Source organism: Lonchura striata, chromosome 16 (assembly GCF_046129695.1).
Source record: "Lonchura striata isolate bLonStr1 chromosome 16, bLonStr1.mat, whole genome shotgun sequence".
Taxonomy (NCBI): domain Eukaryota; kingdom Metazoa; phylum Chordata; class Aves; order Passeriformes; family Estrildidae; genus Lonchura; species Lonchura striata.
In genome coordinates, this window is record NC_134618.1 from 12,151,747 (window position 1) to 12,439,405 (window position 287,659).

Genomic DNA, 287,659 nt, shown 5'->3' on the forward strand with positions numbered 1-287,659 from the left:
CAGCAGGTAGCACATGTCAAAGTAAGTTCCTTTGATTGACAGTTATTTATTATTTTTAAATAAAATGAGAATAGATTGAATGGGTTGCTCAGCAGCAGCTCAGCTCTTTGTTCGGCAACGTCTTGGACAACACAAAATAAATTTGTATGACAACACAAAATAAATTTCACTTGCTTGCAGTAGCAGTTGGCTATAAATTCAGTCCATCGATGATTTATAGCTCTAGCAGCAGTGGGATATATGAAATGAGAAGCCCTTTCATCCTTAAACTGCTCTGCAGTCTGGTAGGGATGATGAAAGCCATTGTTCCTAAGGCCAGAGGAGAGCAAGAGTTCACTCAGCTGTGGTAGGAGGAGGTGTGCAAATTGGGTCCAAAGGTGAGAGGAGGCCCAGAGACAGAGCAGCCCTTGGTTTCGAAGAGCAGCCAGAAAGAAATCCTTAATGATGCTCAGCTGTGCTTTGCAGGCTGGAGGGGAGCAGTGTTTCCATCAACTAAATGATCTCAACTCTTTGGCTTCCCTGAGGGCACTGCACCAGGACAGACTGGGATCACTCACCAGAGTCACTCTCAGATGTTTGTGTTCTTCCCACCCACCAGCAGCCCCGAACCTGAGCATGTCTTTGGCACAGCAGGTGGGATTCTTAATCCTGAAGAGGGCCAGCCCCAAGCAAAGATTAGCAGAAGATTCTGTTTTCATTAAAATCCAACCTACCATCACCATCCTGGTGGTTCTGTTTAAAATGCACATGTCCAGCTCTTGTAGCAGCTCCTCTGCAGGGAAAGGGCAGTTCAGCAACCTGCCTCTTCACTTTCTAATGTCTCTTTCTTTTCATCAACAAGTAACTAAGACAGGCACACTGAGGAATGTTAAATGCACCTCCTCCTGGAGAATTTTGCCAGCAAGATCAATGGAATTGGGATTTTGCCTTTATTATGTTTCTTTTGACTGTGGAACTGGTCTGATTTTCCTCCCAGAGAATTTTTTTTTTTAAAGAAACCCCACAAAACAACAAAACAGGAGAAGACATACAAATAAACATTAATACGTACAGGAAAAATACAAAACTTAGCACCATGCACTCCCCTCATTATTAGACAAAGGTTGGGAAGGGTTCACAAGTGTAAAACGCTCATGTGAATTATGAGATTACTGCTCAGTTTTCTTTCAAGTTGTGGGCTGGAAACAGATGGTGGCTGTAGCATTTATGACGGCACAACATGTTACTGCAAGCCTAGCCATCTCTCTCTCCTCTCAAAAATGCAGCTGCAAGGAAAGTTGTGGAAAATCACATTAATAGTCTCTTCCACCACACAGTTTTCCAGCCCTTCATCCCTGGCCAGCACATGGACAGAGCCATCTTGTATGCCAGCAAGAATACTCTCCTAATCCCTGTCCTGAATAGTTACCACTGACTGGCTTATTTAATAGCTAGTTAAAATGTGAGGTTTGTTAGCATTGTAAAAAAGCCTTCAGAAAGCAGGTCCTTAAGGTCAGGGCAGATGCCATGTGATCCCAAGGGCTCCCTAAGGGAAACACTCAGAAAGAAGCCATCAGAGAGTCTTTTAGCTGTTTATTATTTAAACATTCAGTTCAGACCAAGGAGGTTGATTTATAAAGAAGCAGAAAGACAGATATAACAATTTCAAAAGCATCTTTGTAACTCAGGAGTCCAAATTTCACTTCCAAGCAAGAGTAGAAGCTTTCACAAGGGCAAAGGCCTCTGGATTTTCAGTCAGTCTTCAGTGACCACAGGCTTAGAAGCATCTGGGGCCCTGAAGATACAAAGAGCAACTAACCTCATATTTAAATATCTTGCCTGTACACAAGAAAAAAATGTCCATGTGCTTCAGTCCTGATGGAAATGCCTTGCTGCCTAAAATATGTTCATACCTGGACATGAACACTTGAGCTGAGCCTGGGGCACAAACCCTCCACTCTCAAGGCACCGCAGAGGACTCTGCTGACACCAGAGAACTCTTAAAAACTGTTACCTGATACCTAGGATTTCTGTGTGCTTTACAAATGTGAAGCAATCCTGTATCACATTGTTTCTAAGATCATTAAGTCTCTGGGATTCCAAAATCAGGATTTTAGAATTACTTATTCACTTGAGTTAATTAAGACTCTGTTAAATAATAATTTTTCCAGACAAGTGTCACTGGTGTATTGGAGTATCCATGTTGCTATTTTCACTTTCTGGCCTCACTACCTGGTTGGGAACATCAGCACCAACATCATGTGCTCATCCTTAGCCACTCCAGTGTGTTCCTGCCATGCTTCCTGCACGCAGCTACACACAGGGCAGCACTTCTGCCCTCTGGGGTGTAGAACAGGGCAACTGAAAGCAAGATAGACTTTTACCATTCCCTTTATCACTTTTCACAGCTAGACCAGGAAGTTGCTACAGAAATTTAATTGTGTACACACTAGAAACTCCAAACAGCCTTTTGCCAGAGCTAGACTCTCTCCAGGTGATATGGCCATACACATCCACTGCTTATCTGTCATAACTGAAAAAGCCCTCAGACCTTTTCTCTAAGATAGGGAAGGTGCCATTTCATTTTTCTTTTGGAAACCTCCTCCTGCAAAATTCATTAGTATCCTATGCAACAATGTACTTCCTGTAAGTACTGAAATATAAAGTGTATTAGAAGTTTCCACTTCTGTTTTTATCTTTTCCTGATCTAGCCTGAAAATTCTTTTGAAGTTTCTCAAAGTGTTCTTCATATATGCTTGTTTTAGGAAATACCAGCTCACTAATGGCAAACTTCTCCTTAATTAAGTGAGATAAAGGAATCAAGATGATATGATCTGCTTAATTCCCCACCTTTTTAAAGTCCCGTTTTAAGGTTTTTTTTCCCTACTTGCCTTTGAAAAGAAACATGCTGAAGAAACTAAGGAAGGGGAAGGCCCAGAGAGGGCAAGCTTAGCTCTGGGCTCTCCAGTGTAACTGAGTTTACTGGTAGAAAACCACTGAATATTAAGCTCTCCCTCATTCCTATGGCATGGTTTATTGAAAGGTTTCAGACCCTTCTGAAAGTCACATCCCACTGGACAATGCTTAAGAGGAAAAGACTAAACTGCACTGGGTAAGCACAGGGGCTCCCCAGGGCCTCAGCTCAGCAAGTCAACTCAGATCATGCCTACCCTTAAGCACCAGTAACTTCAAAGAAACATCTCCCACACCTCCAGTTCAGCTTTGCACTGTCTCCCTTGATGAATCACAACTTAGGGTATGCAGGGAGCTAATGGGAAACATTTGCACTCACTAAGACCAGCTGCAAGGTCCCAAAACACGTTATCCATGTTACCTATGCAGGCATAGCCCAAACACTCTGGATGGGCCAGAGGCTCTTCACAACAAATGGGTACAAGCTGTTAGGCAAGCTTTTCTGAAGCACCCCTACAAGAAACGTATCCCAGAATAGTTAAATTTTGATTTAAAAGCAGTATTTGGGGCAATCAGTGAAGTACACAAGCTGAGCATTAACCTGCCTGACTCCTACTCGGCCTGTTGAGGAAACCACTCTATCTGGGATAAATTGCTGCTGTCACTTTTGCTGTGGAAATCCCTTGCAGAAAAGGGGAATTTAAATCTTGGACAGGTTTCTTGAGTAGCTTCCTGGCTCCAAGGAGACCTCTGAGCAGAATGCTTTACAGTGGGTGAGTCTGGGCCAAGAAATGTCCTCATTTCCAAGTGTGTGAGCACTGGAATGCTGGAGCATCTCTCCTCCCTCTCTGTCTCCTCCTCTGGCCCCACGCAGACACCAACAGCAGCTGAGCAGGGCCCAGAGGTGAAATCTGGCTTTTTGAAACTTCCCTGGTCTTCAGGCTAAACCAGCACCACCTTTATACAGAAAATGCACATAAAGCCAAAGTGCTAAGGAAAGGTGAAGCATGGCTGGAGTGAAGGGGCCTCCCCATCTGAAATGTCAGAAATCTAAGGTTTGAGAGCTGCTGCCTAGAGATGGAAGGCAGAAGTCACAGTGACATCGTTGGGTCAAAATTAATCTCTCTTCAGAACAAAGATAGAGATGTTCTGAAGCCAACAAAGGTTTCTTGAAAGTTATGTAAAAATGAATTAAAAGTGCATGCCCAAATCCCTTAGACTGCTGAAAAAGATCCAGCTAGGGATGTCCAGCAAGTCTGGAGCGGTCCTTCATACTCCACTGAGGTCTAAAATTTTGAGTTCCTCCCCAAAGGGAGCTGAGGCCACACAGCACTTCACCCACAGGCCCTCTGTGAACAGAGTCTTTCTTGTGGTCAAAGGGGGACTGTCTTGAATTTATGTCTTACTTCTCCCCTTGTGAGCAAACAAAACAATTTCTATGAGTAATTCTACCCACTAATTGCCAAGGAAAAGTCTGGTAAGAAATGCTCTGCATTTTTGACAGGTCAGAGGCTTCCCTAAACAAAGTTGCTGGTTTATGTTTTCTATCAGCACATGTTCACATCCGGGGTCCTCGGTGAATTCCAGCGTGGATGAGTCTCTGTGGGAAATTGCTTTTCCCTATTTTCTTGTTCTAAGTGCTCCAGGAAATTAGTCTATTTTTACAACAATACTAAACAGCAAAATATGAAACCATTATCTGCTGTGTGGCAAGGGTTTCGGGTCAGTTCTCAGGTAACTGTCACCTCCAGAGAAGTCAATGGAGTTGCATCTGCCCATGCAAGGCAGGGACCTGACCAATTATGTAATGGGTTGATCAGTTACCAGAACACAGAGCTCCCACAGGCCTAAGGAGTGTCTTGTTTTCATGCGTCTCAAAGTTCATCCAAGCCCTGATGCATTGATAAGTGAAGTATTCCAGTATTATGGTCTGTAAAGATGATAATTAACTGCTGAAAGATTTAAGCATGTGCCTTCTCTACGAACATATACTTTGTCATTGAATGATCCTTATAAGTAATATCTCTTCTGGATAGTTTTTTCACCTGCCAAATTAACCAGGGTGGGATTTTCAGAAGTGCTTAAAATGCTTTTGTCCTACTTATTTGTGATTGCTTTCAAGAATAAAGATGTTTTCAAATCCCTGGGGATTTCAAGCACTGTGGGCTCAACTACATCTCTGTGTGCTTCTGCTTTTTGCATGCCTGATTTAACAGCTACTCTGAATTAAAAGCTGGACAGTAAACCCAGTTGCCTTCATTATGCAAGATCAAAGATAGTACGTAAAGGTCAAAACACCAGATCTGATCTGAAGATGAGTGTTTAACACTTTTTACAAACTTGGCTCCTTATTTACTGATTTCAGGGATTACTCCAGCCTTCACATGTGAACTTATTTTCTCTTAAAGCAATCAAGTGTGCCTTTCTTTGTGTACCTTATCTAAGAATTTGGGAGACATCTGGCATGCACAAGTATCAGTCCAAACAAATGCTTGAGTTGCTCAAAACTCAAACCAAGTCAGATTTGGTGGCCTGCTAGTAAGTCAAACATATAAATTATTTGATTCCTCTCTACAGGAAGAAGTAACCCTGGAAAAATGTGACAAAAAACCTTCAAGTGACAGAAATTCTGTCACCAGGATGCTCCCAGAATTTCATCCAATGATTATGAACTAGACAATGAGCTACCAGCACTTTCTTACCTTTGGGCTGGGAAAGAGGTACTCATGACTTTCCACCTAATTGGAAAGCTCACCAAACGTTACTCGAGACCAGCATACAGAAAACAAACTTAGAGACAATATCTAAGGAAAACAGAACATAACCTATGACTTGTTCTTTGATTTACAACTGTGATTGTGGGCCCCACCTCACAGTCATACACCATGGTAATAGGCAGCAGTTCAACAAGAACCAGTCCTAACTTTTCACATGTAGTGATTCTGAGCTACTTCAGCACATAATTTAGCCTGATGCAGCAAGTAATTAGAATGACTAAAGGGACAGGTGGCATGTCATAACTGAAAAAAGAGCGATCAAGCCTTTGGTCTTGTTTATCCTACCTTTTTTTTTTTTTTTTTTAAATCAAAAGTTACTAAATTTCTCATTAAATTTTCTCTCAATAATTACTCCCATCTCAAATTTGTCTGTTATCAGCACATCTATGAGTTTTCAAACTATATCCTGAGGTACCCAAACAGATCTGAAATGGGCTCACTGGCATTAGTGACTGCAGTCCTGAATCCACACATGCCAAGAAAGTATTTTCCCCAAAAAGAACAAATATGTAATTCAAAATGGCAACCTCCACGGGAGCAGGAGTGGTACACTCCCAGCTGTCTTCCTAGTTGTATATAGAACTTTTCTTACTTCATCTTTGGGGTTGTTTACGAAATACTTCAACGCTCTGAGAGCACAAAGACCCCCAACCCACAACTGGGATCCTGTGTCAGGAAGGCACACATTAATTAAAAAATAAAGCATCAGCTCTGCTCCATTTGCCTGAGGTCAATGGGATGTTTGTCCAAACCTAGGAGCTTGCTCAGGCACCAGTTTGAAGATGAGTGTTTTTCCATGTTAGGGCCTGGGAAAAAAAATTCAGATTGAGCCCATGATAAAAACAGTTCCCCATGGAAATGTTACCCACACCATAAAAGGAAGGAATGACACTGAACTGAAGGAGAATGGAAATTGTCTACTGAATTTTTTTAAATTCCCATAAAATCTGAGTCTTGTTCTATGTACATAATTTTGACTGTAAGTCATGAAAGGCTGACTCCTAAGAGAAGCAGGAAATGACTGGCTCACCATAGGATAAAAGGCTGCATAATTGCATGGGCAGAAAGATGGATTTTCGTCAATCACTACATTCTCTGACAATATGGCAGTGGCTTCTGATCATGTATCCAATGCACAGTAATTAGGCAAAATGACTTACCCTCAATCTTTTCAGTATTTAGCTCTAAGGGTGCAAGGATTCATTCTTGGAAAGGGAAGATGGTCGTGTGATTTAGGGCACTGGATGAGCACTCAGATCTGAGTCCTCTCCCTGGTTCTGGCACAGCCTTGCTGTATGACCTTGCACAGGCTTTTCTCCATGCCTCGGTCTCGCCTAAAATGGGATAACAATATTTCTTTATTTCAGAGGACACAGGAATACAAACCAGCTCAAGGCTGTGCCACAGAGATGCTACAGCAAAGAGCAGCACAGAAAAGCTCACACATGGAATAATGCCTTGCTAATAAAATGTGGGAACACAGACAGTAATTACACTGAGTAATAAACACAAAACATAGGCTGATTTTTGAGGAATGCAACATTGATAGGCTTTGTACCTGGAATTAAAGGAAATTTAAGTGGGATTCATACGAGTTGACCTGACTCTGAGATCTGCTAGCAGTACAAACTGTGTATTAGAAACACCAAGGAAATTACTTCATTCAAAACCTCTACGTGGTGTCTGTTTTAGAGTAACCATGATTTCCAGCCCAAGTGAGGGTCAGATAAATATCCAGAACATTTTCAAAGCCGTAGGAGGGGCCTACAAACATGATTTCCTTCAATTTACAATAAAATATGAGCATGCAAATCTGAGGTAGTTTTGAAACTTAAAAAAAAAATCTGACACATTCAAATTAAAACATAAACGGGGCTACTGATCCTACTTAAACTGTCAGATGTCTAGAACAGCTTCAATGCCACTATTCCAGCATCACACTGCTGCTGGAACTGGACAGCACTTTAGCAAAGAGTCTTCAGCAATATTTTTCCAAATGCAAAGATGAATCTTTTTCTCAAAAGCATTTATTTGCCTTTCATGTTGGGGGTCAGTTATGGGCCTGTGGGTCTGGGAGAGAGGATCTCAGGGTACATGTCAAGATAAACCAACTGACTGGGAGACCAACAGATCAAAGGCTGTTCTGGCAGGCAGGAGGAGAGAAAACAGATACAAGACAATCTTAGGAAGGGAAAATCATTTCTGAGAGACAGAAACAAGAGGGATGGGAAAGTCAGGCAGAGAACAGCTGGAAAATAGCCCACAGAAAGGCAACATGGACCTAAGGAGAACAAGTGGAATATTTAAGCCCATTGGAAGGAGGATGCTGTTTCAAGTAAGAGTAAAAAACCTAAACCCAAAGTGCTGGAGCTACCTGGGAACCTGGGAGAGGAGCAACTGCCTGCAGTCACCGTGCACTGCTTAACAAAGCAGATGCCAGGCAGGACAGAGGACAGGAGAAAAGGAAAGCAAACTGGCAACTGGCAACTGGCACACAATCCTTGGTTTCACTCAACAAAAGCAACTCAAGGACAGATTTGGAAATGCTAAGCACTGAATTAAATGTAATGACTTGACCAAAGAATCAGTGACCATGCACCATGATCTAATGCTGAGATTAGGTTTGGGTTTGACATCTCTGTATGTCCTTTCTGATCAGACAAGACCTCAGAAACAGGCATAATCAGACCAAGAAGTTCTGGATCCCTGGACAGAGGAAATGAGTGCAGAATGTAAAACAGAAAAACATTTCATCCCCAAACTGCTGCCTACAATGTGGAAGGACAAAACCAACAAGGTGTTAAAGCACTGCACGGAAGTGCAACTTTTGACAACCACCACCCTCAGCTCCATTAAACCCCCTACTCAACCCCCACCCCACAAATAACAGAGCTGTCCATCAGGTATCTTGTGGCTCCAATTGCTCACACCCTTCCCTGTAACACTCCAAATGCAGCACATTAGAAGTCCAGAGGAAGTCCACCTCCAGCAGACAGCAGAAGAAGATATGACACGGCATTCACGAATGCACAGAGAACTGTTTAATTTACAGCCACAATGGTGAAACAAACCATTTCAGAGCTTGGACATTCAAAGTTAAGTCTGACACTCATTCTTATATTCACTTATTGTGCTTAAGTATTAGAGAACACAGGATTACATTAACCATACACAACAATCTGGGATCCCTGTGGGACCGAGGAGTGGAAGGGATGAGCAAGAATGAGGGACCAGCCCCTCAAGTGGTGTAAGCTGGTACAGCTCCATTGCAGACAACGGAGCGATGGTGATTTACACCAGCTGAGGATATGGCCCTGGAAATGTCCAACTTAACTTTGAATTAACGACTCCCGTGTCACAACCTTTAGTGTCACTGTTCCTTCTGGTTGTATCTGCCACTTTGAAGGAGGACTAATCCCACAACCCGCCACGGTCCCAAGGCTGGCGGGTGAGAGCTCAGCTGGACTACAGGAAGTGATGCTCACATTGTGACACTACTCCTCACAATTTAACAGCCATGGACTGCATCCTCATCTGATGTAAATTAGCTTGGGGCCATCTGAAGTCAGAAACATTTGCCAATTTATAGTAGCTGAGAACATAGCCCTGAGATTTTTGTGTTTTCTGACGCATGCTGTATGAACACCGTGCTTGACAGCAAAGACTCACGTGCGTTTCATTCCTCGTAACAAAATTAACTCAAGACTACAAGTCTCATACAAACGGCTATTGGAAAAGTCCCCATTAAGCCTTCACTCTCTCCTGGTGTGCTGAATTTAGCATAACACGTTTATTTGCTGGCACCAACAGAACCTCTCGGTTTGCTTTGTTTTCAAGACTTTGCTACAAGGCCAGACTCCCTCGTGATGTAAATCAGAGCTCCGGGATACCCAGGGGAGTGACTCCCAAAGAGCTGGCCCACAAACCCAAACACAACCTTCTCATGCAAGTCCAACCACAGGACTCTTTCCAAGAGTTGTTTTGCAAACTATTCCACTTAAGTGACTTTGACATCCTTTCATACCTGCACAGTGTCTGAGTGGGTCACATAATGCTTTTCATCTACATGATTTTAATGGATATATGTTTGGGTTTTTTTTTCTTTCATTAGATATCTTTTAGACAAAAAAAAAAAAAAAAAAAAAAAAAAGAAAAAGCAACGGAGCAACATTATTGGCATCCCACCGAAACATAAATATATAAATTACATTTTATACACTTTTTTAAACGCAGACACATACATTCATGTGCATAACATTGTGAACAGTACACTTAGTGGAAAACAAGCACAGACAATCTTAGTTAAATGTATTTCCAGTTTTGGTGCTCAACAAATACACTGGGAAAATGATCACAAAATAGAACGGTGACTAACACTATCTCTGCATTAGCATCTGAAGCCAATAATGCCTGTTAGCTAACATTGCTTTGTTTGGTTGAATTTGGACATAGCTACAGGAACAGGAGGGGAATGTTTGAATTATATTTAGAGAAATTGAAAGGTTAAAACTCTTGCTCTCTTTTGTTGTTTGAAGGTTCTGCAGTTCATTCACATTTGAAGATATTTTTATTTGAGTGGAAACACCATCTTCAAGACAAACCTTTTTGTTGTTCCAAACTACGAAAACTCTCTCATCTCTTTGTAGATGTTTTGCAAATAAAAGAATCCAGTAGTTCATTTTACATATCCTATGTAATAATCCAAATAAAACAAAGGGTACATAATCCAAACTACTCTCGGGTGGGGCAGTGATTTTGGCCAAGTGAGTAGCCATGTCATATCTGGCACAGCCCTAAATTTCCAAAGCAGTACAGAAGGATTTATCCATGTGGCTCCCACTGCAATCTGTGGGGAACTGAACATTTAATCCTTTGGCACTTTGGAAATATAGGAGCTGGTGCCAGAGTATTTTATCTGTCCTGCTATAGTTAAAATAGATTTTGATGTTATTTGGGCTATTCTACTACAAAAATATGACCACAAAATGCTTTTTTTTTCTTTTTTTCTTTTTTTTTTTTTTTTTTTTGGTTCAAGAAAACATAGCAGGCTTTCTCAGGTATATAAAACTGTTAATTTTTAGATAAAAATACAAACTTCACCTTTACAAAAACACATATTTCTGTTGAATACACATAAAGCATAACATTTTACCAAAAATAAAGAATTTTAGGTTTTGTTCAAATATTTGCAGCAAGGTAGTTCCCATGCCACCATGACATTATACAATGCAGATACAAGAATTTGTACATTTCACACAGCTCCAACATGTGAAATAAAAGTATCTGTATACTGATAAGAATGACAATTGCTAACACAATATCACTAGTAGGCAACTGGCATAAGTCTTAAAGAAAAAAAATAAGGATTTTTGCATGGATATCCTATGATTTGTTTACGCACATCTGTCCTTTTTTTTCACTTTTTATTTTTTTTTCTTTTATGTAATGCTTTAAATTACGGGGGAGGTTGGGGAACATAAACCAAGAAACATCTAGAAAATTATGCATAGGTATACCATTTTTATTTTAATACATCTCATTAGTTTGCATCCCACTAGGAGAAATACCATAATGTTTCGTGTTCTGCTTATTGTTATACCAGTCTTTTATATGTGTTATTGGCAAATGTAGTCCGAGAGATAATAAAAAGCTAGGCAAAGAGTAAAAAGAAAACTTAATAATCACTTTATGGTGTAAAAAAAAAAAAATCCACTTAAGGCTCCCCAGAAGGTTTTTTTGTATAGACTTTTAAAACACCACCAAGCAAGGATGTATTGTTCTATAGTGTTTGCGTGGCATTTGATCATTTCATACATTCCTGCTTTTTTTGTGCCTGAAGTCCACCAGTGTCCATCCATCTTCATCAAGAACGCAGGCACATTTCTTGACGTAAAGCACCGTTGACTGCTCTGACAGAAATCCACTATTCACTTAGATTTTTGTCATGTTTTTGAGTACTTTTGGTATCTTCCATTCATTCAACTGTCTTTTTTTCTTTTCTGTTTTTCTTTCTTTCGTTTTTTTTTCTTTTTTGGACAGGGAAGCTTCCTATTGTTTCACAGAGTGCTACAATACTTGCTTTGATGTCACATTAAACAAATGTACATTGTCTCTTTGTTCTCATTAAGTGTTCTTTTGAGCCAGTTTTTTCACACAGGAGAACAAATAAAGTATACAGTCAATAAGCACCATACATAGTAGGTTCAGGAATGTAACAAACCATGTACATCCATGTCCCAGAGAGAAGTTTTTTTTCTAGCTTATTTTCACCTTACATCTGCAGGAGAGAAAAAAGATACAATAACTCTATGATTAGAATCAAAGGTCCTGTCCTTGAAGTAGATGACTTAAAAAAAGAAACTGTTCTGCATGAAGAGTCACTAACCTGGGACAAGAAGTTCTAAATGCTGTTTTGATTGAGTTTACATGCTCACTTTTAAAGTTGAATTTTAGAAAATCTTTGCTTCTATCATACTACTCCCAATAAATACCTGTTAATCTGAAACAGGATATCAAGTTTAGCATTCTTTAGAAATGATACATTGGTATAAATGAAAACCGCCACTGGGAGTTCATGTGCAAAAACAGGGGCTTGAAATTAAATTCACCATCCTCTAGGCACAGACACTGCAAAATCCAAATCATTCCCACTCCAAATACCAGAATCAATTGCAAGTGCTGCAGTTTACATACTTTCAAGTCATTAAGAAATGGAAATTCCATATTTAATTTGGAATGTGTGTCGCCATCATCATACATTGCTAATATGTTGGCCAAAGGATTTCAGTCATTTTTGCACTGCGAGGGTGTTAGTTTTTCACTACACTGAAAACCTCATGAATTTTGATGACTGACTATCATCATCCTACTGAGACTGAACAGACCAAAAATAAAGATCTTAATTTTCTGGTGTAAGTAACACAGGACTCTGCAACACACAGAAAAAAAAAAAAAAAAAAAAAAAAAAAAAAAAAAAAAAAAGGCATTTCTTAGCATCTTTCTGGTCAAGTAAGCAGATCATCAGACTGTGTCAGGTGCATGTACAATCAACCCCAGTTCATGCCAGAGCATGGGTTTGATGGTCACACAAATAATTATATTTTCTGTATGTGCACTCAATGTTTCACAGCCAAGGACTGGGAACACAATGATTTGTAACCTGGTAATTCATTCATGCATTATCACGTGATGCTTTGACCTCAGAAATCAATAATAATGAAACAAAAGCAGAGGCAATGGAACTTGAGATTTCAGAAGCTGAAGTATTAGCACCCTCCAATAAAAAAGAAATAAAAAAGGCAAGAAAAGGAAGTAGCTCAAGAATGTAAGATGCTGATGGTGATGTGGAGCTTAAAGGGAAAATACCAGCAGGTAGAATTATCAAAGCCAATCAAATCTAATCTCTTTGCAGCCTTGAGGTAGCAAGTGTCAAGATTTTGAACAGTGATTAAGTTGAAGTGATGATATTTGATTAAGTTTTCCAGTACTTGTGCTATTAGGGTGTTCAGCATATAGGTCCTACCTGAATATCAAATAGTTCCAGTAGGTTTTATGTTGGTTTTAACTTTTTTCGTTTCCGTTTTTTACCTGATTCCCTAGGCCTTCCTGTTAACATAAGGGCAGGGCTGGTGAAAAGCCCTAAGGTAATGCATTTTGTGTAACACTGAAGTCATAAATACTCAAACCATTTACATTTCAAAGAAATCTCATTATCCTTTGCATTAAAGTAATAACTTTATAACATCTGATTTGACATTGAGTTTACAAAGTAATTACACAAAAGTAAAGAAATAATAAACGAAGTTGGCATTGCACACGTCATTCCCAGGATCCATCTATAATTACTGTTACCATGCAGTACTCAACATTTGCCTTCAGCTCTGGAGTTGAGCTATTTTCAGCTCACCATCCACTTGCTGGGTGCAAGTTTTGTTCCTATCAGTAATTAAATCCTAGAAATACGTATTTTCCCATTATAATTCTGTCCCAGTTTTTACACACATCAAAACCAAAAATTTTGATCTTGAAATCATAGCTGCTTCATCTATGACAATTAAAGACAATTTGGAAAACTGAAATCGATCTAATGAAGCTTTTTTTTCCTAACGGGAGACATAGAAAACATATCAAAACCATTCCCACATTAAAAATAGCCACTTTATACGTGGTTTTGTCTAATAACTTCACCTAGTTTCAGCTAAACATTCAGTCCAGATTATAAATTGATGTATAGTAAAATTGCAGCAGACGTCTAACTTTGCTTTTATAGAAATTCTAACTCCTCTGTTTGCATTTGCTTGGACCAGGTTTATGTCTCCCTGTTGGATGGAGCCAGTACAAAAAACCCTTCCTCACCCAGACACCACAAAATCTATCACCTTTGGGCAGCTTTTCTCCTATGTTTACCTGCCCTTCACTGACTCTAATTTTGGGCTGATTCTACTGCACCCTTCAATTCCCTGCAGAGGTGAAAAACAAACTTTTGAGGCTTCCTTCAACCAGTATCAAGAGAAAGGAAAACATCCTTTTTACCATAGTGGGTTTCCAGAATAAGTGTGATGAGCTCTGCATTGATTGCACTGTAGTAAGTAGATCAGAGCCAATGATTTTAGATTAATTCAGAATGATTTTATGAAAGCCAGATTGAAAGTAATATTTTCCCCACAAATCTTTCCCCACTGCAACTCAAAGGTTGTCTTGATAAAGCAAATTTAGATTTAATGCGACAACTGACAAATTCTTGAGTATGCATACATAAGGAAACAACAGGAATAAGCAATGTTGTTTCCAAACTAATTCCTTAGCTTTGAATCCTGAATTTATCCCCAAGTGATATACATTAATCTCATTCATATTTTCCCCAAGATCAAGAAAATCTCAGTGTTATCCACAAGGTCTAAAGAAATTAGGCAACAGAGTTCATCCACAAGCTGCAACATGCCAACCTTTAACTTAGTGAAGCAAGACCTGAACACTACTGGGCATTTACACTTATTTAAAGGCCAACCTAATGAGAAGTGATACACATTAAATTTGAAATCCAAACTCCTTATACAGCACAAACTGGCCCTCATTTGGCATCTTCAACACAGAGAAGTTGCTGGGAGCTTCTCTACTGAGTTCACGGTAAGTAATGTTTGCTTTACGTTCTTTACTAATATAAAAAATAAGGTCCATATGAAATCAGCATTAATGCAAAAATAAAAGGAAAACATACCAGTTTCTTCTTCTCTATAATCTGAATTAGTATTTGATGATGTACAGGTGCATTCCATATGCTCTTCTAATCTCACCAGAACTTCTTTTAATTTTGGCTTTTTTCTAACATACTCCACTTTTGCCACCTATAAAATACGATGAGGTATGTACTGAGACACATCAACATGATTACAGTTCAGAACTGAAGACAGATAACTATATACCTCTATTTTTAATGTAGCCAAACCCATATAAAATGTTAGCATACTAATCATCTTTTATCTTAATTGTGCATCATGTAACTATTTATTGCACAGACTATTTGTTTATTCAAGTTCAGTAGTTCGAAACAATTTTCCCCCAAGAGGTAAAACAATTTCCCATTAATTTTGGTTTGATGTTTTAAGCAACTCAGTTTCCACATGTATCACAATAAACTTCTACACAGATTCAAATCAGTGGTTGTTCTTGTAAAGTGCCGTTTTTAACACAATCTTCTGTAAGTGTTGTTAAAGGCTGACAGTGAAGGCATTAGATTGGTTTGTAATACATTTTATTATTTACAAACTGATGTCTCCAGTGCCCTCTGAATATAAAGTGCTCAACCCTACATGACCAGGATCTGAATATCACCTTAGAAGCAGTTTAATTCCTACTCACTCCCTGCAATAACCTGGGGCTTGTTCACAAGAGCTCTCAAACACAGTTTTTACGTCCAAGAGAACTACCACTCCTGAACTGGGTTCAGCCTTTGGCTTTATTGGGCAAAGCTGGCTGACAGAAAATTCCTCCCCAGTCCTTCCAACTGTTCACAACTGCACTGCTCCACTTTTGGCATCCTTAAAATAAAAAAGTCTGGAGGGCAAGTTGAGGTTGGAGGAAGGATCATGTGGAGCAGCTCTGGCTACATACAGATCTCTCATCTGAAGGAAACCAAGGCAGAACAGAAGGATGTTGGGGTGAGGGGATACTGAAGATGAGGACATCCTGACCCACAGGTTGGCAGCCAGGAGAGGAGGAATGGCAGAGAGGGCACAGCACTGATGTTCTGGGGTGCTGAAATGGCTCGTGAGATGCTGGGCAATGACTTGTCCTAAGTGTAGTGGGCATGATGGTCAGGGCCATGCAAAGGAATATGGCCTAATGTGGGGAAGGAGAGTGCTGGGGAGCATGTAAGGGGTCCAGTGTTTAGCTCTCAACTGTGTTGAACGCTGCAGAAGAGGTGGTGAGCATTTGCTTGCACTGTCCCAGCAAACAAGACTACAAATCACAGGGATGCTGAATAAATGAAGTGAGGGAGCAGAAGGACAGGGGAGGCTGCTTGTCTCTACAGAAGTTACATGACAAAGCCACAAAGGCTGGTCCATCCAAAAACTCCAGTCATTACCAAATAAAGCATCCCCAATGACACTCCCAGCCATGATTTCCTTGCGTGTTTGGTGGGGATTCAGTGCTCCAAATCAATCTTCACACTGTGAAAATCATTCCCTTGCCCTTTCAAAACCAGAACATTGTCACAAAATGAAATTGCTGGCTAGATAAACCCATTCTACTCCCAGTCCCCAGAAAAACTCTTATAGATCTGGGATCAAAACTATGAAGGGCCTCTGAATGCCAGTGAGAGAAGCTAGAGCAAAATCCTGGCCTTTCTAAAGCCAATGGGAGATTTGGCTGAGCTTTCACAGAGCAAGGAGTTCAGATCCACATTTTAGTCACCACCCCTTGTGTCAACAGGATCTGGAGATGATTTTCATTTCATCCAGCAAACAAGTTACAGAGACAGATGCAATAACTAAAGTATCTACATTAAAAGGTATCTTCTGAAACTGTCAGATCTCCATGTAAACAGATTAAGAGCTGGCCATGACATACCAGAACACTTTATCTGAAAGAATAACTATGGGTCGAAGCAGTATGTTTCAAAATTTCCTATCAGAACCCAACTCCACCAAGCCTTTGAACACAATGATTTGAAAATGTATGGTACAACTGAGTCATCTGGCATCAAAGGATGACTAATCCTTAAAATTTATGAAAACAAACAGTAATTAAGACACCTCCATCATCAGAGACAAAGGGACCCAGCAATCACAAAACAGCTCTCAGATCTGCCATGCTTATTACAGCTGTTAGAATAAACCAGTCTCATTGAAAATTACACGCAACAAAAATAAACTGTAATCAAGCTTTTAAAAGCCTGTCCTTGTTTCGCTTGGTTTTACAAACTGAAAGATATATGTAGTTCCTGCGGCTATTTGGTATTAAACAACAGTTTAAAACCATAATACTTTGTAGAGGATCATAATGAATTTATGCTGCAATTTAAAGCTGGCTTTTCGTATTGTAGTTAAAATACAATCCAGCACATGTTCCACTGCCCTACTTCACGCTACACAAGTTAAAGGAATGTCATTTTGTAGATGTTGCAAATACTGGAAGTGAAGCAGCACAAACCAGATAAGCTGCTGTGTCTGTGTCACCTGTTAACACCTGCTGCCACACACAATGCTGATCACAATGCTGATGAAGGCTGCAGGTCACATTTTCAGTGGGAATAAATAGGGGCAGCTGTGCCAACAGCATGGGATTTGGCCTTGTGTACAAATGGTTTTTTCTTCTTTGTATTTTTCTCCCTGGTGTTCATACTGTATAGTTTCTCAAGTGTATTACACAAACTTTGAGGTGGCCAGTCTTCTAATGTAACAAAAATTTAAATCTTCAAACCCTCCAGATCCAGAAAATGCCACTATATAAAAACAGTGAAATAAGTGATTAGCTTCTCAAATGAAGTTAATAATCAGTGACAACACACTTGCATTAGTGTGGATTATAGGTCTACATCCTGCAAAATACAGTGCATTACAGCTAAATAAAAATGAAAATAAAATCTGATAAAAATATCATGGGAACACTTTTTTCTAGATTCTCCAGGAGAGATGAAATCAGGGATTAACAGCAGGGGGAAAAAAAAGACAAGACTGTAAACAGAAATGTCCAGAACACTTCCAGTATGAAGCTAAAATTTATCACGGGCAGGAGCTCACAAGAGAAGTGTCAGTACAAGAAGTTCCTCATAACAGCAGAACTCATGTGGCTGATACCTAAATACTGGATGGAAACAAGCCCAAAAAACAACTGAATGAGGACACTTCTTGGAATAATCTATTGCTTCCATACTAAACTACATGCTGATACAATGGAGGGAACACCTGTCTGTGAGGAAGACGTGAATCAAGAGGGACTGAAGGACTGGGGAGGCATCAGGAGCCTTCAGGGCCTGGCAAGTCACTGCTGCAGGGACAGGAGGGCAGGAATGGCTGTGTGGGGTCTCTGTGTCCCTGAGCAGAGCAGATCCTGCCAGGTGACAGGGTGTCCCATGCTCCAAGGACACCTCACTGCTTTTCTGCCTTCACCTCTGTCAGGGTTTCCTTTGTGTCTCCCATTCCTAAACTGACCTTTGATACCTGGTCCTGCCTGCAATTGCAGTTAAGCCACAGCTCAATCCAAGTGCTGCTTATCTTATTCTTCCTGCCCCAATGGCAGAAGGAAAAGGTTATTAAACCTGCAAATGTCACATACATTCATTTCACCTATACATCCCATGTGTTCTGCAAGGCCTTTCCAACCCGCTCTGAGGCTGGGTAGCTCTGCTGAACAGCTCATCCTGAGCTCCAGCATTTTTTCCAACCTCTGAACAACCCTCCAGTGACAGACAGCTGAGGAGCTGCTCCTGCATCTCCTCTTGTCCAGCTCCTTTTCTCTGCACCTCACCCTCACATTAATGTACTCTAAGAATACACCAGGTTAAGATTCCTCAGATCAGATCAACCCTGAATATGCAGAAATGGCTGAAGCTGGCAGGGCTTCTGCTCAAGGCCAACCTGAGGCAAAGCTGAGGGAGATGGAGTAATTCAGCTCTTGTTTCTTAATTTGCATATGAGCATTGCTGAGAACAATCATGTTGCTCAGCTTGGCTATTCAAAATTAGTAGCATAGGCAAGATTTCCTCCATAATATTAATGATTTTCTGCTTCTGTGATCAAACCCACCAAGAACAACACCATGCTCAAAATCCTCTTGGGAAGACTCTTGTGCAGAACCCCCCAGATAAATTACGATCTGGTACTTGTTAAGTACTTGAACTCACTGGACAGAAGCAACAGGATCTGCAGATGTTACTGAAATGCTTTTGCACACAGAGGAGAAAATCTCTCTGTAACAGACACCAACACCCCTAACTCCTCCATCCTTATCACCATTGCTCTATAAGGAGAGAAATAGAATCCCTTCCTTCCCACCGAAGAGCAGCTGCCAAGCAGCCTCTCCATCTCTGAGAGCTCTGCAGGGCTGTGCAGGTGCACTTTGCTGAACAGAGATGTCTGCAGGGCCAGAGGCTGTGCTCTCATGGGCTCACTGTCACCATGCAGGGCAAACCCACCTGTCACTAATGAAACCCACCCTGGGAAAGGGAAACCTTACAAGACCCATTCCAGGGAAGCTGTTCCACCACCCACCCTGGCTCAGAGTGTCCCTACAGCCTCAGTTCCACATTAATGGTATTTCACTGATGACAGCTCAGTGAAGACAAAGAAAGGACATCCCTGAATCCTCTAGCCTTTGAATAATGTCCCAGGAATGAAATGTCCCAACACAAGCACCTCCACTGCTCCTCCCACACTGCCCCAGCCGTCTCTTAACCTTGACTACAGTGGCCCTCAGTGAGACAAAGAAAACACCCTTTGCTTTCGCCTGTTGGATGATGCAAACCCACTTGCTGACCTTTCTGGATGAACATTTTTCTAGTGTGAATGGGCCAGCTATGATCTCACTACCTTGTCAATGAGGAGGAAGCGGGGAAAGCCTTTTCAATGTTCCATCAAAAGAGAGCTTTTATGCAGTCTGACATCAGGGGAAAACACAAGCCGGCTTTCCAACTGCGCTGCAGAGCAGCTGAGAAGGCTCTCCAAAACCGCTCCCACCTTTCCAGGGACCCTCGCTCTCAGCCAGCTACTTAATGGCATGAGCAGACATTCAGCTCTAAACTTAGGATTGGCAAAAGGCTCAGAAAACCATCAATTACATCAAAGCTACAAGGGGATCTGACTCTGGAGGGCATAAATATGGATTCTGTTCTAAGAGTTCTGGTGTTACACTGGGGTCAGCCTACAACCTTTACAATGAACATCCTGTTCCTGCTTGACCTCTTGTCCTTTTTTTCCCCTGCTACTTAATGACTGTTTGGAGCAGTCTTGGAGCTAGGAAAAAAAATGTCCTCCAAAGCTGTCTGACGTATATTGATATTGCTAGTGGCAATATATTTACACAGCCACAAAAAGCAGCTGCTCAGCTGAGCCTACTTTTAGCTTGTGCCCTACTAGAATGAATGCAAATATAAAAGCACTACAACAGGCTGAGAGACTAAAATTCCTTCAACGTGGTGGTGTGCTGGGGAAGCAGCCCCAGCAGTGACACCCTGCAAAGCTGCTGCCAGGAGTTTGTAGCTGTTAAGGAACACTGGCTGTCCCAGCAGCAGGGGGATAGCCAAGACCCTCTGTCTCATCTGTCATCTCCCCCATCCCTCAGGGCTAGGACAGAAGCACAGTACCACAATATTGTTCAATATCACACACAGGTACCAACTGCAAGCTCATCACACCCATCTCAGCTCTCTGCCGAGCACATCCAGCTGCTCTGTGCATGTTTGCTGCTACACAAAATCAAGTGGAAGCTGCATCAAACCCAAAGGCAGCAGCACTAAATACCACAACCCTGAGGCACTTTGCTGTTTAGCTCCTGTTTAGAAAGGTTTACAATTGTAGTCCTGCAATCTCCCCAGTTTGTTCTCAGCCCTCAAGTAATTATTGACCCAAATTTTTACTTCATTTTTAATTGTTTCTGCAAAGCATATCCCACGAAGGCAAGGGAGCAAGCAAGTGTAAAGTATGATTATTTTTGGGAACACTGAGGGAATCTCAGATGTTTCTCCAGCTTATTTGGATGCAAAAACATTGTTCTCAGATGTTCAAAAACAGAAAAGAAAAATAAATTCTGCCCAGACATGTCAGCATGTATGAAAAACAGTGTATGAAATACAATGGAATGGCTTAAGTGCCTTATTTTTTTCTAGGATGTACAGCACTAAGTGAGCAGCACTTTTCTCAAGAAATCCATTGCAAGTTCAGCAATCAGTTGTTGTGCTGAGCAATTTTACATTCAAGAATGTGGTGGGGTTTATTTTAATTCTGCTCTTAAGAAATTCAGGGCAACAAGAACTCAGAGTCTTCACAATATGAATGCAAAGTGTAAGTTTAATCTCCTACACACAGATGTAGTTCAACGGTGCTTGTTTAAATACTGATAAAAATTAGAACACAGTGAAGCCAAATGAACATAAATATTTCACGTAATATTTACTGGAAAGTTGCAATAGGGATTTTGTCTAATGAGTAAATACAGCATGAAGCTGTTGAGTCTTCTATCCCTGGGGTAAGATAATTTGAAACACATTTTTTCAGATCAAAAGTGTTATGTTGTCAAATATAAAAGCCCAATTTAGGCTGCATAATATTTAATTAAGGAAACAGCATTCCATACTGTGATTTATTTATTTTTTTAAGTCCAGTGCCCCTTGAGTCATTTTATCTTCTTAACTTTAAGATCTGTACTGTGCGAGATCATGGGAAAGGCACAATCAACTTTATTTTCATTCCAAAAAAAAAAAAAAAAAAAAATTAAAAAAAAAGAGAAAACCTAAAGGGAATCCTGTGAAAACCAAATCCAAACCCAAGATTTTCCAATGACCACATAACTTGAAAAGGCCATAAATGGAGAGGGGGGTTCTATGTGAGGATGGATGGATTTGGGTCACACAGGCACGGGGGTAAGTGGAGTTTCCAAGTTTCCGGGCTGAGGAGAACCCGGCCAGGGCCCCTGCTCACCTTGACGCTCCTGTGGTGTATCCGGGAGGGCTGGCACTTGACGCTGCTGGTGTTGCAGCAGCCGGTGCAGCGCTTCACCTCCACACAGGGTGGCCATATCAGGAAGTTGGCCGAGGTGGGGTCGATCTGGCTCCGAGGTATCTCGTAGATCACCGTCCGCGTCTTGCACACCGCCGGGATGGCCTCCTCTGCGGGCACAGGAGAGGCACGGCCCGCGTGAGCACCCGCGGGCACGAGGCACGCGGGGCCAGCGCTCCCAGTCCCACCGGTCACCGGCACGCCAGTGCTGAGCTGTGTGCCCACAGCTGAGCTCTTGATGTTTCTCCCTCTCTCAGCCCCTAAAGCATCAGGCTAGCTCAGAGATACGAGGCCTTGAGGGGAGGAGCATCAGGAGATGGGCAAAGATTTCCAAAAGAGGCTCTCACCCCAATGTGGTTGTCCAGATCTTTATCGTATGGTGCAAGGGGAAGAGCGGAGAGAAGAGAGCGAACAAGAAGGGACATGGCCTTATCCAGGCTCTGGACAGGGAGGGCTTCTCTGCCTCTCCACCAACCCCGTTGGGGCTGGAAGGAGGGGTCCAGGCTTATCTGATCAGAGTCACAGGGGTCCCGGGGAATGGGGGAAAGCATGGCCTGAGTGCACTGTAACAAGCTCTGGTGTTACCCTGGGGACACGCTTGACTCGCTCCCAAAGCCCAGCCCGAAAATGAGGGTTTCCAGTGGCCTGGCTCCCAACACAGCTTGGAGCACATAACATGAGATAAAGCAATCCTGGCTCTGGAAGTGACAACAAGCCAGGAGCTCCTCCACATTCGATGACCCCCTAGTACAGCCTCAGAGTGACTGTGCAACAGCAGTTGCTGCTTTCCAGCACTGGGGTCATCTCTGCACACAAATACCATCACACAAGCATGCAACACCTGGCAAACACTGCCTCAGAAGTTAAATGGAGGATTATCTGTATCATACCCCATTTGCACAACTGGGAAACAACCTGCACCAGACTTTCACGACTTGGATTTCCACTTCCAGAACTTTAACATCCCCACATCAGGGAGTCTGGTTCATCCACCATTCCAAAGGGCAACTGCCATTTTTTCTGCACTCATCAAAGCTTTGTAGATGGTGGGTTTTATTTAATTTGTTATTTCTTGAATGATGCAAAACCACCAGAGCAGCATGACTGAAAAACCTGCAGTTAAACCAATATCCTGGTGGGCTCAGGTAAGGTGAATTTGTTTAAGATCATAAAGATTAGCTCTGTACTACTGTGTGATGCTGCCATGATCCAAATCATGTACCATCATCAACCTCGGGACTGTTTAAAAGTCAAGCTGATATTTCAAAACAGTCCAGAAAAAAATAGTAATTTCAGGGACAAGTTGTTTTGCTGATAAGTTCTCCAAAGACAGCTGGGATTTTTTTTTTTTTTTTTTTTTTTTTGCCTTACAGTGGAAGCTTGCAATAGCTTTGGGTTAGATGTGTCAGGGAACTGGAACACTGCCTGCACTACTTCACTTAATTCAAGTACAAGAAGCTCAGGCCTAGCCTGTGCCTGCAACATGGAAATCTAGGCTTAGTTTTGAAAGAGATGCATTTCAATAGACAAAATAGAGTGAAAATCCTTACTCTCAGCCCCCAGTGCCATGAACTCCAGAAAATTACCAGATGCAATACTGCAAGATAGCTGGCAACTCCTACAAGTTATTGAGCACAGGCAGTTCCCAGTGCCTCTGGTGGGGAGGCATTCAGCACCTTGCAGGGTGAGGTGCCAACGTCGCAGGCTGCTCCAGAACCGCTGCTCTCCTCTCCCAGGCAGCCAACGTGCCGGGCGCCTGCCAACTCACACTGCAAATCCCTGCTGACAGCAAGCTGGGCTCTCTCTGCCTGCCACCACAGCTCCAAGCACAAACACACCGAATTACCCACCAGGGATAGCACCACGGATGTTTTCCACAGTCCAGAGGAATGGTGGAACACTCACACCTAATCAGATGAACAAGCACCGCGTATAAATCCTATTCACACATCCCTTTTTTAATTTGTGTTTGGGCTTGTTGGATCATCATCGTCATTAATAAGGATAAAATCCCCTGTAAACATGCCTGGTGCCCTACACAGTGAGGGAAATCAATGCCCCAGCATTTCCATCAATGGCTTTTAATTTTTGGGATGAACTGTATTTTTCTTGTGAATAAAGAGTCAAGCTGTTTCCTTTTGTGGAGCTTCTGTACTGAAAACTCTACCAACTGTTGATGTTTTTTAAAGCACACTGCTGTAGTTGTTCCCCACACTATGAATTATACATTGAATATCACAGCATTTTCTAACCGAGGTCTAGCTTTCCAACATGCTGCAACAAGAAAGTGAATGTAAAGAATTTGTGTATGTCTGTCTCCTATGGACATCCTCCAGAAGACAGCTTCTCAGGCAATGGTTCATTTTGTGCAGAAAGAAAGGCAGAAGCTAGAAATGGCCCTTTTTTTCCTTTGTGCATGTCACATTTTTCCAGTGAAACGTCCTGCTTGGCTGACCAAAAGCACCCCCTCTGCTTTCACTCCCAAAGTACAAATAGCTTGTTGCTTACCAATGCTTCTTTTTCTGCGAATGGGCACAGGACGGTTCTCTTGCACATGTTTAGCAGAATGAACACTGTAAGATCTCAAGTTTGTTTCTGAAACATCATCATATCCTAGAACAGGAAACAAAACGTTAAACCTCAGGTACGTTATGTGCACCAGTGTCAGTACAGTGCTGTTCCACAGGTACAAATCTGTGCTGTTCATAAACACAAGACCCAATCCTGCTACACTCAGTCTAATGTAACCCCTGTTAATGCAATTGCAAGGGCATAAGGCAAGGAATAAAGACACAGACATTGAATATCTTGTATAAGCATGCACAATTTAAATCCAATATCCATTTTGCTGGAAGCCTCCACTGCACACACTGTGGCACAGAACCACATCTAAAGTAAAACAGTTGCATTTTTCTGAAAGGCATAATACGGCTTTTCTTACTAGAAAGGTGTAGAAATATGAACAATAATCCTGCATGTGAAATGTTTCTTACAAACATTTTGAAGTTCTGGTATGAGGCAACAGTAGAAAATATGGTATTAGACCCAACAGCAACAATGCTGCCTCTGTAAATTTTCTGTTGCTTGGCTTTCAGGGCAGTACTAGGGCGGAATCAAAAGCAAAAAGTAACTAGCATGGGTTTCCTTTTAGCCTCTCTGTTGCAGAACAAATCCCCTGTGAAGTATCCTAACCTTTGGAGGGGCATCTGAAGCTACTGCAAACTCTGGGACTGCATCCAGGCTTGTCTTGTTCCCTAAATAAGCCTACCACATGGGTTAAAGGGCCATGAGAAAAAGCAAAGATGGAAAGCTTGGCATTTCATTTATCATAAAAAACAACAAAATAACTGCTCCAACTATTTGAGTTTGTTAAGTGAAGCAGTTCAGGTCGTGTCCCATGCCGTGGGGTCTGAAAACCACAAGCACAGTCTGCAAACGGGGGATGAGGAAGAAGGAACCAGAGAACTGCACACAGACCCCAGGACACCCAAACTAAGGGGTTTAGCACTCTGCTGCTTGGAGTGTCCTCTGGAACATCACTGCAGAGTTTCAAGGTTTCACTGCTGGCTCCTAAGAAAACTGTGACATGCTCAAAAAAAATGCAAAAGGGTATCACACAGTACTCAATTACCCTCTCTGCAAGCTACCAACACCCTACACTCCCATCTTCTGCACTGCCACACTCCCTGCTTCCAGTTTGTTCTGTACACACAGCTGTCTGTCTCTGGAACTTGTTTTAATCTCAGCTTTATGAGCAACACACATCATAAGGCTCTGCTCCACAAAACAACCAACTCCTTTTCTCCTTCCTCCAAGAAATTGTGCCCTAAGGAACATGCAGCTTGTGAAATCACCTGTACAGCCAGGTGAGACATGAAGACAGCAGGATGTTCAACACCTTAGAAAGAGTTCTGAATCCCAGGGTTTATCATTACTTCTTGGAAAATGCTACTGTAAGTAGCTAAGAAAAAATGAAATCAGAAGTCCAAGAGGCAGTGCCAGGATCAGCCACTGGTCCTGCCTATTCTCCTTATCAGCTGAACAGATCCTTGTATGAAATTAATCAATAGTCTCAATCCAAATAAATGGGCTCTTAGTTCCTATCTATGGTACTGGTTTCCCCTAGATTTTGATGGGAAATTTTGGAACCTGACTAATTAGCTGGTATTGGGCCTTATTTGCAGTCCCAGTCAGGTAATTTAACACAGCAATGACTAAAGGGTATTATTTCTGCTTTTATTGCACCCCATACTCCAGAAAACTCATCAGTGGTATAAATAAAATGGCTTGCCAGAGATCCCACAGGAAGTTTGCAACTGAGCTGGGGAGTGGAGCCAGGTCTCCCACATCCCATTCCAATGGCACCAGGCCATCCACCTGATCCCAAATGGTGTTATGCAAAATGAGGATCCGTTCTGATGTGCCTCCAGCCCTCTTCTGTTTCCTAGCACTCAGCCACCCAACACCTTAACACTGACCTCCTTTTTGGCAGCTTCAAGTTATCACAACCTCTCCCTCAATTTGAGGCAATGAAGTGATACTTGAAAGCAGCATGAATTCTGCTCAGCCTGAGACCCAAGCTAGACTCAGAGCAAGAAGCATGTCCATGCACAAGCAAACAGTGTTTAAAAGGAGATTAAACACAAAAGTAATGCCTCTAATCCCAACTGCTTGGTGGGCACAGGCATCAGGCTGGAAAGGGAAGCTGGCAGGGCTGCCAGCACCACAGCAGGGCTGGGTCATGGCTCCTAATCCCACACTCAGCAATGCTGGCACAGCTCCCTCCTAGCATGGAGGATCCCTTGCTGCCTCCTTCAAAGAAGCTGGTAAGAACCAAAGGACTAGTATGCCCAGCTAACCAGTGTGTTAAATCATGTGCTTACACATAACTCGACTCAGCCACAATCAGCCTTTTTCCATCACCATGTTTATAAAGAAAAATGACACCTCGAGGAGAAGTGTTGCTTATAAGATGATTTCTAAGGTGAAGAAGGCCTCTGGCTTATCCTGTACCCCACTGTCTCACTGTCTCAAGCAGTATAGCAGTTCCTAAGTTCATGTCTCTCTGTGAGGGTTACAAAAAGAGATCTACACAGCTAGCTCAGCAGAACACGTTCCAGTAAAACCTTAATGTGTTATCTAACATAAATTATATTATTTTTACCAACACATCATCCAAGTTTGGCTTAATAAACAGAATCATGTGGTATGGCTGGAGCCAGAAGACACTACAATGCTAAAGGCACTGAAGTGTCCCTCCTGATTCCCACAGGCATTTGGAAGGAATTCCATTTCCCAGTGAAGCCAACAAGAAAATCAATGCACTTCAAGCAATGTTTAAGTCAACAGGAGTCTTGCCCAGCAGGAATGAAAAATCACCAAGTCAGCTTTGAAACTCACACTCGGCTCTGAATGTGTGGCCAGAAGACTTCCTTTTGTTTCATTAAAACCACGATGCTACAAAGAGTACTCTCTAGTTTGACTTTAAGGAAGGGTGAGACTTAATTTGTATCAGTTTTTCCCCCAATGTACTGAATTAGTTGCAGGGTGAGGATAAACTCTTTGCAAAGGAAATGTGAGTTTATGGGTGCTTAGCACCTCACAAAATGAGGCTTAGAGCAGAAAGCTGGAAATGGGTGGTTCTTAGTTTAGAACTGGAACACTGCTCATCACCAAGTGAAGATGGAGGATGCTGCACAGAGCCAAATTAGTGCAGCTTTCTTTTTACATTTTAATAATAAAAAAATGTTTTCATGGCAGCCGATCAAGAAATTTCTCTGTAATCTTTTATGTACTGACAACATATCAATGATGGGCATAAAAACTCTTGCAATTAGCCTTGGTCAATCCATTAGTGTAGCTGAAATTGTTCTTTTTTGTCAGATTGGCAATTTTCCACTGGGTCACGGAATATAAATCACAGAGTTCCTGTGACATTCTGCCAATACATGATTACTCTTCTCACTCAAGAAGCATGTGGAAAACATCCTAAGTTTACTCCTATTTTCTAGTTATCAATTTATACTTTTGAATTTCCATCTTCCTCCCAAACTATTTTATGTGAGATACAACCCCCAACACATCCAGTCTTAATGCAAACTCTTCTAGTTTTCACTTTGATGCACATCCAGAAAGTACAGATCCAAGACTTCTAGTACCAACAGCAGCAGTTTAGGAAATTCTTATAATCTCTTTTTTTTTAAGGAATTCAATGTAAGGTACAATAAACTGAAATGGTCTGTCTTACAATCAGTCCTAGAGCCAGAAAGCCCACAGCAAAATCAGTTTGTTTTTTTGATCTTCTTTTTGGCTGTTGCAAAATTTGCCCTTCTGACATCCAACTGCAGAGACAGATGTCATTAAGTTTTCAACTTTGATCTGGTAAAGGAAATATAAGTAACAGCTCGTAAGATCCTGTTTTATTTAGGGTTTTGGGTTTTTCTCCCCTTTACCTAGGTGTGATCAACCAGCTGTAAAGAAGGAGGAATATTCCCTCATCTGTCTCAGGAAAAACAAAGGTCACACATGGAAGGTGCTTCTCATGATGTGCAAGAGGTGCAAGAGAAGCCAAAACACTGCACTGTAACATCCTTCATTGAGCACCACACCAAAACCCGCAAAGACAACAGCTCATTTTCCAAAAGATTGAGCTCTGCAGCAGCCTAACACTTTTTCCATGGAAGTATACAGTTAATTTAGATCGTTTCTCCACTTAACAAAAAGCTGCTCTGCTAGTTCTTAATCACAGGCCGTTAAATTCGCATGGCCTAAGGTGACCCTGGTGGATGCCCTTAACCCGTGCAAAGAGGCACACTCAGCCCTGCCTCTCCCCATGCAGGCAGATGACTTGGGGAAAAAATCTGTTCCCAGCGGGAGGCAAACATAATAGGTGATGACATGAACTCTACCTCCCACAGGACAGATGGGAGAGGTGAAGCACGAGGAGAACAACCACGCTGCTGAGCCAGAGAGAGCTCCACAAGCAGAGCAGAGGAAATGCCCTCGTTTTGGGCATTTAGTCTGCTTGTAGTAAAACTGCACTCTGCACACTAGAGCTGCCTACTTCCTGGGACTGTGCATGCTTTATCCTTTCAACAGGGTCAGACTCTGCTCTCCTTCATGCCAAAGCAATTCTGTCACTGCCTCTGGATCCCAATTGCAGCAAATTAATATAAGACCCCGTTTCCTGATAGGAACAGAGAATTTTCATGCTGCCTTTACCCTCTGAGTCGGACATGAAGCACTGGGCTCTGACAAACTGGCCTGGATTTTCTTTTTTGAATACAATGATAAGCTCCATGTTGGGTAGTGTTTTTCTTTAAGTAATATGCCAGATGGTCTGGGGGTGTGGTTTCTAATTTTATGAAGGGGGTTATCAGTCATCTCTGCGCTACAATATAGAGACCAAATCTGTCAGAATAGAAGAAAAACCTGCCCACTCTGACTTACAAAACTTATTTTTCCAATTAAAAATATATGTTTTGCATTGCAGGAGAGAAAATCACTGTTCTTCCTTCATTTTCCACAGATTCCGCCTTGTTACTCAGGAATATCAGACATTTTCTTCATGCATGCCTGATCCTGCAAACTCTTAGCCTACAAGATCATTCTTAATTCTCAAGTCCACCCACTGAGTTTAAACAGGGCTACTCACATGCAGAAGGACTGGCAATACCATGCACTAAAACAAGGGAGAAAATAGTCACTGGAGTGATTTTGTTCTGAGCCTCAGCTGAAAATGAGTACATGCTATAAAAGAGAAATATACCTACTGTACAAGCCCTCACTGAACTGGCTGTTCCTTAAAGGCAATTGCAGCCCTAAGGAAACACAGTTCAGAAATATCATCTTACCAGGGACAACGAGAAAACATTTGATTTGCTAATTCAAGCTAATACTAAATATAGTAAACAGGCCTGATCCTGTTTACTGAGGAAAGCACAGTAATTTCAATACTCGATTAGTCATTCTGATAAGCCTTTAGTAAGAATTACTCATGACAGTAAAGTCTGCAGGACTGTGCCCAGGAAAGCAAATGTGGGTAGTAAAGACGGGTTACTCCATGAGAACCCAACCATGAGTAGCTCAGAGCACAGCTTAGCACACAGGCAAAAGCAGAACACACATAAGCAGGAACAGGGTGAAAGGCTGAATATTTTGGTTTTATTTTTTAATATTGTTTGAGTTCATGTCTTAAGGAATTACTGTTTCACAGTGAGATAGTAAAATATTTATGTCTCTTGTTTCTCTAATGGTTTCTAAACTGACAAATTGCAAGAAAACAGCAAAATGAAATGGGTAAACTTGTGGCTGACCTTCTCCATTTTTGGTCTTGCATCCTCCAGTTAATATTTGCCATGAGGTAAATAATTATTTTCTGAAATAAATTTCTCTGCTACATCTACCCATTTATTCAGCTCCTGCCATTGCCCCACTTGTCTGCCTGATTCACTTGCAACGGGGCCACGTGAACTTTTGCTCTCCTTCTAAGTGGTATTTAAAAATGAAGCATGTGCTTGTTACGCTGAGGTATTTGAAAAAATAATGTATTCTGGTAGCTACAGAACCCTGACTCAAAGGCAGGAGCAGCATGCACTATTTTAAAATGCTAGCACTCAGATCCAGCCCTTCTGCAACAGCAGCCAACTCCACCAAGTTCACTGGGAAAAATATTTCAGCAGTAGTGCACTTGTCTGGTCCAAAACAGCCTTCAGTGAGGAAATATGAACTGCATACCCCTTCCCAGTTGTGAAAGTTTCTTTAATTGTCGTGATAAACAACAGTGATGAAGCACTGCTCTCCAAAAATACTAAACCAACGCCAATCTGGTAATTACTAATTAGTCTCTATGGTAAAGTGTTGTGCAAGACAGAAATACTCCCATTTTCAGTGTAATGGGAAAATGTTTGCTCTCTAATCACAGAAAATTGAAAGCTGTGACTGTAAAATACGTTCCTAATGCATTTCTGGTCATTAATAGAGCACTGTTCAAAAAGCAGGGAGTTAAACTCTAGAAGGATCCTGCAACTCTGAATGAAGGTGATTGAACCTGGCACAGACTTTACAAAAATACACAGCATATGGTTTAAAAGGAGATGGCCCAGTACCAATGCAAGCAAGAACCCATTCATTTTTCTCCATGTTTGTGCTTCAGCAAGATGCAGGCTTCCCCTGGGCACATCAAAGGTGCCGGATTTATTCTCTCTCTACTGAGAGAAGAAATCACCAGGAACAAAGTGCATCAAGTGAAACCAAATGATAAGGAACCCAGCAATACCATGCTTCTAGATCTGATTTACTGCTGCAACGATCTGTTAAACTGCACGTTCTCACTACACCCATTTGCATGCCTAATGATGCAGAAAATAACCCTGCACTATTTTCTTAAAATAAAAAAAAAAAAAGTATTTTTGAGGGTAAGCTTCATATGCAGGTTTCTGTTTAAAATCAGTGTGGACGGTTTATTTTCCTTTTAATAAAGCCCAGCACTTGAAGAGACATTACTTCATTCATAAATATTGTTTCAAATATTTTAAATACCTCTAGGACAGTAGTTTAAAGATAACAGAGCAATGCAAGACCAACAACAAACCTTATGGCAATTCTTCTCCGCTGCGAGACGGAGAGAGCTCTGAAAACACTTGGGGGTCACAAGGTCCCCCTCCACCCTGAACCCCACGAAGTTTCAATCCCCGATCGGCCCTTGGCCGCCGCCTCCCTGCGACACGCATCCCGGCCCGCCCGGCTCTCGGGGCCGGTCCCCGGCGGGTGTCGCGGAGCGGAGCGCGGGGCGTGCGCGGCCTCCCCCCGGGGCGGCGGGGCCGACGGCGCGGAAGGAAGGAGGACGGGACTAATTTACCTACGGAGTCAATCTCCAGGAGGCGCTGCAAGTCGCGGATGCTGTGGATCTCGCTGTGCGCCAGCCGCTCGATGAGCTCCTGCGGGATCTCGGCCTCCTTCAAAGACACACACACCGCGGGTCACCGCGCAGTCCCGCCCGCAGCGCCGGGCATGCGGCGCGCCGCGCCTCTGGGCTTGCCGGGGAGGGTGCGGGGTGTTTGCGAGACATGCGGGGATGAAGCAAGGGGTAAATCCACGCGAACATCCCCCCACAGCGCTCCGCGGGGACCCGGAGCGCTCCCGCCGCCCCCGCCTGCGCGCCCGCGGGGGCTGCGCGCCGCCCGCTCGACTGCGCCACGGCTGAGCGGGGCGGCAGCTCCGCACGGCCCCGCCTGGCAGCGTGAGCCCCGCAGCGCCGAGCCCCGAGCCCCGCTCGGCGCCTGGAGCCCACCCCGGGCAGCGGCTGCCGAAGTTCGCCCGGGCGAGCGCCGAGTCCCCCGCGGGCGCGGGCTCCCCCGACCCGGGCAGGAGGAGGAGGAGGAGGAGAACCGCGTCCCACGGGGCGCCGCCATCCTACCAGCGCCCGCGTCGCGGCTGCCAGTGCCAAGCAGAGCGGGTCCCGGGAAAAGTTACAGCCGCTATGCAGCGCCGAGCACCGCGCTCGCCCCGACCGGGACCACCTGTAGCAACCCCGGGACGCGGCTCCGCGCCCCCTCCGTCCCCTGCGGGCAACGGGCGGGAGAGCTCCCGACTGCTCCGGGGGAGATTCACAAACCGGGGAGCGGCGTTTTGGGGCGCGGGGGATTCACCCAAGTTCTGCCCGCGGCACTAGCGGTGCCCGCGGCCGCCGTGCGCAGCGCCGGGCGCCGCGGGGGCGGCCCGGCTCCGCGCACCCTCGGTTTCCGCACAGCCGCAGCCCGCTGGCACCCGCGGGGCGTGGATTTTTTAACCATATATTTATTAAATATAGAATATATATTATACAGATATTAGTTTTTAAGGGCGGCCAGCAGCCCGGGCGCGGAATGCACGGTCATTCCCCTTCGCTTCTGCCATGCATGAAATGGCAACTCGCTCCCAGGCTCGGCCGCGCAGGGCCCGGGGCAGGGCAGCGCTCCCGGCGGGGCCGGGGCTCGGGGATGCCCGCGGAGCCCAAGTGGGCAGCCCGCTCCCTCCCCGGTGCCCTCCGCCGCGGCTCGCCCCGACCCCCGGCTGCGGCGTGCTCCGGGGACCGGCAGCGCAGGAAGCCGCTCTCACCTACCTCGGAGAAGGTAAAGGACAGGTACCCAAAACCTATCAGCAAAACGCAAGCCCAGGTCCTCATCGCGGTCTCGTGCACTTTAGACACGGAGGGAAGGCAACGCTGATGGAGAGGGGCTGCAGGCCGGCTCCTGCCGCGCAGGAATTCAGTACCATCCCTCAGGGGAAAGGCAGCGGGGTGGCTCGGGGGTCCTCCGCATCCAGGGTGGGTCGGGGCTGCCCGGGGCGGCGGTGGTTTAATGACGGCGCGGACGCTGTTTGTACGTTCCCCTCGCTACGGGAGCGTGGCTGCTCTCCCTTCTGCCGCTCTCGCTCGCTCCTCTTGGCTCTTAGGACTAGACCAGCCGGTACTTCTGCATATTTGCTTAGATCAGACCAAAGTGAAACCCAAGGAGTCGATCCGGAGCGCAGCCGAAACGCCCATCACCTGTCTGGGGCGGCTGCCCCCCTCGCGCGGGCGGCGCTGGGGCCGCCTCCCCCCGCCGCGGCCGCCGCTCCGCGCCGCGCCGGGACCGCGGGGCTGCGCTCTCCGCCGAGGGCCGGCCCCCCCCGCCGTGCCTGCCCTGCACCCGGCCCCTCCGCGGAGAGGGGAAAAATCAAAAATCTTTATTGATAAGGAGCGAAATGTTTCTCTCGCCGAGAATGGTCCCGCTTCCCTCCCCGGTTGGGGCGAGGTCAAAAATAATAATTAATTAGGAATAATAGCAGGGACAAATCGGAGCAGTATTGCAGGATCTCGCGGGCTGCCTTGGTGCAGTTCCTGCTCCACTTTGCACGGGAGAAAAAGACAGGAGAAGGAGGAGGAAGGAGGGGAAAAATATATATATATATATATATATATATGCAAGAAGGTTTAAATCCCAAGGGGATCGCAGACGAACTGCAACTCCAGGCAGAGGGAGGCTCGGGGCTCGCTCCGGAGCGGTGGCCGGTCTGGAGCGTGGCCCCGGCGAGGAGCAGCATATACCGCTCCCGCCCCGCCGTGCGCCGCCCCCGCCCCTCCTCCCGGGTACTCCCGGCACCAGACCCACCAACAACAAGTCGTGGGGGTGCCGGCAGCTGCGGCGCCTGCTCCAGGGCCAGGGCTCTGCCCACTGAGAGGGGAAAACGAGGAGCCGGCGGCGGGCAGGGGTCGGGGGGAGCGGGGCAGCCCCCGCCGCCGGCCCTCTGCGGCACCGGGCGGAGGGGCGGGCGCTGCTGCGCAGCAGCCGCCGTGTAACCTGGCGGGCTCGGCCGTGTGCTCTGCCTTTACATAAGGCACAGCGGATCGCCATGGCCACGGCGCGATCGTGTGTGCGTGTGTGCGCGCTTTCTTATCGTTGTTATTCTGTTTTAGCGGGGGGGGCCTTGGCTTTTGCAGAAGGGGAGGGGCAGAGCGGCGGAGGGTTGTGGTGTGCGGGTTTTGCTGTTGCAGCGCAGCCTTCATTGCGAAGGACAACGCACACGGCAGCCTTAAGGAATACAGAAGCACCCCCAAAGTGCACCAGAGGCAGCGAGGGGCGGTGCGGGCGGGGGGCAGCGGAGCCCTGCGGCACCCGGCTGCGGCATGCGCGGGCGCGGGGCTCCCCGCCGCGGCCGCGGAGACGCCGCGCCCGGGGCTCCGCCGCAGCCGGACCCGGCCTTCGCAGCTGCCCCGGCCCCCCGCAACAGCTCCGGCACCCTGCAATTGCCCTGGACCCCCGCAGCTGCCCCGGCCCCCCGCAACAGCTCCGGCACCCTGCAATTGCCCTGGACCCCCGCAGCAGCCCTGGCCCCCCGCAACAGCTCCGGCACCCTGCAATTGCCCTGGACCCCCGCAGCAGCCCTGGCCCGCGCCCCGCACGGATCCTCCGCAACCGCAGCCGGACTCCGCAGCCGGCCCGGGGCCCTCCGCAGCCCGTCCCGAGCCCCGCAGCCGGCCCCGGTCCGGCCCCGCCGCTCCGCGGGGCCAGCTCGCGGTCCCTCCGCATCCTCCCTCCTCGCCGCCCCGGCGAGAAATTGCCCCCGTTCCCCCGGCGCGGATTGGCACAAGGTGCCTGCTGCACCCTGACATCTCCCTGAACTCATTGTGATTTAAATAACAGCCCTTTCTCATCTAAACAAAGGTTCTTAATAGCAGATGCAAAGAATTCAGCTCATCTGAAAATCCAATAGCATTTAAGTGGATTAACTGCAATAACACAACTGAGGAGTGATACTATCCTTCATGGAAGACAATAGACTGTAAATGCACAGCCAGGGAGACTTATCCTTTCATCTCTGAATTTCCTTCAGCATTTCAAAAGCGAATGCTTTCTAGAAGCCCTGAAGGGCTTTGCACGCTACTGGCTTGGACATGCTTCTAGGAAACAACCTGTGCTTTAATGGGCACTTTGCAATTGCATAGAAGTTCCCACCAAAACAGAAGTGGCCTTTCAAGTACGTTTAATTCTCTCTCATGATGTCATGTAGGCTTACAGGGTGGTCTCCAGGACCACAACGGGGGGGAAAAAAAAGGTGGGGGTTGAAAAGAGAGAGAAAAGGAAAAGAGATGTAAAAGATTTGGAAGCACTTTAAAAAGGAGAATGCTGGCGCTTTTTTTTTTTTTTTTTTTTTTTTTTTAAGACAGAAAATGCTGAGCCAGTGTGGAGCCATTCTCAAATGCCTCCTGATATAAAAATAATGACCCGAGTGCCACACTGCAGCAGAGCTATCCATGCAGGGCAGGAGGAGGCAGAGCGGGGCAGGACGCTCTGGTAGTGCCATCACTTTCTTACACGGCAGAAGTAAAAAGCAATTACTTCAGTTAAAAAAAAGTCTCATCTGCACAGTCTCATTTGCTGGGGTTAAAGAAGCAATTCTTATGGTCCGTGTTGTCATAGTAATAAAAAAAATAATTACTAAACAGTGAAATAGATTCTGACAGTACCGGCTGGCTGAGCATTTACTCCTCTCCTTCCTTCCTTGGTTGGCTAGTGCGTTTGGGATCAGAAGTGCTGCATATTTGTAGCTCTTGCTCTTGTATTTCACTGCAAAAGCCAACAGAGATAACTCCTGCTTTATCTTATGGTAAAAAAAAAAAAAAAAAAAAAGCTGTGCAGTTTTGATTTTTCTTATATTTCCCTCGTTTCACAAGAGACATACTGCATCAGCATCTTTTTTTAATCTGTCATTGTGGAGCTCAGATAAGCATCTTTCCTCTGGGTCAAATTACACTTGGAGTAGCTTTTAACATTAGACTGTTTATAGGGATCATTACAAATATTTGATAATAATGTAAAATATGTAAGGTCCCAGAGGAGAGCAAAGTCCAAGAAACATAAATAAAATTCACACAGATTCTGCAAACAACTTTATATTTAGGTTGTTTGTCTGCTTACAAAACACATTTTGTCCTTGTCTATTGTTTGATCTAAAATTGTATTTGTTGCCTCTAAGTCCCTACATACAGCTGTGTGAAAAACAAAACAGCAGAACATGTTTGCTTCAGCATGGCACCTTCCTGCGGTCTGCACATCTATTGCACATGTGTGCCCCAGACATGGAATATCACCTTTCATGTAATACCCACAAGCCACACATGAGGAAGGAGTGACAGCAGGTAGTTAGAGGTTTAAAAGGAAATCAGTACCAAGAACAGAGTGTCAGAAAATTGAGTTTTACACTTTTTTATTTATCTGCGAGCAGCGAGCAAGATATTGCTTGTCTAATTTAAAGCACACACTGTTAGAAGTCTCTCAAATGTCAGGAATTATAATGGAATTACACCATGACAGAGTGTTGAGAGGGAGGATTCCCAGGCTTTGCACAGCACTTGGCATGGGGGAAGGGATGCAGAAGCTCTTTGACACAAAATGAGACCACTAGAGTGTCACCAGTGCTGTTTTGTGTGGGTGGAGTCACCTGAAGCCCCAAATTTAGGGTGCCCCAAATCAAGCTTCCAGCACTCACTACAGAGCTCATTTAAATCTCTGCTGGCTCAGCTCTTAGAAACAGAGGCAATGTAAGAGGACCAGCTGATGCTTCACAGATGGGTGCTGGGGGAAGGTCACTGGGAGAGTGACAGGGATGGGCAGCAAGGTGGGCACTGCGGTGCTGGGAGCCACGGGGGGCACTGGGCTGGCTCCAAAAATGGTACCTGAAGCCCAGGGCATCTATTTCAGAGCTCAGGCTGCAACAACACTTGTTTGACCCTCCTGACTAATATTGAGGTTGCAAGAGGAATAATTTCATTGCAATGACATTCCTGCTGAGGGAGTCTTGGGAAACCTGAGTTTTTTCAGGTTTTATTTTAGTGGGGTTTTTTTGCCTCATAGATAATCCAGTTAAAATTAACAAAACAATGGGTTTGGGTAAGGATTTTTTTTGGAAGAGTAGCCTGCTGTTATTGTAGTGTGTGTTTGGGGCTGGCCAAAGCTGCCCAGTGTGTTCTGCAGGATACATCCTGCCACCACATCTGTCCTGGCTCTGGAAAGGAACCATAGGAAATACTCTCAGTTATTTGGCCCTGCACCATTCTGCCAGTGCCCCACAGTGTATAACAAAGGATAAAAGTGCAGAACATAAAATCCAGAAAGCTGGACAGGAAGATCACCAACTTTGGGTGGTTCCTCTCTGGTTTTGAACATGTTTTTGGCCTGTAGCTTCAGAGGGGCATGTGGCCATGGTGGGGGGAGGTCATTTTCCTGCTCTGCAGCTCGGTTGCTGCCTGCCTGTGGAAAGGCATGAGGCTGGCACAGGTGCAGGTGCAGTGCAGGCAAGGATTCCAAATGCAGAAGGACTGATGGCAGACACACTGTTCCCTTCCCTGAATCAGCCCATAAAGAGCAGCAAGGAAATCTGCAAGCAGAACAAGCAAGGCTGTTATTATTCCAGCTAGTGCACCTACAAACATGATTTCTTTCTTTTCCAGTTCTTTTCGGATCCTTGCACTGGCTCCGATCTTCTGGCTGAGCTTTGTTGTCTTTGTAACTTTTGTCGGTGCAGCTTTCCAGATGCTTTCACAGTTGATAATTTTCTTAAATTGTTATGAGAATGCAAATCTGCTACAAGGTTTTAGCTAAGAGGAGAGATCAGAAGTGGCATGGAAAGGTTTCATGACATTTCTACCCCAAACACAGAGGGTGGCCATGGCTAGCATCCACTTATATGGGTTGACACTTAAAACTACAATATTTCTGAAGATGATTTTTTCTCCAATGAATGGAGCAGGGTCCCTGTAGAGCTGGTCCTCCACCCAAAATTGCCCTTTTGACTTCAGTGGGGGTTAGACCCAAACATCTCTGGGGATATTACTTCACTTAATAGCCAAGAGATGCAGGTAGTAAAGCTCTTGTTAATGTGCTCCTCTCTCCCCTGTGCCCAGCTGTTCCTGCCCAGGAGCTTCAGCAGCACGGCTGAAAAGTGAGGGACTCTTTGACCTTCCCTGCTGTGCAGCCACTGCTGAGTGACACACAGTTCACCTTCAGGGCTGGAGCACGAACTGGCAGCCCTGCCAGCCTGGGTAGCAAGATACCATGTTTAGGCATTGAACTAGGGCACTTGCATACCAGCACTGGCCGCTATTTTAGTGGGTATATGAAGCTGATCCCTGCTCCCCACCCCTGTGGGACAAGGGAGCTGCTGTGAGTGTGGGATATCCTCTGCCTGGTGGATAAAGCTAATAAAAACGGGCTGTGTTTTGTCAGGAATATGTAGTTCATCCAGCTGAATGACTGTAAAAGTACCAGCCCAGCTGAAGGTATGCTGATACATGCTGTAAATGAGAGCAGTGCACACAGGGCTCAGCCCCTGGGGTCCTGTGCGTGCTGTGCTCATGTCTCCTCAGCAATGGGGGTGTAAAGCTCTTCTCCTCTGACTCAAATCAACACCAGTTGCAGTGATTCTGTGGAGACCATCCAGGATGTAGCTCAGCCATGCTAAGTACCATAAAATTGTGATATTATTCTCCATTGTTTGTAGCTTGGAGGCCTGTAGAGGCCTAGCTTGGAGCAGTCAGTTTTATTAAGCTCCATCCAAACACAGTGAGATAGTTGTTCTTCCTGAAGAATTTGTATTCTCAAAGTGTGAGCCACCCCGTTTGTGTTCTTGTATCCATGCAACCTTGTTGCTCTTACATTACACATTTGTCCTGTGAGATTCCCTCCCTTACAATAAAAACTCATGAGAATGATACACACATTTTCAGCTCCGAGCACACCAGAGGCTGCAGGGTCCAGCAGTACCTAAAGGACACAGGAGATATGGAGGCTCCTGTACTGCAATTGCTGACTGTGAACTGGAAATGTTTGTAATGCCTGTGAAGCTTCCTAATTGAATTTCTGACCCTTTTTGTCACAGAAACCTAGTTAATATAAGGGAAGGAGAAGAGCAAGTAAAGGATTGGTGATTGGTTTGCTTTTTATTTTTTTTTTACCAGAAACTCCAGTGTAGAGTTTTTGCATTTTTCTTTTAATTTTCTTACACCACCAGCAGCCTAGTCCTCACATGGTCTCAGTGGCTGCACATCATTCAAGGATCATGCCTGAAGTCCCCAGCCCAGAGCAGGATTGCTGCAGAAAACTCCATGGAGCCCACACTGAGTCTCCAAACTCACCCTCCCTGAGCACTTCCATCCTTTCGAGACACACTGGTATCCACAGACCCACTGATGGTGATGTGATGGTCAGACCAGAGCAGGCAACCCATGTGGTGGCATCTGCTCCTCAGCAGAAATTCCCAGGGAATTCAGTGCTTTCCAGATGTTTATTCTCAACACATAGGTGATTTCTTCCAGAGAGATGATCAAGATCTTCCATAGCTACAAGTACTCAGTAATGCAGGGAGGATGTAGAGAACCTACCATGGAGCCATGGCCAAACTCCAGGTGAGAAGCTGGTAGCAACCATTTTCAAAGCCATTTCTCACCATCTTGGGACAAGTTTCATCATTGGCCTGCTAAACTCCAGGTCCAGCAGAATTCTGAGAAGCACCTTTGGTCGCATCATTTGGCTGTGTCACATGGAGGTGTCTTAATGTGGTCAGTCACCTGCTAGCCACCATCATATGGTCCCTGGGAGCATGTTCCTGATACACTGCTGGGCTAGAAAGGGACCACACACACACATTTACACCATAAATTAATTTCCTGGCTCTTGCAAGAAGTGAAGGGCAGAACCATAGATTTGTAGAATCATTTAGCTTGGAAAAAGCCTCTCAGATCACCAAGTCCAACCATCTTCTCCATCCTATTGAACATAACATTTTTTTTACCTTTCAGCAGTGGTTTGTGATGTCATTCCCATCAACTGGGATACAGAACTCACTCTTTCTTGGAAGTCAGTGAGGAGTAAAGCAGAGAGCAGGCAATGGCCCTTTAAGTATTGTCTGTTTAACTGTAGCACGATCTCTCCTGCACTCCAGTGCTTTCCATAAACAGCAAGCCATCCTGGAAGGGGAGGGAGAGGATGATAAATAATCCTGTTATTCATGCGACTGCGTTCTTTCATGAAACTGGGAAAAGGCAAAATAAAGTGGTGACTGCAAGACTGAGAATGAAACACAAAGCAGTGGGTTGTGTTGCTGCAGTTATTTGGGGCTGGAAGAAAATCTGGAAAGAGAAAGGTGAGCAGAAAAGGTTTAAAATGCCAAGAAGAAAGGCAAGAGACAGGACATAAAAGAGCAGGTTTCCCTGCATCCTTGCTTTGTGTCTGGGCTCACTGCTGGGGCTGGCTGTGGTTCTGGCTGTCCAGCACCAGCTCCCACAGTGTGGCTGCCTGTGCCAGAGGCTTCCCTGTGTGTGCACCTTGTGGAGAAATGGGAAGTGGGAGATGATAGAGCTCCAGTAAGGACAGCTGGGCAGGGAGACAGGCAAAAGTAAGCAAACCCTGGGAAAGAAATCTCCTGGAACAATGAGGAAGCAGAGAATAAATTTGTTTGCTGAGGGTCCTAGCAAATGAGCTATAATTAGTTTTCATGGGACAATTATGGTATTGCCTTCATCACTCTTTGCATGTGTGCCAGAGGTGCCTCCCCAGTTTGTGTTGGAGGTGCCCACGCAGCAGCCTCTCCATCTGTGTTCTGCATGCATCCCCTGGGCCCTGAGCTGGGACAGCTGAGGCACAGGCATCCCTCCCATTCCCTCAGCCCTGCTCACAGGCAGCCTCCCACCGAGAGCTGGGACAGACAGCTGTGGGGGAACATCTTAAACCACTGCAGCTGTCTGCTCTCTGCATGTGAGCCAGAGCCCTCCATCCCTGGGATGCTCCTGGAAGCAGCCAGGCCCTGTACTGCTGCCTGATTGCCTGGTACCAGCCCCATCTTTGGTTTGTAAGAGAATCTCATCCTGGGACAGTGTGCCAGCCCTTCTAACACTTCAGTAATGGCACACATCCACTTCAGCAGCATCAGGGCTTGGGATAACACAGCCACATTGTTATAATCTTCCAAAAGTGCCTCTTCCCTTTGCATGGCATCAGTGCAATTCCTTCAGGGTTATAAAAGCTTAAGCCTTTGTAAACAAGGCAGCCCTAGAGCCTAGGTATTGTAGAGAGAGAATTCCTCTCCATGTTCTAAATATTTTGGATGGAAAAAAAAAAAAGAATATTTAAGACATCAGCTTCCCTTCTAGTGTAAATGGGACCAGCTCCATCCAGGCTCAGCCTGGAGTCTCTTACACTGCCACTATACAAAGCTCCCAGTAAGGCAAATGGGAATTGCACATGATGTGAGGGGAAAGCAGCAGATACTTTAGTAAATACTGCACCCTCACACGAGCCACAAGTATCTTTCCTGAGACACCCTGCCAAACTAGCAGGTGTTTTTTACATCAGGCCTTATATTAACACACTCCTACGTATGTCTGGCTGCATCTGCTGCATTAACGATCCCTCGGTGCATAATGGCTGGGTTAGTTTGTGAAGTTAAATACCACGGGCAAGAGCCCAGCCACAATGCATACAAACCTCAAACTGCTTCTGTTTCCATCACAGGGGTTACTGCTGTGCTTCTTTCACTGTGACTTTTTCTTTCTTTCTTCCTATCACTGCATTTTTCCCTTCTTCTTGCCCATCCTTTCCCCAGTTTGTGGTTTCCAGATTCCCTCCATGTCTTTATTTTCTCCCTCTTTTGCTGTGTCTTTCCTGCCTCATTTCAGTTTCTGCAGATGCCAGAGAGAATGAAAGCTGGAGCCAGCCATCCCCAACTACTCCAACACAGTCCAACAGCCCCAGTGGTCGGATACTCCTCCAGCCAGTGCATGTCTGCAGTCTGGGGGCAGTGCCACGGTGGCTGCTGGGTGGGAATGCCACCATTTCAACTCTGGGTGTTTGTAGTGGTTGCTGTGGAAGTGAAAATGTCCAGCTCAGGCCTGCTCAACTTCTACTCTCAGAGCAGACAGCAAGTCCAAGTCCAAAGTCACTGGGGAAGATACGTGCCCGTAGTGTAAAAGGCTGTTTTTACAGAAGCCAGTTGTAGGAGTCTTGGGGATTAGTCTTCTGTTGTAATTACCAATTATTTTAAAATGCATTGTGGCCAGGCATAAAAGCTGCTCAGAAACATGGCAGGGCTGAATCTGAAGCCAGCTATCATAGACTTCTACAAAAACCCCCACTTGTCTTTGTAGAGCTGACACTAAAGCTAGGTTGAAATTTTCAAGGGCACCAAAGATGTGTGTATGTTTAACTTCCACTGAAATGGGAGTTTGGGGCATTACTTAATGAGAAGGATTTGAAAAATACTCTTCTATCCTCCTTTGTTTAAAATTAAGATGCCAAATTCAAACATCCATGCCAGCATGGTGTCTGTTTCCATTGCACATGCTTTTAGTCGTGCAGTTGTTGTCATGGTCCTTCATGGAGGTCTCACCTTTGGTCCCAGGCTCTCTTGGCCCTAAGTTTAGCTTTTTGCAGTAGTTCCATGGTGTGTGCACACACACAAAGCACAACAGCTGGTGGATCTCTTATTCATGGCTTAATCACTTCCCTCCGGAGGTGTGTGGTGTGATGTGTGGTCTTGCTCAATCCTGGCTTCCTGAGGGATGGAGCAGGAGGGTCAAACACAGCCCAGATTCAGCCCAGCACTCAGGAGCATGACTAACCCAGGGCATGGAGTGTTCTCTCGACATCATTAGGCTGGACCTGCTTCTTGTCCTGGCCTTAAGCAAGCATTTAGTCCTTTGGAGTTGTCTTACCACACCCTTCCCATCTCATGCTTATCTCTGTATCACACTTTGAGCTGCCCACTGGTTTTCCACACATCTCTGACTTTCCCCAGGCCACCCATCTGATCTCATAACCACAGCTCCTCTGGTGCTTCACCACATGCCCCCATCCCACCCTTTGTAAAGGTTGGTTATATCACTGCTACTTTCCTATCCATATGGAATTTCCCCTGAAGACTCTGAGCCACCTACTCCGTAAGTGTCATCAGACACCTTTTGCTGGGAGGGACTTTTGTTTCTTTGTTTCATGGTTTCGTAATCCAAATTGGCTGTGGATTTAGTTCAAAATGCCATCACACCAGAGCAGGGCCTCTGCATTTGAATCAGTTGAGAAAAATAAAATACTGATAAGGAGCCAGATGGCTCAAGAGATTGGGAACCAGCAATGGAGTCAGTAACCTCGACATCACTGCTCCAAAATGCAGCTCTGATCCACTGTGAACTTCATGGGTTCAGTCCAATTTCTAGTGTATGTGTGGTCATGCCAGAAAAACTTCCCTTATAAACACCCCCTGCTTTAGCTAGGAGGCCTGAAGAGGTGTGTGAGGTTCCCTCAAAACAGGAAATGTCACCTGCTGCACATGGATGATGCAGTCCCTAGCAGTGCTTGTGCATCTTCTGCAGCAGCAGAAATTCATATTGCAGCATTGTCCACCTGGCCAGCTTCCACAGGGAAGACATTTCCTTCTCTTCCAAATTACCTTTCAAGACAGTTTTAAAATTGCCTTGTGCCTAAATCTCATGAAAGCTGTAACTCTGCAGTCCCAGTGGTCTGACTGATCCCATGTGTACCTGGTGAGAAGCTCCTCAGAGGTGAAAGAACATTGCCAAAGTGTCAATAAAAGAATGAGAAGCAAGTAAGAATTTGTGTCTGGAGCATCCCTAAGATTAAAACAGTGTGAGAACAAAATCTGGACACGCACACAGGAGCTAAAAGCCTTACTAAACTCCAGTCTCTTGCAGCACAGCCTTCCTTCCTGCTGATGGTTATTTTCTAACCTCGCTGTGCAGGAATTGGAAAGAAGCAGGTGCCAGAGAAGAGGTGACTCTGAAGTGGCACAGAGGTCATTACACACAGAGCAGAAGAGCAATCCAGCCACCCAGGTTTCCTTTACTAAAGACATAATAGTCTGATGGGCCATCAGACCCCTCAGTGGTATCTTCAACTGTATGTGATGGCAACAGAGCAAACAACTGCTTTTCCTTGCAAGGCTTCTTGGTGTGGATGCTGTCCGTCCTCAGCCCATGCTCACTCAGCTGCTCTCTCCCAGATTCCCCTTGCCCCCGCTGGAAAGCTGCCCAGGAACTCCCTCCACAGCTTAAAGGCCAGGACCAAATCAGCTCAGTCCGGTTTGTTGGAATCACAGAGTCATTTAGATTGGAAAATACCTCTAAGATCATCAAGTCTAACTACTAACTGCAGAGGTCCCAGCTAAATGGTATCCCCAGGGGCCACACCTACATGTCTTTTAAATTCCCCCAGGATCAGTGACTCCACTGCTGCCCTGGATAGCCTGTTCTAATGCTTAACAACCCTTTTGGCGAAGAAATGTATCATAATATCCAATCTAAACCTCCTCTAGCAGAGCTTGAGGCCATTTCCTTTTGTCCTATTGCTTGCTGGAGAAAAGACTGACCCTCCTGGCTACAACCTCTTTTCAAGAAGCTGTATAGAGTGAGAAGGTCTCCACTGAGCCTTCTTTTCTCCAGCTCTCAGATGCTTCTCCTCAGACCTGTGCTCCAAAGGGACTCCTTGTTATGTGGGTCTTAACACCCTGTGCAGGTCATTCTCATTTTGTGGTCCTTGTTTTGCCTACCCAGGCATCCCCCAGTGCTCCTGGCTGTGGGATGCTCATGGCCTGCCAGTGCTGCTCTCTGCACCCCTGAGAGCTGGTCCCATCCCACACGTCCACAGCCCTGTGTCAGCCCGGGGAGCTGCTTCGTACCATCCACAACTGTTTGGTTTATATTCACGTATCAGGCCATGACCCTGAACTGGCTTCTCCCCTTAAATTCCTTCCACATGGCTCTGCCCACACTATCCACAAAGCCTCTCAAAGAAATGCAGCTTGGAAAAAAAAAAAAAATCTCAGAAAAAGAAAATCCCCTTCACAACAAAATGTCCTTCTCTCTCCAGCAGCTCCGCTTGGGTGCGGTTTTCCCAACACTCCCCCGCAACTGAGGCGCGGAGTCTGCTCAGCTCTGCTCCTTCCAGCACTGCAGGGACAGGGACAACCCAAAAACATCACGCTGCAGGGACGGGGACAACCCAAAAACACCACGCTGCAGGGACAGGGACACCCCAGGATGGGCACAAAGTACCCACGCACAGTTCCCATCCACAGAGGCTGGGCACCTTCCTGGGGTCACTGTGCTGCTGTAGAACAGTGATTTTACCCAGCTTTCATCCCAAGACCCTTGATGCCCTTTAGCCTCTGCCACTGCCCAGCCCTGGGAGTGTGCAGCAGGTCCAGGAGCCTTCTCCCCTGGGTGTGCAGCCCATGACAGCCCCTCTCCATTCTCTCCCTTCCATATAAACGTATACAGGATCGTCCCCATACAGTGGCAGCTCCACACGTGCTGGTGGGCGGGTAGCTCTGCATTTGCCCTCATGATTTCATGCCAGAAACATTTGCAAGTTCAGCTCGCTGCTCGGTTTCCCCTCTCTCCCCTTCTCCTTTTCAGTGTTACTCCCCGAGTCTGCAAAGGCATCCCACATTCCCCCCACCAGGCCCTGGGCTCCTGCCTGCCAGCATCCCTCCAGCTCCATCATTGCCTCATCCTGCCCCAACCTCCTAAAGATTTCCTTAAAGACTTTCAGTAAGATCAAAATCAATTTTGCCACACACAGTGCTGTTATCAAGCCTTCCCTTTCTGCCTCTTTTCTCAGCAGCTCTTTTTATTTATAATTCACAGTGAGGCTTGGCACAGCAATGGTTAAAGGGACAAAGCTGAGCTGACGCAGGAACCTTCTGGACAGAAGCAGTTTTATAAAGTCTTATAAGTGCTATTTTTTTCTTTAGCAAAGGAGTGGATTTTTTTTTTTAAGTTTTGTGAGAACAGGAATGTTTCTCTTTTAGCCAATTCCACATACTTTTTGTTATAGGAGAAGATGTGGTCTGAGGGTTTTAGCAGAGGCTAAAACAGGGGAGAACTGGATCTATTTTGGTGGTGTATCAAGTGGATAGGAAATAATCAAAAATGCTGTGTTAAAAAATGAGTTTAGCAGCAGCTCCAGGAAAACCCTGTTCTGCAGAGAACCCTCCCTCCCCTCACCTGCCCAGCACCCAGCAGACCTGGCAAATGTGCAGATTTGATCCATTTCCACCCTTTGGCCAAAAGACATTTCTTTAATCATGCCCTCCTGGGAATTGAGGTTGTGAATGTTTTTTCTGTTGGCAAAACGAAGCCCACTGGGTGCCAGAGCCTGTTTCAAGGCTGTGTTCAGGGGGTGTGGTGCACCATGGACAGACAGATCTCTCCTGGGGCTCACTGGGATGCTCCCACACATCCTGGCTGATGGGCAGCCTGTGGTTTTGCTCAGGCTGAAGCACATCATTCCTTTCTGGGCACGGTGGTGCAGCAGCCTCCTGACTTGTACCAACTATTTTTCCTTCCCCACCTGCTGCCTAGGCTGAAACCAGAGCTCAGATCCATCCGCTCTCATCCCAGCACCCTGTCTCCATCACACCCTGCTCAGTGGAAAGGTGATGGAGTTTTTCCAGGACCTCACATGACACACATCCCCTTCTCAGGACATTCATGGTCCCATCACTTCAGACACACCTCCAGGTCTGCCAACAGCCTCGCCTGTAATGATGGGTGGGATGTAAAACGGATTAAAAAGCAGAGGCCAGAACTTTTTAAAGTTAATCTCCTAATGCAAAAGGATCATCTTTGGCAGCAACATAAGGCAAGCTCTCATCAGTTTATATTTCTGTTTTTCTTCCCTTTAACAATCTAATTTTGTACATCACTGTGTGGAATCCAGATACAGATAATCCTCCCCCAGTTAACACCACTCTGGCTGTGCCCTATGGAAATCTGTGTGCTGTCTGTGGGAGCTGGAGACATGGGGGTGCTGTGCTGGTCTAGAGATTGTCTGGAGGGGTTTCAACAGGTAATAGGTAGCTCAGAGTACAAAAAGAGCTGCTGGAAACACTTTTCATGAGCACTTTTGGAGAAAGTGATCTTTTGTGTTTGCATCTCACCTTACACTTTGGTGCAGAGGACAGTTGGTAGCTATTGAAAACTGAAATATTCTGATTGTCACAAAGGAGAAACTCACAATTTTCCCTGAAAAACTTTCACACCAAATGTAAATTTTCTGACAAACTATTCAGCCAGAACGACCTTTTGTGCTGCAGAACAAACTGTGATGAACATTTTTTCGACCGGGTTTTTCTCCTGACATTATGAATCCTGATGGGGGATTAGCTAACACAGCTTGTTATCAGCACATGCAGCATCAGAGAGGAGGACTTGGAGCTATGTGAGGTCTCAAAAACAACCATCTGATGCCAGTATGCAATTTGAGATGCTGCCTCAACCAAGAAGGAGGATCCACGGGCTAAAGTTGGTGCTGATGTTAATCCCAGCTATGGGGGAAGCTGCCCCAAGGCTGAATTTGCCTCAAGAGAGTCAAACTGGGGAGTGGATTAACTTCTAAGAAACTCTGAGTGAATGAATTAGCAGAATTACTGGGTAGGGTCAGCAATGAAATTACGAGTCTACAGCAGAGGAAACAGGATGCATTTCTAAAGGGCTAAGAATGGCCCCTTTGCTAGATTTATGGGGCTGAGGTGATGAGCGCGGGGTCACATAATAACCTTTCAAACCACCAAGGCAGACCAAATATGCTTTGCCACGGCCCGCTCGCTTTTCAATGCGTGTGTGTCATGTTTGGAAAACAAGGCCCCATCTGTCCCGGCCGAAACAGCAGCTACAAAATAACGCTGCTTGTTAGGGAAATGCCACCGCAGGAGAAGATAATTGGAACATTCAGGCTGGCAGTACATGGGGATAAAGGCAATAAATCCTGCAAGCACACGGCCTTATCTCGGGCAGGAGCTGCCGGCTCCTTGGCCGGCGCTCGCCTCGGCCGGGCCTTTATCCTGCAGGACCGGCCTTCAGCCAAGGTCCCTGCCATAAAACAGGGATGCTGAATGGGACAGATCCCTGTCCCTCCTCCTGCTGCAGCTCTTCTCCCTCCCAGGCACAGGGGCGAGCATCTGCAGCGGGATGGGGTGTGTCAACTAACCCGCAAAGCCGCACAAAACCATGTCAGGGAGGTTCAGGGGGGATATGAGGAAAAGGTTCTTCACCCACAGGGTGGCTGAACACCGGGACAGACCCCCACACCCAGGGAGAAGTGGTCACAGCACCAAGCCTGACACAGTTCAAGTGTTTGGAGAACGCTCCTGGGCACAGGGTGGAATTTTTGGGTTCTTTTGTGTGGGGTCAGGAGCTGGGCTCGGTGATCCTTGTGCACCCACAAGGATGAAAACAGAGGTGGGGCTGGGAGGGACACACAGCCCCTTATGGAGCCACTCCAAGCTGTCCTGCACAGCCCTGGTGGGTGTCCAGCATCCCCAAAGGGCTCAGTGGGCTGGAGCTGCTGCTCCAGTGCTCACAGCCTTTCCTGATGCCTCCAAAAATCACTGCTCCAGGGACTCTGAATTTATCTTAACATTACAGAGAGTAAGTGGGCAAGGAACCCCCATAATTCACCTACAAATCTGATATAACAGTGATGCAAACTTTTCTTCTGGATTTATGTACAGCTGAGACATGAGCAATAGAAAGGGAAAGCCTGCAAACAAAACTAGTATCCTCGAGTCTTCTGCTTATTACGTGGCAACAAAGGTATGTGATGCTGCAAATCTCTTGGCTTGTGGCCTCGCCCTGCTCTCACACAAGTCCTGGAGAAGTTACGCAAGTGCAATGGGAATCCATGAATTTTGATGAGGAGTAGCTCTGCTTCTCACCGTTCCTGCCTTTGTGCCAGGAGGCAGCACAGAGATGTGCTGCAAGGCAGCAGTGACCACTTCATTACTGCCCAACAGGGCACCCCCTGACTTTGTCCATCCAAATTTCCACACTCAGTGCCTGGTCTCCTGTTGTAGCACTGAGATATTTCTGGGAGTGGTTTTTCAGCTGGCAGCCAGGGCAGCAGCAAGGCCCAGCCCCAGCCAGGCAAAGAGGGTCCATGATGGGACATAGGCTCCAGGGAGCGCATTTGGGCTGCAGGGCAACTCCCCTTGGAGGTTTATGAGAGCCCACCCTCTGCCCCTTTACTTGCTTTGATGTTCTTCAGATGGAGACAGGATTTACAAATGCTTGACTGGAGAATGCTATTTCTCTCCTTGCTTCTTTCCCCCATCTGCTCAAGGGTTTGATCCTGCAAGTACTGCTGAGATAAATGCACAGACGGGGGAAATGATGTTTTCCAAGAACACTCCAAGGTGGGCAGTAGCACAGAGCAATCAGCTTTGGTCTGTGTTGCTTTGTGCTTGACAAGCAGCAGCCAGAGGGTCTCCAGGGAGACCTGCTTTTCCTAAGGTGCCAGTACCACTCCTTACACGGAGCACAGCAGTTTGAGGTCCTGAGGCATCACTGTCAGACCCCAGCTCACTATGGAAATGTTGCTCTGGGAAGGATTACCTCTCTCTGCAAAACACAAACCTTTCTTCTTCCTCTTGCTGCAGTAATTTTTCTGCAATTATAACTTACACTGAACAGCTCAAACTGCAGGCATTAACACAGCACAGGCTGCAGCCTCCCTTACCTTCGGGTGGACAGCATGGATCAGACGGCATACGGATGGTTTCAGCATGAATCACTCACTGCCTCTGTAACCAACATTCCCATAACCTAAATCTATCAAAAAGAACATAAACCACATCAGAAGCCAGTTCTCAGATACTCATTTGCTAAGACTTTGGAAACCTCTTATATTAAACAGATCATCTCTTTACAGGAGCATGAAGCTGCCCTAATTATACAAAGGGTGGAAAGGGACAATCTTCCTTCTGGGAAGGCTGTTTAACTTCTTCTGGCTTCCTAAAAAGCTATTGTCTTGTAAACTTAGCATTCCTTCACTGGCCTGGTAGACACAACATTCTCCATGTCCCAACCAAGTGCTGTGCAAGGAGGAGCAGGACCTGAGCCAGTCAGCCTGAGCAGCCCCGGGCACAGCCCCACAGGGGCTGTTGCTGGCTGCCCTTGGAACACCCCATTCAGAGCATGATGTGCTGCCAAGCACAGTCCTGCCTTGGCTTTTGCCTGTGGCTCTTCAGCAGTGGCCTCTGGCCTGGATTTTTTTGGAAGGAAGAGGTGCTCTGGGCAGCCCCCTCCTTCACACCAGGAATCACTGTGATTGTAGGAACCTCACTGGGTGAGCAGCAGCTCTGCAGCGTTGGTCTGATGGCTCTCAGGTTCCTCCACATGGCTGGAGGAACAACGAGAACCCCAGATCTTTAGGAAGAAGAATAGCTTCATCAGAAAGACTGCCTCATTTCTCACCAGCCACCAGGGCCAGGTCCACCCACACCAACCACCCAAGGAGGGTGATGACTCAGGATGCCAAAGAACACCCCTCAAACCCCCTTTGCTTGTAAACTTTGCTCACCTCTTTTCTGTAGCTGAAAAACCAACTGTGAGTAGCAGTGAGGTGTCAGCTACTAACACCAAGTCACATCTTCTAGGGTGGCCATTACTTCCATGTTATGATGAACCCAGGTGTTTTTATTTGGCACCAGTAACTTTTATTATTGTCTTCCCTCATCTGCCATCAATACTGTGTTCTGTTTCTGCTTGTGTACATGCTCTAGTAGATGCCATTTTACAGCTGACAGGCCTTAAATTCACACTTTGTAGGAGGCATATTACTTTCTGAAGGTTTTACATCACTAAAGGTAGCAAGTCACAAAATAAAACCATTGTTGCAAATATCATTTGAAGTTAATCTCCATATAATCCACAGTAAATATTTATGTGCAACGTAATAGTGTCTGGATTTGTTTACAGTTTGAAATTGTTAGAGAGGATTCCATATAGATTAGTCAGCTAATCTGCTGTAATCTGCTTAAAAAGCAACTGAAATGGGTTTTCTTTCACTGAATCATGTTAGCCCTGTCTATGCAGTGACTGCAGATAGGGAAGGGATTCAGGCACAAAAGGGCATTTACCTTGTGGGTGCTCACAGCATTGCTCACATTGCAGGAGAGCCATAAATTTCCCCTTCTGCCTTAGAGAACAGGACAGCTGCCATGACTGAATTTAAACTGAGATGAGTGTCAGGCTCTTCTATCCCATTTCCTTGCTGCAGCTTTTGAACTGTATTGCCTGGGGATAAACTGATCTTTGATGAGGCACCTGCACGGTGTCTGCACAGAAGTCAACCTTTCTGAATTTATTCTGTTTTATTTCACTCTCTCCTAAGGAGATCTACAAGAGGTGCCTTTATCTGGCATGGTCCTAGGTTAATAAGGAAAACATCCCATATCCTTTACTCTCAACTCACCTTTGTTCACAGGGGAGTTGCAGGTCAGGGTGGAAAAAGATTTTAGAAACTCACTGTACTTCACAGAAGGTCTCTGGTTGATGTGGGCACCTGTGGGACAGATGTGTCAACCAACTGAGCATAGCCTTGTCTGGGACTCTCAGCTAACACATGGCAGAGATGATGTGAGTAGTGATGGAATCCCATTCTGTGGCTTTCACCAGTATTCAGAGGTTGGAGGATCTCTCCAAGCCCTTGTTCCTGGTGTGGGGATGCTCACACAGAGGTGGCCTCATGAAAACCAGGTGCAGCATGGGTGAGTCCTGAGCTCTCTGTCTCTCCAGGACATAGGCAGGAGCCAGGCAGGGAACAGCCCTGCTGGGAGAAAATGGGGCTGAAACAAGCCACCCTGTGGGTATGAGGCCAATTTATTTCCCATTTACCCACCACACCTGGAACCAGCCAGGTGGAGGATGGAGTTGCCTGTAGCTCCCTGCCCACCACTGGTTTTAAATCCCAACTCCTGCCCCCTTGCACTGGGAAGGTTGGGCACCTCCTGCCTTCAACCTACTCCTCCATCCAGGTTTGAGCAGTGGCTGCAGCCCAGCTCTGCTTCTGGAAGCTGAGATTTGGAACCTCTCCAGGGAAACCTGGGGAAGGCATAACACACCTTGTGTCCCCCCATAAACAGCAACACCGGCTGTGGCTCCCAGTCTGGGAGGGGACCTGGCCCATCACCTGAGTGACCCTCTGGTAAATACATCAGCCTTTGGTATCGGGGCAGTCACTTTTCTCCCATTTCACACATCCCCAGCGCCGGTAGATCATTTCAGTGTGGGTCCCTCTGAATAATACATTCATCCACAGTCCTTCCCCCACCCCGTCCTCAGCAAGGCCTTCACGAGTTGAATACGGTGGCTCGGCTCCAGCACACACAGCTGCCATCACTGCTGCAATTCTTTTGCCTTGAGAAAAAGCATATACAATTTAATATGCTCCTGGCACAACAGCTTTTCTGTAGCAGAGGAGGCGGGTTTGTTTATGGCAATTTTGATAGGCCAGCTTTCATCCGGACACAGGTTCTGCTGCATCTCCCCGCCTGCACAAGGGTGCCTTTGTTGGGCTGGTTCTCATGTTCTTCTGCCCATTTTGGTACCTTCTCCTGCTCCCTGCAAATCCAAGGTTTAAAAAACCCTCCTTGCTGGTCATGTTATTCTTTAAAAGCAAGATCCTGGGCTAAGAGCCAGACATGCAAGGCAATGGGAGAGGGTGTGATGCTTTATTGGATATGTGTCAAGGATATGAACCATCCTGCCATCTCATGGGAATTTGGCCCATGGAGCAGAGCTCATGGTGCTTGTGGTGGCTGTTAGCAGTGACTTACAGGCTTTCCAGGCTGGGGAGCAGCTCTGTTGCTTTCTCAGACATCATCTGTCTCACCAAGAGCCATATGAACCATGCAGAGGGGCACAACTCCTTCCTCCAGGCAGGGCCAAGGGCTTTTCCATCTCTGCAGGAGCTGGCGCCAAGAGATGCAGATTCCCTTCCGGCAGCAATTTCCAGAGTCACCCTTATGCAAGTTAAACTGTGAACAGTGACACATCTCCCTGCTTCACTTTCCCACGGCACCTCAGCTCCCCAGGCAGGGTGGGGTGTGCAGGAGATTCACCTGGGGCTGGGAAGTCTCAATCAAACAACCCCGAGTCTGCAAGCCCAGCCAACTCCTTCTATTTGGCAAGCGACTTGAGCTGCCCCTGGTTGATGAGGAGAAACAATCTCTTGTGTTTTTCAGCTGCTGAGTCTGTTCCCTCTCACTACCACGGTGGAAATAAATGGTGGGAGGGTTTAGCCAGCACTAATTCATTGCCACGTTCAATCTGAAGCCGCTGTGACTCTGTGCTTGGCCCACAAACACAACGGAGAAAATGAAACCGGATAGAAAACACAACGGATCATCCAATCATCGTAAGCACACGGGAACGAAACAGAGTCACTCTGTAGTGCACATGAATTCCACACATGTGGAGGAATGCAAAGCAGCTATTGTACCCCCACTTTGCAGATCCATTTCACTGTTTTCCCAGTTTATCTGGAAAATACATACTGCATGGTACTGTACGTCGTATTTCACTGCTATGCACCATGATGTCTTCTAATGGAACAATCGCCATGCTTGTAGTCTAAGGGCAATACAAAAGTGCTTTCAAATAATAACAATACATTTTCTGTATAAAGAGGATAGGGAGTAGCCATTTCCCAGAAAGGCTTGATTTCCCTGGAGCCAGCAGTATGAACATCCAGAGCGCCAGTAACAGCAGGCAGTGGTGAGAAATTCCCTACCTCATCATCAGTCTATACATCCTGTTTCCAACTGCCTGCCCTGGGAAGAGTGGAGGCTGTCAGCACCCACAGAGGGTAAGGTGAATGCACCCAGTGAGTCTTGGCAGCACGAGGCTCCATTTATCCCACTGGGGCTTGGGTAGTGGGCACTTTGTTGGCAAAACAACCCTCTCAGCTTTGAACCGAAGCTGTGAGCAGCATTCTCACAGCCCAGCTCCCAGAGATCACACAGCAGCACAGCATCTGCCAATTCATTCAGCACTGCTGGCCCATGCAGCAACATGGCACGCCACTGTTCCACGTTTGGAGGCAGTTTATACTGGAATAGGAGCAGTCTTCTTGGGTAAAATGATTATTTTTTTCCTCCATAGGATCTCACGACTTTTTAAAGGGAACACTGCACACTTCAAATTGCTGAAGCACAGGAACATGGGAAGTATGCTGCAACTGGTCTGGGCTGTGGAGGCTGTCTGTGATACTTGTGCAGAGAATGACTTGAAAACAAAAATTAAAGCACAGCTGGGGAGGAGCTGACACACTCAGAAAGGAAAAGTTTCCTTGTACATCTGAGATAGGAGTCAAAGCAGCCCAAGGAGACGCTCATGCTTTGCTTTCCTTGCCCAGGCAAAGTGCAGCCTCTATTCTACAAACTCAATCCAGATTTTTAGACATCAGAAGAATCACTCTGGTATTGGAGCCCGATCAAGCACAAAAAACATCCTTAGCCTTCAGAAAAATACCAGATGGCTGCAGATGCCAGCTCCTTCGGCCAGGCAGTGTTTTGAGAGAAAAGGCCAGCTTGTTGTGGAGTGCTGCATCCCAGATACAACTCTGTGGAGCAGCAAAGAGCCACAGAGAAATCCCTGGAGGAGGAGGAGCATCCAAGCCAACGTATTCCCGTAACATCAGATTTTCAAGGCTACACATACGCTCGTATCCAAATATGCTCTCTTTCTCCAGAGGGAAGAGGGACCTACAGAAGTGACTCTGGCTGGAAATGCTCTTATGAGTTTCTGAGCAGTCGTATGCACTTGAAGCTCCAGTCAGAGTTGCCAAATAATTGGAAACAAGTTACAAAAACATGCCTGGCAATGTAAGAGGGGATAATTTAGTCTCTACATAGTGAACTGGTCTTTGGAATATCAGCTGTGAGACTTCAGGCTGGTTGGTTCTCAGTCACTCTTTGAGGATGTCATCATGGTGTTGCTGCTGCACAGGATAATCATCTTCTTTGCCCTACAGAAATGGGTGTAAAGAACAAACACTTCTCCCATAAATAGGGCAGTGAAAGGATTTATGCACCATTTAAGACTTAAAACTGAATGGGATGCACACAACTTTTGCAACTTTCAGAATAGGAGAAATGTGTGGTGACCCTTTGTGTGGTGACTCCACTTCCAAAGATCACTGGCTGCAAGAAAAGCAGCCCAGCAGCCAATAACCAGCTGGGGTTGCTTGGTTCTCCAACAGCTCTTGTTTCCCACCAACACCTGAACAGGTAACATGGTGTCAGGCCATATTTGCTTGATGACCAAGGACGGATTCACAGGGTTCATGTAACTCAATGACTCGAGCACCACTTTAGCACCGCTTTAGTGCTGCAAAGCAGTGGGAGTGCCTGAGCCAGCCAGAGTAATGTGATACACACACCAAAGCCTGGTCAGCCACATGGCCTTGTAAAAACCTGAGGTGCAATTAGTCTCTATTGGAAAAAAAAAAAAAAAAAAAGTATTTTCTTTCCTCTCAGAAGTCCTGAAATGTCTGTGATTAACCGAAAAAGGAATTACAATGAAGAGTGGTGAGATGCTCATTTCTGGGGAGCGTGGGCTGGTAATGTCCATCTGGAAGGACCTCAGAGAGAGTGGTCACTTTTGATTACTGCATAATGTGAGTAATTCTCTGGAAAGACCAGTCCTTCCCTCCTGAATCCTAGCAAAGGGGGGAAAAATAACACATTCCAAAAACAGAAACTGCACAGCCCTTGGATGTCGAAGCCGCCCAAGATTTCTGTGCAGGGGCCACTACACAGAAGCTGCAAGGAGTGAGCCACTGGCCCTGCCCTCTGCTCTGGGGTGACAGCTCCACTTCTGGAGCCATACTTGGACCGTAACACACCTACTGAAGTGGCCATCCAGAGCTCTGGTAGGTGGGGTGGCACTAACAGCACATGGAACACCTCATCACCCAAAAGCCACGCTCTCCAGGTCTTCAACCCACATCTGCACCTTGATGCACGAGGTACAGGTGGTTCCTTTGAAGGCTCTGCCTACTCTGAGGAGTTTGTCTTCAGTGTAGCTCCTGGCCAGCCTGTGGCAAGAACACAAGCTGTGGAAGCAGAACAGTACATCCCTGGTGCCAAAAATGGGGTTGTGCTTCAGTCCCAGGGCAGCGGCGGCTCTAAAAATCCATGTGTGTCCCAAAGTTGAGAGGAACGACTGGGACCGATTCCTGGTGTGGCTGGGACCATGGGTTTTGCCTGTGATACTGGGGGAAAAGGAGCAGCAGTGGTATTTGAGAAGGAAAGAGCCTGTTTTTACCCAGGTGTACCCCCTGGCTGTACAACAGGCTCAGCATCAGTCCTGAGGGTTTCACAGCTGGCACCTGGACAACAACAGGAAGGTCCAAGAGACACATCAGACCCCTATTTCTTTATATAGACATATATGGTTACATTTAAACAGATGATTTTTTTTCCTTCATGCTAATCCTCCACAAAACCAGTTTGGTTTCCATTACTATATATAGCACTGGGAATCTTGATCTATTTTTTGTCCCTTTGCATCTGATTATTTTCAGTAGAGCTCAGAGTTTTGATGATATACAGATTTTAACTGGAACATGACATCTACTCACACAAACTTCCATTAGCAATAAACCCACAATGGCCACTTATAACGTAGAAGAATTTTATTCATACCATAATCCTGTCCCATCATCCACTGCAAATATTACAATTATCTTCAAAATGTCACTGAATATCATTTTGTTCCACTTAAAGCACAGGAATCCTGGTGTTAGACAGTTACATTTCTCTTGAGATTGCTTATAACAGAACCATAATTCAAATGTATTTTCCATGAGCTGTAAAGGTTTAAAGCAAAGAATCTGCAGTGTGTCTGTGTGCTTGAGTAACTTCTAAACAATGAGGCTAATACTTGGTATTTGACAAGAGATGTGTCCTGCGTATTATGCGAAATGTTCACAATTTTTTACCAACACAACAGAAATGCAACAGGTAAAAGAACATACTTGAGTGACTGGTAACATTTAAAAAATATTTCTTTTAAAAATTGCACAAGAGAATACAAAAACAGTGCAGCAGATAACCAAATGCGTATACACCGACATATCTATATAGAATGGGGCTCTGCCTATATAAATGTATGTGATAAAAATTGCAAGGCTGGAAACTGTGAATGGTCATATTTAATAACACGTGCAAGAAGCATAACATAATCATAATAAATAGCAGCAACGAATATACACTAACAGGACCACCGAAATTATGCTAAAATAAATTAAGCACCTTTAAGTGATGAGAAGAGCGTGAAGCTGAGAAGCTTTTTAGCTCTGCAAGAACCACTGTGGGCAGCTACTGGAATATTGGCCCTTGGTGGGAGTCAACAGGAAAGTGTCCAATTAGCATTTGTTAATTCCAAAGAAGAAAGCAATTGTGTGTCAGTAGGACTCATTTTAGTCATATAGCCAAGTTCAGCTACACCTCTAGTTTCAAAAGGGAGATTGATGCCCTATTTCACTGCTTAACTTTTGGCATGTCAAAGGTACAGAAAGCTTGTATTTATTCAGAAGAATGTTACTGTAAAGAAGAAATGGAGCTTTGGCCCAACTGAAAAGCAGGCAGTGCTTTTAGAGTGGCTGAGATGCAGAGCTTTGCTGCTGTTGTCAATGTTGAGTTTGCCTGCAAAGGTAAAGCTTTGCAAATCATAGTCCCAATGATCCCATCCTTGAGGGCAGCAATGATCCCCAGCCTTGAGAGATCTGCAAAAAGCTCCATTCAGGAGGAGCCCATGTGTAGGCAGGGCAGCAATGTCTGCCAGCAAGGCCGTGAAACCCCTGGAGGGACCTGGGCTGCAGGATCCTGGTGCTCTTTGTTACACAATACCTGTCTTTTGGAGGAGAAGCAGCATTTTGAAGCACTTATTTGGCTTTCAGAAAATTTTTAAAAATTCTAAAATGTAGTCATATACTAGAAGAAAGGCATTTGAATTTAATTAAGTGGACCTTATTAAAAACAAGCTGCTGTATTTGTCCCTGAAGTGCACCTGGCACCATCTCTTCAGCATTTCATGTAATGTTCAGAGAAGTGGCTGAGGATATTCTGCTGAGTTTTGAAGCCAACTTAATTCAGCAGAGAAGCCTGCACTGGATTTCTAAGGACTGTAATGTAAATCCTCATTTAAAAAAAGTTGAGGACAAATAACTTAGCTCCTAAAGGCTCCATTTGAATTCTTACAAAACACTGTCCCTTGACCTCTTCCCTCAGAAGTCTGAAGCAGGCTGTTTGCCTGAGCATATCCTACAAAGCAGGCCCAAAAGGGTTTGTGACATGGAGGAATATGGCCCCTATATTTAAGCCACAAACAAAATCACTCAAAAGCTTTATTTTTCCCTGGCTTGCTGGAATGATCAAAAGCTTCCTCCAACCTTCTCCTTTAAATTGCATCTCATCAACGAGACTGCCACTCATTCCGTGAGATTTTGGAACCCCCCAGTCTGTAACCAGTGAAAAGTCTTTTAGAGGTGACAGGCAGAGAGATATCACGGAATCACAGACTGGTTTGGGTTGGAAGGGACATGAAAGGCCATCAACGTCCAACCCCCTGCCATGGGCAGGGACATCTTTCACATCACATGGTTAAAGAACCTTGACAAAAGGTGAGTAAGACCAGCTCTGAAGATAATAAAGAAAACAGAAATTCTTATGTATTTTAAATAGTTGAACCCACAGTTTTAACTAATATGAGCCAACAATACGTCAAAATCTTGTCTGCAAGCCAAGAGCCCAAAAGAGCCCCCAATCTTCCTCAAAGCTAGTCTTACCCAAACAATTATCCTTCCATTTCCATGATACATGAGATTTGAGCTGACATCCACTAGGTGACATAAACAGAAAAAAATACACATAAAATGCACACTTTTTTTTTTCTTCATAAAGCTGTGGAGCTGCACAGAACAAATTTTAAGTGCACAAGGTCACATGAAGGCAGCTTTCCAGAGGAATCATTTAGACGGTGAGCGAAATGAAGCTGTTGTATCTCTGAATGTTTCTCTTGAGGATCTCGGAGCAGGGGCCGAGCACTCGTTCGAAGCGGGGCCGGTCCAGCTTCACACACTTGAGGGGTCCCCGTGCCACCACCGTGGCTGCCCGGGGCCGGTTGAGCAGCAAGGCTATCTCACCTGGAAACAGAGACAGCACACTGTCACACGCCCTCCTCTCTTCCAGAAGGTGCATATTCCACTATCCTGTTTCTCTGCTAGTAGAACATCTCCCTTTATATATCTCTTGATAGACACTTTACATAATTCTGCTGACAGTACAAATGCATTACACATGCATAATGCATGTGTTTAAAATGCCTTTGAAAACAAATGCTTTCAGACTGTTTTGCTGATTCTGGATCTGTCTCCTGTCAGCTACACTGGTGTAAACCATGGAATGGATTCAGCTTCCCTGAAATCTCAGAGCATCGCTGAGAGCAGCGGCTGACCTGTGCATAACCCCTGGCATGTAAGAGTGGAACACTAATTAAGACAATAAGTGCTTGACCCAGACATGCCTGTCTTTCTGAACCACACTTAGCTAAATTTTCTTACCAAAATAATCTGAGGGACCAAGTCTTCCAACTTCGACGTACTCCTCATTGTCGGACCTGCGCTGCAGGACGGAGGCTGTGCCCTGGGAAGAGAAGGGCAGGGAGTCAGCTGGCTTTGCTCAAACCTGATCTGTTTAAAAAAGTACCCAGGCCTGAGTATTTCCTTTTGCACATCACACTCCTTCCTGATATATGAATGAAAGGAATGAAAGGATTAAAAAAAAAAAAAATCCATCAAACGATTTGTCTATTATGAATTGTTTGGATGCAGACATATTCAGCTCATAAAGAGGAGAGGAACACGACAGAACCCAGGAACAAAGTACATCATGCTTTAACATAAATGTATACTTTAATATAATTTTAAAATATGTTCTGTGTGGATGCAGAACCTTAGAGAAAAGATTTACATTAAAAGTAATAAAAAGGAAATTTTCCCTGTAATAATCCTGGGACACGATTTTGTAAGAGCAAGTAGAGCATATTCCTTATCTGACCTATTGCTGAAATGGGTGGCAAACAATGTTTTTAATGCTTGTTGTAACAAAGGATGATTTTTTTTTAGGGGCTTTGCCTGCTTGTGGCCTGTAGTGATCTGGACACCTGCAAGTCAGTCTCTGTAGAGATGGAATGTGCCTTGTCTCCACTACCCTTAATAACTGCTGTACCTGACACGTGCTAATACATGTCAAAACTCAGTTACAATCTATTTAAACCTTCAAAGAGTTTTACATGCAGAAATATTCTGACCTGGAGGAAATCTTAAATTATTGTGGCATAAAGCTTTTGTAGAGGAACAGAGAAGGTATCTGCATTTCTGGAAAAAAATTACAGCAACATATGAGAATATCTTCTGAGTCCAAACCAAAGCATAGAGAAAGGCCAAATGTTAATATATTTTGATTTTAACTGAAAAAAATAAATCTCCCTCCAGTGCAGAGTGTTCAGTGAACATTTATTGGCTGCAAATATCCTGCAGTGTCCTTCCACCAAAAGAAACTTTTGGTGGAAACTACTCTGCACCTCCAGTAGGTAAATTTTATTTCTTCTGTCAAATTTCAAAAAAAAAAAAAAAAAAAAAAACCCTTTTCCTTGATATAACTAAATTGTTCCACCAGCACTGCAGTTTCCCAAGATCTTCCAGTAAATCTGCAAGGACATGAAAATGTAGAGATAATGTGATGAGCGTTGTTATTCACACTTGCTGCAGCTTTCAGAGCAGACCCACATTCACAAGCAGCATTCTCAGAAATACCCCACACAGGGAATAATGCCTGCATCCATCTCTTTCTTGCCAAACTTTGGATCAGGTGCAGCTCAGTAAATTGATGCTGTTCTCATTGCTTGTACAGTGTGGATGGATTCAGCTTCAGAGTCACTTCCAGCCCCTGTCCTCCTTTCATCTCCATCTGGAGCCTGGCAAAAACTGAACCCCTTGACCCAAATAGCTGCCTGCAATCCATGTCTCCAGTTCCTTTCCCAAAACTAATTTTTTAAAAAAAGTCTTTTATTACAGATGTTTTATTACATAAAACAAAAAAACATCCCTGAAGTAATCATAGTGACCACCCAGGTCAAATGAAGAAAGGACTCAATTCCCCACTGCTCACCTTCAGCACATTGCTATAAAGGTAATCACAATATCAAGCAATATTGCTTTCATCTCCCTGAGTGTCAGCCTTTGTTGTGGCTAATATTTTTCTGACAGGGTCCATGTGATATAGGACTCCAATAAGTCAGCCTTCTGAAGCAATTTCTTCCACTGTTCCACTACAGTCAGCCTTTTTAATCCAAGAAACACCATATCTGCTGGAGAAGGACAGATGTGTCTGGCCTCCACAATAAACACTTGGCTTGGCAGGATAAAGCAATGCATATTCCAGATCCATATTTTTTCCACTCTTGTTTTAACAGTCACATTGGCTTTTCCCGTGGCCCAGTGAGAGCAGGTCTATCTCAGAGCAAAACAAGCTTCCTGAAGCCCTGACAGAGAGCACCCAGATGTCAGCTCTGATTACACTGCCTGGCCCCTCGCTGCAGCAGCCACCAGCTCCACAAGTACATCCTGGAACATTGTCAGAGTGACCTTCAGGGGAAGGCTGTCCACCCTGGGAAACAAAGATGTTTTTATAATTGCCTGTCTTTATCACCTTCACTTTGTGTGTCTTATCTTTGGAATCAGCACTATTCTGACTGTAGTAGAGGAGGAGTCCAGTTGTAGCCAAACATTGTAAATGGGGCAAAAATATTCCAGAAATAAAATAATAAAGAACAAAATAAAATATTATAGAATAAAATAATGCAGAATAAAATATTACAGAAGCAATCCTTCATTACCCATATATCTGATAAAGTTGTCATGAATTCAGTTTTGACCCTTAACCTTGCCCTCACCCCATGTTTTCTGGCTGTTTTTAACTTCATTTTACTTGTCATATACTTGTGGTAGAGTTCTTGATTTTTCTGTCTTTTTTGTGCTTTAGGATCCCCCACCTCCCACAAATGATAGGACTGAATAAATCCTCTGGGCCCTGTCCCAGGAGGTAAGGGCATTATCTAACAAGGGTTCGGGAGCTCACCACTCTCAGTCCCAAAAGCATTTTGTCTCTATGGGAAAGACTTCTCCTTAAATGACACACAAAACTTGGCAAGATAAATCTCTGAAACAAGCTGCATGATCCTAGATCTGCAGGATCAGGCTGCTTAGTGCTGCTCAACTTAAAAATGCTGCCTTGTATACTGATACCCATTTCAGCCTCCTACACCACCAAGCAAACCCTACAGAGCACGAGCTGTTGGGAAGCTTGACACCATTAAATAAATCAGCCCTTTGTGATGATATTAAACTGAAGGCAGACAGGCATGTCTTTCTGCTAGCAGACACTTGGGAGTGAAATTATGGTCTTTGGGGGATCCAGGAATATTCTCTTACAGTCACTGGGGAGTGCCTGTATTCCCAGAAACTGATAGCATTAACCTTCTCTCCTCTCCTCTGAGTAAATACAAGCCTCCTATTGCAAAAACAACAAGAGTAGGAGTTCCCAAAGCACTGTGCCATCAGCACCTCTCTGCCATCCCCACCCCACGCACCTGCCTGCTCCCTCTGGCACTGCTCCAGAGCAGTGCTGGGAGTGTTTATTCAACTCCTTCAAAATGCTTCAGCAGCTTCTTTTGCAAAAATTTACGCCTTAGATATGGCACCATGATTTAAGATATAAAAAATAAATTAAGGTTTATAATCCATGAGCTCCCATCCTCTCCAAAGTAATGAGAATTTGATAGATGTTTCACTTTTAAACCCTCACACCCTACAGATAGAAGAGGGAGACGTTCTAGAGCGTGGCCCATCTGGATCAACACTGGGATTCCCAGGCCTCATCCTGAAGGTACTTACAAACACTAATTGCTTCAGGAGCCCTGGCTTTATATTTAAGTAGGAATCCTATAGCCAGCAGTTGGCCTAAAGAGCCTGGTTACAAAAGGCAAGTATTATTCATGGTGCTAAAAACTGAAATCCTGTATTTTTTTCCTCTATTCCAGCTTAGTGGATCAGATGGGATCACTCCCAGGCAGCACAAGGCAAAATGTGGCAGCTCATGTTACCCCTGGGTGGGACAGGCACTGCAGGATGGGCTTCACCAGGGGCAGAGGGTGGGATGAGAAATTGCACTGTTGTAGAAACTTTTTGGTCAGTCATACTGATTGTTTGGTTTTGTTGGTCTAACCACCCATTTTAAAGATATAGCCATCTATAAAAAATAGATTGAGGCTTCATCTGGGGCAAAGGATAATTATTAAAAAGAAGACATTATTAAAATTATAAGAAAATAACTTCAATTTTCATAATCAGGGGCTTACTACTGTGTATTTCCAGTTTTATTTTGTACTTCTTTTACTTTCTGCTTTTTCTAAAAAAGCACAGGTGACATTTTTTTCCCCATGGCCTCAAAATGTGACATTTTTATCGTAGTTTTGAGCTTAGAAAGTTTTTCTAGCCTATTTTATTTTCCTCTTCACCACCCAGCACAAAGGGCAGTGCAGTGTATGGAATTAGAGATGGAAAGGTCAGACTGATCATCTATGGTTGCTATTAACTCCATCAGTGGCAGCTCTGAACATACCTTTGCTCTTTCTCACTTTGTTAACCCGCACACTCCATAATTCACACGTTCAAAAGATAAGTTTCCCCTCTCTCCACAGCCACACAAATCCTCATTAATGTGTTGCTATTAAATCTTTGCACAATTTCTACAAAAGGAGTAGCAAGGGGCTGTGCAGTGGCACAAAATGCTGCTGCTCCCATGGTGAAGCAGAGGGAGTGGATGGAGCTGCAGCAGGTCTGAAATGAATTAAAAGATCTGTCACACAGTATGATTCTGGGAGGATTTCATTTAATTGCAGGCAAGATGAGGTTTGTGGAAGTAATATATTTTATTAGATCAACAAGCAGAGCTAGAAAAAGGAACAAGAGCTCTTGGGCATATGTCTGTCTTCAGGTTGCCTATTTCCCCTGGTAAATCTAATAAAATCCACCATTCACCTGTCTAAAAACACTGTCTGGGCCATGTTCTTACACTATAACAGCTACAACCATATTAAGTTGCATCTTATTTAATCATATCTGCTTCCATCTCCAAATCATTAACTTAATTTAAGGAGAGCTAAAAGCTCAAAATTTTCTGGAAATTCCTGGGAGCTGGAATTAGTTGGTATTTAAGGCCCCTTCTAAACCAAACCATTCTGTGATTCTATGAAACAGTCATTGCCTGGTGAATCTGGGAGACCTGTCAGCCAAATGCTTTACCCTCCACTTCAAAAAAGGGTCATACAAATCAGTTCAGTTGTCTGACGTGAAACCTGAAGCAAATTTGGTCCAGTTTGGAAAACTCCTCCTTCTTGGCTGTCCCTCCTGATGAGCCAGTTTTGATGGTGGGAACAGGCTGCCAGAGGAGCCCCAGGTTTTCACTGACTGGAAAAGTGGTGGCTGTTTGCTTTGCTTATCTTGAGTAAGTCAGTTCTTTTCTGCTTCCACTAGAATTCACTATAAATGCAGCACAAGGCAATGCCCAAGGTAATGAGCTGCTGAGAGCTTTCGAGAACCAATATGCAACATTTTACACATCCAGCTGTTTTAATTTTGGTTGTGACTCAGTACATTTGGAGTTGCACTGATTTAATGGGATTTTTAGGAAGCAAACACATTGGGAATTGGGTTAGGATTAATAATGCAAGGTCAAAGGAATTCTAAAGGCAATGTTAGATTAACAAGCCCTGCACCCTGATACTCACCCAGTCTCCTTAAGAGAGCAGTGCTGCCAAAAGCACCTTTACACTGCCAGTGATCATCACTACATTGTCAATATATCATTCATCTTATTGGCCATCATTCCCAACAGCACATCAAATTTTAGCAGAGATGGAAAGCACCTGCCATTGCCCATCTGGCAGAGGTCCTGGACATCATCTCTACAGCCACCACTGATATCCAATAACCTGCAGGCTGCTGTGTGTTTTATATCACACCTGCATCAAACTGCCCTACATATGCCTAAACTCCCAGTTCTCTGCTATTCAGACATGTTTATATTAGTTTAGGACTATGGGTTTAGGAATAACACCCAGACCCGGGAGAGAGGAACAAAGCTGTCTAGAGCAGTCACCAAAATAGCCACAAACATTAAGGTACTTTTAAAGACGACAATCAATCATAAGCCAAGTGTAGCTTAAAACAGCAGAAAGAACTAAGCCACAGGGCATTTCCTAGGGATATACAGGAGGCCAGGGTTAAGGCCCAGACATGACTACACCCAGCCCATCATTAATCACCAGGAAATGCCTTTGTCTTGATCGTTCAGTATTTAAAATCATAGATGTCTGACACGGGAAGACCTTTTCAGTCATTTTGTTCATCCTCCTACTGCAGTACCTCAGACAATCTTTCCCTTCAGTGTTTCTTTGATATAGCCTGCATTAAACCTGTGCTGTACCTATGTATTCCTCTTGAGGTAAAAGAAATGCTGTTATTAAATGGAAGTAGTCAAGATTCAGGCAGCGAGAGACCAGTAAACACAGTGAAAAGCTAAAAGAAATTATACCAGCTGCAATTTGTTTTGTTCATGGACACCCCTGCAATACTCAGGTGAAATAAAATGGGTTTTGCACAAAGAAGTAAAAAATGAGATTTCTTGTTTTGTTAAGCCTTTCTTGTTGGAAGACTTTACTAGGAGCAAAACTTTTAAGTTTCATAGTATATATTGACTTCAAATTCTTGCCCTTGAGCCACAGCAGCTGAGCTACCATCAGCCTAGACCACACAGGTGTCCAGTAGAGGCAAATCCACATGTTGGGGGACTCATGACTTCATCATCATCACCATCACATCCTCATCCCCCATCATCAGACATAGGGACACCACAGCACCACTGCCACAGTAGTGCCACACTTCAAACCACCAGCTGCCAGCTGGGACTGGGATGCCTGGGAGCAAGGGGATGGAGACAGAGGAATAAGGATTGCAGCTCTGAGCCATGGGAGGAATCCCTTGCCTGGGGTGTGATCCCCCTTGGCTAGTTGTCCTGGCTCCATGCCCAGAAAACTGGGAAGTGATTGCACCACAGCCTTTGGGGTTTCTCTGCATTTTCATCTTTTCTCTCTTCTGGGATTTTGGTCGCCCCTTCCATTACACATTCTGTCACCTGTTGCAGGGGTGACAAGAAGCAGAGCTACTCAGTAAAGGTGGGCTCAGATGTTGGTTTTAATGAATCATCTCAGGGATACTTGGCCTTGACTAATCAGTAGCTTCTGTGGGAAAACAACTGAATTAATATTCACCCCGGTGCCAGATTTTAAAGACTGTCTGTGCCAAGTGCTGTGGATTATTGGCAACAAGGCCCTGTTTTCCTCCCTCAGACATGTCAGTGTACAAAGCAATAAAAGTCACAAAGGGAAAAAAATGTTGCATTTTAGAGATTCTTTCTTTCTACAAAGCTAGCCATTATCTTGCCTCTCTCTGAAGCCAGGAAACATCCACTGAGTCAACATAAAAGTGACTTTATAATGGGTTATTCATCAACTGTTCATATTTGTGACTGACCTGACAGGGCTCATCTCCTGGAAGCAGAGAGCTACCACCTACAGCCAGGGCAGGGGTGAATGTATGGGAGAGAAAACACGAAAACAGTGCTGAACCTCCCTCACCCTGCCTGCAGAATCCTTTCTGGTGAAAATCGTTTTAGCTGTTAATGCTGTTTTACAGCCCAATTACTCCTACCACCATCTGCTTCTTTGTGAAAACATTCTGTAGATGCTGAAGTAACCAGACCAAGCAAAAGGCTGAGGCAGACATTGTCATTAAAGTCTCATAACTAATGCTGTGACCAGAGCTGGGAGAGCAGCTGTAGCCAGCGAGGGCAGCAGCTTCTGAGCAAGAAATAAAACTTGGAGTAAACTGGAGGGAGGAGAGAAGAGAGTTTATTAAAGAGATCAGGAAAATACCCCATGGAAAGCTCTTTTTGTGTCCTTTCAGTTGGTGAATCTTGTGTATCCAAAGGACCAAATCCTGAAATTCAGAAGAAAAAACCTCACAAACTCAAAACTGCCTCATCCTGGAGCACACTGAGAAGGGTCTTGCATGCTCCAGAAAATCCACACTGCACAGCTAAGAAAGGATCCCTAAGGGCTATATTCTTGCAGCAAATCTGCAGTCAAATCTGTGATATCTTTGCAGAGGAGGGACGAAAGCTATTCCACTAAGGAACAGCTTTAACATGATCCAGAGAAAGGGATGAACTCCAGCAGGGATTGGGAAGTTCTCCATTTCTCTTCCTCTAGGTTGAGCACCACCATATTTCAGGTCTTGTTTACACTGCAGTGTTTTTGGTTGAAGACAGAGAAGCTCCCAGCTCCTGACACAGCAGATGCCTTTAATGTCAGTTCAGATTTAACATGCCTGAGGCCATAAAGTTTTTGTTCACCTTGACTAAGTGCTTTGAATCGGGGCTTGTGAGCTCAGGCTCCAGTGCCAAAGGAGCTTATGGGGATCCTGAAAACCTTAAGGGGTAAACAGCCTGTGCTGCTCTCCTTACTCCCATGGAGAGGCTTTTCATTCCCTGTGAACCTCCAATGCTTTTGCAGACTGCCCTGCTAGGAAGACACTACTGGACAGGACTAAAGAGCACCAACCATACCCTCAACTGATATTAGCTCAGGAAGAAGTCACAGGCTGCTTTGAGTACAGAGAAAATCCTGCACTCTGATTTTTATGCAAATGCAAATGGGGCATGCTTATATTAAGAATGAAACTGCCAATTTCTAGCTTTGGGGTTTACTTCTCTGCACACCAAATGATCTCCCTGATTTCCACATATCCCATAGTGGTACAAGGCCAGGGTGTGTCTGTCATTCCAGCATAAACTTCAATTTTATGGGTTTACAAATCAGATGTTTTAAATTACAGCTGAATGAGACTGGAGACTCCTACACAAGTTGTCATGTCAAAAGTGAACCGGGGAAACATTCATACCTCTTTTTTTTTTTTATGCTGGGTATAGGATGTGCAAAAAGAGGCTGGGAAAACTACTTTTAAGCCTTTGGGAACAGTATGGCTGCACTGCATCCTCCTGGGAATTGTGTTTCTAGAGGTAGGTTTATCAATATCCCAAAGACAGGGTAACACAGCAGGTCCTGTGTGTACCTCGTGGTGCTGACACAAGCAATGTCCTCACTCGCAGTGTCCTGGAAGACCACCAGCACATCACTCCTCAGCTGCCATTTCAGCCCTCAGGGACTGCTGATAGCATCATTCCTGGGACAGCTTTTATGTTAGAGCTAAGGATCAGCAGTTCTAGGGCTACTTTCCAAAAGAAGACAAATCCTTTGAACTATGTAGCCAAAGACACTGCAAATATTCCTTTAGCCAGTAAATAATCTTGGGGTTTTATTATTTGCCAACCTTTGATTTATGAAAGAGACCTTTCTACAAAAACAAGGGAAGAAATCAACGGATTTCTGCCAATATAAAGTGCAAGTGACTTCCACAGAACCTGCAGTATAAAATAACACCCATCATTTTTTGAGTGGTAACATTTAACCTAAAGGAATAAGGATGTTCCAGGATGGGGTGCTGTCCACAGGCTCTGATTATTTCTCTGCCTTAGACCTTCCATAAACAAAATCATGAAGGTCCTTCAAGGTGTCCAATTCCCATCAATTGTTTTTTCAGGAATGAAGAACTATCCCAATTCTTGTGCTCTCTGCTTCAGATCACACCATGCAACACAGAGGTTGCTTCACACACCTGATGAGAAGGTGTGGTGAGGATGTGACCTTCATGAGATGTTCATGCAGGAAAAAAGGAATGAGCTGGTTAAAAGGTTGCATGTAATATAGACCACAATTATTAACACTCTTACAATTATTTAATTATAAAATTATTTATCTCATACTATATGGAGGGGCCAAATCCAGGTGAAAACTCTTTTCCGTCACAAACTATTGGCTGTGCACGTTGCTTTTACACTATTTTCCTTTCCAAAAAAATACTCATTTTTCAAAAATACTCATTTTCCTAATATAAAAGCTATCTGGCATTAATGGTCTTGCAGAAGGATGAAGCAAGAGGACTTAACTTTGGTTGTGGACTCAAGATTGAGTCATGACTGGGTTTGACAGTATTTTTTAACTGTACATTTTTAAACTATTATATATTATTCTCCACTCTCTGGGTTCATAGCAACTCACGGCATTTACATACAGTTGTCCTGGTTTCTGCCACAAACGAGGAACGAAATCTGCAAAGCTTTAAAATAGACTAGAAATAGTGGCTAATCTGAAATTTCACAAAATTGTTAGGAAAATGCTCCCTCGTACATCACTTCTGAGGTTTCAGGTTTTGCAGAATTCACCCAAGGTGCCTGCACTGCAGTGGTTATTGGTGGGGCTGGAGAGAGAGTTGGAAGGAAAGGCCAAAAGCTGCAGTCACTGACAGGACATCCATGGCTGGTGGGAAGAAGAAAGGGAGCAGCCATTTGCTTCCTATGAAACATTATCCCATGGATATGCAGCCTGACCCACTGCCCATGGAAGTCAGGTTGAGTTTAACAAGAGCTGGACTTACTGACATTTGAGTCTCTTTGACTCAGCAAAACACTTCACCTCCATCCCTGTCAGGATGGGACCCAGTCACACAACCAACTTTCCATCTTTGACGTCAGCTGGCCATGAAAAATGGATCCTGAGCACAGAGGAACTCTGCAGCAGGGCCAATGGAAATGCTGCTGTCCCAGCACAACTGGGTGATATCAAGAAAATCGAACGTCCCCTTCCTGTAAGAGCTCTGTGGGAAACAATATCTGTGCAGTTAAAAATAAGTAGAGCCCTGGTGCCTGCTGGCTCTGTTTATTCAGGATATTTTGTTTATTGGGTACATTAGGAGTCGCTGCAGACTGCCTTTGACAAACATTTTCGGTATCAACAAAATCCTGGTAACACTAAGCAGTTCAGATTTGTACCCTTTGAAACTCCTTTTCTAGACAACATTCATCTTCCTAATTAATAATTAATCGCACTGTGTTTTAAAGAGATTATCAGGTGTGATAGCAGAGTGTGCCTAAGGCAGTGACTTCATTATCCCTAGGAAGGAGTTTACTTTGTAGTTCCCCTGCCTGTCGCAGGGGTAGGTGCCAAAGGGGTCTCTCTTAGGTTAGAATGTCAAGGAGCAACGATTTAGGGCAGGAAACAATTGGGCTATTATTTTTCTTTTTTTCTTTTTTTCTTCTCCTTCTTAAGGAGCTTTTAAATCATAAATCTTCAGATGCTCGTTGTGTAATTTAAGACTCAAGCCGAGTTTTCCTACAGAAAGGCCCAATTCTGTGTAGGACCAGGTGCCCTCCCGAGGTTACCATGGCAGGAAGAGTTTACAAACACTGTTCCACCTACAGGCTTTGAACTGCATCTGTGCAGAGACGCTCCAGAGCGTGCCAGGAGTGTCAGCAGGGCTGGAAACACTGATTTCACCTACAGGACACTATCTCAAGTACACTCTCATCAAGAACTCACAGCAGATCCTGCCCAGACCGGAGCCGGTTTGTGGCCCTGACTTGAAATGTCAACAGCAAGCACGGAAGGAACAGCCCCCACCGAGGACTACTGGGCTGTTTCCAATGTGATCAGCCAAGGATAGTGCCAGAAAAATAATCATTACCAATTAATTTCATTCATTTATTTCAATTAAGAGCTCTACACATTAATTCTGAAAGGCCTTCTGCATTATCAGTGGGGTTTTTTTCTCTTATTTGCTGATTTTGCTATTCCCATTGCCTGGTTTCAGTAGTGACAGATATTTATGCCTTTTTCCATTAAGGTTTTCCTCACCTTTAAGAAGTGTCATTAGGGCTGTTCCCACTGTTGGGGAAACAGGGAGGGCAATGTTCTGCCCACAGACAGAACAGGTGAAACTGAAAATCAGATGCCCTGATCACACCTCCTCTCTAACCAGCAGGGTAATAAGGAAGAATACAAATCCCCAAATTTTTTAAGTGCTTTTCACAAAGGAGTTGCAGAGGAGTACCCTCTGTAACTCACCATAAATCTGCAATTAACTATACTGAGTTTTAAAGTTAAAACAAAAATTCAATGCCAAACTCCTTGATACCATGGGTCCATTTCTCCTTGAATTGTCTCCTGTGAATTATCTTCTATTTTTAGATCTTTTATTTTTAGGCTGCTGCATGCGATTGCTGGGCAGCACAACCAGCTATTAATTGGAAACGTTTTACTTCTCATGCAGATTTATTTCCATGAATTCTGCACCACTTAAACCAACCTGTCCTGGGAGCAGACGACAGGCTGCACGTTTAAAGGGCAGCCACAAGCTGTGCTCTTCAGGTTCACCGTGGCCCTGTCAGAAACCTTTCGCTGCTCTCTCCTCCTCCACCTGCGCACGTTCGTGTCTGCGCACACATTTTTCTTAAATTGTGTCAAACTTCATGAGTATTTGGGCCACCTGGCAGCAGCTCAGCAAGCTCTGAGTGCGGGTGAGCCCCGTGCCAGGCTGGGCGCGCCGGGCACGGCGATGCCAGCGCTCCGAGAGGGGAGGGCTGGCAGCTGGAAAGCCCAGCAGGCTGCAGGTCCCTGCACTTTTGGCAGCTGCCTCGCAGACTTCGAGGTCCTGTGCCACCCAGCCAAGCTGGAAGCTGAGCTTAAGAGAGTGGTACATGAGCATAACCGCTATTTTTAATACTATTGTCACTACCTTTCTCAGTAACCTAGACAACAGCAAAAACCTCTTTTCTTTCCAGTTTCAGAGCAGTACTACACTGGTTTGAGCTACTGTTTGAGCTGGAGTCAGTGGCAAGGCGCAAGTTGGGAATAAAACCAGCCCCTGTTCAACTGGCATTTCATTTAAAGGGACTTTCAACTCCACAAAGCTCACATGCCTTTGCATCCACCACTTTAAAATGCTGGCTAAAAATATTTGCGTTATCTGAAGTCAGATGAATAAATCCTCCCCGCTGCTGGGTACACAGTGTGGCAGTGCACGACACAACTGCAAATTTATTTGTTAGAAACCGAACATCTGTTATGATTTACTCTTGCCAAAATATAATTCTTTATGGCAACAATTGTTTCATGGTGCTTAAAGTTTTTCACCTCTGTGCCAGGAATCTCATATGGGATAATTCCATGACCTTGGAATCCAGCAGATACATTCCACATCTGTCTGGTCTGGGAAAGCCTGAGTTTGTTGTGTGAAAACCATAGTGGGAAAGTAAGACCTGGAAATATCTGAAAATACAGAAACTGCAGGGCTGCTTCTTTTTATTTATTTATTTTTTTCAATTACTCATTTCAAGTGCAGTAAATCAATCTCACAGAAGTCATTACTTTGCTTTTATAAGCAGACATTCACATCTGATCCTATTTTCACATTAAGGAATATGGTATAAACATTACAATAATTCTATCTCTGGGAAAAAAAACCCACAACCTTTAAATATTGGAACTAAATCTTGTTGAAGGCTGCTTGATACTTAAACAGACAAGAACCCAAACTACTGCAAGTAAACATCTTACTGGTGACTGTGAAGATTTAGGATGGCAGAAAAACTGTAGGTGTCCTGGAATCTCAGGGTATACACTTTTCTCATTAGACTTTTTAGCAAAAAATTAACCATAAACAGCTTGGAGAGCAGTGAACTTTAAAAGCTCTGGTTTCCTGTGATTCTTCCCTGTGTGCATTTTCTGTTATTCTAATAATTTGGCTGAGCTCCTGCTGCAGCCTCACTTTCCAAGAGGAGCTGCAGCATTTCCATGCACACAGGCTGCACCTCAAATAACCTGCACCCCAAATAAACTGTGCAACACTGCAGCAGGAAGGTGGACAGAAAGCCATGACAAAAAGGTTATAGTAAGAAATACAGGGAAAAGGTGAATATGTTTGATAAAATGAGGAAACTAATTGGACTTACCCATACTAACTAGGATGGTATTCCTGGTTTAAAGAAGGAATTGGTGTTTGGATCATCACTGGGAATATGAGTCTCCCTTTCAAAAGGTTTCAATGATTTCTCTTCAGTCTGCAAATCTTGAAGGTGCCATTCCACTCACAGGCTGTGTCCTTGGGCAGGACCAATGTCCTTACAATGTCCCAAAGGGATGGCACAGAGCAAGGCAGCAGGGCAGACTAACCAGAAATGAATGACTAATGTATGAATTTCAACAAATTTAAATCCATATGTGACTCCTGGGTGCCTCAGAGAAGTTTTTATGCCAGGAGTCACTGTCATAAAGTTCCAAGATTCCACTTGGAACCAAGTATTTGGGATGCACCAAAGCTTTAAAAGTGATATAAGCTTTACAAAGTGATAACTGATTTGTCTAAGGCATGGTGTGAATGATCATGGTTTATGATAAATTGTAGAATGGTTTGAGTTGGATGTGACCTTAAAGATCAGCTCGTTCCACCTTCTGCCATGGGCAGGGACACCTTCCAGTAGTTCAGGTTGCTCCAAGCCCCATCCAACCTGGCCTTGAACATCTCCAAGGATGGGGCAGCCTTCTCTGGGCACCCAGTGCCAGGGCCTCCCCACCCTCACAGGGGAGAATTTCTTCCTGATATCTAATCTAAAGCTACTCTCTTTCTTTTGAAGCCATTTCCCTGTCCTGTCACTCCAGGCTCTTGCAAATAGTCTCTCCATCTTCCCTGCAGGCTCCCTTCAGGTGTTGGAAGGCCACAGCTCGGTTACCCTGGAGCCTCCTCCAGGCTGAGCAATCCCAATTCTCTCTGCCTTTCCTCCCAGGAGAGGGGCTCCATGCCTCTGATCATCTCAGTGGCCTCCCCTGGGGAGGGGACCCCAGAGCTGGACACAGAGAGCAGAGCAGCAGCATCACCTCCCCTGACTTGCTGCCACGCTGCTTCTGAAGCAGCCCAGGACACAACTGGCTTTCTGGGCTGCATGGAATGTAAAATGAGTAAATAAAAAGGTAAATGAGTACCTTGTCCAAAAATCATGTGGCCAAGTTAACTTTGTAGTACTGGACACGCTGTGCTCCAAAGGAGGCTGCATTTTAGTGATATATGAAATGGTTTTCTGCATATACAGCAGCCAAACAACTTGGCTGCATTTTAGTGGCTTGGATTAGAAGACCACAAACATCAAAAAGCATATGAAAGAAGCTAATGGCTTTTCAACATATTGTGACAACAAACCAGCCAAAACTACTTTCAAGCAGGTTGTAGAATAATGTGTTCCTGGTGACTTGCAGCAATTTTTCCTACAGACAAGCTTAAAATTAAAGATGTGAACTCCTGTAAAAATCACATTTAAAAAACAAAGCTTAAACTCTGTGTGAGCAGAGAAATACTGCTGCAGCTCAAGAAATAGTTGAAACTAGATGTTCATTCTTTAAAGTAAAAAAATACAGGCAATTTCCAAAATAAGAAATGAAGTCAGATTTGCAGTGGAAGAGTGAGGTGAGCAGAGACTTTCTACAGAATGCAGTGTTAATGCTTTTCTACCCATTCAAGTCTTAACAGCTGTTTCAGCAAGAGGGGGAAAATAAAGGCCCTTGGTAACTCTTAAGCAAGTTGCCAATTTTCCACATGGGATTCAATGTCTAAGAAAATTAGATTTTCCTAGTCTCCTTCTGCTGTAAGGAATAAAGGCACATTCAGAAATACTAGGAGCAATAAAAATTCCATATTTCTGAAAAAACTTCTGTTTCCTAAATTTTTCTCATATACTAAACATCTTCTTAATAAAAAAGATTCCCTATCTAATATCTAGTCTCATTTATTCTAACACTGTTGTTTTGATGGGACACTGCTTGTCACATATTTAAAGCTCCTGAATTGCTTCCCTGTATGACAGACAGGTGCAGTTACTTGCACTGACAATTTTGTGAGCATAGAAGAAAAACTATGTTCATAAATAAAATACGTATTTCCAACACTCAAGAGGAAGGAAGGATGGAACTTTAAATGTCAGATATTGATTATGAACCAAATTCTGGCTGCTTTGCATAGAGGCACCTGTCCAAAATTCCACAGATATAGAGCAAGCAAAGCAAAGCCTGGGATGCATTCTGTGTGCATACAACTGGATCCCAAAGCCACACCATGACCACCCTCTGACCCACCTTCTCCCACACTGAGAGGCTCCAGTTCCCACCCAGTTGCTGTGCCACCACTGGAACTCCTTTTTGGTCATGTAACACCAGGCCTGGTGTGTGCCCTGGAGCTGTCACCACAGCCATATGTTGGCTATGTCTGGGCTGTATATTTGCATAGGAACACTCACAATGCACAGACAATCATATCCCTGTGCTCTCCTGCTATTCATTCTGAGTCTCTCTAATACCTCCTTGTAGCTTGTTATATCACAGTGCCTTGGTACTTGTGTGAGATACCAGGGATCCAAATATTTATGTCAGAGAAGGGGGGGAACCCCGCCAGCATCTGTTTGCAGAAGTGAGATGGTGGAACTGAAGTGTCAGATAATCTCCCAAAAAGATGTCAGCATTTTCAGCTGCCTGACAGATCTGTCTGCCTGTGTCAGAGTAAACAAAAAGTTGGCTCAGCCATTAGGACTGAGTTTAAAGCAAAACAAAGAACAAATTATCCATCTTCTGATCAGGTCTCCTGCTCCAGTTTTCAGATGTCCATTTGTGATATCCCCTGTAAGTCCCTTTGGGAACAACAATCAATGCACTCTGTGGCTGACCAGCCCTGCTGAAGTATCAGAAATTTGGAACTAGAAAAATCTTCCATAGTAAACAAACCTTCAAACAGTAAAGACACTAGACACACCTCAAAATTAATCTGCATTTTCAGTTCACTGGAAAGGAGATTGTTCCACTTAAGACAATTCCATGGAACTGGTCTCTGAATTCATTTGAATTTTGAGGAGGTCTCCTGGTTTAAGTGGAATTAGATTTATGCTGAGGTAAGAGATTGAACTGAATCCAAACATCTTTAATACAAAGCCTTGATCTTTACCAGGAAATGACAGAGCTTATCAGGTTGCCAATCTTACCTCTGTAATAATGAAGAAGTCATCACCAGGCTCTCCCTGCACAACAATTTTTTCTCCATCTTCAAACTGGACAGGTTCCAGTGCATCAGCCACTGTCAGCCGCTCCCATTTGTCCAGGGACTCTAAAATATTGAAGACCATAAAGCTATATTATAAAAACACTCCAACTTTGGCTGAAGATTCATATCTAAACTGACAGCTCTGCCGTGCCTGGTTCTGTTATAAAAGAAACATTTCTTTCATCCAGGCACTTTGCACGAACCTCCAGTTGGGAAACATGAATGTATTTATTCATTGTGTCCTAGCCATCAGTAATCACCCAGATAGCAATCTCAAAAGTTGGACAGGAGAAGTTGGCTCTGATTCCTCACTCCTGCCATCTGATCCGTGCTGCCCTGGCACTGCCACGGCCTGGAGCAGCTGAGGAGCTGCCTGGAGCTATGGGAGCACCCAAAATTCCCTCAGCACATCCCACACCAGGTGTCAGGACAAGTCCTACAGTGTTTTCCTCAGAGCTGCCCTCCTGGTGTGCTGCAGGTGGGTGATGCAGCATCTCAAGGATGGGTGAGACCACCAGGGCCAATGGCCAGACCTTGGTGGCACGAGCAGCAGGAGGACAGAGGCATCCACGTTTATGGATGTTTGAAATGGCACCCCTTCTTCATCTGCCAGCAGGATGGCCTGCAAAGTGTTTTCCTTTTCATTCCCTCATTTAAGGGATAAAAAGTTATCAAAATTAAAAAAAAAATCCATCATTCAAAATGACAGGTCTGTTTTAGGATTAACAGAGCAAATGCAGCCTGTGATGAGGGTCCTCATCACCCACCTGCACTGCCCCAAATCCCTGCCCTCAGAGAGGAGGTACCACCTGTGTCTCTCTCCAACACACATTTGCATGAGAATTCAAGAGAGTGAATTGTACTTGAACTTTTGTACTTTGATCAGATTTGACTGAAAAATTACAGGTTTAAAAGTTATTAAAAGCAACAGATAATACGATGATTTAGCCTTCACTGCCTCAAAAAGCTGGGCTGAAATTCATGTCCCAGAGCTCTGCTGATTCCTACTTACTATGAATTATTGAACTAATGTAAGTCAAGATACACTTTCTGACACCAGGATTAGATGTGTGCCATTCCATCAGACTCTGGTTTCCCAATTTTTTTTTCAAAATATTGCTTAGAAGGATTGTGTGAGGGTGAAAGGAAGTTCCTTATAAGTTAAAATGTCTTTAGGCTGAGCTCAAAATCTGTTACCCTGAGCCTGGTAACAAAACCAGACCAAAGTGCTCAAAGCACCAAAGGTAAGTTTTGAGTTGACTGACACAGCTTCATGTTTTTATGCCACTTTCTTGTTGCTGCTTGGGAAATTCATTGTTTCTAACATTTTCCCCACCTAAAGCATTTTCCTAGTGTGTTTGTGACCTTTGCTGCAGAAGAACTAATGTCAAAGACCAAGCCCATTTTGTCAATGCAACATTCAAAAACTTCTCTGTTTGATTAAAAATAAGCATAGAACTCTTTCATACAGACTAGAGAAGACATTCTCTCTTTTTTTTTAAAGAACCTCAGTAATTAACAATGAAAAGAAAGAGCCTCTTGAAACTTCTTCTTCAGTTGGCTTTATGAAAAATTCAAAGCTAATTCGAGCTCTAGTCACGAAGTGTCTCTCTTTTGTCTAAGGGAACTGTACCACTACAAATACATTGGTTAATAATTCTTGCAAAGAGAACATTATATAGAATATTCTACAAGTTTTAGTTGCAGAGTTGAAGTATCAGATAAATTAGACCAATGCCTAAATTGTACATATCTATTCACTACTTTATATTTAATTAAACTCCAGAAGAAAAATTTAAAACAATCACTTCTTTCATAAGCAACTACTAATAATCTAAAAAAATCCTTAGATTTAAAAAAAATGTGACTCTTGCAATTATACAACTAATTACAGACACTGGACAGACCTTGGAAAAAAGAAACATAAGAAGCAGGTAGAGGTTTTTCCACCAGGAAATCGCTGAGTTCTGACCACAGTAAGGGATTAAGTGAAGTTGAATTTTCACTGCTGTTTTGAGATTTCTAAAATATCTTTCTGCTTTGCAGGTGTCATCTACTTTTTAGACATGTCAAAGAGATCCTTACACATTTCACCTAAATTTCCATGTTCCTGCAATGATGTGTTATTTTGTTCACTGCTTTTCTGTACTTAAAAAAAGGTTCAAATCTTAAAGTCCTTCCTCTTTTTTTGAACCAAGATTCAAAAGCCACACTACAAATTAGGCTCTAATTACAATGCAAACCACAATGAAGGAATGTGTTTAAGGAAGCACATCTCTGAATAACTTTTCTACTCTGAAATTGTTTTGAGATGTCTCATTGTTGTAATTGCTCCTCATTAGTGCAGGTGCACAGATTCTTTTTTTCTTTAAATACTCATTGTAATTTGGTATAATTTGTGCTCTTAATTTAGGAAGATTTAAATTAAGCATAAAAGAAGGATTTTAAATTATGGAAACTTCATTAATAAGTGAGCAACATACTTGGCCTCACTTTAAGCATACAAATATCATTGAAAATCTCATGGATAGCACCTCCCAGAAGTTCAAGTATACTTTCACTGAGACACTCTCATATTTCAGGTATCTCAGCTTGAATGGTAGGTGAATATCATAAACAAAACAAAACAAAACAAACAAAAAACAAACAGAAAAATTTTAAGTAGAAATACAAATACTTTAATTATATAGCAAATAAATCCTGGACTGTTTTTTTCCAAACAGCCCCAGCAAAAACATGATGTTTCTCCTACAGAATCAACAACTCATTGTACTGTCTAACACTGTCCTCCTTATTAGAGGCTTTTGTTCTCCTAATGGTGATTGATTGGTCAGGCATTATGGGTTTGTTGTTTTTCCTACTGAAGGCCATCAAGAACATGTCCAAATTTCGTGGCTATCACATTAATCAAAGGGAAACAAAATCCAAGGACAAGAAGCTAAACAGATGTTTTAAGAATGTGAGACAGGGGCTGTAAATGCACAGAAGAAAAAAGATCAGTCCAGTTTGATTTGTAAGGTTGGTTAGTTTAGTGCACACAAACACTGTATTCTTGCAGGAAAAAGCTTCTCACCTGTTCCCTGGGAGGATGTAACTGGATTTTATGAGAAATTCATATCTCTGCACTGCTTTCTGCTCTAGCCACATGATCTTTACTCAGCAGCAGCTACTGAAAGTACCAGTGTGTGCCTGCTCCACCTCTAGTGCGTGCTCCAAGCCCATGGGCAGTGCACAGGAAAGAACGAGAAGAACAAAAAGGGCCCTTTACACTTTCATTCCTTCAGAGACAACACAATGCGAGACCTTCTGTCTGAGCACTGCTCCTTTCATCGTGCCATCACAGATCAAAATTCATTCTGCCAATGTGAATAACAGAGAAAGCAACAGCCAAGTTCCAAAGGGCAACTGACCCAAAATGGAGACCTTGCTCAGGAATTCTTCGTACATCTTCCGCTTCCTCAGAGTGCTGCCCTGTTATTACAGGAGAGAGAAAAAGGAGGCAGAGCATTACACAAAGTATTTTTGTGATTTCTTCCTACAGCTGCTCTTTTTTTTTTTTTCCCTTCCTTTCCAAATCTTAAGCATAGCCAGTGTAAACAGCCTCAGGCAAACGTTTCCCCATAAAATGTCTGGGCAAGTTGAATTGCTGATAAGCAAAGGCAGAAGGACTCAAATTCAATCCTGCTGTAATTTCACTGACTTCACTGGTGTTACTGGACACTGCAGATGAATTGCCTCCATTTACAGGCATTCATTTTAAAGCCTGAACTTCATCAATTAACTGTTTAGCTAATTCAATATATATCTTGGTGCCAATGAGGCTCTTTGCTATCACAAAGTAGGATAAAACTTAAAATGTCACCCTGGTAGATTCCATCCTTTTAGGTTAAAAACTCTTTAATGCCAAATGTTTGGAAACCTGCTTAGTATTCTGTACAATGTTGTATCATTGTTATGCTGAGCAATCCATTCATATTCATATTTTAACAAGACGAACCATATTCATATTTTAACAAGACTTAAGCATTTGGGGGCAGACAATCCATCAATGGATATACAGCCACCAGTACAGTCATTCCCACTCTACTCAGATTTTGTTGTGTGATAACTTTCTAAGACACCCTCTTCTTACACGGTGTTTGATCAGCAAGACAGAAACCTCAAGCTGCTGTTCCAGCATGCACTCTTGAAGGTGATTCATGTAGGAATAATTATGATGAAATTTTACCAATACAAAAATAATGAATGCATCCTTAATTCCTTCTGCAGTGACATGAAAGTCTCATAAAGAAATTCTTCACAGGTACCAAAGAGGAGCTCCAGGGCCTGCCTTGGGCCTGTGCAGTTTGTTCCACACTCGTGACACCCCAAATCGCTCCTGCCTGTGGGCAGATTTCCTGGGAATGTCACCAGGAACCTGCCTAGTGCCTCCTACTTAAATCTATAAGGTACAACACAAGGATGATACGTTGACCCTCTCAAGAAAAGGAAAACAAAGATGCCATTTATTCATAGACTGGGCAGAGAGGATGGAAGCAAATGTCAGTGTCTGCCGTAGAAAAAGCCATTTCTCTATTCCTCCTTCTCCAAGTGACCACAGGTGGATGCTGAGAAAGTGGGGATAGAGAAGGGAAATGGAGAGGAAACACTTTGTCTTCTGGTGTGAAAACATTCAGAAGTGTTTTGGGTATGAAAATGGGAATAGCTGATTTATTCAAGAATTAAGTATCATCCCTCTTCCTACATGTGCTGTGCAGGTGGGGCTTCAACAACCCCCAAAGCACCACGAATCCTTCCAGCAGCATCAACAGGCTTGGGCTCCAACTTGGGACCACAGCACCAGTGCTCTCCTCTGGGGACATCTCCCATTTGTGCCCCTGTCCTGGGGTCACCCCTGCTCCCAAAGAGCCACAGCAGCAGCAGGAGCTGCCACTCTTCCCAGGTAGCTGTGGATCAGCAGCAGCAGCAGCTCCCGAGGCCGTAACTCCGGGCTGGTGATGACAGTTGTGCTCAGCGATAGCATCGCTAACCCTCCTCTGACCCCTCTGTCTGACAAACTTGGTTCTCAACCTCGGGGGGCCCCGGCAGCATTTGAAGTGCCAGAAAGAAAAAAAATAGAGAACTTCAAACACAGGAGGCTCTGCAATCCACGCCAGCTTCTGACAGCTCGCTGGGAGACAAAGAATGGAAAACTGGACACTGCACAGTTGTTGCTTTCCTCCCTGCAATCGAGTGGAAACGAGAGCAGCAAAATTGACAGCTGTGGAAAACCAGATTGGTAGTTTAGTTTGATGGGCTGGGACACCCAGAGACAGATGTGGAAAATGCTTTTTAAATGACTTGTGGACACAGATGAATTTTAAGAAGCAGTAATCAGTAGCCATAAGTGATGCCTGACCAAGGCTTTGAGTATTTAGAGATGCAGGCAAGACCCAGGAAGGTGGGAATTGCAGCCATCCCACCTGGCTTGGAGAGAAAGAGCCCACCACTTCCTACAGGAACACAGGTGTGCTGTGCCTTGGCTAAACTAAGCCAGGCAGCAGTACTGAACTCACAGTGAAGACAAGTGCAAGGGCAAAACTGAAGTGGAAATAGTTAATTAAATGTGCTGTCACCGTTTTTTGTATTGTTATATTATCTAGAGCCCTTCTTAATGCATAGCTACACTGACTTAAATATCCCCTGTCAGAATGATCCCACAGAGGTAAGGGAGGGCCCAGGGAAGAACAAGCAACTGGGGCTTAGGGCTGCTGTTTGCCAGCACTGAAACCCAAGGTGACCCAGCTGATGGCTCCTGACTCATCCTGCAGGATGGCTCCATCCATCCCTCCCTCCCTCTCTCCTTGAGGAGACAAACAGCAGCCTCTGGGGCAGCAGAGCTTCACCTCAGTGTGCCCAGGCAGGTACAGGAGCCTTCCCTGCTTTTTCAGAGCATCTGAGGCTGGATCCAGGTTGGCACAACCAAACCCCAAATTCATTTCCAGGTAGGAGAAGCCTGGCTCACTCTCATGCACATTGTTTTCACCTGAGTGTGTTTTCCTGCTCCAGCTCTCACGAGCAGAGTAGGGAGAAGGATTTTGAGAGATCAGTACTGTGGTGCAAGCTAAAAACAACCCAGCAGTGGAATTACAGCCAACCAACCATGTGTTTATTTCCATTGGTATTAGCCATCTTTTCTCCCATGAAACACAGACAGAACATAGAATCACAGACTCATAGGATGCCTTAGGTTAGAAAGGACCTTAAAGATCATCTTTAGCTCCTTCCAACCTACTTTGGCCAGCCTGATATTCCTCTCTCATCCCCTCCCAGGCATAATGCCACCTCTGGCTTCTGATGTCCTTTTTGCACTTGTTTTCTTTAGTTGCTTTACCCACATTGCTGAGGCCAGGGGTATGGACAGCATCACAATCTCCTCTCCTACCCTTCAGGTACCCTCTGCAGAAGTGCCAACCTGTGCCGTCCCTGGGTGCTGCGTCTGTCCTCATGCAATATTTTCATGGATCTTCTAGAAGCAGCAGCAATCAAGACAGTACCAACACTTACAGACTATGAGATGCTAAAAGTTCACCAGAGCAGGAAAATAACCAAAAGCGATCTGGAGATGTTAGAAATGGGGCTAGAAAATAATAGAATGAGCATTCATTTTGAAAATATAGCTAATAAATCCAAAACAGAGATATTTGACATACAGAAGACCTGCAAGTAGTAAAGCTGAAAGAGATTCACAGACAGGAGGTGAGACCTGCATCAGACTGCAACAAGAACACAGCCAAGGCTATTTTGGTCTGCACAGGCAAAGATATCATCCAGGAATGAAGTTTAGAGGCTCCATCTCCGTGGCTCAGATGTGACGGCGCCTGGTGTGCTACATTCTGTCTCAGTACCTCTTCTCCAGAAATGTGCTCCCAAATCCAACAGAGCTTGAAGAAATGCTAAAACACTCGGGGAGAGCTGATAAGGAAGGAGCAAAACAAATCCAGCCTGTACTTGTTGGCACAGCACTGGGACCATAGGTATGTCATCCTCATAGCTAGCATGCACTGTGGCAGGGGTTTTAAGTAGACAGTGATAATTATCTACAGATATATGACAGAAAGAGAGGGCAATTCAGTACAGCATAACTTGACATAACTCAAAGTAATGGGAGAAAATCAAGAAAATCTAATTTAAGATCAATATCAAAAAAGTTTTCCAATGAAGGAATTATTCTCTCACAGAAAAGTTTCCCAAGGGAAATGGTAGAAATCTTACAGCTTAAGCCAGATAAAAACAATAGTAAATGTACATGAATAATTCTGCACTGGCAAGGTTCTTGATGGCATGTTTTAAGAAGTCTTTATTAATTCTGCTTTTTTCTATCCTATTAATATCTTATTTCAATAGTCACTGCTTCTCCCTCTCCCCCTTCTCCTTTGTTCACTTTCTCCCTGGTTCTGAGCTGTCAGGAACAAACTCATCTCCTTAAAGGCAGTGGCTCCCATTAACTACAAAGCCTTGTTAATATTCTAAGCTGCAGTGCTCCTCCCTGAGACAGTCCCAAGGAGAAACAAGATCACTCTTATTCGTCAAATCCACACAGAAAAGGCCTCAAAGACTTTTTTAGGACCATTTAATGTTGCAAACCCTAGGCTTAGCTTAAGCAATACACAGTCTGGGGAACATGAATGCCCCAGAGATTGCAGCAGGTCCTGTTGAGTTCCTATTCAGCATCTGTTTCATCTCATTTCCAACTGCCCTTTCTCTGTTTTTTCCACTTTTTCTTCTCATTCATCCAGTCCAATATTTCTTTGTCCCTCCAGCACTCTGTGTCTTATTTCCAATTCATTTTTCAGGTGGAGCTGATTGAGTCCTTCCTGGAAATCCCCACCTTCAGTAAGCCAAACAAATGTCTACTTGAGAGGCAAAGCATGACTCAAGTTTCAAAGAAAGAGTTATCCTGGCAGGAGGTGCCAGAATGGACTTCAGGACTGCACAGCCCCATTTAATCCCTGATTAAGCTGTTCCTGAATGATCTTTGGGGGTACATTCCTGCTGGAGCATGAAAGAAAGCTCCTGTGCATTCTGGCCATGGACACCAAGCTGCCCACACAGTCCTGCTGCTCTATGCCACAGATGTCAAGTGGATTGCAGCTCTTGGAGTTGCTTTATGCTTTGGCCACCACACAACTTACATTTTATGGCAACCCAAAATCCTCCTGACTTTATTTTATCTCAGCTGAAAAAAAACCCTGCTTATTAAAGAATTTGTTCTCGGATTCAAAGTTGTAAAAAGACAGTAGAAGAAACCCAAATAGCACAAATAAAACGAAGTATAACATTAGGAACTGACTATCCTTGATTTGTCACAACTTACAAACCAATGTTAGAACTCACTTTCTGTGAGCAGTTTGCCAAACAGGCCAAATGTATTGAATCCCACAAAGCTCCACTCTCAGAGCCAGGTATCTTGGACCATGGAAACTAGAGGGTAGTTAAATTATCCTGGATCAAGTCCTCCTAAAGAAGAAATTGTAAGAAATTAATACTTCAGATTTTCTCAGTCTGGGAACTGAATTGTCTAGGGGACCAATCTGATGTTGGGATACAGACATTTGCTTCTCTGGTATTTGTGGTATTTGCTATATTTAGAATACAAATATTGTACTACCCTGGGATGTTCCCCATTCCGTGATGCTCTCAAATCCAAACTGCAAAGAAGAGGGCAGAAACTGAATTCCATGAGAAGCCTATGGCAGAAAAAAAATTCCTTTGCTCTGTCCCAGAAGAATGCAAGTAAATAAATGTTGAATATATACACAAGTGTGTGTGTCTGTGCCCGTGTGCACACACACAGAGAACATATACATAAAAGAATTTGCAACAGAGTGAAAAGTATGTAACCCAGAAGAGATGAGTCTATGAAATAAATGGAACACACAGATGGACAGATAATTTGTGAGTGTATCACAGAGGGATTGTGTTGAAGTGGTTGTTTGTACCCCACCCAATACAATGAATTTCATGGTGTTATACTTTGTCAAGGACTGCAGTTTCACTGCACATTCTGACAAAAAGACCCATCCCAACATTTACAATCATCACAGCTGCTAAAACAAACTTGAATGTGACCTTCAAGCCATCAGAGTACCTAAGCTGAGACAATGAAATATAAAAAAATATATAGCTTCAACTAACTTCCTCTGGGGCAGGCTAAGTAATAAATGGATGACAACTGTAACAAAAAGCCAGCAGGAACTTTCTGCATCAGGCTTTGTCCATCCATAAAAAGGAAACCTCAAACTCCAAACCCCCTGAGATACATTTTATTCATATCATAAACCAGTCACGATCAATGAGACACCTAAGTGGGGAAAATGGCACTAAGCAGAAATAAAAACAAGAAATTATTAAATGCAAAGTGAAGGACCAAAATAGTGCCTGCAAGGAGAAATGAGGTGGAGAGTCAAGTGTCTCATGACAGGATAAAATCTTTTTGGCAAGTGTGGCTCTGAAGGCATGATTTGCAAATAAATATTTACAACTAGAATAAAATTTCAACACTTGACTGAGAAAACACGGGGCTGGTCATGGTAGGGAAGGAATGCAGACAAGAGAAATAACTATCCGGGGTTATGGAGGGGCTTTATCTGACTACAGCAACAATCTTTGGCAGAAAAAGGTCATTTATTCCTTGGACAAAAGGGTTTGCAACCAGAAAACAGAAACCTGCTTGCTCCCAAGTTTTGAAACCATCTTAAATGATACACTTCAAAAAGTACCCTGAACATTACTACTCCTTATTTAAAACCAGAAGAATTTCTGCATCCAAAATACCCAGTTAAAGGCTAAATGGCAGGAAACCACACTGAACTGAGCACAGCAAATCAGACCCATAATGGTGGAGTCAGCTTCAAGTATGAAATGCAGCCACTGAAACATGATGTAATTAATTCTTAGGCTTGAGGAAATGTGCAGAGAGCCACTGTAACCTGTCCCCACACGACTGCACAAAGACAGGTGTCTAATTCCACCTACAGCAACAAAGTTATCCACCCTGCACCTACAAATAAATGGGAAGGTGACAGGATTCATTCAGTGTGGACAGGTAAATTGCATTCACCATGGACTGCATTTAAAATGGGACATTTTCTACACCTGCAGCAAATAATTTACTATGAAATATTTCCTATCTCAGTACCAATAATGCTGTCTGTGTATCTAACACAGTGCAACAGACCACCAATTTTTAGTGGCCTCAACTGTGAAAAAAAAACTACAAGAAGCAAGAGAGGGAGAGAAATATATCCATGTTAATCAAAAGGTCTCATCAAGTGCAAAAACTGAGCTTGCTGGGCAGGGTACAGCAGGCACTGGTCCAGAGAACATAAATTAATTTGAAAAGCACTTAGCACTACACTAGAATCAAACAGAAATACAATCATAATATTCAGCTTGTATGTACAACCCAAACTAGCATTAAAAACACAGTCTTTCCCACTTGGGACTTTCAGTCCTTTTAGCAAAGTCCTGCCTCTGCATCAAATATTCATCTTCTGAAGTGTGCTATCAGGTGATAATGGACACATGACCAAACCTGACAGCTCACAGGGCTGGCTGATTTTAGGTACTTCTAGTTCCATCAACACCAACACTGAAATCACCTCCAGGCTGCAAAGCCTGTGAACCTGTCCCTTCAATTCCTTACCACAAGCAGCTGCAGAAAGCTCTGCTTAAAAAGCCAAGGAACGTGTGCCTTGTCCTGACATTTATTTCCCTCCTACATTCCTTTACTTTTGAATTTTGGATCCTTCCTTGTGGCTTGCAGGTTTGTCACACCAGTTATCCCAGACACTCCTCCACTGCACCCTTGTAGGGCATGGGACAAATAAGCTGGGTGTGCCTCTTACATCTCCTTAGAAATTCTTTTGCTCTGAGTTTTAGAAATACCTCTGCCTGCTTGCCTACACTGGGAACCTTTCAAAATTATTCATCCTGCTGACCCACAAGAGAGAAGACAAAACACTTTTCATAATTATTCCCCTATTTTGTCTTGGAACATCAGGCTGAATATTTTGGGATGGAATAAATTTCCATCAGCTGTACCCTCCTAAACACCAGTGTGATGTTTGTTTATGTGATACTGAACTCAGCCCATAAAATAGGGAGTGAACACCAGCAGTGCTCATATAGACACCCAAGAGCCATCACACAGGGTAAACAAAGATCACTTTTACCCTGCTGCTTAAGAATTAATCATTTAAGGGTAAAATCTACTCAGTTCCTTTGCTGTTTTTTCTGTTTTCTGTAACACCCACTGGAAATACAGATGATCTCAAAAGTGTTAATCTGAGAGCACAATGTCATTTCCTTCAGATCAGAATGGAACAATGCAGCTTTTAGAGACAAGTCCTATTGAGAAATAAGCTTTACACAGAGTAATGTCTGTTAATTATCAAAAAGAAAGGAATATTTTATGGAGAAGGAAGATATGCACATGGACATTGGAAACAAACTCATAAAAAAGTTATGACTTTGCTGAAGTTAATTATCTGTCAAAGTTTCCATTATAAACTCACCACTGAAGAACCAACAGCAAATCCATAAGCTAGCACACGCCCCAGGTGCCACAAAGGTCTGTGGAGCTCTGCTGCAGGGATGAGGGAGTTTGAAAGGAGCAGAGCAATGAATCATTAGCAGCTACAACCCCATGGTATGTGTGGCTGGGTGCTGGCTAACAAAGATGGAGGGCACAGTCCAAGCAGGACTTTTTATTATTTTAGTGGAGCTGGATTTACTTTCTATCACCTGCCTTGAGGAATGCAATACAAGATCAGACAAAGACTTCACAGGCAAGGGGTGCTGCTGAGAGATATTTCCAGGCTCACGATAAGGAGAGGATTTGCATAGCTTTGGTGGGTAACAGAGGCCTCCTGAGGTTTTCATTCACAGAACAGTTATGCATAATGTTTCTCAATTGCATTTCTGACTCAGCGCCTTTCTGCTGAATCCTGTCCCCTTTTCTTCCAGCTCGCTTCATTCAGTCACTCAGTGATTTTGCCATGTCCGCTCTCTTTCACGTGGAAGCACTCTGAGCACAGAACTGCAACAGAAAGTGAAAAATACCAGCGGCACAAGGAAGCCCTTCCCCATGAGCTCACCATCAAGATGCGTCTGTAGCTGTCTCTGTCGATGCCCCAGAGCTTCAGGTCTGTCTTGGCCTTGACGGTGGCAGCCCGGGGGGTTCCGTAGATCAGCGCCAGCTCCCCGAAGCTGCCGCCTTCCCCGATGCTGGTCACCCACTCCCCGTTGACATAAACCTACCACAGCACAAGACAAAACAAGCAAAAGCAGTTTGGGCACTCAGTCGGAGTTCTCCTCCCAGCTGCCAGTTATCCAAAAGGCTGTTAGCAATTTCTTTTCTAATTGTCAGTGTTGGGGGCACAGAAGGGAAACAAGAGCGCGACACTTCCGACAGTTGGTCCCCAAAGAGGGGAGCAACCTGCTCTGTGGACAGAATTTCAAGTTGTCTTGCTTCAGGACAAGGACTTTATTTGCTCTCTGGGTTTTCAGCTCCCATGGTTAGCTGGCATCATGTTTTCCCCCTTGTGTTCAATGCTCAGGCAGTCAACAAGGACAACTGTCACAACTTTGGCTTTTTATTAACACTGTCAGACTTGAAAGGAAGGTTTGTTGATATGTGTAATGAGGATTACTGAAATGTGCCATGGCCATGAAATGAAAAACAGTCAAAACAAGGAAATATCTTGTGAAAAAGAACTTTTTTTTTTCTTTTCTTCCCTAAGCCTCCAAAACACATTTAAATGCAACTATATAGATGTCCCTTAGTGAAGAGGACTAGGGGCTTTGGACCTGAGAAGCTCTAAGCAGAATGACCCTTTAACATCAGCTCTAGAGAGTTCAAGAAGCAGAGTTTGACCTACATCCTACTTAGGTACTATATCCTCTTGGAACATGGTAGGGATTGATGTCACTATTGCCATATTTTTCCTGGATGATGTTCAATTTGAGAAGAATTCCTGCACTTGAGTGCTATGTGACATCTTCCCTGGAGGAAGGGACTCATGCAGGAGTTTTCTGCTGGGCAGCTTCTTCCTCACTATTTATTCATGAACAATGCTGCTCATGAGCCATAAGAGTGCATGCAAAGGCTGCTGTGGGCTGTGCATCCTGCAGCTTGCTCTAAACTGCACAATAAACCCTTTCAATTCTGTCACTGTGCCTGTGAGTTTGGAGGGCAGGAAATACTGTGTGCATTTACTCAGGGCAGAATATGCCCCGACCTGTTCCAGACCAGTAACAGCAGAAATCAACCAGTATTCATTTCATTTGCTTGGGAGTTCTGTGAAGAAAAATAATATGAAAAAAGAGCAGGTATTCTCATCTTAAGCAGAAAAGTATTGCAGAGTCAAAGACCATAACCTGACACCAATTAGTGAGTAATAAACCAGCAGTTTTTAAAAAATGCATGAATTAGAGCTGTGCTCAAGCCAGGCATGAGAAAAGATGGTGACTAAAATAAATGAACTAGGGTCAAAACTCAACAATCTGTCAGTATTAATTTTAACTCCATCTTCGTTTTATGATGAAAAGACATAATACAAAATACAGCTGGAATCAATCCAAATTTATCTTCACAATATTCAATTAAGATTTGCACCAGCTCCTACTGAGGCCAGTGAAATGCTGGTTCAGTAGGAGATGGATGAGGCCACAAAGCAGTTCAGCTGATCAAGAGTCCTCTTGGGTCTCAGCTGAAAAGGAGCAGCTGAACTCAGGCAATGTGGTGGCTCCTGGTGCTCCTGGAACATCTCAGGATCAAGGGGCTTAAAAATAAAGGGTAAAAATAATCCCAAACAGGCAGGTGGTTGCAGACTGCCAAGAAAAAGCTGAAGCCACAAAAGCTAATGCTTCATTTCATCACCATGACAGGATGAATGTCACCCAGGAGAATATCACACAAGAGAACAGCAACAGCCTTCCTTTTCAAATTTTCACACTCACCACAGAAAGAAAATCTCACAGAACATTGAATCTACTTTTGATTCTCTTCATGGTGAAAAAAATGAAAGCAAAAAAAAAAAAAAAAGAAGTTTTAAAAAAGCCAGGCAAACCCAAGCAGTTTTCTGGTGAAACAAGCGGGTAATTCTGTGGTTTCTTTTTTCTTTTTTTCTTTTTTTTTTTTTTTTTGTGAGACAAGCAGGAGAAATGGATGAATAAAATGAGGATTCTGAAAGGCTTGTGACATAGTAAGAATGCATGAACATCTCTAAACTCTACTGGTTCATTGCAAAATTGCCCAGATGTATATTTAACTGTGGAGACACCCTCCTTCTGCGGGAATTTCACTGGATGGGGTCACGGGGTTTGCTACACTACAGTAATCCATGTGTTCTCAGTAAAAAGTCTCAGAGATGGTGGGGAAAAATCTAAATTCCAATGGGTTTTGGATCACATCCTGAATGTCAAGTGACATGGTACCCTTGACTCTTTTTCAGCACACCAAAAATACATGTGTATGTGAAGAGTACGTGCTCTTCTGCTGAACACAGATTTTGTTACTGTAGAAGGGTCTGAATTATAAGCAGGAAAAGAAACTTATTCCAACACATATTTTTTAAGCAACATGGTGATACTTCTTGTTAAAGCAGTGTGCAGAATGTGACTGCAGCCCAGAGAGGGGAATTATGCTGGTAAAACTCAAGCCTGAGCAAGTGAAGGATGGACATTTAATGTTGCACAGTTGTTATTTAGAGAGGCTGCTACTGAACTGCTCTAAAACCCCTTTAATTCTGCTGTCCTACTTGACAAGACTGTACAGAACATGTTTGACATCTCGCCTTAAACAGTTTATGCAAATGGTCATTCCTCCACCCTAAGGGTGTCAGGTTCAAAGTGCTCTGAGGTGAAACCAAATCACTGATCTGACAGTCACTGGGCCCAGCACTCACTCCCCCAATAAAATGTCATTTCGAATATCACTCTCTGAAAAAGAAAACAGTTTGAGAATAAGTTGTTTTCTAGAAGCAAAACCATTGGACTTCATTCTCTGCAAAGGCCTAAGCCAACACTCAACTGTGTTTGTGATGAAGTTAAAGTGCATTGATGGCACACTGCAAAGCCATCCTGCCCTTTAACAGAGTTCAGCTCCACTATAAAGCCCTTTAAAATAGATTTTTTTAAAAGAAGTGGAAAGGAAAGAAGTTCTGTTTGTAAGGTGTGGGAAGCAGAGCTATTTTAGGCTCAGAACAGCTTATGAAAGTCGATTTTATATGGCAGCAGCTCAGATGATCTCCCTATTTATCCTAAAAAATGCTGGGCTGAGGTTTTGGCTGAGCCAGTTTTAGGCATTTGTGAACTCTCATCAAAGTGGTGAGTACATAAAAGAATTATTCCTAATTGTCACTTGACCTGCCAGTCACAGATCCATAATAGCTGGAACCTTCTTTGCAGCAGCTGAAGAGGAAAAGCAGAAGTGCAGATGCCCAAATATGCCCAGGCCATCAGGACCATCTACTTTTCACAGAGCAAAAGTACTTTAGGTTTCTATTGGTTTCCATCATCTAATATGAACACTGCAATTTCTGGGGCCTTGAGAATCACACAATCTGGTTCATTTTATTATCTTTTTAGGAGGCAAATGGGCTGTGATATCCATGGGCACAAACTGTGGGAGAAGTTGCAGAGTCATACAACATTCAGTGCCACAGGAATGAATCTGAACCTCTCTAACCTTTATTTTCTTTCTCTGGAGATGCAGAAAGGAACCTTGCCATGAGCATTCTACCTTGAAGGCAGGATAGAAACATCTATTTCTGAGCTTCACTGGAGTGAATTTATCTTTCCTTTAATTCTGTATTGCTGATTTAAAGTTAACTTCTAGCATTTTTAAATTTTTTTTTTTTTTTGTGCTGCCACTTTGTGATCTGTGTAGACAATCTAATTTATTCCAGGCATGGCAATTCTTGTCTTAAATCCTCTCCCTTGTATCTGTTTGCAATAATTTGTGCTTCATGTCTTGTCAAGCCTTAATATTTGTTCTCCAAAAATGAAGATGAGTTTTATTTATTCTTGGAAAAATGAACAAGCCTTAGACATGAAGGGTATTTTTATGTGGGTAGATTTCTCAAAGACAGTGTTTTATTTGTATGTTTGAATTTGAACATATGATCTTGGAGACTGCCTTAAGAATCCTTACAAGTTCAAGTTGAAAAACTCCAAACTTTAAAAGGCATCCTTCCAATAATAGAAAAATCATTGATGATGGAAGAATTTAAATTAGAAGCAATCGATGGAATCTAACCATTAAATATAACTGGTTTTAAAATCCAACAGTATTCTCACATAAAACACTGTGTAATTTTCATCTTTGTATACACAAATTAGACAGTTTGTATATACAAATAAGGGCTCCAGGAAGATCTGACCTAAAATCAAGAAATAATTTAATCTATTGTCCACAATATTCATGGATAGCTTCACATACAGATTTATATAGTAAACACAGAAATTAAAGAAAAAAACACTGAAAAGTTTTCATTTTGATTTTCACCATACTACAGCTTGGCTGCTCTTGTCTTACAAGAAGAAAACCTGAGAATGCCTGTAGAGAAAATTGCTGTGACATTAAATAGAATGGGAAGTTGCTGGGTCTAAAAAAAAAATACATCTGTTTGAAAAGGGCAGACTATGGTGCTTTTTAAAGTAAAAAAATGTGAGGTTATGAGATTAAAATAAACAGGAAGTCACTTTATACTTAGAAATATGGATTAGAGATTTTTGCAAGTCATATTTTAGCAGGTACTTTCAACATCTTTACTGGAAACTATAATTTAAGTTCTGCCAGCTTCTTTTTGGCACATGCTCCCACTTGTCTGAGCAGGAAACTTCCAGTAGACAAGTGACCTCTCAGACTTCAAAGTTTGTGCCATCATCTACCTCGTGTGCCCTGTACCCATCAGCAGGGACAGCCATGAGATAAAATTCTGCTCAGCCCTGATGTGCTAAGGAGGAAAACTGTGATAATACAATAAAGCCAGCTTTGGTGAAAGTGTACCTGGTTTGTAGGACACAGTAAAAGAGGGGAAAACCCATGTTTTCCATTGCCTACCTCTTCCTCATTCTAAAATCCTTCTTCACCTATGAAAATTTGTGCCCTTCCTTTGGCTCACAGAAGAAAATGTACAGGTATTTTATTCTGTGCCAACAGGGTTGTTTATACTCTGAGAAAATGTAAGAGTTGAGACTGAAGTGCTATTTTATTAAAAAATATTTTATAGTGCTTCTAATTTGACTCAGATTATTTTGTAAGGGAAAATTTTAGAAAGTTCTTACTTAGTCTGTGGGGTGCCTGTGCCAAAACTTGAACAAAAATTACTTTTACATGCTGCAGCTTTTTAAACTCAAAACACCACACATTGATTTTGTTATTTTCACTTTGTTGGTTGTTTCTGTTTGGTTTTGGTTGCTTGGTTGATAGACTTTATTGGTTTTTTTTTTCCATTTTGTCATGACTTTCATCCATGGGTAGGGATTTTATGATGACACTTGCAACCTCCTTTATATCTGTGTATGGAAAACCTGGGAGCTTATCAGTCACGATGATTCCAGAGCAAGCTGCTCCTTGAATGCAGCACTGCTGATATTCCTGCCACTCCCAAGCAGATCAGGGAATGGCAGCAGAGACCCTGGCCAGGGGTTAAAGCCTCTGTGCACGTGCCAACACCAGCTGAACCAGGCAGAAAATGGCTCGAGGCTCTGAGTCTCAGGGTCAATTGTCTCCACTCCAAGTCACTTTTCTTTCTTGGAGAAGCATGGAAGCACGCCAAAAAAGTATCTGGCAAGGCTTAAATGAACAGCAGCTCACTTACTAGTGCCCTGGGGTTTCCTCAGACAGCAAGGATTTCAGCAGTTCTGCCCAGAAAGCGGCAGAACTCTTCTGGGGAGCACCATGGATGGGGTGATGGTGCCTGCCCAGGGACTCTGGGGGCTGCTGCCCTACACAGCAGCAGCTCTCCTGTCAGAATCTGTGCTATTGATTATTCTGAGATTGTAGAAAGTCTCTGTCTTTCAGCCCTGCTGCCAAAGTCAAAGTTGGTCTGTGCTGGTTCCAAGGCTGTTTATTCTGTTTATCTCTAACATGTTCTGCTGTTCTGCCCCAGCTCTGTCCTGCAGGGCAGCGTGTGGGGCTCTGCCCTCAGTGGGATGTTACAAACATTAAATACCAGAAACTCCCTGGGCTGGATTTACAATAACGTGCCAATATCTGTCACCTACATTGGACAGTGTGTCCCCAGCCTGAACCAACAGAAAAATGCCAACACCACAGTGAAGCATGGAGGGCATGAAGAAGGAGGAAAAGGACAAGACACACCAAATTTCCTCCATCTTGTCCCCTTTGAACCCCTAATCTAGAATCTTAAATTGTTACTTTTGCACCCATGCCACACTTAATTATTACTTATATCAAACACTCAGAGCTGGTAATTCATCCTGTAAGGTTGAAAACTCTTTTCCATGGACAGAGATCACAGACAGTGTCTCTGGGGGCTCTGTCCAGGGGGGTTCCTGACCCCTGCCAGGGTCCCAGACCTGCCAGGGCAGCCAGAGGGATGCTGGATTCCCACACTCACCCTGCCCTGGTGCCCTGGAACAGACTTTGCTCTGAGGGGGAAGCTGGCATCATCTCCCTGCAGCTTCCCAGTTAATGCAGGCAACTTCCAGCGTGTGGCTCCTGCGTGAGCAAACACCTCCTGCCTTGCACAGCACCTTGCACTGGAATTGGGGGGTGTTCTGGCTGAAGTTTTAGGAAAAGCTTAGGAAGGAGAAAGAACCAAGCTGAGCAGATGGGAAGAGCAGTGGAAAGGTGCATCAGGAAGCACCTTAGGGGGTGCTGAGGTGGGGCAGTCTGAGAGCTGGTCACAGAAGGGTTTGGTCAGAAGTTGCACTGGTCTCTAGACAAGCACAGTCCAAATTGCATTTTTAAGTCTTGTTAGGAAGTATTTGTCCCACAGGTGATGTATGTACATGTCTCTGGTAAGTGGCAGGGTGACATTGTGGTGGATATGTCCATTTTAATTTGTCCTAGCAGCTATAGGCTGATTTTAGGGGAGTAGGAAATGATAATGCTCATGAAATCAAAGTTACAATCTACCCAGTGAAACCCTACCTTGTCACTGTTCTTTAAGAGCAGTATGTGCATATAGAATATTAACTTTTTTGCAAGTAACTGCAAGGGGTTTGCAAACTGTTTTCTGATGCCATTCAGTCCCTCACTATCCCTGAGCTGAACACTGAAGAAAGCTTTCCTAAAGGTGTTGAGAGAGGACAAATTATTTTTAAAGAGGATTAATCTATAACTTCAACATGTGCATTTGCGTGTTTGCGGGTCTGATTCAAAGCCAGTGAACTCATTTAGCTCCCTATCGTTCCCAAGCCAATTATTTTAAAACTAAATTTTAACACTGTTCTATAAATATTGCCCTTTTATTTTCTGGCCCTGTGGATGTGGCAGTGTTTGCTGTTGAGAGGGCTGTCTGATAGGAACAGTGAGTCAGACGGATTTCCTGAGGAGCAACTTCCAGAGGCAGAGGCAGCATGTGAGGTTTCTCAATTCCCAACAATACCAATTAGATGGTCTCCTGACACAAACAGAGCGCTAAAAGAAAATAACTTTCACTAAAATAACTCTGTGCCTCCTGCCTGGATTTAAAATAAATCACCTTCTTCTTTAAATATGCCAAAACCAAACTCACGTGGGCATCTGAAGAGTAAAGATGCTAATGAGAAAGTCTGTCCTAGCCAGCTACTGTGGATACATGCTTGCAGCAAAACTGCAAAAGGGTGAGTTCCATACAGGGAAGAAATGATAGGAGGGGAATAGTTTATGATTTGGAAGGCAGGTTCAGAAAATAGCTTATTTTCAAAGACTTGCTGATTAAACCACTGCATACTCCTGTAAACATTTTGTGGTCTAACAGATCACTTTACACTTATAATAATCCTTGCTTTATTAATATGCTGCATTGTTCTTATATTTGGACCTAATTTTAAAAGCAAATTAAGGTTTCTAAGATGAAACTCACTGCCTGAGGCTGTATCTCAATTTCTGGGACAAAAAAAAAAAAAGCAAAACAAAAACAAACAACACATGAGCTAAGCTAACTGATTAAAGAAAATATTTTCGTTATGGTTGATCTGAACCCTCAGGTGCATTCCAGCCTGGTGGCCTGCTCTGCCAAGCACTGCACACCTCCAGGTGTGGTTAGGGCTCTGAAGATAATGTCATTTGCTTGGTTTTGATTTCCTGCTTGGAATGGACAAATAAGCTAGGATGCAACACATGCCAAATTTAAAACTATGAACAAATAACTTAACACAACAAAAGCAAAGTAATGAAACCAATCCTGTGAAATCTAGTTCAAGAAGAAAGGAGACAGACCCGCAGCACGTGGCTGGCTCAAGCTCTCTGACAAAGCACAGTTTTATTCTGTAGCTTCAAAATAAATATTATACTGCAAGAGCATACTTACATCCACCTCGCCTTGGTCAATCACATAGAAGTTGTCTCCCTCATCACCTGGAAGCAAAATACAAAAGGTGATTGTTTCCTGAAGGTCTGCCAAGCTATTCAATAACTTCCTGTCCCTGTATTTAATCCTGTACATATTTGCACTGGTTTGTACACCAGATTACTTACAGAGAGATTAATTTTCTGAAACATCCTTGCTTATTTGCCTTCAAATAAATTTGCCTTTAAATATGCCTTAATTTGCCTTAAAATAAATCAAAGTATTCCTATGATTTCTTGCTATTAATACCTTTCAATTGCATTAATTTAGCTCTTTTGATTCAATACTTCATTCAGGGTAAACACTCAAGAGATTTTAATATAGCCTGAGGGTAATGAAGCCTTCCACAACGTGCTGCAGGCATGCAGGTAAGTTGCCAAGTGTGATAACTGTGATACAGCACAATGAGGTGCTGAATATTCCCAACAACCATAAAAATATTTTCCATCTCTAATTACTCTCAGCTTGCCTGTGCCACCCCTATGCATCCTGAGCTGGGGTTTACTTCCTGACTATCTTCAGCTAAGGAATGAACATTTTAATTTGAAGTTCTGTTTATCTATATTTAACTGTAGCACTTTGAAAGCCTGGAGATCCACCAGAGTGAGGTTCTCTGCATGTGTAGCAGAGACTTACATCCATGAACTTATCACACAGCTGCACGCTTGGAGGCCTTTGGAATATGGTTATTCTTCCCATGAAGCAAAGAGGGTGAAATCTCAAATGGAGAGATGTGAATTACAGGACCCTAGGAAACACACAGGAGGAAAAATGACAGGAGGAATTACCCTGTTGTATGACTGTTTCTCCTGCGATGTGTGTGACAGGGAACATGGCATCAAATATGTCACTGGAAAAAAAAAGAAACATTTCTTAATAAATCAGACCTATTTCTTATATAGCCAGTAGACCTACCTTCATTGTTTCTTTAGCCTTTGTTAACAGATTTTGCAGAAAAAGGAAAGGAAAACATTAGCTCTAACTGGAAAGTGAACCCCTGCTCGACAAGAAATCAAAATAACTTGTTAGGCACAAGCTCTGGTTTAAAACTGAGACCGTGACTTGGTGTGTGTTGTTTTGAAAGAGCTCTTGAATTACATGGAGGAAGGCACCTCTTACAGCAGTGCACAAACTGGCCAGCCTGAGCATTGTGTTGTCAAAGCAGAGATTTCAGATTTTCAGCTGTGATGGGTTTGTGGCCCAGCAGTGACTGCCAGATGCCCAAACGGGAGCTCTCCTCTCCTCAACATCTGGCCTTGCATTTACAAGCAAAACCTGTTCCACAGCACAGAGCACATTTGGAAAGGTAGTTGGCTGTAAATTAATGCAGCATAAGAGCTGGCAGGAGATTGCACTGACGGTGCAGAAGAGGCCAAACTCTGAAAATCTCGGCGAGTTACTTGTGAGAAGGAATCCAAGCGATGCTCCAGCAGGAGGGAAGCTGCAGAAGAGGCTCATGCTCATTAATCACGGCTGAATTACACACCTTTCCTTGGCTCCAGCTCACTGTCACATCGCCTTAAAAGGCCAGGCAGAGCAGTGGGGATGGGAACACACCCTGCACCAACACTTCGGGCAACGTGCCCAAACCCAGTCCTTTGTTTATTGAGGGAGACAGCAGGCTCTGTGGAGCCAGGGCTTCCTTTCCCCACATCAGATTTTGGGGAACTTATTTTCAGAAGCATGAACCACATCGAGACGGGCGCTCCCCACCTCTCTTCCCCTTCCTATGCATCAGCCTCAAGGGCTAAAGGAAATAGCTCCCCAACAAAAACAAAAGGCAGCAAGAGGGGATTGTTAACTGCTCTCCTCCCTGGTCTGGCCTAGAATGGCCCATCCAGAGACCAGTGGTGAGATGAAACACTTCAACCTAGAGTGGGGAAAGGAACTCACACACACAACTACACAAACAGGGAATGAACCTGAGATCTTCATCAAAAAAGACAGAAGATCAGCCACCAAATCTGTGAAACCTATGCTACATTTCAATGCCTTATATGGGAAATGCATATTGTAAAATCCCATTATTAGCTTATTTCCTGTTCAACTGTTCCAGACTTAATTCAGGCTCAGTTCTAGGAAATGTTTCACTCCTAAGTTCAAATTGCTCATGTCTTTCCTCTTCATCAGTCTGAATGTTTTTGTTCAGTATCACAGCTCTGCGTCAGCACCACTCCCAGTAGCAGAACTGGGAGATTTCAAACCAGGCACCTCCTGCAGCACCTGCAAGGGATGCTCAGCCCATGGCCTATATATAACAAAATGATATATTTTACTCCTGTTGTTTTCATCAGGCCCACTCCATGCTATTCCTACTCACACTCAGGAAACACCTCCACCATGGATACAAAGCCTGCTCTGAGGCATCCAGGAGAAACTTCTTCCTCACCTCATTCTGAGCACCAACGCAAAGACCTACAACAAATTATTTTGGAAAGCCTATGGATCTTATTCTTAAATCCACTAAGCTCATTTTTGTGATCTTGCTTAGGTTCAGCATTTCTCCACTTGAAGGGATTTTTCTGCTGGCAGAAGCCATCTGCCTGGTACAGGCAGATCTCTGGAGCTGGTCCCTGTGCCCATGCTCCAGCTGGAGCTGGGGGCTGAGGTTCCAGCGGGATGGGGAAACAGCCACACAGGCAGGTGCCAAGCTGGAACAGCCCCCAGGGACTTTGTGCCCACGAGGGAAGTCCAGTTGTTCTCCAGCAGCTCTGGAACTGGGAATTCAGAGTGGCAGAGGCTCGTTTGCCTCCCTCTGGTTTCACCTTGGCTGTGCTGGGGCTCCTCGCTGAGCTCTGGGAACGGTTCTGCAGCCTGCAGAACATTTACTGAGGAAAAGGCACTCCGTGAGACAGAAAGTCTCCAATGTGATACATCCAAAAATAGGTACAACACAGTGAATATCAATAACCAACCAAAATGTGCTGTTTGAGCAAACTTGGAAACTTTTCCTTTTTTTTAATAGAAATACAAAGGAAATAACTACCCGCAGTTTCACCCTTTCATCCTTGTGTTAATCCTCTATTTTATTTATAACTTAACAATTGACTGTACAAAGAGTGCCCAATAAATTATGTATAGCACTGCACCCTTCTCCAAAATGTTCCACATTTTATTTCTACATCACCTTTTAATTTTATCAGCAAAAAAACTTATTTGAAACTCAAAGACTAAAAGTTTAATCTGACAGTGTAGTGAAGCCAAAGTCTATTAGCAGCAACAGCAAATTTACCCCAACATTCTGCTGTGCAGCAGAATATTAGTGTAAATATTCTAATACCCCATATATGATGGGGTGAAATCTTAATTTTATTTCAGTGAAGTCTTAATTTTATTAGGCCAAGACTTGGATTTTTAAAGAGACCTTTGAAGGACATGACATCAAAAATTATTCTGAAGTACATCTGAACACAAAGACATGCAAGGCACCCAAAGTTATGGTGATGTTGATTTACAACTCCAAAGTGAAACCAGGGCATGTCTTTGATAGAAATGTAAGCAATCAGTAATATCACAACTGTCACTGAAAACACACCACCATGTTCCTTTTCTGTTGGAGAATTACTGCTTTTAATTGATATTGTCAGGCCAAGATCTCTCACAGCAATTAATGAGTTGAAGAATTTCTGCTTTTGGTTGCTCAATTTGAGATTCATTAAACACCCTCAGATCTCCAATGATATGGATCAGCAGGCAGCCCCAGAGTTTCTCAGCCATGAACTGGGCCTTTCAGAATGGCACCAAAGAAAATCACCCTTCTGGAAATTATCACCTCTTAAAGTACCAAGGGCTGAAGATCCCTGTAGGAAATCTGGCTTTGAATCAGTTCAGGCTAAGTGTAGAATGAGTTTGGAAATTTTTATTCCTTATATTCTTCAGTGTCTGAAATAAACAGAAATATGTCACGAGGATCAATATACCAAAACACTTCAAAAATTTGAAGTATTTGTTCCTGAACCAAGCCAAAATCTGAAACTGCAAAAAACCAGACCTATTTTCCATCCCCAGTAAAGGTCTGATGCTGGCAAATTTAGTTCAAGCCATGTGTTCCTGGGCCTGTACTTTGTAGAGAAAACAAGCTTTAAATACTGAATAAGTTGAGTAAGTGGTGCTTGCTAAAGGCATAAACAATACAGCCAAGGCCAAAAATATGGTCTGTTGTTTTTCCCTGTACCACACACTTGTTTATAAGACACCCAAAATCATTCTCTGGTCATTACAGCAAAAAACAGCCCTTACAAACACAGAGCTGCAACCATCCCACCACCAAGCAGAGACTGTAAATACATCTCTACAAAAGTAGGTGTATTTCTAGTGTTTGGAGGTTTTTTTAAGTCATTATGGCCAAACACATGCAGACACATTCCTAACAACCAATTTTTTTTTTTTTTTTTCCAAGCACAAGCAGGTTTTATTCTAGCAGAAACAGAAAGCCAGAAAATCAGTAGTTAAAGTCTCCAAAGGCTGAACTACCATGATTTCATCTTCTGTCTGAGCTGCAGCACCAAGAACACAGCAGCCTCTGTCTCCTGCCCCTGCACTGTTGACACTGACCGTGCTCGCAATGCTGTGTGCTCAACTGATATGGAAATGGTTTGATTTTCTGCCAGGAATTTTATGATTGTGCTGTAAATGAGAACTGCTCAGAGGGATTTTGTTGACCACGTATCACTTGCCCTCTTTCCAGATGACTTACTCAGGTGGCAGATGAAGAAAATAGGGCACCAGTTCTGGTGTTTAAGATGTTGTTTCGTGAGGCTGCGACCAAGAGAGCTGTGCTGCATCCAGCATGTCCTGGGCTCAGCATCAGCACTTGGAGGGCCCTTTGCCACCCTCTCCACAGCCAAAGATTTTGAAAGGGTTGCAATTTTTTTAAGTTTTTCCCACCTCCTCCCAGAGGATCTATATCTGGTTGCTCGTGGCTCTTGGGAGCCAAGCATTTGTTCCAATCAGAAGGTATCAGGGGCAATTTTTTGTGTAGCTGCAGGTGGGATTGTATGTACCCAAATATCTGTGTTTAGATCAAAGGGAGACACTAGCAGGACACCACTAAGGTTTTCCAGGGACATTTCTGCCCCTTTAATTCTTTGCAAACCTTTTGATAGTATCACTCAAAAACAAATCACAAGAAAAGGTTGTGAGCAGCAGAGAACATACAAGGAGCAGTGAACTAATCCAGCAAAGTGAAACCAAGAAATGCGTTTAGACATGAAATCTCTATCTATTCAATCAAAAAATACCAGCTGTCTGCTTAGGGAATATCAAAATTTAGAAGACTTTTTTAAAAGGTCAAAGATATCAAAGGCTTGCAGCAAGTTTTAACACATAAAGTGTCTTCCATGAGTATACATGGAATTGCAAACAACTGCAATCAGATCTGGAATCACAGGGGTTGATCCTCTGCTCTCTGGCATCTCTGATGACTCCTGGCCACCTGGCCAGGTTGAGCCAATTCCTTTCTGATGCCAAGAAGGCAAACTTCCCACAAACCAGTGGGACTGCACCTATTTAGACCAGAAAAGGATCTATCACGGTGATTGCAGAATAAATATAATGAAACACTTCGCTGGTTGCATTCAGTAGCATTTTATGGACCCCATTTGCCAAGAAGCAAATGCCTGTGCTAAGAGGAAGCCAGTGGAGAAGGCAGGGCCAAGGGGTTCTCTTTCTCACGAGAAAAAGTGAGTGATAAAAATAAATCATCTCATCTGCTTTTACACCGAGGCCTCTTGGAGTCGACGTAGAATAGGAGATAGAAAAAAAAAATGATGCGCACTGTGGGTAATATAGCACTGGCAATAGGCAACTGAGAAGAGGCTTGTTAAAACAAAACGAGAGAAAGAGAATTCCAAGCACTTTCAGAACCAGACCATGGCAATGGCCAAAATAGGGAAACTATGTAAGACAATTTATCAGTTTCACAATCAGATTTCTTTCCAGCCCTTGCTGTGCTGAATGCATTGCAGGGAAGGAAAAATGGAAGAGACAAAATGTATACGTGTTAGGCAAAAATGGAAAATCCTCACTGTACCTGCAGGTTATAATTTGTCAAGAGTTCAATCAGAACAATTTCATTGTGCAGGCAGCCTCAGAAAGCTTTCAATGTTTGTGCTATGCAGTTTTTCCTTCTTTTGCTATGTCTCTAGCAAAACAAAGCCAGCCCTGTGTTGTTGAGGACAGCTTCAAAAGATATGGAGCTGTTTTGGCATAATTCAACAAAAGACATGCAACATTTTCTCAGAATGAGGCTGCCCTAGCAGCAAGATTCAAGTATTTTAAACCTTTCCTACTTACATACCTTTAAAGTTTAGTAAACAGAGTTGATAGTAACTCCACCTCTCTTTAGCTGTAGCTTTGGGTACTATCAGGATGCTATTTTAAGATTGGAAAATCGGGGGTGGGGGGGTAGGAAGTGGGGCTGTATGGGGTCTTCTTATGTACTTCTGAGATTTTCCTGTCATTCATTTCCTGAAAAAGACAACATCTTTCTAGCAATTGTTCTAACAACAGCTCCTCCTACTCTGTAAGGATGAAGAGCACAAAATTTAAACCAGACTGGCTTCAATAAACATCTGTACAGTGAGGGAATAAACACAGTACTTTACCACTGAATAAATTGCAAGGGTCTGTGCTCTGTGTAAGTACAAGGCTCCAATCCATACTCCTTGTTCCTAGGAATGCTGCAAGTCCTTGCTAAAGTACAATACTGGAACCACCAGGAGTCATTACCATGATTTATTGACTACTGAGAATAAAAGCATTGCAACCAGGTAAAAGAAAATAATTCCTTTTTGGAGGTTTTTAAAATTAACAGTCCCGAGGTTACAATTGCTATAATCAAATATGTGGTGTGGCAGGCATGTACCTAAGAAAGAGACAGTACTGAAGCCTTAACAAAAACATTACCCATCTGCTTCTGTTAATTTATTTTCCTGTTAGGGCAGTGACAAATTAATTATAGCAGCATCCAAAGTTATTAACAATTTAGACTATTTAATTACTTCATTATGATAGCTGATGATTAGTTATCATTACAATTAAGACATGCGTTGATTTTACCATAATGATCATAAAAATTGGACATGAGAGGACATTGTGAATGGCAGGTTAACTCTAAAGTCCATGTCTAATTCCATAACATGTATTAAGTCACAGATCCACATAACTAACAGACACATGAAACAGAAAGAAATAAAAATTTATCATCTTCTATTTCTCTGAAGTATTTCCATTTTTACTGTTTTATGAAGTCCCTTTATAGGTCCATTAATTATTACACCCAATGAACAGAGTACAGCTTTATGGGCAGAGCATCAATTCATTTTACAGGCCCTGTACATCTACATGCCAATGGGTCACATCATCTTCCACATGTTAACAGCAGCTTCCAGAGAGAGCTTCTGCAGCGATCTTCATCTGGAAAGCTGTCTGCCATGGACCCAATCCCACACCCTGCCTTGGCTTCTTTTCCTGTCACCCACCCCTCAGAAGCATCACTTCATTGAAGTCTCACTGCCAAGCCTTGCTTGTACCACACTCATCCAAGAGGCAGGGCTTGGTGGAAATATAACTCAGGTCCCCTTCTTGCTATCAGCTCCCCCTGACTTCTTCCACAGCTGAGGGAAGACCCATGGCTCCTTCAGCAGCCAGTTCCAGGCCCATCCCCACTTGCCCAAGAAACTCTGTGGCAGAGGAGGCCATGGGTGCTGGAGGAACCTTGCACAGAGTGGATGCTCAGCCCCAACCCACCCAGGACACCCCTTTGGGCAGCCCCAGCTCCCCAGAGGCTTTCACAGTAGAGCAGAGCCATAGGTTTCAATAATCTGCACTTCAAGAACAACTGCAGGACTGTAGCCAGCAGCTTGAAGGAATTGATTTTTCTCCCTCTTGGACAGCCTGGAGTACCATGGCCAGTTTTGGGTTCCCCCATACCAGAAAGACACTGACAAACTGGAGCAAGTCCACAGTGGCCATCACAATGGCCCAGGGCATGGAGCAGATGGAGAGAAGGGGGAGAACTGTGTTTGGTCTCTTCTGAAAACAGGATCAGGGAGATCTCATTGCTGCTAAGACAACAGGCACAAATGGGAACAGAGGAAATCACCACCTGATGAAGAGGGGGGAAGAAAATCCCGATGAGGGTGGTCAGACCCTGAAGAGAGGCCCAGGGAAGGGGATTGTTTCCAAGCTGGGCACGGCTCTGGCTGAGAGCAGCCAGCTCTGCGCAGCCTGGCTGGGAGCTGGGAGCAGGGATGTCTGTCTGTCCACCTGCCCGGGGCTTGGCACGGACCGCTCCCAGTGGGAGGGATGAGGTGGTCCCAGCGCCGGCCGCAGACACGGGGGAGGCAGGGGAGTGTGAGTCAGAGGCCAGCTGGAGCAAATCCCATGCATAATGCACGGAAAATGTGCTCTCTGTGCACTGCTGGAGGAATATCTGCCCTTCTGCGTGAATAATTGCAGAGGCTGGGTCCCAACTTCCCATCACTAATACCACTGCTCACCAACAAAGTCCGTGCATACCAGGAGGCCTTGAGGAGGAATTGGGCAACACGATTTTTCTCGGGGGGGAAAAAACAGTTTGCTGAAACTGAATATTCCTGTCAAAAATGGCTGATGTCATTTCCCCATTTAAAATGCTTCAAAAGTTTTGAAACTGTCTAACTGTCCTACTGTGATAACTCCAGAGGTTCTACTTTTTACAATGAAATTACCTCAGAAGAACATTTCTTCTTAGTGAAAAGCTAAAATCAAAAGAAGGCATTGTTGATTTCAGTTGAATATAATCACATTTGGTCTCTTGTTTTCTGTGTGTGAGCATTCTCAAGATTTTCACGTTGGAACTAGGATTCAAGATAAGGCATGGATTTAAGTGCCAAAAAGAAAACAAGGAAAAACAAAAGTCCAGAGGAACTTGGGTCAATAAAATACACTTTCTAGTTGATAAAATATACAGGTGTATATATATACAGGTATAGAGAAACACAAATACTAAATTGCACAGGCTTCTTTCTGCTTCAGTAGGTACAGTACAGTGCTCAGGAACTCTTTCCTTAGCCTGCAGGTACTGCATCTAATGCGAAGACAAAGACATTTATGGAGATTATACACTGTAAAAACCCAGCACTGCTGCAAACACATTCTGCTGAAAATTTTATCTTTTGAAGTCCCCAAATGCATCATTATTTGAAGCAGAAAAGGGCACTGTAACAAATTCAAAGGTGTTATTTTTATGCATGGGCATCGTAGAAGTGACCCAGGGAAAGGCTCAGCACAACAACAAACCATGAACTTCAGACCATTTGGGTCAAATTCATGCCTGGTGTCACTGAAATGAGATTGGAGTATTTTAGCTGACTAAATACAAGTCACAAACAAGTTTATGATTTTTCATTTTCCCCACAATTATTTTCTTTCTCAAAATTCTGGAAAAGCAATGGATGATACCATGCTGAAAAAATAAGTATTTTAACTTAATATTTGAATGAATAAGTGTTTTAACTTAGTTACTGAAAGCAAATTGCTGCTGGTTGGACTGAAACACACCTCCAAAAGAATAACCATCACCCCCAAAACAAAGCTCTTATCAAGGTTTTTGTTAATATGAAACAAATTCCACCAGTGATAAAGGGCAACCACAACAAAGTCCCCATATTTGAACAATTTATTTCCTTCTGGTACTTTTAAATCCCTTCACTCTTTAATTTCAAGCTCCCTCTTCTGGACTATCCCAATGAAGCTGGAGAGCCACTGTGCACTCCTCATCCTGATTCAGGAACCAGGTAATGCAGCTGAGGAAGCCCTTGGCAAGTGGCACTGATGGAGCTGGTCACTGTGGCCCAAGCTCATGGGCACTAAGGCTGAAGGGATCTGAAAATATAACAGAGCATGCTGAGATTTCCAGGGCTGCCAGAGGGCTGCAACTGGAAATGCACAATTACGTGACCTCTCGGAGGAGATGATGGTGGATATGTCCTCAACACAGGTACATGGAACATATATCCCTGAGCATATCCCTGTACAGGGATATAGGACTTTATTTTCAAAAAGAAACTATAATAAATCATATTTCATACATACATAAGTAAATATGAACAAAACCATGCTATTCACATTACCTTACAGGTCACATTTTGCAGTGAAGAGGAACAACTTTCCCCCTGCCCAACAGTAATAGCTTTTTTTTTGTTTTGTCTTTAACACTGAGGACATTCTTTCATGAAAATGTAGTTATATATGTGTGTGTGTATGTATATATATACACATTTACATTTTCTTGCATCTATGTGATTAGAAAATTGTTGCCAGAGAAAGTTTTATTCTAATAATCCACCCAGTTTTCTCTTCAGAACATGGTTACACAGAAACTATTGTGGTTGTGGAACTTGGGCATGAACATGATATTTATCTACTTACTTTTTACTCCCATTTTCTGAAGGAATCATTTTTAACAGTTTTTTATAAAAATAGGAAAATTAAATTGTATTTGATAATTACAATTGTTTCTTCAAATTACTGCTCCTACACTATTTTTATGTCTGTAGCTTGTGAGCCTTGAGCGCCACAAGACAACACCTCTGCCTGGCAACTGTATCAGCACAAAAATAGATAAGAGCTACTAGATCTTAGGCTAAAATCTTTACACTTCCACACCTGGTGGTCCTTGTCATTAACACAAAAATCAGAATACTGCAGGGACGCTAAAGATGTGAAAGAATAACACAACACTAAAGAAGGAGAAGATGCTCAATACAAGTGCAGTGAGAGGGGGTTTGTTCATGCACAATAATTCCTTGGGTAATTCTGATAAAATCAATATATGGGGCCAGTGGAATAGCTCGGGAGCAGTGAGAGAGCAAAGCCAAGCTCTGCAGAGCTCTGAGTCCCCGAGCAGGAACGTGTCCTGCAACTAATCACAGAGTGTTTGACACGTGTCTCCCCTGGCTGACAAGCTCAGAGCACTCGCTGCAGCCATCTCCCACATCTTGCTTAATTAATTTCCATCTCTGTTGTGTGCTCCCACACCTGCAGATATCAAACAGCTGCCTATAATAAAAACATTTTAACCTGTGTTAGCAGATAGGGCTCAATTTCGTTTATAATTGGATTGGTAAACGAAATCATTATAAAATAGCTGATAAAGGTTCTCTGGAATGAGTCAGAATGGTTTTTTAAAAGTGTGTAAATCTAGTGTTAAAGAGCTGATGAATAAAATTCACATCTAACGCAAAACCACATGTCCACAAGCACTTGCTTTTCTATTTGCATATCTATTATAGCTTACAGACATGTGCAAACTCATACACCCACACATTTTCCTTATGTTTTCCTGAAGTTCATCATTACTCCCCTTCATCTCTGATTCACAGCATTTCTGAGATAGAATCTTCTACAATGAAACGAACTGGAGATAAAATTTCCCCAGACAACAAATACTTCTTTTGTAGGAGTTCTTAGTGAACTATCGCAATTAAGCAGTTCCATTTTTTACAGCTCCACTATAATTCAAAGAAGGAGAAAATAGAGATTGATTAGATCAGAAGAAACATGCATGTTTTCTTAAGTGGTAGGGCTCTGAAGGGAAGGGAGTTTTTTAAGTATGAAAAGCTTAAATCTATAGATGCACAAGCACAGACCTAAGGGCATGCTTTCCTCATACCTATGGAAATAAATTCAGATGTTGTTACATTGCTTCATTCCATCTTTCTTAACAATTTTCTTCCCAAGTCTTCACCAACCACTGCAATGTACATCAAAGACGTGTTGAAGAGTCCCAGCAATATCCCTGGCAGCAGCACCTGCTCCTTCCAGCCCCCCAGCACTGCTCCCCAGCAGCTCAGTGTGCTTTCCAACCCTGCCCAGCACACTCTGCACTCGCCTCTTTATTCTCCACTCTGCAGCAAACATTGCAAACATCACGAGTGCCCAGTGCTCAATTCTGCCATGTAACACACAGGGGCCTCATTTCACCTCTCCACAGTGATAGCAGATCTGGAAATCTCAGCTATGCTGGGCTTTCATTAGCATAGCTGGGATGGGAGAGGGGAAAAAGCAATATATGCCTTCCTGCATATCTGCAGTACATTTTTTAAATGCCTGGTTGAAAGGGGACATGAAGAATTCCTTGGGCAGGCTGGTGGGTCAGTAATAACCCAGACATTTGTGGTCACTCTTAGTCCAAACCTTCAAGCACCTTTGCTTGGCTCTGCTAATTCTGTGTTTGCTCTCATGCTGCTACAGTTTTGAAACAATTTCTCAGCAGAAAGAATGATATTTTATGGAATTAAATAAACCAAGACAAATCCAGCCCCAAAACAAATTGCAAAAAAAACCCCAACAAACCTACAGGAGTATATTATCACACGACTCATGTTGCTTCCTCCCAAATAAATAACCTTCCCAGTTTACAGATTTCTGTTTAATTTGGCCTCTGGCATGACAGGAAGGAATTTTTTGCCCATTTACACAACTCTATGAATCAAAGGTTGACAACAGTGAGCAGCTCCTCAGTCTGACTTGGAGGCATGCACCCAAAACCAGCCAAGTGCTGTGCTTGCTCTGTCAGGTCTCCTGCACAGCCCAGCTACACACACATCCCCCTGGAAGACCTCAGGTATCAGCACCTTTATTGCTCTGAATCTTGAATCCTGGCTCTGTTTGCTGCTGTGAACTGCTCCAACACCAGCACCTTAAAATACTCTGTCTGAGAACTGATTTAGGTTAGGTTTAAAAAATAGTTTAAAAAAAAAATAGATTTTGCTGTTGAAGGAATATACCTCCACTGGTTTAAATAGATTTTTTAAATGTAGGGCATGCAGGCTTTATCTCTGTTGATATGAAATTCCAACATACAATAAAGAAATGAAGCAGAAATTTCTATACTAAAGCCCTCTTAAAAATAAATCCAATTAAAGGGAATAAATAGGACAAGAGAACAACTAATTCCTTGTCTTTGCTTCTCTTCAAGGAATATTCATATAAATCCCTGGTCTGACATTTATGCTGTTTCATGTGACAGGGATCAGAATTCTCCATAGCACAATGTTTTTAAACCATTAACTGCAGCAGCACCTTTATAACAAATAATAAAAACTTCTCCACAGGCACAGAACATTTTCTATAGGCTCATACAGGGTTTAACCCTGCAAGCTTTTATCTCTGTGAGCAGCCAGCACTCTAAGTTGGAATAAAAGGAGTAATTTAATGAAAAGGGGGTGGTAGAATTAGGAATTGGGTGTGAGAATGCTCTGGGATGAGCATCTCTCTTATCTGTGCTGGTGAAGTGGTTTGTAATCACGAGTATTCTATGTGTGCTTTGTGGTGCAGTAGCAATAATAACAAGCAAAATCTTGAGCTAGGTGCCTGAATTAAGTAACTGCCCTGGAGCCTTCACACAGCTTTATTTTAAAGAGAGGATTTCACAACTCATGGGCCAGATCATAGCCTTCTTTACCTGGGAAGAGGTCACTTTGAATCTCCCTTTTATGGGGAGGACATCAGGAGGGACCCAGCCACGCCTGAATGGCTCCAGGCAACATTTATATGCAATGCTCCTGCCTAAATTTTTATATGCACTGTTCCTGCCTAAATATCCAGGCATGAAAGGGCAATGCCTGCATGTGCTGAGGGAGGGCAGCCCAGAGAGCAACACTCCTTTGGGACACTTCAGTGTGAATCTAGACTGAGCTGTTATCACACCAATCAAATGCAATTAAAAAGGAAAACTTTAATAAGGGCACTGCAGGGAAATTTCACTCGGTGAGGGTCAAAAGAAAGGGGAGGTGGAAGGCAGCAAAAAGTGCTTCTTAAATGGAGGAGATAAAGATGGCAGGAGATAAAAAGGTCAGACTAGGTGGTCTAAAGGTCCCTGTTAGCCCTAAACTCAGTGACAGATACAGAAAAGCAAACACTTGATCTCAGAAAGATTTGCTCATACAAAGAATGTCTTGAAAAACTCCCAGAAAAGAAGCAGCAATCAAAGCAATGCTTGGACCCTGGTAGTAGGTAAATACGTGATGAACCACACAGATATACAGGGCTGCTGTGGGCTCATCCCTCCCCACTGGAAACAGCAACTTGCATTCACATTCCTGAGATTCTCCTCAAAAAATACTGTCTGCAACACCTCAACAGGAATATCAGAGGTTATTATAAAAATCTTACAGGAATAAGCAACTGAAAAATAAACTACTGATGTGCTATGGGATTGGTAATACTAGGCTGACTTTAAAAAATAGACTAATACATGCAAAGGTCACTAAAATATTTATATTAATGATGGAGCTGAACACTAAGCAGATATTGACTTCTGTTAAGGTGAACCTCAAGATTTATTGGCTTAAGAGGTAAACATTGACTGAGATAAATCCAAGGTCAATATTTACTACAAAGGACAATAAATCTTGGTGGCCCATGAAACATGAAGTAAATAAATATATACGTATATACACATTCATAGACACAAGCATTCCTACTTATATTTACACAAATGATCATCAACTTCATCTTTTACAGCTTGTTCTCCTAATTATTCCAGAGAGAACCAATGAACTACTATGAAACAGTGCTAAGAGGCTTCTATTTGTGTATGTTTGCACTGGTGATATCTTAGGGTGACATTTCTGCTTCTCCAAGTGACTCCTTTGCCCACTGAGCCAGGTGAAAGAAAAGCCACAAAGAGAAGTCATACTAACTACCCTATTTCCATCTTAGCTGGAGAACTCTTGCTTGTAGCTCAAGAAGCAGAGTTACATGCAGCAAAGCAGTCTGAATAATTATCAAGCTCTGGACTTATCAGCCAGAAAGATTTCTGATGGAGCTCTCCTGAATTCAATGTACTTCCACCGAAGGTCAAGTTTCTTCTCACACAGGACAAGCACAGGAGGGGAACACGTGGATATTCTGCAAGTGTTTTAACAAGAGGCACTTTTACTGGAGTTGTGGTCAATTTTGTATAAGCTCAGAACAAAGATGTATCAATCAAACTGAGCAAAATAAATAAATAAGAGCATTGGATGACTTTTAGAGTTATAGGCTTTTTCCTTGAACTAGAAAAGCAAATAAATTTAACAGGGGTGATGACAAAAGTAGACCTTCTTCCTCCAAACATTATACAAGATCTAAGCCAAAAGGAAACAGATGACTTTGTGTGTTTGTAGGAAGTGATTAGAGAAGATAGAATTTAATTTATTAAGATGGGAGATGGTGATTCTTTTGTTGACTTTTCAGGTCAAGTGTTAAAACCTCCTGCAAATAAGGCAGTAGACACACTACAACTGAGCCTTAGCGGGTCAGGGGATTGGGCTCTTTGATACTCAGGGTTTTTCTTGTTCTTTGAACAATTGTTTTGGAAAGCCAAGTGAGAGAAATCTGCAGTCCTTGCCTTGGCTTCCTGGTGGCCCCTGCACTGCCACTGCAGCAGTTTGGGCAGCTGGAGGCTGGTCTGGACCAACCCTACACCTGAAGTCCCAGTGCTGGACACTGCCCAAAGGCAACAGCAACAGCTTCCACGTAGCTAAAAAGAATATAGAAAAAAGGAAAAATAGGAAAAAGAGCAATTATTTTTTTTTTTTTTAAGGAAGAAAAGACAGAAGAAAGTGCTTGAAAAGAAGTATTTCATTTATCTACGTGCCTGACAAGTCCCAGGGAGGAATGTGGTGCTGCACAGACAGTGCTGGCCACTGGCTTTGCAGGAAGGAAGAGCAATTAGAAGCGCTGGGCAGGAAAAGGCCTGTTAGCACTCTTACCTTTACTTAATCTTTAATCTCCTCCTATGCCTCCAACTTGTCACCACAGGCATTAATCACCTTGAAGGTCTTATAGCCAGCTCAGGCTCATTTATATTATTTGTTTTAATGGCCTCTCTCATGCCATGGGTGTTCAGCAGTGAGTGGATGGCTCTGCCCTTATTTCCTGCTGGCTGCTTTGGTCCATCAAAGCCATGTGGTTTATTTTCACACAGGTTTCCTAAGGCTACAGCACAGCCACAGGTTTCAGTGATCATATCTCAGTTGACCTCTAAAGACAGTCCTCCAGCTTAATCCATGAAATATTATTGCTCTGAATATTTTAGAAGCCTCTGAACTCTCATTAATATGAACACTTTGTATTTCACTGAATTTTATTAATGTTCTTAGTAATTCAACGAATGGCAGAACGGCTGCATTCTTAAGAAGGATTTATTTGTTAGCTTGCAAAGAAAGGAAAAGCCATTTTCAGCTAAAGCAAAATTGAAACATGAAAAATAATAAACCGACCAGCAAAAGACAAAATGTCTTTGTACTCTGTCTTCCAAATCTAGATGAGATCTCAGGCTAAGTGTTCTCTCGACAGACAGAATCGCTATATAAAACTTATAGCCAAGATTTTTAAAATTAGAAGCCAAAAATCCACATTTATGGGTTTTTAGAAGAACTGATAATTTCAGAATAGCACTGTTGAGGAAAAATACGATGCCAAAATAGGCTCAATTAGTTAAGCACAACCTTGAAATGTTCAGTAAAAGGACTGCTGTCTCCTTTGAGCAGAATCTGTGTCCAGAACAGGGAGATTTTGTTTCTTGCAAGCTATTTACTCCTCTGAGGATGCTCTAAAAGGGACTTTCAGTGAATGGTGATAACAATTACAATAGTCAGAATATTTACATTTAATGTCACTTTCTCTTTGAAGTGGTGCCAAAAAATTCCCTTAAAATTGAGTTCTAAAAGCTACTGTGAAGATCCAACTATGAATTCTTAATGCAATACCATATATATTTTATATGGTGAACTCATTTATATGCCAAAACATTTTATATAGTAATTATTTCACAGCATGCAAAATTATGAGGAAATAATGAGGAAAGTTTTGGAAGAGATTTTAAGAGAAGTAGCGACTCGGTGACCTGCTGGGGGAAAAAATAGAAAAGCATAAACCACTTTCAGTTTCATTTGTTTTAATTAGAAGTAGAGATTTCTAAAAAATACTCTGTATTCCAAGGGGGACAACAGCCTAGCTGTTAATTTTCATGCGGTTGAAAACTAAATTTGCCAGACATCCCTCAATCTGAAATTCTCATTGTGAAAGGCTCGGGAAGGTATATTTTTCCTGATGTGAAATCAGGAGTGCAGCACAAATGTATGACCTTTTTTTAATCAACTCAGAAAAGCCTGCATTAAAAGGCACTTTGTTCATCATCTTTGATGTCTGTACATTGATGTCATCTCAAGGTAACCTGGGCAGCTGTAGATTCACCATTAGTCCAGCCTCGACCGTGCAAGGTTTGAAAACAAATTTTTAAGTCAGAAATAATGAAAGTCAGAGAGGTAATTGGAAAATGAGGCACCCTGGAATATCTGCTCTCTCCCTTTATTTGATAACTGATATTCTACAGAAAATAAATCAATTCTTTAAGCAAGCTGGTTCAGGGCTAAGAGGCAAGCTTCTGGTTAAAAAGGGAAAGTTGATTAGGAAGAAGAACCATAATGTGTTTAAGGCAATAATTTAAGGTAGATTAACAGTAGTTGATATTGGAAGTGGAAGAACAAACCCAGAGGTCATTTTATCAAGGATATTTCAACGCCCAGTCCTGACAGGTGGAGATGATGTGTTTGGATGGATTGCATAGAGGATGCTTTTGATGACTGAAGTAATAAAGTTGGAATGAAATTCAGTAATCTAACATGAAAGGCCATGCATGCTGGAGTTACAGCAATAATTTTTACTTTAATCTGAATTCATTAAGCCATTGGGTAACTGCAAGCCACCCTTTTCACCCGTGGCTGGGAAGAAGGCAAACCCCCCCTGCATCAGTACAAACTGGGCAATCAGTACAATCAGTACAAACCCCACCAAAGGGTTAATGCAATGGTAAAAAGCACTTCTGTAAATGATCTCACTTCAATACTGGGCACAATTCTCATCAAACACATGCAAAAGAAACAGAGAAACAAGATGTATTTGATTCAAAAAAGATGCATAAAAAGGTATTCTGGGGTGATAAGAGTAATGAAGAGTCTATCTTTTATAAAAGAAGAAAGAGAATCAATCATTTACTGCAGTTAAATAAGTAAAGAACAGATATAATTTTAATTTATAAGTATGTAGGGATGAAAGGCAAGGGTTAGGCTGAACAACAGAGTTGAAAAGGAGTTACTTTAACTGATGGACAATGAGGCCATGAAAAATCAACACATATAAACATTTAGGCTGGAAGTGAGATGCTGTCTTGCCATGGGAGAAGTAATGTGCAGCAGTTTCCAACAACTGTAGCCCAATAAACAGGAGAAAACAGAAACATCTTCATTTAGATTATATGAGGGATCATATGACTGGGTTTTTATACAGTTATCAGATGGCTGAACTCAGTGACTCAAGAGAATCCTTTCAGATTGTATTTCCAAGGACAAGAAAAAAGATGTTTCCTAGCAGGACAGCGAAGAGTAAAACAAGTGCAGGATCACTGTCAGAGAAAACACACCGATTCCTGACAGCCTATTCTTGTAACCGAGACAAAATAGCTGGGAACCTCATCAGACTTGTTCCTCTCGACTTTTTAAAAGATGGGAGGCAGTGCCAAACACTCAAAACAATAACGTCTTGCCTTTATAAACAACCTTTAGTATCACTGGATATAAAGCAGAGCCTTGGCCATCTGCTGAGCATGCCTATTGGATTGGCACCAGCGCTCTCCCCCTGGCTCGCACGGAAGGTGACGGGGTCAGGAATGAGACATCTCGTTCTCCAAAAACAATCTCCAGTTCTGCCACTGGTGGCTTTCAGAAACCACCTCCTGTACAGCCTAAATCTGCCTTCTTTTGGAGTTTTTCAGGCATCCTCCAGTTCCAGGCAGAGCAGAGGATCAGTCTCAGTGCACGTGCTGAGCAGAATTAGGGACTCAGGAGCTGTGTGGAGTTCAGACTCTTGGTGCAGCCATGGGTGATGCTCTGTGTCCTGGTACATACTGGGAACAGATTGTCTAAGTCTGCTGCAAGAATTTCATTGTTAAAGATGTAGTTTGGGACTGCATTTCTTGCTGTTCCCCCAAACATCCTTCTTCTGCCTTTAATCTCTCCGCTAATAAATGTTATTTTTACACTGCTCTAGTCCTCTCCACATTGTGCACGTTCCCACCAGAGATACAGACAGCCTTTATCCAGACAAACATGCTGGATAGACAGGGGATGATGGAAAAAGATCACTACCAGTGGGACGGCAAGAAAAAACCATGTCATCCCCAAATAATGCTATCATCCCCATAACTTCTGAATTTTCCCCCTAGTCTGCCACCCTTGCCAGGTGGCACACCCAACATGGCACAGCCCAGCACCGCACCGAATGAAATGCAGAACAAACCAGTGCCACTTGCCACAAAGTGTTTCTTCAGCTTCAACTAATGGGATGATTAAACCAAAACAAAGCTGCAGATGAACACAGCAACTGGTAAAGGCACGGGGTGATTCAAGCAGGCCCGGAGGGAAGGCAGATGTTTGGGTACTGGAATAAGCAGTGTGAGATCATTAACACCCAGCTGATGGATCACAAGGAAGGCAAAGGAAATCTCTGAGGTCTCCTGTTTCTTCCTTTCACCGGCCTGAAGGCCGGACAGAAATACGGGCATGTGTGAGGGAGTGTGAGCTATTTTAACAAAAACATTTCATCCATCCCTAAATATGGTCACAAGATTTTAGATACTTGGCTTACTCTTAAACAGTAAGATTCTGAATTATCTCCAACTGTGTAGGCTGTAAAAGAAAATGCATAAACCAGCAATCCTGCAAACTCCCTAGAAACGTATTCCCTGCCAGTTTTTTCTCTGTAGCTGTTATATTAATCAGTGTCTTAAGGAATTACAATGCCCTGTGATTATATCTCTTTCAAACCTAATAAGCAATGCTTTGCAATTAACTTCAACTCACTCTCCTTAATGTCATTATCTATCATCTAGAGCTTTGAAACACACCAGAGAAAAATGCCAGAATTATGGCTCCATGTATATGGGCTGCACTTTCCTTCCAGTGAGCAAACATCAGTATTTCAGTGGCATCTTGGTTACTCTCTTAAGATTTCTAACCCAAACGGAAAAAATGTGAAAAGATCAGCTGTTCTCAAAAATATTGCCAGAAAAACATATTCAGGGGATTTTGCCTGAATCAGAACTCAAATCATTTTCCAGAATTTGGCCCTTAACCAAAACTCAGGAGATCAGCTTTCAGTTTTTTATCTTACCAGATAATCTCATACAACTTCATCTTTCAAAGCAACTTAGATGCACAAGTGTGTGAGTGTGAACGTACACACAGCAAGTGTGACACTGAGGTGTAGTCAATGGATTTTATTTCTGTACTTGTAAATTTATATAGTCTCACAGAAACACCTCTCCTCATCTGCCTTATGAAAGTGTTATATATATGGCATGAATGGTGTGAGATATTATCAACATAAATTTGGAATAGTCAAGTTATTTATAAACAGGCTTTGCAGTATTGGATTTTAATTGACGAATGTTGATAAAAATGGAATTTATATTTCCTTTCAAGACTCAGGGACTAGAATTTTTTTTTTTCTGAAATTGAACAGATGCCAGAAATAAATCAAAAATTGCGAAGTGGAAGAGAGCTGTGAGGCAATGCGCAGAGGGCCGGGAGGAGAAGAAAAGTGGAAAATTACCAGAATGTAAACCCAACGGATTTAAGAGAAAAAAGCAGAGTGGCATCACTGTGAATTCCATGGGAATAGAGATAGGAAGAGAATAAAAGTTAACCAGAAATTATAACCGGCATGGTGAGTCAGGAACTGAGAGCATTGTCTGAGTTAAACTCTGAGTTTTCAATAAAAATAACTCTAATATACCACCAGCACCACGTCTCCAAGTGCAGTGGATGGACTTTTTTCAACCAACACACAGAGGAAGCGCGGGTGAGTCTTCACTTATCTCCCATTTGCATTTCAGAAAAGGAAACTGTTATAAAATTTGCTTTAATATATGATTTTTAATTATGCTGATTTTTCATGCCTCTGTAACTGGAAAGCTGGGTCACTACCAAGAGGCTGGATCTGAGAGCAATGAACTAAAAAACATCAAGAAAACTAAAAGGAAAGATGGAAATTTTCAAAAATATCCATTAGGAAAATTTCTGGGTTTAAAGTTATACTCTTGCAATCTATTCAAGGTTGCATTGATGCAGTATTATACTCCTGCATTTTAAATCAATAAAAATAAGGGAAGGAAAAAGAAGACTCCAGTAATGGGAAAACATTAATTCAATCACATTAGAAATCTACTTGACTTTATGTGAAACTTCTAGTAACAATGAAAGGCAGCCAAGCTTAAACAACTCCAAGAATTTGTAAAAACTAATCAGCAATTTTCTGATTTAGTTCCACAAAAGAGCCATCTAATAGCACAATTTAGTTCTTTCCTACCAATATTTTCTGTTGTTTTGCTCCCTGTCAACAGCTGCTTTACTTTGGCCACTTATTTAATATTGATTAATCCTCCTTCCTGTAGCAGCTCCCACTGACATCCACCGAGCTCCTCCAGTTTATAAAAGTTTTTTGCAGAGATAACTTTTGGGATCAGATACTCACTTTGTAATTTTATTCATCAGCCACAATAGCAAAGGATATCCAAAATGTGTTCAACACAGATAATAGTTGCTTATCCTTCTTAATAAAAAGCACAGAGCAAAACAGTCAAAGAGCACCTTTTAAGAGCCAACTAATATTAAAATAAATATACTTCACAAAGCTTTCCATGGTTTGCTTTTCACTGCCATTCATCCTTTCTACTTCTCTGGTGCATAGAGTTGCTATAAAGCTGCAGATCAGATCCTACAGCTGGATTCTCCTTTGCCCTGAGAGCTGACACAGTTAGATGTCATTGTATTGATAAGATATCATAAGGATTGATTTGCATCCATAAGGATCTTCTGCCTCTGCCTGAATCTGCTGCCTGACCCATGAACTATGGACTGGCCACGTGCATCGGAGGAACTGCTCCAGTTCTGCAGTGCCTAGAGCCACTCAGGCCTTAGACAAGGAGGTGCAGTGGCATCTTCACAAGGAGTCAGAATTTATCTGGACCCCAACCAGCCAGGACAGAGCCCACCCTGCTCTGTGTTCAGTCCAGAGTGCTGCAGGCCAGGGGGAGCAGCCCATCCATCCCTGCAGCCACAGCGGTGCCCCGAGCCCTCCTTTGCTCCCTGTCGAGGCACAGCCCGGTGCCTCAGCACTGAACCTCATGTTTTCTCACCCAAAGCCTTGCAGTTCTCCTCCTTACTTCACATTCCACACATTGCCACATGTGTAAAGGGAAAGCAGCTGTGCAGTATTTTTAGCTTAACTCGTTGAAAGGAAAAGCAAAGGAAGCTAAAATCAGAAGTATTATTTTGCACTATGGAGCGTATTAATGACGCCTTTCCAACCTCATCAACATTCCCATCGAAACTAACATGTTAATTTATATTCTTCATATAGCACTAATTATGTGTACAGCAGCATGGTAGCCTGTATGAGGAGCTATCTCACTATAAGAGATGAAAACATAATGTTCTGATTCTGACCTCGTGATGGGATACATAATTAATTACTCCAAAGAACGCTGATTATAATAGCACTAAAATGTGGTTCTGAGAGATGCTTTGAATATCATGCAACTACAAAAGATGCTAAGTAGTTTTATTTAGAGGTAGTGCCAGTGATGCAAAGTTCTTTTGAAAAGGCACAGGAGTAAAGCAGTTTGGCTATACAATCCTCCAGTGTTGCATGGCATGGATGTTTTCCACCTGCAAAGAGCTGTGGAGGAGCACTACTATGAACACTACTACTGTTTTTCCACCCTATTCTCCTTCAACTATACCTGTAACTGAAGTACTTCTTATCTAATCAAATGCACAGATATGTCAACAAAAGCATTAAGAAAATTACACACATTATAAGGAAATTATACAGGAATTCTTTTCTATGAGGGTTTTGAAGTACTGGCACAGAGTGCCCAGAGAAGCTGAGGCTGCCCCATCCCTGGAAGTGTCCAAGGCCAGGTTGGATGGAGCTTGGAGCAAACTGGGTGTCCCTGCCTGTGGCAAGGGGTTGGAACAAAATTATATTTAAGGCCCATTCCAACCTAAACCATTCTTTGATTCTATGATATACTTTTCATTTAGTAAGGACAAAAAAAGGCTAAAAAAACCGATTTACCGATTTTTCCTGCTACAGAACAGACTGAATTCCATGCAATGTCCTGCACAGCCCCATTGTCTGGAAGTTCCAGCAATATTTAGCTAAAAGGTGCACTCCACAGATGGGCATTAACTCTTTCAGCTCCAGTGGTGGCCACCCACTGCAGGTGCAGCAGTTGAATTCTGTTCTCTGGGCACTTACAGGCATTTATAAAAGGATTTGTGAATAGAAGAGAGTGTAAAAAGGGTTTCTATGTCTTACTGCTTTAGTTTAGGCTTTCAGAGCACTAGGCAGCAATTCTGCAGCTGTGTTAGAAACAGCTCAGAGAGCTGCAGGGATGCTCTGGCAAGAGATGGCCTTGGGAGTTGAATTTGCATCATCTGGGTTTTCCTCTTTTGCCAGTGCACAAACAGCCCTTCCTCTCTCACAAGGCAGCACTTCCACAGGAAGATTTATGTCCCTACAGCATTTGGGGGAGTCTTTACATAAATGCCTACTTTGACAACTTTAAGCCTAGCCAGCTTGAAAATTTAGCCAAAGTGCTTTTAAGAAGGACTGCTGGGACATAATATATCATGAGGGGTTAGCTGAGACAAAGGTTTCACTAATAGCACACTTGAGAAATTCTGTAAGATAGGTACAGATTTAAAATATCTATTAGGCTCCCCTATAATCTCACATGTGTAAATAACAGGAACAGCCACCAAGATTTTGAAGCAGTTCCAGGATTAAACCTGAACAACATCAGGACCACAGAATGTTTCTCAGCCATAAAACTACACAGCTCCAAGGACCTCCAAAGTCAGTTGTAACACACTGTAGGAGCCAACAGGTACAAGAGATAAAACGCAATAAGAAAAGTGTACAAGAGGCAGCACTTTTCTTGTGATAGTCCATGTCTTGCTTTATACAATTCCCTGACCTGCTAGAGTTGTTTACACACTGAAGTATAGAGCTTCGTTTTTTCACACACAATAAAAATTTCAACTAATTTGTATACTTGTGGTAATCTCAATTTTAGCCTCCAGGGGTTAGGGTTGGGAAGCATGTTTTTTACTGCTTCTATTTCCTTTGTTACTTCATACCTCTCGTTTTTAATAACCTTGATCACAGTGACCCCAGGTGGCAGAGACAACCACGGCTGCTCTCAGAAGCTGAGCCAGACCTTCACGTTTCATCCGATGCTGAGAAGTGCCTGTGTGCCAACCCAGAGTGCCCAGAATCCATCCAGGACAGCTCAGATGCTGCCATGGCACTGGAGAGGGCTCATCCCAAGCAGGTCAGGACAAGTCCCTGTGGCACAGAGCAACCAAAAGTTTTCATCTCAGAACCTCCACTCCTCGTTTAGCCGTGGAGGTCTCCCTAAAATCTTTAAATTTGCTGGAGCCCAGCAGCACAAACTTCTGTATCTGGGCTAGTTCAGGCTGCTGAGAAGCACAGCCAGGCAGCTGCTTTGCCCCAACTCATAATTCTGTATTCCAAGCTTGCTCCACATGCATGCACAAGGTTGCTTATCAAAACGAGACACAGACCTAGATATGACAAAAAACATTAAGTATTTTCCAATCTACCTTGATTTTAATAGAACCTAGGTACCTTAATGACTTTCTCCAAGCCTCTTCTGCCCCACTTTGCTGCTCCAACTGCCTCAAAAGCTCACTGGTTTTTCTTTTTACTGCCTGGAAAAATGTCAACTGCAGGAAGTTTGCATTTTGTGACCCATCATTTAAGACGGCACAAATAAAAGCATTGCCAATGCAATATAAAAAATTAACAGTGGGTAGACAACTCCCAGTAGCCTTTCCATCTTTAAAGATGTGTGTTATTTCCCAGTAGAAGGGATCAGTGGGTGTTCTCAGCTCTTGTGAGAGCCACACCACAGCCAGAGCATTGGGAAGGCTTTGCTCAGAGCCTGTGCTCCTGAAGAGAAGAGTGCTTTAGGATTGATGTAAACAAATTAATTTAAGTACAAAGGGAAACTTTTCAAGCTGCTCACCAGAAGAAAAGTCCAACTCACCAGAACAAAATGTCCAACGCTATTTATTAAGTGGTACTTGAATTTTGTATCAATCAGCCATCATGTACAACGCTAACTTTAATTTTACTTCGTGTGAATTTTAATCTTGAGCCAAACCAGCTCTGAGGGAAGGAAGGCCAGGGCACAGCAATGCCTGTCCCATGAGGCTGCTCCCTGATTGCTGCTGAAGAGCTCCCCAAGGGCAATGAAACTATCCTGCCATTGCCAGAGGGTGTCACTACGGCACCAGGACAAAGCAACCAAACCAATAAAATTGATAAACAAGAAATGTGGAGAAACCTATCAGAAAAAAGCTCTATGTAACCTTTACGTGAATTGTTCATCAGCTCACCTGTGGGCTTTCAGAACACGCTTCTGGAGTCTGGATACAACATCACTCTGTATTTTCTCTTTTTTCCTGTATCTCTGGTGCTCTAATCTGATTTCTAACACTAAGTCGTGGAAGGAAGAAAGGAATTACCTATTAGAATTGTTTGCAGAATCTCCATTGTTCCCACTTCATTTCACCTTGTTTTCCCTAAAAGCAACCTTTGGAAATGAAACTATTCTAAAAGCACATAGTTCACAGACAAAATAACTGTATTTGTAAGGTAACTGTTTTCACAGCAAACTGCAGCAAAAGAAATCTAAATCTTCTGACATAATGACACATAGCTCAGGTAATTAAAAACAGCCAAACTGAGCATGTAAAGTGATCTTGAGTGCTTGGTTAAAATCCTAAACCAGAAGAGGAAGGATGCCAAGGATCCAAAGAGCACAGTAAATGCAAGCACTCAGAAGGCTGAGAAAAATAACCCTGCAGTACAAGGAAGATTCCAAGGTGCACCAAATTAGTAGGTTTATTGTCTTTGTAGTCTAAATGCAATCTAGCTAATTACTAGCAAATGGCAGGAGACACATGCCCAGGAGCCTATAACAGTGTGGTACACGATGGCCAAGAAGCCTGAGAGATGTTGGAATGTCTGAGCAGCTCAATCAGGACGTGTGAGCAAGGGATCAGGCACTGCAGAGTGCTGGAAGCTGCTGCTCTGGGTGTGACTGTCATTGTAGAGGGAGGGGTGACTGTGAAAAAAGAGAGCACCAAGTCCCAGATTCCACAACACGCTGCTGGAGCAACTGAGCAGCTTCATTTCAAATGTATTTTGGTACCAGGGTAAACTGACTGATGCTGCTGAGGACAGTTTTGATTAGGAAGGGTTGCTCCTGCAAAGTGTTCCAGAGCTCTTGTCAACCTGTCAAGGAATCAAACCCTGTGCTCTAATAATAGAACAATAATTTAATATTCTTGGAAATAAGTTCCAGTCAAAGCACAGGATTTAATAAATAAGAGAAGAAATATGACACATTTCATAGCATTAAAGAACAGTAGGTAAACTTGGACGAAACAAGTTCACTATTTTAAACCAGGTTTCTAAAAGCAAAGGAAAATCTGCATGGATGTTGTAACCACATTGCAGAAAGCAGCTGTATGAGAAACATGGGTCAACTGCAGTGATTAAACTGTCAGGACTTGAAATCAGGGCACTGCTACAATATTTTAATATAGCAAATGCAGTCTATCATGGTGAAGGTTCAGTTGGCTGTTCTGGGAATTATTAGGATGTCAAAAGGCCAAAGTCTATTTCTGGATACTGAGAAGTAATTCCCATTCACCTCATACAATAATGATGTGCCTCTGTTAGGGAAAAGAAGAGCAAGCAATCCAAAGGTAGCAGCAAAGTCTCATTAAAAATCTTTTCAACAATGAATTATATAAGAAGAAATTAAATTCAGAATATACATAAATCTGTTGTTTTGTTTCTCTTGTTTCTCCCTGACTTTCATGACAAATAGGTCTCAGATTATCAGACAGGAAAAATACAGATGTGGAAAACAGAGCTGGAATTTGGCTTAATGACAGCAGACTTGGTCTTTCATTGCAAATTCAGAGAGGGATGTCAGCAGGTCTAGCCTTTATGTGGATCTTGTAGTAACTGTAAATATGTAACAGACTATCAAGTGTTTTCCTACTGATTAGAATTAAAGCTCTAGACTGAGAAGTTTATTCTACTTACCTCAATTATCATATCTAGAAAATTATTCAGTTCATGTCTCAGCCTTTATTCTAGGACATTCACTCACAGGAGCAAAGTTTCTAAATTTCAGATCCTCTGGGGTCATGGTGCACATCTACTTTTTTCACATGGTTGTATCCACAAACAGAATAAACTAAGCTTGATCCTGCAAGCAGTGATGATAATTGCCAATCTTTTAGTCACTCAGATGGTGCAGAACCAGGACTTGGGAGTGCAGGACACACACGGTAATAGGTGAGATGTGATCAGGAAGAGTTTTTGGAAGAAGCCAAGCTGGGAAATACTGAAGAAAATGGCTTAGGAAGAAGCTTCTTGCCAGTTTGGGCAAGAAAAAAGTGTTCAGTGCTGAGCACTGGACCCCTGGTCTGGGCAGCAGAGCTCCTCACCAGTGGAGCCCTGGGCACCTCTGCTGGATGCTCCATCCTCTCCATCAGCAACAAGAGGAGCCATGCTGTGCTCAGCTTCCCTGACACCATCTAACAGCAGCTACAGAGCCTCAGAGGCTCCTAAATAAAACCCCATCCTTTGTAACTGGGCTGAAACAATAGCCCAGCCAGAGTCCCAGTGTGTGCCTGTTTCAGACATCCAAAAATCACCGGGCTCCAAGCTGTAAGAGCTTGGCTTTCAGGAGGACCAATGTCATACAAGGGTTTTGTTAGTAAGAGATGGCTGCTGACTCTTCTTTAAGTGAAATAAATTTTCGTATAATCACATTTTGCCATCTTTGAAAAAAAAAAAAAAAAAAAATCCTCACGATATTCTGGAGCACTTGAGAATGTACTGCAAGGACCAGCAAGAGCAGAGAGCCAAGTTTGATCTGAAGGTTTCAAGCAATGGAAAAATCTGCCACATCCCAAGCTAATTTAAATTATGGATCAGTTCCCTGATTGCTCTAAAAAGGAGACTAAACTTTTCCAGTCTGTATGTGCCCAACTTCAGCCACCAGCTTTTGGATCTCACATGGATCTAACATGTGTCTTTTAAAGAGGTGGTTGCTATCATTTACCTTTCCCTCACAGACATGATAAATTCACCTTCATTCTGCTTCAATTAACTAAATATAGTCTCCACATATAAAACTTGGAAGATGCTAAGTAGCTTAAAATAGCATCTGATGCTGTTTTTTGGATATGCACTTTTATATATTCATTTTAATGCACCACACAGAGAAGCACATTATACTTTTCTAATGCAAATTTCAGCTGTCAACAAGCATGTCTTTGGATGATTTATAAATCAGAACTTGAATAAATACAAAAAAGACAACCTCCCTACAAAGAAAGTGATAGTTTGGTGGACTTCGCTTTGTTTTTAATTTCTGAAAGCAAAAGGCAGAATGAAAACACAATTTCTTTTTCTGCTTTTTTTATAAAAATAAAAAAAGAGAGAAAAGGAATCTGGTGGTGCCTAAGGGTTAAAGTATCCTGTTTCAGGCAGTCTGAATATCTGAATTTAGCAGCTGACAGTGCATGGTGTGTCAGTCTCTTACAGCTGTTCCAGTTGATTCAAAGACCATCTTTGTTTCTGGAAATCTTAGCAACTGTTACTTCTTTCCGAAGACAATGATGGACCAGCTGTTACCTCACAAGACGCGATGTACTTCAGGTCAAAGTCTTTAGTAAGGAACTTGTAAAACAAGAACTAAATCATTGTTTGGGTTTGTCAGGGCTTTTTTTTCATTAAAAGAGAGTTAGCAGCCTAACAGTCAAATAACTTACACTTGGTATTCCCATTAAGTGCACCGGAATGACAGAGAAATTTCATCTGGTTGTTGAGTTGAATTCTCTCCTTCTATACAGAAGAAAAATCCCACTACTAAATCTTGTAGTATTATAGGATATTTTGTCATTTGAAGGGCAGTTCCTGCCTTTCCAAACACGGTGTTGCTAAGCAGATGTCACCTCATCATGGAAGTGCACAGGTCTAACCATTCAGAATGTAAGGTGGGGATTTTCAAGAGAACCTTAGAGGAGTTAAACATTCACTTCTCACTACATATCAATCAGTGGGAATATCCAGTTCCTTTAAGCTCTTTGAACATCCTCCTCTAAATGCATAACAAAGCAACTGAATGGCAGAGTTGATCCTCCAGTACCAGTCACATCCCAGGTGAAGGCACCAGGCTTTCACAGGTTGCAGAATCATCACCTCGTGAAGACTCATGAGAGCAGGAGTAACTGGTGACAGGTTACCTGCAACCCTCCTGGGGGTGAAAGGAAGGAAGCAGCATTTTAAAGTTGAAATAAACCCTTGTTCGTACCTGCACAAAGACAAATCTCTGCTTCCAGCTGCTCTGATGCAGAAGACAAAGATTTGCTGAGAAGAGTGGATGCTCTTTTATTTAACCTTTGTGTTTAATTCTGGAAAGCCTTAGCATTGAGTAATGTATTTGCAGAGCCACTGCCAGCTAATTGTTGTGTAAAGAAGCACACAAAGGCACAGTCGTGTATACTGCAGTGGTAGAAAAATTTTACAAGGCCCGTTAAATTCAGCAGCAGGCATAATTTTTCTGTTTTATATATAGAAAGATAAGTTTAGACTCAAGATTGTTTCACGATCATGCATGAATACTATTTGCCTCAGGCTATTTTTTCTAGATCTAAAAAGGATTTATGTAAATAACTTCTCTTCTTTAGCTCTGTTTTTCAGAATGAGTGACATACTGCCCATATGTAAACCAGTGCTTTATGCAGAATTAAAAATAACCCCCATTAGGCATGGCGCCACCAGTATTTGTGATGAAGAATATAAACTGTCTAACAAAACACTGAGGGTGAATCACAACCCCTAAAAAGCCACAAACTGACAGTATTTGTTTCTTGAGATAAAAATATCCATAAATACCAAATGTGTGTGCTTTTAGTTTTGTTTAAGAGAGTAGCTTACCTACCAGGCCAAATCCTGACATCACAAAAAGTACAGTCTGCTGATGCTGTCAGGCTGTTGTAAGGGGATTGATACCAAAGCAGATACAATCTCTGGGTGACTGCTGAGAGCACAACTTTGCATAACTAATTTAAAGACTGCTGCCTGCAGGCACCACAATGGTAATTAAAGACAATAATTCTTGGACAAATGAGATGGATGTACTGGAAAATAAAGTCAGTGCTAAATTCACAGCTAATCCTTCAATGGAGAATTGGATCATTTATTTTCCAAATGGCTGGGCAGCTCTACCTGGTTTCATTTCCATCTCTGCTGCCAGATGATTCTTGTCTCCAAAATCTGTAATTTTTTCTAGTTTAAGTAGTATTCCTCATTGGCAAGCTCCAATTCAGCAAGACTGAGTGTGCTTCCATTTAACTACATGAAGAGTTCCTTTGACATCTACAGCCAGCCAATGGAACAACTCACAGTTAAAGAGCACACTTTTAAACACCATGAGGAATCAAGGCCATAAACAAGGCACAAAAGGCACCAAGAAAAGCTGGATTGCAAGGAGTTTACCTGGAAAATAGCTTGGTGTTACCCAAAGAAGAAAAGATTGGTTTAACGTGCCGTGGTAAATCTGAGTTTCCTCCTTTGGGTTGTTTACAACTAGAATTCACAGGACAGGTTAATCATCCAGTACCACTGATGACCAGGAAAAAATCTCCCACACATTGAGGAGATTTGCACCAGTTTCTTCAGTACCAGACCTGTTACACATGCATAATATTTCTTGCATAGTCACACCTCCTCTGTCCTCAGGCCACCACTGGCCTGAATTTCCAGCACAGGTGGGGCATTCACACCTTTACAAACCCTCATGGGATGCATCTGCACCACACTGGGGTCATGCTGCATCTCCTCTCTCTTCTGCTACCCCCAAAACGGAGGGTGAAGGATCCCATCCAACTCTGGTCACCAAAAACTCCTAATGTAACTCAAGGAAGCCACGTTATGGATCAACAAAGCCCTTCAGCCCCCAGTGCCATGCCTTGTTGTGCAATTTCTCTCTCTCTGATTCTTTCTTTTCATCTCTCATCTTCCCAGTGGTTTAGCTCAAGATCTTGGACATTCTTGGCAAGGTTTATTTAAGAGGTAACCACACATCTATTTCCTTCCTTAGCCTTGTCCAGTGACTAGTATGGAAATTAAGGTGCAGTTTTGCCAGCTCTTACTTTGATTTGGGCCCCTGCTGTGGCCATAAGGGGAGATCCTGCCCTGCCCACTCCATCCTTCCCCTTGCCAAAGCATTCTGGCAGCCAGGCACAGGGTGAAAGGAAGGACCTTCTCTGACTGAAAGTAACCCTGCAGGGGAGGATTTTCAGAGAGCTGCTCTGGCTCACCTGGCCATGAGAGCAAGAGAAACATGCAACCAAAGGTCTGGCACTCACTCTTACTTCATCCTTTGGTACCAGCTCACAATTCAGCTTAAATCAATGGTGGAACCATACCCTGAGTTTTTTACCTAAGGTGGAATTTCTCTTGCACTGTTCTGCATACTATAGGCATATATGAAGCACAGGAAGAAGCTAAGTCTGTGTTTGTTTTTTTGACAAAAGACTTAAGTTACAAGCAAGGCACACACAGGATGTGTTATGAATATGTCATAGCTGTGGCATTCTGTTTCTAAAATACCTTGCTCCTGAATGGTGCCATCTTAGGTTTCTTCCACATGCATGAGGCTTTCCAGCTGGCCTGCAGCCAGTGCTTTAATAAACATGGTATTATGCAGAAGTGAATAAAGCTGATGGCAATAATAATGTCCTTGAAATTCACTAATCACCAGAAGTTTCAAGAAGATTTCAATATGAGAACAAGAGGAGAACCACAAAAATTCACTTGTTAGCTATGGAAGGCCACTTTTCTCATGATAAATTATGCCTGTATTGAAAGAACCCCCAAGTCATTAGTGACCCAGATGAAAAGTGTGTTTTCTGAATTTGTAGACAATATCTTGCTGCAAGCACTTCAAAAAAACTTTAGGATGTAAAATGATTAGAAATTGAAGAAATGGTCTGAGAAAATAGATATACTGAAAGTAAAGACACAAAACCTAAAAATATTAGGGGAGAGGTGACCAGCAGCATAAATACATGGTGAAGATTCATGGCCAAAGTAGCACTTTTGCAGGAAAGGAAACACTGATTACAGTGGTGCTAAATAGAATTAAAAAATATCCCATTGCTGTGAAAAAATTAAAGAAACTAGCAAGACATGGAGCAACTGGGGAGAGATGAAAATAATCCAAAATGGTAAGTAGGGGAAGGAACCTGGTCTGCAAAGTGCCAGTGTTCATCTGTAGATCTTTGTCCCAACAATCACAGGTATTAAAAAATGATCTTTATCCTCCCACCTTTGCCATGCAGGGAACACACAAGAGTAAATACAACACTGTATACTGCTGAAATAAATACAGAGTCTTCAAGCTCATTTCTTGGTACTTTTTTGTTGTCTTCAAAAGATCTCAATGTTTTAGTAAAATCATTAAATACCATTTTGTGCCTCTTGCTTTCAGAGCTGTTTCACACCACTATACCGTTCAAAGGAACCAATTTATTAATATTGTGAGTAATAAAATACACAAAAATATTCTGAAAGCTGTTTCAAGCCTTACAGCTGCCTGTACATTAGTAACAAATGCTTCCAAAAATTACATTAGCTAAATATTAATCTACTCTCTTTACTCCTTGATGAATGAGTTTGACATAGCATTTGCACACAGATATGGTGAACATTTAACCTTTACACTTCTTTATGTGGTCAGGAAGCCACAGAGCTTCTGCACAGGGACTGGCAGATGTGGCTCAGCAGAGCAGACTGGCACTGGTGACACCCTGGAAGCAGCAGTGACACTCCTGCTGCTCTCAGCCCTGCTCTCTCCCCTTCTGGTTATTTCAGTTCTATTTCCTCCTCCTCCTTGGCAATTATCAACTTTGGGTCCAACCTCCATTCCCACAGCAGCTCACCTCCGACCTTCTCCACTATCCCCCTCTCAGTGGCTGCCCCTGTGCAGTAGAGACACAACACCCTGCCAATGACATGATGAAAAGTTACTTTTTATTTTTATCCACAGTAGAAAATGGAAGAATTTCTTCCTCTTGCTTCCCCTTTGCTATTCAGCATCACAGCAAAGCCAAGTGGGTGTGCTTGTATTCCAGCATTACGTGATGAACAATGAAAAATCTTCATAGCTACACTGCTGGGTTAGAAGAGATTAATCAGAAGAGGTCAGAAAGAGGTCACTCGGACTGGCCCCTTGTCACCAATTTTGACTTTATACACCATTTCACAACTAGGAGGCCTTAGAGGATGTTAATCTGCTGGATACCCAGGAGTGGGAGAGGAAACAGAGCGCTGCCAAGTTATGGGTGTAATTCTATCTGTGCATGGACAGAAATCCTTCCGTGGCTGCAGAGGCAGAGCAGCAGGACAGAGGCACAGCACTGGCCTCACCAGCCTCACCCACATGCAAAATTCCCAAGCAGCACTGGCCAAAACAAGGGGGGAAGTTGATGCAAACCCTAAATCATCTTCAGTGCGGGTCTGAAGCGTGAGGTTGCCTTAGAACCAGAAGGGATAAGATCAGCAAGGAAATTCCCCTCCAAACAAACCATGCATTCCCAGTTATTCAAATAAGAACAGCAGCTCCTCACAGCTAAAACCACATTCCCTCTTTCGAGCAGGCACTTTGCCACTGGCTTTGAGAGATCCAGGACCTCACTCCAGAGTTTAACCAAGTCCCAAGAGAAAAGAGTGGGCTGCCACGTCACCTTGCAGAGCTGCACTGCTCTCTGCAATGTTAGCAGCTCTTGAACATCTTGGCAAAAGTTGCTGATAACTAGCTCTGCTGCTTTTGGTCCTGTTGCAGTTACATTTCCCTTTCACTGCACATTTCAGAATAATTTTACACCAGAGACTCTGTGTGTGTAGGACATAGATGGCAACCCCATTTGAAGCATGGCACAAGGAAAGATGTGATCTAAAATAAGACTTGAAGAAAAGTATTTCCAACACCAGTGCAAAAAGATACTTGTTTACCTTAACTTCAGCATGATTTCTCATGCAACCAACCCTTCATATGGAATATCTGACACAGAGATAATATGCTACACTCCGCCTTTATAAATAAGGGTTTAAGTTTCACAGATGCCAAGCAGCAAGTGCAACACAAGTCAGAGCAGGCTAACACAAATATCTTTTTGAAGAAAGAAAAAAATGTAAGAGTCATCCATTGTAAATGAGAAATTGCTAGTCCATCCTTCCCCCACCTGAACACCTCCTACATTTTTGTCAAACATTAATTTAGATAAAACAATGATAATATATTCAGTGTAGAAAGCACTGAGGAAATAAACACAAGTGAATAAACACCACCACTGCAGCACAGAAAACAAAATAACCTTACCCAGCTTTCCACCATTCCAAGAGCCCAAATGAAGTAATTTACCACTTACTTCACTGAACTACATATTTACATTAACAAGATGCAGACTGGAAGTGATGGCAATGGTATGCTCTGACTTGCTGACTTCTCCACACTTGACAAATGCAACCAGACAAGGGTAAGAGCATGATGTCAATTTATTCCTTCATTTCAAACTTGTCTGCAGAGCAGAATATGCATCCTCTGTGAGCTCCGTTTCTTTTTCCTGATGTCAGCTATAGCCTGCTGTGCTCATCATGAGGCTCAAACCAGGCCTCTGGACACATCCCTGAGCAGGGAAATGTTCTGTACCTGACCATGCTCCAGTGCACAACCCAGCAGCTTCTGAATCTTATTCAGCAGAGGCAGAATACACCTGGCCAAGCCATAGTTTGCAAAAGCAGAGTCCACAATGCACCTGCAGCACACACATGGGAGCCTGTGCAGGTCTCTTCACTCCTACCACATATCCATGACAGGACAGAGGAAAATGGGACACAGGGAACAGATAGGAGAGACCTGGATCATGATGTGCAATCAGCACAGTGTAAGAAAAAGCTTACACTGTCCTTCAGATTTTGTCTCTCACCCTCTTTTGATAACAAATTACTGAAATGTCCTTTTTTCCAGCCCTAAAACCTATCCTTTCAGTGCCTGTCACATCAGCATGCTGACAGCATAATCAGGATTCACAGCAGTTCTGTACAAGAATTATCCTCTGTGGGTGAAAAAGAAGAAATGTGCAAACTTCATCGTCTTCTAATTACTCCAGAAATCTGCATGTTACTATGATATCATTAAGACTGCAGAGTAATTAAACTGTGTAAACATCTGCAAGAGGGAGCAAAATCTGCACTCTTGGAATGTGCTTTGACTGCAAGAATTTGAGCAGCCCCACTGAGGGACTGTGCTGCTGATGTTCTGCCAGAACTAAAGCCACCAGTGTAGAGAAAGTTTTTGTCTTTTCTAACCATGGAAGCACGGAAAAGTGGGGTTGGTGAGGATTTCCTGAGCTCACTGAGCTTTATCTGCTGCAAGGCAGGGCTGATCTTGTCCCTCCTGGCAGACACAGTCTAACCTGTCCTCATGGCCTCAAGTGGAGGAGACTCCACAACCTACCCAAGCAACCAGAGACTTCCTCTTGGATCTGACTTGACTCTCTCCCACTGCACTTTAAAATTGTTTTTCTTTACCCTCTGGTCCACAGAGCCATTTATCACTCACATAGCAATATTCGCATGCAATTATAAGCTATTATTGCATCCCTCTGCCCCAACTCTTATTCTGCAGGCCAAGCAATCCCATTCTTCCCTCAGAAGTGATGTTATCTAGGTCTGTGATCATTCCCAGCACTTCTCCAGGAACTTCCTCCTCTTTTCCTTGAAGTGCAGTGCCCAAACTGGACACTGTGGTCCAGCTGAAATCTCTCCAACACTGGACTATCTTGCATGTTCTGTTCAGTTACCCCAGAAAAACATTAGTATTTTCAAAAAATAGCTTGACATTAGTGATTGTTATTCAGACCATGAGTCACAATAAGTCCCACATAGTTTTTCAAGGAACTACCAAAACTGCAAAACTGTCTTATAGTCATAAAGGTGTTTTTTCTGCCTAAGGCTCTGCACTTGGCTCAGTGTAAATCCATACTGCTTTCACTAGAACATTCCTTCAACCTGTCAGCATAATTCTGAATGCTGAATTGTCTCCCAGTGTTTTAGCAGCCCTTCCCATCTTCATGTCAGCTAAAAATTCAACACTCATAGCCTGTCCCACTGAGGCTACTAATGACAATATTGGTGAAAAGCAGAATAACCCCTTCAATATACCTTTCCACTGTAACGATGGACCAGTGATACCTCTATTTGGTATAATTCCATCAGTGTTGCACTGACTCCATACTGGTTTCACTAAAGACACATTTCCCTGTTTTGTTTTTTTTATTAAACCATCATAAACATTAATGTCAAAAACATTACTGGAACTTGAGCTGTTTGGCCTCCTTTGTGCCTCCCCCAACTGTACAGCTTGCTAGCAGTTCTGGAAAGGCATTTTCAAGTCTTTAAAAGTCACATTGGCTGTTACTGAACTCCTTGGTCTCCTTCAGGTGCTTATACATGATTTTTTTGCTCCAGTTTTTCCAAGAACAAAATAATTTACCTGTCATTCCCTTTTATCTCTTTACAGACATTAAGCTTTTTCTTTCCCACTTATTCAGCACTTGACCTGTCTTGCCTGAGTTTCAGAAGTAATGACAAATGCTTCTGAGATTGCTTTAACTAATCAAGTAATCTAGAATAAAGTTTATCAGGCCCATCTCTTCTGAAAATATTAAATATACCTGAATACACTCTAACCTGTTCTTGTCCTTTTTTACCTTGTGATTTTACCCTCTGTCATAATACCATGAGCATGGTTGAGGGTGCATCTAGTGTGACTCAAATGCATCAGTGAGAGCAGTTCTGGACCCTGAGATGAAATTTAATTTAATTTCTTGTCCTCACACCAAGCTGTGAATTCCCTTGAATCATAAAGCCCCTCATACCTCCGTTCATTGTCATCAAGATGAGCAAAGAGCACGTTCTTGGAGATGGCCTTGGCCAGAGCAGTCATAGTTTTATAGTCCTTTGGAATAACCTGTAGAGAAAAGAGTGAAAGTTAATTACAAGCCTGATTGTATTTCCTCACAAATCATGAAATCTACAGAAAATTCCACTATTCAAGAAAATGGATGAGATTTGATTTCAGGCACTGAGACAGGATTAGGCTATAATATAAAGCCACTAAGAAAGTAATAAATTACGGTTTTGATAATGTGAGGATAAGAAGTTTTGTTTTCAAAATGACACTCAGAAAATAAATGTAAGATATGGGATGACTGAGGAGAAGGATATCCATGAAATACTGTAATTAGGGGGTACTGGCAGCTGTGTAGTCTCCTTTCAAATATCTTGGACTGAGGAAAATTTATTTTATGTTCCTCTTCCCTCCAACCCATATCAGAAGCAACCGACTTTTAAAATTGTGAAAATAGAAACATTTCATTAGGTAAAATGTAAAAATTTATTGATTACTTCATATTTTTCAGTATTGCCTGTGGTACAATGAACCAAGCTCCTGATAGACCCACTTGAGTCAAAATCCTGTGCCTTGGCTTCATGGTAAACGAGCAGAATTTCCATTTGAGAATGAAGAGGTCTTTATTTGTTTACTGGAGAGATGTCAAAAGTCCTGTTGTGCATGAATTTGCTTAAAATAAAAGTTGAAATTCATGTGTATTTCCACTTCAGAAAGCTAAGCTTTCCATTTTGGTAACCACTTAGGTAAGATATCAGTAGATAATGTATCTCTCTATTTGTCAAGTATCTTCTTCTACCAGACTCCAAGATTAGGAGAGACACAAGAAATTTGTAACAAAATTATGACCTGTCAAAGATATCCATTGTGTTTGATATTGTGATTTTCCTTAATAGTTTAATTATAACAGGACAGAATCAAGCACAGCAGAAGTTTCAAGTGTTAAATAAACCTTACTCCATTCTGAAAATCAAAATATGTTTGTCAGTCTCTATTACTGCACAGTAAAGGTCTGACAAGGGGCATTTAGCACTCACATTTTCTTATGCTAGAAGTAGTGCATCTGTCTGCTGCAAGTTACTACCTGTGTTGATGTGCAGGTACTTCCCTCATCCTGGAAAGGTAGGAACTACCCAACCAAAAGAAGGATGTCTCAAAGAGTAAAACTGATGTAGAACCAGTTCCCACAAAGAATTATCAAGATTTATTTCACAGGGAAATGCTGCACTGTGAAGATTGAAAGTTAAACTGGCTTCAGACCTCTCTTGTAGTGACTGCTGCAGTCATCAGATTACTCCAATTAAGTCTGGAGAAGTATACATGTACAAACTGCATGTTTGTATCAGAGTGAAACCTGATCTAATTGATCTAAAAGCTTAAATTTCTCAGTGTTAAATTCAGTCAGCATCTTATTCTTGGTTTTTACCCTATCAGAGGAACACTGGATTGAATTGCAGGCCTGAACCCTTGCTCTATTAAGAATACACCAGCTCAGCTTACTGCTGATGAGCCAAAGGGTAAATAATCAGATCACTAAGACACTCAACTCCAGCCTTCCTGTCTGATTATGAAATAGCACTGAGTAGCCTGTCTCAGTGTAAATTTGCAGCAGTGAAAGCCACAAGGCTTTGTGGGTTTGTTGGGGCAGGGACACAGGAAACACAGGAGAGATCCTCGAGGTGTGACCAGGCACCTGACCAAAGTCAACTGCTGGTAAGAATCACTTGGACATGCCTCACATCACTCTTCCAAATAATCACTGAATGTTCTCTGCAAGCTGATAACCCTCTTCAGAGCAAGATTCCTGTTCTGTTAGTTGTTACTGTGTTGTCAGATGTGTTGACAAATATTGCTCTCACTAGTTCAAGGATGAACTAACTCTCCACAGAGATCTTCCCCAGAATGAAGGCATGCCATGTGCTTGCTCAAAGCACAGAGCTAAATCTCTTTTGATTTTCTCTCCTGGGACATAACTCGTTTCACTGCCTCTAGCACTACTCATGCTATAGCTCACCCCTTCAAGGGATCCTTCAAACTGGCTTATAACCCAGATGTGTTTCTATCCAACACCTGAATTCAAGCCAGCAGTTCTTCCTGACTACTATCTAAATTTCCATCTGTTTGCAATAGTCTATCACAACCTTTGCCTTGCTTTTTACTCCTTTAAATTTGTTCCACAATTTGTCCTTTCAGTGTCTCCTTTTATTTCTGTGTTCTAGAAATCTGTCACAAACACACATCCATGGGTTTCACCATGGGATTCGTTTGCTTATGGCAGAAGACAAACACTGACACAAATCCTCCCAGTGCTATCTCTGTATTCTTTCCAACATCTCTAGCTGTACAAGAAATTATCCCCTAAATTATTATTATTTAAGATCAGTCAGTTCCTAGGAAATTAGAATCACAACAGGGCTAGTCACAGAACACACAGAATATTATCTGTATTGCTGCTTCTGGTTCTTGCCTACTCATGCTACTGTCAGGGCTCACTGACATCACTGTTGAGAAATGAAGAAAATAAAGTTTACTTCAGGTTCCACTATAAACATAAAAGAATTACTCAGGGGGGTGGGAAGGGATGTTTCCTTTGATTTTCAGAAGAGTCAGATGTAACCCATAACAAGCAGAAACAAATGGAATCTCCTCATGGAAGTTTTTTTTGGGGGGGATATTGCAAAATGCACAGAAAGAAAAGTGTTTTAAAGTGGCTTCTGAAGTATCACACAGTTTTTTAAAAGTGCAGGGCATTCATTAATGGCTTGACTACAGTGCTGTTAAAATATACCACACACTTGCAAACATTATTTAACTGCCACAAGAATACTCTTACACACTTGTTTTTAGGATGAATGGCTCTCCTAATTCTTTTTTTCTTGGGACAGAAATCCCCAGAGCAGCCAGTGAACTTGTATCATAAGCAGATGACAAAAGCACATCTGACTGCAAAGGCAAAAAGCATTCTGCCAAAAAACAGTGACTGACAAAATGCATTTCCATAAAGAAAAAGTTCTTTGAGTTAAAGCTACTCCAGGCATGCACAAAAGCACATTAGTAGCATCTGTCAACTTTATGAAATACATTTTCAGCCTGGCTCCCTAAACAAACATGACATATGCTATTGTAATGTCTCTCTTTCAACAATCTTAGAAAGATTTAGCCAGTGTCAAAAAAAAAAAAATGCAGAGTTATTAAGAGATATCAAAAATATAACATAGCTAGATATTTTTGTGAAAAAAGGCAGTTAGAAAGAGAGAAGCCTCAAATAGAGCTCCTAGTGAAGAAATTATCTAATTTAGGATTGGCATTTCTTCAAAGACAATGGTCACACAAAATCACCCAAGTATGGTCAAGAGACTTCCAAAATTCAATGGGTAAAGTTGTAGCTAATCAACATAGGAAATATGTGCCTGAGCGGTCTAGGAAACCTAGATTAAAGAAAACTTGAGGCAGATCTGAGTTATGGAAAACAAACAGGAAATGTAGCAATAGAAAAGCTGTCTTCTGATAATGAGAGGTTCTGATCAAAGTCAGAAGATGCTGAAGCCAGTGATTATGAAGAAAATGGCTGAGAACTACTGACCCTGTTAGATGAGCAGCACATCTCAAAAACGAAGGAACAGTGAATGCTGAAATCTATTGATGGGGAAAGACCTTGAGTGTGAGGACGGTCAGGCTGCGCTGATGCCAGCAGGAGGACTGGCCCAGGAGCCCAAATCAGGGACAAAGCATGGGTCACTCGATTGTCCTGTAGCTCCCAGAGGCAGGGAGGTGTGCCAGGTTACCTTTCTGACGTAGGAAACAGCATCTTCCTCCGTGTACACCTCTGCACTGACGCCGCCCCTCCTGCGCCGCGCCTTCACCACCGGGTTGGGCGGCGGAGGGGAGATCTCGTCGTCGTGAGAATCCGACTGGGAGCTGGATTTCTGCCGGGCCAGGATCTGCTTGCATTCTTCCTGCAAGGCAAAAAGAGACACTGAAACATCTCTTACTCATGGATTTAGTCAATTCGCCCTTCTTTTATGGCTATCAGCAACCCTTTCACGTCTATGTTTGGGTGACTGTCAGTTCGCACTGCTGAAAGAAAATGACAGATTTAATGAGAATAGCATTAACTACAACATGTGTACAGGCATCTGACCTGTTCAGCTCTTTCTTACACATCATGGCAACCAATGTATATAAAGTGCAGGCACATCTTTGCACTACTCCTTGTTGAGAAAGCAAAACTTCTTTGACTTACTCTCCATCATCACAGCTGTTATTTTCTCAGCTGGCTTGTATATGTTGTTGTCTCTTCTGACAACGTCAGAAGTCACACATTGATATATTAGATAGGTTTCTTCATCTTGCTCTGCTTTACAAGGTTACTATCACCACAAACAACAAAGATGCTCCCTACTCCAGAATTTCTGCCATACAACTGATTTATAATCAGTGGGACTCCTTCCAAGCAAATAAGATCCAAGGTAGGCTCCAGAGGACTATGAAAGATGGTGGCTGGCCTAGCACCAGCTGGCCAATAGGGAGGTTATTCTCCAGATTTCTGCTTGTGGAACAGAGAATAAAATAGGAAAGGGAATCCCTGAAGAGAGAGCAACAAGAGCAGAAAACAGTACAGAAAACCTTCAAGAAAGGAGGTCAGAGTTGCAAGATAGTCAATTCATACACTGAATTTTACTTCGAAAGGATAGACACAAACCAGATTATCCATAATTATAGTATTTTCCCAGAGCCCCATGTTCTATCCCTCAGCTTCCTGGGATTCAAGGGAAAGCATAAAGGAGTAAAATTCCCTTTGCACCATCCAGGTCTGTCAGTCAAAGGAGCAGGAGCTGTCTGCTCAGACCCTGCCCTCCTCCTCACCCCCTGGCACAGCCACAGCACACTCACTGCCCTGCTGCTTCCCCAGAGCCTTTGGGGCTGGCTGATCCCAGTCTCCACTGATCCTGCCTAAAGGCAGGGGAGAACTGGGGATGGGTGAGCCGTATGTTCTGTTCCCTGGTACAGGAAACCAGAGGGCATGAGCAGAGGGAGCACAGGCTCTGTAAGGAGGCAAGCTGGCTGCGGCAATATTTCATCTGCTGTCACCTCCTCTGGGTAGGCAAACCCCACAGCCTGGTGGCCCCAGGGCCATGCTGGGGGATGCACACGTAGCCATCACCCCACGACTCCCTCAACAACCCCAGGATTTTTCAGAGAACTCAGCTCAGCAGCATTGCAGGCTACCCAAAAGGAAACACAGCGATGCTGAGCTCCCTGCACACCCCATAAACCAACATTCCTCCAACAGGGATGCCAGGACCTGGCTCTGTCCTACAGGAAATTTCCAGTGAGGCTTTCCATTCAGAGCTAGGACGGGAGTGAGTGGAGGAGGGAGCATCTGGGAGCACCAGCACGAGTGGCAGAGCACCAGCATCACCAGCTGGTCCCACTGACAGAGGAAGTGACTTATCCACAGCTCATCAGGTATGGCACCAGAAAAGGGCACTACAGAAAACTGGCACAAGCTCACAACTTTCAAGCTTGCAAGAAAAATGGATGATTAATATATGTTTTGCCATTGGTGTTTACATCAAATCCATCATGCCACCTGTCTTTTCTGGTCTTATTCCAGTCGGTTCCTGCACCATCACTGACACTGCCCTTCTCTGACACCAGTCCTTGATGCACTATTGCTACTTGAAATAAATAACTGAACAGCATTTCTGATGCTGCAGGACTCAAAGTAACAAGTCACACATTCTTGTTTTGAAGAAGGCTACTGAAATATTTAGGAGACAAGATCAGAGATAAAATGTAGAGGGCTGGTTAAAGATCTGACCTGCCTCAAAAAGTGCCAAGTTCTTTCTGAGACCATTTGGGATTTAAATTTGGCTTAAAACCCCAAAATTCCCAGGCCACAATGCAGTTGACCTCGGTGCTGTAACCAAAAAAACAGAATTTCAGATGTATTAAATCCTTACTGAAACTTTTTAATTTCACATTCAAATAGAAGCACTAGCTATGTAAAAAATTACTCAATTAGATTTTCCTATAGTGTAAGAACTGCAAATTCTATTTCGGCATTCTTATCAACTTCTTCCTTATTCCTCTCTGTCTCTAGATTCCTAAACTGCAATCAAGCAAAATATTTCAAGTAGAAATGTGTGCTACATATTACAATTATATTTAATATTTAGTGTTTAAAAACAAAAGCTATGACTGAAGAATTTCAAATAACATTACTGACTGACTATATTAAATGAACACAGCCAAATGCACCTTCTGCATGGGCTTAACTGAAAGGTAGCAGAGACCCTTCTGAAGAATAGCAGCTAAAATTTAACTAAAAGGCAGGTACAACAAGAGGGTAGTCGGGTAACTAAGGGTGTGCAGCACTTACACAGTTCTTTTTATACAGAGCATATTTACTCAGACAGAAGAGTAGTAGTTTGCCACATTTAAATATAAAATATACTCTTCTCTCTTCAGTACACATTGCATAAAAGCCACTTCCAAGGAATTAATAAATAATATCTCCCCCGCCCCAGCAAAGATTTATATACAAAAGGAAGCTCAGTGAGATAATATTAATACTACAAAGCATGCTCTTAAACTCAAATACTTTTAGAAGCCAACAAGATTTTAAAGGATTATAAAAGTGAGTTACAGTGTGCTTCATTTTAAAAGGAAGTCTCTTCACTACAAACTCCTTTTACATAAACAGCAGGCAGGTGCTGGCTGGCTTTTCCACACGCCGCTATCTGCAGTCTGGGAAGGATCCCCATTCCTGAGCTACAGAGTGCCTTTTGCAAATAAAAGAGTTTGCTCTGTCCTGGGCTGAGCTTTCAGAGAGACGTCTTCCACATATCCTGGGGTAAAACTGCACAAAAGCAGCAAATGTTTGAGAGGAGGAGTGAGCTGTCTCAAGAAGAGTTCTTCAAACAGAGATCTTCAGATGCGGCTTGATGCGAATCCTTGTGCAGAACTCAGCGTCAAGTAAACACCACATCATCTTTTGTTGTCATGACAACAAGTGATTTTCTCTCTCTCTCTCTCTCTCTCTCTCTCTCTCTTTGGATGGCACTGATAATTCATAATCATATTGCTCAATTATGTCCACCTTCAAATGAGAAAACACATGGAAGGCACAACAGCAAGACAGTGCATCTGCCTCTGATCATTGCCTCAAACTGAAAGAAGAACCAATAAATACAGCCAAAGTAACCAATTTATCTTTTGAGTGTCCACTTTCAGCTACAAGAGGCTGAGGTATAAACCACAGGAATTTAGCATATTCAGCATCTCCCCCAGATAATGCTTCCATGAATTTTTAATGATTTTAAGCATTGCAAGTGAAGCAGCCACAATGCTGAGACAGTTCTTAGGTTTACCCTTCCTTTCAGACCACTGCTCAAGAGCACACACACCTCCTGACCCAGGAGCTTTCTTCCCTGTCAGCTGGAGCATTTCTAAACAGAAATTCATTTCCTCTTCCAGTCTCTCCTTTCAGGCTTTGTCACTACCTGAAAACTCAGATGAGCTGAAGGAAGGAAAGCACCTAAGGGAACTCCAAATCACTGTGCAGCCTTACAACAACATCCCAAGAAGACTTTTAAAAGCAAGTCAGACATTTGATATGAAAGCTCAGTACCTCTGCTCTGCTTCCTACAGTGTATACATTGCATTCAAAAACAACACCACCAAGTACACTTTAAATGCTTTTCTTTTTCTCCTCAAGCACATTCATAAACTTTTCTGCTTGACAGACCTGGATTATTTACAGAAAATGTGCAGGAAGGTTCATGAACAGGCAACTAATCTCTCTTTGCACTGGAATTGACCCAGAGGAGATGCTCTCAATCCAGGAGGGTTTCTAACACCCCTCACCACTCCTTGGGGCTGATGATTTACAGCAACCAATAAAGGCCAAAGGCAAAGCACTTCATTTTGCTGGAAACACAGGACTGACTGATGCCATCACTAAAAGCAGAAAAAATCTGGGAGATCTTAATGTTCTTTCCAGTCTTATCTTTGCCAGGACAGACAATCTTCATGATCAATTCAGCCTTGTTATTCACACAATCCCAATTATTGCTCTGCTGCCTTCCTCCTGCTCCATGCTACCTTTTCTTCTACAGCAATTCTAAGAAATATCTTTAAATGCACTCCCTACTATCCTACCAAGGCATTTACTCTCTCCATAGTTATCCCCCTCTTTGATTACTATTTCTACATCTTCTGTGGCCTCTCTGCATTTCTGCTCTTTCCCGATTTCCAATCCAGGCAAAATTTTTCTGCCAAAAATCCACCTACTCTGATGACACTCCAGCTGCATGGCTGACATTCCTAAAACCCTGCACTGCCATTGTTTTACCTCCTGCAACTTGTTCACACTTCTTGTCTTCCCCCACCAGTGTCTTCAGCATCTCAACCCATCACCACCACCTCTTCCCTACTTTCTTGCATACGCCTCACAGCAAAGTGAGAGGTTATGTTACAAAACACAGACCCTATTTTTGATACTTAAAAGCTTATATAATCAAAGAGAATCGTAGCCAACACTTCTGATTCTTAAAATCCAGCCAAATAACAATGTATGCACGCATAGCTTGTGTAAGAAAAGACAAGCCCACATAAAAGTGGATTAAGTAACCTGATGAATGTAAAACAGGGGAGCATGAGATGTGAAACAAAGACGTCTTCCAGGCAGAATTCCCTCCCTATTCCATCACTGCACCCTGGTTTTGTTAAGTTTTGGCTTTGAGACTGGGAAAGCCACTCACACTTGTGGACACACAAAGTAAACAGGGAGCTCAGCTCTAATATGTTCCATACAAGCTCATAAGAGCATGGGTTTGCTTATAACTAATTTTATTTCTTGTGGAAAAAGCTTTTTTTCTCTTTCTGCTCTTATTTCCTTTATCCTCCATCTTTCCCTGCATGCAGGAAAGTTTGCCTGGGGGGACTTTAAAAATTCACCTTGTTTTCCTTTACCTCTTCCAAGAAAACTGTCACCTCTCACAACACTGCCTGGGGCTGACTGGCAATCACAGGGGTCCCACCTGAGCTGCTTTTCATCCAGCTCTTCCCAGAACTGACCTCAGGGGAGAGGCAGGACAGAGGCTGCCCAAGCCTGCTCAGAAGTGCACTCACACAGCCAGGGCACACGGTGCTCCCACTGTTGTGCTCCTATCAGCACCTCAGGTATGTTCCTGCATGCTTTACCAACATTTCTGACCACCACGGAGATACCACCCAACTGCTTGGCAAGCTTTGAACAATATTATTATTAGGCTTTATAAAACTGCTTGAGTAATGCATTTTTTCTATAGTTTTTTTTGTGTGATTTTGCTTCAAATCCATAGCCTCTCTCCATCTTATCAGAAAGCAGTGAGTTATACTTCGCATAATAACAAATTGTACTTTCAAGAATTCATTTCATCAGTTTAGACAGGTTCTGGTGGAAATTATTGATTGAAGGATTCCTTTCTGTGATAAAACACAAATACTGGGAGAGAGAATACTGCCGCAGAAGAAGAGTCTGGTGCCCAAAATTTGATGCTCGGGTATGTTTGGTTCTGAAACTCTCTGCGGTAAGTGAACAAAATGTGTTTTGCTAACAGAGGTGAATTTGTGATTTGTTGCACGCTTTTCTCTCCCAGGCCAGGTCCCGGCACGCCCGGGTGCAGTTCCGCCCAGTGCCGCCAGGGGGCGGCGCGCCCGAACCCGGGGTTCGAGCCCCAAAACCGCGGGGTTTGAGCCCCAAAACCGCGGGGTTTGAGCCCAAAACAGCGGGGTTCGAGCCCAAAACCGCGGGGTTTGAGCCCAAAACAGCGGGGTTCGAGCCCAAAACCGCGGGGTTCGAGCCCAAAACAGCGGGGTTCGAGCCCCAAAACCGCGGGGTTCGAGCCCCAAACCGCGGGGTTTGAGCCCAAAATCGCGGGGATCGAGCCCAAAACCGCGGGGTCTGAGCCCCAAAACAGCGGGGTTTGAGCCCCAAGACCGTGGGGTTCGAGCTCCGAAATCCGCGGGATTCGGGCTCCCAAAACCGCAGGGTCTGAGGCCCAAAACCACGAGGTTCAAGCTCCAAAACCACGGTTCAGGCTCCAAACCGTGGGGTTCGGGCTCCAAAACCGCTGGGTTTGAGCTCCAAAACCGCAGGGATCGAGCTCCAAAACCGTGCGGATCATGCTGCAGAATGCCAGGGTTTGAGCTCCAAACCATGGGGTTTGAGCTCCAAAATCGCGGGGTTCGAGCTCCCAAAACCATGGGGTTCGAGCTCAAAACCGCAGGGCTCAAGTTCTGAAACCGCCGGTTTCAAGCTCCCAAAACCGCAGGGTTCAAGCCCCAAAACTGCGGGGCTCAGGTTTCAAAACCATGGGGTTCAAGCTCTAAAACTGCAGGGTTCAGGCTCAAAACCGTGGGGTTCAGGTTCCAAATCCATGGGGTTGGAGCTCCCAAAACCGCAGGGTTTGAGCCCCAAAACCGCAGGGTTTGAGCCCCAAAACTGCCGGGCTCGAGCTCCAAACCCGCGGGGTTCAAGCTCCAAAACTGCAGAGCTCGAGCTCCCAAATCTGCAGGGTTCGGGCTCCAAAATTGCAGTTCAGGCTCCAAAAACTCCAGGGTTCAAGCTCCCAAACCATGTGGTTCAAGTGCCCAAATCCGCGGGGTTCAAGCCCCCAGAACTGTGGGGTTTGGGCTCCCAAATCCGCAGAGTTCAAGCTCCAAAACCACAGGGTTCGAGCTCTCAAACCATGGGGATTGAGCTCCAAAACCACTGGGTTCGAGCTCCAAAATCATGGGGTTCGAGCTCCAAAACAATGGGGTTCGTGCTCCCAGAACTGTGGAGTTCGAGCTCCAAATCCACAGGGTTCAGGCTCCAAAACCGCAGGGTTTGAGCCCAAAATTCTTCTTGCAACAGAGCCACAAGGCATGCGGCATCAGCCGGGACCCCAGAGAACGCTGCCGATCTGCTGCAGTAATTTATTAGAGAAAAGCAGAGTTTTCTGCCTGTGCTGAGGGCAGCAAAAGGGGCCTGGAGAGAGCCCAGGTGCAGAAAGTGCCAGCAAAGCCCAGCTCAGCCAGCACAGCCCTGCTCTAAAACCCCCAACATTAAAATGGCTTCAGCAAAGCCTTGTTAAACACATCCTGCGGTTCGCTGCTGCTTCCTCTTCTTTTGTGCCCTTTTCTTCATTAGTTCTATTCTTTATTCTAATTCTTTGCTGTGGAACAGCTAAGCTTAGCCTGGCAAGACAACTCCACCTTTGATCATATAATCGTGGCACTAAACAGCCTGACACTATGAAATTTTTGCAGTCTCAGTATGGCTAAAAATACAAAGCATTGCCTGTAATTTCTCAGTAATTGACTTTTTCACATAATGTAAGAACCAGAGATAAAATATGGGTTGCCTGGTTTTTTGGTTTTTTTTTTTTTTTTTTGCTATATCCTCAAGTAAACAGAACTTAATTACAGCTGTTAAAATAATGGCACAGTTTCTTAGCTAACATCTATTCCCCCACTCCAAAAAAAAACCAATTACAATCCCTAAGGGAAAGACTTTCCTCACTCCATCCACCAAGATCTATGCAGTCAGAGGAAAACCTAAAAGAAATTGTTCAAAGGAAATATCACAGGTTTTAAAATCTAAAGTATCTAAACTGTTTTCAACTATTTTCTGTGCTCAAGGGCATGTTACAGATTTTTACAAAGTAACTGTTAATGAGATCAGAGTAGATGTCATCTTGAAGTCCGTAAGTCACAGCATGTAAAAGTGACTTGCAAACTTTAGGATATAGAAACATAAGATGATTCCCAGCAATTACTGGCAACTTAAGCAGGTCCTCCCAGTATTAAGTGAACAGAAAAATGTGTATTAAAGTTTTCCCACAGTTATTTTCAGAGCAATGGTTTTTGATATTGTACTTGATACAAATAGGCTGCATTTAGAAAGTCTTTGGGAGGAGTGTTCTTTCTAACATTGGCACTCCTTCAGAATTAAACATCAAACATCAAACCTCAGTCTCCAGTACTTTATTCAGAATTATTTATTCATGTTCTCCTTTTACAGCCCTCTCAGGCCATGTCCATGCTGTGAATAAAGAGTGGCCCAGCCACAGAGCTGAACACTAGCCCAGGACAGCCCACATCCCTCGAGCATTACCTCACTGCTGGCTCTGCTCTCAGCTGCTGGGACCAATTGCTGCCAAAACAAACCTGCTCCTGACGTGTCAGACCTAGGAATGACACTGGGGCCAGGGAGAGTGCTGGGTCAGGGTCAGCTCCTGACCCCTTCTCATTTAGCAGCAGGCTGAAGGCAATGGACCCAACTCTGATGCCGTCAGAAGGTGAGAAGCATTTATGATCTGCTCTGATCTTGAATATCATAATAAATCTTGCTTTTATGAGTTGATTTTATGAGATGGAGTTAAGAATTAGCAAAATTAAACACACTCTTCTTTTTTTTTTCTATTCACTTCTAAGGTAGCTCCAGTACAATGATATGGATCAAGCTCTACTTGTTTTCCACAAGCTCATTTTTTAACCACTTGAAAAATATCCTACACTTCATCTTTAAACTTCCCACATGTGTTTTTGACAGATAAACTGTTCTTCTACTGCTTTCTTCAGTGAAATGTGTTGTTTATCTTAATGAGTTTGGAAAATAACCCCACAATACCACACTTAGGTGGAAAAATGCATGACTTTGTTTAGAAAGTCATTAAACCCAAAGATTTTTACTCCTCTCCCTACACACGACCAAATTTAAGGAGATAATAGTGAATGTGCCACGTCAGTATTGCACATTTACAAAAATCTAATTAACAATTGCTAAATTCACAATTCCATTAGGATTCTTCAAACTATCTGTATATGACAAGTGTATAAAAACAGGATAAAACTTATTGAAAGATTTTTCTATCTTTAGAAGTCTTCCTTTCAACTGTTCTCATGCAACCAACGAAGTGAAAATATTATTCTACAGAAGAAAATCCTTCACATGCAATTTATCCCAAGGAAGTCCTCGGAGATGTTTGGGCAACAAGGGAGTCAAACTGCTGTAGGAACAGGAATTATAGTGCTGGAAACCTCCAGAAGGAGCCTAAAGCCTCCAGGCTCAGCAGGCTGGGCCCCCAGGCTGCTCTAGAGAGGCAGTGCCAAGATTGTGTCCTCCCACAGCAAGCACAATATTCCCTGCAGTTGATGCCTTGATGTTTTCTAAATCATCTTCCATTTTGAGACAAGTGATATCCATCAGCTCCTGTGCTGGCATCCTGATTGATGTCCTACAGAATTCTGGGATCTGCTGTTCTTTGGGAAATAATGGGAGATCACATGAAAGAAGATGTCATTTCTCAAGGGTAGGAGCTGCCCTCCTGTCTCAGGTGTGTGTGCTGTGTTAACATCAACAAAGCCAAACTCCCCCAGTACAACTCCTCAAGAAATCCCTCCAGCAATGGAGCATATTCCATGATACCACAGCATGTTTTAATGGGATTTTTTCAAGAATGGTGTTCATCCTTCTTTTCAAAAAGTCCAAAATTCCACACGTTATGATGGATGATAATTGACAACACAGTGAAGGAAATTCAACAGTTTTGAGTCTCTAAAAATGAGTCTTGGCTGTCAGAAGTTTAGAATATACAGAATCAAGAGACTTTCTTTTTCACAATAATCAAATGCAATTACAAACCACCTTGTACTTTCTACCCCTCTCTGATGTCCCAGGCTGCCACCAACATGCATGTTAGCATTTATTAAAACTACACGAATTTGCCATATACTCACCTACAGAAAAATGAATCTGAAAAGCAGAGAGTGAGATATATTAAATGTTTTACATCACTGGTGATATATCAGCCTTATATATGATTCACTCCTGCAGGAAGAAACTATTAAACCTTTTCTCTCAAGCCTACAACAACACCTGCTCACACAACGTGCTCTTCCTGCAAAGACACCCCTAGGCTTTAGAGAGAATTTGTCGGGGAATGCTCTAAAATGTTTCCCCCTCTCTACACTGCTCTTGAAGGCAGGCACAGCAAGTGAGGTGTCTCTTAATGCATCCCCTGTCAGAGGATCCTGGGACAGGCACTGCAGACAGGAGAGAGCAGTGAAATTCAACAGCAAACTGCTCAAAGATTTAAAGAACTTGCTGGTTCCCTGATTTTGGTCAGTTTTAGGGGAAGGGAAAACCCCACCACGTGACACTGGAATAAACAACATCTTTTGCACCCACAGGCAGGTTCTTCCAAGAGATGAAAGTTCAGGGTACAATGCCTCACAAACAATTTGGGTCATTTTTAACAAATGCAGTTTCCGGAGATATGATAATCTTGGTGTTATGCACAAAATATTCTAAACTATAGCCAATGTTATAGTAGCCATCCACAAATGAAGGGCTGGGGCTTTTTTTCTCTTAACAGTTTACATTTTCATAGTTGTGTGGTCATTTTAAAAAGAAAAAAAAAAGTACCAAAACATTTGAAATCTTTAAACAATTTTTCTCATTTTATAAATGGAAAATGTAAAGTCACCTGAAAATCACTGACCTTTTCTAATTTTTCAAAGTGTTCTCTGAGGAACTTCATGGGTCGGTCTGGCTTTGCTATACAGAGGTTTACAATGCATTCTTTTAGAATCTGTTGGATGTTGTGTTTCTGAACATAGAGTTCACATCCCTTCAGGCTCTCATCTTCTTCCACATTGCAGGAAGCAGCAGCAGCCATCTTCAGGCTTGTAAACAGAAAACACGACCTAGGTAAGAAAATGGTGCAAGAAAGAGATGAGAGACAATTCCCAAATCCTTTGTCAGAGAGATCAGAAGAGCAGAGACATTTTAATATTGCCTGTTGCCTATTGAGGACGTATTCAATTTGAATGTTTTAATGTTCTGGGGTTGTATGGGGAAATGCTGAACTGTATCATCTTTGTATCAACATCCCACCAAGTACACAAAGAGGATTTTAACTCCTAGATAGTGATCGATCTTTGGGGAAAAACAGCAACCGGTGAAATTAACCTACAAAGGCAAGGAGTTTCAAAAACACTATTACATGACAACACAAAGCCTTGCTTTGCATTCCCTGTGGCGACTCGCTCCTGTCACTAGAAACCCATTTTTTTGCTACAGAGATTTTTGGACAATTTTAGCATCTCTCCCTTTCCCAGCCAGCGACCCTTGGCAGCCAGGCTGGGGAGGAGCGGGCAGAGCCCCCCGAAGGGAAACGAGTTCCGCGAAGGGAAGTTTGATGAGCTGAGGGGAGAACAGCCCCAAACCCTCTTTATTTCCCCCCGCGGGGTTATGAGCGCTCCGCTGCGAGCCCGGAACGCCGGGGCAGCTTTACCCCGGTCCCGGCCTCTCTGCCCGGGTCTGTGGATGCGGGGGCTGAGCGGGGCTGTGCGGGGCTGTGCGGGGCTGTGCGGGGCTGAGCGGGGCTGAGCGGGGCTGAGCGGGGCAGGCTCCGGGAGGCTCCGAGCACCGGGGAAGTGCCCCGGGCCCGGCCGGGAGGCAGCGCATCCCCCGGGCCCGGCCGGGCGGACCTGCGCCGCTGTCCCTGCCCCTGCCCCTGCCCCTGCCCCTGCCCCTGCCCCGCACTCTCCGCGCCCGGCCGGGCCCGGGGAACGGAGGGGCCGGTAAATACCTGGTGGCCGGAGCCGGCTGAGCGGCGGCGCCTCCGCTGTCCTGGCCGGCGGTGGAGGCGGGGGAAGCGGCTCCCCTGCCGGTATCCGCACTGCAGCCGCCGCCGCCTCCGCTCCTGCCGCCCGCCGGGGCCGCGGGGCGCCGCGGGGACCCGGCTCCGCTCCCGCACAAAGGCTCCGGCCCCGCCGCCGCTCGCCCGCAGGAAGTGCCGCCGCCGTCACTCCCCGGCGGGCGCGGCCTCCGCCGCCGCCTCCGCCGAGAGGCGGCACGGGGCGAGCCCAGCGCTGTGAACCGAGCGGCACCGGGCCCTCGGCTGCGAACCGAGCGGCACCGACCCTCCGCTCCGAACCGAGGGGCACCGGGCCCTCGGCTGCGAACCGAGCGGCACCGGGCCCTCGGCTGCGAACCGAGCGGCACCGACCCTCCGCTCGGGAGGCACCGACCTGCACCGACTCCTCCGCTCCGGGAGGCACTGACCCTTCCGCTCCGAACCCAGTGGCACCGGCCCTTCAGCTCCGGGAAGCACTGACCCTTCCTCTCTGAACCGAGCGCCTCCGGCCCCTCTGCTCCGGGTGGTACCGGCCCCTCCGCTCCGAGCCGAGCGGCACCGACCCTTCCTCTCCGAACCCAGCGGCACCGACCCTTCCTCTCTGAACCGAGCTGCACCGGCCCCTCCGCTCGGGAGGCACCGACCTGCACCACTCCTCCGCTCCGGGAGGCACCGGCCCCTCCGCTCCCACCCGCACCGCCCGGAGCCGCCCTGCCGCTCTCTGCACCGCACGGACCCGCAGGGCTGGCAGCCCCTGGCCTGGCCGCTCCGCACCGCCAGCCGGACAGGCTCGCCAGGAAGACGAGCCTGGCCACAGCGGACGGTGGTTTGGCCATTAGGAACACGCCTGGCCACGAAGGACAGTCTGGGTGGGTGAAGTGGCCACACCATGAAGGTGGGCATGGCCATGGAGGGCAGCAGCCTGGCTGTGACACATGGCCCGGCTTGGGCACAGGGGACAGGCTGGCCGTGAAAGATGTCCTGCCCATCACGGATGGTGAGCTGGCCATACTGAGCCAAGGCACGGCGGCCACAGCGCTGCCTGCGGCACTGCCAGCCCTGCTGGGCACCCACAGCTCGGGAAGGGCTGGGCAGGGCTGGGCAGGACAGCTCAGCAGCTCTGCCATGGGGTATTTAGAGCAAAGCCATCACAGCCAGCAGCACCTCTGTGCAAGGCCATGAGGAGTGTGGGCACAGCTGGCATTCAGCCATGGGCCAGCACGTGCTGTCAGAAATACACCAATGCACGCTGCACTTGTCAGGAAATTCACATTCGTGGTTCCCATAGAATAAAGGGTGAAACAGGACTCCAAAAGATCACAGTCAAGCTAGGAGAAGGGCAACAAGCAAATAAACTCTGCTGGTAAACACAGGCCTATTTGAAAATAATTTGAATTAGTTCTGTAGTTTATTGCACTTTAGATTTGTTGTGATCACTCAAGAAAAGGACCATGAGAATCTTTTTGGTTTGATGTCTGTTCCTTGCAGTCACCAGAGTAGAACGCAAAACATGAGGTTGTGTAAAGTACCCAGAAATACAACATAAACACAATGTATACACACGTTAGCTAATACAAATAAAATACTAAGATACAATAGAAGTACAAATATTTATTAGCTAACACAAATAAAATACAAATACTAAAAAGTATACAATGCTGTTACAGAAACTGACATCTTCCTGCCCGTGCTTTGATCCCTCCAAAGAAACAGTGGGGAAGTGGCACATGTGAAAGTGCCACCCTGCCCTGCCCCTGTCCCCTGCTCCGTCCCTGTCCCCCACTCTGTCCCTGTCCCTGTCCCCAGCTCTGGCCCTGTCCCCTCGCTCTGTTTGGTTTCCCCTGGCTCTATCCCTGTCACTGTCTCTGTCCTTCCCGTCCCGCTCTGTTCCTGTCCCCCTCTCTGTCCTCATCCTTTTCCTTATCCCTATCCCTATCCCTATCCCTATCCCTATCCCTATCCCTGTCCCTGTCCCTATCCCTATCTCTGTCCCTCTCCTTGTCCCTATACCTGTCCCTTTCCCCGTGTCTCTGTCTCTATCGCTGTCCCTGTCCCTATCCCTATAGCTAACCCTGTCTCTGTCCCTGCCCCTATCCTTGTTCCTTTCTCCGTGTTTCTTTCCCTGTCCTTTTCCCCGTGTCCCTATCCCTATCCCTGTCCCTGTCCCTATCCCTATCCCTGTCCCTAACTCTGTCCCTGTCCCTTTCCCCCTGTCCCTTTCCCCCTGTCCCTGTCCCTTTCCCTTTCCCCCTGTCCCTTTCCCCCTGTCCCTTTCCCCATGCCCCTTTCCCCCGTCTTTGTCCCTGTCCCTTTCCCCTTGCCCCTTTCCCCCTGTCCCTATCCCTTTCCCCCGTCCCTTTCCCCATGTCCATGTCCCTATCCCTTTCCCCCTGTCCCTTTCCCCCTCTCCATGTCCCTGTCCCTTTCCCCCCTGTTCCTTTCCCCATGTCCATGTCCCTGTCCCTTTCCCCCTGTCCCTTTCCCCATGTCCATGTCCCTGTCCCTTTCCCCCTGTCCCTTTCCCCATGTCCATATCCCTGTCCCTTTCCCCGTCCCTGTCCCTTTCCCCCTGTCCCTGTCCCTGTCCCTTTCCCCCTGTCTCTGTCCCCCTGTCCCTTTCCCTGTCCCTTTCCCCCTGTCGCTGTCCCCCTGTCCCTTTCCCCATGTCCATTTCCCTGTCCCTTTCCCCCTGTCCCTGTCCCTATCCCTGTCTTGGCGCCGTCCCCCGCGCACTGCCGGGCACGGCCGTAAAGCGCGCTCCGCCGTCGCAAACGCCCGGCGCGTCCCTGGCGACGCGGCCGCCGCGGTGCCGGAACATGGCGGCGGCCGGGGCGGCGAACGGGGCGGCAAACGGGGCGGCGAACGGGGCGGCGAACGGGGCGGCGAACGAGGCGGCAAACGAGGCGGCAAACGAGGCGGCAGCCGAGCTGTCGCAGGCGCTGGCCCGGCCCCTGAGCGTGCTCCAGCAGCCCGACTGCGGCCGGGCGGCGCGGCTGCGGGCGCTGCAGGACATCGGCGCCCAGCTGAGGGCCCGGGCGCCGCCGGGCGCGGTGCTGCAGGAGGTGTTCGCGGCGCGGCTGCTGCGGCCGCTGTCGCGCTGCCTGGCGGGGGACGCGGCGGAGCGGTGCCGGGAGCTCGCCCTGCAGCTGCTGCGCCACGGGCTCGGCCAGGGCGAGCGGCCCTGCGAGGCGCTGCCCGTGCTGCTGCCGGCGCTGGCCCAGCGGCTGTGCCCGCCGCAGGGCGCGGAGCCCAGCGAGGAGCTGCGGCTCGGCCTGGTGCAGCTGCTGCGCCTCCTGCTGCAGCGCTGCGGCGCCGCCGCCGGGCCCTACCTCGGCGACATCGCCCGCGTCCTCCAGGCCACCCTGCTGGACCACTACGCCGAGGTCAGGCGGGAGAGCTGCGGCTGTGCCGTGGCCTGCGCCAGGGCCGTGCCAGGTGGGGCCGAGCACGGGCAGCGCTGGGAGGATGGGCTGGGGCCGAGGGAGGGATGCTAGGAGCGAGCAGGGATGCTCCTCCTCACGCCCTCACTGGTGTGTTCTGCTGGTGTTAGAGGGTCTGTTGGACAAGAGCCATGCCCTGAGTGAAGCTGAGCTGTTACGTGTGGGTAACACACGAGGAGGGGCTGGGGGAGGGTTTGTGGGCGGCGTTCAGCTCTGATACTGTATAAAGTTGAAGCTGCCTGCTCCATGAACAGAATTCATGGAGCAGGCAACATTCACAGCAACATTAGTCAGGTTGCTGTTCACAGTAGTAGAGAAATCATGTTGCTCCAGATCCATCACCCACACAGGGAAAGACATAGAATTACAGAACAGCATTAACCCCCCACCCCCCCCACCCCCCACAAATGCATTAGTCCATCCAAAATCATCTTGTACTGCTGGCCCAAACAACAGTTGGGTGCCTTGGATATATCCATGCTACCTAGAATCAGAGAGTACTTTGGGTTTGAAGGGACCTTAAAGATGATGTAGTTCCAGCCCTCTACCATGGACAGGGATCATGCCCATGATGGGAACTCACATGGCTGATGTTTCTGTCTTTCTGCCCTAACAGAGCACTTCCATATGCAATCAGAGTCTCTGATAAAACCCCTAATGCAGTCAATTTCCCACCAACACTACAGAGTTCGTGTTGATGTGATTCAGGCTACTGGAGTTGTGATACAATTTGGGAATGGAAAGTCTGTGGATGATGTCCTGTCTCATCTGGCCCAGAGGTTATTTGATGAGATTCCCAAGGTGTGCTTTTCTTATTTTCTCAGTATGTGTTTTAAATATGTTTAAAACCCATCCCCATGGCGTGGGTTTCTTGGTGTTTCCCTGCTTTTCCCCATGTTCAGCTATCTTGCATTCAGCTGTGATCTGTAAATATGTTTGTCATATTTAATCTGTCATGGCTTAATCCCAGGTGGGAATTAAGGACCACACAGCCCCTTGCTCACTCCCAGCTCTTATCACCTGTCCTGGCATTGCTGTTTGTGCAGCTCCTCACTAGCAGAGCTTGAGACACCCAAAAGTCCTTGACTTAGGGTAAACTCTGCTTAGCAACAAGTAAACATCAGTCTGTTATCAGCATTGTTCTCACACTAAATCCAAAAAATAGCACCATACCAGCTGCTAAGATGAGCTCTGTCCCAGCTGAAACCAGGACAATGTCCCACCCAGCTTGTATCAATTGTAATCTATCCCAAATCAATGCTGGTGATTATTGTCTAGTTCAGCAGGGTGTTGAGGATTTTGTTCTAATGGGTGTCTTCAATTCTGTCTTAAATTCTCTGTCACATCTCTCTGGACCTTTCTTCTCTAGCCTTTTCAGATGCTTAACAAACATGGTATGGAACCCTTTATAAGATGCAACTGAAGCAGTAATTTTAAAATTAATCTTTCCTTTCTAGTGAACAGAGAATATTGTCTTCTGGAGGTGTGCTTGGAAAGCTACAAATTCCCAAGAAATGTACATTTCTTAAATTCTCAGGAAGGAATTAACCATGAGAATTTAGTTTCTGTGTTAGATCTGTGTCTTGTCTTCCTCTCAGAGCTGTGCTTTTGTGCAGCAAACAGTCTAAGACTGACTAAGCCAGAGTAAAAAATGAGAATGTGATTCCTTGTGTGTTCCTTAAGATGCTTCCTGCAAGTGAGGAAATGCTGTAATTTCCTGTAATTTCTTCTGAGTGTATTGATGTGCTTTACCATGTCCTATATACAGAAAACAAATATTGTCTTTATTATTTTTCTGTTATGTTCATTACACCTTTAAAATAGTTTTTTTGTCTTCCTGTAGGTGCGGCATGCTGTAACAACTGTCATTGGAGAATGGTTGTTGCACCTACGAGACAGATACTCATATTTTCACAAATTGATCCCTCTGTTGCTTGGCAGCTTTACTGATGAAATTCCTGAAAATGCGTAAGAGGAACATTTAGTCTTTCCCCCCCCCGCTTAAATAGATGTCAAAGAAGTGTTCCTAAGTTCACAGATGTCTTGCTTGGTGGACAAAACCTCAATTTCTGCTTGTTAGTTTGTTTTTTCTTAGACTGAAAATGTTAGCATTGTCTTCAGTAACTTTTGTTATATTCTCCTTTCATGCTACATTCAATTAAATGTGAGAGAGACAAAGACAGGGCTGGACAGAGACAGAATTATCCCTTGGGAGAAGAGATCTCTGTCACTGAGTACGAAAGAAATATAAGCTCTCAATGTAATGTGCCTAGGTTAAGTGGCAGGAATTCTTCCAATCCTTCCAGCTGAACTCAAGCAGTCAGCTTTTCCAAAAGTCTCATTTTAAAGTGTTTTTATTTGGGGGAATGGTGGTATAAAACTCTTATTTTATATCTAGGAAACTGGCTTGGACTTACTGGGAAAAGATAGGCTTGCAATGGGAGAAAGAGAATGAAGAAGATTTGAAGGATAAGATGGATTTTAGTGTTTCACCATCTCATTATCCCAAAGGAGGTAAATGTTGCACTGAAAGTGGTTTTTTGCTTTGTGAATAATCTCCAACAGCTGCAGTGCAATACTGATAGCAGAGCAGGATGTGTAATATTCATTACAATATGTAATATTAATGTAGAGAGGTAGCACATATAAAATATATATGAAATTATTTAAATTATTAAATTTAAATTTTTAAAAGTGATTGTTCAGTAACCTTATTAATTTTTTTTTTTTGTTAATCTAAAAATTCATTTTGGAGAAAGTAAATGAGGCTGCCTATGCTGAAAAAAACATGAAGAAACGGGAGTAAGTTCTACATCAACCAGCAGCCAGGTGCACAATGGGCACAGAAATGACTGGAAAGAAATGGAGGAGAAAAGAACCCATGATCTAAGTCCTTGAATAATGAGTGCAGGTCACAGCATTAATGATCCAGATAACTGGTGCTGAAGAAAAAATTGCAATGAAATTATTTGAGACTTTTCTGTGAGACACTGGGATGCTCCCTAAAATCTGCCAGTATACATGAAAAATGTGGGAACATAGTAATTTCCTTTATTATACACAAAAACCCCAAAATATGCAGAATGGGTAGTTTACTTTTTAATACCCTATGATTTATAGGTGGTTTTCAAACATTGTGTTTGCAGTAGCTTGAAGCTTGTTTACTCCCTTGGGTTCACAAAGTTAATGTTTAAAAATATGCATATGGGAGTTGGGGAAGAGAGAGTTTAACTGGCCCATTTATTGATCTCAATACTCATATTTAACTGAACAAAAATTCTTTTGGTGTGAAGGAACAGGTTCATGCTTGACTTGTGCCTACATGACAATCACATCACAGAATACCCAGCAGCAAAATCCTTTCCATGACAGTGGGTTCCGGAGTTCTTTCTTCTTTGAAATTGCACTTCTTTTTTTTTGCTTTAAAGTTGTTTTACTCAGTAATGCTTGAATGAAAGGGGAAATGCTTCATAATGGTGATTGGTTTGACAGAACTGTTTAGCTTTGAAGGCAGGCAAGTTGATCTGTCATCCTTCCCAAGCTTTTTTCTTTCCTCCTTATTTTAGATATGATTTTACCTTAGGGGTTTGGAAATGCTGAAGAACGCTTTTACTTCCACTAGTCATGGCAGAAACATATTTCTTCTCCTGGCAGTCAGAGAATCTTTTAACAGACACAAACTAATGAACTTGAGTGTTTAAGCTCCAGTCACTTATTTTGCAATGACCATGATATAGTGAAGGTCATAAAAGGTATAATTTCATTGTCTTGGAACAGTGATTACCATTTGTACAGATGATGGGGTTACCTTGCTTAGTTTTGTCTAGGTGTGTGTTGTGGTTTGTGTGTGTAAGCTGTTTTGGGGCTTTTTAGAAAGTGACATGTACCAATTACTTCATAATTAAATGATATGTGATCTCCTAAATAATCTCCTTAGCACAATAAATATGCCTCACAAATTTGGGCAATATTCCAGCCCCACATTAAATTGAATTTTCATGCATTTTTCTTGGTAGAATGATGAAGTTAAGGCTTGAATGTGACATATATGTGTGTATTTATATATATGTGCACATACTTAAGAGTATTTTAAAGAAATGGCCTGATAATTTTGGATTTGAGTCACAAGTTAATGGTGACTTTTAGGTATCGTTTCTTGCTGTTTATCTGTACTTCCAAGTTGTATGTCTTATTAATAGTCAGTCTTGATGTGACAAGTAGAAGAAAAATCAGAGGAAAGGATGATTGGCTGCTTAATCCTACAGATACAAAACTTTATCAGAGACACTAATATACCTTATGTGTGTCCTACCACAGCCTGTGTATAGATGATTGTTCTTATCTGTGTCCTTTCTGTTTGCTCTCCACAAACATTTTGCTGGTTTGTTTTTTTGGGAGGAGGGTTTCTGTTGGGGTATTTTATTACTTTGCTGCCATTTCTTGTGACTTTAGTGTAGTGAAATATTTTTTTTCCAACTGCGAGTCTGTAGTACATTTTACTTAAGTAGCTTTGTCCAGCTGTCAGACTAATGGACCTGCCACAGGAGCCCTGCTTTGATCTCCCAGTGACAGATCCTGCAGGTCAGAGGGGACCAGAGGGGGACCTGGTGTCATCCAGGCACTGCTCAGCTTGCCCTGAGCCCCACACTCATTGCCTCAGGATACAGGTGCAGACAGTTTATAGCAGGGAAGTCTTTGACAGGAGTAGCTACAGGGATAAATGCCTGCATTTGAACATCTGAAATGAAGGAATTGCTGATAAAGAATGGTCCAAATTCTTCAAACAAAATTCTGCCTCAGGTCCAATAGGATGCCAGTCTGTATTTGCTGTCTCAAGTTGATTTCTTTATTTGACCTTTTGCTACTCATTGTCAGCTTTCATAATCCAGAATGTTTCCCCCATTGACAAAAGCAGCAATTCATGTCCTGATACTTGAATTTTATTTTTTTCCCTAGGTGGGTATTTCAGAGGTATTTTTAAGCCTTTTGTATCCTCAGATCATTTACTTTAGTCAGTTTTCCTTTTAGCATTTGTAGTTACACAGGCCAGTGCAGGATAATATCCTGAGACAGCTCAGTCATTTTCTTCTTGAGCATTTACAGAACTCTGTATCAGATATAAAAAATGCACTCACACATTCAGTGTCTTTTGACACCTTATAATGAATGATGTCTCTTTCTTAAAACACCGTGTGAACATTGTGAGTGGCAATTATGAAATTGTGCTTCTCAAAGAACAACTTTTCAGATTTTATTTGTATAAACACATACAGTGTTAAGAAAAGAAAGTAGACCACAGGAAAGAAATCTCTAAAAAAGTTTGTTGCTGTTTTTTGGAAAGGGCTGTCACAGCTTTATCTGTAAAGTACAGAACAAAATGTTTGTTAGATGTTTTTGTTGTTGGTCAAGTTGCTCTTCAGATCTCAGTGATTTATAAATTAATTAACAAGTAAATTTAATGATTACTGAGACAGTACAGTGGGTATTTGTTGGGAAATGTGAGTTGGTTAGTTATCCAAAAATCTGCATCCTTTGCTGAGGCAGGGAATATGTATTTGTAACACTTTTGGGTTCTGTTAGAAATCAAAAGATAACTGCAAAAACTCACTTTCCACAAAGTCATTACAAATTAAATTCAGTCTTAAGAAAAAAAATATATCCCCTCCAACTCCCGTATCATAATTTTAAATTTATTATTCCATTTTTGAAACATTGAAGAGGCACTTCAGTGAGCTGCTTCTCCTAGGAAAGCCTTAGAAAGGAGATTATATAATAGCTGTGATTTTCAAAACACTGTCAATTCATTGGCCTGATCTGTTACATGGCATCTGTACAAGCCATAATTCTGTGCCCTTTCTGCCTTCAATTTGCCAGATCCACTTTGAACCTTTTCCTTTAGAGGGCACAATTGACACTGTCTGTTTTACTGCAGCCCATGTCTTCTGTACTGTTTGTGCCTTCTACCTTCTTTCCTCCTCCAAATTATATTCAGCTCAGCATTTGCGTGCAGAAGTCTATCTTCTCTTTATCTTTGTGTGTTTCAGTTTATTTTTCATGGGATTTGTGTTGCTATCAAAATTAAAAGTGAATTATGTAGCTGTGTTTTCCAAAGTGGGTAAAGACACACATTCGTTTCAATTCTCTTTCTCTTCTTCTTCTGTAAGCATTTTAAAACATGAAATCTAAATCACCATCCAATAATAAATACATAAATGTTCCAAGAGCTGTGTGGAGTTTTAATTCTCCAATATTTAATTCTGCAATTTTATTTCTGCAATATATATTGCAAGGAAATGCAACTTGCACAGATAAATTCCTCAGCAGCATTTGGAGTATTTTGTTCTGTGCTGAAGCAGACACCCAGAGCTCTTACCGTGCAGCTTTTAAACTTTTCTGAGATTTTTATACATGGACTTTTCCTTTGATATTTCTTTTTGGGTTATTTTTTTTTTTTTTCTAGAGACTCGACCAGGACTGGGTTGTCGGGAACTTGTGTCGAGAAACCTTTCCAAAATTCTCCCAGGCCTCTGTCATGATATCACAGACTGGCTTGGAAGCACAAGAATCAAAGCATCCCAGCTCCTGTACACGTTATTGCTGCATGCAGAGGATCACATCACCCAACACATGGAGCTGCTGCTGAGAACTTTGTACCAAGCATGCTCAGATGAAGAAAGTGAAGTGGTCAAAAATGTAAGTTTGATCTGTTAAAGTAGCTGTTGTACACTGAATAAAAATTTTATAGTCTTCAGTCTGTCTTCTGAAAGTTGACTTTACCTTAGGTCACTGGAAATTGCCCACGAGTGAAGGATCAGGCTCAGGTTTATATGATGTTAAAACATGTGCACATTATACTTCACTTATCTATTAAAATAAATGTATTCCTCTATTACTGGTATGAAAACCAATAGTAAAGTTATTTAAATACTGTTTAGTTTGTATGCCAACTCCATGAAGCATTGATAATAATCTCTCTGAAAACTATAAGCAGTGGATTAAAGTGTAAAAGCCTTGGGGCAACAAATTCAATGTAAAAAAATGTGCAGGTCATGCCCTTTCAAGTTAATTTCACTTACCTCCCCCTTCTCCATAATCCAACCATATATTGAGGTATGTTTATTCCATGTGATACCCATATTCAGTGTTTGAATCCTTGACTTAATGCTTGAAAAATGCAGGGCGGGGGGGTTGTGAGAAAGAATTAGTTTGATTTTTACTAACACTTGATTCTTTCAACACTTTGATCAACAAACCAGTAAAGCAGATGCATTTGAAGACATGAGATAAATTTAGCAAAAGAAAGACAGGTGGTATAAATGCTTTTACAATTTTAAGATAAAATCTTATGTTCCTGTTTCTACACAAGGAAGAGAACATATGTATAACAAAACTATATCTATATAACTTACTTTAAAGTTACAAATTTTATTGCTTTGGGAAATTGGAAGAATGTGTTCTGCTTACTGGATGCAGATAGTCCAACCCTAAATCAGGCTCTTCTTTAGGTTCCTGCTCTCAGCTGGGCTATAAGAAAACAAGTAATTAAGACAGTAAGGCTATGTAACTCTGCTGTCCTGTCAAATTTCCTATCAATTGCTTATTGCTATAAATCTAAATTCCAAAGTATGTGTTCAAGCAGCACATTAGCTGTCCCTTGCCTTTTATTGACTGTACTTGTCTCTTTCTTGGAATTCCACCACTAATCTTCTCACAGGTGCTTCCAAGAGATTTATTCCCAGTTAGGAGATGATATCAGTATTTAATTGTGCTTTTCTTTGTGCCAAACATAAGAATTCAGCAACTTTTGGTTTGGGATGCCTTTTGTCTCTTAGTGATGCAGTTTCCCAGGGTACTGTGATAACCTCCTCTAGTTGGTCACCGTAGGAACCTATTTCAGAGCAGCCACCAACTTGGAAAATGTCCATGTCTTTCTCCAGTCTAGCAATACCAAATGAGACCCTTGCAATTTTTTTTTCACTATTAAAGTGAGTAAATTGATCCATACAAATGTATGAAATCATATTTTTGAACTCTTTAGCTGTATTGTCCAGTTTTCAGACCATTGAGTCTTTTTCTTTCTCTATGGCAAATATGGAGGAGAATGGAGTTTACATCTACACAGAGGCTGTTATAAGTCCTTTGAGTCCTATCTTTGTGAACAGAAACAGCTCTATACAGTGCAGACTTAAACTGTGCTCGTTACTATGTGCTTCTATTGAGACAAAAAACACTAGCATGATTCAAGTATTAATTAGGTGCAAAAAAAGAAAAAAAGTCATAGCTAAATCACTAGACTATAAATGATAGAGAAAGGGAGACAAGCTTTCATCTTTGGAGAAACGAGCCAACCATTACATCCGTGGGACTGGAAGAAGTGTTCCTGTTGCACAGGTAGTGCTGCAGAAATTGATTGTTTCTGTATTCATGCACATGATTGTAAACATTGGGCATCAGTCAGGCAGTAAGCCCTGGTGTGGTGGTATTTCATGTGGAATTCAACATCCTAATACAACTGCAAGGCAGGAATGGGATCAGAGGGTGTCACTGTCATGGGGGAACACACAGTAATTTAAGCCTTTCAGTTAAAGAAATAAGATGGAAAGTAGTGGGCAGTTCCCCCATGGCATTTCTTCCACACTTAACCAGAGCTGTAATGTCAGCTTCAAGGTATAGTACAGTAACAAAAAATTCCTCCTTCCATTTTTTATAGTTGCAGCTTTTAATAAACAGGGTGATGCATTAAGGGCAAGCCTCAGAACTGTATTTGAGGGACAAAGTGCTAAACCACTAAATGTGCAACATCTGGTTACTCCAAATTGGAAACTTTATTACAGTGAAGTTGTACACTTTGTTTCTGTGTGCTGCTTTCTCATGGAAGTCTGGTGTGGAGAAGAGTGCTTGTAATGCCTTATGTGTTTGCTGAACATGTCAAGAAAATTTCTTCATGCATATAATCATTACTGAGCAAGTGGAAAAGGCCTACAAGGCAACTGCTGAAGCATTTAAAATAACAGCTGGAATCATAAAAAGAAAAAGGCCATGATATGTTGAATGGTCTTTGTGTTTTCAGGAAAATCCTCAAGTTATTCCTGTTCTTTTTTCAGAGTGTGAAAGCAGCAGAATTGATTGGAACGTTTGTCAGCCCTAAGGTGTCTTTGAAGTTAATCACCCCAGCCTTTGAGCAGACACCCAAAGCCTCCTGTGTGATGGTTCTGGCTGCAGTGATTCGAGGTAGCCCAAAAGAAGTCTTACAGCCTCATGTGGCCCAGCTTGGCAACACACTGGCACAGGCTGGAGTCTGTCAGCGCTCCGAAGAGGTAAGGAAAGCTGCAAAACTCACAGCAGGATACAGGCTTTGACCAAACTACTTTTTCATTTATTCTCCCTAAATGTTCCCATTCCTATCCCTCCCTTGCACACTTGCCTCAGGATATAGTTGTGGACATGTGTCTGAGATAAAACAGGAGCTTCCCCATTCTTCCTGGGCTATGTTGTGGTCTCCTCGGCAATCTGCTGCTTTCAAAAGCTTACCAACAGTACATTCTCTCAGCAGATGTAGGTTCAGGTTTGAGGACTGCTGTGAAATACTTCATCTAGTGGTAAGAAAATGAAGAGGCAAGGCAGGCAGAGAAGCAGCTGTTTAGTAAGTACTGGACTAACAAAGGACTACCCTGGCTGGTCCTGAGGTAGAGTTTAACCCATGGTTTGAAATTCTTTGTGTTCACATCCAAACAAGATGATGCACATCAATCCTCATCAGTCAAAATGACTGAAAATTTATTATAGTCTATTGTAATTAGTATGTCAGGTTTCCCAAGATTTCCTCTTAATGTTATCTGATTTTTGTTTTCTGTTCTTAGTTTTCATTTTAAAAGGCAGGTGCCAGCACTTTATGTGTATATTTAGGAGCATGTTTTACAAACTTTTGGGCTTGGTTACTTCTCTTTAAGTGAAAGTCTAAAGGAAGACCTTTATCAACTAGAAGTTTACTTTCAAGTGCATTGTTAGGTAAATTATTATTACTCATTGTTAGCTGAGCCCAAAGACCATTTTTATTTTAGCATTTGAAGAATATTCATTGACTGCTATGTAAGGAGATGAGAGATTCTCTTAAATACACAATGGATATTTTTTAACCTGCAGGATTTTTTTTTCCTTCCCATGTTCAAATATAGAAATAGATCTGTTAGAGATGCACAAGAGGAATCCCTGTAGTTTTCCCCACAAATGAAATCCTGGCTTTCATTCCACCAGAAGTTTGTTGGACCTCTGCTGTTAAGATGACCAAAAAAGGGCCAGTGCTGTGCCTTGAGGAACCCTGACTTCATGTCAGATGTAGGCTTCCCTTAAAGCAGTTACTCATGTGTGCAGACTGAATCAGGCCTAATTGTCTTTTTGAGCCAATGTAAGAAATACATTTCAAGTTCTTCCCTCATTAGGTTTCTTCCCTAATGGAATATGTACCAGTGATGCAGGAATTAACCTTAATCTTCATGAAGCCTGTGATGATTAGGAGCTCATCTAAGTGGAAGCACTATAACCTGATTGTTCAAATAACAATTCCCTGAGGTATAGCTGCAAAGTTGCTATGAGGTTTAGGCTTACCACTTCCATTTGGCATTGGCTCCAGGAGTCAGATCCATCTGCAGCTGAAAGTGTGGCAGAATTGTTCCAGCCTTTAGTCTTGGAAAACAATCTCTATTTTAGCCAGCAAATGCTGCACAGACACTGTTTAGCTAAGGATTGACCATGTCCATGAGATTAATAACACTTATGGCTAACTTATTCCTAGACTCAATTTATTTTTTAGGAGTAAATTTGTAACAATGGCCCCTTCTGTTCCCTGACAGCTTCATGGATATCTGATGCACTTTATCACAGAAGTCATGGCAAACTAACTGACAACAGTATTGACTTGAACTGGTATCAGTTCGATCAAGATAACATGAGCTATATGGCATCAAATGAGATAAATTGGCTGAGATAAAAGCAAAGGCTCAGGGTTTTTTTTTTAGGTTATGTATTTAACTGTCATTGTTCATCCAAGGCAGTCAAACATGGAATAATATTTCAAAGAGTTGTAACAAATACGTTATTAATTAACAAATTGCACTTGAGAAAGAGAAAGTACTATCAGCAAGCACTCCAAAATGCTTTTATGCTTTTATTCACCAGTGGAACCATAGTATGATTAAGAGCAGGATCATTTATTTTGTTAACAGGACAAGGTAAACACAAACAAACAGAGTGGGAGGAAGATTATATTGTATTCTGTAAAAAGTAGAATATAGGTAATTAGAAGAACTAACATGAAATTATCAATATATTACCAATGTAAGGGATTATACAGTGCTCAGATTTAATTACTGTCATTTCCCATATTTCTCCTTTAAAGAAAAACATCTATTTGCTAAGAAAACATAATAAATATGTGCTTTTATTAATAAATAGGTCTTTTATATGGAGCAGCTGCTTTATTGTGTACAAGCATTGATTGAAGTGTGCCAGGACGACTGCAAAGAAATTAGCTTACAATTAATGAAAGTTTTGGTAACCATAATGGCAATACCATCTTCTCAGGACCTTAAAGAAAAGGTAAACTATGAGCTGGTTTAATATTTTGTTGTGTTTTTGTGTTTTCATATTGATAAGACACTTTGTGGAAACACAGCCATAATTATTTGTCGGGAGTATTGGTGGCTAGTCTGAGATTGTGCACCTCTGACAGTACAGACTGTACATGGTTAGTACCAGAATTAAGTCTAGAGTTGGATTTATAATTTGGGACAGCAGAGCCTGGAGAATTATGTTTTTTCATCACTTTGATTAAAAGCTCATAGAGTTAAAATACATTCTGTTTCCAGAAAAGGCTCTGGAATTCAGTTTTATTTTGTGGTCAAAAGCATTAAGTATAGGTCTGTAGCTGCAGTTAAAACTATAATTTTCTTTTTCTGTGAGTGTGTTTAGGTTAAGTTTCAGAATAGATTGCTTGAGGTGCATTACTGGAGTATGGGAATCTTGGAGCTGGATGGGAGCAGCCAGTAGAGCACTTTTTTTGGGTGGGTGTTAACCACCTGTCCACAGTTAGGTAAAGTTCCAGAACAAGAAATGTCCAAGATTTTATGTTTGTACTGGATTCTGCAAAGCCTTGGGCATGCTGGTGGCGCTGGTTGAACTGTTGATGTTTACCTTTTAGTGGATATAAGTCACTGTGAATGTTTGGTTATATGCAGGAAAAAACTGACATTTATTTTCTGACTCTTAAAGAACAATTCACTTAGAGGTCAAGAGTACTACTGGCCTTAAAATGTGATGGTTTCATAGTGTTTTTTTCATCTTTAGCCAAATATCAGCTTGATTTTACAGTAGTTGACCTTTTTACCTCCCCACAAAAAACAAAAGTTGAAATGTCACAGGAATGCTTTAAAATCAAGGACAGCTGTACATGCCCAGATAATAGATGAGCTTTTTTGGCTCAGCATTATCTCACCCCCTTATTTTACTCTTCCTCTCTCTTCCCTGAGCTAAATATCATATAAATCAGCGAGCCATCCTCATGCAGTACAATTATGACCTATCCCAGTTGTCTTTTTTCCAACACACACCTTAAGTGCAGTGGCTATTCCACTTCCTTTCCTCTTGCTCCCAGGCATGGTATTCCAAAGGCCTGTGTAGGATCAGTATTTATGGCCCCAGAGCTGACAGGCTGCCTCCGAGGAGGCGTTCACTCAGAAAGCTCTTTGGAAAGAAATAAAGTGGAACAAAGCTTGAAACAAGTATTGAAAAGACTTTGCAGGTCAAAGAGGGGTGGGATGATGATCTGTCTTATGGGAGTGGGATTTGGGGGGGTTTGGAGGTTTTGTTTGTTTGCTTGGGGGGGTTTTTTTAGGCAAAAAAAAAAAAAATCAGTCTGGGTAAGGCTTAGATGGATCTGGAATGTTTTGTGGTATCTTGCCTGTTTATTCCTGCAGTGGTCTATAAAGTCAGCAGTGTCCATTTAAAACCTTACAACTTCATACTCCTATGAAGAAAGCAGTTTCATGGAGATAAATCCTGATTTTCATAAATGGAAAACTTAATTTCCTGAGATTATTGAAGGTTTAAGATGTTCCTGCAGTTCCAGATGATTTTTTAAGTTGACAGTACTTTGGATGAGAATCCTTTTTCTCATTAGCCTTTCTTTCAGCTAGACACATACAAAATCTGGCAGTGAGATTACATAATTGCAATATTTCAAAATTGTCAAAAAGACAAATATGGCTTGAATTTTATTTTTTTTCTCTGGTTACTGATTATTCCAAAACTTCAAAGTGAGCTGTACAGCTTGGAGAAGGCAAGAAGACCCTGTTAGAATTGCTTAGGAACATGCAGAACAAAAGTATCACAGCTGCTGTATGACTATGAATTTTTTCTTCGGAAAAGAAATATGTATTGAGGCTCAAAAATTTTTGAGTATAAACATAAATTATTCAAAAAATTATATTATAAAACTTTAATTCAAGCTTTATTGTAAGGGGACAGAAGACCAGTGAGATAGTGGAGACCACAGCTGCTGTAACCTGGTGGTGAGCACTCAGGTCTGGCCTGATTTTTGTGTCCATTGTGTTTGTGGTTGCTGGGGGCTGAGGAAATGGACCAAGACCACCAGCTGAGCACAGCAGAGCCACAGGAGCAGGGTGGTCACAGCCCCAAGAGACTGAAGCTGTATCAGCTGGAGTCTGTCAGGCTTGATTTGAGCTTGTCAGGGATTTAACTGGTGACCTAAACATAAGGTTTTGTTTCATTACCAGTGTCCTGTGCCATCCTGGCTCTTCTTTCAGCACACTGATTATTAGCAGGAAAATGTTGTGTCCTTAGACTTGTTAGCTTTCAAATAGAGGAAAGAGAATCACCTTTGTTTTTATTTAACTGTGACATGTGGCTTAATGAGAAAATATGCATCAGTCTGCTAGCATATTTAATTTATTCTCTCTTCTTTTTGTTTTTAATTGCGTTCTTGAAACCATAGAATTTAGTTTAAATCATATGTGAACAATGTATTATTTTGTATATCTTGTTCAATGGAAAACAATCTTGTGTTTTATGTGTTATGCTGGGATTAAAAATGAGGAATAGTTTCTGTCCTGACACATTCTGTTTAATGTTACAATTAATTTACAAGTAACTAATATGTAAAATATTCATTTATCTGAGCTGTTTTGGCTGTCTGGCAGAATGCTTCCGTAAAGGAGAAATCTATTGTGCTTGAGGCAGGCAAACCTGCTTTAAGAGTAACCTTTGTCCTTAGCAAATCCTGATTTATTTATTTTTTTTCTTAGAATTCTCATTTATTTTCTCCACATCTGGTACTTCCATAAAAACATCTTTGTCTGGCAAGTGATTAGTCTGGAAGAGTCTAAAGGCCCTAGACATGTTTGAGCTAACTTGTGTGGTTGAGTTCAGCTTAAAAATATTAAAAATATGAGTACAATTTGTAGTTGTACTGCAGCACTGGAGTCAGATGATGTCACTGCCAGCACTGCACTCCATCTTTCCCTGCTGGAGCTGGCCCTGCTGGCAGCACATGTTATTCCTTAGTGAGGTTCCCAACGGTGCCTTGCTCCCCATCCTTGATTCACAGTCTATTGAAATCACCAAGGCTACAGATCCTGCTTCCAGCACGCTTTTCATCTCTTCCTTGGAGAAGTTTTATGCTTCTGGTAGGAGCCTTCAGGAACTGTAAAAGCAAATTTTCATTTGCTTTGAAACACATCTGCTGCAAGTGATTAGGAAGATCTACAGGCATCCTTGCCAAGCATGCTCATGTCTGGAATTCATTTAGTAGTTCTTTTTACATGTTTCATTTGTACATGTTTTATTTGCATGTCTCATAGGATAGTCTTAACTCTAAACATGAAGATATTTCTGATGTAACAGTGGGTTTTGGTACTTCTAAGCAACAGAAGTTGAGAATTTCAAAATGAGCCTGCCCAGCTACTACAAAGAGAGAGCATCTTTCATAATTAAAACTGGGGGGAGAAAGGGAAGAGGAGAAATGCCATGTCTTCTCTTACCTGCAACAGCAATAGTTTCTGGAAGCTACCATGGCTTGGGATTGTGAGAAATTCCATGTGTTTATGTTGTAAAGCATTCTTAAATTAAGGAGGAAAATCACTACATCTTTAAAACCACTAAGAGCCTTTTTTATGATGTGATTAGTTTTTGGATAGGTCTGCACATGGATTACAGACTCTCCTTTTGCTGTTAGATTGCTGTGTTCCTGATGATTTCATTTTGAAATCAGGATAAATGTTTCACTTCAAACTAAAGTTAATGGATGTAGTATAGACAGACATTAAATATCAGCCTTGATGGTTTAATAGAAACTATGAAAACTTTCCATGTCCCTTCTTTTCTTACAGAATGAGTTTTAAATGTTTGGGGGGTTTTAATGGTTTCAGTTAAGTATCCTCTCTGTTCTAACAGGTGGAGAAAACAATGTCTTCATTAGCTGCAGTGCAGCAACTGGAAAGTTTTCACTGTCTCTACAAGCAGCACATAATTCAGCTGCTGGAGTGGGCTGCAGTGTCGTGTGAAGGGTGGACCTGCTATTCCCCAGAAGTGTTGCAGTTCGAGGTCATTGCAACCCATTCAGGTACGACTTATTTAGTTCTAAAAAATAATCCAGTCAGGATCTCCACAGCCTGCAGACAGCTTGTGTTTTGTAATGAACAGTGTGATATTCAGAACCTTCACAAGAACATGATGGAAAGCAAAAGAAATGTTGAAGCAGCTCATATTCCCAAAGATTCTGTGGCTGCAGGGAGAATGCTAAAAGCACTTTAGGAAAATGCACTTTCAGGTGAATGAAAAAAGGTGAGGATTAAGGGGAGACAAATTGATGTAGCTTGTGTACAAAAATCCATCTTTTTATTCCATCTATTCACTAGTCTTTCAGAAGACACCACCTCTCTCTAACAAGCACGTGGCTGTGCAGAGGTGAGTGACACTCTGGTGTACATCTCACACTCCTTCAGTCCTGCACAGTGAGCTCTCCTCTGCCACAGCTGCCCTGCTGGCATCTGCAGCAGGGGACATGGTGACAGGCAGTGCTTTCCACCTAGACACCCATTTTAAGATTATTAAAATGAAAAGTCCTGTTTATATTAGTTTTTTTCCTTTCTGTTGGCTGTAACGAGTGTGGGCACAGTCACTTCATGAAGTATCACTGTGGCTACTGCACATTGTTAGATGTGGACAGGTATATTTTAAAGGAATGTATATTGTGCATTTAGTCTTTGAATCTCAAAAAAAACCCTCATCAAACCTATGTGAAGCACCCACTTGTTGGTTTGTGCAGCAACCAGCATAAGTACTTTTTTTTGGTTTTCATCTGTGGAAAGAACAAAAAGTTACTTCAGCACAAGGTTTGAGAGGCCAACTTTTCTGTATATTTGTGCTCCCATTTCCATGACTGAGGGACTTCTAGACAGTTGTCTCTGTTTTCCTTAATGCTAAATAAATCATCAATGTCTGGGCAAACGTTTTGGCTTGCACCCAACACTGGTAATATGCTATTGTCTGTGTTTTCTGTCTGACACAGCAGCTCCTAGAGCTATTTTTTTTTCTTTCTTTTCATTCCCACACATAATGTTGTTTTTAATCAATTTAATCAGCTTTACTCAATTCATAATTTGAGGTTTTTACTGTTTTTCAGGAGCAAATGCTTAAGCCGAAATTAGCAATGTAGTTTATTTTGTTTATTTTCCATCTGTTGAATTTGCTGTTATCAGTTTGATATAGTAGTAGTATCTTGTGAATGTCTCAGAACTCACATGAAGCAATGTATCTTGAATAAATGCTGTGAAAATAAAGATCTGTTTGTTGGCACAGACATTTAGCAAACTGCAGTTCAACACCCTGTATTGCTTCAGTCTAGACAGTGAAATTTGGGGTTTTTTCATTATTTTTTTAAACATTAAATTTCCAGATATTATTAAATGTTATTGAGCTTGTTTTGGAAGCTTGAATACTTCAATCTGTCCATCCCATGTGTGAGAAATATTCTTGTCATCATGAATACCAGTGTTGTGTCTCCTCTGGAAGGGTTTTCTGAGCTAGTGGAGTTGGATGGAATGTGCATCTTAAGGATGCAGAGCTGAAGAAGCTCCTAAAGGAAAGTAGTTTATTGCAAAAATAGAGCAGAAAGAGAATTCTACAGCAAGAAACTTGCAGAATAAAGCGTGTGTACAGTCTTTATGTACTCTTCCTCTTTAAAAGCAGACAGATGTTAGTCATTATAAAGGAGAAGGGCACAAATTTCCCTCAGTTGTGGGAAAATAACTTCTTAAAATATTGGGATAACAGCTTAGATTTTTGTTTGTTTGTTTATTGTTTAAATTTGTCACAGGATATGAAAATATTAACAAACTGAAGAGTTAATTTAGAAGATATTTTTATCTCAAGTATCTTCTAAAATACACCATATTTTGGATTATCTTATAAGATGAAAATAAGCATTATTTAAACAGGGAGAAGGAATGCTGCTGCAGTAATTGTATTATCCAAGTTTTGAAGCTAATCCTTTCAAACAGGCCCTTTCCTGTGCCTCTGGGAGTCATGAACATCTCAAATGCTGCATGTGGAAAAACTAGAAAGAAGAAAAGAGCGTAGTTAATGCTGCTGTGTCCAGAGGTGTGAGGGTCCTGCCAGATCCAGTGTAGTTTTTCATTAAGTTTAAGAAAACCAAAGCTTTGTGCATAGCCTCAGACTTGCAGAGTTACAAGGGGGAGCATTCAATCCTCCAGCCAAAATGCCCCCTGGTATTGACAGTCCCAGCAGCTCTGGGGTGTCATGGATAGAACCATTCCAGAGTCAAGAAACAACAGAATGGCTTGGGTTGGAGGGAGCCTTGAAGACTGTCAGGTTTCAATCCCTGCCATGGCAGGAGCACCTTCCACTATCCCAGGCTGCTCCGAGCTCCATCCAACCTGGCTTTGGGCACTGCCAGGGGTGGGGCAGCCACAGCTTCTGTGGCCAAATGTGGTACATCTATGCCAGGCTGGCTAAATGAGATGTGAGGAACTGATCTTCAGGCTGCCCTGGCTAAAACTGGGGATACCTGAGCCCGTGTCACATGGATACCTCAGCAGGTGCCATGCAAGAATGGGAGGCTAATGACTATTTTAACACCACTTGTATTAGAATTTTAATGCACTCATATATGAAACATCTAAACAGAACTTATTAGTATTCTGAAAAAAAGCCTTCTGTGTTTGTTTGCTAGGTTCTGTCATAGGTGAAGCTCTGGATGAGTTTATGCTGGTTCTGAAGACATGTCTCCAGGCAAACAGAGATCCCCAGATGCGGTTAAAGCTTTTCACTGTTTTATCCCAGTTGTTGCAGAAAGCAAGTGAAACCATCAATTCTCAGGGGTAAGTGGAGGTCTGATTTCACACAGCTATTTGAAAACTCCAGTGACATTAAGAATTAATGACCTTGGGAGTTATTTAACCCCTATAACCATCTCCATGTGAGCATGGCTGGAAGAAGAAAGACTTTCCCACCATCTTCTACAGCCTTTCTGGTTTTCTTTCCGTAATTAAAAAAAAAAAAAAATTGACTTCTTTCATATTCAGTTGAGAATAAATAAATACAGACAGCACAGACAGGGTACATCCTTTCCTGGAAATGACTGACTTTTAGAATTAAGTTACACAGATTCACAACAAGATCTGAAAATGGAAAGAGGGAGAAATTAATTGCATCAACAACAGCAAAAATAAAATTGTAATGGTAATGAGAGATAGTGTTGGGAAGTAATAGTCAGTTCCAGTTGCACTCTCATATTCACTGTTGTCAGTAATTTGTTTAGCTCCTTGAAATGGTTCTCGGAGTGTAGATAGGAAGGCTTTTGGTTATGCTAAACACAGTTGTGTGGTCACCTAATTGTGTTTGAGCCTGACATGACTGAGTCAGATAATTGCCAGATACTGTTTTACTGATTCTGTTTCAAGGCACCAGAACAAACATTCTCACAAATAGCACAGCACCATGGTTAACATAATACTGATGGAATTTACCTTTATGTTTTGACAGATTGTTTTCTCACTGCAGTTTAACAGAAGGTTTTATTAAAAGCAGAAGCAGCTACTGATCAGATAGCACAGACAGCTCAGAGCTGCTTTTAGCTTTGGAGCTGAAAGGAGATTTGGAATGATGATGATCATTAGTTTTATTTTTTTTCCAACAACTTTCTTTACAGAAAATTATTAGTGCTCAAAAATGTGTCTAAAATACCACATCTAAAGGGTTTTACAGATTTAGATGTGTCTAATGGGATGTCAGATTTCTTGTTATTACTTAAGTGCCATCTGCTGACAAGAAGCAGCAGTGGATGGATCTGTGACTTCTTCAGAGTCCAAGGGCTCCCTTGCCAAAAGGAAGCAGCAGCCAGGTGTATCTATTTCCACAATGTTGCAGGTGTGTGTCAGCACATACCTGAGTGCAGCTGCTTGTGCTTTAGTTGGGTAATACCTGGATAACAGGACTACCTGCAGCATGGATTCTTTTTAAAGCATTCCCTGGTAATTGTTAGTTGTTAACATGGACATGTTGTGTTCCCCCTGTGTCTTGGCACATCACTAAAGGGGCCACTCATTCACCCTGGCAGTGTAGGATTCTTTGAAAAGTCAACAAGAGCTTGTTGCCTCTGTAGCAAGCAGCAGGGTGGGGATGTGCTGTTTGGCTCTTGGGGGCTGCAGTTTGAACAAAGCCCTGAACTCAGTGGGACAGCCAGGGTGGGTTCAGTCTGTGTGCACACTGCCAGCTGCTCTGTAGGGCACAGGCACTGTGGATAACCTCAGCCTCAGACAGCCACTAATGCCCCTTTGGTGCAGCAAAGTATTAGTTAACTTGTAAGATCTGTATTTTTTCCTCTTAATCTGAGATTGTATGAGCTGTAAATAAATAAGTGTGAAGGAATCCTGCCTATTGTAATTGGTGACTCTCACAGCAACTTTTAGCATTATAAGAACCCATTGAATGGAGGAAGAGGAAAAAGCATCCGCAAAAACATCACAGATTTATGTGTTTGTAATAAAAAATCTTAGTGTGGGGACTGGCACCATCGGAAAATCCTACAGACATCTCATCTTTGGGGGAGACAAGCTTCTGAGCCAAGAGAGCTGAAATATTCTGTGTAGGCTCCCAGCTGTATCAGTGTCATCAATAGCATTCATATTTTTCACATTATAAACACTTTTCACTGGCCAGTCTCAAAGGGCCTCACAGATATTAAAGAATCCTCACAGCATTGCACAGGGTGTTATCTCCACTGCACAGACAGGGAAGGTGAGACACAGAGAAGGTAAGCAGTTTGCCAAGATTACACTGAGGCATGGTCATTGCCTGAAGTGGGAGAAAGTCTAGCCTCTCCTTTCTATGAATGTTAGGTATTTGTTTGAATATTATCTAGAAAAATTAAGTTGTGAAAGCTTATCACATACATTACAATCACATTGCCTCAGAAGATATTATTTATTTTTTTACTGAGTCTTTTTTTTTTCCCCTTTCTGCCTATGTTTCTATGAGAGAAAATTCTCTTTTACATCCTGTCAGTCTCTTTATCACTTTCTCATGAACCTTTATTTTGCTTTCTTATTTTTGGCTTCAGGCTGTTCCCTAGCTACCTTGAGACTGTGATAAAAGACATCCTGGCTCCTAATCTGCAGTGGCATGCTGGAAGAACAGCAGCTGCCATCCGTGCTACAGCTGTATTGTGCCTTTGGGCTCTCATCCACTGTGAAATGCTTTCACCAGAAGAGGTAAATTCTCTCTTTCTCATCCTTTGAAATCTTAGGCAGGAAAACAAAATAAATGCAAGGGGGGAAAAAAAAAGAATAAATCCCTAGGGCAAATAGTATTTTCAGAAGGACATACAGCCTTCATAATAAAATTCATTAATTGTAATTGATTGTTAATGACTGAAACAATCACTAGTGGAGGGATGATATTCTGATAAGAGATCTGAGGCCAGCAAAATGCTGAGGTGTAAAACTGAGTAGCACCAAATTTTGTCGATATTTTTTCCTAACAGATCATCAATTCTGTAGCCCAAGGTACTGACCACTGTGAACACAAGTATCTGGGTGCTTGATATTTCTGGACCTACAGGCAGAGCCTGTGCAGCAGCACTGGAGCCAGCAGGATGTGCTGTGCTGTCACATGGCAAAGACAAGTTGTCTGGTTGCCTTGGAGCCCACAGGTCCATTTAGGGGAAAAAAAAATAACATCTACAGATTCTGAGAAAGGACAGGAGGACTTGAAAAGGAACATGAAGAATATGTATAGACACTGGAGTGCTAGCACTTGAAGAGTTGTTACCCATCCCTGATAAAGGATTAATTGAAGCTCTGCGTGTTTTTGAAGCTTCTTTGCTAACAAAATTCGCATTTGGAAATTACGCACTGGAAATATGTTAAATACAAGGTCTTTTTTTAAAAATAAATTTAATTTAAATGTTATTAAATATTCACAGTCTTTAGTGTCTTTTAACAGACCTTAATTGAACAAAGTGCTTAGACACACATAACTGGTTGAGTTCACGTATACAGAAACGTTGATATCAGAAGCTACTGTTGTAGCTGAATATTTTTCTCTGAACCGGTGCCGTAATGCCGATTTGGCATTAAGGGATGATGTGAAATACTCGGAATTAAGTGGAATTCCGCAGCCGCCGGCGCATCCCGCCCGGCGCTGCCTGCTGGGGTCGGCGCGCCATCTGCCGGTTCTGTGCGAGCGCCCGGCTCCGCCTCTCCCAGGCTCGGCAGTTCGGGCTTTGTTTGTTTGTTTTCTAAAGGAGAGTAAGTTTTAAAGCTTTTACAAGCTTGAACATAAATATGAGTTACATAAAACTCATCTGTTTGTGTACTGAGTGTTCATGAGCTAGGTGACTGACTGGTGGATTTTAATTTTCCAAGCTAACGTAGAGGCAAAATCAGAGCTCTGTAACTTCAGGGATTTTCAGGGTAATGTTTATAGTAATTTTTTAACTAAGTAAACATATATCTGTCACAGCTAATGGTAAGTGCTGTAACAGTAAGCATATTTTTTCTATGCTTTTCCTATTAAATGTAGATCTTACAAGTGAAAGATGAGCTGATGCCCCAAGTTATTGCTTCCATGGATGAAGACTCTAAAATTACTCGACTGATGGCTTGTCGTATTGTTGATGTTTTTCTAAAAGTCTGTGGGAGGCAGTTTGATGCAGATAAATTTAAGAACACTTACACAGGTATGTGTGAAGGTTTAACAGACTTGGGGCGAGGGCATTGTTGGTTTGTTTGTGTGTTTTAATCAAGATTGCAATGTTGAGATTTGCGTTTTACCCAAAATGCCACAGTTTGCTCGACTTTTAAGGGCTTGGCAGAACCCAGCAATATTCTCAACATCATTATCCATCAGACCACTAGGTGGAACTTCACTCAATGCTTTGGTTTGTGCAGGGCTTGCCAGCAGCTCATCTGCATTGCTTCAGAGTTTGGACTATGTGAAATAATGTGCTAAGTATAGTGAGAGCAGAACAGTACTGCAGTGTATAAATGGAAGTCACATTGTTCTCCATGCTGTGTTTGAGAGCCAAGAGCAAGCCATTTCAGTGTGCCATAAATAGACCTGAATAGGTAGTGGGTTGGGTTTTTATCTTAAAAAAAAAAAAAAAAATCCAAAGAAGAAAACTCTAATCTAGAGTTTTATATTGCCAGTTAGAGCTTGGAGCTGTAATGCCTCCTAGGATAAAGTGCTAAACTATGAATCAGAAGTACAGACTATGCTTTGAGCCAGGTTTTGTGTTCTTATACAGACAAATAAATTTGGCTTTCCCTAACTTGGCATCTTAACAACCAATATTTTTTCTTATATGGCACACTAGAAATCTAACTACAAACATTTTTATTTTGGAGAAATACATGATCAGATAATTCTCAAAGTATATATGTCTTTCCATCTTGCATATTCACATAGTCTGCAGTGCAGTAATTCACTTAAAACAGTAATTTTTAATAATTTAATTAATTCCTATTATTTAATAATGTAATTAATATCTCATTAATAGAAACGCTGTGTTTTATAAAGTGTACAAATACTTAAACTCTGTACTTCTGTAATGCATAAATAGACATCCATAGTTTCTTGTTAGAAGAAGAGCTAGATAATGTTCAGTTAATCTAAATACTTCTCTGTGTGCCTTTTATTAATGTTTGGACAACATCATCCAATAACATGGAATGAGGAGGTTTTAGGACCAGTGCACACATGTATTCACTATGCTCAAAAGACAAAAATACATCAGAAATACAACAATAATTTGAATGTTGACAGAATACATTTGTTTTTTAAATGCAAAAGCCACCTCCTGTGTTCACAGAGCATTTTGGTTCTTGCTCCTTTCAGAGGTGTTAAAGCGTCTGGATGATGCCTCGTGTGATGTGCGGCTGGCAGCTGCTCACACCTTGGCTAATTGGTTTAAGTGCTTAAAGGACAGTGATGTGAAATCCTCAATGGAAGGTCATGTTGAGCTTCTGTACCAAGAGCTGTTGGTACATCTTGACGACCCAGATGAAAATCTCCAAAAAGCAGTCCTAGGTAAGAATTTCAGTCATATTTCAGTATATTTTTAACAATGTTTTTTAAAACATCATTTTGGGTGTCCATGAAAGCAGCACGTGCAGGTGGAGGATAACCCTGCCAGGCTGGAGCTCTCCTTTGGGTTTCAGTGGATGAGCTCTGACTTTTACCTGTGTGCAGAATAACGCTTTGCCCAGTGCTCCCCAGGGGAGGTAGCAGGGCAGCTGAACCTCCAGAGACTTTATTGATGGTGAACAGGATATGGAGCACTGCAGGTGTGACCATATCCCAGCCTGCAGGAGGGGCTCTCTGGAATTTATTAGCGTAGCAGCCTGTATTGAAGAACATAAATGTCAAAATACAGCCCTCAGATGGGGAGGGAGGAATTGTGTTGTCATCACTGCATCACTTATTTCCAGTTTCCTGGTTTGCTTTCAGCTACTTTGAGGGAACTTGAGTAGAGAAACACAAAGCAGCTACTGATTTATGAAACATATTTTTGTCTTACAGAAGTTTTAAAGGAAGGAAGCATTTTATATCCAGATCTGCTCGTGAGAGAAATTGAAGGTGTTGTACACAAGCATCAAACACCCATCTATTGTAATCAGCTGCTGCATCACATTCAGGCAGCCAAGGAATCAGCTTTGTGAATCACTGCTTAGGAAAATGATGTGAAATCTGTATGACTCGGATTGTCTTTGTATTTTTGTTTGCTTAAGAAAGGCTGAGCTGGAAATGGATTGTTTTTTCTTTGTAAATTCACTGTTGGTTCATTTGAAAGTGAAATTAGCACAATTCTATGTTCTTTGCAGTTTGAACAGTTCTTTGTATTTCCTAGCAATAAAACAATGTTTTAATTCACTTTGCATTGGTTTTTCAGATACAAGCTTTAAAGAAGGAATGTTTTTTCAGGGCTTTAATTTTTAGATTATTTAACAATGTAATAATTTAATGTCTGAGTTAACTAATGTAATACAGCAAGGATTCAGTCTTTCAAAAAGCATTTCAAATGGATGAAATCACACTTCACACCACAGGTATCTGGTGACCAGTTTTTTAAGGGGAAAAAAAGCAGCCAAACTTCTCTTTCAAAATGCAGCAAAATGTATAATGTTTTGAATATTTATATTTATGCTGATATAATAGGGACATAAGTGGTACTGAAATAATAGGTTTTATTTTTATTGTATTACATTTCATGACTGAATAAAGCTGAACTTTTTAAATTAATGTTTATACATGGGAAAAATCTGTTATTTTGTCATTTAGATTAACTGTATTTATATTTTTGTACTAAATATGTCATTTGCAGTTTTTACATTTATACCACTGTGCCTTGGAAAGCAAGCAACATTTCTGTGCATATTGCTTTGAAATTAAATTCTGTGACTTTAGGTTAAAGCTTGGTTTGTTTGGGGTTTTCTTCAGTAGCTTTGTAGTGTGTAAGTTTTGGTGTCATCTTCTATTCTCATCTGTGTAATAAAAAAAGGGAGCTCCAGATGCTTGTGTACAGCTTAGTGGGGTAGGGTTTTTTTGCACACACAAATCATGGCCAATCAGGATTCTGATGTGGGTATTTTAAATTTTCTGTATTGCAGACAGAAAGTACTCTTTGGCTTCTAATTCCCAAGAGCCTTGGCTTTGTGTCAAGTCTAAAAACAGACTCAGTGGGGGTTGTTCATGCTGTTTATGCTGTAGGAAGTGTTTGTTTGTCCATCTGACCTAACTTTACCTTCTCAGGCCTGTGACAGAGTTGTTAACCAACCCATGATTTGTTTACAGCGATGTCTGCTTGCCTTCCCAAACATTTGAGACTGATTATACACACAAGACAAGTTTTATTCCTGGCTTAAAGGCAAAGTCAAACTTCTGGCCACTTCTCCACAAAACACTGGCTTGCTTTGAAAATTCTCCAAAAAGGGACAATAATACTAATGATACAGAATAGTTGAGGAGTTTCTTATGGATCCAAAAGCTATTGTGCATTCCTGTAGAATAGGACACTCATTTTAGGTCCTTTGTACTGTCTTTGAAGTTCAGCTTTCTTTTAATGAAAAGCTGAAGTACAGCTGCTCCTGTACTGAGCAGCATTTTAATTGACTAAAAACTATTAACTGTTTAATTCACTGTAAGTGGAGGGGCAGCTAAAATTCTTGCAAGGCAATGTATATAAAATATAAATTTTGTATAAGGCAACGTGAGTGAAGTAAAAATCCCTAGAAAACATTAAATAGAGTGAAGAGATTGTGGAGTCTCCAGCCTTGGATATATTCAAAATCTGACTTAATACAGCCCTGAGAAACCTGTTCTGCCCGAACCTGTTGGGCAGGAGTGGGACTACACACAGCATCTCCAGGGACCTCTTCCAGCCTGACTATTCTGTGGTTCCATGAAATTGTTTCCTTCGTCTAATAAATTATTGAAAAGCTAATTAAATTAGACTGGAAATGGACTCTATAACTATCCTAGCAGAGATCTTGTTCTCAAAATAGCCTTTCAAAGCACTGCAAAGCAGCAGCTTCCTGCAATACAACCTAAAGTTTCACTTCAGCAGGAAGAACCCAGTTCTTATAGTGAAGTTCCTTTGAAAGTCCCCCAAATAAATCCTACTAAATGATACTACTACAGGCATGATATTTTTAGCTTCTTATGTTGACAAAATTTAGATTCTTTACCACTGATTAACAGCCTCATGATAGCTGCAGTACAAATGTTGGTCAAGTGCTTTTAATTACTCTTGTGATCTAAAGCAGAGATGTTTGCAAACCCAACTTCAAATGTGGGATGAGAGAAGAGAACATTCTTGGTTGATGCGGAATCTGGTCAAAGTTTTTCAAGATGTTCTAAAGCTGGCACACAAATAGTAAGAGCTGAAGTATTCATCAAGCTTGGTATCTTCAGCAGGCTGGGAATTTTTTTTTCCTCCATATGTTGAACATTTTGTTATCTTTCAGAGCAGTCCGTTGTGGGATGCCTCACAAAGAAAAATCTCCACATTACCCAACAAACCAGCTTTTTCTTCAGAGCCAGGAGAGCTTGTTAAAATTAATATTCTAATAGTCCTTCTAGAGACATGCTAAACACCAGCTTGATATTGTTGGTGTGTGTGTGACAAACTGGGGATCTGCCACTATGTCCTTTTATTAGGTCTTCTGGGCATAGGACTTAATAATGTGCTAACCTTGCTTGTAATTTACCATATTTCAACTTCTATAACCCAAATTTCTTAAATCCCTTTACAAAAATGTATTGTTATAGAGTCTCCTGTGGATGGTTTATGAGTCTGGATTTTAAAGTAATTTTCTTTGAGACTCAACTTTCAGTTTCAATCTTTTACTGGATCAGTAGGAACTCAACTAAAATGTTTTGGGGTTTTTTTCCTGTTTGGCCAGATCAGCTCTTATATATTCTAGATTTAGTTAGTGCACATTACAGAATGTCACTAGCACTATATGCATTACGTCACTTTGAAGCTAGGGCAATTTTGGGGAGCAGAGCTGTTATCTCAAACTTTCAGGCACTTTAGATAAGCAGCCTTTAGCCCTGCCCTTCCTGTGACGGGCACTTGGGCCTCTGTCTTCGTCCTTGTAAGTCAGGAGACCTTCTGTTGAGGATCCTGGGACTTGGATTCTCAGCAAAACAGAGGTTTTTAGGTAAGTGCATGCATTTGTCTAACTGGATATAGAATGTTTTATATATTTGTTAACTACCTTAAATAGTTTGAATTAATTAGACATTGAGAGGGCACTGACAAATAAATAAACTTTGAGACAGGGTCTACATCAGAGAGCATTTCAGGAGAGGCTGGTGGTTAGGTGTGTTCGGATCCATCCACTTCTCATCCGTGTGAGTCCATCCAGGAATGTGCAGATGTCCTCAGGAAGGCTCTGGCAGATTGCAGACACTCTGCAGGTGTCCAGCCCTGCAGCGTCATGTGAGCCCAGGGGAAGGTGCACTAAGGCACCTCTGCTTGTGTCAGCAGTCTGCTCCCAGACACTGACCTCCAGCTCCAACTGCAAAGTTATTATAGGCTGTAATAACATATCACAGCTCTAATCTAATCTAATCTCTACACAGAGAAATTTAGCTATTAAGGTATAATAAGTTAAAGCCAGGAGTAACCAAGAAGTATAGTCCATAGTACTCTTTTACTGCATAGTATTATATAGAAAAAACTATCCAGTTATACTACAGTATAACCATAATAGGTATTTATGTCATTATGGTAGAAGTTATTTTTTTTATTTATTTATTTATTATAAATAAATTATACTATAATAGTTCCATGGGAAGAGGTTAGAGTTCTGATGGGCTATTGCAGAGGCTTTATCTTGCTGGGGGAAGCCCCTTGTTTGTACTACACAAATATACCAGAGCACTGCCCCAAAAATAACATCTTGGCTTTGGAAAGCCAACTGCTGGCTTGAGAGCAGCCAAGTTTCTGTTTCATTTGCAGAATCTGTGTTAGGATCTCTGCAAGGGAAGGTAAGCAACTGTTTGCTAGAGGAATAGATCAGAGCTGGTCCTGCTGGATACATCATGGACTGCTCTGTGTCTCAGCCTTCCACGTGAAGCTCTAACCATGTTTTTAAAAGAGAAAGAAAAATAAAGGGGAAAAAAATCTTCATTATTAGGCATCTGAAGGATCAACAAAAATTACAGTTAACAAGCTTGTGTCCATTTACTGGGATCAATCCCCCAGAGAAGCAGGAGCTGAGCTGAAGCAGCAGATGAGAGCTGTGAGGAGAACGGCTGCTCTGCCGGCCTGTCTTGGGTGTAATCGGCTTTTCTTGTTAATGTCTGAAATCCCCTGTAAGGCAGGACCACGGAGATCTAGTGGCAAAACTGATCTGAAGTGATCTGCATCCCCCTTTACCTGCTAACCCAATTGCTCTGGATGCAGCACCCATTGCCTTTGGCTGAGGGGTGTGGGAAAAGGGCCCTGCTGAGCTTAACCATAAAGGGATGCAGGTGGTGAGAAACCTTTCTATAATGAGCAGGAAATCAGATTTACAGATATTTTAGGTGATTTTCATACTACTACATGTATATGATGATCTGGCCAGCAATGGACACAAAGGTTAGCACTCCCATCCTGTGCAGCAGCATGCCATGCCCAGTACCACCAGTGAGAAACTGCACCTCGCTGCACTGGTTCTGCCACATTCAGAAGGTACACATTTGTACCTGCGATCACTGTGGGGATTTGCCCCTTTTGACAGCAAGGACCAGAATGTGGAGCACAACGGGTGTGCTAGATGGGACTGCAGGAGAGCACTGGGAGTGGGAATTGTATGGGAAGGGAGCAATAACGTGGGAAAAGGGGAAGGGAAGGGAAGGGAAGGGAAGGGAAGGGAAGGGAAGGGAAGGGAAGGGAAGGGAAGGGAAGGGAAGGGAAGGGAAGGGAAGGGAAGGGAAGGGAAGGGAAGGGAAGGGAAGGGAAGGGAAGGGAAGGGAAGGGAAGGGAGAACTAGAGAAATGTGGTCCTTGGATTGGTTTGGCCCTGTACTGCAGTTTCCCCATACCTGGTGTCAGTTAAGAAAGCTTTTTTCCCCCCTCTAAATTCTTAACTGCCCTCTATAATGTTAAAAATTGAATGTAGTTAATGTGGTCAATTTTTATTCTTACTGATCATTTTTCTCTATACACTTCAGCTTAGCCAATAAAATTCTCAGCCTACTTTACATTCAGAATTTGTTTGAGGCTGAGAAACCTTGAAGGAATTTTTGTTTGCCTCAGAGCAGTTCCTTTTGAAATGTGAAAAAATTAACTCCCTGTACACACCAGCTTGTTTTAACAAAATCAGGACATCTGACCAAGTTCCCCTTAAATCCTGGAAAATTAAAAAAGCTTTATTGCCTCTCAGAGCTGTGGAGTGGAGGGAAAACTGAGCTTCAGCCATCATCCTCCAGCCAGCCTCTTGGCCTGGCTGTGATGGAAAAACAACTGCTCAGGACAAGTCAGAGCAGCCCAGGGAGCAGGAGCAGCACTCTGGGAGAATAACATGCCTTGTCCTGCCAGAGCTGAGTGCTGCCTGCCCTGCCTGGACTCCCTGGGAACAGGGTGGGAAACATCCCTGAGAGGGCCTGGCCTCCCAGCACCAAGGAATTTCAAGGAGATTTAAACTAAGAGGTGATTTTGCCCTAAGTATCTTGAGCCTTTAAATATTATCTACTCTTAAGACAGGAAAACAGGTGTGGAGTAAGTACAGAAAGAGAAGGAGTGGCCAGAAAATTGATTCTGCAAAATACTCAGCCATATGCAGGGAGGAGGGTGCAGGGCTGCAAATATGACCAAGCCAGACACTGGGTTCCAAGTGTCACTGGGGTCAGCTCAATTTTGGCTGCAGTATCTTAAAACTGTCATGTAGCTGAAGCAAAGCACTTTTAAAAGAAACAGGAAGTGCCCAAAATCAGTGCTACATCAATATCAGCTAACACCTTAAGTGAATGTGTTTATCTTGCATTTTCTGTTTCTTAAGGATTAGCTGCCTTCTCTCATTTTGTATCCAAACATTTGGATTATTTGATAATTACATATTTATTAGCCAGTCTTTCACAGCAAGCTGAGTCATTTCTCTTACACACACAATAACAACTTATGGCCTGGTTAGCCTTTCCCAAGTGACAAATTCCCTATTCTGTTCACTGACATTGCACCATCTCTGCCTACAGCTGAGCCCACATGAGAACTGTGGACTCGGGGAGGCAGGCTAAAGGCTTAAAAAAAGTCACTCAGGCACAGACAGGCTCCACATTGAATGTATTTGCATACGTTCCCAGAGTGTTTGAACAATGAGGCTTGTTTCTTCTCTGCCAAGAGCCAGTCCCATTCCTGGAAGCGCTCAAGGCCAGGTTGGACAGGCCTTGGAGGAACCTGGTGTCGTGGGAGGTGTCCCTGCCCATTGCAAGGGAGTTGGAACTAGATAGGCTTAAAGGTCAGTTCCATTCTCCGGTTTCTTTTCCGTGCGGCTGTCCGGAGGTTTGGTGCCCCGCTGATTGCCGCTCTGGGGAGATTCGCTGGGGCACCCACGGAGCGAAGCGCTTCAGTCCCACCGGGCGGGCAGAGCCAAAGCCTTAGCGGAGGAGGGCGACCAACGGGAAGGAAAATCCCAAAAAGGCCGCGTAGGAAGGAAGCAGAGGAAACGCTGGGAGGGAAAGTCAGTGAGCCAAGCAGTAGAGTGAAAATCTGAGTTAACTCTCCTCTGCTCGCTCCAGAGGCTCCCACCGCTCCATTTTGCGGAGGGGGAAGGCGAGGCGGGGGCAGCCCCGAGGCGAAGGAGAGGAAGGAGGAGGCGGAGCAGAGCCGAGCCCCGTGCCCGTGTGTGAGGGGCCGCGCGGGCGGGCGCTGAGGGGGCGCTGCCGGCACGCGCCGCGCGGGCGGGGCGGGGGCTCCCGGCGGCCTCGGCAAAGCGGGCGGGGCCCGGCCAATCTCAGCCGCGCCGCCGCCGCCGGCTCTGCCTTCCCCTCGCTGCACCGGCACCAGGTAACCCCCGCCGCGCCTCTCCGCGCCGCGCTGCCCCGGCCGCCCCCGCAGCGCGGGGCTGGCGGCGGCGCTCAGCCCGCCCCGGCCGTTGCCAACCGCCCCCGTCCGCGCTCACCCGTCCCCCGGCCCGCCCGCCGCCGCTTCCCGCCCGGCCGGGGCCGCGTGTGGCGGCCGCCCGCCCGCGTGGGAGCCCCCGGGGCGCGGTGTCGCGGGTCTGCGGCCTCCCCCGAGCGGGGCACCGGCGTCCCTGGCCCGGGAGGCGGCGAGAGGCGCTGAGCCCTAGTTAGCCCGGAGCTCTGTGTGTCGGCTGTGTCCGCTGGGAGGAAAGAGAAAGCTCAGCTGCCACGGTCCCTCTGGGCCTGGCAGCTGGAGGGTTTCCTTGTCAGAAGAAGCTGTGAGCTGCAGCTTTCTGCCCTGGTTGTGAAAGAGCCGATGAGTGCGCGGTGGTTCCGGCGCTCGCCGCCGCCGAGCCTTGGTGCAGAGGTAAGGTGCTGCGATGGGTGTTGTGCTCTGGTGGCACAGGGGGACAGACCTGTCCCCGCTGCCCCCCGGCTGGCACCTCAGGGCTGCTTCACTGGGGAAAGTGTTGTTTAACAGACGGGTTTACTGTGGAAGAGTTTGGCATCGCTCGCCGAGTGAGTGACTGCTCGTGTTTTTACAGCGAAATGTGCTGTAAAAATTTCAGTGCTGTGCTGCTTCTGAGGTGACAGTGCCGAGTTCCTCATGCCATAGTCACGTTTGGCTGCCCTTCAGTGACCACAGGGGTAGAAGTGTCAGGAGCACTGGAGGCAGCACCTGTTTTCTGACAGTTCCAGTAAGTTTTATATCTGCTGGGAAGAAAAAGTATTTAGTTTGCCTTATTTTACGTTCCTTATTTTACGTTGCCTTATTTAACATTATACTATGTTAAAATAAAACACATTTAAAAATATATATTGTTTGTAATATGTTATAGGGAAGGAAAATACTAGCCAGTAAATTCCGGCTTTCTGCAGCATTTGCAGGCCCCCCGTCTCGCCATCTGGTTTTCAGTTTAACATTACGCAAAAAGGAAGTTCAATATTTGCTATTTTTTTTTTAATATTTCTGTTTCATTGCTTTGCAACTGACTATTCCAGGCTAATAATTCTGTTGAATTTCCCAGTGAATGCTAATGTCTAATTGTTGCTTTTACATATGGGGGTGAATTACTAGTTGCTGATTTTAATCATTGATTTTCATACCGGTGTTGTGGAAGTGAGTTGCAGGGTGTTTTTTTGTTTTCCTCACTCTCCGTCCAGTGGGAGGGTTTTATTGGCAAGCTTGGCAGGCTTTTTACATTGATCTGTTAGTAAGTGCGGTGGTGTATAGATACCCTTAAATTGCGGAGCTTGACTGGCTTGTAATTTGGCGCTTCTGAGGCGTGGACGTTTAGGCACTCAGGTGTCGCTTGTGAAGAGTGCGATGTGGGGGTTTAGTTCGATCGCTGATGTTTCATCGAGCAGGTGAAGCGCTCGGGAGCGAGGGGGAGCACGCCTTTTGTTGTGCGCGGAGCCGCAGGGGTTAAGGCGGCGGGGCGGACCGCAGCGGGCGGCGCGGGGCCGGGCCGGCGGCGCGGGCTTTGTTGGGGCCGGGAGCCATCTTGGGCTCGGCGGCGCGGCCGGTGCCGCCGCCGCGGCCGTGGCGGAGCTCGGGCTGCGGGCGGGCCGCGCCGCGCGGGGCCCGCGGTGTAAACAATGGGCGGGCGCGCTGCTGGCCTGGCCGCGGCTGAACGCGTGGCTGGGTGTTGGCAGCCTCCCCTGTAAAAAGCGTTCCGAGAGGTACAGCGTGTGAATGTGCGGTGTTGCCGATTTGGGTTTTGTTGTTAGCGCTGTACTTGGACGCCTGTGTTTGGGGAATCTGTGCCATAATGCTCAATGGCAACATCTAGTGTAAAATACTCGGTTTTTTGTTTGTGGTTTTTTTTGTTTGTTTGCTCTTTGGTTGCTCTTTTAAAGCAATAATAATGTTTTAAGAATGTCTGTTTTAATAAAATGTTGATTTAGCTTGGAGCTCTTTGCTCTTCAGCCTGTTTAAACCAGTAATTTACTTGCTATGGTGAAACATCCTTTATGAAGTATATATACTTAGGAATTTGCATTCTCTAACTAAAAACGGTGATTTTACTGGTTATTCTGAATAATAGAATAAAATAAAAAATTGAAATTACAAGTAAGAAATGGCTTGCTCTCAGAAATTGATGGAGTTTGCATGTTCCAGTTTCATTATTATTGATAGTTTGCCTAAATCTGTTTAGCATTTGTGGCAGATGTAGTAAGTCATAGTGACTTAAACTTACTTGGCTTTAAAATGTGAGGATAGTAAAGGTTCTATTTGAAGGAGTACTACCAATATTTAAGACTTTATGATATCATTCTTTATCCCTTGTAACGTAAAAAATAAGACATGCTGTCTTGGGTATTTTCTCATTGTCTGACAGACTTGGGTGAATATTTCTACTCTGCCAGGATCCCTTTTGTGAAATGGCCATTTACCACTTCCTTTGTTACAAAGGGTTTCTGAGAGACTGCCTGGACAGTATGTTTGTAAAAGTCTGTGTGCCCCAAAAGCCATCAGTGAGGGTTTGTGTCTGTTCCTGTGAGGTGTTTGTAGTGCATGGTCAGTGTTTGGTGCTGCTCCCCCTGCCTTGTGATGCTTCTGTGTGAAAAGGCCACTTGTGGAGCATTTCATCATCTTCCCTGGAAGCCAGGAAGCTTGCTGCCATGGTGCTAGGATTTTGTTGAGGCTGGCTGATTGTGAAAGTGACCATCAGATAGACAGGCTTTTTTTGATCTAGTGGTGCAGCCTCAGTCACTCGGAAGCTTCAGCATCCTTTGGAGACAGCCAAGGGCCTTGTGTGCAGGTAAATTCTGCTGCACTGATTGCAGGAGTTCCTGAGCTTCCTTGTGTTCTGACAGAGTCACAATCTGTCTTCTCCTGCCCTTCTGCTGTGCTGATTTATTGTAACACAGATTCAGTTTACTTGCAAGGGAGAGATAATGTTTAGGATGACTGTTGTGTCTGCTTCCCAAAAAAAGGCAAATAAGCCAGCTGTCTCCTCTGCAGGAACATGGAAGCTGGCTTGTAAGCTGAGGCCCACGGAGCATCCTCTTGCATTCCAGTGGAGCTGTGTGCTTCCCTTTAATTCTCTGTGGGCTGTCTTATCAAAGTGTTCTTATTACTTGGGGCTTTTTTACAACTACATGCTTGGTTCTTGCACTATACAAACCTTAGTGTTAGAAATAGATGTTTATGGCCTTCTACAAATGGGAAAAAGGCTATTTTGAAGTTTGGACCTGGTAATCTTGCAACAAAGCTGAGACTAAAAGTCTACATGAAACTGAGTCCAGACAGATCTGTGGCACGTAAAGCAGAAAGGTGTTGGGCACCCAGAAGTGTTCAAACTGGAGCTAAGTACAGTGCCTGCCTCTCAGGTTCTCTGCCAAGTTTTGTGATTAAAATTTTCAAAATATTTTATTAGCATGTCTCTTTCTGTTCCAGTTGTGTGTGAAAGTTTCATAAGCAAGAAGAATGATAATATACGGAAGGAGGGGTGCTGTTAAACATGAGTTTACAAATTAGAATGAGTCAACGTCCTCCGCCTACCCTGTGTCTGTTTTGTAATACAGATGTAGAATATTTCTGAATAAATTGGGTTGATAATTTATTTTGAAGAGGTGGTTAACTAAGATTAAGCTGTTGAACTAAAAGTCAGGCTTGAAAAAAAATCCAGTTTCATAGTAAATTCTAGATGCCCATTTTTGCAAATGGTGGTGGTCATCTCTGAAGATTTTAAAATTCTTTTTAAGTTAGTGAAGGCTGTTTTGTTGCTTTGAAAAATTGAGTAGAGGTTTCTCCTCTTGAGTGAGAATTAATTTTAGAGCATCAGACAAGCAGTGAATCAAACCAAACCCCTAAATCTTCTAAGAGTGATTTCTAAGTGTGGTGTTTAGATGGCAAACCTGATATCTTCACTGGAGAGCTCGGTGCTATGAAACCCAGCTATTAATAGACCTATGCCTAAGTACCTTTGAGGCTTTGCAGTTAGCACTGCCTTTGTTAAGCACATATTTTATCTATAATAACTTCATGATACAATTAAAACCTTATCAAATAAGTACTATTTATGTTCTAGCATTTGATTTATTCAAAAATGAAGTAAAGGCAGAACTGGTGGTGAAGGGGAAAAGAACAGGGAAGAAACGGAGCCAGTATGTTGTTTTTCAAACTCGGCCGTTGCCCTGCCCATATGGGCAGTGCAGACAGGGAGGAGCTGGGGAGCTTCTCGGAGCTCACTGGCATAGCTGAGCTTTCCATGTGGGAAAATATTGCTGGGTGTCAGAAGGATTAGCTATTGAGTTGCCAGTTAAAAAAATAGGTATTATGATGAAATGATGTGTGCTAAGCACGCGCATCAGCTCCAGGGGAAACTGAACAAGGTTTTTCTACCTTGGGGGTTAAAAATCTTTATTCACATGAACCAATTCAGATAGATCAACCTTAGTCATAGTTTTCAGCTTCAGTAGGCATATGTCTGGGAAACCTGTTTTGCTATTCTTTCATACAAGTGCTCTCTGATATTATCAGCATCCCTCATCTTGAAATTCACAATCTTTCCACTTTTGTTCCTGGCGAGCCATTGCTCTCTGGTCCCCATTTCCTGTGTGCTAAATTGAGCCCCTGTTTGTTGATAAAGTAAGGCAGCAGTTGTTACATATTCCAACAGAATTTGCTGCTCATTCTACCAAAAGAATGAGACTGCTAATATTTCCGCACTACTGATTTAAGCGTCCTGTAAACAAACAATACATTTATATACAAGTTAGTGAAAACATTATGGCTCTGGGGCAAATGAAGTGAGCGTAGAGGATCACTTAATGGAAATGTGTTCTCTATAATACAGAAAAAAAAAGTAAATAAGTAAACAGCGAGAGACCTTATTTTTCATTAACTGCACTTTGCATGGGAAGTGCTTGGATTCAGGAAGCTACGATGCTTAGGCCCAGAAATTTTAATATTTTTAAGTCTTCAGTATTAATGGAAATACTCTCCTGCCTTACTGACCTCAGGATTTGGAGACTACAGGTAGACTGACTAAGAGCATCTTAATGTTACGTGTACAGATTTCTTTTGAGCTGCTTTTGCCTGTATCTGCTTTTTGTCCCCATTTCTTATGCATATGTAGCTATACAAAATGAAAACTCTATTTCAGCATAGGAAAGTGCATCTCCAAAATGAGATGCTTGTTGATGTTATGATTATGAAAATTAGCTGGGGATATTTTTATCCTGGTTCAGATATGTCATCACAGATGTGTGGAATATCTTTTACTGCTGTTGAAACAGGAGCCATAGATAATCTGTGAGTAGCCAAGATTCTGCCTTGCTAGCCATGCTAATCCAGAATAGCCAAATCCCTATTTGTTAACTACAAATAAGCTATCATCCAAGAATCCTTCCTGCAAAATTAAAAATTTTCTTTGGCTTATAAGAGGAGGGCTGAAGATTTTTTGCAAATACTTTGATATTTAAAGTCAAATTGTTCATAGTACCACAAGTAGTCACCCATGCAGTTCTGCAAGCTTGTTGATATGACAACCATCAGTTTTTATTTTCTTCCAAAAGCTATGACACCTTTCAAAGACCCCATGGAAAGTTTTACAAATGTTCCTTGTGTGGTTTTGATTTGGTAGTTTTGGCTTTAGGTTTGTTGTTTTTTTGGAAGTGGATGGCACTCTGGAAAACGTGCCTAATTCTGCCCTATGAGTCACTTTGCAGTTGGCTCTTTTGCTAGGGTGTGTATTCAGTGGTTTTAATGACAAGAATAAATTATGTGAAATGAAGGATACTCCCTCACTGCTTAGTGGCTGTATTCAAAAGTGCTAGAGTAGAATGATTTGACTATATGTAAAAACTTTCTCAAGTTTCATCTGCATTATCCTTAGTTGGGGCACAGAGCAGCCTGTGCTTGGCTCAGAGGGCACTCAGAGCAAAACATGTTTTGAAGAGATCTCTGAAGCATTGCAGCGTGGTTCTTTAGAGTTTTGTACTTAGCTTCTTTAGGAAATACCAGCATAGTGTAGTTCCTGTGGAAGTGTTGTAATTTGGTTGTGATAAGAGTTAGGCTCATAACTGCCATGTTCCAGAGAACTTGGAAACAGCTGATAGTAGGGTATCATAAAGAAGGTCACAGCCAGAAATACCTGAGCTTCCTGTAGTGATGATTAGCATTAGCAGCAGTACTACTCCACACCTGAGAGCTCCATGTTTCTGGTAATAGCTCTTTTATTTCAATGCTTAATAACACAGGCTGAACAGTGCAAGGGCTCCTAGATTGACTTTACATAATTTTAAGTCACTGCATTACTTTATTTTCACCTTTTACAGTATGATTTGAAACTGTCAACATGGACTTTTCACGTCTACACACGTACACCCCTCCCCAATGTCTGCCAGAGAACACTGGCTATACATATGCACTCAGGTGAGAACCCTTTTCTTCTTGTAGACAAACTGTCTGTTCTCTCAATGTTGCTAATCTGGAGAGTTGAACTTTCATGGTAAGTAGCTGACTTCTTTGAAGAAGTGGGCTTTTTCTAGTCTGGCTTGAAAACAAGAGCTGTGTCCTAGCTAGAGGAAAGAAAATGTTAAACTAACAGGACAATGACTAAGATAATGACTCAGTGTTTATTAGTTGCTATGAATAACTTGTGTCCGCCTAGTTACAACCGCTGTTGGATTTCTATAAATATGTTCTCAAAATTCTTCGATGTTTTGTGTCTTGTAACTTCGGTGTGTGCTTTCTTTTGTGACTTGGGACCACTTTCACTTTAAAACACTCATTTTTGCACACTCATTGCCGCTAGTGTGGGACTTGGCTGGAAGCAAAATATTGATTACTGAGCTGCTTGTTTGGTGAATGTAAAATCTGTTCTAATGAGCTTGCTTTTCCTTGTATCTTTTTTTGTATCTTCTAATTATATTATTTTTTTCTTGTGTCTTTGTTTTGCTTAAATCACTTCAGTTTTCTAGAAGCTAACTATGGTATTTGGTACTTTTTGTATTATGTATTCAGAATAAGTGTCGTGATGCCTATTTTGAGTATTTTACTATTAATGTAACAGATTGTTGCTGTTCTAATCTATTGAGCTTTTCCTGCTGTTGAGTTGAGATATATACTTGCATCAAAATATATCAGTGATCTGAGTTACTGGTTTAGCTGATTTTAAGTTTAAAAAATGATTGTTTATTAGGATGCAGTATGAGATTTGCTTTTCTCTTCCCTCTTTACATCATTATTATGTGTTGTTATTAAAATCCGTTATAGAGATAGGATAAAACTTGGCTACTTGCCAATGCAACAGAAGTTGGCAAAACTGTAGCATTAAAAGATTACTGAGTTAATTCTCTTCTTTTGTGTGCTCAAAAACTGTGCGTTTCCATTTTCTCTTGGGGATCATGCCCTTTTTTTTTTTAAGCTATAGCCTAATGTCAGTAGTGTTGCAATATGTGACATGTTTTGTGTTGCATCAATTCAATTGCAATTTTTCCTGAATTTTATGAAAAACTATTAGTAAAATGTTGGTTATATACAAGTGGGTTTTCTAATTTCAAGAAAAGCATGCTGGGCAATGAAAGGTGATCTGCATGCCTTGTATCCAGCAGCAGTTTCAATTCTGTATTACTGAGTGAGTTTAGTTACCTTTGTGTCATAAATGTACCTTAGAGATTGGCTGAAATATTGTAACTCCTGACAGGTTAAACTCCTGTGGTATTCTTGTCCAAAATTCTCATCCAGTGAAAGAGTGAGCAAGTAGAAAGGAAAATGCAGAATGATAAATCCTGTTGGATATCTGGAGGATATTTAATTAAGACTTTGGGGTTTATTTTGGGGACAACACAGTGTTTGTCTCGCTGCAATGAAGACTGCTTTGCAAAATTGAGAAGTTTTGAAGGGGTTATATGCCCTGAAACATTCCAGCTTGCCATTTCACTGTGTTGAACTCTTAGACATAGGTATTTAGAAATGGGTTGAGCTGGGTAAAATGAAGTTTAACAACTGAATTAATGAAGGCCAGAATAGTTAAACTAGGTTGATATTAATTGTAATTCTTCATTATGTATCTTTCTTTAAAATTGTGTGAAACCCCAAGTGTTAAAATAATGGGGGCAAACTACTTGCTACACTGACATGACACTGCTTTCAGGATGTCAGAGTAAACCACAGTCTTTTGTGCAGACTCTTGCTTGCTCTTGCTATATATATGCAGAATGGCATCTGTTATTGTAGCTCTTCCTATTGTGGTCAAACAATATTTGAAGACTCTGAGGAAATTGCTAATCAGAAATATTTTCATGTTGAAATTTGTTCCTTCTTGCCCCTCACCTGTATTTGTTTTGCTTATATTCTAATCTGGTTTATTCTGCCTTTGACAATTCAGTCTTTACAGAATCTTTTCTTTAAAGAAATTGGCTTGGGATGTAGCCCTGCAGAAAGCAATGAAGTTTGATACCACAAAGCTATTAATAGAGTTGGCTATGATTTATTAATAGAACTTACATTAATACTCACTGGAATCGCTGTGTGTTCATAGCTGTAGTGCTTCTACTCCTCCAGCCCAAATCAGAAAAACATTTAACTGATATACCTAAATAATCTTTATTCTCCTCCAAATGCAAGTCAAACATGTGAATCTCACCCATCTGTCAACACACAATTTACACCTCACTCTTATGACTGATCTTTCTTTTTAGTCACCATCATCTTTTGAATTGTGTTGTCAGTTTGGGTGCCTTTAACACTTCTTCCCAAATATGGGTTAAATCAATAGGAATTTGGTTTGATTTTCTTTTTCTGTGTCAGAGCATTCAATTGGGATGTAATTTTCTGCACAGTAATTGAATAAAGTCCTCTGAGGTTTTTAAGTATGTTCTGGAACTGAGTGAAGAAATTACTAAAGAATTCAAGGTAGTGTCCTTGGTCACTTAATGTAAGTAATGCCCCCTAGTTAGAAAGCCTGTGAATGTTTTTGTATTGACTATATGTCTGCCCATGTTAGAAGATGTCTGTTCAGTTGTAGTTCTCTAGGGGTATTGCATATGCCTGTTATCCTGAATTGTCAAGAACACCACTGCCTATTTCATTCCAAGGAGTATTTATAAATAAATGACACTTAAGGTCCTTCAGACAAGCTATAGGCATACTAAAATTGGCAGACCTCATTGTCATTCCACTTACTTGAGAAAATAATCTGCTGAAGTCTAGGACATTCTTACTCTGTAGAAGCTCATATGAAGGAGGTATCAAGAAGCTGGAAATGTAAAACTGGCTTCAGTCACCAGCTCTGCCAGCAGCCATGGGAGCTGTTTTCTTGGGGGATGGAAGCAGAGTCCTCACTGTTTGCAGAGGTGATCCAGGAGTGTAGGCTAATTGCATCCCACCTTCAGGTGTTTCTTGGTTAGCTGTACTTATTGTGTAGGAGGACATCAATGTACAGGTTCCTTTCTGGCCCTTGAAAGGAAAAGCAGTGGCTTTTTTATTTACTATAGTCTTCTCTGTAGGAGAAAAAAGGCTGCATTCCAAAGCATGGGAAGTGAGATGGCAAGTTAGGAGACTTCCAGGTACTGTCCCGCTGCCAGAGGACAGATAATGTGAAGAGAATTGTTACCCTGCGTGAGAGACAAGCCCCTTTTGTTAAAGAGGAAGAGATGCCATGATGATTTGTTGGGTTTCTTTAGATAGTAGAGCTCAAATTCAAACTATTTATTCAACCCACATTGATATAAATGCTCATTGAGATACTTGGTAACAGCAAGTGTTCATAAACAGAAACAAACTGAGGCTGGTCACAGCTGTCAGCTTGTTCTGTGTACTTTGTGTTCTTGTGAATTGAGTATCTGTAAGAAACGTGGGGTGAAGATGAGGAAAAGCAAATGCATAGCAGCAAATGTAAATAGCAAAACTGAGTTCTGAAACAACTGTTTAGGGAGGGTCTCAATAGAAAACTGTTGTGGCTCTGACCCTTTCAGAATTACAGCAGGAGGAGCCACATTTAATCCATATTCTCTCTTTGTATCTGTCAGAGTATGAGTAATTTATATTTAGCTGTTTTGAAAACTGTAAAAGTTAAACTCTTTAGTCTACAATTGGTGGAATACATGAGAAAACATGTTATTTCTTCTCCCTCTTCCAGCCGAATGAAAGCAAGGATTAACAAGCTTAATGTATTTAGTATATATGCTGGGTTTGTTAGGTTGTGCTGAGGCTCTTTCCTGCCAGTGCCAGCATTATCAGGGCAGACAGTGAGATCCAGCACACAGAACCAAAGCCCTGCCATCAAATCTGTGCTACTCTGGGCCATAGAAGCAGCTACTTTGGACAGACTCTGGTCTGATCTTATGGGCTGAATGCCCAGCTGGCTTTGGAGTCATGAGATATTTTCCAGCAGTGTGTTGTCTGGGTTAGTTTTTTAGCCAAAAGACGTGCAGTTGACATGCTCTGACAGCCCCATCTTACACACTTTACTTTGTGTTGAGGAGCAATGAAGAAACTGATTTCAAAAGCACCACCTTGTCAGAATTACTCTAAGTGTACTTCAAGGCCTTCTGGTGCTAACTTAATTCTATGCTGAAGCAGTAAAATACTTACCATATTATTACTTTGTGATGTTCTGACATATTTAATGATGGTGTGAGAAAACTATTTCCATTAAGTCCTTTTTACACAAATACATTTTATAGTAGCTGTTTGTATGTATCTTTAAAGGGAAAGCTTCCATTTCAAATACAGGTTGCACAGTAGAATCTACTCATTCAGATCTAATTTGCTTGTTTGTTTTTGTTTGGAGAGAAAGAGCTGCTGTCATAAACAATTATTTGCTTATCTCTTCTTTTAAAAAACCAAACAAAGCCTCCAGGAGTACTGAAGTGCAGTTACATCTCTGTAATATCCCTGTGGCCCAAGAAGGGACAGAGTCCTTATGAAAGCTGGCCTAGAGCACTTAGCATTTGGATGCTGTGGGTCACAGGGCTGAGCAGTTCTAGAACCTGACCTGCTGTGCCAGCAGCCTCTGCTCACTTACATAACTGAATGTTTGCTTTGGCTGTAAGTATGAGAATTCTGCTTTAGGCTGAACTTCTGCTTTGGTAAATGTATTTTTTACAGACTCTTCAGCTTAATCTGTTTGTGTTTGCCTTGTGTTGCTGCTTTGTCTTCACTGTAAGTTTTCTTGGAGGCTCTGAGAGAATCATGTGCCGAAATTTGGAGTTCCTGGGGTAACAACATGAAGGCTATCTATGTGTAAACTTGCCTCTGTGGAGAAAAACAAATAGATGCCTCAAAACATTTTTTGTTAATTCTGAGTTAAATATTCCTAATGGTTTGCATTAAATTAAATATTTTTAAACCACTTTTTAAGAAGCAAGTAATGGTTGTTAAACTGAAACAGCTGAAGTAGGGAAGTTTTTAAGTGTCTTAAAGGGAGGAAGTTCCTAGTTGTTGAGAGGTGGAAATTCAGGGTAATGTGGCATATGGATCTTCAGTTCTCAAAACAAGGACTTGGCAAATAGAAAATCGACAAAAATAAACTTACACTGAAAATTAATCTTTGCCTTGCAACTTGGAGTGTGTCATTTTTAATTTGCTGCTAGGCATGATGAAGAAACTGTGTCATGAATGGCTTCCACTCTCAAACTGGTCCCAGAAGAATGAGTGCTTGCTCTGGCTAAACTTCATACGTGGTTTCCATGGTGGTTGTTTCTTTCTGTGATTTGCTTTCAGTTGTAGAACTTGTAATATGAATTGCCTAGGAGAACCTTGAATATCTACATATATCTAGATTATTTGGGTTATGTGGTATATCTTTTGGGGATTGTACCTTAACCCCAAATAAGTTGCATTTAATGGAAACTTGGGCTAGCTTGAAAAACATGTTTGTTACCAGGCTGAAAATTCTCCCAGTAACTTTGCTGTTCTTATTTTACTGCAGTTCGAGTTATTCTTCATCTGCTTTGGATTTTGAGACTGAGAATAAAATAGATCCAGTGTTTGATTCACCCAGAATGTCACGGCGTAGTTTACGGTTGGCTGCTGGAGGATACAGTAAATCAGATGATGGACAGAGTGATTCCCTTCATGACAGCTCTTATGCTGGAAACATGTCCTTCAGGGATCAGTCTAAGTAAGCATTTTTAGTCATCACTTGTAAATCTTGAGTCTTACTGTTTGAACACAATCATTCATAAAGGTTACCCACAGGTTTTTTGTTCTGAGTATTTGCTGCCATACTCTGAAATTTATGTTCCATATATGCTTTGCAATGACAGTTTTTTGCAAACATCCTTGTGCTTGAAGGTAGGGACTTCTTTTAAACTTTGTTTGCTCTGTTTAGTTACATGAGTGTTGAAATGGCTGTTTATTCATTTATTAATAAAGTGAGAGAGTAACAGAAATGTGTGTCTTTAGTGCTATGACTTACTTGCCTTTGTTTCCTAGGGTGGTAAAGCAACGCAGAAGTATGAGCAAGCAGTCTGGCAGTGGAAGACATGTGCCAAGGAAAAATCTGTCCAGCTCAACTATTTTTAGCCAGAGCAGTTTCAATAGCCATGCCAGTGATACATCAATGACATCCACTATATTGGATGAGTCTCTGATTCGGGAACAGACAGAAGTTGATCATTTCTGGGGTAGGCAATGATTGCTGTAGCTTGTATCAAACTGTGCAAACTGTTTGGTTTGGTGTGTATAAATTTATGATCTTTGCATCACCTGTTGTCCATGCTATCCCCAAATGTGTGTGCACTTGCACTTCAACTGTAGGGGTCTACTTGTTGAGATGCCCACTGGAAATCCATGATCCAATGTGTAAGTTTGATTTACTGGCATGGTTAATGTCAAGGCATTGCACAGCAATGTTTATGCCAGCAAACATAAACACTTTTATGATGCAATGCCATAATTATCTCCTGTCATTACTTTCTTCAAGATGTACATTGAGTTCTGTATTTAAAGAATGGTAAACATGTAATTTGTTTTTGAAAAGCCAAGGAAAAGCATTTTCTTATTTGTTTATAGGCAGAACTTTTTTTCTTCTTAACATACCTTAATGTGAAAATTTAAAATTAGTGACTTTTCAGGATTTCCCAAAAGGGTTTTTTGTGTGGCTGGCTGGTTTGGCTTTTTAACTATACCAAAATGCGTTTTCTCTTCAATGAAGAGAAGACGTGAGAGTTGTCTATATAAAGGATTGTCTGTGTGAAGCATTGTGTACAACCAGATAAGCAACTTGTTACATCTCCCAAATCAGACTCTCTTTCTTTCTAGTCAGAATATTTGTGACCTTCCCAGAGTCCTAGTGGGAAGAATTGTGTCGATTTTGGTAGAACCCTTTCTAAATTTTAGATAACCTGGCTCTTAGAACAGAATTTTAAATACAGTAGTATCAAAGTAGTTACCAAGCAACAGAAACATTGTAAGCTTGTAATTAGCAGCTTTAACTTCTTGTGGGAACTAAGTCAAGGTGCAGTTCGCATTCATGTTGCTTTTTCTGCCCCTTCTGTGGTGGGATGATTTTCACAACTGTCACCCTACTACAATAAGGTCTGGATAGGTGTTTCTCTGATGGGCTGCAAAATATGTTAAATGCTAACCATAAAGAGACATTTTTTGAAGTCTTAATATTAGCGGGTCTTCTAACTTGAATTTATGTCAGATATTCTAATTCAATTCAGGTTTTTCTTATATTTGGGACCAATTTTTTTTTTGTTGTTTTTTGCAGGCCTTGATGAAGAAGGTGACCCCAGAGGTAACTACACTTTGCTTTTCCTTCCACATCGTTTGTGTGTGACAGGCACGGTGCTGGCAGTGCTGACTCGGGGGTTTTGCTGTGTTTCCAGGCAGTGACACCACGCTGCTGCAGGGGAACGGGGGCATAGCAGCAGAGCTGCAGCCCACGCTGAATGGCTACACGTGCAGTGACTGCAGCATGCTGTCAGAGAGGAAGGAGGTCCTCACTGCCTACTCAGCTTCCCCCGTGCCACCCTCCAGGATCTACACTAGAGACAGGAGCCAGAAACATGCAGCTAGTAAGTTACTTTCTCTTGTGTTTCATTTCAACAGTGTTGTTTAAGCATCTGTCTGACCCTGATGAACTTGCCAATAACTGAATTCTACAGATCAGCTTATATGAAATACCTTTTTCTGTATCAGTTGAAATTTTATGTACTTGTCAGATTCTGATATATAATAATAATCTCCTGATTTTCAGTGCTGCTATAGGAATCAGTTACAAAATTCAAATGCCCTGGTATCTTAAGTTATAAAATTATTTGGCCAGCCAGCACTGATTGTAAGTCTCCTAATCTGACATCAGATCAGTGTGGCTCTACCTATGAAATATTTGGTCATGGTTTCCAGATACAAACTTCCTGTGCTTTTTGGTTTACCATTTTTTTTATCCCCTGTGTGGTTTGAACTTTCAAGATTGAGCACAATTGTTACTTTGCAGTGCTTGTGTTATCTAGGGAACATCTGAGAGGGCTTTCTACTTTCTGCTTCCTTTTTTCCTCCTCTTTTAACCTTGCAGCTTTTTATAGTGTTTCTAAAAGCTAAACTTCAACTACATGCAATATTGAACTCCAAAGGGAAAAACTGATTCCAAATTCTCACTCTAGGGACTGCATTCCAAAAGCCTTTCCAAGACAATCTCCATTCAGTGATTGTTTTCCTCATTGTCTTGCCCGTGTCTGCCTGCCTCTTGCACCTGGAGTTTCTTCATTACTGGTAGTCCTCAGTTACCACAAAGGATTTGTTTTCTTAATGACCTTGAATTAGAAAGGAGCTATTTGTGGGATTTTGTAGGTTTGTTAAATCTTGAATGAAGCTTGTTCTCAGTACAAGAAAAAGAAATTAGTCTGTGTGAGCTATATGATGTGACTTCAAATGCTTCAGTTGGAGTATTTCTTTTTAGCTAGTGTGTAGCACAGGGTGGAATTCTTTTGGCTTGAACAGTCACCTGCAAGTGGCACTGCATGAAAACTTTCTATACTCTTGAGTTTGTATTCACATGAAAGAGTTTTCCTCATCTTTGTACATTCCTTCGAACTTTAATCTAGGGGTTTAAGTCAAAATTTGGGGGTGGGTGGGGAAAGGCACACAGTCATGGCAGGTTTTTGGGATGTGGCTGAGTCTAGAACAGTGGCATTGGTGGATTTTAGCTTTTTTCCTGTGCTTCTGGAAAAAGGGGTGTGTCTATAGCACTTCAGGCAGATCACTGTAGGAACTTCCTCTGATGTAACAGCAGGGAAGATGGTGAGCAGTCCTCATTCCTCCAAATCCAAAATAACTCTGTAATGTCTCTTCGGGACTGTGACCCCAAAATCAGGATCGGCAGTTCACGTCAGTGAGGAATCCCGAGTTCCATAAGCAAGGAACTCATTGCTCCTCAGAGTTCTGCATTCTCACTAAACAAAGCTGTTCTTGCTGAGGTTATATATTTTGCCTTGAAGTCATTATCCAGGGTGTATCGTTCTCACAAAAGCTTTCATGCTATATCTAATACACCCAGAATTTTCAAACCACACTTTCTGAAGTTTCATACTCTTGGCTAAATAAAGGCTGTTCCTGCTTCATCCTCACTCTTACACAAGCTAATGGTGACCAGAGAACAGAAGTACATATTTCTATGGATGAATAATTTGTATTCACACTGTTTTTTTCAATAGGAGGAACATATTTCTACATGAGTAAGATCCTACGATTGGTCAAAAATGCTGCAGCATCTTTTGCATCACTATTAGTGCAACTATTTCAAATGGTTTTGCTGAAGCTGGGTTATGAATATAAAGGTATCTTTTCAGTTGTCTTCCTTGGTCTGCAAAGACAGAGTGTGTGTATTGGACTTTTTTTCTTATGGACTTCCTCTTTGGCACTATGGTGTTCTTCTATAGTCTTTTGACTGGCTCCTGCCTTTCTGAGTTTTTATTATTACTTCACGTGTGCTACATGTTTCATACCTTTCCTGTTTTGAAAGTATCCAGATTCCCTTATGAAATCCACATGTTGATTTTACTAGAAAGTGGTAGAGAGTAATTTTTGAATTGATAAATTTGAGTTGATTTTTAAAAACTCTGGTGATTGTGTTAAATTCTAATTTTTCAATGTCTTTCATTCTCTTATCACCTTTAAACCTGCTGTGCACTTAAGGCTCGTTTAGATCTGTCTTGCAAAACTCAAACTGCTCTCATCACTCAGTACTACTTTAGAGCACATCTTGTTTTCCCTGAAAATGTTCTTTTCTTCTTTGGTGCTTTCTCTTCTATAATACCTGCTCTACAAGTGAAATTAAATTGCCATAGGCAGAAGGGAGCTGATTTTTGCATGTGAGTAGAACTTTGCCCTCCTCCTTCTCTCTGCTCAGAACCTTATAATTCCTAATGCTTTCTTCTCCTTCTTGTAACAAGTTTGTTAAAATCAACACAAATATGTAATGAATGGCTGACCCATTTGATGGAATGTTGGGAACAGGGACTTACTTGATGAGGGTTGGTTCAGTTGTTTGTTTTTTTTTTTTACAAACTTTGCTATCTGAAAAGGAGAGAAGGATTTTTTTTTTCAGTTGAGAGGCCCCCTGATATTTAAAGAAGAAAGAACAAGATTACACAGAGTAGGCTTCCTCCTCAATTATTTTTCAGGCTTCCTTAGAGTAATCTGACTTTATAATTGTGAACCAAGCCAGTTTAACTAAAATCTGTGTCTATGAAAGGCTTTGAATTTGATAATTAGAATCTGTGTGTGCTTTTTGGATGTGTTGCAGCTCACTCAGACTACTGTGGAAGCATGAATGTAAAGGAGTTCTACAGAGAAGATCATCATCTTGGTGTGAATGAGGAATCCATATGTAAGTATAGTGATTGATGCAGTCTCAGTCCTGGGCTCTGCACCAGGTTGTTGCTATAACAGTAGTATCAGATAGCCCCTGACACTGTGGAAGTTACAAAGTAAATATTTGGTTTGCAACTTAAGTGTGGTGGGGGGGGGAGGATGGTGATCCCCTGGTGTACTGTAGTATTTCCCCTGGCAAGTTTCCTTCCCTGAAGTTTGCTTAGTAGTTTCTGGGTTGATATCTGATGATGTGAGATAACTTGAACAAGTCTATCTTATAGCAGATCTTGACTTGATCATGGCTTTATCCCATTAATCAACTGTTACCACAACCAACAGGTGATGACTGTAAAGGGAAGAAACATCTTGAAATATACACCACAGACCACATGCAGTCCTCATGGGCTAAAAGGGTAGCAAGGACCATTTGGCACACCTTTTCTTCTGCAGGTTGACTTGGACATTTTTGTTTGCTTTTATTTTGCATTGCAATCTCACAATGTTAATCACATGTTTTGTGTTTGGGGTTTTTTCCCTTCCTTCCTCTGTCAAAGTAGGGTAGAAATGTAAAGTGCCTAGACAACTAACTTCCCTAACACCTCTTCTGTCTGAGTTCTTGCTCTGATTTTGGCTTTTTTACAAGTTTGCAGGCTGCTTACCTGTTAGTGAAAACAAGGTTTAGGGTAACCTGCACCTCGTATGCTAGAAGGAACAAGTCAGACTAATTTATTGTGCTTTGAGGAGATCTCTATGCTTGCTAGGTTGAAAAGCTGACTTTAAATGAAAGCAAGGTATGAGATACTGGTATGCATATTATTTGAATAAAGGGGTTTTAACATTTTATTTTTGTTCTAGTGATAGTCAATTTTTACAGGAATCTTATATAGGGATAGAATCTATCCTGTGAGATGAGCATTCCCTAGCTTGAATGACAGAGGCATCAAGGATCTGTTGAGTGCTCTTTATTCAGCAAAGGAAAATGATTTGAGACACTTCAATCACCTAAATGATTTGCAGAACATTGGGTTGGTATATCTAATCCCTCAGATTAACCCAGACATATCTGCTAATCTAAGAATGTAGGAATATTTTCTAAACATGTACGGTGTAGTTTGTTCTGTAGAAAGATTGGTCCTAGTCTTGGACATAGTATTTGTTGGCCTCAGCAGGCTTTAAGTTACAGCATTTTATTACAGTGCATTGGATGGGGAGTTTGGTGGTAGTTTTGTTCTCTTTAAGAGATACAGAACTGTCCTACTGAACGTCCTTGGGAACACTCAGCTTAATGTAAATTTACTTCTTGCAACTTTTAAGTGGGAATACTTTCTATTATTTATTAATATTTCTTAGACATCACTAGAATTTTAAATTTCTAATTGTTCTCACTTCTGCCCAGAACCCAGATAATGAACTTGATGTATAATTTTGAACAAATAAGATACTTTTAAAGTAATGATGTGCTTAAAGCTTGTGTTTGTGGTAGTACTTTTGCTATTCTCTGCTTACACTTTGCATGGCATTGTTAGATAAACATTTAACAAAATGTAAACTTTGATTTTGGAAAAGTGATATTCTAACTGCACAGGTGGTGTTCAATGTGTTTATCCATGAGAATTCAGTTTCTAAACTGTCTTGGTTTTACTTGACTCCATATTAGTGGCTTGCTTTGCTTTAAAGTAGTGAAGAACCAAGTTTGAGATTACTGAAAAGTACAGTTTAAAATTCTGCGGAACATGTGATGGGCAGGGGACCGAGTCTGTTTCACTGCATGTACTGAAGAGAATGTCCAGCTCCTTTGTGTCTGTTACCACATGGAGTTAATTTGTTATAATCCAGGTTACTTTATGCTTCACGTGTTGCGAACAGCCGGAGCAACGGGATGGCTTGTGTCGCAGAAGGTCTTGTCTCTACTGTGGCTGGCCATTCTCTCTCCAGGTTACTATTCTGATCTCTGTGTGTGTGTGTGTGCATTGCCTGTTCCTTTTGGCAAATTAGGGAACTGCAGGGGCTTAGACTAATTCAGTGGTGCTTATGCTGTAGCTTTTGTGTCATGAAATGCATGTGCTATGTTATTGACCAAAAGATGCTTAATTGAGAGGGTGTGTTTCTGTTCACAGGCATTACAGGAGACTAACCAAAGGGAATGAGTGTGTGAATAGCACTGAATATGGGGTGTCAAGAATAATGGGGTGTGTTTGGTTTGGCAGTCAATTGCTATATTGGTATTCCTCTTACCAAAAACTGCTGCTGCTAATCTGTGTGTTTCCTGGAGCATACTGAGGTGTCCAGAGTGTGATAACTTATGTTCAGACATGAATACTGAATTTCCAGGAACGTAGTATTGTCATAACAAGTGAGCACTTCATCCCTTTGCGTGGCCGTTGACCTTGTTGAGTGGCTAGTGTTGCAATGCTTCATACTTGCGGTATCTAGATGTCAAAAAGCTGCATGCATTGCCTTATTCATGCATTTCTTCACTCTGCAAGGCATTGTTGGCCACAGCTGCATGTCCCTCTGCTTGGTTTCTTTGAACATGTGCTGCAGTAATTACATTTCACACTCCCACCTTTTGTCTTCTAGGGAGGGCAGCTTCTGGCATGTTCAGGTTGCTCAGAACTGGGTGGTATCAACTTGTTACTCTGATGTCTTTGCTCAAGGTGTTTCTTGTAAGAAGGTGTGTATCCTTTGAAATAATTGTTTTATGAGCAAGTTATTTACCCCGTTATAAATCGATTAATTATGATAAATGTGTTCTTTCTGGTAAACTGTCCTCTCTTTCTATAGATGCCTTCCAAAGAACTACAGGTGGTTACTGTTTCTTATCCCACTCCTGTTTCTACTAGGTATGTCAATTGTTCACTTATAATTCAAATCAGTGTGTTTACTACAGCTGCTCCAAAATAGCATTTTGAGTTGATTTATGAAGAAGATGCAGAACTGAAAAAGAACAAGTTTATTTATGAACAGGGCAGTAATTCAAGCTTCCAGGGTACCAACAAGTCAGCAACTGTTCCCCTTGTCATAAAGCCATATCCTTGATTTAATTGCATAGAGCTCCTTAGAAAGAGTGGCTGAGTGAGTAAATGAAATCCTGAAATCCTTTTTTCTTCCCTTCATAGGAGTAGCAATGAAAGAGTAGGCTGGGTATTGATTGATTTGTCAGTCTCTGTAGAAGTGTGGTTAAGTTTTTACCTACTCATCCAAAGTCTTTCCTTTGCTGTAGACTCTGCTTTAATTGCTTAAGATACTGCTCACTTTAGAGTGGTTAGTAGACAGTATTCCAACCAGCTGTCAACTTTGAAATGAAACAAATTGGAGTATTTATCAGAAGTGCTGGGCCATTTCTGAGAAGCAGTTTCATGTCTTTGTGAGTCTTAAAAACTTGTAGCTATTTTATGGAGAAGATGAAGCTTTTTGGAAAATTACAGTGGGGGTTCAAAGTCCTCTGTATAAGGCTGAACAAGGAAAGAATTTACCCTGTGTAGAAAATGCTGCTACTTCCCACTAAGATATTGCAAAAATAAGTGTAATCTTGTGAAAGCCTAAGTTTCTTCCAACTTCTATTAGGTCTTATGCAATGTGATATATAGTAAGTCTATCATGCAACATACTTTCCATGGAGATAAAGAGCAGCATTTACATCTTCAGCCTTCAGAAAATGTGGCCTGTCTTAATCAGCAAAGGTGACCAAGGTTCCTGGGAAGCAGTAGTATGAGTTTAGTCCTGTACCATGATATATATATATAAGTGCAAGTTGTCTGCCTCACAACTGTGTGAGTGGGACTGAGGGATGTTCCCTAATATTCTTGAGTGCTTGATTTAAAAATTTTAAAGCTGGCTCTGTGGTGATGTTTGTTTAGACTGGAGCAGTGTCCATTGTGTGGCACCTGCCTTGCAAACTGAAGGTAGCTGTGTCCTTAAAAAGTCCAGTTGTAGATATAAGCAGTTGGAACAGAGAATTCATTTGAACACACATTGCTTTTTGTTTCTGTTCTAGGTTTCTGGTTCTGGAGGCTTAATAGCTTAATTTCATTATTACCTCCATTGAACTGGACAGGAATTGGCAGAATACAGAGAACAGATGATTCTGTTCATGTTCCTGAACCAGAAGATGATTCTTTTCATTCTGTAGAACCTCCAAAGGTAAGGGACAACAATCTAGGAAAGAACTTGAATATATTTTAAGATCTCTTAACTTCCATGTCTTCAGTATTTTGCAATAATTACTTGTTGCACAAGAGTAAGGTAGATAAATTGATTTTTCTATATTAAAGCATTATCTTTATATTTTAGGATACCGTAAATATCTTTGGTCGTATAAGTGAGCTGGAAAAGCAAATGGCCTTCGTGTCTGACAGATGCCATGACCAAAGCAAAGAATATAAAAAAGTGATGAGCCTACTCAGGAATCTTCAAGATCAGGTTGCCAAGATGAGTGACAGAAGTGAAATATTAAATTTAATAAAAAATGTGATGAGTCAAGATCTTAAAGATATGAAAATGAAGGAAAAGGTAAGATAGTCAGTTATTGATGTTTTCCTGATAAGAGATTGTTCTCTATAAATGCAGGTTGTGAGTGATTTGACTGGAGATCTCTTTTTCTGATCTAGAAATAACTAGTAGGTAGTAATGGCCAGGGAGTAGTTGTGGGCATTTGTTCCTTCTTTGTTATTGGTGACCAAGGATTAATTCCAGACAGGTGGCCTAAAGTATATTCCTACATTGCTGAAAAGCTGCTGGATTAATCCTGTTTTTATACAGATAAAGAAGACTATAGGAAGGACTAGTGACAAAGCAGGGATTTGGGGGTAAACTTCCCTGTATATAACCCTTACTACAGCTAAATCAGACTCCTGTATTTATTACAGACTCTGTAATTTCTCACACTATCTGCAGGGTAAATCATTTAAACATTCACAGAACGGAATGAAAAGTGCACTTTGCAGAAAATATCAATTAATGGTATTTGTACTCCAAAACAAAATACACCTCCTTTTTCTTCCCTGTTTTTAAGACCGACTTCCTGGCTTTACATAAAGATCATGGGCAGCGTATCCAGATGCTGGAAGACCACCTTAAAGAACTCAAAGCTGAATCCAAGGTATTGGCAGTGAGCTTTGCTGACATCATCTAATTGTAACCTGTTGATAAAACATACTGACTTTTTTTATTTGCTGTTCCAAACAGCAGTTTCCTTTACTGTGGCTATTACAGTTCCCTAAGTCTCAAAACTTGTTTGTATTTTGGTTCCCCCTTCTTGGAGAGGGTTACATTCCAAAGTTTAAAATTTATTCTCTTGACCATTGATTTGGGTTCTATTTTGAATGCAACCTTGTTAATCAGAGGCATAAACATAATTATGTGCGCAATCCCATACAGGTGGTGCTAAAATTTATTTTCACGTAACATTCTTTGTCTTCTTTCTTTCACTTGAATTTCTTTATATGTGTTAACTTTTAACTTTTGTATTTTTTAGGACATCCAGAAGGAGTTTGACCTAGAAAAATCCAAGTCAGTGAGGTATAAGCACTTTTCAAATACATTTTGCTTTTTCACTCCTGTTGCCAACTGACAGTGATCCTTATGTCAGTTAACTGACCCTGCAGGGTTTTGTTGTCAGCAAGAGCACTTCTGTCTTGTACTGCATTTCAGCTGTGCTGAACATCAGCACAGGACTCTCCTCCAGTGTGGAGAGCAACCCTACAACCACACTTTCATTAGAGAAAGTTATTTATATAGTATAGGAGAATGAGGGACTTTTCATCCTCTTATAAATGCATTTGTTTTCCTTCAGATCACTTAGTGAAATATACAGTAACTGCTTTTGATGGGCTTTATATTTAAATTATTAAACCATATAAATTCTATTTTTTGTCTCTTGTTTTTTGGCTTCTTTGCTGAATTGCCATTTAAATTAGAATTAAATGTAAAACGGCTTTAGAATGATAGTTGAGATCTTTTTCCATAGTATTCACTGGACACTGATCTATATTGGTCTTATATGAGTTGCTATTTGTAACTCAGCACTGCCTCTGGGGTTACTCTGGTTTGAGTGAGGTAGCCTGAGACTCACTCTAACCAGTGGCAAACTCACAAAAAGTTTGGCTGGTTTGCCAGCCCTTAAATTCCTCCAAACCTGTGTATGTTCAAGTTATTAACTTGTCAGCCTGGTGATAATCTGAAGTCATCACTGCTGGAGTTTTCCATAACTTTCAAAATACTTTGCTTTGAATATATTAATTCTAAGTATATGTTAAGTAACAATATGTTACAAATGCAAGTTCACTGTGTGTGAACAATTGAACTAGGAGAGCACTTTGTATTAGACAAGGATATTCTCACACCTTTGGAATTTGATGGAATGATTGCAACTACTCTTTCCTAATAATTGACTCCTTGTTTTTGCCAGATATGATGATCAACACAGTCTACTTAGGTCCAAAATTGAAGAGCTAGAACTAGAGCTGGCTTCTATGAAATCAAAGCTGTTATCTGGGGAAGGTGTGAAGACGAGTTGTGAGAAAATGGATGTCGTTCTTGAAAAAGTAGGTTCTACAACTTCTCTGTCCCAGTAAAATTTGATATTACTTGGTTTTGTTCACTAACTTTCTTGAAATACACTGCAGACAGTAACATGGGGGTAGTATTAAACTTAAATAATGACAGTGTTGTGTGTAAGGTTACTGTGAATTTTTCCATTAGTGCATGATACTTTACTAGAGAGGAGTTTATTGCTTGTTTTCTACAATGGCAGGGGTTTGTTTGGAAGCTATGACATAGTAGCAGTTCTCTGTACAGTACTTTGTTGATGTATTTTGCTAACCCATGGAAATAGAGTAAAGAAACTCATGTAAAAGCAAGTTAGGTTTGTAATCAGATAGTTATTTCTAAAAAATCCTGAGTTCTTTTGAAGCCTTTTAAAAGGTCTGACTGGAACATAAGCCAACAAAATACAACAATATTGAGATGAGATTAACTTTTACCTAAATAATGACTTGTTAGTGGTTTAGCTATGTACCTGTCATATATTTTATATATAGTCATAAAAACTAATAATTATAATTATTAATGGCTTCTACTAGGTAGATGCCCAGGTCAAGGAATCTGTCAAGCTAATGCTTTTTGGCAATCAACAAGAAGACTTCCCTGAATCACTTATCCAATGGCTTACCTCCAATTTTGTGAGCAAAAGTGAACTACAGACTTTGCTGCGGGATCTTGAGTTGCAGATCCTCAAAAATATTACTCTCCATATGTCTGTAACAAACCAAAAAGTAACATCTGAAGTAGTTACAAATGCTGTGACTAACGCAGGGATTTCTGGAATCACAGAAGCGGTGAGTGAGTTTTAAGGTCTTGAAGTTCAACTAAAACTGGAAAGAGTTCTTGAGTATTTTGTTCAGGAGTATTTTGTGGAGCATGACTGTCAACATAAATGTTAATGATTTTAAGACATGTCAAGGACATGGGCTGAAATTAGAAGAACTGCAGAAAACGCTTTATTGGGTGTATTCTTGCAGCATTAATTGTTGCCTGTTGTCAACACTTGCATTTTTTTGAAGTGTGCTGTCTTGAAAATTGCATTACTGGGAGACAAGTATACCAAAGAAATGCAGCTCAGGGTCTTGGGAAGAAGGAATGCAGATTCAAAAAAAAGAAAACAAACCAGCAGTCAAGATGCAGTATCAACTTGTATTTTAAGACAGCTATGCATTAAAAGTAGCCTCTTCCTTGACAGAGGCTTTCAAGGACTTGTGATGAAGTGCAGCATCTCAAAAAGATGCTTGGAACTTCACAGATATGTCAATATCAATTATTTTATCACTTGATCTTATTAAAATATTTTTCCTTCCGTTCTCTTGTATGTGTACACCTCTAGCAAGCACAAATTATTGTAAATAATGCACTGAAACTCTACTCTCAAGACAAGACTGGGATGGTGGATTTTGCCTTGGAATCTGGAGGTAAATAATAGAGGAAACACCATTTTACTATTCATGCTTGTAGTAGTATTTACTAGAAATATTAAAATGAAGAGTAAAGCTTAGTAGAGCATTTTTGTGTGTTGCCTGACCATCAGATCATTGCAATCTGTGAAGGTGTTTACAGGCCTGTACATCAGCCTAGGTGTACATGGACATGAATAGTTCTCAATATGTCTGCAACTGGATAAGAGAGAAAAGAAAAACCTTTAACCGTTTCTTAAAATAACATTGTATGTGATAAAAGCATTGTATCCATAGAAAATTACTAGATCTTAACAATATCTTTAATCTGGTATTCATTATGCTTTATATAAATCTCTGCCTTAATTACTTATTTCTTCTTGAAGACTTCTATTTCTGCTAACCTGATCTGTCTTTTTTGAGGTGGCAGCATTCTGAGTACTCGCTGTTCTGAAACCTATGAGACCAAGACAGCATTAATTAGCCTCTTTGGAATTCCTCTGTGGTACTTCTCTCAGTCTCCCAGAGTGGTGATTCAGGTAATTACAGGCCAAGTAAACAAATGCAGCAATGTTATTTTGTGTTGAGTGGTTTGAATGGCTCTTTGGGTGCTGGATGTATCTCTGTAATATACTGGGGGGACAGGTACTTGGAGGTATGTTCCTGAAAGTGGGATTCTTCTGGCAGTCCCTGGACACAGCTTAAGTTCTAGTCTAGCAAAATTGAGAGTCACGGGAAGCTTGGGTGGTGCACTGGACCTGTGCAAAGGTGGGGCTGGGAAGGGTTCCTGTTGAGAGCTGATCTCCAGGCAGGTCTTCCAAACACCACTGGTAGCTCAGCTGCCTTCCTGAGTAGCTCTGCCAAGAAGATTATTTCTGCATCTCACTGTTAAAACTGTCCCTAAGAACTCAGAATTAATTACAACTCTTTATTACAATAAACTAGAAAACACTGTAACATTGTTTTTATTGTTGTGTCCCATCTTCTCTCCACCTTCCTTCTGTGCAGCCGGACATGTATCCAGGAAACTGCTGGGCTTTCAAAGGATCACAGGGCTATCTTGTGGTGAGACTTTCCATGAAGATCTATCCAACTGCCTTTACCTTGGAACACATACCAAAAACTCTTTCACCAACAGGAAATATCACCAGTGCTCCTAGGAATTTTGCAGTATATGTAAGTCTGTCTCTGAATTTAAGTTGATGTTTGTACACAGAGTATTTGTGTTACATATCTTGGAGAAGAGTAACTTGAGGAAGGACAGCTAACAAGATGATAAACTATTTAACTCACTGCTCTTTAAAAATTGCTTTTATTTGTGAGCTTTGAGATTATGAGTAAGAAATGTTGCAACTAATTTTGGGTAAGTTATTCTTTATTCTTGCTCTATACAGTAGTAAACACTTTTGGAGGGAGATGATGTTTTCTTAATTCATCTAGTTCTTTCATACACTTTGTTTCATCCTCCTTCCCATTCTTCCTCTCTCCACCCACTGTCCCTCATTTTTTGTCTCTGCATCTTATGTGTGATGTGCCTTAAATAATTTTTTTAGTTCATTTTACCCAGCACCACAGTTGTGCAGGCAGGATTTCAGAACAGAACAGACTACAGGGTATATCAGAGAGCAGTTATGATACCTGAGAACTTTTTGTCAGGTTTTTCTAAATGCTTAAACAGTCACCTGCAAGCATCTGGATCTTCAGCCTTGATGTTCTCTCTGTTTGTACTGAGCAGCTTATATTGTACACTGTGATACAGGTATAGCCATGAAAATTAAAGGGTTTGACCATGAGAACATGTAAACAGCACAACCTATTTCAGGGCAGGAAACTGAAATACAGAGCTGTGCTTGAACTTTAAATTACATGGGAAACATTCTGATCCTGGCTCTTGGTACTCTGTGTAGGCATGTTTCTAGTTTGGGTTTGATTGGAAATTTGATGGAAGCAAAAAGTCTTTATCCTGTTGTTACAGGGTCTGGATGATGAATATCAAGAAGAAGGCAAGCTTCTAGGAGAGTATGTCTATGATCAGGATGGAGAACCACTGCAGATGTTTCCAGTGATGGTAAGTCTGGATTATAAGATTTAAAGTGTCAGGAGAAATTTACTTTTATTTTCTACACTTGTGTGCAATGAGCAGTAAAGGAAAAAGGCCTTGTTCTGATCTGGGCACTGTACAATCTGATGTATTAAGTATCTACCTCTGCCTCAAACCTATGACCTTAATAGATGAAAGGGGAGGAAGGCTTGTTGCTATGTGGACACAAATGGTGGGAAGTTGCTAAACATGAGAAGAGTCTGTTCCATTCTGCTTCAGACTCACAAATAATTGTAAGGCAAGGAAGGTTCTGTTCAAAGGAACAGAAAATTCCCAAGGCATGGCTTTGGTTCCAGCAAGTACCAGCAATTATTAATAACTCAGAAAGTTTCAGTTGCAGCTGTTTGTCCCAGAACCCTGACACTGGATTGTGTGTTTGCTTTTTTTCTCCAGGAGAAAAATGAAGATGCATTCCAAATAGTGGAGCTGAGGATTTTCTCTAACTGGGGCCATGCAGAGTACACCTGCCTTTATCGGTTCAGAGTGCATGGGAAACCTGCCGAGTAATCCACACTACAGGGGGGGTGGCTGCTTTGTACATTTTGTTCCTAATCTGTATATACTGGGAAGCCTACAACACTGGAATCTGTAAAGGATGAGGATGCAAGATGCACACTGCAGAACTGTTGATCCTCTGATAAAGGCAGAAGACTGTCAGCAGAAATGTATAAACCCCAATTTTTATTTGCTCTGAGGTTCAGCTTGTAATTGCCAGTTTGCTTCATATTTGTGTCCATGCTGAGAGAAATAATGCATGCAAACAGCTCTGGTTCATAAAGCCCAGATGGCAAACAGGTGACACACGTTTTACTACAAATGAATGTATAGGTTTTTTTAAAGAATAAACCACACTTTCTGCAACTAGGAATCTGTTCTTTTTTAATCCAGGACTTAACTGCATACTTTTGCTAGCTTGGCACCATAAGCCAAAAACTGTGGTACATTTTGAACACTGACTGTGGCTAAAGGTGTCCTTCAGTTAACAGTTGCTTTTAACCTTTTTGGTGGATCCAAAAGGGCTTCTTTGCTACATACAATAAATACTACTGTCAGGGAAAGCTAACACAACCAAAACCAGTTTAAACACCAGCGACTGAGAATGCTTTACTGTAATTTGTGGCCGTGAATTGCTCTAAAAGTCAGGGATAACTTTAAGTAATTGAAGTTATTTTAAGGGTTTTTACCATGGCAACTTGGCCAGTTCTTTTTTTAGTGTCAATCCCAAATCGACCTTGATGTACTGACTGACTGGCTTGGAGCTGATAAGCCTGCTGAATCGCTCAGTAAACACTGCTGTACAGCAGTTGCACTACCTTCATTTGTCCAAAGTGATCGGTGTGGGACAAGATTTCCTTAGGCTGGTTGATTGTTACACTCCATAAATGTACTGTGAGAATTCGGTGTGTGGAAAACAAGCCTGAAGTAATTCTGGCTGCGTCACATTTGCAAGAGGGACTCGAGCTCAGCGCTGCTGTGTGCAAACACGGGCATTCCTGGTCCTCCCCACGAGCCTTAGTTGGGTACCAGGCGAGTAGAGTTACTCCTGGAAACAACATTTTCACATAGAACGAGATGAAACTGCTTATTGCCCCCCTTAGCCTTTGCTGCTTTGAAGATCCTTTTTGGAAAGATTCCTGAAATTCACTTGTTTGCAGAATTTTTATCTTGCTGTTCCTAGTGCATTTTGTAGTTACACAGAACTGTTACACATGGACCTGCTGACTGGTTTTCTGAATTGAGTTATGTATGTTGCACAACAGTCCTCGAATGTTTGAAATACAGAAAGTCTCCATGTGAAGAACTGTTTTTCACTCGACCTAGAGACAGAACCTATGGCCTACGCAGAGGAGTAGATGACACATGTACAGGTGTTTTCATATTACAGGTTACATATTTAAAATTAGAATTATCCTGTATAAATTGAAATTAGGTAGCTGTGGGGGGAATATTTTGAATAACACTAACTTATTTTTAAAAAAGCAAGATAGGACTTTGTGCAATGTATTTTTGTAAATGCTTTTCAAAATGTCTGTTATTCTTTGCTGCCTCCAAACTGACAAGATGCTATTGAGATGTTTAAATAAAGAGTTTTAATTTTTGAAAGTGCATGTAATACTTGAAACAAGAAATAAAACATCTTTTCTGTTTTTTTAATTTTTTTTTAAATTTTAATCAGCCGCTTAAATAAATGGGGAAAGATTATGATTCCAAAATTGCCCCGAGCTGGGGCAGGGGTGGGGGGATTTACAAGGGGCAGGAGCAGCGTGTGGGGCTGCATCCCTTCCTGTGCCCGCATCGCTGAGCACAGCAGCCTGAGCCAGGCTCACTGCCCGCGCTCCATCGGCCGTTCCGTGGTTTTGTTGCCGTTCTAAGCGATGCTGCGGTTCCTGCTGCCCCGCTCGAGTCCCGCGTTCCCCTCACGCCGTTCCCGGCCGCCGTTAGCGCTCGGGGCGCCGCCGCGCGGGCTGAGCCTCGCGGGCCGCCGTCCGAACGGGCGGAAGCCGGGCAGCAGGGCGCCGGGGCTGCGCGCGCATGCGCCCGGCTCCCGCCTCCCCTCCCCGTCCTCCGCGCTGATGGCGGCGGCGATCATGGCGGCGGAGCAGGAAGCCGCGAAAGGCGGCGGCGGCAGGAACCGCGGCGGCGTGCAGCGTGTGGAGGGCAAGCTGCGCGCCAGCGTCGAGAAGGGCGACTACTACGAGGCGCACCAGATGTACCGGACGCTGTTCTTCAGGTAGGGCCGCGCCGGGCCCGCCGCGCTGCCCCTCCCCCGCCCGGCTTTCCAGAGCCTTCCCACGCATTCCCCCCGTCGCGCCCACGGCCGCTCCCCATTGGCCGCCGCGCCTGTCCATCTCCGCGCCCCGCTCTCTGATTGGTCCGCGGGGGGGCGGGGTGGGGCGGGCGCGCGGCGCCGGCCCAAGCGGGGCCCGGCCGGGCCGGGAGCGGCGGCGCCGGGCTTGGCCCGGCCCGGCCCGGCCCGGCCCGGCCGCGGCTCCGCCGGCGGCTCGGGCGGCGGGGCAGCCGCTGCTCGCCGGCCTTTGGCGGCCGGCCCCGACCCCGGCCCGGTCCGCGCCTCGCCGGCCCCGGCGCTGTGCGGGGGTGTTGCGTCACGCTGCCCGGAGGTCACGGGCAGAGCGGAGTTGCAGCCCCGTCCCCCAGCGCCGCTCGGTGGCCCCACGTTCCGGGGAGGCCGATGAGGCTCCCGGCCAGCGGGATGGGCTCGGGGTGTCCCCCCGGGTGTCCCCTGGCGCTCGGGCCGGGCTCGCCGCGTGTCCCGGGGCCGTCCTGGAGCCGAGCCCGGCTCGGTGTAAATGCCAGCTGGCCGCGCAGTGAGGGTCAGGGTTTGAAGGCTGCTCGTCGCTCCGCCGGGACACGGGGATCCTCTGCTTCACGGCACGGCCACCCTGGTGCCGCGGTCGGAAAGGAGCAGCCCTCAGGGTGGCCAGAACGGGGCAGCTGTTTGGAATAAATTCCACTTGGTGTAGTATTTGTGTACGTGACAGTGTCTAAGTAGAGCAGGCTTGGACATTTATTCAGAAATGTTACTACTTCTTTTGTCATAAGGAAATTGTTTTTATTGTAAAGCAGTTTTAGGCTTCATTTTTCATGTCTACTGCAACTTGCAGGGGTCACCCTTTCTCTCACCAGATTTTAACATACAGACCCTTGCTTGCAGGAGCACAGAAGAAGGTGTTTGTTCTAGGGGCTTCCTCAGCTGCTCCAAGCTTTGTTTAGTTGCACTTCTGCTGGGGGAGGACAAGATGGAAATTTGGCTTCACAGAATCAGTTAGGTTGGAAAAGACCTCTGATGTCATCGGGCCCAACTTTTGGCTTTAAGTCAAATCACCTGTCAGCTGGACAGTGGCACTAAATGTTTCTTGAACCCTTCTAGGGAGCATGACTCCACCACTCCCTGGGCCCAGTTCCGATGCTTGACCACCTCTTCTGTGAAGAAATTTCTCCCAGTGTCGGACCTGAACCTCCTGTTAAAGCCATTTCTTGTCATCCTGTCACTGGCTGCCTGGGAGAGGAGCACCTGGCTCCAGGCTCCTTTCAGAGCCTCCTTTTGTCCCAGCTGAGTCCCCCCAGCTCCATTGCCCTTCTCTGGACACCTTCCAGCCTCTCAGTGTCTTTGTTGAAGTGAGAAGTCCAAAACTGGACACCACCCTCCCTGTCCTGTGTCTTGTGTCTCCTATCCTCAGCCCTCATCAGTGTTATGAGGAGAACTGGCCTATGAGTAAGCACAGAAAAACAGCAGTCATGGAAGAAAGTGGGGAGGAAAGTCCTTAGTGCAAAATCCTACTTGTGCTCCCAGCACACCAGACAGCCTGCCCTGCCCTGCCCTGTGTCCCAGCACCTTCACATTAAATCAGTTTGTTCCTCCATAACCCCTCTGATGGGATCAGCCAGGCACTATCCAGGCCTTAAGACTTAAATTGTATTTGAGAATAAATCTAAATTTAAGACAAAGCCTGGCTATTTTATGGTAGGGATTATGTGATGTGGTGTCTGCAGTGGTGTGAGAAGTCTTGGCTCAGGAGGTCACGTCTCCTCCTGCCTTTTCCATTTTAAATACAAGTGAAAGGATGTGTTCAGTTTAATGAAAAGGTGACATTTGCATGGCTGGGTAGTCTTGTCAATTCTCTGTAAAGTGTGATAGAAATCAGCATTTTGTCAGACACAGTAATGCTGATTGGGATGACCTGAGCTCTGGAACTGTGATTGGGTTAGCCAGTGCTTATTCCTTTTGAACACACAGGCCTGTAAAACATTTGGCTTGTCTGTCAGAGGGTAAACTTGAAATCCTGACTCAGTTTCATGCACTGAGATGTGTTTTAGGGTGGAGGAGGGGAAGAAGTGGAGGAGGAAAGATTACCATAAGCTTGCCTCCTGCAGAGTTATTATCCCTGTGTGATCCGTGGAGCAGGTGGAAAACTGCTGTTCCTGCCTAAGCCTGAGCTCCCTCACACACACCTGAGCTGCTGGTGTTTGTTACTCCCCAGGCTGGTTGGGCTGAGCTCTTGTCTCTTCATGATTTGGTAACTGAGTCACTCCTCACAGTGTAATATCCTTGTGGCATCCATTTCTATTTCCCTGGTCCTTGTAGGTCATTTTTCTGGTGTAAATTACGTGCTCCAGGACTTCTCTTGTTTTAAATACCATTTAGAGAAATGTCATCAATATTTTATTTTTATTAAAGAAATTTTCTGATAAAAGTTCTTTGAAAAACCTCAGCTCTTTAAAATTTATTTTATATCATAAAATTGTTTTCAGCAGTTTTTAGTATCATCTGTAATAATTCTCAGATTAGGAGCTTCCATATAGCATTGTGAATCTACTGGAAGTAGAATTTGTGGAAGTGGATCCATGCTGAGTCCAACTCCTAGAAGCAAACCTGGATGGGAGCCCAACTATAAAAACACTGGAGCTATGGATTAATTTGACTCAAATTTACCATGGTGATTGCAAATCCGAGTTGTTGAGAATTATTCCAAAACACTTCTGTCGTGCCTTCCATTATTTCAGTTCTGTTTGGGATAAAAGCCCTTGGTGTGCCTCAGAGTTGATGGGCAGGATGGGAGGAGTGTCTGGTCCCTTGTTTGTTGTCTGTGTGATGTTACCAGCAGGGGCCACGTGTGACAGGAATTTGGGGCACAGCATGAGAGGTTTGGCATGCTCTGGGTGTCCCTTTGGCTGGTGTGACCCCCACGGCCACACTGTCCTGCTTCACCCCAGAACCACCAACCCCTCCATACCCCACGGGCACTCCTGGGCTCTGGAACAGCCCGGGGGGCCCTGGGGCTGCAGGAGCAGAAAGGGTGACACGGGCACAGCCAGCCAGGTGTGCCACAGGGGACAAACCAAAGTGCAGGTGCTAAAGCAGCAGGGTAGAGCTGACACCTCTGTGACAGGAGCAAATCAGCTACTGAGAGCACAGACTTTTTGAGTAGCAGTTAAGAGAAATGGAATTTGGAAACTCTGCCACACCTAAACTGCTTTTATGGGAAATGCTGTGTTTATAAGCTGGAACTGTGACTCTGCAAGAGCTGTAGTTACTGACAGTGATGATGTGCAGGAAGCTGCAATCACAGCTCTGTGGTAAGAGGTCCTGAGGTAACCACTGGGAGCAAATTCTTCAATTCCTTATTTCTTTGTTAACTATTAAGTGAGAAAGGTGGAAAGTGTGTTTTGAAGCATTATATTTTATTTCTTTTGAAGTGTTGCATGGTGAATCTTGCTGGCTGTGCTTATCTTACTCTCAAACCCATGAGAGATGAGCTCCTTTGGTTCAGCAGAGGGCCAGGGCAGGCTGATGTCCCCTGGCAGAGTTGTAGTGTTCAGAGAGACTTGGACCAGTGGAAGGGTCAGCAAGCTCTCCAGGAGGTATTCCAAAAATTGTTTCACTGGGATGACTTTGGTAGAGGCTCAGTACATTGGCATCTTTTGCTCAGTTAAGTCTTGGGTTCATTCCCTTTTCTTGTTCCAGCCCCAAACATATTTGTAGCTCTCTCATTTTCCTTTCTTATATTCTTCATTTTATTCCTTCAGGTCTGGAGCAGAAAATTGCAACTTGCAGTTCAAGCTACATCATTATTGAAATTAACCTGATTTAAAAATAAATCCCTTGTTGTCGTTATGTTAAATTTTAGGCATCTTTTAATCCTTCAAATATAAGTAACTTTAAGCATACACAACTTACTTAGTAGTAATTTTTACCATGGCTTTGGTATTTTTTTCAGGTATATGTCACAAGGAAAACATGCAGAAGCAAGAGAACTCATGTATTCAGGGGCTTTACTGTTCTTCAGTCATAACCAGGTAAGTCACTGGTTTTGTGTGTGTTGCTTGAGGGCAGGGAATTGTTACTCCCAAGATTTTGAGAGATGAATGGTGGGTTCTCAGTGGTAAATATTTGGGGTAATTGCTTTGTAATCTTTTGTTTTATCTCTTTGTTGAGCCTTTCTCCACAAAGAAGGATTATGCCAAGCTGGAGCATGCGGCAGTAGTGTTTGTGAGCATCCAAACAATGCCTGTGTTCTGCTTTCCTGGAGGCTTCTCTTTGATGCCATCAAATTACTATAATTTTTTTATCAGGAAGGCTGAGACTTGATACTGTGCCCTAGCTGTTGATAAAAGCATTAAACCTGCTGCTGCCAGAATTCTGGTTGATGTTTGTTTTTATGCCCTGATACATTCATCATTGCCAGTATGTGTCTGTTTTGTAGCAAAACAGTGCTGCTGATCTGTCCATGCTGGTTTTGGAGTCTTTGGAGAAGTCGGATGCAAAAGTAGCAGAAGACCTTTTAGGTGAGGTGACCTCTCCTCTTGGCTTCGTGGCATTTAGTTGTGCTTTCCCTTCACAGTGACCTGTTAATAGTCTTGAAAGCTGCAATCTTTTTTGGGTGCCTTCCCAACATGGCTAAGGATCTGGGGAAACTTTGTTAGGGAATTGTGGGTTCCTGATGACTCTGTGGGCATGCTTGGAACTAACATTGCTGCCTGTCCTAAAGATGGATCTTAGATCTGCATTAGAAGCAGCAGATCATCTTATTTTTCTTAATGGTAAATATTTTTCAATCTTATTACTTCCAGAAAACTTGGCTAAATTGTTTAGTTTAATGGATCCAAATTCTCCTGAAAGAGTGGCTTTCGTATCCAGAGCACTAAAATGGTCCAGTGGGGGATCAGGAAAACTTGGACATCCAAAACTACACCAGTTACTAGCTATTACCCTGTGGAAAGGTAAGAAAAATCAACTGGCTTTTCTGTGTTTTCCTTTGAAAATGTTGAAAGCAAGGTGTTATAAGAGATCTGCTTTGGGAGTAATCTAAGGAGGCTGAGATGGAAATGATTGATTGACTTCTGCCATTATCTGATTTTTGCATTAATGTCTTCCTAATGTTACAGGAAAAAAAAACTGGGTCTGTAGCTCTGTATTAGTGCAAAATCCAAAACACAGCTGCTGTGAGGCTCTCTTTAAAAGGCAGGTTGATCCTTTAGACATTGAGGTAGGAGGAAAATTGTTGGGGAGCAAAGATGTTCTGTTGGCAAGTTTTTTTGTTTTTAAATCCTGGATAAACATGACAAAGATTGAAATACGTCACCTGGCATCCAAAACAGTCTTTGGACTGTAATTAAGTACTTCTTAAGAAGTTGGCCAGCAGGGTTATTTCAAAATGAATGCTGTTGCTTTTGATTTATGATCCGTTTTATCACTTGTGATGGGATGTAAGAAAAACACAGAATGCTCTAAATAATTATTTTACTTGTGGATGATAGCCAGTATTTACAGTCTTGTGTTCAAAACATAACAAAGGTGATTGAGAACAGTTGACTACATGCCATTTTTTCTGTGGTTTCTCATGGATAACTGTGCAAGATGATTGTTTATTTTACATTTTTCAGTAGCTGCCAAATTGTGACAGTGGTTTCATGTAACAACTCTGACCCAGTAATGGTCAATGCTGCAGCCTCTCTGTGCCATAGGTAATTCCCAGCTGCTCTCCTGGGATTTATGTTAGCCTGATGGCTGCTGCCAGCCACAAGGGGAGGATTCTTCCCACTGCATTCAAGTTAGAGGCTGCTGCAATTAGGATAAGAAACAGGATAAATTAGGATAAGCATTCTGAAACTAAAAGTCCCCATTTTGTAGCTGCCTGCTCACTGTTCTCTTGAAGACCAAAGTGCCTACGTCTTCGTAGTCTGTAGCTTTTTGAGTTTCACCACAAAAGGCTCAGATTTTTAAAACAATGCTTTGAAATTCAAAAGATTAGCAGCTATCCAGTTTTGTCATTGCAATGATTTCGCACAATCCTTTGCTTCAGGTTGTAACAAATTATTGCCACTTCTTACACCATTTTTCCTGTATAATTGCTGTTCTGTTCAGCATATGGAAGTGATTTTAGTTTTGGTAGCAAAAGTGGGCTGAGCTAAAAATAGGAAATGAAAGGATACCAAAGGTGCTGTTTGACTTCTAGGTGCACATATTAGAATATGGAACTTCTTGATTCCTGTCCTAAGCACTGGTGATAGCACACCATGTGTCAGCATTCACTTAGATAAAATTATAAAACCAAAGTTCAAGCCAGCAGTAGCTGTAATTGAGTAAACTATATTTATTGGCAGTTGTTCAAATATACTTAGAGTAAAATTTATTATCTCCCTTTATAAATTATCTGTAACTTACAGACTTTTTTACTAGCTGTCTTGTTTATATACCACACCTGTAACTCTTGTTCTTTTACCAGCTAATAAAGTACAAGCCTAATAAATTTGTTTTTATGTTCAGCTACACTGAACTGATTTCTTAACAGCCTTTTTCCTTTTTCTTTTTCTAGAGCAAAACTATAGTGAATCTCGGTATCACTTCTTGCACTCGACAGATGGTGAGGGCTGTGCAAATATGCTGGTGGAATACTCGTCGTCCCGCGGATACCGCAGTGAGGTGGACATGTTTGTAGCTCAGGCAGTACTACAGTAGGTGTTAAACTTCTTTTGAAGCATTTTGCTGAGATGACATTATGTGTGGGACCAACCTAATTTAACCACACAGCCTTTGCAAAAGAAACTGTGAAACTGGTCAGAACAACAGGAGAAAACTGTCTGAAAACCGATGTGTTAAATTCGTCAGACTGGGGAGAAAAAAAGTGAAATAATGTATTAAGGTCAAGACCTGAAATTACGTTAATTGCCTGAAGAATGAATGTAATCTGTTTAACCCTGAAAGCACAATTCTTAGCTTTATTAACACCACTTTATGTCTAGTTAGGGCTTATCTGTATGTTCTTGCAAATACTGTATTCAAGCAGGCCCTGTATTTAGTACAGAACTTGCTCTCACTCAGGTCCTAAGAGGCAACTTGTCATGCTCAGCCTGGTCTGTGAGCAGCAGCTTGGTGGTTCTTGCCTTGACAGAGCTGCTGTTGGCTCTCAATTTAGGCATTTATTTTGTAGGAGGTGGGAATGCAAGCTATTGTGTGCTTTTGCAGAGCTCATGCAGAATGAAGCTTGACAAAGCCAATTTTACTGTGTTCAATCAGCTGATGGCTTTCTTCAGGCAGGGAAGGCAGCTCACGGAGGAGTCTGAGGAGGAGGTGGAGACAGAACTGTGTGGCAGGGAGTCAGGGAAAGAGTAGGTGTTGGGGGAGAGGGAGGAGGTGAGAGCAAGTTTGTCTCTCTTTTGGCAGCAGTGAGCTGTCATGTCAGATTTGTCCTGCTTTCCATAACTGGTTGCTATAGATTGCTGTGATTTTGAGCAATAGCAAATCCTTTATGGAAATCCAATATGTGCAGGACTCATTTATACAGCATTTCTACTGCATCCTTTACATATATGTAAAATACTGTGTTAAATTCTCTTGCATGGTAGTTTATTCTCTAATGAAAATAATTGCAGTTCCTTGCTGTCAGTGAGGCAAAACAGCCCCAAGCCCTTGCACATGTGAGGGTGCAGAATTAGAGGCCATCAAAAATGACATGGCTTGTGGCAGCTTTCCTAGGGCTTGCTGACAGCGTTTGTCCCAGATAAAGGCCTGTTAGGCCAATGGGACTTGCTGAGATTGCCAGTTAAATTAACTGGACCTGAACAAGGATTTGATCTGTTTGAGGGATCGATCTGTTGGGGACAAATGGTTTGGGAGCTCAAAGTACAGCTTTATTATGAGATTTTTAGGCATTTGTGTAAGCTATTCATGGTCCTGATGCCACATTATTTTGAGGTGGAATAGAATGACAGAGTCAACAAATACTGACAGATAAATACTAAAAGGGGTGAATGGGTCTTTAATTCAGTTTTTAACTCAGCATATTGAATCCTGGACCACTAGATGCAGTATCATTTTAATGTGAATTACAGGATAGCCAGTCTTTCCACATTTTGCAGATGGATGTTCTCTTTTAGTAACTATCATGTACAATCTGCTTAGATCCAGGTTAAACTCATTCTATTAATATTTAATGTCTGTTTTCCCTCCCAACCTGCCTGTTTCACAGTGTGTTCAGTAGTGATTTTCCCCTTCCTCAGCTGATGGCCAAACCATCTCCAAAGATGTCCATCTCTAAGTTTCATTTTGCCATCAGTTCAAGCCTGAGTTTGCCTCTATGCACAAGTGAAGTAGATTTTGGCTTCCCTTTTTCTATGGTGAAACTATTTCTCTGCCCTTTGTTTTTAACTTGCCCTGTTCTCTTTCTTTTTTCAGATTTCTCTGCTTAAAAAACAAGACCAGCGCATCAGTTGTTTTTACGACATACACACAGAAACATCCTTCGATAGAGAAGGGTCCACCCTTTGTGCAACCACTGCTAAACTTCATCTGGTTTCTGCTGTTGGCAGTTGATGGGTACAGTCTCATTTCTGTCATGTCCTTCTTGGTTTCCTTTTCAGTTGTTAACTGAGATTACATTTTTGGTTGTTTCTTTTCTAGAGGAAAACTAACAGTATTTACAGTGTTGTGTGAACAGTATCAACCTTCGCTGAAAAGAGACCCCATGTATAATGAGGTGAGTTACAGACAGGATTTAACTCACTGAACGAGTGAAATAATGGCTGATTGTCTCCAGCATTGTAGATAAGAGCTGGTGCTTTACCTTGCCTGGGTATTTCCAGCTGTAAATGAAATAATTGCCTTTTTTTCACCTTGTGTCCCTACAGTACCTAGATAGAATAGGACAGCTTTTCTTCGGAGTTCCACCCAAGCAGACCTCATCCTACGGGGGATTGCTAGGTAAGCTCTGCTTGTAGGTACCTCCAGGCTTTGATCAGTGACCTGGATAAAACACCTGTGTTGGAAACAGATGATCTGTTCTAAGGAATTTATAATTCTTTTCATAGCCTGTAGGAACAGCCCCTGCTGTAGAATATGAGATGAATGGGTTGCATGTGAAAGTAGTTTGGGGGAGCTTGTAGACTTTTCATCACTGAGAAGGGGAGAAGTACTAAAAAGACTCTTATGGTTAATTTCTGACATTATGGTATAGCTTCCTAATGTAAAAAAGCATCTTACTGGTGTTAAAGCTTAATTTCCTCGGATTCCAGGGACTGATTTTTCTTAAACCAAGTATTGGGCTTTGGTAGAGATCTAATCAGTGCTGATGCAACATGAATGTGTCCAAAGGGAAAGTTCTGAAATTAATACTGCCCTTCCACAAGGACTGAAATGGAATAGAGACATTCAGCCGTCATTTCCTGGCTCTTGAATAAAATGTGAATTAAATTAATGTTTTCCCTGAGAACTAAGCTTCTCTGTAAAGTGACTTGAAGCTTTACCTACAAACGTCAATTCACTGATACCCAAAGTCTGACAGAAAACATTGTGGTTTTACCATCCGTAATTTGCTTTTCAGCAATTCAGGCATCTAAATTGATGCCTCTGAGTTTCAATTTTTTTACAGCATGATGCAGACTGTGTCTGCTTTTTGAGAGTTTCATTGCTGGAGGTGTGTTTTTCCTCTTTTGGTTGGAGATTTTTTTCCTTCTGAGGGTGCAACTGTAGCACATAAATATGTGACTTTGGGTTTTTCAAGTGTATTCTTAGAGAAGGAACAGTATTAGTGTACAGCTAGGACTATACAGCTTCCCAAATCAATATTCATAATGGAAACCAGTGTGGGATTACTAATGTCTTGATGAGACTCTTCTACTTGAAAAACTCTTGGGGTTTTTTTGTTACAGAAATCTGTACTGTAGCAGGATGGAAGATTAGTTAAAAGTTTTTGAGATGAGAATGTAAAACTAATGACTGTCCTGTATTTTATTCTAGGAAATCTTTTAAACAGTCTGATGGGAACTGGGGAAGATGATGACACAGAAGAAGGTCAGGAAGACAGCAGTCCTATTGAGCTCGACTGAATGTTGTTGTCATTGGGTGCCGTGTAAATCTGATGATTCGATGACTCCAAAGACACTTTTGGAATTTGAATCCTGCAGTTGTTTCTTGGCTCCTAAAAGGGCTCCTCTGGTCTTTTAGAAATGGTTGCTGAAATGTTTATACTGTCGGTCTATATTATTTATGTAAAAAACAAAAAAGAAAGAAACCAACAAAAAGTAGCCAAACGAACCAATCGGAGCAGTTAGTGGGTTTCCGATCCAGCGGCTGGGACTGATTAAACATAGTCTGCGGTTTCTGATGCAGTATTCCCTTTTGCACAGTCTTTCAGTAAAGCATAAACATGGGGCTTGTCCTCCACGGCCTACCCAATGCCATCTGTGTTCTGAGAAAGCCTCCTTGCCCTCTTCCAAGGAAGATCTCGAAGGGCAGGGGGAGCAATTGAATAATTGATTTGTGAGGCTGGTGGCAAAAGTACTGCGGGACGAGCCAAGCAGCGTAATTTGAGATACACATCCAAGAGACATTGATACAAGAACTTGCTTCCACTGCCATGAGTAACATGCACACCCTTCATACTGCTTGCCCCTCTCCCCAAGGCCAGGCTCTGGCTGGGCCCACGCGTGTGTTTAGCAGATACTTCCTGAAAAGCACAAGGTTGAATAGCTCTTGAGTAAAAGCCCATCAATGGAACACAGGTAGTTGGCTTCCAGGTGGATCTCCCTTGCCTAGGTATAAAAATTTGGCATCTAAAATACGTCCTGTGGCTTGTGGCTGTACTTTGGAAGAGATCTTGCCAGTGTAAGTTCCCAGCTGTAGGTGCAGGCGGCAGCATTGCTGTGAGCAGAGCAGTTTGCCGTGGGCAGGGTATGTGTTTGAACTGGGCTGGATGGCAAGAAAAGGGATACTGCAGAGCTTCTGGTTCTTTATGATATATTTATTTTTCTTGGGTGATTGATTCATTTAACACTTTCTGTTAAAGGATAAATCAATAAATAATGGAGTAACTTCACCCCCAGCAGTAGGCATAGCCATTCTCCATCTCCTCTGTAATGCAGCACAGTCTGGTACAGGGAACAGGTGAAAGGGTGAGGAAACGCTTTATTTTTTCATGATGAAAATAAAAAGGCTTAGATTAATAAACAGCAATCATGCATGGGGGAGGGATTAATACAAATTTATTGACTGTATGGAAAAAAAAAAAGGCATTGACAGGAAGACTTTGTGTTAATTGTGAAGTCTCAAATAAACACTTTATACCAGGATGTGCAATTCTGCTGCTTTCTAAGGGTTTCCCAAGCAGAGCTTTACATTCCTTGCTATTTTTTTCACTCTGCATTTCACTGTGGGTCATCCAGCCCTCAGTGCTGCACTTCACCTGTGTGCAGTAAAGGTGTAATTCTCTTGGGGTATTGGAATATCTGGAGCAGATAGGGTTTGCTTTGCTGTGCAGCAGGCTAAGGGAAGAGCTCCCTCTCCGGGTTGGTGCTGTAGACATTTAATAAATTATCTGGGATGTCAGCAGAGGTTTAGAACCACAGCATTTCATTGCTTTTGGCTGCCAGGAATGTGCCTCTCAGGCAGCATGAGGTGTCCACAGGCATCCAGCACATGTCCCCTGCTGTGTCCTGTGTGTATGACCCAATGTGAGGTTTTTGCCTTAGCTCTGTCTGCAGCCCCCACTGTGAGCTCTGCATGTGCCCTGACCCCAAAACCCCAGCCCTGACAGGAGGGCAATGCTCCAGGGCTGGGGCACTTACAGGTGGATATACAACATGTATATTCAATAATTACAACAGTATATAAAGAACATATGTCTGTGTGAGTGTGTGTGTGTGTATAAAATATATACCTAGGAATTTAAAATACATGTATATACACACACATATAAACAGCCTTTTGTATAGATAATAATTATATACTTGTATTACATATCATTTATAATATTATTCTTAATTATATATGCACACAAAACAATTTTTATAGCTACCTATAAACCCAAACAAGGAGCCCAGTCTGTCCTCTCCCTGCTGCTGTGCCTGGGTTGGTAAGTAAGTGTGAATGACAGTGTGTGGGTAACATACACTTATAAATACTTTAAATATAAGTTAAATATATAATTATAGTTATGCATACACATGTGGATGCAGATATGTGTGTTTATATGCAATATATAAACCATAAATTATATTTATAAATTATATAAAGCATGCACATATGTATATCATATATAATCACATATTTTAGAAAACAAAGTATAAAAATGTCTATACATATACAGGTGTGTGAAACACATTTCGCTTATTTATTTGTAAACTGAATATGTCTGAGTGCTACATCTGTACAGGAATGTGTGCATATGAACACCTCATACATACACACGTTTTATATATTACACTCTATCCACTATGCATTTATAGTTGTCTGAATAGCCAACAACCCCTTCATAAAGCTTATTTCTCTATTCCCAAGAACCAGCTATCCTTTGTGTATGTGTGTGCACACATAAAGAAGTATTAAAGAGAAAATGCACAGAATATGCACTGTAACACACACATATACACAAATAATAGATAAAATAATACACACTGTGTGCCAGGGTAGGGCAGATGGTTTTGAGGTGTCCCACACCCCTGGGGCTCTGCCAGCAGCAGCAGCTCCTTGTTTCCATTTGCTGCTTTTTAACCCCACCTCCCTCCCCTGCCCCAGCACCACACAGCCACGGCTCTGACATAATAATAATTTATTGGTTTGAATGACATTTAGTACCACAGTTGTCTTACCAGTGACAGAACGAATGCACACAGCCGATGAGATGCTCTCAGCTACACAACCAACCTAAGAAACGCGTCGGACAGGTCCGTGGCTGGGGCTGGGCCCTCAGGGCACGCTGGAAATCTCCTTTTTGGGTAAAAATCCAGCACCTGGTGTGCAGGTCCCAGCCCGCCCGCCCTGACTGCAGGAATTACAGTGCTCAACACGGCGCTGAAACGTCACTTCAAGCAGCTTTTTTTTTTTTTTTTTTTTTTTTTTTTTTTTTGGGCAGGAGAAGAAAAATCAACCAAAAAAAAATTGAATTATTGGGGGGAAAAAGTGCAACCACCAAGTCTGATGAAGGGATGTGCCTGCTGGGAGTGAGGCTTTGATGGTGCCCATCAGCAAAACTGCAGATAAAGCTCAACCCCCCAGCTCCATACCAGGCTCCCCAAATGGGGCAAAGCCAGACCATGGAACAGGGATGACCCAGGGAGCTGAACACAGGCCTGGCCCCCAAAGCTCTGCTCCCTCAGCATCACCCCACGTGTTGGTGTCTCCCTTGCAGCCCCCTCCTCCCTGCCCTTCATTAGCTTAATGAGGCTGATGATGCCCATTTCCTCTGTTTCTAAATCCTGTGTGACCCTCTGCAGGTACAGCATCACCCCCAGTCCCAGGGGATAATTTACTTATCCTTTACCTGGCACCATGGCAGGCTCTGCTGTTCTGCACGGCACCATTTCATGTTTCCAGGTTGTTTCCCATCCCACAGGGATGTCACCCCTTGGGGACTTGCAGCCCCCCTGGAAAGGGCTGGCAGCCATCTGGAAGTGTGGGGATGCTCAGCTCCAGCACCCAGGGACCTGAGCATGGGGAGAAGTCCCAGCTGCCCCCGGGATGTGCCACCAACAGTCTCTGCCATCCTGGAGAAGCTGGGTGCCCCTTCCAGCGGCTGTGGGGTGATGGGGTGGCAGGACCACCTGTCCCATCCCACAGAGCAGCCACAGAGCTGAATTTCAAGTTGGATCAGGATCTTCTCCGGTGTTCCACTGCCGCCCTTCCGACATGATCAAGTGAATGATGAGGGGAGAGGGAAGTATTGTTATTGTTATTATTATTACTGTTATTATGAATTATTTTTAACATTTCAAATAAAACCACGTTGTGTTGTAAACAGAAGCTCACTCCTCAGGTCTGCCCAGCCAGTCCCAGCTAAGGTTTATGTTTGAAATGGGCTTCCACTGAAAGGAAAAAACAGAGAAGATAAAGTTAAAACAAGGCAAGCACTGGCAGGTGGTGACAGCCTGGCACAAGCCCACCCTGACAGTGGTCCTTGCTGATGCTCCTTGGCTTCAGTTACCCCCATAACCATACAGCAGCACGGACATCACACCAGAGGCAGTGAAGAGGGAAGCATACCATCCTCCTCCTCCTCCCTCTCTGCTCAAACAGCCTTTACATCCCCCTGGGCAGTGAAGAGCCTCACACAGAACAGGAGGGAGCAATGGCCTGATCCCCAGTCCCCTCCTGCACACAGCAGGGCCAGGGCTGACATCCAGCCCTCCCCAGGGAACACACCTGCGTATTCCTGAGGCAGCATCGGCCGGCTTATGACTTTCTGAAAGGTGGTGATCCACTCCAGCTGGTCGTCCTCCGTCTCGCAGGCGAAGAGGAATTTCCGGTCCGGGGTGACGATGGTGATGCCGTGCTGCCAGTGGTTCCCCTGCGTGGATGGTGGGAGCCCTTCCAGCACCTTGTAGCTGTTTTCCTTGCTCCCAATAAAAACCTCCCCTCTAGCAAAGGCATCCTAGGAGACAGCAGAGCAGTCAGGCAGGGGTGAGGTGAAGGGAGCTCTGCACCCCGGGCAGCCAGGACAGCGTGTCCTGCAGCAGCCACAAGCCCATCAGCCAAACCCCAACAGCACCACCCAGAGCCCTGCTCCTCACCCAGGGGCACCCACATGCAGCACCAACACCAGGGAGCCAAAATCCAGATGCAGAATATCTGGTGGACAGGGCTTTTAAAGTGGTTTTGGTATTTGTAGGGTTACTGCACACCAGGCAGAGCCACCAAGCAGTGACAGTGTTGTGCCCTTTTGGCTCTCCCGCCAGCCTGCATTTTGCTGCAGATCATTACTGTAATTATTACTCTTATTATTAGTAGTAGCAGTATTGCAGGTAGTTCCCAACAGGCAGCTCAGGCACCTTCATCTTACCAGGGGATCTTTGAAATACATGAGCCGTCGGTCGTCCATGGTGAACCATCGCTTCTTGAATCCCTCTGTTTGCTGAGGAGTCAGAAAATGCCAGATGACACACTGGAACAGCACAACTTCTCTCTAACCACGCATGACCCAGGAGTCCCAAACACTTGGAGCAGCCTGAAGGGCTGGGGGAGCTGGGAATAGATGGCTTCTGGGCCACCAGGGCCACCACAGCCAGGGTCTGGGCCAGCTGTACCAGGAAGGGGCACTGGGTTTGAGATGTAGAGTTGGATTTTTTTATGTTTGCTCCCAAGTGAGGAAAGTGTATTAAACACATTCACAGATTTATGGCTTTGTCTCTCTGGCAAGGGTTGGTTTGTCCCACCAGCAACCCCTTCTCGGGGCCATACAGAGCAAGACTCGTGTTTGGAGGGACTGAAAAATGCTTCGGGTCCTACCTTTGGCCCTGTTTTCTCCATGTATCCTTCCTTCAGGTAGTTTCTAGAAAGCTTTGGCACCAGCTGGAGCAACCAAAGAGAACAGAAAAGAGCAGTGTGAGATGGGGGCCTGGGGGTCACTGGTAGGAAAAGCCACACTGAGCCAGCCCCCAGCCCTGAGCCCACCCCACAGCTCTGCCCCAGAGCTCCAGCCCTGCTCCTCCACAGCGCTCAGGAGAGGAGGCCACAACATGAAACACCCTGGAGCAGCTGCCCAGCACAGCCAGCAGCCTCCAGAGGAGTCTCCCCCACTCCCCAGGGTGCAGGGCAGCAGGGACAGAGCCACCCTGCAGAGCCACCACTGCACCCCTCCCAGGTAATTGGCAGGAAATGCAATTAGATTTCAAAATTTACAGCCAAGGAGGTAGCAGGGAGTAATCAAGCACCACCACAGTGATGTCACACCCCAAGAGCAGCACACAGCCCTGGCTGACAGCACGTCAGAGCAGCCTCTGCAATTGCATTAGCCCAGGGTAACATAATTAGCAGCTCCAGCCCCCGGAAAACACAGCCAGGCTGCACTGACCTGCAGAGGAGAACTCAGGCAGGGCACCGACATCCTCCTGCCCTCACCTTTCCTCCTTCCAGCCTTTGTTTTGGCTTTTGCTATTACAGCAGCAGCCTTTGAGATGCTCAGGGCTCCTGCAGGCGTGGCAGAGCTGGCGTTGCTCCCACAGCCCCCGTGTGTGCAGGGGCTCAGCATCCCACCACAACCATCCCAGCCCAGTAATTGCAGAACACTCCAAAGGATGGAGCACTCCCCAAGCCTTCCAGCTTGTTAGCAGGATGCTCAAAATGAGCAAGAAGGGGGAAAAAACCCCCACCCAAGCAGTGCTGCAGGAACACTCACATCAGAATCACTGGCTCCAGGGAATGCCACTTGTAAGTAATGGAAACGTGCTGCCCGGATGGCATTGAACCAATCCACTATTTCCTAGTAATGAGGAAGAAAAGCAGAGTGAGGAGTGCAGCCTGCACATAAAATAACCTGATCCTGCTGTGTTTCATCTCTCCTATCACTCTGGCCCCAGTGACAGAGCACAATGTAGCAGCAATCCTCAAAACCACAGAATGCAGCAAAAAGGTGAAGGATGTGGAACATTCAGCTGCTGCTCCAGGCTGCCAGACATGTACAGAGCTCTGCAGCTTCACTCAGCACCGAGGGGCTTTCTGCAGAGTGGAGGATTTAAACATCTCTGAAATGGCAAAACCAGCCCCAAAAGGGCATTTGAGATACTGAGCAGACCCTATAAGCACGGCTGGGCTGGTGCAGCCTGCCCACCCACCCCTGTCCCCCAGCCCTCAGGAGGACACCTGAGCAGCACCTGCATCCCACCTGAATTCCAGCAAAATACTTAAAGCTTTGCTAAAAGAGCAGCTTAACATCTCTTTGTCTTTGTTTCCCAATCTATCAGCTGTGTCTGTGAGTCCTTTAGAGACAGCCACAGTGATACTGAAGTCCAAGAAGCTCTGGCTCTTCTCCCTTTCCTTGGCAAAAATCTCTCTCCATTTTTTTCCTCCTACAAAATAACTGTTTTATAATTTCTTTCTTTTTAAACTCATATATTCATTCATCTCTGGTAAAACCCAACAGCTTGTGCAGTATGTCTCTGAAGGTTTGGCTGAGAAATGCCACAATAATTTTAAGTGTTCCACACAGGGAGCACTCAAACACTGCCTTGTGGTCTGAGATGTGGGAGCAGGAAACTCGTTGGAAGGGAGATTAGGAGCTGTCCTGCCTGGGATGCTGAGCACAGGGGGAGGGATGCTGAGCTGTCTTGCTGTCATTAATGCATGTGAAGCTTCACACACCAGATCAGGGACCTGTTCAATGAGCCAGACTTAATCCTAAAATAAACACTGTCAAACGCTTTCAGGTGAGGTCGCTGTAGTGTAGGAAAGACCATATCAAAGGAGAAGTTTAAACTTTTTTATGCTTTAGAAAGAATCCGGGTAAGGAAGAAAGGTTCACGTGAAATTTTGAAATCTCAGTTTTAAGGAGTTGAACTGGGGGGGTATCCTAGAAATAGTCTAATGTGGCAAATAGCCATTCCCAAAATTTAAAAACCTTTGCTTTGGTTTGTTAAGCTACTTCAAGTTGAAAGGAAAAAAAAATCCCCAAACATAATAGGACAGACAAACAATGTTTTGGAAAACACTGACCTACTTTCTGAGGTTTTACTCACTTATCATTTGCTTTCCTACCCTAAGCAGCTAAAGACACCCCAGATAGCATCACAAAGAAGATCAGAAGAAGAATTCACTCCTGAAGTTAATGATGACCAAACCAGGCTGGAGCTAATGAACAATAAGCTGTGATGTTAAAATGTTGATATCTTCTACAGCCACCAATTGGGTGGTTATATACATATTTATTTATTTATTTACCTGTGGGTTTCTCCGTGATCCCAATGTGAGGTAGGGTTACACCCTGCAGAAAAGCAGAAGCTGAAACCCTCACTGACTTCCAGCAGTAAATTGCTTTCTGGAATATTGATAATCCATTGACACAAATGAAGTTTGACCAATTTTTTCTCTGTGGGAGTGGGCAGGCCCTGGCAGGGGTTGCCCAGAGCAGCTGTGGCTGCCCCATCCCTGGAAGTGCCCAGGATGGACAGGGCTTGGAGCAAGCTGGGATAGGGGAAGGTGTCCCTGCTCAAGTCAGGGGTGGAATGAGATGAGCTTTAATGTCCTTTCCAACCCAAACCTCCTCATCACCTCCAGGGCCTCACCTTGCCATCTTCATGATAGACAAAGATGTTCCTTGTGCTATTGTCCTTCAAGTAAGTGATCTGCAGCCCGTGTGGGTTCCCGATTTTTGCAGGCTGGAAAGTCGCATTTAGGTGCTCGATCTTCATAATTGCTTTGGGTTCTTTTGCCTGGAAAGCACAGCTGAGTGAGCAAACACCTGAGAAGTGGCTTTCAAACCAATAAACAGTTCACTTGGTCAGAAAAAAGGCCTATTTGAGGCCCCCATTAGCTAAAGGAACCTGAATGCCAGCCCACAAAACCAGCTGGTGATGAGATATCCAAGACTCTGCTCGGGTGTCAGCGAGCGCTTCCTGCCAGCCTGGAAAATTCTGTCCTCCTGCAAAATTCAGCAGGGACACAAAAAGAGACAGACTGCTAACTAACAGGCCAGGATGCTTTGTGCACCCACAGATAGTTCATCCTTGTCCCAGAGGATGGAGGATTATCCCCTCTGCCAACAGCAGATCGGGTGTTCCTGTCCCCATCTGTCCCACCCTCTCACGTGAGCCACTGGCTGCTGACTCTGCTCCTCCCTTGCCTTCTGAACTGGGAACTTTCTCTTCAGGGGGACAAATATAATCCTTGCAGCCACCTCCAGGGTGGGTTAGCCCAGGAGGGAGCCCCGCCAGCCCCACCTGTACTCTCAGTGGCAGCTCCATAGCTCTGTTCATGTTCCTACAAAGTGTCTCTAGAAGTTGGCCACCCCTCCAGGACTGCACTGAAAAGTGCAACAGCAGCTGTGAAAAAACCATCCCACCAAATACAGATGAGCCCCTTGGTGACAGCAGTTTCAGAGCAGGGCCAGGGCCAGCAGAAGGGTGGGGTGGTGCCATGGTCCCAGCACCGTGCAGAGGTGTCAGTGCTGCTCTGGGAACTTGGGGACTTTCTGAGGACACACAGCACTGGAGGGTGCCCATGGTGGGGAAATCCCAGCAGAGAGGATGTCTAGACAGCACCATTCCCACCACAGCTGTGGTCAACAACGAGGCAAAGCAGCTTTAAACTACCGGAGCAGCCAAGAGTGACTGAATGGAACTGCTGGGACTTTCACTTCTCCCTCAGCAAGGACTGGCTCTCTTCTCCATGAGATGCAACTGGACCATAGCAAACCAAGCTGAAGGGGAAGATGGTGCTGTCAAAGCCACGGAGAAGTGAGGTTGGATGTTCCCATCCTCTGGATCATCACGACATCATAACTGCACCACCTGCTTGGGAAAGCTGGCTGCTGGCTCAGCCTGGGCTGCTCTCAGCTGTGATGGTCAGGGGAGACCCAAAGGTCAGAAAAAAACACCTTGGGTTTCTCCAGTCCATGGTGCTGAACAGTGGGGTGTCCATCCGTTCATCACAAATGCAATTTTCAGGGCAATAGCTCCATTTCTCACAATAATGAAACATGCTCTGGGAAAGAAGACAAATACTTGCACACTGCTGGACACTGGACTGCATGCCATGCTGTGCAAAGGAGGATTCAGACCCAGTGACCACTGCAAGGTGTGACACCTTCATCACAAGGTAGTCATCCATATGAAACCCACGTTAGCTGGATGATGCAGAGCCAGAGCTGAGAAAGACTCCTTTGCTGGTGGTTTGAGAAAAGCCCTATGGACTTTCAAGGGCAGCAGAGCAGGAACGTGTGAACAGGCCTGTGGGGCACCTCTCCATGAGTGTGCTGGAGGAGCAAGAGCAAGCCCCACTAAAGGGAGGCTGAGCTGAGCCTGGTGCTCTTGTCCTGCAGCAACCGGGGACTCAGTGATTTTGGAAACTGTAGAAATAAACTGGTGCCATGGGAATTACATGTTCCAGGATGCTCTCACAGCTGCAATGTGCACACAGCAACCCTAGGTACTCACATCGTTTTTGTTGAAGTACTTCAGAGCTCCTTCCCTCTCTGATAGCACAAATTTTCGGCTTAAGAATTGCCCATTGTCGCGTCCTCTCTTCCACAGAAATCCTTCTCGGTACCCTGCAGCAGAAAGGAGTGGCTGAGAACCAGGGACAAAGTGCTGCACTTCAAAAGAGAGCTGGGATAAAGAAAAGAACTGAGACTTCAGAACTAAGCAATCCAGGTGTGTGGCTGCTCTGCTGAGGACATGAAGGAAAGCAGCATTCTCCTGCAGAGCTGCCCCCTCACTCTGCTCACTCCTGCTAGCAGCTTGTGCTTCAGACATCTCCACTCTGACACCCAGGGAGTGGCTGCCTGCAGGGCCCCTGTGCACTGCCACAGCTCAGTCCTGGGTGAGCCAGCACAGGCAGAGCGTGCCCCTCTGACAGCAAAAGGGGTTTTAAATCATGGGGATTTGGGGAGTTAGAAGGAAAGGCTTAGTAGGCCCTGGGAAAATACCCTGGGAAAGTATAGGCCTTGTACTTGCTAGAACTGCACCTGTGTAACCAGTATATGATAAATGATATAAGTGTTAGATGCGATTATTGTTTAGTAATTAGATATAATAACTGTTTGAGCGTAAGAATAATCATGAGAAACTGTGGCTTGAGAGAGATCACAAGAGGGTCATGCTTGAATAAGGTCAATGTATACAATAGAACAATATAAGTTTAATAGTTAATATGTAAGTTATATAATGACAGAATATAAAATATGTTCAGCTCAAAAGCTGTGTCGGAGGCAGATTTGGGTCTGTACCCCTGATTCCCAGAGCTCTTCAATAAAAGCACCTGCACATAATCACATCCTGTGATTCTGTGTGCTCCTGAATGCTGACACCTCTGTCCCTGTGAGACCCAGCAGCCCCTGCTGCCTGCATTCCCACAAACCCACCCTGCCACCACCAGAGATGCCGAGGGGATGGTCCACACCCTTGTTTACCCTACAGCCACAGCCAGCACTGGGGGTGACACCACTGCCCCCCAATCCCTTCCCTCAGAGGCAGCACGTGGAGCAGCTTTTCCTCAGAGTGTGAGCTTTGGGAACCAAGGACAAGTGGCTTCTGCTCCTGAAAGGGGCTGGGTTTTAATGCCAAGCAGCAGGAGAGCACTTCAAAAGCTATTGCTGTTCATTGCACTGAGGAGCAGGGATGGTTTCAGGGCCTCTCTGTGCCTGGCACTTGAGGAACTGTGATGTCTCACAGGGGGCTGGAGAGAGCTGGCATGGAGGAGAGGACACCCAACACCACGACAGTGATATCTCCAAATACAAACATGGGGAGATGCAGGAGGAAAGCCCATCTTTTCCTTCAGGAAAGCCCATCTTTTCCTTCAGGAATCCCCACCTGGGCTTTGTGTGGCTCAGCAGAGCACACAGACCACACAGAGCTCAGCTCGTGCTGGCCCCACCTCGGAGCAGCTCCTGCCTGTGGGTCTCATCCATTCATTCATCCATTCCAGACACAGGACTGGTGAAGGATGCTGCAGGTATTCCTGGCTGCACTTGCTCCCCTCCGTAACACTGATTTTTTAGCATTTACGGGATGGAGAATAAAATTACTCTGCATCTCCCCAAAGATGATCTCAAATCATTGCTAACCCTGGCAGATGGGCACCATCATGGCTCTGTATGAAGAGAGGGAAGCCCAGAGAGGTTTGCTGAGCTGCCCAGGACAAGGCTGTGAGCCAGAATCAAAGTCAGCCTGGAAACCCAGTCTTCCCTGCCCTCTTATACTTCATCATTTTGATGTTCTCTTTCCAACTTGTGTCAAAACACAGGATCCAAATTCACTTCGAGGAGGAATTATAAAAACCCAACAAAACCAAGTGTTATCCCATTCTGTGGCTCACATGTTGGTTCTTCCCAGGCCAATCACTTCAGCAAAAAGAGACAAAGCCAGCTGCTGATTCCAGTGTACTTTGTAGAGATTTTTGCTTGCTTCTTTTCTTTTTCTTTTGTCTTCCCTTCAGGGCTGCATCCTCAGGAGCTGCTCCTCTGCTCTGCCCAAACCTGAACCCCTGTCAACACCCATCAGTGCACAGCACCATGAACAGCCCTTGAACCCAACACGAACCCACACAGGTTCCCCAGGCAAACTGTGTGCCAGCAAGCTGTGTCCTCAAAGCCCTGCTCCAAAGGGTTGTGAAAACAGCCAGAGAAAGTGCTGAGAAACAGAACTGCAGGAGGCAGAACAGGGAACAGACCTCACACTGGAGGGCATTGGAGACAGAAGATAAACCCCATCTTCCTTGTCTCATGTGCCTTAGCAACAGTTCATATTCAGAGGCACCTGGTCACATTCAGGTCCTCAGGGTGGGGAGCCCTGGCACAGGGTGAGCACAGGAGCTGTGGCTGCTTCCCTGGCAGAGCCTACAGCCAGGCTGGACAGGGCTTGGAGCAACCTGCCATTCTGGAAGGTGTCCCTGCCATGGCAGGGTGAGATGGGATGATCTCTGAGCTCCCTCCCAACCCAAACCATTCTGTGAGGGCTGCTCTGCTCAGATGGAAGCTGAACAAGCCCTACAGCACCTGCTGACTGCTTGTGTGACACAGCATCGTGTCACCAACACGTCTGCCCCTCTCCTGAGGTACAGAATGAGGGATGCAATGACCTGCCATCATCCCGTGGATCACCAGTACCTAACCAGGAGTGCAGAAAGCACTGCCTGGGCAAGACTGACACAGAAATCCCAGTGACACTGCTAACATTGCTGCTGCCACATTTCCTGCATCACTTCTGTCACCTGCCAAGGAACAGAATCAATCACTTTTGCTCTTGCAGGCACAAACCTGTGACACCTGCAAAAGCCCCAGCAAGCAGCTGTGTCAGCCAGCAAATGGCACAGGACACAACCACACAGCCCAAATGGGTACTCCTGACCTGTTACGTGGCTTCCAAGGTAAAATGAGGAACTGCCACTTCCACACCCATTTCATCCCAACAGCTAAAGCTCTGGGGGCAAGGAAAACAGGGTCACCAGGTGGGCTGACTGAAAAGAAGATAGTGCATGGCACCTGAGTCACCAGCTCAGGTGGGCTGGTGGCTGCAGCTCCTTCAGGCACATAAAAGTGGCAGCACCCACTGGGTGCTCCAGTGCAGCCAGCCTTCCCCTGCCTGAGAGCCTGCAGAGGAAGCAAGGGAGAGGATTTTATACAAAGAACATCTCTTGTAGCCACCATCTCTCCATCTGACTTCTACCAGCATTTGGTTCAAGTTCCCCATTTTAAAGAAGAGGGATATTGCTACTTCCCCACCTCAGAAAGCTGTTACAGAGCTTAGTTAATGATGGGGGGGCTTGGTCTCTGAGAATGTGGATTACAGGAAGTACCCAAAATTACTTTTTTAGTTTTACCCCTTGTTCTGAGAGAAGAAAAATCTTCAAAGGAGGACAATCAGAGCCACTGGCTTGAAAAAACCAACATGCATGGACTATAGTTTCTGTCATCCTAAGCAAGGCATTAAAAACTGGGAATTAAAACCATGTTTGATCTTCGGTTTCTTTGGCTCTTTGTTTCACGGTTTTACCTGGAAAGAGGTAACAGAACTGCTTGTTTGCATAATGTTTCTAGGGCTGTGGTAAAACCAGGTGTGGTACCAGGCCTTTAGAAGCAACCTGAGTGTATCCAACACCACACAAATGCACCACTGTGTGGTTTCTTGTCTTCTTCTCTCACTGCAAGACAAAGCACGGGGTGCTGAATAAGAGAAAAGAATGTACTTGTGCATGTAACCCAAGAGAATCTCGTTTCCCTGGAGTTCAGGCAGGGCACCTCCTCCTACTGAAGCCATTTTTCCTTCCTCTCAGCAGCTAAAGTGCCTTGACCCTGATTCAGAGCTTTGGAGAAGTTCAAATCCAACTCCCTCACTCTGCTGCTAAAATTGCAGGCTGTGCATTGCCACTCCTGTGAGTGTCAAAGCTGAGCACTCTGCTGCATTAGCACGGTGAGGTGTTAATTAGGGCAGGACAGGGGATGGGCCCTCACTGGACATGGTGTGCCCAGGTTTTCTGAGAGGTTAAGGAACTGCCTAATTATCTGGAGCAGTTCAGTGTGGAATCCCTGACATCACACATCACCTCTGACCCCATGTCACAACCTTCTTTTTAAATAAATATTCTGAAGGACATTCCTCTGAAATAAACCTCACTGCCCACAGTGAGAGGATTGGATGGAGAAGGTGGCATATTCTGTATTTTCCTTACAGACTGGACTTTGAATAGGGTTGCAAAAACAACTGTGCACCTTTTGTTTAGCCATGTCAGTGTAAATGGTTTGGTTTGACTGCTCTAAGGTGTAACATTTCTTCCTGCAGCACTCAGCCAACATCAAAGCAAGACATTTCAATGAGTTCAACTGGCATACTTTAAGAATTTGCATTCCAATAAAAATCATAAACCAAGGAATATTAAGTTTGCTCATGGAATGGCAAAAAAGTTTGCCCAGATCCCCCAGATGCAAGCAGGGTCCAGGTCCTCAAACACCTCAGAGCTTGCACCCTGTTCCCCTGCACAGCACCAGCAGATTGCTTTTTTGCCTTGATTTTTTTGCCTGTTTGCAGCTGTGCTGAGGAGCTCAGAAGTTCCCTGCAATAATTCTGCAGCCACCTCTGGATAATCCATTTCCTGCTGGTCCCACACTGAGCAGTGCAGATACAGCTGGGCTGGAGGTGCCTCAGCATCCCCAGGGCAGGAGGGACCTATGCTGAGATGGAAATCCTTCCCCCGGAGCCCTCCTGCACTGACCAGGTCAGGAGCCACCAGGAGCTGCTCCTGCCCCTGCACAGTTCAGTTCTTTGGAATTTCCAGCCTCAGCAAGCAGCAAAGGAGGATGTGCCAGTGATGCTCAGCCCCCAGACTCTGCGAGGTCAGTGCTTGGTGCAGGGTGGGTGCTGGCATGTCCAGATCCCCTCCACAGGGTGAGAGGAGAATCATGTCCCTTCACCTCCCTAAAACAACTTTTTCTCCCCATTTAGGACACCACATCCTCTTCACACCTCACCCAGCCAGGCCTAAGAGCCCAAGAACTCCCAAGTGCAGCACTCTGACACCCAGACCATTTTCTTGGGCACACACATTTAGAGGCACAACATTTCCCAGCTCCTAATTAATCAGTTCTCTACTAATGAGCACTTAGCATCCAAATTACCTTTCCTAAAGGCCATTTTGCAGAGAAGGGTTTCATGTTGTCATCCAGTCTGCCTCTGCAGCCTTCCAGGAGCTCATAAAACAATTATTGTCCCACTGCATTGTCACTTCAGCTATGGATGCAAGCAGCTGATGAGATTGATTGCTTCCACAATACCCAATTAACCCACTCACTCTGCAAACGATTGACTTAATCAAAGGCAATTAGTGCTTGAATGGCTATAGCAGACAGAAAGCCAGGATTTAGTGGATGATTCAGATAATGTTGTACAGACATCTCCTTGGCCTTCTAAGGGAAAACATCTTCACTAATGCTCAGCTCAGAGCTGGAAGTAGATGAAACCTCAGGTCGGTGGTGTGAGGTGGCACAGAAAACACAAGGGACCAGGAACACACACTTCTCTTTACTGACAAAAGGGGAACTTGCAATGACTGATGTTCCCTTTCTCCTAATTTTTCTGCTCATGCAGGGCCTGGAGCACCAAGCAGTTGACCAGACCTCAATGACCAACAGGTCCTGAAATGGTAACTTGCCTCTGATAGTCAGATCCAGTCCTTTGAGCAAAGTCAACACTGTTTTACAAAACTACCTTCCATATTAATTTCTTCCACAGCATCTTCTCTCACAATGTAAAAACAAAATAAAATAAAACGAACAAACAAACAAAAAACAACCCAAAAAAACAAAGAAAACCAAAACACCACAAAAGACTCAGTTTGGAGGCAGGACCACATCTTTGTAGAACTGCAGGTGTCAGTGTCCTCAGGGACTTTTTCCTCTGACAAATCACCCCAGACTGGCACAGCAGAGACCAGACAAAGCCTCACCACAGAAAGGTCAAGAACAACCCATGACACCTAATTTAGATCATGTGAGGAACAACTTCAAGGCTGAAGCCAAGAATGAAAAACCAATTTTCCAGATCACTACAAGAAGATCTTGTCATCTTGCTTCATCTTAATTTCGTAATGGAAGAAGGTGCTCCCCAGCTGCTGGGATCAGTAGGAAAATGGAGCCAAAGGCACAATTTCTGTGGAAGGATCATGGGGCTGAGCTCAACCACACATCGAGATCTGAAGGTGACAGAAAGAAGACGAGGTCTGTCCCCAACACAGGCATGTGGCATTTAAATGCATCCCTGGGTTTCCAGTCCCACTTAATCGTGAGTACACTTGCACTGGTGGCTCACAGCTGAAAATCCAAACTGCTTCTAAGCAAAGCCCCAGTAATAAAGATGAAATCCATTAAGCCTGCGATGTTTGCCACTATTTAAATCTGATTAAAATTGTACATGACACCACTAAGCCGAACAGTCAGAAAACACTCCTGTCAAGTCTGATGTTTCTCCATGTAATCCAGACCCCCCTTCTTTCACCGGGTTGTCAGCTAAAAGGAGCCATAATAAGAGATCATGTACCTAATCCAGCTTCCTAAGCTGTTTTGAACTGGTTTCTTTAATCACATGTTAGGACTCCCCGCGGAGCAGCTCTCAGGTGACAATGACATTAGCCCAGCCTCGGTGGGATCACCTTGCCCCTCGTGCCCACCGAGTGCAGCAGGAACAGGACACACTCTGCAGAGCTTGGGAAGCCATCAGTGCCATAAAAAATGGGAAATCAGGGCAGCAGGGGGTGACAGCCACTGGGCAAGCGACTGCAGGGTAAAGCGGTGCTAAGGACACTCATCAGAGAAAAATCTCCTTTTGGTAGAGTGATACTGATCTCCCAGTGAGCACTCACCTCCTCTGAAAATGCTGCGTGGGAACAAGTATGAAGAGAAAACACCAAATTATACAATTCCCAAGTCTTCACCTGACTGCTGCAGGCATATCAGGTTTAATAAAGAAGACAGCCACATCCTCCCTTTTATCAGTTTATCTTATAATTGACCATCGATACAGTACAACTTCCATGGTAACTTAATTATTGAGCAAGTGTTTACATATTAAAGATAAGCCCATAGCTATCTGCTGCAAGCACAGTTTGATTGTATCTGCTGGGAGATGTTACAACCCCTTGCTACAGAAAATGTCTTTACTGGAAGCCTTGCACTTACATTGCTGAGAATTGAATGTGGAATCTAATTTTACTTGGAAATCAAAGGCTTCCTCTTCGAGTGGCATCCCTGCAACACCCACCTGGGAGCTGCTGGCTGCTTGGAGAAAAAAATCCTGCTACAGGTAAATAACCTTCAGGTTTTGATCATTTGAAGCCAGTCTTTCATAAAAAAAGGCAGATGAAAGGTGGGAGGTTCCCAGTGTGATGTTCATCCCATTTACCAGCAGTGAGTGCACTCAAAGCCTGATTTAGCTGGAAAGCCAGGCAAAAAGATGTTTAAGGGCAGGCATGCGGTATTAACCCAGAATAACATCCTGCAGGAGCTGAATTCTGAGAGCCAAACCACTCCCAAACCACAGGGCAAGGATCCTCCTTGGGTGAGACAAAACATTCCAAAAAATCCTCGCTGCAGCCACTGAGTTACTGCAGAGTCTGCACAGGAAGATGTCCCACAGCCTTCCCTCCCCACACCTGGAGGAGCTGCTGCCACCATCCCACACTGTCAGAATCTGAGCTATTGATGATCCTGAGATTGTAGAAAGTCTCTGTCTTTCTGTCCCACTGCCAAAGCAGAAGCCATAATTGGTCTGTGCTGGTTCCAAGGTTGTTTATTCTGTTTATCTCTAACATGTTCTGCTGCCCTACTGCAGCTCTGTCCTGCAGGGCAGCGTGTGGGGCTCTGCCCTCAGTGGGATGTGACAAACATTAAATACCAGAAACTCCCTGGGCTGGATTTACAATAACGTGCCAATATCTGTCACCTACGTTGGACAGTGTGTCCCCAGCCTGAACCAACAGAAAAATGCCAACACCACAGTGAAACATGGAGGGCATGAAGAAGGAGAAAAAGGACAAGACACACCCAATTTCCTTCATCTTGTCCCCTTTGAACCCCTAATCTAGAATCCTAAAATTTTACTTTTGCACCCATGCCACACTTAATTATTACTTATATCAAACACTCAGAGCTTGTAATTCATCCTGTAAGATTGAAAACTCTAAAACTCTTTTCCATGGACAGAGATCACAGCCAGTGTCTCTGGGGGCTCTGTCCAGGGGGGTTCCTGACCCCTGCCAGGGTCCCAGGCCTGCCAGGGCAGCCAGAGGGAAGCCCTGGACTCCCACACCAAACACCATCATCACCCCTGCCCAGCGATGCCCGCACAGAGCTGGTCCTGCCTGCACCTCTGCAAGGCCAGGGAGAACCCACCTGGAGCCCCATGGCTCGTGCAGAGAGCAAAGAGGTGAGACTGGAAGAGGGCAAGGAACCTCGACACCCTCCTCGCACACCACAGTGGGACTCACCAACCTACAGCTGCTCAAAACAGGAATCACCTGAAGGTCTGGATTTTACACAGGCATCCTCAAACCACACCTCAGGAATCAGGCTAAAATAGTCTCTGAGCCTGAAGAGCTTTTGATGGATCTCCTCTCCACACCAATAAATAAAACCTCAGCTAGGCAGCTGCTCACACAGATCAGTCCAAGCAGGCTGAGACGAATTTAAACCCCCAACAGAGCTGTAGAGGAGTCAGCATAGAAGTTCACCACAGACTTTGATGGGTTTAGGGTTCTCTATTCTGGGGCATCCTGGAATAAAGCATTCCCCCACTCAGGCAGCACTTCCATGCAATCACAAATCATGGAAAGCCATTCTCACCCGCAGCACTTCTCTTTTTCTGCTTTGAAAAGAAATCCAAATGGCTTCGAGCAGATCTGCTGCAGTGCTGGTATTGGCTCCTGAATGTCTTTTATTGAGTGTTCAATACATTTACAGTGAAAACTTCATACAGGAAAGGAGGATTTTTAAATTTAGGACTCGTTTCTGCCCTGGCTGCTGGTGTTCCAGCTGTTCCAGAAATCAGCTGGTATATGATGCTCTGGCAGCTGTGCTATCAAGGAAGGAGCATTTGGCAGCACAGCCACAACCTCCAGGTTGCACAAGGACATTTGCACACCTTGATTTTTCTAGAACTATCACCTCCCCTTCCCTGGAGCAGCATAATCCCACTTAATGAACTCCTGGAATTATATAAACCAAGGCTAAATTCTGACCCAATAAATCATTGGTCAGAATTCCTACTGACTTAGCTAGGCTAAAATTTTCTTCCACCCTCTGCAATGCATGAAAGCTTGAAATTCACTCCCTGCTGAGCAGCCTCATTGTCTTTTAGGTATTTTGGGGATATGCTGTTTGTTACTGCCATGCCTGTGTCCCTCAGGGGCTGCCCTGGTTATGAAACTGCAGGTGGCTGCTGTGTCTGCACCTCAAGAGCAGCAGCATTTGTAAAACCAGCCCCATCTAGCCAGCTGGGGAGGCACCTCCCTGTCCCATTTCAGTGGAAGCATCCCAGGAGTGGGGTGTGGACAGATCCTCCACTGCTGCTCTGGAGATTTCAAGGTGAAAACTTGGTGAATTCACTACAGGGGGGAAATACAGGTGATGTGGGCTGGTGTTGGCAAGAAAGAAGCATCAGCAAATGCTCTGGTTCAGAGTTGAGGCTGATCTAACTCAGCTGCATCTCTGGCAAACTCCAGAAAAAGACATGACCTCACCCTGGAGAATGTTCTTTAATCTGGTGAGAGACAGAAACTGCCCAGCCCTGCACAGGTCTCCAAAGTAAAACAGATCTTTCTTTAGTAAAAATTGAATTAAGCTACCATGAGTTGCCATGAAGACAGCATTTTCCATGTTCTTTGTTATCCTATTGCTTCCTAGGCACTCCCTTCTCATTAGTGGAAGAAAGATGCCCCAGCTTTTTGGTCCAGTGTCATTACTCAGGGAATGTGAATGTGCACAGTACAAAATCACTGAGAAATACCAGACCTTAAGCACCATGAACTACCCTCATAAAGCACAGAAAATACAAAGGGATGGTTCTCCTATTCTTTTCTTAAATATTTATCATCCAAGACATGGAGAACAGAGCCTTGTACTTCTCTTCAGCTGTCTCCAGTTGGTATAGGTCCATTTACTGACTGCAAAAACTCAAGGTTACAGGAACAGGCAGCCTGAGCAATACCAAAATACACTCATTCAAGTTAGTTGACCTCAAATAGGGAAAGCTCAAGGACAGGAGTGAGTCATGATAATGATAGTTGGGGTGTTCCACACATTTATTGATCTTATAGTCTATCCCCACCAGCTGGACTGACTCTCCTGGGAACTCCTCAGGGCATCCCCAGGGAGCATCCAGAGCACACCCCAGAACAGAGGTAGCACATTCAGCTGCCACAGCCTGGAGGGGCTCAGACCACCTCACCCATGAGAAACTGCACTAGTTCAGCAAATTCAACCAACCTCAAACTGACCACAAATGCAAGGCTTTTGATTTGAGTTGATAAATGTAAATGCTTCTGTTAAAGGATGACACAAAATGAAACATTTCTTAAGTGTGCTTTTTTGAGAGGGGGGGAAGAAAAATCTTAACTAAATATTTTACACAAAGCCCTTACACGTTGAGCAAAAATTAAAAGACCAACCCCCAGCTATTTAAAATGTCATGAGGCAGCCCTAAGCCCTTCAGCAAGGCTCACACACAGGCTGCTCTGCTTCCCCTGCATCGAGCTGCGCTGCTGCCTTGCTTCTTGCACGAGAGCTGCTGCTCCTTGGCTAATTATAGAAGCTTGGATCAGAGCTATGCTGAAGGCAGCTTGACAGAACCAGCTGTTAAAATTACAGCTGGATCCTAAACTAGCTGTGAGCATCCAGCTTTAGCTCGCAGTGGTCCTACCCCCCCTCCCAGGGCCGGCTGCCAATGCCTTGCTTGGCCAGCTGCGCCTCCTCCCCTAAGTTCAGACCCACAGGTTCTCACCTGCAATTTCTGGCTGCCTAAATGCTTTTCTGCTTTAGGGGAGTTGAAGACATCAGAGAATTTCTCTTTGCTAGATGTTTTTCTTCCCACAGCAGCTATCTGTAAGATCTATCACCGCCCCATCACTTTGTCACTGCAATGTTCATGGATTTCCTGGAAAGCATAACAGCAGTCGCTGGCCTCTTGCCATAGCTCAGAGAGATAGAAAAAAGAAAAGTGCACCAAATTTAACTCTAAAAGACAAGCTTTTGCATTTGGAGTCCTCTCCTTTGCCTTCTGGTGGCGACTTTGTGCGGCGTCTCCTTATCAAGGCTGGGAAGTGGTGCAGCATCTTCCCTTGATTCCCACAGAGCCCCAGGAGGCGGCAGTACTCCTTCCCAGGGGTTTGTACCAAGTCTGAATCAGCACTTCCAAACGGCTCCTGAAAGGCATGAAAGGCTTCTCCAGCTCCTGGTCATATGATGCCAGTCCTGTGGAAATGTCAGCGCATCCTGGCACGGGATCGATGCCACGTGCGGCTCCCTGCCACAGCCCCGCTCCCCTTGAGCAAGAAAAAATAATGGGAAGACAAACCAAACCTGTCATCTCCCCTTGCATCCTCCTGCTGAGTTTAGTTGGTTAAACAGCCCTTTGATGTGCCTTGTCTTTACTGCAGCAAAGTCCTGTTTGATGTTTACACCGTTTGTTTTGTGCTGCTGTGGGGACCCACTCGAGCCCTTCCCAAACCCACTGAGGGTGCTGCAGTGCCTGCTGTCTCTCTGGCTTAGATCTGCTGCTGGTTTCTTGAGTGGATTTTTTCAATTGGATCCATTTCCCTCCAAGGCAATTTGGTTCAGTATTTGTTCACTCACTGGGTGAGTTTTTGCTTTGCTCTGGGTGAGGCTGCAGAGAGCAGAAGTGACCTGCACAGCATCTCCCCCCATCCACCTCCCATGGTAGCAGTGCCAGGACACACCAAGAAGAAGCAGTCATTTGTTTTAAGGCAATGACTGCATTTCCCTCAAACCTCCAAGGAGAGAATGGAGAAAAGTTTCTTGGAGCAAGTCCTGACATGGAGTTGTGTAATGTTAAATGCATAAAGGATTATACTGGAAAGACATGAAAAGGAGACTGAATATCAGCAGTGGGGTCCCTCTGCTTCAGCTGAACATATTTCTGGGTAAACTTTCCTCCTTCAACCATTTCAATATTTCTCCAGAGCCTTTCATCTTAAACTCTTCCTCCCTATTAGACAAAAGGTTTTTGGGGAAAAAAAAAAACAAACAAATCAGGCCTTAATCCCCCTTTTTTGTACCCAAAATCCACAGCACAAGTGCCAAGACATGGATGCCAGACTTCACACAGCCCCACTGGGGTCGTGCCCTGCTCCTGGGGCTGCCAACATCACACCTGACACATGCCAGGTGCTGCACAGGTGAGGAGTGAGCAGGGGGGCTCAGAGCCACCCGAGAGGGGCTCCACCCCCAGGAGAGGCTGTGGGGAGGGGGAGCAGCCCCCCGAGCCTGGCTCCCAGCGTGACTCAGGCCAGTGATGTCAGCCTGGAGAACAGAAGCTGCTCTGTGGCTCGGCAGCAGGAGAAGGAGGTTTCTGTGCCAGGCAAGGTTGCTCCCTGGAGGGATGCTCGTGCTTTAACCCACTCCTGACAACAGCACATCAGCCTCCAGTGACCTTGGTGCTGGGCTGGGAGAGCTGCAGGGTTTGCAACTCCCACCAGGCACTGACACCCCCAGCCCTCTGATGGAAACCTCTGGACAGGGGCTGCTTTTTGGGGGCATCTGTACAGCACTCAGAGCACTGCATGCAACAAAATGCTCTTGAGAATCCTTGAAATGCTAAAATGCTCCTTTAAAAAGCCAGCAGTGGAGGCTGCATCCTTTTTGGAGAGGGCTAGAGCCCCGCTGCCACTTAGCTTGACACCCTGCATCCCTCCCTGCCATGCTCCCCACTGCTCCAACAGCCACAAGGAGAAGCACCAGCAGAACCTGCACAGCACCAAGCTCACAGCAGGCTGCAAAACTCAGCCAAGAAGCCAAACTCCCTGATACAATCCCTGCCTGGCTGTGATGCTAAATCACTTCATCCTCTGGGACACTGAGACAGGGCAGAGGTCCACACCAAAGAGGTGCAGCATCCCTGTGCCCTGGGCTCCTCACTGAGCCCCAGACCAGCCTGCTCAGAGATCAGCCCCACCTTCAGCTGCCCTGGGTGCAACCACACACAGCCTGAGCTGCTCCTGCTGCCAGCTGGCAAGAGGGAAAATGCAGCCAGACTTTGGGACCCTGCAGCCAAGCCCTGACAGACAGGGCAGGACTGAGCGTGGAGATTTGTAAGGTTTTGCTGAAATCCAGTGAGAGCCAAGCCTGGTGCTTTGGTGCAGCCAAACACAGGAATCAGTTGCTGGGAATTTACTGGAAATGGTGATTTAACAGAAGCACCACTGATGCAATCCCAGTGTGCACACCAAGCACCAACATGCACTGCAGGGAACTGGTGCCATGACTCCCTACCACAAAGCATCTCCCCCTCCATGCCCACATCTCTGCTTTGCAAAAGCCAACATGAATTCTCCACAAAATACAAGGCTATCCTGATTTTTATGCTTTTTAATCACGTTCTGCTATTACTTTCTTATTTCCATCTCTAGGTCTGTGAGGAATCTTCTTACAGGGATTGGAAAGAGAGGCTAAGACAGCACAAAAAAGCATCCCACAGTGATGGATGCTCCACAGATCCCATGACAGCCGCATCTTCCTGACACACACTGCTGCCCTGAATCACAAAAACAAGAGCTTCCCATCAGTGAGGGGCAGGGAAGAAAATTAGGGAGCTTCTCTCAAAGCCTTGCACTAATACTTGAGCCTTTCAAGCATCAGAAGAGAATTTAATCCATTTTACAACTCGCATCAGATAACAGTGACATTAAAAAGCAGTCGGGGCCAAGCAGCAACGTCTTTTTGAGGCTATTAAGTAAAAATAAATTAACTTATTTCTTTATATTGAAAATTCCTCTCTACAGACTGAGATCAAGGCCGACTAAAGCTTTTGACAGCTGTTTGCCCATCATCCACATCTGCATTGAGGTTAAATAGAGATTTACACTCACGGGAACTTCTGAAAAACTCAGACCTTTGGATCAAGATGCAGCCAGTATTTTCAGAAGTTCAACTCACAAAATGTTAGAAGAGCCAATTATAATTAGGCTTTTTCTACATTTCTATATATGGTGTAAATCAGGAGGCAAGCCACTGGCATTACAGGAAACTTGCCAGCAGAAAAGCAGAATGAGGGGGAAATAAACTGTTTATTTGCACGATACTATTCACTTTACAGACACCTAACACAGCCAGGGCTTTCAAAGCCATTTATAAATTTGCAGCATTATGTGGCACTAAAGCCTTTACTGTGGAATTCAGAGTCTAACGTGACCTGGTGTTTATCCAGTGCCATTTCAAACCTCACTGCCCTCAGCAGAAATACCTCTGGGGCTGCAGCTCGGGTTTGGGCACAGGAACACAAACACCACAATCCCTGCAGGGATTCCAGCACCGAGCAGGTCCCGGGGATGAGAAACTGGTTTTGTTCAACACTGGGGGCACATTTACAGACACTGCGAGCTGCCACTGCCACAGTGCTGACACCAGCTGAGGAACTGCCCCGACACTCGGACACTGCTCGGACACTCGGACACCCCTTGGACACTCAGATACCCCTTGGACACTCCTTGGACACTCAGATACTCCTTGGACATTCCCAGGACACTCCCAGGACACTCCCAGGACACCCCCAGGACACTCCCAGGACACCGCGGGGGCTGCCCCGGGCTGGTGCCGCAGCCCCGAACAAAGGGTGGGCAGAGCAGCAGCTTTGCTCCCACACCAAAGGCTACTTTTAGATGTTTTAAGCTCGTAAGGAACAGGGGGAAGGGAGAAAAGGTTTAAGGAAAAAAAAAAAAAAAAAAAAAAAAAACCCAAAGGATCTGAAGTGTTTCTGTGCCTTGTCAGGTCAGAGAGGAGGCACAGCCCTGCCCTATGCCCAGGGCCACCTGCCCTGGCTGTGGAAATGATGGAGGATGGCTTCATGCACACACCGGCCCCAAAGCAGGCAATGCCACCACCCGGGGAAGGCACTGGGATGCTCCTGCACACCCCAGGGCACCCAGGCAGGTGACCCTGCTGTGCACCACTGCCCTTCCCTACATCACACAGTGCCTGGACAAAGCCCGGCGAGATGCTGCTGATAACCCTCAACATGGTTGCTTTCATCTCCTGGTTTCTCTTATTGCTCCTGTGAGCTCTGTTTCCTAAGGAACCAAGGCTTCTGTGAGCATTGCTCATCCATCTCTCCCTCTGGCTTCTCAGCATCTTGGATAATTTCAGCCAGATGTGGCTCCTGTAGTTGCTGAACACTCCTCTCCCTTTCTCGCTTATAAAGCAATGGGGTAATTCTGCATTTTCCAGAACCACCCTTGTGGTGGGGCACTGCCTCTCCTTCTGTGATGTCTGACATCTCCCTGCTCTCACCTTAGCCCAACCATACCCCATCCTGCTCTGTGTTTGTGCAGTGCTCAGCACAGCATCACCCTGACCACGCTCAGACCTTCACCTGGGAAAAGCCAGGAGAGCTGCCCTGGAGCTGCTGGAAATATAAAGAGGAACATCAGCCAAGGATGTGGGCTGCACTAGGGGAAAAAACAACAGTGAACTAAATCTTCCTGCTGGTCTGCATGAGAGAAGCTGAGATGGCAGCTGGCTACCATCCTGACCACACACATGAGCTGGCTCAAATCCTTCCCAGTGCTAAAAGCAGCTCTTGATTTAGCTGACAGCACCTCAGCAAGAGAGGTTTGGTTTAACTCTCTTATTTAAGATGCAGATCCAGTGTCTTGTCAGCAGTTAAAGGATGCTACAGGAAGGGCTTATGCCATTTCTCCCCACTTGCAAGGAGCTGGTTTCACACATCAGCTCTGCCCCAACCCTTATCAAGTCACTCCCACAGGGGTGATGCTCTGACTATGGAGCAGGTCCAGTGGGATGGAGCAGTGTTCCACATAAAGACTTCCAGACAGCATAAACCAGCACAAGAAATAGGAAAGAAACCCCAACAACACAACCCACCTTTGTCTCTCTTGCACCTCTCATGGGAGCCCAAATGTGGGAACACTCTGTTGCCACAACCCTCACACTGCTACAGTGCCCTGAATGGGGACTTGGTTATTTCTTTCAACCTTCTCACCAGCACCCTTTTCTCTCCTGGTCCAACTGTCCTTCCCTGCAGCACAGGAGCTGCAGCAGGGCAGTGATTCCCTGGCACAGCTACGTCTGTGTACGTGACAGGACCCTGGGGAAAATCCCTCTGGAGCAGCACACTTCAGCCCAGCCCCGTGCAGCACTGAAAACCTGCAGCCTGCACAGGAGGTGCCCTGCTCCCCTCTCCACCCAGAGATAGCAGACCCTGCCTGTCCCCAGCCAGCCATCCTCCCAGCCACAGTGTCACCACACCTCCTGTCCCTCGCCACCTCCAGCCCTGGGCTTCACTGCAAGGTTTGCAAAGCAAAGGGAGGGGAGGCTCTGCTGTGGCTTCACAGCCCCTTCTGCACCAGCATCTCCTCAAAAACCACGGGGGCTCAGGGCTCAGCCAAGGCCACCAGGAGCCCTCAGGCTGATGCTTTATTTCTTTGCTCAGTGCTTTGGGCTGTCTGATGTGCAGAAAACCCCGTGCCCTCTGAGGCTGCCATTAGCACTGGTTTGCTCCCTGGGTGCTGCTCAGCCCTGTAATTTGCTTCTGAGGTTGTGAGAAAACCCACGGCAGAGCTGGTGTCGCTCTGACACCCACAGCTCCTCACTGGCTGGAGGAAATGGGGTAAGAGACAGCAGAGCATTGGGTCTGTCAGTTAAAATAATTGGATTTTAACTGCAACACTGCTCACTGTTTTGTCTCATGAGGCCCAAAATAAACTGCATTACATCACTGCAGGTCACATTGAGCTAATAAGGATCTCTTCCTCACACTGGCAAAGGACATTTTTGTGTCCCCTGTGTTTTTTCCAGTGCTTTGCAGTCAGAGCTCCTTCCAACTGTGTGAGTGCAGGGGAAAATTAATTCAAACTGCTGCCCAAATTATGCAAGAGCCTCATGGAATGGAAAGTGCACATTAACAGATTTTACTATTTTAGGGTGTTCTTTTATGTCTCATAATTTATTTTGCCATCATATTTGCAGACAAATGGGAAACAACACAGAAACCAAGTAATCCTGAGGGTTCTGAGAGAAGACAGTACAAGCAAATAAGCACCTTCAGAGAAATGCTACCTGAATAAACCACAGCTGACCTGAATAGTGACAATATGATCCAGCCCGCAGCTCTATAAATACAGGAATACAATCCAACAGAGCCTAAAGGCCCGACCATCACTGACTTTGCTAATATCCCCAAAGTTTTGTCTGTATCTTCCAGCCTTCTCAGCAGCTCCAGTGGAAGCTCACAGGCCACCTCAGGTTGCAGTAGCACCACATTATTTTACTCTGCAACCCAAGAGGCATCCCACCCATCTATGGAGCTACTGGCCAAATAATCCCAGTCTCCCACATTCCACCCCAAAGGACAGGGTTTAAACATTCACCTGGTGCAAATCTGGATTCCTCCAACACTTTCATGGGACCTATGATAATTTTTATCAGCTGAGGTGCCCTAACTTCCCAAGACCAGTGAATGAAAGCAGTGAAGTCAAAGTTCAAAGGGCAAAGAATTCTCTTTTCCTCTCTCTCGGCCACGTTCCCATTCTCTCATCTGCAGCCTGATATGCATCAGAGCAGCTTCACCTTGAGCAGTTGATATCATCACAGTGCTCCAGCTCTGCAAATACTATTCCCTTTCGCTCCCTCCACCTCTCCCTTGGCTAAAATAAATCCCTTTGATTAAGAGAAATCAAGAGCACCCAACTGAACTAACTTTCAGCAGGTCCGCTGGGATTTTGCCAGAACTGCCATCTATCAACAGCAGTGGAAAACAACCAAGCTTTTTAAAACCGATCAAAATATTTTTAAAATTTATCAAACCTTGCAATTGCCTTGAGATACAGATCCAGACTTGGATGACAATTACAACTGGCCCCTGTTTCTAGGAGAATTCAGCACCCATGCCCCATTAAACTCCGTTAGGAGGGACAATTAGCTGGAGACTGGCAGTAATTTTGCCAGTTCATTTACCAGCAGGGATAAAGCCAACCTGAAACGTGTGAGAGTTTCAAGACAGCTATCGTTCTGTGCTGTTGTACAAGAAATGTACTGCTGGAGAAAGGGATGTGGCCATGGTGTTAATTAGGATTGCTGGGGTGTAAATAATGTTTTGTTTCATAAAGTCTGGCTAGGGCAAACAAATTATTCAGCTCATATTACAGCTGAATGAAGAGCTCAGATGTATAAGAGGGTGTCTCTGAGAATCGATAGTGGATGACTGAAACATTTAATCACAGTTTTACTGATCTCACTGCACCATCTGACTGGCCAGTCAATGGAGCTGATATCCTCATTAACAACAGAACCATCAGTCTGAAACTCTAACAGGGCAGAGGAGCTGAAAGCTGGGAACAGCACATGGGTTTGTGCTCCAAGGCTTCCTAGGGAGCAAGGAACTCTAAATCTCCTTCAGAAGGTCCCATGTGCTGTCCCACCGTGGGTGAGTGGCTGTGATTGCACAGCAGAGCCCCAGGAGGGGCCATCTCACCTGAACCAGGACCCGTGGATCCACAGCCAGGCTCCTGCCTGGCTCAAGAGCTGGTTTCAATGCCCAGCACTGCCCACACTGGGCATTTCTGCACATGGGAAGTGACTTTGTTTCCCAGTTCTGATCCTGCTACCTGGCATCCCTCTGCATCTCACAGGGCAGATGCTTTCAGCAGTCTGGGAGACTGCAAGAGCCTTTGGGGCAGCTGCTGCCTTTGCATCCCACCCTGCTGCTGTTCATCCCCCTCCCCAGCAGCTGAGGTTTGCTGCATCCTCCTGCCAGGCTTCCCTCTCAGCCCTGACCTGCACATCTGACACTCCTGGCCCGAGGCTCATTCCTCCTGAGCCTGGCAGCTCAGCTGTGAGAGCTTCTCTCGGCATCTACAGGCTCCAGACAGTCTCTCCCCAAAGGATATTCTGAAAGACACTGAATTTCTGACCGGGGTTTCATCAGGCTGCCCAGAAAAGGATGTTGCTCAAAACTATTCCAACATAGCATTTTCTTATTTTTCATGCAGTTATTGAACAAACATCAGAATGCAAAATAGCCCCCGGGACTGGAAAATGGAATTAAATCTTCCAGCAAACATGAGAAAATGGATACTGACATTTCTATTAGCAACAAAATGTTTCATGCTTAGAAACTGGTAACCTGACACTGCTCCAGGAAATTCAGGAGGGTGAGGAAAAATGCTCTGAGATAGCATTAGGAAGAAACAGATCTAGAGGTACACTCCAGTGAGACACAGCTGGATGTGGGGTGGGCAGGAGGGTGCCCTGGTGGCACTGCCACCTCGGTTTGTTCACAGACAGCTCAGGCCAGTGGGAAAAAGCAACATTCCAGACCCTGTGTCACACCCAGCTGGCAGGAGCAGGCACAGGAGGCCCAGCACAGTGACAAAACAGCCCCAATGTCACTGGAATGGCACAAGAACTGCCCAGACACCCAGGAACATTTCTGCTGGGGACATTTCTGCTGGGGACATGCTGAGTTAATGGTTGGACTCGATACCTCTCCAGCCTCAACGACTGTGTGATGTTCAGAGTGCTCCTTTCCCACAGGACACAGGGTTTTCCCTGGGCTCCCTTCTCAGGACACAGCCCCAGGAAACAACCCAGCCTGAGAGCTGCAAGCTGCAGCAGCAGCTGGTTTGCAGGACAGGCTGGAAGGAGGGGCTGGTTTTGGCACAGGGTGAAGGAGAGGTGGGCAGCATCCCTGGGGATGGGATGGTGCAGCAGAAGGGGAAAGTTGGCACTGGGAGTTTGGGGGGTGCATGCCCAGCTTTGTTTCGTTGTGACATCAGCCTGGAGGAGCCTCCTGGCCAAAGCTCCCTTCGGAATTTACTGTCCAGAACAACCAACAAATGACATCCCAGCTGCACAGGTCATTTGTGTGGCTCCTGTGCTGGGTTTTGGGGATAGTGCCATTCTCAAAGACAATTCACAAGCTAAAATCACTTTTACATCACTTACATGATGCCCACCAGGCTGTTTCTCTTCCCCTCCTCCTCCCCAGGACACTGCTCACTGAAAATGGCTCACCCTCTTCTCTTCCATTCTGTATTTAATGGCTTTTGAACTTCAAAGAGAGGTGAGAAAACCCTTTCACTTCAGCATGCAGTTAAATATTGTGCAGCCACATTACTGAAGAACACCTACAAAATACGCTGCTAAAATAAACTCCCCTTTGAATTCTTCTTATAATATCTTTCAGAGAGCTCAGAACACACTGCCCTTCTTCCCACACAGCACTGAAGCACCTACTTCACTTTAACCAGGTACACACTCTTCTCAGAGTCGAAAGGACTCATCATGTGCTTAAAATTATGCATTTTCCTCAAGTACTTGGTTGAATCCCAGCTTTTATATCCAGAAGTTACACAATAGAAATTGGAAACATTATTCTTGGGTGGGTATTATACACACATTGGCAGATACATTCAAAAATTATCTAAGAAATCAAACTATTTATTGTTAATAGAACATGTCCGACTCCAGCATACAGCTTTTATAAAAATCTAAAATAAAAATGTGCCTAACATACTCTCTATGAATATGGATACGCCCCACACACTGTGTGCCTCATGTACACAATACAGCAGAGCTGAAATGCTCAAAACATAAATTAAAAATATATGAGATCAGAATTTAATTGTGGTTTTCATAACAGCAAACTGCTGGAGCTACCTGCATATTATTAGTCTTGAAAAGCATCATGAAAATAATATTTTAACCTTTAATCTGTAACATGGTCTTTGCTAATAAAATTATCCCAGAGTCATCCAAGCACATAGCTGGTGTCAACTACTTAATATGCAGAATAAATTAAATGCTACTTACATATAGCAAAGAAATACCCAGCTAATTTCATGCACTTTCATGCTAGTGCAGCCACAGAGCTGCACCTCTCCAAAGCCAAAGTCACCTCGAGGACACAAATGTCCTTTATCTCCACTTCCATCCAGCTCCACACCTCCTGCTCCCAAAAAGAAACCCCCTGGTGCTTGGCCGGGCTCGCTCCTGCTGAATGGACTCATGATCACTGATTTGTTTCCATCAGGCATCCAAATTCCCCAAATCAAACACAGGGAATGCCAGGAGGGATCTTGTGCAAAGACCACACTTACTTCTCCTACTTAATGACATAAAGGCAATAATCAACATAAAGAACATATAAACAGAGAGGGAGAAAATGGAAGGTGCTGGACATCAAAAAACTTATCTGCCAGAAGTGTCTTTCACTACCTGCAGAATAAGGCTCCTGCTTCTCACTGTGGATGAACTCTTTTCGTTCATATTTGGCTCTGATCCACTGTTCCCGCAGTAGTCTGGAAAAAAAAAAATACAGAGAAAAAGAAACATGGTCCAAGACACACTAAGAAAGAAATCAGAACCATTAATTTTTCAATAAAAGCACAAGTGTGATTTAAAAGTCTTCCAAAAATTGCATTGTTCAATCTGAAGTCAAGGGTTTCTTCTGCTTACAGTTGGACAACAATAAATCATTTTCCAATTTTATTGGAAACTTATTTTTTTAAAATGCACAGATTTAGCAGAACAGCCTGTCCCCACCCACCCAATCAGCCTCTGTAAAAAATTCCCTCAGTACATGAACCATTTTAGACCTAATTTTCTCAGGCCACATTCTTCAGTGAACAGGGTGAGTAAATGAAAAACCCCAGCTATGTACAAAAGAGAGATTACTGCCCTGAAGATACCACTACACAAGCAGAAGGTGCTGAAAACCCATCTGGCCAAGCTCTCCCAAACTCACAGCCCATACTGCCAAGTTTAAGAAAGCAGTCTATGATGCATAGCAGCAAATATGATTAAAAAGTCCTTTACTTTTAATACTGAAATTATACTGATGATTTATACACCAAGACCTCAGATTCCAAAAGGGAAAAAAAATACCCCAAATATTATAATTTTTTTTTTTTTGCTATTTTATTTCCGCATGAGTGCTCGAACCAATGAAGTAACTTTGATCTAGAATATGCTGGAAGATGCTTCAAACCATTTTTAACTGAACTTATTTCTTAATTGCCCTAGAACCCTAAATAGCCCAAGCAGGCAGATCACACTCAGAAATAAAGGCATGTGTTATCCCAGCTTCACAGCAGACATTTTGGAGCTGCCTACACTGAAGACAGTAAAAGATCCCCCAGCACTGAGCACTGAGTGTGTTTTGTAAAACCATCACATTTCAACACATCAACTTCTCTGCCACTGAAAACTATACATATGCTTAATCACCTTTTCTTTTTTGCTGATTATGCAAACTAAATGGTATTTTTCAGCAGGCACATCCCAGAAATGCTCAAAGAATATAAACATACCAACGCTGCTTATGAAAATTCATCTGCAGGTACAGCAAACACATTCAATAAATCTGCAAGACACTATCCAATGAGAACTGTGGCTGTGATTGGTTTCCTGGCAATACAGGAGGAAATAATTACACAGATTTTGTTCCTCCCGTTGTGTCAGCTCCTTGCTTGGGGCACCAGCCTTCTCCCCAAGGCTCGGGGAGCACCACTGCTTCCCTGGCCCCAAAACCCAGCTGCGAGCTCCTGCAGCAACAGAAACATCACCAAGTCTGCCTCTCCCCTCCTGCTCCCATCTTTGGCTGTTACACACCTGCCAAGTTTGCTGTGAGCTCTGAACAGCCACGTCCCTCCTGCTGCCATCCTGTGCTGTGCTCTGTCTGGGTGCAAGCCACCCTCACGAGGTTCAGGTGCACTTTGCACCATCACAAAAAGCTTGGAAAGGACCCTAAAGGTCATCCCATTCCAACTCCCCTGCCACGGGGCTGCTCAAACCCCACCCAGCATCCAAGGGTCCAGCAGGATGCCTCTTCTGGATCTGATATCCACAAACACAGAAGCCTGATGACCCAAAAGATGGCACACAAATGCCTGCTCTATAATTCTGTCAATAATCAGCAGAGCTACCGACTTTTAATCATAAAATAAACACCAATACTTGAACTTACTGCCCTTCTTGCAATTTTTCCTGGCCAGCTGCTGCGGACAGCTTGTTATCACTGAAGCCAAACTTGGACCTTTTCAAGAAGAAGATGAGGGATTGAACTGGGAGGAAGAAAATTCACACCACCCTCAGCTCCAGCTGACGTCAGTGGCTTCAGCAGGAGCTGCAGCTGCTCCGAGGCTCTGAGAATCACGGGGGTTCAAGTACAGGATAAATTCAGGCTCACGTGCAGCAGTGGGAAACCACTCCTGCTGTAGGATGCAGGCTGCACAGCAGATGCCCTGCAGGGCTCATCCCTGGGGAAACATCCCCTGCAGGGCCTGGCTGCCCACAGCAGGCACCACACCCCAAGGGAAACCCTGAGAAGCTGTAAAATCCTCTGGGGGCCTCTCTCAACATCTGGCTCTGCTGGCAACTCCCAGAGCATGTGGGAATCCAGCTGTGCCACCTTCCCAGCAGCTTCCTGGCACTTCACACATTCTTCCCCTTTCCTTATCATCACAAACCCAAGCTTTTGCAGCAGTAATTTCCCAAAACCCAAGACACACCAAGAGCAGCTCACAGTTTGGACAACTCAGTGCAAGGCCACAAGCTGCAGCTTCTGCTCCACTGGTTATTTATAGAAAGCAGAACAGCTCCAGTAAAAGAAACCAAAACAAAAACCCAGCTAGGAGTTCACCATCTCCCTTCACTGCAGGACAGAAGCTGAGCAGGGCTTTGACCACATTCACTCTCATGGACTAGATGCAATCCTGCCATAAAAAGCTGCTGGGGCTAAACCCCAGTCTCACCAGCACAGCTCTGATGAATTCATCCAGGAGCAGGAAGGTGTCCTGGGATCTATAGGAACTGAGAGCAATTGCAGGGTAGAAGACCCTCAAACCATACAGGGATTGTAGGAAAACAGCCACCATTTCAGTAGACTGATCTTAATTTAAGTATATCTTCAGGGGCTTTAGAAATATCTGTTGCTGTGTTTCAGCTGAAATGAACTTTTCCAGGTGTGAATACGTGTGCATGTAACCCAGGGCAGACATCACATACCCAGCACAGGAGCCTCCATCCAAATCCACCTTTGACTCCAAAAGGAGTTCTGTGACCAGAAAGGAGTGTAGGAACAGCCCCTTGGGATTTTACTGCATTTCTGGTGATGGGATAATGCAGCAAATCAGCAAATATATTATTTTTGTTTGTTAAAAAAATCTAAGTGCATCATTCCTAAACTGCGGAGATGCACAGCTTTCAGGATCAGCTCCAAAAGCTTTAACAGCCCACTTAAATCTGTCAGGCTGCTGGTTACAGGGAACTCGTCGTTTTTTGGCAATTAGAACAGAAAAGTCCTTGTACTCATCAAAAACCTAGAGGAAAATCAACAAAACAAAACAAAACACTATGGAAATCCACATTTCCAACAGATTAAGGGAAATATTCATCCCCCAAATGGGAAAGGACTGAGCTTGACTGAGGGACAGCAGGTCCAGAGGCTGAAAAAGCCATTGGAGGCACTTGTTTGCTTTCCTGACCACCCACATGAACACAAGGGCTCTGCCAGGGGCCAGGCAGGAAGGTTCCAGAAGAAGCCACTGGAGCAGTTTTTTCTTGGTCCCACCTACTCAAAGCTCACAGCAAAAGGCACCACAGGAAAAGCTGCTCAAGCAGTTTAATATCAAACTGTGGCTGCACAGCCTTGGCGTGCTGTGTGCAGGAGGTGCTGGCCAGCCAAATTCAGTCTCCAGTTTATTTTTTCCCCAAGATTGATTGTTTCTCAGCTGGGCTGGCTGATGCACTCCAGAGCACACCCACAGATGCTGCACATAGAAGCTGGGGATTTTTTGGAGACATATGACAGACAAGAATCCCCAGCCAGAGGTGAAAGTGGCCCAAAAAACATCCAACACCACACACCACCACTGCCTAACTGCATCCTTGTGAAGCACCATCAAGCCCAAGAAAGACAAAAGAAATGAATGACATCCAGAAACATCATTTCCAGAAGCCAAATTTGTAGCTTCTGGAATTTCTCAGAGGTTTTTCCAGCAAAAGCCAGCATGCTTTCCACAGGCAGCTTGGTGGATGCAGCTATGCCAGGTTTCTGTCAAAAAACTGCTCTAATGAAATTTTAAGTCAGAGTCCAAATTCTCTGCTCAGACTGGAAGGAGAGCCACTGCAGCATTGACTAAAAGCCTGTCTAGCTTCACTCTTTTCCTATCTAGTAAGTTCTTGCTGTGAGGACTTGCTTTTAAAGAGCTTTGTGGAGGCATGAGACAGCTGGGGGCTTCTTCCAGGCTCTCTGTGCATCACATCAGCTTGTAGAGCCTGAGGATTGATGTGCCATCCCCCTAGCAAGCTGCAAGAGGTGAGCAAAAAGACAGGGGTTTGGCTCTCAAGGCATAAAACCCTTGCATTGTGGATTTGGAGAATTTAAAACTGATTCTGAGTATGCAAAATCACAACATTCTCAATTAAAATGTTAACTGGCTCCTCTTTTGTTTGATTGCTTTACATGCACTGTCCAGTACACCAACACTATTTTTCAGAATGGTTAAACACCAATTAAAAACATGTAGGAAACAGCCTCTGTCGGTACTACCTCAACCTTGTAGCAATTTCCTTTGGAAATTAAAGGAATCAATATTAATTAATACGTTTACAAGCTAACAGCAAAGAGAAAATGAGCAAGAATAGAGAATACCATGGGTGATCAGGATTGAAGGACTGAGCAGATCTCAGTATTTGGGTGACTCAAAGAATTTCTGAGCCTGAGTGACCAATTTGAGCCACCAAAGAGGCTCCACCACTTGGGACTGAACTGATGCACAGCCACTCCCAGTGGCCACACTGCAGCACCTCCAACTGTACACCCAAGACATCAGGCACTTCTGAGAGCTGTGAATGTAAAATCTGAAAATGCTTATTAATAACTAGCAGCCTGAGCACATCTCAATTTTACACCTGTGGACATTATATAATGAAGTTTTTATGTCTATAAAGATTTTATTATCTATGAGGTACTGGCAAAAGGAGGTGGCAGAGGAACTGGTGAGAAGTTTGCACCCCTGACTGCCACTGTGCCCATGCATGGCAGAGGAGGGGACTGGGGCTATGCTGACCTTCTCACACCAGATGGAGGTGATGGGCTTGGTAGCTCCTCTACCAAATCTCAAATGATTAGAAAAATAAAAAAAAATCCAGAGATCTATCAGGCAATTTTTCCTCTGCACATCTCAATCAATACAAAAAGCCAGTTCAGCAAATAACTGTTGTTCTTTAGATGTGTGCTTTTCTCTGACTGATGCCTCATCTCGTTCCTGATACCACAGAACCAGCACAGCCCAGGCCATCTCATCCTGCCCCATTTTTCTGTGCAGACAGTCAGAACACTGAACTGCTCTGCAGGAGGAGCAGATGCAGCTCCCACTTATCCAAGCACAGAGAGAGGAGCAGAGCAAAGCTCTGCAGCTCATTCCCAATTCCACACCATGAGGCTCTGCATTCCCAAGCAACAGAAAACCTTGGTAAGTATTGGGCAGGGACAGGGATGTACTTCCAGTTCTGCAAAAGCCCAGTAGGAGATTATCTCCCTTTCTTCTATCAGTTTCCAGCCAAGTCACAGACTGAACAAAGCCTTTTTCCTTTGCTTTTACTCAGGAGTGAGTACCTGCTGCTGAGTGGTGACTCAAAACTCAGCCATGTGCTTGCAGCATATCTGCCCCACAAAAATCTGTTTCACAGCTCTCTTCTGCTGCTGTGGTGTACCAAGCTGGGCCATGACCATCCAAAGAGAGGTTTTGTGGTTTAAATTCCACACCCAAAGCTCTTTGGGCTAATACTGCGGCGGCACAGGAACATCCCAGAGCCTGTGACTCATTTCACTGTCAGGGACTCCCCAGAGGAACAGGAGCTGGCAGCTCTGGTCACCGTCCCTGGGTCATGGATCAGTGCTGGCTGACAGAGAAGATGAGAGGAAAGAACAGGATTTTTTGTTTGGGGTTTTTTTGGTTTGTTGGGGGTTTTTTGGTGGGGTAATTTTTCACCTACGCACTTTCCTTGGGCAATTTCAGAGCACCCCTCCAAGTCTCTAACCTTTGCTGAGTGTCATGCAGAACCAGGAAGCCACAATGGGGCTTGTGAAGGATACAGGAGCCAACTGCAGCAGGCAAACACCACGAATTTCCCAAAGAGCCAACTACAACATAGTAGGCATGAAGAAAAAAGAACAAGCTGGCACTGCAGCACTTCTTCCCTCTTGCTCCGAACTTCACAATTTGTCATACAACCAAAGCAGAAGGATTCCAGAAAGAGCATTATAAAATTAAGCTTCAAATGAACAAGTAGCTGCCCAGGCTCTGCAGCTGTCCAGCATGTGCTGCTGTTGGAATTAGAAGCACCAAAACCTCCTGATGCTGCAGAAGGTGGTTGGAATCATTGCCAGTGCTGGATGGAGGTGTCATCCATGGTGATGCTTCCCAGGGCTGCAGGCTGGGAACAGCTCATGCTATTGCAGTGACTGGACTGCAGCGAGGCGGGGAAAAAGCTAAATATACCTCCCAGTAAAAAGCAGCACTCCCCTGCACTTGTTTAGCATGCATCTGTTGAGAGGCACACAGAGCCCTGAACTAGAGACAGAAAAATACAACTGGGCACAGCACCCTTGAGACACTCCCAGGGTGTGATGTGCCCACAGCTGCTGATCCTGCAGCAGTGTCAGGACATTGGCTGCTCCTGAGAGAGGTCACATCCACCCCACTGCATCCTGCTGCTTGGCAGGGACCCAGCAGTGCTGCTCCAGAGAACCCCTACCAGAGCAGAGCTCCAGCCTGAGCACAGGCACCAGGCCCTGCAGGCTGGGAACAGCCCCAGTGCAGAGCAGGCACAAGCTGGGACCACAAAAGGCTCAGAAACTGGTCTTCTAGCTGCTCCCAGGAAGCCTGGCCTTGCCTCATCCTCCCAGTGAATCAGTAAATAACCAAAACCAAACTACAACAAATCCTTTTAATTCCCTGCTCCAGCTCCTCACAGCCCAGAGGTGCCCTTCCATCAGCCATGGGCACGGGCTGTGCCTGGAGTGGCTGCCCCAGGAGGGTCCCTGGGAGCCCAAACAGCCCCAGGAGGGTCCCTGGGAGCTCAGAGAGCCCCAGGAGGGTCCCTGGGAGCCCAAACAGCCCCAGGAGGGTCCCTGGGAGCCCAAACAGCCCCAGGAGGGTCCCTGGGAGCCCAAACAGCCCCAGCAGGGCTGTGGCTGGAGCTGAGCCCTGCCTGGCAGAGCTCCCCAGAGGGATGCAGGGAGGGACAGCACAGCAGCCAGGCTGAGCTGCACCAGCCCAGCAGGACAAAGCACCCGAGCTCAGAACCAGGCACAGACACTCCTGCCAGCCCCACAGCAGCAGGAAGGGGAATGCTCCTGGGCTCCAAGCTGCCTGAGAGCAGGAGCAGCTCCCACTGTCTCTCACTGTGCACAGGGAGCCAGGTGTGATTGGCACCCAGATCTCAGGATGTCCCAGGCTGGAGGGACCTGCCCTGCTCCCTGCCAGGCTCCTGCAGCACCAGCTCTGCACCCCTTGGGCTGAGAGTCCTGAAAAAGAACCAGGACTCTGCCCCTGGGCAGCCTGAGCATCATCAGAGAGGCAGCATCTCACTGAACTTAACTGAGACCTGGAGTAAACAAAATCAAAATCCCCCAGAATTGTGTTTCTCCTACCAATCCTGCTTCTCCAACCCCAACATGACAAGCACACACAAGTCTCAAAATGGCACAAACTGCTGGGATTCTGGAGCTCAGAACATTGCATAAATGGATGCTTTTTCCTTGTCAGGCCAGGCAGCTCCACTCACACAGAAATAAAAAAACACCTTGGTACATGGCAGGGCTGGACCCTAAAAGCCAAATTCAGATTACCCCCTTGCAGCCTAGGTGGCACAGCACATTCTGGCTGCTCAGCCCCTTGCTCCACAAAGCCCATCCCAGCTCACCAGGAGGTTCCTCCACACTGCAGGGGAGACACAGCCTTTAGCTGCCTGCATGGAGGAGGTTATTTGTCATCTAGGTGAAAAAAACCCAACAAAACCCCCAGCATTTCTGTATTACAAATAACCCAGCATCTGACACAGCAGATTAGCAAGTTCTGCCTTGATGCAGAAGGGGGATTGGAAAAGACAGAGGAAATCAATGGGTAGAAATTGGCATTCTTGCAGCTCTAGAAACTTGGGAGAGCCTGGGGAACAGACAAACTATTGACTCCCCTGCATCATCTCAACTGTACTTATTAAATAAGATCCCACACGTAGCATAAACTCTACCATATGTGTGCAGAAGGAGCAACATTTTCAGGACCTTTTACAAATGAAATCTCCATTGTGGCAAAAAAAAAAAAAAAAAAAGCCTTATGCTAAAACTAATGTATTACAGAGGCTGCAGCTGCACAAACAAATAAATGTTGTTTACCAGCAGAGGTATTTACTTACTGGCAGTCAAGATACGTTGGTTTATAATAAAATGGTGGCATTTTAGATTCATATTTTGCTTTTGCTACATTGTTTCCATTTGAGGCCATAAACTGTAAAAAGAGAAAAAAACAGAAAGAATTAAGTAAATGTTGACAGTATTTTCTTTTATTCTCTTTTACTTGTACAGAGCAATAAAATTATTGGGATGGGAGACCTCCTCTCTTACTGAGAGGTTTGCCCAGGACTATGGACAGAAGGGCTGCTGCAAATAAATATTGGTTATTATTACTAGGGATCCCACAGCTTAAAATGATGCTGAGGACAAGTCCCAGTGCCACCTGCATGGTCCCCACAGGGGCAGGAGGCAGCACACAGTGGCATTTCCCCCTCAGGCATGGGAATCAGATGGATCCAGGAACCCAAGATGGGGATTAGGTAACCAGAGGGAAAAACTGGCTTTCAGTGTCCATGTGTTAGAGCTCCAGCAGGGTAACAGACTCTGGCCACACATCCTGTGCTCCTGATCACACCACTTGTGCCAAAAGGATGAGTTAATTTTTGCAAAGTCATTGCAGCTACCCCAGGAAGGAACTTGATGTGATAGACAAATAAATAAATAAATAAATAAACAAATGTATAAAAGTTCTATCTGCCTTGACAGTCCTCCTTTCCAATAAATAAATATATAATGTTTCTATCTCCCCTGACAGCCCTCATTTTCTTCTGATACACAAATAGCTGGCTGGGAACTCAGCAAAGAAAACTACTTATTTCCTTATTCATATATTTTGTTTATTGAAATTCACTTTATAAGCGTAAACCCCCCATTTTTTCCCAGGCAGCCACGCTAAATACATTTTGTTTTGTGTCAAATGCCAAGCATATAAACATAACAAGCAGCTAAGCTTTTGTTTTAATTACTGTCATGGTTTTGAATTTCTCACATTTACACATTCAATCTACTCAAAAAAAAAAAAAAAAAAAAAACCAGGGAAGGAAAAGCCCCTGCAACACTAAGGCCTATTCTCATGAAACACACAACTCCATCAGGTGCAGCTTTCAGAAAAACCTCAACTCTACAGCTAGAAGGCAGAAATCAATGACTGGCAGAGCTCTTCATGCCTTTGAAGACACCAGTAGTCAAAGCAGAAAGGTTTCCTGGGTGCCTTCAGCAGCACCACACAAATCCAGGCAGGTGTGGGGCATAAATAGAGAGAATTTATATTGTGAGGGTTTGGTTTTTCAAGCTGTGAATATAAGAGGAACAAAGCCAGAGATAGCTGAGCTGAACAGAGGTGGTGGACCAGAGGTCTAGTCTAGACTAGAGATACTGTAAGAAACAAGAGAAGACAATTTAAAAATTAGTAATTTCTACACGCTATTTCATGGACATCTTTATAGGGGTGGGAAACCCTCATAAATCCTTCAAAAATGGGTGTTCTAATTCATTCAGCATCACGACCTTGCTCCCACATTCACCATCTAGACAAGCTTTCTGAAATCCCATTTCTTGTGGCATCTTTGGAAAGGGCTGCAAAGGGAAGAGCCCAAACCCCCTGGTTTGGCCCCTTGTCCTGGCTTGTAAGATAAGCATGTATTCTACTTGTCTCTGTTGGGGGTGGGGCAGTTTTCTTATCTCTTCCAAGAACAATGTCTCCTTCTGGGAGATATCTTCTGTTAATGGGCCATTAATGACTCACTGCATGGCTGGGAAAGTTCCATCAGCCCATGGTGAGATGCTCCACCCAGAGGGAGGAGCCAAGCATTTCTACCTGCATAAAATCAGCATTTTTTGGGACATCAGGACAGCCCCTTCACTGGATTCCCAGAGGAGCAGCTTCTTCCCCACTGGCTCCCCAGAGGAAGACCAGGCCCAACTCCTCCATCCCCAGACCTTCAGAGATAACTCCACCCATCTCCAGATCCCCACTCCAGCAGCATTTCATCTGCCCCTCCAAGAGGAGCAGCCACCATTTCACTGGACTGTTCCCAACACCCTGACTCCTCAGGGTGTCAGGTTTCTCACTCCATCACTAGTTTTGTTTGTACTAATTACATTTGTTTTATTTAGTTTTTTCCTAATAAAAAACTATTATTCCCATTCCCATCTCTTTGCCTGAGAGCCTTTCAATTTTGAAACTGTGGTAACTGGGAGGGAGGGGGTTTACCTTTTCCATTTCACAGGAGGCTGTTGCCTTCCTTCACAGACTCCTGTCTTTTCAAACCAAGACAGCCCTCCCAGCCCGGGGGCACGTACCTCCACCTGGGCATCGTCCCAGTCGTCCAGGCGCACCGACTTCACCTTGCTGACCTGCGGGATGTTGCGGTGGATGCCGGAGCAGTTCAGGCAGATGAAGATCCCCAGGCTGTGGGACGCCCAGTCCGGGTCTGGAAGCAAGAAGGAAAGAGGGAATTGCACTTGATTGATCTTTTGGAGACAGGGCGTGGCAGGGGAGTTCAGGAGTCACCAGGTCTGATGTCCCTGAGTCTAAAGGCATCAGATAAATAGACAAGGAAAATAAATGTTTCTATTGATAGGAATATAAATTAAACTTAACAATCACCAGATCTGCAACCCTCAATGCAGCTGTTATGCCCCAAACTCCAATATACAGACAACTGCATGTGCCTGAGACCTCCATAGCTCACTCCACGCTCACATGAAGAGAAGAGGGGAATATCCTTCTTTCATGAGGAAATTCCATCTGAACACTGCACGGAACAGAAACTACATCAGCCCAGGAAGCCGCTGTGCTGCTCCCTTTTTATTTATTTATTACATGTGCTCCACACAGAGACTTTCCTCCCACAGCTGCAGCTCCCAGCAGCCCAGCCCTCCATGCCAGGAGGTTTCCAGCCCTTGCCTTAATGGAAAAATGCTGCCAGTGGTGGCTCTGTACTTTCTCTGAGCAAAACCACGCGCTGTTTACAGCCCTGGGCTGACATCTCACACAAAGCACTGTAAACAGAGTCCCTTGCCTCCAAATTCCTCCCCGGGAGAGGCAGTGCCCGAAGCAGGGAGACAGAGGGACCGGAGGAGGGCAGGGGCCAGGAGCAGGACACATCCAGCAGTGTCCCTGGCACTGCCCTGCCAATAAAGCCAATACAGGGATCTTTGTTTGAACTCCAAGGCAAATGTCAGCGCCTGCGGATCCAGCTGTGCCCCAGCAGAAAGAGCTTCACTGCAGGTCACCCACACTGAATTCAGTCAGACACTGAATCCTCCATCCTCCCCCAGCCCACAGGGCTGGGAGCCCCTCAGCCAACCCATGGCATCAAGCTGTTGGGGTAAGGGAGGTCTCCCCCTCTCACAGCCCCTCCTCATCCATTTATTCCCCTGTGTTACCCTGAACCCTCACTGCACACAGCACAGCAATTATTTATAAAAGGCAGGGAATGTGCCTTCTCCTCCTTATCCATCTTTCATGCTCTGGCTGTGTCAGTGCAGGGAGCAGGCTGGCACAGGGCAGCTCAGCTCCTGAGGGGTAACCAAGGGCTGCCACCAGCCCTGCCTGCAGGGACGGCCACCAGCCTCGCCAGCACTCCCCAGGGAATCCCAGTTCTGCTCTCCAGAGGTGGCTCTGCTCAGATGTAAACCCCAGTGCTAAATGAGGATTCTCATCACACACAGCTGGGTGCCCACATGGGAGAGGGGAGCAAATTCCCAAACTGATCCAAGTCCCACCAGGCACCAGCAGACACAAAGGTGGGTTTTTTCCTATTTCACATGGTCTCCTATCCCCATCCAAGACCACAGTGACTACAACTTAAGCCTGGCAAGTACAAAACCAGTCAGGTTGAATCTAAGGGTGCTGACCTAAACGCCCTGCTGCTTCCACGAGCACTGGGTGACTCAGCTTCACACCCCATCCCAGATCATACACCCCACTCATCTCGACCCCAGAGACTGTGGCCAGTTATTGGGCTGTGGGCTGGCAGCAAGAATCAGGAGTTTTGCATGCTCAGGCACTTTCTGTGCTCTAACTCATCATATTGTCCTCTCTCATCTCCAAATATGTTTGCAATCAAAGTCTGGGGCCCTCCAAACTTCCCGCCACAAAAACATCCCATGGTTTTTGAAGGGTCCCAAAGGGTGCAAGTCAGGCCAGGTGAAAGCACCGGGGTCTCGTGTTCAAAGAGCCATCCCTGAGCTCGATGCAGAGGATCAGACACACAGAATGGTGAGAGGGTCCAGAGGACAGAGCCATGGCAGTGGTGAGGAAGCTGTGGCAGCAGAGCTTGGAGCTGGGTCAGCACAGCCACTCCAGGATAACTGAGCTCCAATCCTTCCCAGAGTAATGAGATCTGATCAAAGCACTGCCCAACCCAGGGGAACAGGTTTCAAAGTATGCACTGGCCAATAAAACACGTTTTATTGGGAGTCCCAATGCCTCTTTAATGTTACCACATTTATCTTGGGCATGCGGGTGGATTTCTTTGTGCTGTCTGCAGCTTCGTGGAGTCAGGTTCCCAAAGTCCTCCCCAAGAGGTAACCCTCACCCTGCACTGCTGTGTGTGACAGACCAGCAGACTGCACACCTTCCTCCAGCCTGGGAAGGGGACACATTCTGGTGGAGGAACATCCTGCAAGATCCTGGAGGGGACTCCAGCTCCAATGGCCACCAATTCAGCCCATATCCAAGCTGTCTCTCCTTGGCAGGGGCAAACAGCACCTCAAGCAGCAGGTTTCAGTCACACCTGGGCTTCAAAGCATTCTCCTTACACCAACAGGATCTTTTCAGACCAGACTCTTGAACACGCTTCCCGCGGCTCCACACCTTGGCAAGCCTTGTGTAATTAAGCAAACAAAAGCTGGATTGTATCACAGGGCACACACACACAGCCCTACATCCCATCATATACACAGGGTCACCCATCTGTGCCGGGCAGAAGGTGACAGTCCTTCAGAGGAGCAGAGACAACAGGGTCAGGGGTGACCCTGCCTTGGAAGGGATGCTCTCAGCTTGTTCCTATAAAGGCAGCAGCTATCTCCCCCTGGTCACCTTCCCTTCAGCATTTCCCCTCCTGCCTAGACCCAAATCCGTGTCCATCCAACACCACCAGTGTCCCACACAGCCAATTTCAAGGAGCACCATGACAGGGATGCACATTTCACCTGCCCCACCACGACCTGACCCCGGCCATTCACGTTGCTGACAGGTATTAATAGCAACTTCCTCCTCACTGCTCTTCTGGTTTCAGAAATATGCCTTTCGTGGCAAGGGGGGGTGGAAGGACTGTGGATGCTCAGCTGGTTGTGTGCTGCTCTCCTGTCACAGCCCAAAACCACCCACATTTGGCAGCTGGGTTTAATCCCAAGGGAAACACCAGGCAGGAGGGGAGTTCAAATGCTTCAGGTACTGACTTAGCCCCATCCAAAAAAATTGCTGGGTAGTGAGAACCCCCAGAACAAACTGATCTGCCAGGGCAAGTCCCTCTGAAATGCCACTGTTACCATAATTAGAGATGTCTCATGGCTCTTGCTCTCCTGGCTGAGGACATCTAACAGAAAGCAAGGCAGCCCAAACCTTTGCCAGGCTTCAGCTGAAAGGCAAAAGGAATTTCTCAGCATCATCTGAACAAACCATAGGATTGCAGAGCCATGCGAGACCCCGGGCTCGTGCTCCCCTGTGACCTCCCCGTGTCACAGCCCTGCCAGTGGGCAGGAAGCAGGGGGTGGAGGAGTCCCCAATTCCAGCTTCTGGAGAGCTCTGCCAGCGCTGCTTCCCCTTCTCCCCACCCCTGCCCTCGTGACATTTTCCAAGAAACCCAGCGAGGACAGAGCTGCACCCCCACATCTCCTGCAGGGACTGAGACACACCCCAGGCATGGCCAGCACCCACGGCTGCAGGGATGCTTCTCCAAAACCTTTTCAGGGCTTTGGGGCTGCCAGTGGTTGCATTGCTCCCCAAACACATCATGGTCCCTCCCTCTGCTCTCCTGCACAAATTCTCACCTCAGGGACATGTGGATAACACCAGTGATCCCCAGGGTTGGCTTATCACAGACCCCAACCCCTCAAACTACTGCACCAGAGGTAAGACAACATCTTAGGAAACATAAAAATAAATTTTCCTAAGTGTCTTCCCACAAAACAGTGAATATTGGGGCTGCACCATTAATTCCGTGAGCCAGTGAGCCCCAGCTGCGTGGCTGGCCAGCTGAGGCCTCCATGGATAGGTGAAGTCCACCTTGCTGCTGGACACTGCAACAGCTGGAACATGTTCTCCATGCTGGACATTACTGAGAGATCATAATTTTATTATTCTGTCTGGGCATGTGCCAAAAAAGTGCAATGAAATGGCAATATGTCATAATCTGGGCTTCTTGGGCATTGCTCTAAAAAGACGATTTTTTTCCTAAGCCTCCAGAATTTTGAGCAAAGAGCAGTGAAGCCTAATGAAAACTCTCCAGCATGCCTAAGTTCCACACAAATGACTTTATTCCATTATTTCAAGCCAAAAGGAATAAAAATGAATGAGGAACAACGGGAACATTAAACCACTGTTGTAAGTGCAGAAAGACTCTTATCCTGAATGACCAATTCCAGCTCTAAAAGGCTTTCACTGCAATGTGGCAGAGATTCCTGGTAACTTATAAACAGATCATAATGCCTTTCAAAATAAAGACGTGTGTCAGCTTCATTTTAAAAATTAAAGAAACAAACAAAGCTAAACTAAACTCAGGAGAAGGGCACTGGGCTGGTATTTTCCCATCTCATTCATCTGAAAGCAAAGGCATAGCCAGAGATTAGAGAAGCACCCCAAAAAAACCAAAAATATTTGGGCAATACAGCTAAATTCAGAAATTAACTTGTCCACCCAGCACCTTAGGAAAAGCCAGCACAGTGAACCACCAACACCACAGCTTGCACCCAGCATTCCTGAACTTAGGGAAAAATAAAAAAAAATAAGGCTAGACACAGAAAATATTATGGAAGAAAAAATAACAAATTACACAGAACAAGTTATAGAAACCAAAGAGACTGGAAGCTGGATGGTAATGGATTTTTTAAAAAAATAAATAACCAATATTTCCTGTATCCAGAATATAACCATGGGGTTCCAGTTTGAAAATCCCGAAGTGTCATCAACTCGAGTAAAATCCCATGAAGCAGAGCAGCAACAGGCTCAAAGTAGGAAAGAGCAAGAACTCAAAGAGTCACAAAATTTGGATGCTCCTGCTCCACCTTTTACCTTAAACAACATTTCCCACTACTTCTAGCACGATACTGATGATCAAGGCAAACATCTGAGGCCAATGCACAGCACCACATCCTCAGGACATCCTTCAGCACAGAATGATGGCCTGACCCTGCTGCGCCCCTGCCACTGCAGCTGGCTGGGAGCTGGTCCCTGCTTGGGATGCAGATTCCATGGATTCTCCTGAACCCCCTCCTGTTTAAGCTGATAGAGAGACCTCTCCAGGCAAACAAAACCTTTTTTCCCCTGCACTAGAAATGCGACTCGCTGATGCAGGGTAGAACCACGGGGATTTCAGTGCAGTCCACACAAGCACAAAGCCTTTCCTGCTTGCTGCTCATTTCCCCATGCCCGAGACAGAGAACTGGTGTTCAGCACTGAAGTTCTGCAGCTATTTACTCTGGGGAAGGATTAGGAGGCTGACAAACAGACCCTGGTCACGCATGTTGAAAAATAACAATAAAAGAGTTAACACTGAAGTCAAACCACCTCCCACCAACTCTCCTCTCTAAGTAGGAAAATTTTTCAGTGAAGGCACTAAACTTGCCAAGGTCTTTTAATTCAGCTGGCAGGTCCCAGCAGCCCCCTCTCGCTGTCTGCAGCCCACGATTGTGCTGCAGCCCAGGCACCAGGACAGGACAAAAACCACCATCACATTAAACCTCCTTTGTTTCAAAAAGCCCTTTTTCCTGCAGAAAGTGGCATTGAGCTAAACACAACTGCTGTGGGATTTTTTTTTCCTTCTTACTCCTCTGCTTACAGCTGGGGAGAAAGGCTGGCCAATTCTCAGGGACACCAAATAATAATAATTTTTAAAAAATCAGTATTTAAGTGAGAGGGCAATGGAGGTACAGAAACAAGTTTCCACTTGGAGCTGGAAGAAAATCTCGTTTCACACCATTAGAGCAGCAGAGCTCCATGAGCCTCCAGCATGAGCCTTCTGCTCTTCCTCCATCCTTCACCCCTCCCTGGGCTTCAGGCACAGAGGCCAGTGTTAGCCAGGATCCATGTCTCAGTAATCCATCCCAAATAACAAAGATAAAATGATAACAAGCCATGTAAACTGCTGCTGGAGGGTTTAAACTGCAGGATTGCTTTGATGGGATTTCCATTTCTGTCTTCAGAGCCTCTCTGTCCTCCTACAATGTAAAATAATTCTCACTCCATGGAAACACGAGCCTAAGTCATAGAAAAATAAAGAGAGAAATACTCAAGGTCTTGTTATGCCCTGAGATAACCATCCGTCTTATGATGTGAGGAAAGATTGCCTGAGACAAAGAATCATTTAGAAAAAAGAAAAGGCTGAACTGCCACATTAGTCTTGGAGAAAAAAAGATTATTCTAATGCACAGAGAGCCATTACACACCAGCAATTCAGTAACATTGCTCAGTTTGCACTTAAGACTGCATTTACCATGCTGTCTTCACTGAGACAGCACAGCTTTAAACCCACAAAAAACACAACAGCCAGGACACAGAAGTGTGCAATGACAGAGGACCCAAAGCCCCATCTAATGACTTTATTAGTGGCTCCTGCCCCAGAATTCAGTCCCAAGGATGTAACCAAGGCAGTCTCATTATGCATTACAGATCGATGACATTTTTTGCAACTGAAACACCTTTTATTCAAAACAACCTCTCATTGCAATTTAAGGTTTTATAAAAACGCAATTAATAAAAACCTAAAAAAATAATTTCCAAACACCAAACACAAAAAAGTGAAAACTGTAATCTCTCAGTGATTTTACACTCTGATTTTCACTTTCTACTTTAGCATCCTTTCTGCATTCTCAGCTGCCATGGCCAGACTGTTCTCTCCACCTGAGACATCCCCAAAAATCTGTTTGCAAAAGAGATTTTTTTTTTTGCCAGACATACGCACAGGTCCTGGGGAAGAGCCAGACCTGACCTTGCTGAGCACCACATTTAGTACCCCATTCCACCCAGGTGCAAGTGGGCACATCCTGTGCACACACCAGGGAAACACACCTTGAACAGCAGAGCCTTACTTGGGCACTTCAATAATCCTCAGTCATGATTCAGTGGCAAATTCTGGCCCAGCCCCAGGCAAGCAGCAGGTTGTGCCCAGATGTCCCCAAGGAGATGGGCTGATCCTGCAGGGGATGAAGTTATTTACCCTACCCAGGAGGAAAAGCTTCCCCAGATGCCCCATGTCTGTCCCCAGCTTTGACTTTGTATGGTCACAGCTTAGCCCAGGGATGCCAAGCTGAGAGCTCCATTGCACCAGGGGTTTGTGACAGGACACAGAATACCTGCGACAAGCTGTGGGGCTCTGGCTGCTGAGCCTCTCCCAAATGCCAAAAAAGTAACAAAAGAAAATAACCCTTTTTACAGCAGGAAGGAAAAAAACAAACAAACTTTCACCGTCTGGTTGATTTCTCAAACAAATATTTCCAAAAGAAAAAGAAAACCCAGCTGGCTTCCAAATACACAAATTAAAGTGACAGAATTTTCCCCTGTTACATTTCCAACCCATCCTGTTCTTTGTTATGAGCATCCCTGAGCTAAATGGCTCCCTCTTATCTTGGATCCTGTATTAACAGAGTATTTCAGGGAAAGGCACTCACCCACCTGAGAAACAGCAATAACAAATCCGAATCTTTGGTTTCCCCCCAGCTGTACCAGATCAGCCCTACCATGATACTCACATGTGGTAAAGCACAAGTCTGCCCTGCTTCCCTCATCTTCTGTTCATTCCACAGCCTCCCTCTTCCTTTTCACTTCATTTTCTCTGCTTTGGTACTTTTCCAGTGTCAGCTGCCCACCCGGTTCCAGCTGTCACCTTTATCTTTTTGTGCATCCCACTTCTCAGCAAAGAACATTCTTGCACCCCTTTCTGGAGGCTCTCTGGACACTTATCCTGCATCTGCTGCATTACCTCATCCCCAAAAAGAGCTGGCCTGCCACACCTGCCCAGACTGAATAACTGAATTCAGGCCGAGTATTTTCTATACTACCTACAGACACAAGTGATTATCTTATGTTAAGTAGCCCAGGGCATCTCAAGTTTATTGTCACTCCCAGGCAGACGAGCACCATGAATAGCTCTACTTTGCCAAAGAAACTGAAGCAAAGTAGTCACTAAAGGAATTGGGTTGAACAGGAGGGTGGTCCTAAGGAAATAATGCCATGAGGGTTCAGAAGAGGTAGAATGATATTAATATAGCAGATCTTGACTTACAAAAGACACTGGCCCAAATTCTCCTCTCTGACTTTCAGATTCACTAAGACATCTCTGTATGCAAATGTCACCAAAACCAAAGTATGGTTTTGTTGTTTTACAAGCCCTTTCTGTGCCTTTAACAACAAGCTTCTTATCCTGATATGAGCTATTTTATTGACCTACAGCTCCATCTCCACCCTGGTGACGCTGAGAAGCTTCCCATTTTGCCTGGGGGCTTTATGTTTTATACCCACAGGGTGAGGGAGAATCACCCTGCTGATCTGAAGGGCCCAGGTTTGTAAAGTTTTCTCCAGGAAGGAACAATTTAGGCGGACACCTACACGGGGAGCCCAAGCTCAGCGAGGTGGGCTGGTACAGTCAGCACCAGCCGGCAGCAGATGGGTGGGAGCCGGCAGAGCAGCGCGGCGCTGCAAAGCCTCTCACGCTGTGCCCGAAGTTCTTTGTCCTTTCCAGCTGGGTACCGGAGGACACAACGCATCTGAAAGTGAACTGCAGTGTCCTGGGATGCAGATCAGGCATATAAAACCACCGGGAATGGTATGAGCTGGATAGCGGTATCCAATAGATCTTGACATCCTGAACAAATCAATAGCTGGGAAAATAGGGCTCAGCTGAAGTGCTGGGTTATTCTTTAACCTATAAAATGACAGAGGCTGAGAAGGACATCCTTTCTACATCCCTCCTCAGAGCCAGTCTGCTCGAGCTAATATAAATGTAGGTTTTTCTGTATGGTGATTTTTTTTTTCTTTTTAAAAACAGGAAAGTTACTTGCTCTGCAATTTTTCTAAGGCTGTTCTCAAAGACAGATCCCACCGCCCCATGCAGACTCTGCTCAGCAACAGCATCACGGCCCGACTCCAAAAATTCACCATCCAAAAGGCGAATAAGACATTCCCAGCCCAGATTTTCTCCCCACCGCACACGAAAACGTCTACAGGCATTCCAGCCCCGCTCCCCGCGCAGGCACCCATCGATGGCAGCTGGGCAAAGGTTGTTGGCCACGATGTCCGCAGCGCTGCCGCCGCTCGTCCCCATGTGTTTGCTCAGTGACAGGGCAGGAGCAGCCTCGGGGACACGGAGGACGCCCCGCAGGCAGGGCGCCCCGGCAGAGCCCCCCGCCCGGCGACCGGCCCCGGCTGCGCTGCAGCCCGCGGGGACCCGCCGGGATGACATCAGCGCTCACGGCCGGGCGAGGAGCCGGGCCGGGCCGGGGGAAACTGGGGAAACCCGGGCTGGGGCTGGTCCGCGGGGACCGCGGCAGCGCAGCGCATCCCTCCAGCAGCCCCGGAGCATCCCCGCTGCATCCCCCGGGCGGGGAGGGGGTCGGGCACACCCTCGGCGGGGCGCGACCCCCGGCGGTCCGGAGCGGGCAGAGCCCCGCGCCCGGTCTCTGCCGAGCCGAGCCGAGCGGTACCGTGCGGTGCTGCACCGTACCGTACCGTGCCGTGCCGTGCCGTGCCGTGCCGTGCCGTGCCGTGCCGTGCCGTGCGGACAGGTGCAGGTGCAGCCGCCGCCCGCGCCCCCCGCCTCCCCTGCCCTTACCCGGCGCGGCGCAGTCGGCGCACGCCGCGTTCCCCGGCCGCTGGAGCAGCTCCACCAGCGCCTTCCTGCTCCTCTCCTTCGCCATGGGGGCGGCTGCCGGGGCTGCGCTCGGTCCGCGGCGCTACGGCAGCCTCATGGCGCGGGCGGGGGGCGCTGGCGAGGCGGGCGGCGCCCGGGCGGCTCCATTCGGCCCCGCTCGCCCCGCGCACGCCGAGCGCGCCTCCGGCCGCCGGGGCGGTGCTGCCCTGCCCGCCCCGGTGCTGCCCTGCCCTGCCCGGTGCTGCCCTGCCCGCCCCGGTGCTGCCCTGCCCGCCCCGGTGCCTCCCGCCGGTGCCGCCGGTTCCGCGCTCAGCGGCGCTGCCGGAGCCCCGCGCCCTCCAGCGGCCACCCGGGCGGCGCTGCCCCCGAGGGGTCGCCGACCTTCGGGGCGTCCCGTCCTTCGGGGATACCTCTCCTGCTTTAACTCCTGCCCGCGGAAGGGATGCTGTCGCCGGTGGATCTTCTGTGCGAGGCGGCGGCTGGCAGCGACCCCAAGCTCTCCCCGGCCGGGGCCCTGCCACACAAGCAGCTTGGCAGGTTCGTGAGCAGCACGTTCGGGATGCCCCTCGAACATCAGCAGCTTTTGGGGCTCAGCTTTGGGGATCACCTTTTCTGAAGGTCTCATCAGTAGCCCCGCGCACTCCAAAACCGCTCCTCCTTCACTGATGTCCTTGCACATCACCACCAGCTGCCATGTCTGTGTCCTGGCAGGACTGTGCTCCAATGTCTTCCCACATTTTTCACACCTCCATGGTGTCAGGGGGGAAAACATCCCTGTGCCATCATGCCTGTCCATCTCATGCCATCTATGGGACAAGACTTGTTTTGCCAGTCAAAGACTAATGTGTCACTTGGGCAGGATGTGAGGATCTTCTGGCCAAGGAAAGGTTCGGAGCTGTGCCTCCTTAACCCCTGCTGAAACCTTTTTATCATGTATGGGTCACCTGTGATGCTGCAATGTCCTGTTTTTGGTTCACAAATCTCTGCTTACAAAAACAATCTTGGTTTTGCAAAGCAGGTCCCCATTTAAATCATCCAACTCTGTTTTCTCCAACAAAGCAGAGCCCTCCTGCAAGCTCAGCTCATGCTATCCATGCTGCCCATGAGATTCGGGGTGTGCACAAACATCTGCAGGAGGAGGCTGCCAGTAGCTCCTGGAAAACTTCCACAACCAAACCACCATCTTGATCCTGCAAACATGAGCATGCAAGCAGGTTCCTGAGAACACTTTGTAAGAGAAAATAGACCCTTAAATACAGGCAGAGTCATGGCCTGGTACATTTATAATGCTCCCTTTGCCTGGAATACATTTTCCTAAATAACCTTTACATTTGTGCTGCCAGACAGGTGACTGTATCCAGGTTTATTTCTGTTTTTAACTGGATGCTGCACTGTTCCTTGCTGACTCAACCCAGTGTCACACATCGTGCTGGGCTTGCTGGTTTTACACACATAGCTTGATAACGTCTGGAAACTCAGTCCCATCCTAACCAAAGGCATAATCCTCCAAACAGACCTTTTGTGGGGAAACAGCTGCTGCATCCAGACCCTCACCTTCTTCAGGCTCTGAGTCACTGACACTTACCTGGAGCACTGACTTCTAACACCCTCAGAGTGAAACCAGCTCAGCAGAGTACCTTAACCCCCCACACCTGTGCTGTGTTCAAGCTTGACAGTGTCAATGCCACAGGCTCAGAGCTTTACCTAAGCCCACGTTAGGCCAGGTTTTCATTTGCACTTTGGCTTTTCCAGAAGAGGCATTTGCTGAATGCTCCATGCAATAGCCAGGATGCTGCACATCGTCATGGGCTTACCACGGGCCGGGGCTGGGAGCAGGGAGAGGGTTTGCTTTGAAAGTCTCTGTTTAGCTTTCCATTAAGACTTATTGATTCTCTTAATTTTTTGTTCCCCTGGTTGCTAGGCGATTCCTCTCTCTCCTCCGTGTGCTGGAAGCCAGGGCTGCAGACAGAAATTTATATCTTGTAATAAAATCAAATAAAACAGAGCCTGTTGTCAATGATGAGAGGGGAGAGTTTCATAAAGGACAGGCAGAGCAGGGCCAGCAAGGGTCGATCAGCAGCATCCTCAGCATTTAAATCTCATCACAATTACTCCAGACTCCACACGGGGAAACAAACAGCCCCTGTGGGTGGAGGGAATGTGGAGAGTCAGGGAGAAAAGTTAGAACTAAATAAGCCAGAAATGAAGATAAACTTTTGTTCAATGGAAAATCAAAGGCTTGAGCCGACCTCACATATACAAGGGTATCTCTGTAAATTTACTCCTGGTTTACCTGAGGTTAAGAGGTTGGGTATTGCCCCAGTGTTGATCCAGGGCAGGCACCGAGGTTCTCCTGATGGACATTGACTCCTGAGGAGTGTGATTCCTGGCGTAGACCAGGGACTGCATCTGAATTTATATCTCACACGGGGTAAAGAGCAAAGGTTGCTCCTGCAGGGCTAGAGAAGGCTGATGGGCATCGCTGCTCAGGCTTGTCCATGTCACACTGTTCCCTCCTCTGAGCTTGCCCACACTTTTTCCGTGGGTAGCACCTTTCAGGGGGTGCCTAAATGAATTTGCTCCTACTTCTTGTGAAATCTCTGACCAAACTCTCTGGAGATAGGTTGTCGTTGCTGTCAGTACATCACCCTCATTCAGATGCTTCCTGTCTCTCCACTGCTAAGTGACTTGGAGGTCTGGCATAAATTCATATCCATATGTATGTAAATCCTTACATATTTATGTGTAAGATGTGTTTGTTTGTAAACACACACACTTTCAACTCAGTCTTTTCCAAGTCACAAGGTTGTTGCCTTAGAAACGGACATTATTAATGCCATCTCCTGAGGTGCTAAGCAAGGGCAGCCCCTGGAAATGCCAGATACTGAGGTCAGAGCAAAGAACACCCAGAAATTCCTGGAAACCTTTCCATCATCTTTGTGGTGACGCCCTGAAAATGCACAGACATCATTATACGTTCTCCTTGCCCTTCCTTATCAGCTCCTTTCACCCCAGACTGCCTTTTGTTAGGAAAGGGCTGTTTTCTCTGGGGTTTAGTTAATTTCGAAGCCCTAGCCCTGAAATGGATAAATCAATGTCACAACCATGCAAGTAAAAGGGTGTTAAACACAACCCTTGATGTGACCCGGGAGCGCATTCACAGCACAACGTGGGGAAGCATTACAAATTCCTGCGTGAACAGCAAACCTGAACAGAAATATCAATAATTCATGCCACTGCATTCAAGCAAAACTCTGGAGTAGCAGATACACCAGGCAGGATTCCATAGGCTTCCTCAGCACCACAGGGGAGGCAGCTCTTGCAGCTGGAGGTTTGTGTGAACAAGCTGCAGTACTGGCACCAGCACCTATGTTAAATAAGCACCAGCTCATTTCCGTTGCAGTATTGGTTTCCTGTTCAAAAGAAAAAGAAAAAAGGAAGAAACCAATCCTAGAGTTTTTTTCTTGTAAAAAATAAAGAGTTTTCTGGGTTATCCAGTTAAATCAAGAGTGGGTATAGCTGGGAGGGAGGAATGCCACAGAGCAGAGAGCTCAGAGCAGGGCAGTTTAAAAATGCTTGAACCAAAAATCCAATACTGATGCCAACTTTCTCTTATTTTGAGCAAATTGCTGTAGGGAGCCTGTGAGATTTTTTTGTGTGTGTGGCACAGGGAAAAGCCCACTCACAGCATCTGTGTGGTTAGGATGTGTGGATTGAGTTGAAGAGGATAATGCAGGAGAAATTATGTGAGGGTATAAAAAGAACTGTGATGTCCTGTGTCTGCAGAGCTGCTCTGCACCTGCAGCAGCCCTCAAAGAAGAAAAAGTGTTGTGCAGGTTTAAAAGTGTCTCACTGCAGAGTGATCTGTAGATCAGGGTTTCTTTCCATTTGCATAGTAGTTAATTCTATTGCAGCCCAGTGTCACCAGTGTGAAAAAAGGGGAATCCTTTGCTCCCATGATTGAACAGTCATGCAGTTACCACCATGCAAACCAGACCACAGAGATCCTTTGTAGGGAAGCAGAACAGGGGAGAATAAGGGCAAAGGAGGGGGGGGGGGGGGGGGGTGTTCAGACCAAAATCTCCTTTTTTAGATTTCTGCAACACCCCAGAGCTGATCACTGCTCTCTCACAGCCATGCTGCCACAAAACTTCTCCAACCACAAGCCTGTCATGTGCTCAGGACACTCTTTCAGTTTCTTTTCTGCCTGCCTCTGGCCAGCATTGGGCTGGTTTGGGGGTCAGTACGTGGTTACAGGGGCTGCTTAGTTGCTCAGACAGCGTGGTTGGGAGCCAAAATATGTCTGAGAGAGAGGGGGGGGGTTAATTGATGGCTTGAAGATGGTGAATATTTGTATGTCTGCTCCATGGCACCTGGGGAAATCTCAGTGTAAGAAAAACAGCTCTGCAATAGTCCTGTTGTTGCACCAAACCCATTTCCTATGATGTGAAATATGACATGGAGGGGGCAGCTGAGGGAATTGGCTCCATGGCAGCTGCAGCTGATTTCTACTGTCCAATGACTGGCTCTTTTCTGCGCACAGAGGAGATGAAATTAGTCCAAGGAAGTCAACAGCTCACCTATGTCTGTGGCAGACCACTGCTTTCAGCATTATTCCTGATTTACCCTAATTGAGAGGCTGAGGCCTGTGGAATCTCTGCATGGAGAAAGCCAACCTGTGTGTGATGACACTCATACATCAGGGACTCAGCTCCTCCAAAAAATAGTCAAAGTGATTATTCAGAGCAGGACGTCATCAGTTCAGTGTGAGTCAGAGACACAGCAGGACGGGCTCGGTGTGCAAACAGCAGGGCAGCACTTATCGTGGAGATTGCCTTTGCTCTATTTCAATAAGCTAATCTCTTCCTGGCTCAGATGGCTCATCCTTCCAGGAACAGCTTGGAGACATTCAAGCAGGAGACAGAGCTGTGTGATGTCTTGAAGTGACCCACCCACCTGCTGCCAGCCCTGGGTGCTGGAGCCAGGGGCTGCCCAGCCAGGGACACAGAGCAGAGAGGATGGTGGTGCTACAGGCAGGGCCACAGGACAGGGGGCAAGCCCAGCACTTCACTTCTGGTCTGGAAGTCTCTGCAGCAGAGCCTGAGTTCCTCAGAAGAAAAAAGATAAACCATTTCAAAAGGCCGTAGAAGAAGGGAGAAATCAGTGCAGTTATGGGCCCCAGTGGTCAGTCTCGTGTCACAGACTGCTGGTCCAGCTCAGGCAGCTGAGAGCACATCCCCTTCTGTAGCACTGCTCAGCTGTGATTTGAATGAAGTAGTAGATGGAAACAAAACTGTGGTTTTTCTCTAGAAAGAGATTAAAAATGATAGCCTGAAGAGAGCTGCCAAACAGCTGGAGATGGTAATTCAGCCTCCCCCCAATTAACTTTGTCCACACAAAGTTGAGGGCCATGTCCCACCCTTCCTCTGGCTGCTGATGGGATCATTTGGATGTCACTGTATGCCTCCTAAAAGCTCCCACAACGTTGAGATACAGAGCATGCTGCTCATTTATCTGTTTATTTCAGTATGCTTTGCCAAAGAAAAATCAGCAAAGAATTAATTAACAGTAATTATTTCTAGCAACAACAGAGCAGCCCTGCTCCAGAAGCCATGAAAACAACATCATGAGACCCCTGTGGCCAAAAAGCCTTTCTAAACAGGTGCAAAAATAAACAGTTTTATAGCAGGGTATAAAAAGAGCCCAAGCCAGGTTGGGGAATGGCAGGAGAGCAGCCATTTCAATGGCTGAGTCGGAGCAGTCACCCAGGTGACTTTTGTGAAGGAGCTTTAATAAACAAACCAGAGCAGAAGCACCAACCTGAGTGAAAGAACCAGCAGGACCAGGTTATTGCTGCTATAGAGGGTTTACTACACCCATCACCCTGTGTTATTAGTGCTGCTGAAGTGATTTACTGTCCCAGTCAGTCCAGCCGATTAGAGCTGTGATCTAAAGTACAGCCAGCTCCAGTTTCAGTGATAAACATCACCCCCCTGCCTATTACTTGCTAAAATAAGCTGAAATAAAGCCATCAATCCAGACATCTCTGTGCTCAAATGAGTCCTTCTTAGCTGGCACCACCACACCTGCAAGTCTCCTGCCATGACTGCTTAAAAGGGTGGAAGTAGATGTTCCAGACACGCTCTCATTTTTCACCTACCTGGTTCTTTTTCAACAGCCAGTGAACTCAGCATCTCTGTTTGACCAGGACTTGCACCTCCTGTCAGCACAGCCCTGCAGTGCCCCAGTTGTGTAACATCTCTGTGCTGCCCATGCACAGCCTGAGCATCTCCCCTCACACGAGGTCAGGATGCACCTCCTGCCAGAATGTTCCCCTCCATGCTGCCTCCTCATTGTTGGCAGTGGCCAGTCCCTCTTTTCCACCAGACTTTGCAGCAGTTTGGGGTTGGGGGAAATGAAATAAACCCCACAGCCCACCCACCTGCACCGCTCCCAGTGGTGTCTGTGCACACAGAATGTTCACTCCTGATCCGTGGCACTGCCCTGCTCTCCCACACAGATCCTGCTCTGGATTAGGCTGCATGGACGCAGTACACCTACACCTCTGGATCAGACAGAAATTGGAAAGCACAGAGAAATTTGTGCTGCCTTAGCAACCACTCTGAGCACGCACATGGACACGGGGGATGTGCCAAACAACAGGCACACCCAGAGCCTGTGCTGGGGATGGGCTGGGTGGTGAGGACAAGGCTGAAGACAACCTGCCTAATCCAGGGGTTGAAGTCAGCACAACTTAACTCCCACCCCCGCACTGAAGAGCAAAAGCCAAGGGAGGCAACCTCAGCCCCCAGCAAGGAGCCAGCCTCATTACACCCCTGGGATTTCCCACTTGGTGCTTGCTCATGGGGCCATGAAGGCCCATTTATCAGTGGGGGGGTTTTGTTCCTGCCTGGTTCAGCATCCTGAGTTAACCAGCAATTTTCTCAGCATTGATCTGATGTGCAGCTTCTCTGCAATCCTGAGTGGCAGCGGGAATATTTTTTTCCCCATCTAGGTCTGCCTGCCTAAAAACTGACTTCCTCAGTGTGGTGAGATGCCTTTCCATCCACCCAGCCCTGCTACCTGGGGCTGTCAGTGCAGCCCAGAGGAGAAGAGCCCTGGTAGATTGGCAGCAGATGGCTGCAGCACACAGCATCACATCAAACCCTCAGGGCCATCCTGGTGCCTCAGATTCAGCAGTGCCATTATCCTCCTGCCTTGCCCACTGAGGAGAGATGCTTCCAAACCCAGCTGAAAACCAGAGCATGGTTTAATAACAGAGAAATGCAAATTGAGAGACACGACGGGGCCTGACTCCCTCGCAGAGCACCCCCTCCCATGCTGCTGCCTTCCCACATGCTGCCCTTGTTCAGCAGCTCTGCAAGCAGGATCAGATTGGGTGTGTGAGCAGGCTCTTGCTCAGCAGGGCTTGCTAGCAGCAAGAAAACTAGAAATCCTTCAGAAACCACAGCTGTCATCTCCTCTAAGGTTACTGAAATAGGCAAAGGAAAAGCTGCCAAAGGAGGTGTAAAAGCACCCCCACCACCTGCTTTTTAAACCCATCAAGGTGAAGTGAAAAGCCTGGGTCATTCTGTCTCCTTGCTTTCTTCACCCCCCTGCTCTTTTTTTCCACCACTGCTCCTATCTGGGTTTACCATAATTCACAAGGACCTGGACAGAAAAGCATCCACAATACAAGGTGGTTTATGGTGCAGTTCATTGTAGGACAGGTGGCCCCAACATCCCTCCCACAGCAGTGGGAACCTACCTCACTCTGTGTGGGAAGGGCTGCTTGTGCAGGCACCCCACTGCAATGTGGGACACCAAGGGCTGGATTCAGCCCACAGATCTTGTCAGCTGAACTGTTTTACCTCCCAGAGAACCGTGGCCTTTTCTGGGCTAGATGGTGAGTGCCAGCTTGTCATTCAGCCAAGCCCAGCAGGAGTCAGCAAGCATAAGACTGATGCACCTGCTAATGCAAATCCCAAAATCTCCTGGATAATGAGAGAGAACACAAGCATCAGAACCTCTAGGGAGAGCCATAAAAACCTGTCCCTGTATCATCATCAGTTCCAGGAAACAAAAAATGGATCAAGGTCTATCAGGTCCCCTGCATACACTCATTGGACTTCTAGGTGACTTTCTATGAAGCTCCTATTTTGAGCAGTGATCAATTATGCATTTCAAGCCATATGGCACCTTCATTCCAGAAGGAAGGCATTTTGTCTTGGAATCTGTAAGCTAGAAAATCTGCTGCATCCTGACAAAAAAGCAACATTGCCAATTACTTACAGAGCAGATCATTAAAAAAAAGAAAATTAAAACAGGATCAGTTTAATCAGATGTCCAGTTTTCATTGAAATGCCCTTGAAAAGAAAATATACCCTTGTATGTGCACTTCCAGTTTTTTTTTTTTTAAATTCATGTGAGTCAGAGCTTTGATTTTTGTGGGAAACCTGATATAATATACAATATTCCAAATTTAGCAGAAGGATCTCTTCCAGCATGGATCTCCTCCGGGCACAAAATCACTTAAGTCCTCTGGATAGGTATGCTACCAGACGACAGCAGTCCTGCACAATAGCAGAAGCATCATGCCCATCCCAGGAAATATGGATGAGAAATGTAGAAAAATACTGCTCTCCAGTGGAGCCAGAACATCCAAGGCACTTCTCAGAGCAGCAACAAGTGATGCTCCAGACATTTTTTATATGGCAGCAGGCTGTTCCTTCTCTCACAGCCTCCTATAACCCAGGTTTCATTCCAGAGGATCTGTCAATATTGTGCTGCCTCTCAGTTCTCTGCTTGGAGTGAGACAACGAGGTGAAATTTAAGAGGTGCTTTAACTCGTTGCCCCTCACCTGGTTCAGCCAAAACCAAAGGCAGCAATAAGTAGAAGCTGTTGTGATTGCTGCCCCTAAGGACATAAATCACCAGCAGCAATGTGCTCTCCCGAGGAAACCAAGCTGGTGCATACGTGAAACAACCAGCCACAAGGAGCTCCTTGGGCTTGAAGCCAGCAGGACAAACTGGGAGAATGCTTTGGGGAAGGACCAAGCGTGAAGGTCAGCAGCCACACCCGCTGCTCTGACTGCTCACAGCCCCAAACATCCACCCGCAGGTGCTGACAGCTGTGACCTCCTGCTATGCCAGGTATGTCCTTGCAGGTGGCAGATGCAGCTACAATCCCTCCTCAGCTCCGAGGCACAGCCTCACTGTGCTGCTACAAAGGACCTTGGACCATGGCCCATTTCCAGAGCAAGAGCAGGAGGCTCTCTTTGTGTAGGCTTTTCTGTAAAAGCACACCCAGAGCTCTGGAAATGTTTATTAAACCCTTTCTTCCTGGTTCTGCAGGTCACTGTAGTTGTTTGGAGAGATACACCTAGAGCTCGAGGTCTCCCAGGAAGACTAAGGATGGTTAACTTGCAGCAATGTTCTCTCTGTAAATAACTGCTGTGATCAAGGTTAAGCTCTTTGTGGTTGAGTGGATTTTAATCTGAGCAAAGAATGTGTGGGCAAAGCTCTGCTGATCCAGAGCCCTCCGGGGATTCCCTGGGACCGATCCCAAGCAGCTGGGTGCCTCATTAGGGTGTGAATGAGGCTTTGCTGCAGAAAAGCTACAGAAAAGACAATTGCACCTCCCTGGTTTATTGATTTCTGTTGCGATGGTAACAGCTCACATAGACCTTCACTCCACCAGTCACCACTTCCTCCTGCTTCGGGCTATCCCTTGCACACCTGTGCAATTACACCCAGGCTGGCAGGCTGCACGTCAATCCCAGCTGATTCCCAATGGTTTGCCTGTCTCCAGGTCGCAGGATCTGTCAGCAGGTGGAGCTTCAGGCAGCGCTGGCACGGGCAGCACCTGGCAGGCTCCTCACAGGGAGATTGATGCACTCCCACAGCACAGCAGCTCATCAGCTCCAAACAGCTCCACCTAGAAATCAGCGTCCCTGACAAACTGCCTCCCCTGGAGCACACACAGCTCAGCCCAGCGTTTCCAGAATACAGATTTTTCCCAATCAGTGTATCAGAACCTCTCCAGGACAGGCTCCTGGAACATAGCAAAGTTGGCTGTGAACCTACTGCTTTCATTTGGCTTATACCCCACTGTCAGTTTAAAGGAGTACAAACCTGGATACCACCAGCAATACTAAAATAAAGAGGTTTCAAGTAGAAAGGTTTAATTCATGATTTGTACATTGGCAGGAATGAATTGAAGAACATTCTGGGAACTCTCCCAGTGTTGCAGGGACTTGTCCCCCTGACAAAGTTGGGAAAACTGACCCCAGATCTGGCACTAATGGCTTTTTCCCCCCACTTCTCAACTGCATCAGATCTCAATGTCTGATGTCCCCCAGCAGCTCTGAGCTTCCCTTAAAGCTCCACTGAACACATTCTTTTCTGCTGCCACTGCTTACAGCCAGAACAGAAGTGCCTCTGCCCATCCCCTGAATTTTCAGCTCTCCACTCACAGCCCTCTTTGTCCTGGCACGAGGGGACAGCAGCTGACTTGCTGTGCTGGGAAGCAGGATGAGCTCAGCGTGCCCATGGATCTGGACAGGATGAGGATGTGATCTTAGGGCTGCTGAAAGGTCCAAACCTCTCCCCACTGCAGTCTTTTTAGGGTGGCAATCACTCAACACCTCAAAAACTTTGTAACAACCTGGAGGACAGGGCTGGCATCAATGTCTCAGGGCAACACAGATGGAACTGGTGAAGGAATTGCTTGGCCAAAACAACAGTGCAGAATAACAGCCAAAAAAATGAAATTACCATTGGTAACAGCCCAGATTACTCCCCCACCACTGGTGGGTTCTTTCAGACCTACCAGGAATTCACTTTGCCTTATAATATTCAGGGAGCACAGAAGCATGAAATTTGATTTCTTTCTTCTGAAGATGCTGGAGATTATTTTAATTCTAATTTGGTATCGCTAAAAGAAAGCTCTTATTCAGTGGTTTAATATAATGTCTTCTAGTGTCTGTTGCAGCAATACAATCTCTATATTTCCTATAAATGTACTAATCTCACCAAAGAATATAATTTGAACAGTAGAATGAAGTGGAATAAAAATATGCAGCAGCAAGCAAATGTCCTTTTCAAACAGGAGACTGCTCTGAGCTATGTGCACTCTGTTCCATCAGATTAGACAGAGCAACAATTTCAATCTCAGCCCCAGTGATCAGTATGAGGAGCAGAAAATGTTCTTCCACCCTTCCCCGAACTCAGTATGAGCAGGTGCACAGTGGAGAGAGGCAGAAGCAAAAGCAGCCAGCAGGGGAGGTGAGATGCATCAGAGAGGGGACAGCAGATAAAGTGGGAAGCGTTGGGGACCTGCCTTGGCAGAGAGAGCCAGACACACAGAGAACTGATTCACTGGGTTAAAAACAAACACAAAAGCAGCAGAACATACAGTGGACAACAAGAGTTACAGATTTATTGCCTGCTTGAAACACATTTCTAGGGGGCTAACAGGCCAAATTATTTCTGCTGGAACTCAACATTAATTAAGAAATACTTCAACTGCATTAGAACATGCAAAAGAAATACCACTATTGCCAGTGAAATGATGAAAAAATTAGGTGAACACTGGTGGCATGGTAAATAAAAGCAGAATCACTCCCTGACTGGTGTCTGGAACTAGAAACACTCTCCCAACAATGATGGAAGATGAAATGACTGAAAAAACACTGCACCTCAAGTACCCCCATGTCTTCCACAGCAGGGTGAGACCACCCCAGGCATGGGGACTTAAGCCAGTATTTTATAA

General features: G+C 44.0%; 7 protein-coding genes across 23 annotated transcripts in view; 3 read left to right on the forward strand and 4 right to left on the reverse strand.

Annotated features, from left to right (window-relative positions):
• Window positions 1–8,687: 8,687 nt before the first annotated feature.
• Window positions 8,688–33,469, reverse strand: PDGFA (platelet derived growth factor subunit A). Of its 3 annotated transcripts, none has more exons than XR_002466290.3 (7): window positions 32,985–33,467; window positions 31,743–31,839; window positions 24,392–24,496; window positions 21,806–21,993; window positions 14,887–15,013; window positions 12,055–12,168; window positions 8,688–11,946 (listed from the first exon to the last, which is right to left on the reverse strand). XR_002466290.3 is itself a non-coding variant. In XM_021539733.3 (7 exons), the coding sequence occupies exons 1-6, from the start codon at window positions 33,045–33,047 to the stop codon at window positions 13,219–13,221; spliced, it is 636 nt and encodes a 211-aa protein (XP_021395408.1). In that variant the 5' UTR covers window positions 33,048–33,469; the 3' UTR covers window positions 8,688–11,946; window positions 13,192–13,218. The 3 variants fall into 3 exon arrangements, 2 of the variants coding, with proteins under 2 accessions (XP_021395408.1, XP_021395409.1); XM_021539733.3 differs by lacking the exon at window positions 12,055–12,168 and adding an exon at window positions 13,192–13,274 and having other exon boundaries at window positions 32,985–33,469; XM_021539734.3 differs by lacking the exon at window positions 12,055–12,168 and having other exon boundaries at window positions 32,985–33,461.
• A 23,402-nt stretch (window positions 33,470–56,871) lies between these two features.
• On the reverse strand, window positions 56,872–150,532 carry PRKAR1B (protein kinase cAMP-dependent type I regulatory subunit beta). Of its 4 annotated transcripts, none has more exons than XM_021539728.3 (11): window positions 150,491–150,532; window positions 148,707–148,911; window positions 137,955–138,125; window positions 134,138–134,229; window positions 97,766–97,827; window positions 96,939–96,985; window positions 88,548–88,706; window positions 79,818–79,878; window positions 76,349–76,470; window positions 59,818–59,899; window positions 56,872–59,400 (listed from the first exon to the last, which is right to left on the reverse strand). In XM_021539728.3, the coding sequence occupies exons 2-11, from the start codon at window positions 148,881–148,883 to the stop codon at window positions 59,228–59,230; spliced, it is 1,146 nt and encodes a 381-aa protein (XP_021395403.1). In that variant the 5' UTR covers window positions 148,884–148,911; window positions 150,491–150,532; the 3' UTR covers window positions 56,872–59,227. The 4 variants fall into 4 exon arrangements, with proteins under 4 accessions (XP_021395403.1, XP_021395402.1, XP_021395404.1 ...); XM_021539727.3 differs by lacking the exon at window positions 150,491–150,532 and adding an exon at window positions 150,328–150,435; XM_021539729.3 differs by lacking the exon at window positions 150,491–150,532 and adding an exon at window positions 150,241–150,327.
• A 2,130-nt stretch (window positions 150,533–152,662) lies between these two features.
• DNAAF5 (dynein axonemal assembly factor 5) lies at window positions 152,663–178,388 on the forward strand. The gene is made up of 13 exons (XM_021539846.2): window positions 152,663–153,281; window positions 153,903–154,087; window positions 155,130–155,254; window positions 155,685–155,800; window positions 159,747–159,979; window positions 162,391–162,603; window positions 164,738–164,881; window positions 168,752–168,920; window positions 171,552–171,699; window positions 173,940–174,090; window positions 175,403–175,559; window positions 176,717–176,908; window positions 177,401–178,388. The coding sequence occupies exons 1-13, from the start codon at window positions 152,663–152,665 to the stop codon at window positions 177,538–177,540; spliced, it is 2,592 nt and encodes an 863-aa protein (XP_021395521.2). The 3' UTR covers window positions 177,541–178,388.
• A 5,902-nt stretch (window positions 178,389–184,290) lies between these two features.
• On the forward strand, window positions 184,291–213,421 carry SUN1 (Sad1 and UNC84 domain containing 1). Of its 7 annotated transcripts, none has more exons than XM_021539718.3 (23): window positions 184,291–184,375; window positions 190,780–190,876; window positions 196,380–196,571; window positions 196,886–197,076; window positions 198,168–198,194; window positions 198,286–198,474; window positions 200,113–200,235; window positions 201,204–201,287; window positions 201,611–201,721; window positions 203,108–203,206; window positions 203,852–203,945; window positions 204,056–204,114; window positions 205,269–205,414; window positions 205,565–205,783; window positions 206,286–206,372; window positions 206,748–206,791; window positions 207,681–207,816; window positions 208,354–208,608; window positions 209,151–209,235; window positions 209,641–209,756; window positions 210,226–210,393; window positions 211,193–211,285; window positions 211,712–213,421. In XM_021539718.3, the coding sequence occupies exons 2-23, from the start codon at window positions 190,800–190,802 to the stop codon at window positions 211,823–211,825; spliced, it is 2,709 nt and encodes a 902-aa protein (XP_021395393.2). In that variant the 5' UTR covers window positions 184,291–184,375; window positions 190,780–190,799; the 3' UTR covers window positions 211,826–213,421. The 7 variants fall into 7 exon arrangements, with proteins under 7 accessions (XP_021395393.2, XP_021395397.2, XP_021395398.2 ...); XM_021539721.3 differs by lacking the exon at window positions 184,291–184,375 and adding an exon at window positions 184,629–184,858; XM_021539719.3 differs by lacking the exon at window positions 184,291–184,375 and adding an exon at window positions 186,043–186,174.
• A 428-nt stretch (window positions 213,422–213,849) lies between these two features.
• Window positions 213,850–225,403, forward strand: GET4 (guided entry of tail-anchored proteins factor 4). 2 transcript variants are annotated; one of them, XM_021539717.2, is made up of 9 exons: window positions 213,850–214,049; window positions 218,056–218,134; window positions 218,542–218,623; window positions 218,909–219,058; window positions 220,654–220,792; window positions 222,513–222,653; window positions 222,738–222,813; window positions 222,965–223,037; window positions 224,073–225,403. In XM_021539717.2, exons 1-9 carry the CDS (start codon window positions 213,892–213,894, stop codon window positions 224,159–224,161), a joined length of 987 nt encoding a protein of 328 aa, XP_021395392.1. In that variant the 5' UTR covers window positions 213,850–213,891; the 3' UTR covers window positions 224,162–225,403. The 2 variants fall into 2 exon arrangements, with proteins under 2 accessions (XP_021395392.1, XP_077643006.1); XM_077786880.1 differs by lacking the exon at window positions 213,850–214,049 and adding an exon at window positions 214,700–214,807.
• A 1,461-nt stretch (window positions 225,404–226,864) lies between these two features.
• On the reverse strand, window positions 226,865–276,628 carry ADAP1 (ArfGAP with dual PH domains 1). 5 transcript variants are annotated; one of them, XM_021539715.3, is made up of 11 exons: window positions 276,494–276,628; window positions 266,156–266,286; window positions 263,917–264,008; window positions 255,709–255,791; window positions 234,194–234,306; window positions 232,325–232,471; window positions 230,443–230,526; window positions 229,554–229,616; window positions 229,108–229,179; window positions 228,471–228,699; window positions 226,865–228,133 (listed from the first exon to the last, which is right to left on the reverse strand). In XM_021539715.3, exons 3-11 carry the CDS (start codon window positions 264,003–264,005, stop codon window positions 228,105–228,107), a joined length of 909 nt encoding a protein of 302 aa, XP_021395390.1. In that variant the 5' UTR covers window positions 264,006–264,008; window positions 266,156–266,286; window positions 276,494–276,628; the 3' UTR covers window positions 226,865–228,104. The 5 variants fall into 5 exon arrangements, with proteins under 5 accessions (XP_021395390.1, XP_021395387.1, XP_021395391.1 ...); XM_021539712.3 differs by lacking the exon at window positions 276,494–276,628 and adding an exon at window positions 276,268–276,410; XM_021539716.3 differs by lacking the exon at window positions 276,494–276,628 and adding an exon at window positions 276,297–276,379.
• Window positions 276,629–286,049: 9,421 nt separating this feature from the next.
• Window positions 286,050–287,659, reverse strand: part of COX19 (cytochrome c oxidase assembly factor COX19) — a 3,535-nt gene continuing 1,925 nt past the window's right edge. The window contains exon 3 of the mRNA XM_021539711.2: window positions 286,050–287,659. This exon is cut by the window's right edge and continues 508 nt beyond it. The gene's annotated coding sequence lies outside the window, so the exon portion shown is untranslated.

Coding starts and splice junctions, on each gene's coding strand:
- ADAP1 (XM_021539713.2), bottom strand. CDS start 275,932: ATGGCGAAGGAGAGGAGCAGGAAGGCGCTGGTGGAGCTGCTCCAGCGG. Junction 264,009..266,155: donor GGGACGATGCCCAGGTGGAG/GTACGTGCCCCC, acceptor CTCTTTTTACAG/TTTATGGCCTCAAATGGAAA. Junction 255,792..263,916: donor CCAACGTATCTTGACTGCCA/GTAAGTAAATAC, acceptor TTTTTTTTCCAG/ACTACTGCGGGAACAGTGGA.
- SUN1 (XM_021539718.3), top strand. CDS start 190,800: ATGGACTTTTCACGTCTACACACGTACACCCCTCCCCAATGTCTGCCA. Junction 198,195..198,285: donor TGAAGAAGGTGACCCCAGAG/GTAACTACACTT, acceptor CTGTGTTTCCAG/GCAGTGACACCACGCTGCTG. Junction 201,288..201,610: donor TGTGAATGAGGAATCCATAT/GTAAGTATAGTG, acceptor CACAACCAACAG/GTGATGACTGTAAAGGGAAG.
- DNAAF5 (XM_021539846.2), top strand. CDS start 152,663: ATGGCGGCGGCCGGGGCGGCGAACGGGGCGGCAAACGGGGCGGCGAAC. Junction 154,088..155,129: donor TATTTGATGAGATTCCCAAG/GTGTGCTTTTCT, acceptor GTCTTCCTGTAG/GTGCGGCATGCTGTAACAAC. Junction 162,604..164,737: donor TCTGTCAGCGCTCCGAAGAG/GTAAGGAAAGCT, acceptor ATTAATAAATAG/GTCTTTTATATGGAGCAGCT.
- PDGFA (XM_021539733.3), bottom strand. CDS start 33,047: ATGAGGACCTGGGCTTGCGTTTTGCTGATAGGTTTTGGGTACCTGTCC. Junction 31,840..32,984: donor TGTCCTTTACCTTCTCCGAG/GTAGGTGAGAGC, acceptor GTGTCTTTGAAG/GAGGCCGAGATCCCGCAGGA. Junction 21,994..24,391: donor TCGCAGAAAAAGAAGCATTG/GTAAGCAACAAG, acceptor CTGTGCCCGCAG/AGGAGGCCATCCCGGCGGTG.
- GET4 (XM_021539717.2), top strand. CDS start 213,892: ATGGCGGCGGCGATCATGGCGGCGGAGCAGGAAGCCGCGAAAGGCGGC. Junction 222,654..222,737: donor CTGCTGTTGGCAGTTGATGG/GTACAGTCTCAT, acceptor TTTCTTTTCTAG/AGGAAAACTAACAGTATTTA. Junction 222,814..222,964: donor GAGACCCCATGTATAATGAG/GTGAGTTACAGA, acceptor GTGTCCCTACAG/TACCTAGATAGAATAGGACA.
- PRKAR1B (XM_021539728.3), bottom strand. CDS start 148,883: ATGGCTGCTGCTGCTTCCTGCAATGTGGAAGAAGATGAGAGCCTGAAG. Junction 97,828..134,137: donor CTTGATGACAATGAACGGAG/GTATGAGGGGCT, acceptor TTTTTTTTCCAG/TGACATATTTGATGCCATGT. Junction 88,707..96,938: donor TTGACCAAGGCGAGGTGGAT/GTAAGTATGCTC, acceptor GTGCTGTGGTAG/GTTTATGTCAACGGGGAGTG.